The sequence below is a fragment of the Lepus europaeus genome, chromosome 7 (assembly GCF_033115175.1).
Source record: "Lepus europaeus isolate LE1 chromosome 7, mLepTim1.pri, whole genome shotgun sequence".
Taxonomy (NCBI): domain Eukaryota; kingdom Metazoa; phylum Chordata; class Mammalia; order Lagomorpha; family Leporidae; genus Lepus; species Lepus europaeus.
In genome coordinates, this window is record NC_084833.1 from 19,978,646 (window position 1) to 20,260,117 (window position 281,472).

Genomic DNA, 281,472 nt, shown 5'->3' on the forward strand with positions numbered 1-281,472 from the left:
TCATTCTCTATCTCAGTGCTTGCTCTGTGACCTTGAGAGCGTCCTTCTCTTTGTGGACTCTGCCATGTCCGCTGGACCGGGAGCTGGGGTTCCCAGGGAGGACCTGCCTCTGTGTTATTGTGGCACACTGGGAGCCCGGCATGGCCCCTGGGCCACCGCAGGTGCTCAGTGAATGAGTGACGAAGTGAGGGAGCCAGTGTTGAGCGCTTTCCTGCACTGGGCTTGTCTGTGGGTGCAGCTTGGAGCTCCTGACCCTGGGGAGGCTGGCCTCTCCACTCCATGGCCCGGGTCTCTCCAGCGGCCTCCTCCCTGACACCAAGAGCCGCGGGGGTTCAGGTCCCAGGTGCTCAGACAAAGCCTGGAGTGGCTTCCCAGGGACAGAAGAGGCTGTGGACAACGTGGTGTCCCCTGCCTCCTAGGAGGGCTGAGACCCTGGAGAGTCTGAGAGGGGACACACAGCAAAGTCAGAGCGAGAGAGCCATCAGGAAGGCAGGTGACAGAGGAGTCAGGGCTCTGGTGGGCTGAGGCTTTGGGGACAGGTGTGGCTGCTGGGGACAGGGGATGTGAGCCTCTGTGAGGGTCAGGGGCGGGGACCTCCTCACAGCCCGGCCAGGGAGCTGCCCCTGCTCACCTGGCTGGCAAATGCCCGCGCACAGGTGCACACCTGGGCCTCCCCCACATGAGGGCGCGCCCTTCCCTCTCGGTGCGAGCTGGCATAGAAGAGCGGCGTGCAAGCATGGGCGGGCTGCTTCTAGGAGGCCTTCTGTCTAGGGCGCTGACCTTGATGATCTGAAATCAACAGCCTAAGAGCCTCACGGTTGTCGTCTGGAAGGCTTCCCGGAGGAGGTGGGGACCTGCCTGGGTTGAGAAGGATTTGCAGGAGGAAGAGCATGAGTGGATACAGGGTGGGGGTGCCAGGACAGGCTGCCCGGGCCTGGAGACCCTCGGCACAGGTGTGTCCCTAGGAGTCTCCAACAAGCCACCAGTGCCCACTCTGCCTCTGGCGACGGAGACGGAAGGCTCTGCCCCTGCCAGGGTTCCAGTTTCCCCATCAGCAGGTCCGGTGGAAAAGTCCAGAGTGAGTGAACAGGAGGCTGCTGTGGCCCAGGGTTGGCCCTTGTGGGCCCTGCGCTGCCCCCCTCCCCGCCCACGGCCTCTCCAGCTCGCACCTCTCCCCGCCGCCTCTCCCTGGCAGCTGGCTGCTGCTGTGGCGGGGACCCGCTAATCCCCCTTAACCCCCTTGGCCCTGGCTGCTGTCGCCAAGGGCGGCCTTGGGAGCCTCCCCTCCCAGGAAGCAAGGACTCTGTGACTTACTGGGAGGAAGGGGCCGGCCTGACCTCTGTCCTGCCGCCCCCAGCCCATCTGTTCTGTAGGCTGGCTCCCAACAGAGAGACCATTCAGGTCCCAGCAGATGGCCCACCTGCCACCCTCCGTGGAGTTTCTGGAGACTTGAGGCCCCTGCTGGAAGCCGGGGAGACATGGGGAGGGGACAGGGGCGGGGCAGGGGCGGCTGTAGAGAAGGGGTCCGTGCCGGTGCCAGACTCCAGGTCCTGGGCACGAGCCGCTGTCCCTCTGTCCCTGGTTGCCAGACCTGGAGCCCCCTACCCCTCCTGCTGCCCAGCCAGCCTTGCCCCAGCCCCCTCAGAGCCCAGGGCCAGGCCCTCAGGCCGATCCCCTGGGAGCCCATGGCTCCTGAGAGGACAAGGCAGGACGCCCTGACCCTGGAGGTCTGGCTGGTGAATTTACATTCTTTTATTATTATTATTATTATTTGAAAGTTAGAGTTACACAGAGAGAGGAGTGGCAGAGAGAGAGAGAGAGAGAGAGAGTCCCTCCATCTGCTGGTTCACCCCCCAATTGGCCGCATCAGCTGGAGCTGCGCCGATCCAAAGCCATGAGCCAGGAGCTTCTTCTGAATCTCCCATGCGGGTGCAAGGGCCCAAGGACTTGGGCCATCTTCCACTGCTTTCCCAGGATGGGAAGTGGAGCAGCCGGGTCTCGAACCAGAGTCCACATGGGATGCTGGCGCTTCAAGCCAGGGCATTAACCCACTGCCCCACAGTTCTTAAGGAGCCTCCCAGGATGTCTCACAGGTGGTGGCCCTGGCTCTGCTTCTAGCCCAGTGATAACAAAAGTCTGTGGCCTGGTAGCTCCAGGAGGAATTATCTCACTTAACAGGTAAGAGAAGGAAGGCTCCCAAAGGCACGGGGTGGGGGGGCCGGACCCCCTCCTCCCCTCCCCCTCCCCTGCACTCCCCCCACACCCCCAGGTCCTGAGAAGATTCCAGTGGCTCCCGCAGCGCCCTTGAATCCTAAATAGAAACAGCTCTAAACTCAAAATAACTGTAAGGAAATCCCATGATGACAACAGTATTTTGTGTTTTTTTTTAATATTACATTTTTGACATATTGAATTGTTTAAAACATCGCCCCTGCCCTGCTTCTGGGGCGCCCGGAGCCAGCCCCTGTCCCCAGTGCCCCATCCAGTGTGGGGGCTGGGCGAGGGCAGGCGCCCACCCCGTCCCAGGCCTGGTCCTTCCCCAGCGGGGGGAGGGGCTTCTCAGGCTTTTCCTGGAGGGAGTTTAAGCTGAAGCCTTTTGCTTTCTCAGCTTCTGGGGGGCAAAGCCCAGGACCCCCCACCTGGAGAGGGACCCCTGTACTCCCTGTTTAGAGAAGAAGGCAGTGACCCGGGATGGGGGGGACCGAGGGGTGCTGCTCTCCTCCTGGGACCGCAGGTGTCAGGTGACGCTGCGGAACAGAGAGGTGGAGGACCCAGGAGCTAGGAAAGCCGGGCTGTGTGTCCTTCCCTGTGCACTAAGCCTACAGCAAGACTGCAAGCACTGGTCCCTGTAACGCAGTCAGCTCATGGCTGGCTTCCGGGCACTCCCCGGCACTCCCCACCCCCGTGAGCCAGCTCGGCACCCTAAGGACGAGCACTGGAGTAGGAGTCAAGACACCTGCGTCTCACATGGGCTCTGTCACGGATGGACAGGGTGACCTTGAGCCATCCCCAAGCCCCTCAGGGCCTCAGTTTCCCCATCTGAACGATGGGCCAGTGGGACCAAGTGACAGCCCCAGTCGCTTTCAGAGCTGAGCTGCCATCACCCTGTCCCGTTCGTCCCTCGTGGGCTCAGTTACACGTCTGGATCTCCAGGAACCCTGCCTCAAGATCCCTAAGCTCTGAGCCTGGCTGGGGACCCTCTGGAGCTGCCCTCCCCTCTTGGGGTCCCCCGCCCATTCCCAGGCAGGTTGTGGGACCCCCTTCATCAATGCCCAGCCCCGGAGACTTGGGAGGCCGAGGCCACGCTTGGCCGGTGCCTTGGGGCTGACAGTTTTCCTTCTGCTGTGCTCACGGGGGCAGGGCCGTCCTGGGTGTGAAACAAGCCCCTCTGGGCGGCTCAGGGAGCCTGGGAGCCCCGCGCCTCCGCAGGGTTTTTGGCAGTGACTCAGGCCTCCGCGATCGCCGCGGCCACGATGACTCCTAAAATTGGTTATTTTTCACTGTTGCCTCCACTGTGTGGGCCTTTTTTTTTTTTTTCAATGTGCATTCACCAGGCTGGGGTGGGGTGGGGGGAAGGGGTGTGAAGCGAGGCAGAAGGAAGAGAAAGAGAAAGAGAGGGGGCGGGCAAGCCGGACAGAAGAGAGAGGCCAGCGTGGCTGTGGGATTCTCACCATCTGCCAGGCTGCCCTGGCCCTGGGTGGGGGCGGGGCAGCAGGTGTGGGGGTGGGCGGGCAGTTCTCACCAGGCTTCTCAGAGGCCAGGGATCAGCGCCTGGGGGAGGAGGGGGGGACAGCTGAGCCCATCCTCTCCCTTCCCCCCCTCCCCCCTTCCCCACACTTTTTATCTTGAGTGCTAGGCACACAGACAATAAGGGGAACAGGTGCAGGCCTGCCCCCAGCTCCTCACAGGCAGCCGGCCCTGGGCCCTGGGAACCCTGCTGTCACCTCCCACCTCTGCCCCAGGCCCTCAAGAGCTATAGGCGGGTCAGCTTGGGGAGGGATGTCTGTGGGGGCCTGGGGGTGGTACAGGATGGGGGTGGGGTTCCGAAAGGTTTCCGGAGTAATTAATAGTCAAGCTGCGGTGAGAGAAAGACAGGCAGGAGCAGACAGAGACCGGGGCCGGACGGGGTGCAGGTCCCAGCACAGGCGAGTTCGAGGTCCTGGACAGTGCGAGACCCAGGAGAGGCACTGGGAGCGGATGCTCTCCCCGCCCAGCTGCCAGACTATGAGCTTCTCTAATGCCAAACTGGGTGCGGTCACCACCCGGCTCTGTGTGTACGGAGTGTGTGTGCACGCATTCACTCCTCCACTTGTCTTAGCTGGAGCAATTTAAACTTCATTACCAAGCTCGCAGAATGAGGTGGCAGATCTGTGCTGGCCTGTACCCTTGGGCGGCAACGTACTGCTGCGCAGGCTGTGCACTGCATCACTCCATCTGCCGTAGGAGAAACACCCCACGGCCCTGCTCTGGAGTGTCAATTATTAGCAGGAATGCTTCTCCCCCACCCCTCTCTCTCCTTACATAATCTGTTTGGAATAAGCTGCTGGGAATACAGTGGGGAGTGCGACAGAGAAGATAAAGTTCAGGTGTGCTGTGAGTTGGGGGTCTGGGAAGACCTCTGCCCAGGTGATCTTTCAGCTAAGACCCGTGGTGAGAGGGAGGCGGCCACGAAAGAGGCCTGTGGGAAAAGCGTTTACAGTGAGGGGAACAGCATATGAAAGGGCCAGGGCTGGAAAACAGTTCAGCAAATACAGGAAGCAGGAAGGCAGCTCCGGTCTGGCTTCCCGGAGAGAGTGAGAGGAGAGGGCCAGGGCGCGGGGATCAGAGTGGCTGCAGGCACAAGTGGGCTTTCCTCCGAGAGGGAAGCCAAGCTTCAGAGTCTCTGGTTTGCTGCTGAGAGGGCGCTCCTGGGCTGCTGGCTGGGGCGTGGCCTGGGGGAGGCAGCCCCAAGGGCTGGGGGAGCAGCTAGCAGGAATGACAGGCGACCTGACCTGCCCAGAGCTGACAGTGGCTGGGGGGAGGCGAGACCGATGGCAGCAGCCAAGCTGGAGGGGGACACAGAGCACAGAGGACAAAACGTGGGGCTGGGGACTCCTGTGACTCTCAGCAGTAATAGGAACAATCACATTATCGTTATTACTCATGAGTACTTCGCACATTTTTAAAAATTTGTTTATTTATTTAAAAGGCCCAGGGAGAGAGAGAGAGAGAGAGATCTTCCCTCCCTCCGCTGTTTCACTCCCTAAATGGTCACATCCACCCGGGCTGGGCCAAGCCAAAGCCAGGAGCCTGGCGCTCCATCTGGGTCCCCCCTGTGGGTGCAGGGTCCCAAGCACTTGGGCCATCTTCTGCTGCTTTCCCAGGTGCACTAGCAGAGCTGGATCAGAAGGGGAGCAGCCAGGACTTGAACCAGTGCCTGCATGGGATGCTGGGGACACGTGGGGACTTAACCTGATACAAAATACTTGGCATTTTACAGCCACTTTCAGCACTTGTAGAAGCAGACAAGGTGCTAGGCACAGTCCCATTTCCAGCTGTGTAAACTGTGGAGCCCTACTAGAGCACCCACTGCCTGGAGGACACTTGTGGGAACTCCCCCTCCACCCGCAGGGACTCCCCCTCCACCCGCAGGGACTCCCCCTCCACCCGCAGGGACACCCCCTCCACCCGCAGGGACACCCCCTCCACCTGCAGGGACTCCATCTCCACCTGCAGGAACCCCCCTCTACCCACAGGAAACCCCCCTCCACCCGCAGGAACCCCCCCTCCACCCGCAGGGACACCCCCTCCACCCGCAGGGACACCCCCTCCACCTGCAGGGACTCCACCTCCACCCGCAGGAACCCCCCCCTCCACCTGCAGGGACTCCACCTCCACCTGCAGGAACCCCCCTACACACGCAGGAACCCCCCCTCCACCCACAGGAACCCCCCCTCCACCTGCAGGGACTCCATCTCCACCCGCAGGGCTCTCCCTCCACCTGCAGGAACCCCCCTTCCACCCGCAGGGACTCCCCCTCCACCCGCAGGAACCCCCAGCTCCACCCGCAGGGACCCCCCTCCACCCGCAGGGACACCCCCTCCACCTGCAGGGACTCCATCTCCACCTGCAGGAACCCCCCTCCACCCGCAGGGACTCCACCTCTACCCGCAGGAACCCCCCCTCCACCTGCAGGGACTCCACCTCCACCTGCAGGAACCCCCCTCCACACGCAGGAACCCCCCCTCCACCCACCCACAGGAACCCCCCCTCCACCTGCAGGGACTCCCCCTCTACCTGCAAGGACTCCCCCTCCGCCTGCAGGGCTCCCCCTCCACCTGCAGGGACTCCCCCTCCACCTGCAGGACCTCCCCCTCCACCCACAGGAACCCCCCCTCCACCCGCAGGGACTCCCCCTCCACCCGCAGGACCTCCCCCACCCCATACCTCTCTCTCTGCACCTGGCTGCGTGTCCAGGAAGCCTGGGGTGCAAAGTCCTCCTCTGGGAAGGGCTGCGGGGCTGCCAGACTCACGGGTCTCTGTTTACTGCCCTGGCTTGAGAACGCATTCTAGCAACGGCCAAACACAGGGCAGCTGCAGCCCGGCAGGCTGCGCCTTTCGCCGAAGTAGGAGAGGCTATAAACCAGTCATTTATTTATGCTCAGAACACTTCCTTCTGCCAGGCCCTCCTGGGTCCCCCTCCTCAGCCCCACCCCTGAGGGAACTGAAGCCAAAGGAGGCCAGTGCTTGGCTGAGCACCTACTCTTGGCTGCTCCTTAACTGCTTCTCATTGAATGATCCAAACCTACTGCTGAGAGGGAGGTTAGAGACAAAGGCGCTGGAGACTCCCACCTGCCCAACCACAGTTGGAATCCAGGCTGTTCCTTAAGGCTGCTGACCTGGGGAGAGTGACTTATCCAGAAAATGGAGATCTTGGGTGCCCGTTTGAGTCTTGGCTGCTCCACTTCTGATCCAGCTCTCTGCTGTGGCCTGGGAAAGCAGTAGAAGATGGCCCAAGTCCTTGGGCCCCTGCACCTATGTAGGAAGAACTGGAGGAAGCTCCTGGCTTCAGATCGGCTCAGCTCAGGCCATAGCAGCCATTTGGGGAGTGAACCAGCAATTAGAAGATTCCCTCCCTCCCTCCCCCCCCCCCCCTCTGTAACTCTGATTATTAAACAAGTAAATAAATCTTTAAAAAGAGAATGGAGATCGTCCCAGGTGCTTCCTCCCCAGGGCGGGCACGTGGAATTCACGAAGTCAGCCACTGGCAGGTGCTTGGCCACGGTGCTGGCAGGTAGTAAGTGTTCACTAAACACCAACAAGCCTCCTGAGACGGGGGTTGCAATTATTCCTATTTCCCCAGCAGGGAAACAGAGCCCCAGGGAGGCTGCAGACTGTACAGCTCAGACCAGGCACCGCCAATCCGACACTCAGTCTGACAGGGGTCACCTCCCTGTGTGGGATGGGGCGGGGTGGGGCGGGGTGGCTGGGTGAAGATGAGTTCCACCCAGAGCCATGGACGCTGGCTTGGAGGCCTCAGGGGGACAGACAGATGACCACAGCTTCGGTGATGTGGTGTGGCAGGTGCTGGCCCGGGGCTCCCATCCCTGGGGAGGGTGAGGGGGGGTGAGGGGGTGGGGTGCAGGGAAGGACTGAGCCGAGAGGAGATCCTGCCATGGAGGAGAAGGGTGTTCTTAGCAGACGGGGAGGGGTTGGCGTGGGGGTGGGGCTGAAGCCCCTGAGCATTTGGGGCAAATACTGATCTTGGATTCAACAGACCCCCACCACCGTGAGCTGCAAGGTGGGAGATGGAGAAACCAGCTTTAGGGCTGACAGATCTGAGGACTGAAATCCCTGGTGCATGAAGCCAGCCGCATCTGAGCCTCAGTTTCCCACTGAAAAGAATGGGCTCGCTCGAAGCGGCTGCCAGGAGTTGGAGATGCACGGGAAGTCACCAAACAGGTTGCTTTTTCCTCATCTTCTTATCCAAAGTCAGGGTGAGGGTGGGGCCGCAGGGGCGACCGCGCATTGGGGAGGGCGGCTCTGGCTCAGTTTCTGGGGTCCCTGGGGGCGGGGAGCAGAGAATCTGTCTCCAGGATCCCCTTCGCCCAGTGTGGAGAGCTGCACGTAGCCACGCTGTGGTTAACCCTGCTTCGGGCCGCCAGCCTGGGCTTGGGAGGAGGAGAGCGCAGAGCGGCACGGATGAGAGTTGTGGCAGGTGCTCCCTCCACCCGCCGCGCAGTCCAGAGCCAGGAAGTCTCGGAGCCCCCAGCCCGGACCGCAGCGGCGCGCCGATCGGCGGCCTCCGGGAGCCCCCCAGCCCTCCATTAACGCGCGGCCAGCGGCTTGCCAGGGGCCCCGCGCCTCCTCAAAGCAATTACATAAGGATCCTCCTCGGGGCGCGGCGCGCGGGCAGCCTCTGTGGCTGCCGTCCGACTCGGCAGGGGCCTCGCGAGTCTCCATCAACCGCTCGCTCAGAACGCCGGGCTGGGCGCAGGCTCCATAGACTGGGGTCCGGGTGCCTCCTAGGCCCGCCCCCGCGCCTGCCCTCAGAGCCTCCGGCGACCACCTTGTCCTGGTCTCTGGAATGCAAACCACGTTCCAGATTCCCAGCCCATGCAGTCTAGGCCCACGGCTTCCACAAAGGAGGTTCTCCAGAGGGCCTCAGTCCTCCCTGTAAAATGGGCCAACAATACCCAAGCATCAGTTCAAATGAGGTCATCCAGGAATCTTTGCAACCCTGAAGCAGTGCTTGGCAAGCTTTGGCTTCTGCAGCACCCACCTGCCAGGCCTCCCCCAGGCTCCTGATTCTGTTGGTCAAAGCCGCCTGGGAAGCTGCATTTCTAACAAGCCGCTGCCGCCGCCGCCTCCTCCCCTCTCCTGCACAAGCCAACCATGCTCTGAGAGCCACCTGACTCTGAAGGGGTTTGACCAACAAGAATCTGCTTGGCACATGTTCCCGTGGGTCTGCCAAACTTGGGTGCTGACACTGCCCTGGCCAGCAACACAGCCAGCGGCATCTGGGGCTCCAATCCTGACCTCACCGATTTCCATGGGCCTCAGTAGGCCACGCCCCCTGGGACTCAGCATCCTCTTGGGCAGCAGGCAGGTGAGGTGCTGGCCAGTCCAAAGCCATGGCCCCATAGCTGTAACCTGTCACAGTGAACGGGTTCCAAATCTGCTACCTTCCTCCCCCCGCCCAACAGCAATTCTTTCCTTGGTTAGGGCCAGGCTCCTGGAGAGTCTGCACCCAGCTTGAAGGGTCCAGGCTCCCTCCCAGGTCAGCTTTGGGACTGCCCCTGTAGCATCAGCACACAGCACTGGGGGTGCAGGCTTAGGCTCCCAGCCAGCCCTGCAGACACCAGCCCCCTCCCCCAGCACTGGAGGCGGATTCCTGCAGCCAGCCGGCCACACCAGCCTCCCCGACCCCTCCCACTGACATTTCCACCCGACCATTCGACCATTCATTCACTGGGCCCACCAACACTCAGGGAGCACCTGCTGGGAGGCGGGCCCTGAGACTGACAGGCCGTCCCCCTTAATCCAACTAAGCTGTGCGTCAGCGTGATTTTCATCTTTCCGTTTGACAGATGAACAAACTGAGGGTCAGAGAGGCCGAGCAACTTGCCTAATGCCATGAACTGACTTAGCAGAGGATCGGGCTTTGAGCCTCAATCCAGGTCGGTCTAATTCTCCATCCTCCTCACTGGAAGCAGGAAAGGGCTGGCCTTGGCCTTGCAGTCAGACTCATCGCTTTGGAGACACCTGCTCCTGGCTGCGTCCGCCCCCGCTGGATCGGTTCTCTCTCCCGCAGGTAAGGAATTGCCTGACATTTTGCGGTCGCAGGGCACCCACAGCCAGCAGCGGCTTGGTGGGGATGAGTCACAAGAGAAAGGCAGCTGGGGGAGGCGGTGTGGGGAATAGGAGGCCTGGTCAGCCTCCCCTGGTTGGAGGCAGGAAGCATGGGTCAGGCCTTCCCCAGGGAGGGGGCTGCGGAGCCCAGGACCACCAGGGGCAGGGACGGAGGCCTCTCACCAGGCAGGCCTAGAGCTGGGGCTGTGCGGGGAGGGGGCAAGCCAGCCAAGGGGGCCTGGGGGCAGCCCAGCTCCCTTGCCTCGCTCCCTGTGTGCCTGGGGCAGCTTCAACTAACCCTGGCTTGACACCTGTCACCCCCGGGCTGCCCTTGGCAGCCAACCCAGCACCCCTACTCCGGAGGCCCTCTCTCTCCCCTCCCCCTGGGCTGCCCATAAGAACCCCAGCCACAGCACGGAAGGCGGAACGTGCACCTGCTCCCTTGAACTTCGAATCACGCCCAGGACGGTTGGCCTCATCATTCTCCCCAATTTACAGGTGAGGGAGCGGAGCCGAAGTTTCAGAGAAGTGGAATCCTGGGTCTGGGGTCCCACGACCAGGATTTAACTCCAGTTCTGGCAGCTCCAGGATCCCAGAGTTCCCTCACACCAGGTCTCTGACAGCATCCTCCCCTCCATCCAGAGGGCGTCCCTGCCCCCCCCCCGTTGCGGTCCCCCAGCCTCTCTCCTCCACCCCCACGCGCTGACACTGGCCCCACTCCGCAGGGATTCCCACCCCAGACCCAGCCACACACCGCCATCCCCACCTGCGCAGGCTCCGACACACAGGCACACCTGCACGCACGCACTCACTCACCCCTGGGCACAAAGGATACAGCTGCCCTTACTAAGGAAGATCAGGCCCGATGGGGCTTCAGCTGCTCCCAGACTCCCACGGGACCACCTTCTGGCTCCACCCCCCCCCCACACACACTCCCAGAGCTTCTTGGGAGGAATATTCCACCATGAAGCATCACAGTCCTAATGATAACCGCAAATCAGCATTTGCAGTCCAAGAACCTTTCACAGATCCCACACACTTGATTCTCACCAGCTCTGAGAGGCAGCACGGCAGAGGGTCACAGAGCGAAGCCTGCACAGAGCCAGGGTCCCCAGCTCCTCCTCTCGCCCTGCAGGTCCTGGTCTTTGTCCTGTACGGCAAATCACATGGACAGCTCCTTGGCACCACGCACAGAGACCTACTCTAGTCTTGCATTAGGATGGGGCGCTTTGCAAACCCCCTAGCAAGCTGAGCTGTTTCCTGCCCCGTGAAAAGATAAGCTGAAGAGGACAACAACAACAGAATGGCAGTCTCTGGAATGCTCCCGAACCAGATGCACAGGACATCAGAAAGGGCACAGAGAACCAAGCTGCCACCCGTGGCGCCGGCATCCCATACTGGGGCACCAGTTCCAGTCCTGGCTGCTCTGCTTCTGATACAGCTCCTTGCTAACGTGCCTGGGAAAGCAGGCTTGGGCCCCTGCCATCCATGTGGGAGACCCGGCCTGACCCAGTCCCGGCCGTTGCAGCCAGCTGGGGCAGTGAACCTATAGATGGAAGCTCTCTCTCTGTCTCTCTCTTCTAAATAAATAAATACATTCTTAAAATGTGTTCGGAGGAATAGACTAAGAGCCTCTCGATGGTGTTTTGGGGAGGGTGGGTGCGGCATGGTGATGGGAGATCTCTTCCTTCTCTTCCAGCACTGTTGCTCCCACAGGGAAGAGGCTGCCTTAGCGGTAGCAAGCGTCCCCTCCCCCTAGAGCAGCCTGCCCAGAAGCCTGGGAGGAGCTGACACCGGGGGCGGGGCTCACACCTTAGGTGGTGGTGTTTGCTGACCTTTGAGCTCTGGATGTCAGGATTCTGCCTTCTCTTATCGCATGCAAGCTGTTTCCGCTGCTGCACCTGACTCTTTGGAAGCATAGGCATCTCCCAGGGGTCTGGGGGCCCTCCAGGGACGGAACCCAGTCCTCGGCACCCAGTGTATGGCCTAGGCGAGAAGAAGGGCACAGCTGAGACTCTCTCCTCCGCAGAGGAAGATGGCACAGCCTTGGCGCTGTGTGTGCTCCCGGCCTGCCTGCTGGTGGGCTTAAGGTGACTGTGACATCCAGAGCTCAAAGGGCATCCCCACTGAACACGCACATACAGTGTAATCACTCCCCTGTTGCCCCTCTTCAGCCCTTCCTGGTGTCTGCTTGTATGCTGCTGGTGACGGGGTGCTCACTCCCCGCACAAGGCTGGGGTCCCTCCCTTGAGCAGCCCAGAGCCCAGCCCACAGGAGAGGCAGAAGGGGGAGCAACCAGCCCGCAGGAGAGGCAGAAGAGGGAGCGAGGACTGAAGGGTGCACCTGCACATGGGTGTCTGACCAGTCTCCCTCCCCCTTTTGTAATCACCAGGATTCCGGCATGGGAGCTGTATCCCGCACCTTTGTATTCCAAAGACCCCCACTTCACGTGAGAGTTTGATTAAGTTCCACCTTGGAACAGCAGCCGATCAGTTTGACCACGTGGCACCTTGGGGGGCTTTCAAACCCTACCCAAGCCATCGCAACACCCCAAAGCGATGCTGGCCCGGCGGCGTCATTCTTCCAGGGCTTGGTTGCTCAGTCATTCACTACCGGCTATCCCCAGCCAAGTGCTCGGCGGGGAGCAGAGCCGGATTTAGTCACCCTGGTAATCAGGACCGCTCACAGGTGCTCGGCGCTGCCCGCGAGCCAGACACCGTTCGCTTCACTTCCTTGCAAAGCACACAGTTTTCTCAGCCGACCCCAAGCTCTGGAGAGGGCAGCGGGAGTCTGTGTGCCTGGCACCCAGTCGGCGCTCAATAAGCGCCAGGTGCCGCTAGTTGACGCCAACCCTCCAGGACGGCCTTAGGGGCTTCTCGCTGCGGGTCACTCCCACTTTGTAGATGAGGAGGGCGCAGAACAGAGCGAGAGGAACTTAGCTGCTCAGGGCCACGAGTCTCTCCAAGGCACAGCGCCATCTGAAGCCACGCAGCTCAGTCCCAGAGCCTGCTGGGTTCACTCGGGAGGAACCGGTGCAGAAAGACCCAGTTAAGCTCAGTTCCCCCCAACACCCCCCCTCCGCCCTCGACGGCATCGGGTTTAGGGCGGAGGATGAACGCGGGAGGGGTGTCTTATTATTTGACCCAGTCACACCAATGGGGGGAGGCGGGCGGGCCCAGGCCGCGCCTGCGGAAATCAAACAGTAGCTGACAGCCACCATCTGCACAATGGGCCTCCAGCGTCGCGGGGAGAATTAAACGCGCTTTTTCCTGGAAACGCTTCCAGCACCCGGCGATCGCGGACTTGCACCTTGGGCATCGCCACCGGCCCGCGAAGCACCCCCTCCATGACAGACCCTGGGCTAGGCCCCGGGAAAAATCCCCCCAAGGAGAGCGAGGGCAGAGAGCCGTGCCCACGCGTGGGGGCGGGGCGGTCCCAGGAAAGGGGCGCGGTCCTCGCAACTTGCCGGCCGAGTCGCCCAGCGCGCCGCCGGCTTCCCGCACACGGGTTTCGGTGCCTGCGCCGGCTCCAGCCGGGGCGGGACAGCGCCTCCCGCAGGCCGCCGGCGGGAAAGCCTCGGCTGGAGCGCCCGGGCGCCCGCCCCGGCGGCCACCCTCGGGGGCGAGGCAGCCCGGCGCGTGGGAGGGGACGGCGCGCCATTGGCTCGCGCGCGGAACCGAGAGGAGGGACCAGCGCGGGCCGCCAGACTCGGGTAAAGGCCGGCGGCGCGGGGCGCGCAGTCCAGCCGGCCCGGCCCTGCCCTGCCCTGCCCGCGCGGGCGGCGCGATGTGAGGCCCGCAGCTCCGCGCAGCACGCGCTAAGCACGTAAGTTGGGGGCCCCGCCGCCGGCCTCGCACCTCCCCGCCGGCAGCCGCCGCCGCCTGCGCAGCCCGCCCGGCTCCCGCGGCCCGGGGACTGCTGGGGGGCTGCGGGGCCCCAGTGTGCGCCAGCCGGGCGCCCCTGCACCTGCTGGCATCCGCGGCTTCGGGCTCTCCGCGCGGCTCGGGCCGCAGCCCCTCCTGCTCCCTTCCTCGGCGTCCCCTGCGGCCCCGCCCTCTGACTCGGTTTCCCTTTCTCCCCCGGCCTTCTGCCTGCGCCGGCCCCTTCCTCTGGGGCTGTTTCCCTCCCGGCCTCCCCCTCTGCTTCGGAGCGAGAAAGCCACGGAGCGAAAAGCCGCCTCTCGGTCCGCGGGGTCTGGCTCTGCCCCTCGCGCTCGGCGCCGTCCCCTCCCCCTCCCGCCTTTGTTCCCGGCCGTAGGAGTGCGCCGCACAAACTTGCGAGTTCTCCCCTCCGCGCCCCCGCAGGGCCGCGGACCGAGGTGGCGGCGGCATTCCCCGCTGCCCACGGGTCTGGCCCGGGGGCTGGGGGGAGGCGGGGATTGGGCCGTAGGAGCCGGGGGGCGGCGTGGGGGAGAGGGACGGACCGGAGAGGGAGAGCAAGGCTGGGGCAGACCCCGGTGCCCGGGCTGGAGAGGAGCCGGGAGAAACCCTGGCGGCGGCTGAGCCCCAGCGGGGCGGGGGGTGGTGGCGCGGGGAAGCGCAGGTGCAGGGGGCGCCCCCGGTCTCTCCTGGTGGCGCGATCGGCCCGGAGCGGGCCGTGCGGGGCCGCTGGCCCTGCGCGCGGGGGCTGGGGTCCCCTTGCCCGGGGCTCTGTATGGGGAGGGCAGTCCCTCGCCTCCCCCCAGCCCCGGGCTCCCGCCGCCCCCTCGCGGCCCGGGGCAGCGCATTTCTGCGCGGGAGCCATGGGGGCGGGGCGAAGGCCGTGAACCCCGCGGCTCCCTCGTCGGAAACCCGGCACAGATGGCTGAGGCCGCCCCACCACCCGCACTTCCTGTTGGGTTTCTTTCCGACAAACTTTTCTCCACGGGACCAGCTGGCGGGGAGAAGTCCTCGGGGTTGCAGGGTTGCCTCCCGGAACCGGGCAGCCCCTGGGACGGGGCCGGGCCCCCCGCAGCCCGCGAGATCCCAGGGATGAGGGGGTCGCTTTGTTGAGGAGCCAGGAGGGGGCATGCCCAGCCCTTAGCCGCCGCTGCCCGCAGCCTGTCTTTTTGAATTGTTGGGGGAGTAAGACAGTGCGTGGTGCCCGCGGCCTGTGTTGTCCCATCTGTAAAATGGGCCATCTGGTTCCCTGAGGTCCCCCGTGGCCTTGGCATCCAGCTGCCCGCATGCTGTGGGCTTCGCCTGTGCTTCCCAGTCTGGAGTGGAGCCCCAGTCTGGCTGTCAGCATCCGCGGGGTTCCCAGCACGGAACTGATCTATGCAGAGCCCTGTCCTGACCCGCCCCGCCCCGCCCCGGCCCCACTTCCCCCTTCCCCTGCTCGCCCCCAGCTGCTCTCCACCAAGGTCAGACCTTGGCCCCACCCCGCGGGCGGAGGCCAGGAGCTCGGAGCAGGTGGGAGTCACTGTACCGTGGACCCACACCTACCTGGGCTGTCCTCAGTGTATTGTATCCAGTGTTTGCGCCGGCTGCCCCAGAAAGAATGAAAGAATGTATGGAGCCAAGTTCCTGGCACTTGTTTCTGGGGCTGGCAGCTAAGGGGAGGGGCAAGTCCCAAGCTGATAAGCAGATTGTGTGGTGTGCTGAGGGGAGGGGAGCAAACAGATGCTGGGGTTTTAACGCCAGACGTGGGGCAATCATGGAGGCCGCGCTGAGGAGGTGACTTTGAGCTGAAGCCTGGGAGGAGGAGTGGAGCCAGCCGCAGGAAGCAAAGTCTTGCAGGGAGCAGCCCGGGCCCAGGCCCCGAGGCTGGAACATGGAGCTGGGAAGCAGTGACGGCGTGGAGAAGAGGGAGAAGGCGCTTCAGACCCTGGTGGGAAAGTGAATTAAAAAGATTATCTTGGTGCAAAAAAAATAATAATAATTTGAAATCTGTGCAGAGGGAGGGCTGTTAAAGTCCCAGGGAAAATCAGTCATGTGAAAACACTGTGCATGGTTTCATGCATATACAAATAAACTTTTTGAAAGATTTATTTATTTGTTTGAAAGGCAGAGTTACAGAGAGAAGTAGAGAGAGAGCGAGCGAGAGAAAGAGAGAGAGAGTGGTCTTCCATCTGTTGGTTCACTCCCCAGATGGCCGAAACCGCAACAGCCGGAGCTGCGCTGATCTGAAGCCAGGAGTGAGGAGCTTCCTCGGGGTCTCCCACATGGGTGCAGGGGCCCAAGGACTTGGACCATCTTCCACTGCTTTCCCAGGCCATAGCAGAGAGCTGCATCGGAAGTGGAGCAGCTGGGTCTTGAACTGGCGCCCATATGGGACACGGGCACTGCAGGCAGCGGCTTTACCCGATACACCACAGCACCATAGGCCCCACAAATAAACTTTTAATAGGAGGCCAGGTTGGCTGAGAAGGGATGAGGCTCCCCCCCTCACACCCAGATGAGAGCAGAGACGCTCAGAGAGGCGATGTAACAGCCCAGGGGACACAGGAGTGGCAGCTGCAGGTGGGTGCCTGATGGGCTGACTCCCACACAACTCCCGGCTGCTTACCCTGCGCCCTGCTTCTCGCCACTGGCGACCTGGTGGGGATCCGCCCAGGCTGAGTACCCCCGGGGTAGGGGGACTCCATGCCGCTCCCGAACTCTGCCAGCCTGCTCCCCAGCTGCCTGGCCTCTTGCTGTCAGGTTTTCCTCATGGCCGAGGTGGCGCTGGCTCTCTCTCATCTCTCTTCCTGCCTTTGGCCAAGGGGAAGGGGCCTGGCTGGGGCTGGTTGGGTCAGGGGAGAAACAGAGGTAGAGAAGCTACATCTCCAAGTCTAAAAATACCCGTAGCAGCCATGTTCATTACTGAGTGTTGACCCCCAGACACATCGTGTTCAGTGTGTTTGATGTGTGTTTTCTCATTAGTGATAGGTAGTTAGACCCATTTCACAGCTGAGAAGACTGAGGCCCAGGGAGGAGTTGCTAGGCCAAGGCCATGGAGCCCACGGGCAGTGGTGAGGATGTTTGCAGAGGCCTTTTGAGTGGGGACCACAAAGCCTGGGCCCCAGTCATTGGGACTTGTTGACGCCCTGTACGTGTGGCTCATCCCTGGGCTGGGAGCTTGCGCCCGCCTCCCCCAGCCCCTGCACCTCACCACCTGCTTCTGAGAAACTAGGCTCCGCATGCTGGCGTTCCCAGGAACCTCACTGCGTTCCCCTCCCACCCTCCTTCCCGCTGAGTGGCCCCAGGGCTGGGGCAGGGCCAGGCCAGGCACCACTGTGTTCTCACAGGGAGCCCTGGTCCCTTGGGAGCTTGGAGCCAGGCTGCCATGGAGGGCCTTGCCGTGGTCACTGGGCCGGTGGGCAGAGGCTGGCCCCTGGCGTCACAAGGGACGGGCTTCCTCCCTGTGCTCTGCCCTCTGTGTGTCAATCGGGACAGCCAGGACCCTCTGGGTGACCCCTGAGTGAGGGCGGGTGGACCAGCATCCCTGGGGAGGTCCCCTCCTTGTCGCTGCCCTGCCCTCTCTCCCTCTCCAACACTGCATGGAATGTTGATTTTGTCCCCAAGCTGCGAGCTGTTTGTGTCACAACTCTGCCTTTCTGGGAACGGGGCACCCTCGGAAGAGAGGCTGCAGGGCTGTGCCACCCGGCTGCGGATGGGACCTGGGGAAGCGTCAGCCCACAGGGGCCCCAGGGCCCCAGCGCGGGGTTTTGTAGCCAAGGAAGCCGAGTCTGCCCGTGACCTCAGCTGCCCCGCCTGAGCCCAGTGACTCAGGGCCCACCCTCCGCTGCCAGCTGCCGGGATTCCTGTTCCTGGAGGTTCTTGGAAACCGGGCGCCTCGTCCTCTCTTGACTTCGTAGCTTTGTAGCACCCAGGGTTGCTGGGGCCACCGCCGATTCGCACCTTGCTCCCTCCCGTCCCCGCCAGCTCCGCTCTGTGTCATCCGATGCACACCTTTGGGGCGGCTTTGGCGATGAGGGATGAGCAGTGAGGCTGAGACGATGACAGACAGCTGATGTGGCGCCACCCGCCCTTAGGCTTCTCTGCCCGAGGCAAGCCGGTCCTGCTCTCCAGGGGCCAGGTGGCAGCTTGCCCCAGGGGCTGATGGGCCGGCGCCCTCCGCTGCCACCCCCCAGCCTGCAGGAACCTCCCCCTGCCTCTTCTCTCTCCCTGCCAGGGCCCCCTCCACCCTCCTCCAGACCCCATTTCCAGCTATTTTGCACCAGGGAGATAACAGAACAATGCCACTCTGGCTGCCCTGCCCAGCTCCTGCCCGAGTCACGGGGTCTTAATCCAGGGCGGCTGGACCCCAAGGAGGAGTTCAGAGGCCAGGGGTCCCCCAAGGACTTCTGAGGGGGAGATGCAGGTGGCAAGGGGCACAGAGCTTGGGTTCTTGGGGGGCGTCGGGTGCAACAAACCCTCCCCTCTTCCAGCACCACACATACACACGTGCACACACACACGCAAACACACGCTTGTACACAGGCGCATGCGCACATGCACACACCCAGCTTCTCTTGGGAGCTCTAGTTAAAGCACAGTTGGCTTGGTTAGGATTCCAGCTCTGCCACTCCCATCAAGAGCACTGCGGTGAACTCGCTGGGGCCCTACTTTCCTCACCTGGGAAATGGGCCTTTCTCACCCGGACACAGTGGGGGTCTGGAAGCACCTGCAGCCCCCCTGGGGCAGGTGTCCCTGCCGGATGGGGAGGGCAGATGCGGCTCCTCTGATTCAGGGTCCCTTGGCTGCGGTGCTCCTGTGGGGGGGGGGGGAGTGACTCACCGTGACTCACCAGGAGGCCCCTCCTCCCCTGGCCGGTCAGGTTTGCTACGCCAGCCCTCCTGGGCACATTCTCCTGTGGTTTCTATGGAAACCGGGCTTCCTGGGAAGGCGCCAGGGTGGTGGCAGGAGTCCTCTCGGACCCGCAGGGGAATCCTGCCCCCGCCCACCGCCTCTGCTGCCCCAGGGCCGTGTGTGGGCCACCGGCCTCTTCAGTGTCCATTGCTGTCCTTGGTTGGCACCCATAGCTGGAGCTGGCTCCCCGGCTGCGTTTTCTCCACAAACCTCCGAGCTGAGTAGGACATAATTGGGGTTCACAGACACGGGCCAGAGGCTGAGAGGCCAATAACTTTGCTGAGGTCATGGAGCCATCAGGGACTGAGCATAGGACCCCCGCCCCTACTCTGTCATCCCCCGCCACACTCCCCCACCCTGGAAGCCCCTCTTTCCCTGGCCTGGCTCAGCCCCTGGGGGTGTGGCTCGGCTCTCTCTCGGCTGCTAGTGGGAGCTCTTTGGGATGCTCTTTCGTGCTTGCAAATGCACAGAGCCCCAGCCCCTCCCCGCTCACCAACTCAATCAGAAATACTTGTTTTGCTCCTTATGCACCAGGAACTGTCCCAGGCACAGCAAAACCCCTAGAAAAGACCCTAGAAATGGGCACCTTGCAGACCCCTCGGTGTCCAGTGGCCTTGGCTCCCCCCCACCCCACTGTTCTCCAGCCCACGTGTCTGCATGGCTGGGTCCTGTGCCAGCACCCCGCTGTCGGGGTTTTCGGCACCCTGGAAGTTAGGCACCCTTGTCTGATGCCCGGTGCTATCGCAGGCCTGGAGGCCACTGGACCAGTAGGGAGTGGTCAGATTTAAACCCAGCTCTGCCTCATTGCAAAGTCCTTGTCTTACTCTGTGCCACCAGCTTTTGTGCAGCCTGGGACAGATCTGTCTGCCCTGGACCTCGGCTGCCTGCCTGGCCAGTGTGCGGATGGGGCGGAGTCTCCATCGGACCTGCCATGGCTAAGCTGGGGGATTCAGGGAGGCCTCTCCCCTGTACCCCACAGCTGCTCATTGCCCTGTGTTGACAGCGGGAAACACTTGGGTGGGCAGAATCCCCACCCACCCTTGGGCCATTCAGTCTGGGGGAACTGAACTGACACGAAGTGACCTAGACCAAGGGCGGAAGTGGCCAGTGGCCGCCCACACAGACCTGGAGAGTCCGGGGTGGGGGATGGGGGGGTAGAAGGCACTGCAGCCGAGGGGGGGTGCTAGGCTGCTCAGGTAGATATGCCTGCGTCGTTGAGAATCGCTTGCTGAGAGGCTGACGGGGGGCAGAGGGCAGAGGCCACGTGGGCCCTTGTCCTTGCCTGACAGGTGAGCACAGAGGTGGAGCATGCCCAGCCTGGGGCAGGCAGTCAGGCACCCCGGGGGCTGTCAGGAGGAGGAAGCTGAGCCAGACAGGAAACCCAAGGCCTGCCTGCGCTGGCTTTTTCCATGGTGCACGGCCGCATGGCTCAGTGCAGAAAGGGAAGTGGGAGTAGCACCTGGCCCCAGGTGCACACCTGCCCTGCGCTCCTCTCCTGCCACTGGCCCTGCTCACAATGAGCCAGGCAGTGTCTTCGTCGTCTTCTTTTTTTTTTTTTTTTTTTGGACAGGCAGAGTGGATAGTGAGAGAGAGAGAAAGGTCTTCCTTTTTGCCGTTGGTTCACTCTCCAATGGCCGCTGCGGCCGGCGCATCTCGCTGATCCAAAGCCAGGAGCCAGGTGCTTCTCCTGGTCTCCCATGCAGGTGCAGGGCCCAAGCACTTGGGCCATCCTCCACTGCCTTCCCGGGCCACAGCAGAGAGCTGGCCTGGAAGAGGGGCAACCGGGATAGAATCCGGCGCCCCAACCGGGACTAGAACCCGGTGTGCCGGCGCCGCAAGGCGGAGGATTAGCCTGTTAAGCCACGGCGCCGGCCCGTCGTCGTCTTTTTAAAAGATTTATATGGGGGCAGGTGCTGTGGCGTAGCAGGTAAAGCCACCGCCTGCCACGCCTGTATCCCATTTGGGCTTCGGTTTGAGTCCAGGCTACTCCACTTTTGATCCAGCTCTCTGCTATGGTCTGGGAAAGCAGTGGAAGATGGCCCAAGTGCTTGGGCCCCTGCACCCATGTGGGAGACCCAGCAGAAGCTCCTGGTTCCTGGCTTCAGATCCGCCCAGCTCCGGCCTTTGCAGCCACCTGGGGAGTGAACCATTGGATGGAAGACCTCTCTCTCTCTGCCTCTGCATAACACTGCCTTTGGAATAATTCTATGAATCTTTTTTTAAAAAAATTATTTATTTGAAAGGCAGAGATAGAGAGCTTCCATCCACTGGTTCACTCTCCAAATGACTGCAACAGCCAGGACTGGACCAGGCCAAAGTAAAAAGCCAGGAACTTGGGGCCAGCTGTGTTGTAGTGAGTTAAGCTGCCGTCTGCAGTGCCGCCATCCCACGTGGACATTGCTACGAGTCCCGGCTGCTCCTCTTCCCATTCAGCTCCTGCCTGGGAAGCAGTGGAGGATGACCCAAGGGCTTGGGCCCCTGCCACTCAGTGTGGGAGACCCGGAGGAAGCTCCTGGCTCCTAGCTGCATTGATTGACCCAGGTGTGGCTGTATGGGAAGTGAACCAGCACATTGAAGATATTTATCTCTCTCTCTGTCTCTCTCTCCCTCTCTCCCTGTAACTCTGTCTTTTGAATAAATTAATAAACCTTAAAAAAAAATAAAAGATCCAGAATCTCCATCTGGATCTCCCACGTGGGTAGCAGGGACCCAAGTACTGAGCCATCATCCACTGCCCCGCAGGCACATTAGCAAGAGCTGGGTCAGAGGCAGAGCAGTCAGGACTCCGACCAGCCCTGTGATATGGGATACCAGCCTTGCAGGCGGCAGCTTGCCCCGCTGTACCATGGCGCCTACCCCAGGTGGGCATTCTTGGTGCCTCCATTTGCCGGGGTGGGGTGCAAGGACGGAGTGGGGGCACTGGAGTGACTCGCCCTACACTGTGTAGCTCACAAGAGGGCAGAGCCAAGATTTGCACCCAGGTTCACCTGCCCCAAAGCCAGTGTGGAGGATGGGGCCTGAGAATATGGGTGTTGGGGGGCTCAGTCCTGGAGATGAGGCGGGGACAGAGCCCAGCGCTCTGAGCAGTGCACTGGGCTGGGAGGTGGGTGCTGGCGGGCCCCCTTCCCTGGAGATAAAGGTCAAGACCCCATCCGTGCTCGGGGGGGGGGGGGGCGTCCCTTGTGGATGGTTGTGGGTGGATAGAGTGGTCTCCCCAGCCCAGACGCCTGATGTCAATGCCTGTGGCTACAGCATGGCCTGCCCCCTAGTGGTGCCAGCCGGACACTGCAGGCCCCACTGTGTACCCACCCTGGAAGGTGGCACTTCCAGACCCGTGGTACAGAGGGTGGCGCTGCACGTGTGTTGTTGGGGAGGGGGTCTTCTGGCAGAGCGCAGCAGTGGCTGTAATGCGTGGAAGCTTCTAGGATGCTGGGCTTGGCCAGGACACAGCCCAGGCCTGATGGGCTGCGCCGACTGCCAGCCTTGTGCCCTGGTGCTGTCTGGGGACGCTGTGGGGAAGAGGACGGGGAAGGCCAGTCAGGCAGCTCTGCTGACCCTGCCCTGCCCACCCCAGAGCCTCTGTCACCTGGGGGGACGTGGGGTGGGTGGCGGAGTCTGTGTCTGGCCATTTCCCGTCTGCGTCAAGCACCTGGCGCCGGCCAGCCACCGGCTCACCATCTTCATGAACATTTTCTCTTGCATGCTTGCAACACCCCTGGGGGCTAGGAACCCATTCTGCCCAACTGCAGATGGGGAGACTGAGGCACGCAGCTGAGAAGTGGTCGATCCGGATTTGAACCCAGGCTGCGGCGTCGGCGCTTGGGCTTCAGCTCTTTCTGGCTGTCACTTTGTTTCTCCAGCTCTAGGGGAAAATGTATGGCTCTTCCCATTTCACGGATAGGAACGCTGGCGCTCGGCAAGAAGCGGCTGGCTTGGATCTGGGGCCAGCAGACCAGCGCCCCGCCCAGCCCCAGCCCTGCTTCTGAGCAGACCACAGCACTGTGTGGGCCATGTGCTTTGACCCAGCCTCTCCTTCGGCCGGCCCTAAGAGCCCTGCGGGGGTGGGGGAGGGAATTACAGCTCTACTTCACAGGTGGGAAAACTGAGACAGCTCAGGGCAGAGAGGTGACACCACCAGTGATGGACAGGGAGGGCTGGGCCAGGCAGAGCCTCAGGCCTGCTGGGAAGGGTCAGGAAGTGGGGAGGAGAGCTAGCGAGGGGTGAGGCAAAGGCTGACCACAGGTAGGAGCGCAGCGTGCATGTGTGCTGCTGGGACTGGGGACGACAGGTGCTGCCTAGTCCTGGGGGGCAGCTGTGTGCCTCATGCAGGGGAGTACCCTGCATGGAGAGGGAGTACTGCAGGGAGAGGGGGCAAAAGCGAAGCGCCGAGGCAGGCGTTGTGGGGCGGAGGGGTAAGCGGCCGCTCGGGAACCCTGCCTCCGCTGTGGGAGTGGGTGGGGTCCAGTCCCAACTCGGCTGTGGGAGTGTGTGGGGTCCAGTCCCGCCTCTGCTGTAGGAGTGGGTGGGGTCCAGTCCCGCCTCTGCTGTGGGAGTGGGTGGGGTCCAGTCCCGCCTCTGCTTCTTACCCAGCTCCCTGCCAACGCGCACCCTAAGGAGGCAGCGGTGATGGCCCAGGTGCTGGGGCCCCTGCCCCCGTGTGCGAGACCTGGAGGAAGCTCCTGGCTCCTGGCTTCAGTCTGACCCAACCCTGTGGGAACCCACAGATGAAAGATCTCGATCTCTCACACACATGTTCTGCCTGTAAAGTATAAATACATAACTTCCTAAAGGTTATGATTTTAGTGAAGGGAGTTTTGAAATCCATGCGGATGAAAGGCCTTCAAGAAGTTCATGGGAAATGTGTACTATGAAAACAAAAAGCAAGCCTCTGCGTGAATTTCAAGATTTTTTTTTTACCAAAATATACTTATTTTTTAAAGTCATTCTGCACAAGTGCTTTGAAGTCCCCTCCTACCCGTCGGCAGTCTCGCTCTGGGCCATTTACCTTAGAGGCTTGAAAACCAGTGGCCCTGCAGGACCACACTGCGTGTGTGTGTCTGTGTACACGCGGTAGCTCCACTCATCAGCAGAAGCCATGCAGTGTGCACCAGCGAGTGCTCGGGCACATGGGCTGGCAGGTGCTCCCCGGCACTTGGCTCTGCCCCACAAAGGAACCGACTCCCGAGCCGCGCCAGGTGTTGGATGAGGCTTCGCGGTGTTGCTGGTTGCTGGGGCGAGGGGTGGTTTGGAAGCTGATGGCCTGGTCTCGGGGCCTGATGCTCCGGGAATCTATACATGTGTTACATTGCACAGCCAAACAAGGTGCATTTTCCGGCATGTCTTATACAAGTGTGGGGGGGGGGGGGCTGCCGGAGGATGGACAGGGCCAGGGGACATCAGATGTGCCCTGGGCCGAAGGATGGGTGACTCTGCGCGTCGCTCCCCCCAGTGGCCTGCTGGCCTTGTGGGCAGCGGGAAGGAAGCCGGGCTAATTATAGCCTCTCTGGGTTCACCCGAGGGTGGCCGTGAGTGACAGAGGTGTTGTCGTGGCACCTGCTCTCCAGGAGCAGGAAACCGAGTCCCCATGACTGGGACCTGGGGGCCCTGTGTGCCAGGCTGGGAGTGGCTGTCATGGCCACCAGCTGTCTCCCCACAGCCACCCCATTTGACAGATGAGAAACTAGAGGCACGAGGTTAGGGCCATCTGTCCTGGGGATTGGGGGAGGGACGGGAGCGTCACACTGAAAACCCCGACTTGCCATTAAGGTGCATGATTTCCAAACATGAGCAGGTGCATTCCCCCCCCCCCCCCCCCGTTTCTCCTTCCTGTTACATTTTCCTGTGCTGGTGTTTGGATGCTTTGTTTATTATTTTTTTGTAAGACTTTGGCAGGGGGCTGGCACTGTAGCGGGTAAAGGTGCCACCTGCAGTGCTGGCATCCCATATGGACACCGGTTCTAGTCCCGGCTGCGATCCAGCTCTCTGCTGTGGTCTGGGAAATCAATGGAGGATGGCCCAGTCCTTGGGCCCCTGCACCTGCGTGGGAGATGGAAGATGTCTCTCTGCCTGTCTGTAACTCTGCCTTTCAAACAAATCTTTTTTTTTTTTTTTAAACAGGCAGAGTGGACAGTGAGAGCGAGTGAGAGAGAGAGAGACAGAGAGAAAGGTCTTCCTTTGCCGTTGGTTCACCCTCCAATGGCCGCTGCAGCGGGAGCGCTGTGGCCGGCGCACCGCGCTGATCCGAAGCCAGGAGCCAGGTGCTTCTCCTGGTCTCCCATGGGGTGCAGGGCCCAAGGACTTGGGCCATCCTCCACTGCACTCCCTGGCCACAGCAGAGAGCTGGCCTGGAAGAGGGGCAACCGGGACAGAATCCGGCGCTCCGACCGGGACTAGAACCTGGTGTGCCGGCGCTGCAGGCAGAGGATTAGCCTATTGAGCCGCAGAGCCGGCCTCAAATAAATCTTAAAAAAAGACACTGGCAGGTGCCCATGGCAGCCCTGATGGGCTGAGGGGGAGTGTGGCGGGAGCGTGGGGCCGGTGGGCATGCAGCCGGCGTGGGGTGTGGTCTCATCTGTAGAACGGGCGAAAATCCCCATCTCTCCCCGTTGGCGCTCCTGTCTCCTCGCACAGTCTGAGTGCCCATTGAAGAAGAGGACCCTCCTCCGCTCGCCTGGCGCCCAGCACAACCCCGGCTCCGCGCACACAGCAGGTGCTCAAGGCCACTCCCCGGCTTCACTGGGTGGGGGTGGCGGGGAGGTGCGGGGCGCAGGTAGGGAGATGGGAGGGAGGGAGACCCCCGAGGCCTTTGCACCCCATCCTCCCTCCCCCGGGGGTCTCTAGAGGTGGGCTCTGTGTGGCCAGTCCCCAGCGCCCCCTCCGGGGCCCACAGGGAGGCCCCACGCAGCCTGGTCCCCTGGCCAGTGCCACAGCTGCCCCAACCCATCTTCCACGCGAGGAAGCTGCGGCCCGCAGACGTGGGTGGGCCCTGGCGGGGTCTGCCCGCTGCGGAAGTGGGGGCGGGAGCAGCAGCCTCAGTCTCCCCTCAGCCCTCCGGCAGGGGGGGCTCGGGACAAGATGGCGGCCAAGCAGCCCCCACCGCTGATGAAGAAGCACAGCCAGACGGACCTGGTGAGCCGCCTGAAGACGCGCAAGGTCCTGGGCGTGGGCGGGGAGGACGACGACGGGGAGGTGCACCGCTCCAAGGTAGGCATGGCGCCTCTTTCTGGAACCTTCCAGGGGCAGTCTGGGGGGGAGGGGGGAAGAGCCGCCAGAGCTGATGGCGCCTGGGGCGGGGTGGGGGGAGCGGCTGCTCTCTAGGGGTTCCCTGGGGGATGGCACCATGCGTGCCCACCCATGCCACGGAGGAGAAACTGAGGCCCCAATCTGGCAGGTGCCCGTTCTTCCGGGCCTCACCTCCTTACCTGCGGCTTCTCCTACCTCCAGGCGCCGAGGGGAGGCAGGGGCAGGCGGGCTGGGGGCCCCGGGGGCGAGGGGCTGGGGGTGCCGGGGGGCGGGGCTGCCTTCACCACCCTGTACCCACAGATCAGCCAGGTCCTAGGCAATGAAATCAAGTTTGCTGTTCGCGAGCCTTTGGGGCTGAGGTGAGCTTTGCCCTGCGGTGCTGGGGGACGGGCAGGGTTGACTGGAGGGAGACCCCGAAGACCCCCTGGCTGGAGAGGTAGGGTCCCCGGTGACCTGGCTTCCCACGTGCCCCGCAGGGTCTGGCAGTTCCTCTCCGCCGTGCTCTTCTCCGGCATCGCCGTCATGGTGAGCGGCCCCCACCCTGTGCCCCCTTGGGACTTGGCCCTGGGCGCGCCCACCCGGCTTCCACCGTCTCTGGCCCCGACTCCTTGCCCTAGAAACCCCAGAGCGTCTGTCCCGGCGTGGAGGGCTGGCGGGCAGTCGAAGTTTCTGCCCAAGGACCCTGCTCCTGGGGGAAGGAGGGGGCGTCCAGTGGACAGCCAGGACTGGCGCCCGGAGCCAGAGCTCTGAGCCTGGTTCCCACTGCCCGCAGGCCCTCGCCTTCCCCGACCAGCTCTACGATGCGGTGTTTGATGGAGCCGAGGTGACCAGCAAGACCCCCATCCGCCTCTACGGGGGCGCCCTACTCAGTGAGTGCTGCTGGGTGGTTGCGGGGGACCTCTCTCGGCTGGGGGCTCCCTTGCGTTTCCCCTGGCTGGTGCGCCTCACCGTCTGTGCTGGGCGTGTGCTGCCATCTAGCGGCCGCTGATGGAATGCACCTAGTGTATGTGTTGGGGGGTGACTTGGCCACGGTTGAGCCACCCTCAGGTCCCCTGTTTGTCCCCTGCCCCAGGCATCTCCCTGATCATGTGGAATGCCCTCTACACGGCCGAGAAGGTCATCATTCGCTGGACTCTGCTCACCGAAGCCTGCTACTTTGGGGTCCAGTTCCTGGGTGAGTGTTTTGGGGGCAGCTGTCCCCCCCACCCCACCCCCCTGTGCCCAGCTGTCACCGCTGGGGTTTGTGGGAGGGGCTGGAAGCCTGTTTGAGAGAGGGAGTCCTGTGGCTGTGTGTACCTGTGCGCACACACCTGACGCGGACCTGTCTTTGTCAGTCCACAGTCTTGTCCCGTCTCATGCCTGCAGGTACCTGCAGCCCAGCACCTGCTGTGTACACAACACGGGCTCCGTGTGGGCCCCTGCCCTGCCCAGCACCTGCCCATGGAGTGGGCGGGGCCAGGTCCTGCATTCCCGGTGGGCGGGGCGGGCAGCCAGCCCGGGGCTCCCAGTGCTGCTTTGGGGGCAGTGAGGATACATTGTCTCCTCTGACGTCCATGCCCTCAGCCCGGCCCTTCTCTCCCACAGTGGTCACTGCCACCCTGGCCGAGACGGGCCTCACGTCCCTGGGGATCCTGCTGCTCCTGGCCAGCCGCCTCGTCTTTGTCGCCATCAGTGTGTACTACTACTACCAAGTCGGCCGAAAACCCAAGAAAGTCTAGCCAGCCTTGGAGCCGGGGCCTGCCCACGCCTTGGGCCGCCAGCTTCCCTGTGCTTTCTGGAAGGCGGGAGAGGCCCCTCCCTCTCCCCACGCTGCTGTGGGGAGCCACGGGCCTCTGCACCCGTCTCACCCCATGTGGGGACACCTCTGCGGTGGGACTCCCAGGGTCAGCAGGCGGAGTGGAGACCAGGAAGGCCTGGATGAGAGAGAGAGAGAGAGAAAGAGAGAGGCTGTGGACCACGCCCTGCTCTCTCTCCAACACCCCGGCCATCCTAGAGCCCAAGCAGCTGAACCGGGCTCGTTCGCTCTCTCTCTTTCTCTCTCTGCCTGGGAACCTGGAGACCTTGGCCTTGTGCCCTGACCCCTCCACCAGGATTCTCCCCACATGTGGGGGCCCCTCTGCACCTGAACACACGCATGTACGGGACACGCGCACGCACAAGCCACGTGCACAACGTGCCACTTCCCACTGGCTGACCGGGGCTGCCCGGCAAGGAGCACAGGTGGAGTGGGCACTGACTTTTCACATAGCTGGAAGCCCCGCCCCCCTGCCCGGGGCCTTGCTGCCCGGTGCCTGCCCCAGCCCAGGTCCCTGGGAACTCTACTTCCGGCCTGGGCTCAGCCCACCCGCAGCCGGGACAGATGGACACACAGCCCCAGATGGAGGCCTGTGGGAGTGACAGGGTTTGCAGTCCAAGGAGGAGAAAGGCAAAGCCATGGCCTTGGCTTACCCCCTGGCGCATCCTGTCCTGGCCTCCTGTCCTGGGCTTAGCCCCTCCCCCGGGTGCCACCCCAAGGCTAAGCCCAGGACTACTGCAGGAGAAATCCGTAGAAGGCCTTCCACCTGCTCTGCTCCCCTCCGGGGAAGGCGGGCGGGGGGCTCCCTTGCAGGCGTAGGCCCCCAGCCCTGCCCACCCCGCAGGCCCACCTGCACACGCTGTGAGCCCCCAGAAATCCTCGCTCCTCCCCTCCAGCACCCCAGGAGCAGCAGCCCCTGGGTCCTGGGGACAGGCATGGAGTGAGGCAGCCCTGGGCACCAGGTGAGGGGTCCAGGGGCAGGCAGCTCTGCCTGGGGACTGGCTGGCCCACCCTGTTCCCCAAGGGCAGAGCCCACACCTGGGCCTGCGCCTCTTGCCTCCTAGGTCTGTGCCTCTCGTGAGGGTCCTGCTGCCGAGCCCTGGCGGGCCAAGGGGCTCACTGCCGCTCCCCTAAGGCCACGTTGCTAGTGCCTGGGGCGCATTGTTCGTTCTCCCTTGGGGCATGGCGGGCAGGTGGCCAGGGAAGCAGAAGGCCACGAAACTGGGCACCAGGCTCGGTGGTGGGCGTCTGTGGGCCGAGACCACCGAGCTGCTGTCCTTCTCTGTGCGATGGACGGGCTGGCCAGGCCCGCACCCAGCAGTGCTCTTGGCCTTGGGGCTCAGGGAAGCATTGTATGAGGTTTAGCAGGGGACCCTGAAGGCAAGGGGCTATGGTGAGGGGGAGGGGCAAGGGGACCCTCCAGTGCAGGGGGGAGGCCTGGTGCGGCCCTGCCCTGCACGGACTGGGGATGACCTGTGCCCTCCCTCCCTCCCCTCTGCCTTCCGGCTTCTGCCCCCCTCCCAGCCAGCCCCGCCCCCTGGAAACAAGACCACCTTTCTTCACGGTCACTATTTATTCTTCGTTCCTTTTTCTTTTTGTAAGAAACAGTCACAAAAACCAGTGCAAAACCATCCGAGTGGGCGTCCTGTTTATATTACAAAAGCTCTGGGTGATCCTAGAAAAGGGGGCGTTCTCGCGGGAGGGGGCCGGCGGAAGGTCAGCTCTGCCGCTCCTGCGAGGCGCGACCGCAGGTTGGGGGATCCTCTGGGACCCCTTGGGCCTGGACGGGGAGGGACGGAGGTGCCCGGGGGGACGCCCGGGCCACAAGGCTGGGAGTGGGGCAGGGCTTGGTCTGCAGGGCGCGGGCTTCGTGGGAGAGCGCCGTTCCTGGCCTTGTTGGCGGCCGGGTCGCGGGAAGTCGTGGGCGTGGGCTGTTGGATCCTGGAGTGCAAAGCAGAGGGGAGGCCTGGCCCGCTGTCCCCACCAGCAGCAAGGCAGCCACCGTCAGAACTGACCGGCGGCATCCTGGTGCCCACTGGTCCTGGGCCCTAGGGGAAGCCCCAGTCTAGTGTAGGCGGGGCTTTCTTCACCACGCCCCCATCCTGTTCCAGGTTAGTTGGTCCCAGGCAGCCTCGCCTAGCACTAATAGCCTGGGCTCCCGGCCTATGTGGTGGGAACAGCAGCCCCGCCCAGCCTGGCTGTGGGTTTTTTCTTTTTTTTGGTCAGCCTCCAAGCAGACATTGCCTCTCCCAGGAGGCTGCAGCCACGTGCAGGAGGGGTCCAGAGACGGGCAAAGCCCCAGGTCCTTCCCACGCTGGGCTGGGGTGCCCGTTGCAGGTGCCTCTGCAGCCTCCAAGGGGCTCTGAGGTCAGCACAGCAGGTGCCCCCAGGGACACTGGGAAGACTGTGTTGGGAGCTACACTGGGAGATATGGATGCAAATAAGCCCCTTCTCCCCACAGCACGGTGCGGGGAGCAGGAGGCGAGACAGACCGTGGCAGCACAGACAGCCACAGGGCTGGTGAGCAGGGCCTGGACCAGTGGGCACAGCAGCAAGGGGTCGGGGGAATGGGGAGAGGGCCAAACTGAATCTTGCCAACAGGCCCGGAGCTGCTGCCTGCAGCTCTCCCCAGGTGGCCGGTAAGCTCTGGGGGAGGCCAGGAGCTGACACAGGAGCCAGTGGCAGGTGAGACACAAGGGGCTCTAACTAGGGCAGCACCATGCTGTTCCTTCCATCCCCGTGCCCATGACAGACATCACTAGTCAAATTCGAGGTGTCCGGCAGACATCACTAATCGAGATCCCATTTTACTCTCTCACTGAGCCCAGACCAAGTCTGGGGTCCTCGGCACAGCCTTCGGCGGTCACTCTTGACCAATGGGCGCGAGGCATCTGGCAGCCCAGCCGCCAACACTGGTGTAGAAGCTGAAGCCCTGGTGACTGCAGGTGGTGCGTGGGCGTGAACGTGTCAGTGGGAAAATCTCTCTCTGCCTGAGCCTGGACGGGCAAGGGACAGGGAACAGCGGCACAGCCGAGAGGGCCCAGAGGCCCCAAGGGTTCTTCAGTCCAGGAAGAGATGCAGCGAGTGGGTTGCCATGGCCGGGACCACGGAAGTACAGAAAGCTCTGCTGTGTAGTGAGCTGACGCTAGGTCAGAGCAGGCCAGAGGCAGAGGCTGCCTGGGGAGGTAGTAAGCTCTCCAGCCCTGGAGGTATGCAAGGAGAGGGTGGAAGCCTGCAGAAGCCGTCCGGCCTCAGTTCTGGGTCGGGGGTGGGACTCTTCTCTCCCAGGAGCCAGGGAGCAAACGTGGACAGGGACACGGGGATGTGATGAGCGTACGTGAGTGTGTTCGCGGGGGCGGTGGGAGGGAGCAGGGGGCACAAAGTCCAGAATGTTCTTAGCCATCGAGCTGGGCCAGCGGGGGGCGTCGGGAAGCTGAGGCCACGGCACCCATGAGCAGCAGCAGCTCCAGCCGAGTCCCGGACGCAGTGACCGCAGCCACGCGTGTGCTCTGCGACTGGACGGGCCGCCGCCCCTCTCTGGGCCTCCAAGGGTGCGCAGTCCAACAGACCCTGCCAGCTGGGTCTTGGATGCCCACGGTTCCTAGCTGAAGCGAGGACAGCGCCACCCTCTGGCAGTCACGGGATTGCGCTGTAGGTTGAGTCCTGGAATCTCCTTGATGACCCCCACTCCCCGCCCCCAACCCGGGGCCACTTCTGTGAGGTCGGCTGTTGCCTGCTCCCTGCCGAAATCCTCACTCGCTTGGCACTGGGTCCTGAAGCTGAGAGGAGAGAGGGTCCAGGCTGGGGGACGCCAGTGTCTGGCTAGGGCGCGGAGGGGGCCCAGGACCGGTGCCCCTTTGGTCTCCGGAGCAGACCTGGTCCTGCGTCAACGCTGGTGTCCCTGTGGAGGGCCCATGGCACCTGCCCTGGCGTCCAGGCCACAGTTTTGTCTTCATTTTGTTTTGTTAAAAAAATAGCTCTCTTCCCCCCAGCCCTTCTCCTGGCCATGCACCAGGCCGCTTCCTCCCCTGGGGCGCAGGACAGGGAGGGCGGGGCGGGGGGGAGAGCGCTGGGTGCTGGGCAGCGGTGGGCAGGGCCAGTCCTCAGGCCACGCCCCCTACTGGATGCCCCGGAAGAGGCACATGGCGAAGACCATGACGCACAGCTGTGGAGGAAGCAGAGGGCGGCCTGTTAGGTGGGCGCTGCAGCCAGGGGGAGGGGCCCACTACTCCAGGGCCACACTCGGGGAGGGGGCCTCGGGACACAGAGCCCAGGCAACAGTCAGCTCCCTGATCCAGCAGGCACCCGGGCCAAGCACCTCCCTTCTCTGGGCCCCAGGAGGCAGCAGCAGCAGCAGCTTTCCCAGAATCCTTTCCCTGGACCAGGAAGTGAGGCACAGAGAGGTCACATGGCCGCCTAAGGTCACACAGCACAGGGTGGGAGCTAGAGTTTCAGCCTGGGCACTCTGAGCCCAGTGCTGGTGCTCATACTCCCCATGTTGTCCCTCTGTAGCGCACAGGATGCTGGGAAGACTGCAGTGCGGGGCAGGTCTCTAATGATGCGATGACACCTGGCACACGCTTAATTAAAGGTGACTCATGGGCAACTCCCCAGGCTCAAGCTTCATCACTGAGCGCCCGTCCAGGGCCCTGGAGTGGGTAGGGGAGGGCGGCAGAGACCCTCCCTCAGGAACTCCCCTCTAGCGATCGATTGCTGTCCCCTCTGGCCGGGGGCCCCTTGGCCAGCTACACAGGGATCGAGCCCCCAGACCACAGGCTCATGGCACAATGGTGGGGAGGCCCCGTGGGGCAGGGGGTGACGAGGCTGGGCCAGGGTCCTGGCGTAGGATTCTGCCTCCCAGCAAGACTTGGTGCTAGGAGCCTGCTGATTGACGCCATGCTACGTATGAGCAAGCCGAGGCTCAGACAACCTGGATCTGGGGGGAGGCAGAGCTGGAGCGAGCGGGACACAGAGCGCGGGCTCTTCCCGGAGATCTCCTGGGCTCAGGTGTGGAGTCTCCTGTTTCTTGTTTGTGGTTGCTCTGCCCGAGGGGACCCGTCCAGCTACAGAGGTGCGGGCACACAGTAGGGGCTCCATAGGTGCTTGTCGAACAGATACAAGGATGAACCAATGCATGTGCCCCCATCTCTTCCACAGAACCGCACCGGGTGGCCCTGATGTTGCCAGGTGCTCAGTGGGACGTGGGTCTGAGGATCAGGCTGCCTTCCTTTCCCTGCGGGCTGGGGACCTGCTGGGCCCCCAGAGAGCTCCTTCCTGGGGCTGGGCGTGGCTGGGCGATGCTGGAGCCAGCTGCCTGAGAGCCCAGAGAGGGCTCCCCGTGGCTGAAGCGCCATCTAGTGGTGTCTACGAAGCCCGCAGCAGCTCAGCTTTGGAAGCGGCTCTGGGATGGCCCAGGAAAGGGGCTAAGCTGTCCCTTGGGAGGTGAGGAAGGCCGCCCCGCCCTCTCCCAGGCCCTGAGCATCCCGCAGAGCAGGGGACTACCTGGGACCACAAGCTGCCACCCCCGGCAGCTGCCTGAGCCCACTGCAAGGGCACACCTTGAACTTGGAGCTGGGGGAGGGGAGGGGATGGGGAGGAGGTGGAAGTGACTCTCAGGGCCTCCCATGTGTCCTGCTTGCGGTCCAAGGGTGGCTCTCAGGCTGCAGGCAGACAAAGCCTGGCTTACCACCCACAGTGCCCAGAGCCTGGGAGATGGGGAGGCTGGGGGTGCAGGGACCCGGGGGAGAGGGGGATTTGCCCCAGGCTCCATGTGCGGCTCCCTCCCCCAGGGGCGCAGCAAGTGGGGGCCTCCACCTACCTCGATGGCCAGCACCCCGATGGCTAGGGCTCCGGCTAGGTAGACGTAGGTCTCGAAGGCATTGAGGATGACCGTGTAACAGCCCTGGGAGGGAAGGGCCATGGGTGAAGCAGCAGCCAGGGGGCCAGGGAGGCCTTGGAGGCTGGCATTAGCACTAGGGGCCCGGGATCCATGGCAAGTGAGCCTACAGCTCAGGCGGCACCAGGTCTGCCTGCCAAGCCCCTCTTAGGCCAGCACAGGGGAGGTGGGAGGCCCACAGACCCCTGCCATTGGGCAGCTGAAGGCCAGAGACCCGCTTAGCCACCTGCTCCTAGGGCAGGGCCGAAATCCACCAGCTTCAGAGCAGTCCGCCACAGACCCGTGCGATGTCATTACGACAGGAATCCAGACATTGGAAAATTTCCCACAAACACCTGGATGTCCCGGTGCTCTGAAACACACACACACACACACACATACACACACACAATGCAGCAGCAGGTGAACCTGCCCCTTGCAAGGCCTGCATCCCACAGGGGACTGCCTGAGTTCGAGTCCCACCTGCACTTCCGATGCAGCAGGTGAGGGCTCAGCTACGTGGGTCCCTGCCTCACACCTTAGGGAGACCTGGATGGAGTTCCAGGCTTCCGGCTTTGGTCCAACCCAGCCCTGGCTGCCGTGAGCATTTGGGGAGTGAACCAGTGGATGGAAGACCTCTCTCTGCCTTTCAAATAAAAGGGCCCTCAGGCCCCTGCCAGCCTCCCCAGCAGCTGCTCCCTGTGGATGGGATGGATGGGACAAGCGCTCCCCAGAGGGCCCTACCGTCCCACACCCAGCGTCTCTCCCCCTCCTCACCACCTGCCAGGCTACGAAAGGATTTCCCGCTTTCAGCCTCTGCCCTGAGGCAGCACAGCCCATCTTCAAAACTTGGCTTCCATCCCACCTCCTTCGGGCAGCCCTCCAGGATCAGGCGGACCCACTGGGACCTTTGAATGGATTTCTTTCCCATGCTCTTTTGCTCTCCCAAGCATCCTGGGACTCAGAAACAGGAGACAGAGAGTGGGGGGGGGGGAGAGGAGCTGCCCCCGCCCCAACCACAGCCCCACAGGGCCCCAGTGCCTCATACCCTGGCATTATCCTGTCTACCCCCTGCGCAAGCCATGCTGAGCCGGCACTGCGGCACGGCAGCCGCTTAGAATGAAGTGTACGGTTAAAGGTGGGGGGTGGTTTCTTTCCAGTCCCCTATTTCATTGGACTGGGGATCAGAATTGTAGGCAGGTCCCCCAGGAAATTTTGAAGGCCTGCAGACAGCAACCAGGGAAGAACATCGTAGCTGCAGATTCGGGTCTGATCTCACCTGCGCCATCACTGGGGGCCCAACCAAGGGCTGTGACAGAGCAGAGCCCTAGGGGGGGCCAGGTGCCCTCGGAGCCCACTGCGGCTTGGAGGGGAGCCCCGTCTGCCTGTAGACCCTTGTTACCCCTGACCTCAAACCTCTGAGTCGATGGCTTTGTAAAGTAATATGAGGATCTGGACCGAGCAGGGAGTTAGAGGGCGTGGAGCTGGAATTTCTGCACTGGGACTCGATTTCCCCACCTGTCTGACCTTCCCAGGATGCACCTGTGTCTCATCTGGGGCCAGGAGGGAGGAGATGCCATGATGGCCACGTGGAGCTTGAACTCCACCTGGAGGCCATGGAAATCCCATGAAAATCCCGCACACTGACTGAGCTGTACCCAGGCCTCACCCCATCCTCAAGAAAGAGGCGAGAGCGTGGGGGATCCTGCTCGGGCCTCCCCGTCTCTGGCTCCCTCCTCAGAGGGGGCTCTGAGGCCCGCTCATGACACATCTCTCCGTGTGGGTGGCCCACGCTCACGCGTGAATGTGTGCTCACTCTCCTTCTTGAAATCAATCCTGCTCTCGTGCGGGTCCCTTACTTAGGGGGTCTGGTCTCTGTGAGGCCAAGGGTGCCAACGAGTAAGGACTAAGACACCCAGGCCCAGAACAGAACAGAGCTGCTCCATGGGGGAGGAAAGGGAGGCGGGCGGTCCTGGGCTCTGTCCTGGGAGGGGTCCTTCTATAGCCTCCTGCCCCTTCCCCCACAGCTCCTGTGTGCCCCCTGCTGGCAGGGACCTGCCCCTCTCCCTCTCCTCCAGCTCAGGCTCCAGGTTTGCAAGGAGCCGTCAGCTGCTCTATACTCCTTGGTGTGCAGATCCTGAGTGGGGGCGGGTGTCTGAGCACACAGGTGGGTGTCACTGCCCGGTACTTTCTCTCTCTCTCTCTCTCTCTCTCTCTCTCTCTCGGCCTGAGAAGCAGCAGGCTCCTTCCTAAGCACACAGTTGAGCTGGACACAGCTTACCTGGAGGACCGGCAGGTGCTGCCGGCACCCCTGAGCCTGCACCTGTTGCCTGGCACCTGGGACTTCACTGCTTCATTCCCTTGGCAGACTGCAGCACCAACAGACCCCCCCAGGCCCCTAGACAGATGCAAGCCCACCAGGAGGGCGAGCGGAGGCTTCCAGGGTACTGAGACACGGTGGCGGGGTGGGGGTGGGAGTGGGGAGGAATGGACAGCCCAGCTGATGCTGCTCTCAGTGAGCGTCCCTCTGGAGGGTGCCGGGCTGGGGCCTTGGGTGCTCTTGGCTCTCTCTTAACCTGCACTGCAGCCCCTGGTGGTGGAGGGGTCCACCTGCCTTTTAGCCATCGGAAGGGAGGGAGAGAGGGAGCTGCGGCCCCAGCACTGGCTGGAGCAAGGGGAGCCGGGGTTTGCACTGAGCTGCACCCCCAGCCATGCTGCTAGGTAGGGAAGGGAGGTGGGCTTCGGCAAGACCTGGTTCTGCCTCCGGGGTGGGGGTGGGGCCAGGCCCTGGGCTCAGAGCCCACTGTTGGATATCACCTCACCCCATAACCCTACGAGGTCCAGCCTTGCGCCATCCAGGGAGGTGTGTGGGGGAACCGTCCCTCCCTGGGCCTGCTGCTGTGGACTGAGCAGGGAGGGACCGCCCCTCCACCCTCCACCCCAGCCCATCCCTCTGACTGGGCGCCCATTGCAACTCAACACTAATCAACTCCCCCAGCTCCACCCCCACTGACCCATAGCGCACCTCTACTCGGGTGGTGCAAAGGCACCGCCCGCTCGCCCGCTCTCAACACACGCCTGAGGCCAGGCTCGGGCGGCCTCCCCGGAAAGAAACCCCAGAGCCCCCATCCCCCATGAGGATCCCGGCTCTCCCAGCATTCTCTCAGCAGGATGCCAGCTGGGCTGCAGGGAACAGAGACAGTCCCACGTGGGGGGCGGCTGCAGGGTCATCCTCCCCGAGGGTGAATGCAGAAACAGGAAGCTCGTGTGGCACGGACCCGGGCACCACCATGCAGGTGGCACCGGAAGTTTCCAGGTCGCAAGCACCCCTAACAGCCGGCAGCAATTCCTTTGTGGTTTGCATCAGATCCTGACCCCTGGCGGCCGCTCTGCTGTGCTCCCATGGAGCTGCCCGTGGCCCCGGCTCCCTTGCTCTGGATGCTCCCAGGGCTCTGTCACTACACCACAGCCAGGGTGGGGTTGGGGAGGGGAGGTGCTGGCACAGCAGGTCCTCCTCGGGGCGTCACTCAAGCTGTAGGAATCATCTCTCTCTCCCATTGGTAAGAACTTGGGGACAGACACGGCTGCAAGGGAGCCGGGGAGGGGCAGCCCGTGCCTGGTGGCTGTGGGGAGTGACCCACAGCCTCTTCCCAAGGTCAAGGGCATGAGTGGGGTTCAAAGGCCAGGCACTGTTTCTGCTGCAGCACGGGCACTCAGGTTCAGGGCGGGCGCCTGGGCCAAGGCGCACTGCAGGCAACAATGGAGGCCAACCATGGCCTCTCCTCCGGCCTGGGTGAGGCCCGGCCTGCCCCACGGGACCAGGGCCAGCCCTGCCCCTGCTGGCCTCCCCTTGGAGAGCCTCGTAGAGAGCCTGACCAGGTGAAGGGCCCGGGGCACAACTCAGTCCACCCCTCCCTGCCTCCCTCCCCTTCCGCTCAGCCTGGTCTCCCCTGTACCCCTCCCGTGGCTGCAGGCTCGGCTGGGGTGGGGGGCAGGGGTGGGAGGACTGGTCAGTGGGAGAGGTGGCAAGTACAAGGGCACTCTGCGTCTCGTGCAGGCGCACAGGGGACACTGTCGGGGCCTGTTTCCCAGAGGCCGCACACGCAGGAAGGGGAGGGGGTCTCTCCAAGGAGGAGAAGTCCTTGGGGTGTGAGAGAGGCAGGGAGTCTGGAAGCGTCCGTGACCTTGGAGGCTCAGGTCAAAGAGACCTTGTCCATTGGCATGAGCGGAACGCATATGTGAGCTCCTTCAAAACGCAGTGCATGGCTGAAGAGGGGCCCCCACTGGGTACCTCGGGGGCTCCCCTCAACCTGTGCTACCAGAATCCCACCGACCCATAACCCTGCGCAGTGCCCCCCGCAGCCCTGGGCCACCTGCCACCCCACCTTCTCCTCTGGAGTTGGGTCTCAGGGCGAGGACAGAGCCTCTGTCTGTTCCCGCCATGGCGCAGGAGCCCGATCCCCGCGACACCTCCACGGGAGTGCAGGGGTGCCCCTCCCTGCCCCGGCCCTGGCCACCCCTGGCACCTGCTTGTTGAGAAACGGACTCCTTCCCAGAAGGCACTCCTCCCTGCTCAGCAGGACCCCGGCCCGGGCCTGGGGCTCTCTCCGGCAGCAGGCCTCTGGCACCTCTTCACTGTCCAGGGCCAGGAGTCGAAAAACAGATGCAACTTTGAAGTCCTCAGGGCCGTTGACCCCACAGCAACCAAACTAGGAGGAGAGCAGAGAGGAGGCGCAGGTGTGGGGGTGGGGCACGACCAGCCCCTCCAAAGGAGTGGGGTCGGAAGACCCTGGGTGGGAGCTGGCTCCATCTGCCCTTCCTGTGTGACCCTGGGGAAGTCACTCAGCTTCTCTGAAGCACAGGTGGGGGGGGCACTTAGTACCTGCTCAGTGAATGGTTGCTAGGTTACCAGCACTTGAAGACTCCAGCGAGGGCAACCAAACAGGTTGCACCCCAAGTTCAAATTGCAATCCACCCGCAGGGCTGCCTGGGAGGCTGTGTGAGTGCTGATTTTCAAGGCCAGGCCTGGGCTGGGTGGAGGAGTGCTCTGATCGATTGTTGATGTCTGGCCCGGGCCGGGAAACAGGAGCAGGTGGCTGGAGTGTGCTGCCATAGGCAATGCAGCTCTGAGCGGTCACTCACCGTGATCATGACTGAGTTCCAGGTGGCGGAGAAGACGTCCGTGTCGTTGTTGCCCTGGTAGTGCTTGGTGAGCTCCTTGGTGAAGAACTCCCGGGTGAGCTGGTGGCAGAGGGCGGGTGGCTGAGACGCGGTGCAGCCCCGGCTGTGTGCCAGTCATCTGCCTGCTGGGGCTGGGGAGGGGGAGCGCCCCCTTGGGGAGACCCGAGGCCAGGGCACCCTGGTATCCTCTCTCTATCCTGCAGCTCTTCTCAGCGGGAGGGTGGGGGGGGTTCTTTAGGGTGGGGGGCTTGCCCCCACCTGGTCCCTTCCATCCTGACTTGTTCCTTGGACACAGCCAGGCAGGCGCTTCCACCCAGTCCTGGCCTGGCCTTTGTACAGCCACGGTTCCCAGAGACGTCTTGGCAAGACGCTGCCTCTCTCAAAGCATTCTCTCAAGGTCTGGCCACCCTTTGTCCCGCTGCCCGGCACCCTTCTCTGCCCGCAGCCGCCGCCGTGCCCCTCTGCCCCAGGCCCAGCTGTGCCTGCTGCTCCTCTGCCCCTCTGTCCCCTGTTCTGCTCCAGGCTTTGACTGTGGGGCTGGGCTCCTGTCCACTCCGGGGAGGGAGTTAACTCAGAGGGGTTGGGGCCCCTGGCATGGGGGTGGGGGGCTGCGGGACGGGGCACCTGCACACATCCTAGGGCTCGGGCACAGCTCCCTCTGGGCCAACGCTGGGCGAGGTGTGGGGCTGCACTCTCAGATGCAGGGCAGATCGCAAGGGCCTCCTGTCTCTGGAACCTTCTGGAACGGCCCTTGCAGAAAGGGGCTCTCTGGGGGTCTTGCTGGCTGCGCTGTGGGTCAGGATTTGGGCTGGAAACACTGGGTGAGGGAGGCTGCCAGCCCTGAGATGCCGCAGGAGGGGCAGGGTTTCTCAGAAAGGCCATCGGCCACGAGGTGGCAGCAGAGAGCAGGGCCTGGGGCCCGGGGCCTGGTACCTACATTTTCCCTGAAGATGAAGGCCAGGATGGCTGCTGAGAGCTCCGCCAGGAAGATGATTAAGATGAACAGAAAGAACTGCGAAGAGAGGGAGGCGGGTTCCTGAGGCTGGCGGCTGGGTATCGTTCCTCCCTCTGTCCCACTGTCAATGGCCCCAGCTTTGTAAGACTAAGACACACCGCGGCCACCACCCAGGTGTTTTTCATAACAGCCACACCAATGATCCATCCTTGGAGGTCACAAGGTTGCCATCAGGACATGAACATAGCTTCCACGCAAAGGAACTCCCTTAGAGAGACAACTTTGTGCAGTGCACGGTCTGAACCACTGGACCAGGCAACCCCAGAGGGAGATGGCTGGTGAGCCCGAGATGTGGGGACCCTGAGTTCTAGGGGATCCCCAGCCCACCAGCCCGGGTGGGAAGTGGGGAGTTCCTGTTTTGTCCTCAGCAGAGATGAAGGAGAGAGACTGGGGAGCAGACACGGTGCCGGTGTGGACCGGAGAGCCGGGAGCTTGGTGTCCTGCTGTCTTCCCCGCACTTCTGGTTGTCCAAGTTAACCACGGAGCCTCGCACACCCAGGCCCCCACTTCTGCCAGGAAGGCCCCTCCCCGCCTCACCCATCCACGCCTCGGTTTTCCAGGCCAGGTGAAGCCCAGGTGAAGGCCAGGTGCTGCGAGAAGCCTTCCCCGACTCCCCTAGGACCTCTGGGGTTCCTCACGTCACAGAGGCACCTCCGCCCGGCCAGACACAGGGGCCATCAGCACGCAGCACTCCCTATGACCCCGGCTGTCAGAGAATGAATGCACGGTGATTCAACGGCCCGCCGAAAGAACCTCGCAGGAGGAAGAGGAAGTGGCTGTGCTGTCCTGGTCACTTCCTGTCGTGAGCCCACGGCCAGCTCACTAGACCGGTCCTCCCGGGCACCCCTGCAGGCACCGGCCTCCGGATCGCCAGCTGCCCCGGCCCTGCTGCCAGGAGGGACTGGAAGGAGTTCCTGCAGGTGCACAGGGAGAGGTGCTGCTGGCTTAGGCGCAGCCACTCGGAGCCACTTCCTCACACCCACCCCTGAGCACCGCTGCCATCACCCGGAGGAGTCTGTCCCGGCCAGATGGGGCTCTGTCACCTCCCCCCACCCTGGGGAGCCCCGGCTATGCCCCCATGGGTTCCCCAGGTTCTTCAAATCCCTTGGGCTGCTTTTGGGGAGAGAGGCTCAGGACGGATCAGGACCACGTCCGTCTTGGAGATGGACATGGAGCATCTCCTGGGCCTGGCAGAGAAGGCCAAGGCCAAGGCCAAACCCTTGGTGGGCGCAGCCCCTTAGTCAGTGATGGATGCCCATCCAGCTCCGGCTCCGGAAGACCTCCTCTGTCTGCCCCGCACCCCCTCGCTGCGGCTGCTGCCGGCGCCTTGGCAGTGATCTCCCTCCGCAGGGGGTGCACCCGAGCTGGCCGTGGCTGCCGGCTGTGGCATGGATGTGGACAGTACTCCTCCACGGGTGGGGTGAGATCCAGGGTGACTGGGTGCAGAGCTCTGCCTAAAGCTGGTGGGCACGGGTGGCTCGCACGGCTGCGGCCAGCGGAGAGGAAGCTCCGTGTGTCCCAAGACAGGTGCCAGCGAGCGCGTCCTTGGTGGAACCAGCAGCCTCCGCCACCGCGGAGCCCCTCTGATCCAGACCTGGGGACCCACCCAGCAGCCCGGTGGAGCAGGGCTCTTGGCATCTTTCTCTGCTGGGGACTGGCACCCCAAGGAGCTGGCACCGCTGGTGGGCACACACCAGGGACTGAGACACGGGCTCCGTGAGTCAGGACAGCCTCTCGGTAGCATGTTCTCCTGGAAGTCCCAGAAACACAGGCTGGAGGCCAGCAGCGATTCCGAGGGGTTAGGGAGCAGGTCCCCCAGCCGTGACCCCCAAAGCCAGGCTCTTCCCTCCCCTCTGAGTGCCGCCTTCTCTCTGGCCCTCCATCCCGGGGCTATTCTTGGAGCACCTGCTCCAGGCCAGGTCCTGTAGGCGGTGCTGGTGTGTGTGCTTGTACACACACGCACACACACACACACACCAGCGGCCAGCTGCACGGGGCCAGAGCGTCGGGATGAGATGAGTGAATGAGCGCCCTACGTTACCGCCTCCCTGGAGGAGGCAGCCACGTTGGCAGGGGCTCCCGGGGCACAGTGACCAAGAGGGGACATCTGGTGAGCAAACGTGCGTACTGCCTACAGCGGTGACAACGCCACCTCCACCACCTTGTCCCCCACCCCGGCCACCCACTTCACAGCGCCTGGGCTGGGTGGAGCTCCCCAGCACTCAGGCCTAGCCGGTCCTCACTGGGGCCTGCCTTGGAGCTTGCTGGCCTGGAGCTGGTCTAACCTCATCCCATTAGCCTGAGATGGCCCTCGTTAGGTAATCCTGAGTACCCAACTAGGCCACTCGGCAGAAGGGCAGACGCTGCGGTTTGGCCCACTCGTGGGCGTTTCTAGGCTTTTCTGGCCCACGCGCCTCCAGCAGTGGCTGCTTCCAGGGCTCCCGAGCAGACACACTTCGCGCCCACCCCAGTTCCCTCGTGTCCTCTGGAGGCACGCGTCTCAGGGCAGGTGTCACGGCACAGCGGGTGCTGGTTCGGGGCCTCACTTCTTTGGCTTCTGGTCCAGCTCCCTGCTCATGCATCCTGGGAGGCGGCGGAAGACGGCCCGAGTGCCTGGGCCCTGCCACTCACACGGCAGACCTGGCGGAAGTTCCGGGCTCCCGGCTTTGGCCTGGCCCAGCTCTGGCTGTGGCAAGCATCTGGGGAGTGAGTTAGCAGTCGGAGGATGCTCTCTGTCATTCTGCCTTTCAGGTAGATGGAAATAAATCAATAAACATTTGCAAACTACATTCAGCTCTAAATTTCAGCCATCTTCCTTTCCAATTTAGCATGTCTTTGTTATATTTTAAAAATTCGGACATCTAAATAAATTGGAGGCAAAACACCCTTGAAATACTCAAAGAGAAGCCAACAGGAAAAAGGGGCCATGGAAACTCACACACAGGCTGACCCTGCCCCACTGCCCACGAGTGCTATGGAACCCAGCCACGGGATGGAGTTTGGAAACGTGTCTACATACGCTGATCAGCAGGGGGTTTGGTCATTAGGCTGACTGTCCCCGGCCCCGACTGTCCCCTGCCCTGACTGTCCCCAGCCCTGGCTGTCCCCAGCCCCGACTGTCCCCTGCCCTGACTGTCCCCAGCCCTGGCTGTCCCCAGCCCCGACTGTCCCCTGCCCTGACTGTCCCCAGCCCTGACTGTCCCCGGGCCCAGGGGTTTGCAGCCTTGGAGCAGATGGTGGCTAATGACACACTCTCTCCTTTTCTCTCCCTCTCTCAGGCCCGCTCAATGTACCTGCACGCCCTCCCGGCCGGTGGAACGGGCAGTCACTGGCTTCTAGAAGAACCCAGAGCCTACCAGGGGGCCCGCCCCACACCCTTCTCCTGCTGGGTTCAGGTTGTCTCACGTTCTAAGTCTCGCATCTTTTTGGAAACCTTCTAGAAGCTGTGTGCCTTCCCCAGAGATGTGTGCCCCCCCACCCCATGAGCATGGACACACACACAGCACATATGCAACCAACTCACATAGAACACACACACACCCCACATTCGCAGTCATATGCATACCCCCAGCACAGACATGTGTGCATCTACACACGGTGCACATGTGATGCAACACAGCACATGCGTACACACCAGCGTGCACGCGCACACCACAACGGAACATTCCCCATGCGATTTTAGGTGGATTTTGGTCAGTCTGGGTTTGCTCCAGGCTCGGAGCCCCTCCGTCTGGGAGACAGGAGACCAGGATCCAAGTGTCCCCTGCCTCTGACCTGCGCTGGGTCTCAGAGAGAGGGGAGGGGAAGGAGCGATGGGCAGAGGCAAGGAACGGGGCGGGAGTGGATCCCGCGAGATCCGGGTGGTGGGGGGAGACAGGCAGGCAGCAGAGATGCAACAGAAGGCGGCTACCCAGACACCCAGAAGAGGGACAAAGGGAGGAGTGGGGGGGAGACGGAAAGGCCCGGCCCGTAGCCAGGTCCCACCTCTCCCGCGAGGGCAGCGCCGGTGCTGGGCCTGGGTCTGGCGGCCTCCCGCGTGCGCGCTGGGAGGGACGCTGTCCTCAGCCAGCTGGCGGCCTCTTGCTGCAGCCCAGGCCCCCGCCTGCTCCCTGCCAACAGCGCCAGCCTGGCTTCCTGTCTCAGCTTCAGCGCTGAGCTCATTAACAATGAATGAGCCCCCAGGGGCCGAGGTGAGGAGGGGGAAAAGGCCGTTTGCTGTGTGTCCTGGGACCCATATCCCAGTTCCTTGCCGAAGTCCCGCTCCCCAGCCAAGATGCTTCTGCGCCTGAGCCGACCTTGGTAGAGAAGCTTCCACCAGGGGGCGCTCACGCCTTCTCTTTGTCTCCAGATGAAAAGCTTGCCCTGTTGTAGAGAGGCCGCTGGCTCCACTCAAGACACCCCGGCCACTCATCTCACAGCTGATCTCACTTCCTCTCCGGATGTGCAGCTGGGACAGGAGCGGGGCCCGTGCCGTGTGCTCTCATCTAGGCCACATCACATCTCTGCTTCCCTGCTTGTCCACACCACCTGGGAGAACGTCCCGCTCACCAGCCCGGGGCTCCCCCTACACTGCACACTCTGCACCGCTCCCCCCACAACTCCCGCCCTGAGGAGTGGGACCCAGCCACACACATCCTTCTCTGTAGCAAGGCTAGAGCAGAATCGGAACCTGGAGAGCCCCCCTGGGCCCCTCAGGGAGGAGCAGCGCCACCCCCCCAGGCCAGGAAAACAAGCAAAGGCCCAAAGCACCAGAGTGTGTATCCCTAAACTGCAGCGGAGCTGGCCGGGCCCCTCGCCGACAGGCTCAGAGAGGGCAAGAAACTAGCCTGGAGCCACAGAGCCAGGCGACGGGCAGGTGTCCACTTAGACACCAGCCAGCCACCACCACCAACTGCTCCCCGTGGGCTCAGCTGCCTGCCCGCCTCGCCCAGCCACCCGTGCACGCCTCTCTATTTTGAGACTGGATAGCTGAGAGCCGGCGCGTCATCCAGTAGCAGCCCGAGTTCCGTCACAAAGTAGGGAGGGATGATCCTCTCAGAGGGCAAGCATCAGGGCCAAGGTCAACGGCTCAGAAGCGGGGCTGTCACACCTGGAGGCCGAGGCCAGTCTGCAGGCTCCGGAAGCTGGGGCCCCCGAAGGCACGTGGCCGAGGTTGGAGCTTCCTGCTCCTGGAGGGCAGCGAGAGTGGCTCCCACCTCCCGGCGAATCTCTGGTGGGCAGACCCACGCTGCGCCCTGGCTTGTCTTGCGGGAGGAAGTCAGGTGCATTGGGACACGGGAGGGGCTGCCGCTGCCGCAGGACCTCAGCTCCCGTGCCCTGTGCCGAGGACTTCCCATGGGGGCTCTGGGCTGCCCATGCTGGCTTCAGGGGGCCCTACTGCTGCCCACAGCCCCAGGTTTGGGACAAGCTGGTCAATTTCTGCATGCGAGCCAGGAGAAGCCCGCGGGTCAGCAGCCCCAGCCTCCCACCCTCGGGCGTGTGTGTGTTGGGGGGGGGAATGGGTACTCACGAACAGAAGCAGACACTTGTTCTCACGCACGGCCCCGCAGCAGCCCAGGAAGCCGAGCAGGAAGAGCAGGCCCCCCATGGCCAGGAGGATGTAGGCGCCCGTGACGAGCAGCGGGGTGGCGGCCACGATCTCCCGGAAGCCCGTGGGGTCCACCATGACCCAGATGCCGACGCCCAGCAGGCAGGCCCCGCCCAGCTGCTCCCGGGCCAGCCGTGGGGTAAGGGAAGGAGAAAGAGCACACACGGGAGAGTCAGACACTCCCTTTGCAACGTCAGTCAATGTCCCAGCAGCGGTACCCGGGTCTTAGACGCCACCCATACCCTCCAAGTGCGATATGTGAGCCACGCCCCCCTCGGCTGCTCCACAAGAGCATCTCAGAGCTGCAGGATCACCAGGGCCTCCAATTACACACTGAGGCCCAGAGAGGGCTCCCGACTGGCTGGAGGTCACACAGCAAGGGACCAGGGAGCCCCAGGGGCAGGCGGCTTAGTCCACAGAAGAGGGTGTGCTGCTTCTCGGCTGTGGGATCTTGGCTAAGTGGCTTAACCTCTCTGAGCCTTAGCGGCCTCATGTTTTAAAGGAAGAGTCTGGCTGGCACTTTGCAAAGGAAGAAAGCACAGGAGGCACACGAATGTCTGTAGCGGATTTCAGTCCAGCCCCATTCTAGGTTTCACGGGCACAGACAAGGATGGGAAGTGGTTCTGTTGTGCAGGAGCCAAAGTTCTGCCCCTGGGGGTCTGAGCCTTGGGCGACTTGGGGCAGGGGTGGGGCGAGAAGGGCAAGGACAACAGCAGCCAATGACTGGCCAAGCCTGTGGTTACCCCTCCCCCCGGCCCTGCAAAGTCTTTCTCAGAGGGAGCTGGCCCAGGGCTGCTGGGGCTGGAGGTGGGGTGGGTTTGCCCGGGTCCCCCCACGTGGTAAGCGCAGGCCTTGGGCCTGGAGTTCAAGTCTGCAGGGCTCCTGGCTCTTGAGGGTGGTGAGGCTGGGGGAGAACCTGAGGGAGGGGCTGGGTTGTCTACTTCCGGGGCAGGTGCTAGGCACAGCTGTTAAGACTCCACTCAGAATGTCTGCGTCCCACAGGCGCGCCCGTGGGTCCCGCCCCAGCTTTGCTCTGATCCCAGCTTCCTGCGGATGTACACCCTAGGAGGCCGCAGGATGGCTAAGCACTTGGGTCCCTGCCAGCCACATGGGAGACCCAGATGGACGCCAGCCTGGTCCAGCCCCAGCTGTCTGTGGGCATTTGGGGGAGTGGGCCAATGGATGGGCGCAGAGAGAGTCTTGGCTGGAGGGGGGCCTCTCTCCCCTAGGCCTGGCCCTGGGGAGGGTCAGTGCACTGGATAGCACAGGTCTCAGCTGCACTAAGCCGGGAACACACTTCTGCCCCTAGGACAGGCCACCATGCCTGAGCGGAACCTTCCAGAATGTTCTGGGCCCCCTGACCACTCACAGCCGCTGACCCCTCCCACGCTGGAGAAGGGGCTCAGCTCTGCTGACCCCCACCTGCCAGGCACGTGGTGACCCTCCCTTGCTCCGTCTTCAGAGAGCCCGCTGAGGTCAGCCACTGGGAGAGGAGCCAGGGGTTCTGAGAAGCTAAGCGTGCGCCATGTCACGTCGCTGGTGCGACAGCCTCAGCCAAGCCCGCACAGCCTCCTGATCAAGTCAGTGGCCTCCCCGCCCAGCCCCTGCAGCTCTGATGGGGAGAAGGTTGGGGTCCCCTCTCGGTGCCCTCTGATGGCCCCCATCCCCTTCTCCCCTCCTCCCTACCAGGGGTCAGCTCCCAAGCACCAGGACCCAAGCTCACTCAGGACCGCTACCCCCACATCCCCACCCCCACTCCTGCCTAACCCGGACTCTCTGGTGATGAGGATGCTGGGGTGAGCGCTGCAGGGCTGTGGCTCCGCCCCTCTCCTGAAAACTCCGCCTCCCGCCCCCAACCCTCAGCCCAGCAGGGGCAGGGGGAGACCCAGGAAGACTTACAAATATGAAGAAGTTAAACACAAACATCAGGTATTTCATGCAGTTCAGACAGTCGCCCTCCATGGTGATCGGCCTGGGAAACACAAAGCCGCCTCAGTGCCCCCACACTGGGGACCCCGCCCAGGAATAAAACCCCACGCCCTCCCCAGAGGGGCCCCAGTGGCCAGCCCTGCCCTGGCAGCCGGAAGAGGAAGAGGGAGCCAGAGAATCTGGCTGGGGTTGGCAGCAGGGAGCAGACTGGAGCCAGCCTGCTGTGGTCCAAGCCCCAGCTCTACCACTCATGTGCTGTGTGACCCTGGGCAAATTATTCCACCTCTCTGGGTCTTAACCCTCACCCCCAACTTGAAAATGGAGATTTTTAAAGCCAGAGCCTCACATGATCAGTGGTTAGTTATCCCATCCGGGATAAGCAAAAACACAGGCTCAGAGCCTTAGGGGGCTTGCTGAGGTCCCCAAGCCGGGATCGGAACCCAGGCCCAGCACTCTGTGCAAGCACACACCCTCCAGCCACAGGACGGGAGGGCAGCCCTGAGTGCCAGCGAGGAGGGAGCAGCCAGGAAAGGGGACACAGGCCCCTCTCGGGGCTCCAAGCCCTGCGTCTCGGGCTCCAACTGGAGCCCTCCTTGTCCCCTCCTAGACGGATGCCCGTGGGGCGAGGCACGGAACACCGCGCCGTCCAGCCAGCAGTAACTGGGCAAGCCTCGGCGTGCCTGGCCCAGCTGTGTCGGCTCCCTTGCCTCGGCCCTCGTTTCGTTTGTAATCAACACTCAGTATTTCCACATCTTCTTTATCGCTGCTCTGGGGAGAGACTGGGGGCCAGGATTAGAGAGCCATGTGACAGAAGGACCATGACACGCCTGTGTCCCACGGGAGTCGGGGTGGGGGTGGCGCAGACCCCAAGTCTGTCCTGGGTTCCTCCTCTGGTGCTCCCGGCAGGTGGCATGAGCTTTTACAGCAGGACTTGGTGCAAAGCATTCTGGGAGTGTGTTGGGCGTGGGTAGACGTGGGGAGATGCTGCCTGGTTGCCTTGTGCAGCTCCTAGGTCCTTCCCCAGGATGTGGCTGGACTCAGTTCCAGCCGGCCACAGAGGCAGGTGGCGGAGTCTGTGAGGCTTATTACTAATGCCAGATCAAGCACTCTTAATATCCTAAGCAGTGTTATAGTATTAGGAACATTAAACGCCACTCTGCACCCCATACCTGTGCACAACTAGTCCTTAAAATAAAACCAATAGGGGCCGGTGCTGTAGCGCAGTGGGTTAAAGCCACTGCCTGCAGTGCCCGTGTCCCATATGGGCACCGGTTCGAGTTCCGGCTGTTCCACTTCCGATCCAGCTCTCTGCTATGGCTTGGAAAAGCAGTGGAAGATGGCCCAAGTCCTTGGGCCCCTGCACCTGTGTGGGAGACCTGGAAGAAGCTCCTGGCTCCTGGCTTTGGATTGGCGCAGCTCCGGCCGTTGTGGCCATCTGGGGAGTGAACCAGCAGATGGAAGACCTCTCTCTCTCTGGCTCTACCTCTCTCTGTAACTCTGTATTTCAAAAAAAAAAATTCATTAAAAAAAAAAATACGGCTAGATGTTGTGGCACCAACAGCTGCACTTGCAACACCAAAACCCCATCCTAGAACACTGGCTTGAGTCCCGGCTGCTCTGCTTCCGATCCAGCTCCCTGCTAAAATGCCTTAGAAAGCATCCTTGGGCCCCTGCCACTCACGAGGCAGACCAGGATGGAGTTCCTGGCTCCTGGCTTCCGCCTGGCCCAGCCCTGGCTATTGCAGGCATTTGGGGAGTGAACCTGAAGATGGGCGATCTCTCTTTCTCTCTCTCTCTCTGTCTCTCCCTTGCTCTTTGTTGCTCTGCCTTCCAAATACATAAATAAACAAATCTTTAAAAACACAATGATAGCAGCCACTGTTTGGGGAAGCAGGCAGGGTGCCAAGGGCTTTGCAAATATCTTCACATCTAATTCCTGCAGCAAGCAATGGGGTGATATTCCATTGGCCACAGATCCTGACCTCAGGCCAGTAAAGTGGACGAAATAGCAGAGGGGCTAAGGAAATTGCCCAAGACCACACCACATGTAGGCAGTAGCACCAAAGCTTGTGTGGGGCGCCTGGCGTGAGGCGGGCACTCAGCCTTCTCTGCCCGAGACCCTAATCCAGTGCCCTCTCCAGCAGGCAAAGCCAACACTCCCATATTCTCAGGAGAGGCGCCTGGCAGCAGGGCTGGGGCCTCCTTCTCTCCTTGTGCAGCTTCTGCCAATGAGCCAGGTGTTTGTCCATCAGCCTTGGCTGGCCAGTGCCCGTGACACCACTCAGGCACTGTGGCCCTGGGGAGGGTGTGACAGGCACACCTGCCATTTGCTCTGGGCGCCGGCCCCATGGCACCTGGCTCTGCACCTGCTTCCTGCGCTGTAGAAAAAACAGCTCAGCAGGTGGCACACGGGCAGGGCCACCCGGCATCGAAGCCAGGAGATGGGGGGCCACTTGGAGCCCACCTGGGACGACACTCTTGTTTCATCCAAAGGGGAAACTGAGGCAGCAAGTCTCCCAGTGATGAACCCACGGCCGTGCAAAGAGGAAAGCATGGTGAGAACTGGAAGCAAGGCCCCAAGGACTTCGTTTCAATTGGGTGGGGAGGGGAGGGGAGAGGAACGGCCCAGGTGGGGCCTCCTGCTCTGTGAATCTCTACTGTGGGACATCGGGCAAGCATGAGCCCTCTCTGATCTCAGCATCTGTAAACGGATGGAGCAGAAATGTAGTGGCCCGTGCATTTCTGACTTGGACTGGAGGTGCCGCGGGGAGGGCAGAACAGCCCCGGCTCTGAGAGGCCAGGATGTGTGGGCTGCCCGGCCCCGGCATCCCTCCCTGCTGCCCACCTAGGCCAAGCTTCTCTCCAGGGGGGCATCCTGCTTTTGCTGGCTCTGGCTGTTCAGCAATTAAGGAATAATAAAGACGGCAGCTCATAAAGGGGCTCCGGTGTTTACTGCGGCTCCGCAGCCGCTGTGGGTTGCATTTCACGGGCTGGGCTCTGCCATGAAAGGAGACACATCTCCTGGGAACAGCCTGCGGCCACCTCCAGGATGGGGAAGGTAGGAAAGCAGGTGTGGGCTGGAGGTGGGGGACCCGGGGTTCGGCTTGAGGGTGTGGTGGGTGAGGGGTAACGAAGTGGACTTCCAGCTCTGCCAGGCTTGTCTGGGAGGCCAGGCTCCTGGACTGCGTGGGGAGTGACCCGCTTCCTCATAAGGCGTGGAAGACACCGAGGGCAGAGCGTGGCACGAGGCGGCTAAGGACCGCACCAGCGAGCACTGGCGGCCAGCGAGTGCACCATTTCCCTGACCCCCCTCCAAGCTCCAGGAAGCAGGGAATGCCATCCGTTCTTCTGGGGTGGGAACTGAGGCTCCGAGAGGTGAGGTCACTGGCCCAAGGTCACACAGCACCGAAGTGCCCGACTCAGAATTTGGACCCATGCCTCTCCGACTCTACGGCTCCATCCCAATCACGGTTTTTCCCTGGATGCTAATTTTCTTGCACCATTTGTCCAGCAAAGTGCAGACCCGGCTTCACGCCGCCATTTGTCTACTCTATGTCCCACTGTCCAGGGGAGACAGCCTCCCGGGGCATCGCCCACCCGCCAGGTTGAAGTGAACAGAAAACCCGTCACCAGCTCCACCCCCTGACAGGGCGGGGGTTTCCGAATGTGGGGACACATCTCCACAGCCCATTGGCTAGACTAGAGTGACAGACACACAGAACATCCAATCTCTGCCTGGATCTGGCTTTAGCGCCCCTCCTCCCCTCAGAGCCTTCTAGAAGCTAAGTCATCCCTACCTAGTTCTCTAATTTACTTCTAAGGAGAAAGGGGACATGGAGAAACTCCGGCAGAGGAGGGGGCGCTGAGAAGAACCCCGAGCCATCCTGTGGGTTTCTTTCTTTTTTTTTTTTTTTTTTTTTGACAGGCAGAGTGGACAGTGAGAGAGAGACAGAGAGAAAGGTCTTCCTTTTGCCGTTGGTTCACTCTCCAATGGCCGCCGCGGTAGCGTGCTGCGGCCGGCGCACCGCGCTGATCCGATGGCAGGAGCCAGGTGCTTCTCCTGGTCTCCCATGGGGTGCAGGGCCCAAGGACTTGGGCCATCCTCCACTGCACTCCCTGGCCACAGCAGAGAGCTGGCCTGGAAGAGGGGCAACCAGGACAGGATCGGTGCCCCGACCGGGACTAGAACCTGGTGTGCCGGAGCCGCAAGGCGGAGGATTAGCCTAGTGAGCCGCGGCGCCGGCCATCCTGTGGGTTTCTGAGCAGGGCTCGTATTTGGAGGGTCTCAAGCTGGGTTCCCCAAGACTAGCAACACCCTACAGTTATTTTCCGTATTTCCAATCGCAGCTCAGAACTGCACCTGTCACCGTAGGCTGGCTCAACAGGGGCGTGCCTTTGGTCTGGGGGCAATTAAACCACCCCAGGGTGGGGACCCCATGTTTCAGCAGCTCTGGCCACAGCACGAAGACGAAGGAGAAAGCGTCAGGGGTCCCCGAGAAGCCAGCAGCACTCTGCTGAACCCTGGGGTCCCCGAGGGAGGAAAGGCAGCGTCTGTCTCGCAGGCAGACTGACCCAGGGTGACTTCCGCTGCGCATGCGTGAGCACTGAGACTGCGGTCCTGCCCGCCCTTCCACGCCACAGCGTCTGTCCCAGGGACCCCAGGAATGGGCGCCTTGGATCTGCCCTGTGGGTCTCCTGTGCCTGTCACAGAGACAGCGCGCCTGGCCGTGGAACTGTCTGGCACTTAGTGGGTGTTTATGCAGACGGCCTAACCCCCAGACAAGCCTGCCGGTCCTGGGGGGCTGGGGGCACAAAGTCAGGTGCGCAGGGCTTGGAGGGAATCTAAGGGGAGCCTCTCTGTGATGCCACTGCTAGTCCCGTGCAGACCTAGACCCAGCCCTTGTGTAACTGACGCCGCCAGTGTATCCGCCGAAGCCTGGGTTCAGTTCCCTGCTCTGCCTCAGCAGTGATGGCACAAGGCATGGATCGGGTGCCTGGTCACTCATGTGGGAGACCCGGATGGAGGTCCTGGCTCCAGGCTTCAGTCCTGGCGCAGCCTGGTCATTGCAGGCATTTGGGCACATGAACCAGCAGATAAGAGCCACCACCATCCCCAACCCCCTGCCTCTGCCTTTAACATAAAATAATAAAACAAGAACTGTAAATAAAATAAAGGAATAAATAAAGGAAGGTCGCAGGTGCGAAAGGTCAGGGAGCAATGACCCCGCCCAGCGCCCTCCTTTTGGTCACGAGGATTCTGCAAGGGGCTTTGGCCAATCCCAGAGCGGTCGGTGCTGGGTCTGAGGCCGGACGCCCCGCCCCGGCGCTCCTTGCTGACTTCCGGAACAGCCCGGAGGCTGTGGAAGCCTCACCACTACACACTCACTTCTTATGTCCGCTGTCACCGTCCTAGGGCTTGGAGCGGTGCCTGCCCAAGATGGCTCCTCAGTGAATAAACCTGAATGAATGAATGAAGAGTGGGGGGTGAATGAGTGCACGTGGGAGAAGAGGAACCAGGGATAGCACAGAGACCAGTCAGCGACCAAGACACAGATAAAGCAAGTCCGAAGGGGAGGGAGAGGCAGAGCAGGAGGCGGCACCGGAGAGACAGACAGACAGACTCAGGGTGGGAGCGGGCCACGGGGCGCAGCCAGAGGACAGGCGACTGTGGACTCGGCACCTGGGCAGCTCTTCACGTGTCAGCAGGACGGAGTCTCGTGCTCCGTAGGGCTCACGTTCACGTCTTTCGTCAGCCCAGCTTGTCCTGTAAGAGCAAATATTCAGCTACTACCGCAAATCAATACGGAGCCCTTGATGACACCCGCCCTCCCAGCGCACACGCCCGGGGCCTGGGTCTTGCTCAGCCGTGCCCATTAGCGCTAATGAAAAGCCCTCAGCACCTGGGGCCGCTCCAGCCGGGGAGGTCGGCTCTGGTGCCCGCCTCTGCCTGGACGGCGGTGCCTGGTGCCCTGGCTGGGGCCAGGAGGTGAGCCACATCTCCCAGAGTTGTGCAGGTCCTGGCCTGAGCCGTATCTCAGCTGATCTGGCTGCTTGTCACTGAGGGGCTGACAGGAGATGCTGGGCCCGGGGTCCACGTGCCTGGATGCTACCCGGGTGCCACCTGTGCCTGATTCACAGACCCCTTCCCTGGAAACCCCGACTCTGAGCAGCCAGGAATTTGATGCTGGAAAGGCTTCCTCGGCTTTGCATGAGGATTTGCCAGAAGGTTTTCTCACAGGGCCGCTGCCAGTACTGGGAATGAGAGTTTGATTTCAGAAGTCAAACGGGCACCATCTGGAGACCCCTGTTCTAGCACCTGTGGGGGATTCCCCAGCCAGATCTGCTCAGACAGCGCTACAGGACAATCCTGAACAAACACGTGGCCCAGGGAGCTTGGGCTGTGGTGGGTGTTCCTGTGGGGAGGAACAGGGACGTTTCCAGCTCTCAAGATACCTGCAAGTCTGCCTGCAGCCTGTGAGGGGGCGGTGGATGAAGGATTCCTCTACACTCACCCTCTCTCCTTCTTTCCCTTCATCTCCCATATCCATTCACCCTTCCATCCATCCATCCATCCATCCCCATCCATCCACCCTCCCCATCCCCTCTTTCCTTCCCTCCACCCATTCACCTGCCTACCCATCAAATATTTATTAGATGAATACTGAGCTCCTACTGTGTGTCGGGAGCTACACTGGGAGATATGGATGCAAATAAGCCCCTTCTCCCCACAGCACAGTGCGGGGAGCAGGAGGCGAGAGGAGCTAAGGCAGCACAGACAGCCACAAGGCTGGGGAGCCGGAGGAGGGGGGCTCACTCCACTGGTGTAATTGTCCTGCAGATGGAGGAGAGGATGGTGAAGGAGGTCTTGAGGGAGAGCTGAGATGGAGAGAGGCAGAGGGGCAGACAGCAAACGGGGCATCCCCACTGAGCGCTCGCTATGGCCCAGGGGCTGGAAGCCCTGCGTGGTCTACGCATGCGCACTGTGTGCACCAGCTTCGCGGGTGACACCCACAATGGCACTGACACGCCTGAGCTCGCTGTATGCTCGGAGCACCCTAGGAGGTTGCACTTGCAGTATGGGACAGGAGTCCTGGAGAGGGGCGTGGCATGTCCAGCATCACACAGCTGGTAAGCGATGGATCTGACCAAGGGGGTGGGAATCAAGGGTGTCTCCTTCTGTGCAATTTCATTGAATTCCACTGGCTCCATTGAATAGTCGCTTGGTGGCTGGATTATTGACCCATTCTACAGAAGGAAGCGGAGGCTTGGCGAGGCGGCTGGCAAAACTGGGCGCCCTCCAGGGATTTCAAGCTGCTTTAGAGCTCCAGGTAGCAAATCAGAAAAGAGGTTGGGGAGGGGGCGTGGTTGGAGGAAGGGGAACAACCCTCCAGGCCCTCCAGCTGGCTCAGGGCAGAAGCCAAGAGGCCTGGGAACTGCCCTGGAGCAAGACACTCCCAGCAGGTGGACACTGGAGGGGACCGAGGAGAAGTCCTCTGGGCCCACAGACCCTCTCCACAGCCTGGGGAATGGGACCCTGGGGCCCAGGGCCAAGGCTGTAACTCCTGACCCCCTACCCCCGCCCCAGGGCTCTGAGCAGCAGGGAGAGGTCATGGCTCCCTCCTCTTCCTCCGCTCTGTTCCAGCTGCCATCCCCAGTGTCACCCAACCTCTCCGTTCTCTCTGTCCTGCTTGGGCCCCCATCCCACGCTTGCCCTGGACCAGGACGCCTGAGTGGCGCCTGCAACATCCACGCCATGGCTGCTGCCTCTGCAGTGCTGTGCACAGCGCCAGCCCTGGTCACTGGCCGCACCCGGCTCTGGGATGGAACCAGCCTGATCAACGGGAGAGGTAAGAATTCCCGGTTCCGTGGGGCTGGTGCTGTGGTGCAGTGGGTTAAAGCCCTGGCCTGTTGTGCCAGCATCCCTGATGGGTGCCAATTCAAGTCCTGGCTGCTCTTCTTCTGATCCAGCTCTCTGCTATGGCCTGGGAAAGCAGTAGAAGATGGCCCCAGTCCTTGGGCCCCTGCACCCACGTGGGAGACCCAGAAGAAGCTCCTGGCTCCTGGTTTCAGACCAGCATAGCTCTGGCTGTTGCAGTCATCTGGGGGGTGAACCAGCAGATGGAAGACCTTTCTCTCTGTCTCTACATCTCTCTGTAACTTTATCTTTCAAATAAATAAAATAAATCTTAAAAAAAAAAAAAAGAATTCCTGGTTCCGTGGGGGATGGGCAGGCCTGGAATATGCCACATGTGGTCCCCACAGGGAGCTCCTCCGAGCAGCCTCATTGTGGATCAGGAATAAGTCGGTCCTGATCATGGAGGGGTCACATGGAGGGAATTGTGGGCTCAGGACGACACCAACATCTTCCCCTAAACGGCCCCAATTCGGATGAATCATTGCAGTCTTGGGACAGCTGAGCCTGACAACAGTGACCAGGACCGAGAGGCTGCCGGGGGGCCCGCGGCGGCCGCACACATCCGTGCGTCTCCTGCTTCACCCCCATCCAGGAGATGGGTACCGTTAGGACTTCATTTTACAGATGGCGAAACTGAGGCCCAGAGATGGAAATGAACTGACCCAGGACCATGCACCTGGCTTGTAAGATGTGGCTAAGGTTAAGCGCCAAGCCAGCTGGGCTCCAAATCACAGATCCTGATGGGGCTCCAGTCCACGGAGCAGGGCAGCAGAGAGGGCGCCGCAACCAGGGAGCATCGCGTCTCAGTTTTCACCCCAGATCTGACCTGAATCAGGCCACCGGGCCCAGAGTCTCAGCCAGCCAGCCAGCTCCTGCTCTGAGCCAGCTGGAGGGCCCCGGGGGCTGACCCAGTGCTGCCATCGCCTGACAGATGGGAGCCTTGAGGCCCACAGCGGGGCTGGGAGGGGGCGGAGGTCGCATGGCGCCTCGGGCTCCCACAGCAGGCTCCCGCCTGGGCCAGACAGCTTTATTAATCTCGCCCCTCCTGCTGCCCCAGATGGCGGCTCAGCCCCATCTGCGGGGCGCAGGCCCGGGAGGGGCTCTCTGATTAAGCAGCGCTGCTCTGTTCATAAATCACTCCCCTGCCTTTCTCTGTCCCCAGCCCCTGGGCATGCTTTCTGGAGGGATGGACAAGGAGGCAGGTGGCCCAAGCCGGTGGAGATGCTCCCACTGGGAGGAGGTATGTGCAGAACCCAGGGGGTGTGCTGTACCCGCTCTGGCCAGGCGAGGGCGCTAGGGGCCTGGGGCAGAGCTACACAGGGTCTGGTGTTTCTCTACAACCCACGTTCCCTCCATCAGGGCTCTGCCCCAGGGACCCTAGAGCCTGGCTCCTCGTCTGGGGTGGGGAGTCTCCGATCGGATTTCCGGGGTCACTTGGAGGATGAGAGAAGGTGATGCAGGGGAAAGCCCTGGACACGGTGTCGAGCACAGCCAGTTCCTGCCCTGTCCCGGCCCCTGCCAGGGCCAGCCTGGGCTTGGTCCAAGGCATGGAGACCAGCGGCTGCCCTCCCCAGAGCCCTGGGACGATCAGTAAGGAGAGTTAACGGCAGTGTCAGCCAGGGCTCCAGGCAGGCTCAGCAAGAGATGGGAAACACTGCTTGTCAGCTGGGGCTGGAGCGGAGCCTGGAAGAGGGCACAGCTGCGTGCAGAGGTCACTGCGGTGGGCAGGGGGCAGGGAGGAGCGAGCTCTATGGAGCCCCCATGGCACCACCCACGCTGGGCTGGAGGCAGGCACCTACGATGATCTCACTTCCTCCTCCAGAAACCTTGGGGGAGGGGAGGGTTCCCTTTTACAGATGGGGACCCCGGCACCCACAGTGGGCTCGGGCACAGCGGGGCGGGGGATACCATTTAACAGCCTCCCGAGGGGCGGGGCCTGGGAGGGGGGTGAGGGGGCCCCAGGGAAAGCTTGCTGGGAGCGCAGTTGGAGCCGAAGTGTCCGGGATCCCGTCGCCCAGACCCGCTGAGTGGGGACAGAGAAGGCGTCTGAAGCGGCCTCATCGCTCCTCTGTGAACTGAGCCAGGCTGGGCGCTCCGTGCCCGCTGCTGACCTGTCCTCTGCCCACCCCGAAGCCCGTCCTTCCCACCAGAGAGGCCACAGAGAAGGAAGCTCCTTAGTGAGGGCTGTGTCCACCGCCTCACGTCACATGGCGGATGCTCAGGCTCAGAGAGGGACAGAGCGCAGCCCCGAGTCACACAGCGTGGCCAGGACCAGGAGGGACTGTGCGTAAACCCACTGGCTGCCCTTCCCGCCAAAGCAGGCAGCTTCCTGGATGGCCAGGGCTGCCGCCCTCTGAGAGGCCCTGAGGTACAGGACCTCGCTGGGCCCGCCCACGCGGGAGGTGGGCGTTCCTGTTCCGCAGGTGAGCCTCCTGGCCCCCAGGCCCCGCAGCAGGTCTGAGGAGCTGGTGCAAGGAAACCGGACTCCGTGCTCTGCCCTGGCTGCCCTCCAGGGCGTGGCCCCCGGGGGCTCGATGCCCACCCAGCCTCAGTGACCACCACATAATCCACGCCTCCCATCCACCCTATGCCGGGCACCGAGGCTGGGCCTCATCCACTGAGGACGCTGGGCCCAGACATGGGTCAGGGGCTCCGTTCCCCTGCCTTAGGCACCTGACCCGGTGGGGATGTCACTGGCCTTTGTAGAGTCTCTGGGGACCCTCGTGTGGGGACCTCGGCTTGGCCACTGTGAGCAGCTGAAGGCAGGGGTGCAGAGAGGGGTCACGGTGTGTGTGGGCAGCAGGCTGGGCCTCAGAGCCCACGTCCAGTGGGGGGCCGCGGCGGGGGGCGCTGAAGCAGGTGAGAGTCCAGGAGGGCGGAGCTAGGGCACCCCTCCCCCAGGAAGTCCCTCCCCCTGGCAGGCAATGCGGGGGCAGGGCGGGTGTGAGGAGGAGGGAGGGGGCAGGCTCCCCCTGGTACTCATTGGCCCCAGGACCCAGAGAGGCCAGGCTGCGGCAGGAAGCCCCAGTCAGGGCGATGGGGGAGCCCCCGGGATGGGACAAAAGGCTGCCTGGGCCCGGGTTGACCCTGGGGAAGCAGCTGCCGGTAGAGAGGACAGCAGCCTGGCTGCCTGCCCAGGATCCAGACGGCGCCCACAGCACGGCCTCCCTGGCTGCCAAACACCAAGTCTCCTCCCGACCGCATCACTCGTGGGGCCAGGTACCCCCCGCCCCGAGCCCTCTCCTGCAAATGCCCAGGCAGGCAGACAGGAGGGGTGACCCCTGACCTTACTCCTGGGAGCTGGACCTGCGTCTGTGGGCTCGGCCAGCGGCTGCCTCTGAAGCTCCTCTGACAGCAGCCCTCCCCGGCTGCCCCAGGTGCCGCTGTGTCCCCAGGTCCCCAGAGACCCTCCCATTTGGGTTCATTGCCACTGGGGTCTCGCCAAGCCTCACAGTGCCCCCTGCTCTCCCTGCACAAGCTGGCACTGCCAATAACACCTGTGCCTCATCGGTACCCAGTCTTTACGTTTTTTTTTCAAATTTTATTGGAAAGCAGAGAGACCCAGAGAGAGAGGCAGACAGAGAGAGACTCTATCCACTGGTTTACTCCCCGGATGCCTGCAACAGCTGGGACTGGGCCAGGCTGAAGCCAGGAGCTGGGAACCAAGTACGTGAGCCACCCCCAGCTGCCTCCCAGGGTGTGCATCTGTAGGAAGCTGGAAGCCCACGTGGAGGCAGGACTCGAACCCAGGCCTTCTGATGTGGGGCGAGGGCATCCGAGCCTCATCTTTCCCACAGCACCACACACCTATTCCGCTTCTCCGCTTCTCCCGGCTGCCTCCCAGCAGATGCTGTGAGACCTCACGCTAGCCAGAGTCTGTGTTTAGCCTGCGCTTACTATGCACCTGGCCTTGAACTAAGAGCAAACAGATCCGCAGGAGACTCCTGCAAGGGGATTTCTCACCACTGAGCTGTGGCTGAGCTGGGCTCCGAGACGGCGAACTACCTGCCTTGGGTCCCTCAGCTGGGCTACCGGAGCCAGCTGAACTGACACAAAATCCCAGCGCGTCTCCCACCTCTCACCACCGTTCAAGCACGTAGGGGGCCTCTGGATCCCGTTTCAATGCTTCAAATACAATACACGGGATTAAAAGGGCGGGCAACTATATTTAAAGAGTTATCGAAATATTTTGCAGCAGAGGGTAGTTAATGCTTTTGTATTCGCACAGGAAACGGAAGGGCTGGCTGGCCAGGGAACGGAGGCGCGCATGCTCTCAGGAGCTCTGAGCCATGGGGTCACAAGTACTGCCCACAGCACTGAGGCTTCTTGCCTGATTCCTACTGCAAGGAAATGGCCAACTTCAGTTACCCGTAGGGGAGGTGAAGACACAGCCCACCCGCCCCCACCAAGCCCCCCGCTCCAAGCTCATGGAACCCCAGATGAGAATATGGTTCACCCTGAAAGTGGTGCCCCAGCTGCGTCTCAGCAGCCCAACCTGCCCTCACCCATCTCCAGCCCCCCCCCCCAAGACAACCACCGCTCCGCTCCCCTCCCCCACCCCTGGCAGGGGGCAGGGTCTGTGGCCGGTGCAAATGGGCGGGGAGCAGAATAGGATTGGGTCAGAACCTAAACTCCAGCTACAGAGCTTGTGAGCAGACAGAGCCCCTGGGAAGGGAGGCCCCACAGGTGGTGGTGGCTGTCCCCCTGCCCAGAGCGGGCAGCCAGTCTGAGTGGGGAGGCGGAGGCAGGGTCTGGAGACCCGCTGGCTGCAGCCCTGAGGTCTGGATCCTGCGGGCTCTGGGAGGGGCCCTGAGGCCAGCCTTTCTGCATGCCCCCGGGGGCCTGCTCAGGTCCCCCAGGGCTCCAGGCAAGCTGACAATCAGATCCCCCAAACTGGGGGGTACCCGCAAAACTAGCCGATGGCCATCTGCCAGTCAGGCTCCCGTAGGCCCCTTCCTGTCATCCCCAGCAGCTGAGCCAGGCTCGCAGGCACTGCCCAGCACTGGGTGGGGCTCCTGCTCCCAGTGCCACCTCTTCCGCATCACCTGTCCCCTGCCCGCCAAGGCAGCTGGAACCAGCGGAGGAGCTGATGCCAACAGCCTCCCGCTAGGAGCGGCGGCACCAGGCCCGAGTGTCTGGAGGGCAGACTCTCTCTAGGATTCCCCCTCCTCTGGGTGGGCGGCGGCAGACTTTTCTGCGGCCCCTGAGCTTTGTGATGGGGATGGGGAAGGGAACACAGAGTTGGGGGGCTCTGAGAAGAGCTGGGGTGTCGCTCCAGCCCCGACAGCCGCCCACCCACACCCCAGGGAGTGCCGCCTACATGAAGACCAGGAGGACCTCGCAGGCCTGGCTGCATCCCCTGAGCTCACCTCCTCCCTGGCACCCCCAGGAACAAGCGTGGGTCCTCATGCCCCACCCCCCCGCCAGGTGGCTTCCGTGCCGAGCACTGGGCTGTCCTGGAGTCGGATGCTGGCAGAGGGGGCCGCAGAGAAGGGCTCAGAATATGCCCCATCGTACAGCCCGGAGACGGAGCCTGGGGCCCGGGACTTGCTCGGAGGCACGAAACTTGGTGAGGGCTGGATGGCATCGTGGCCCGGGTGCCTGCGCCAGCGCTCCCATCACGTGCCAGGCGGCCTCACGACACAGCCCCCTGGAAAGATGAGCTTTGGGCTCAGCAGGTGCCAGGGACCCTCACACCAGGTCTGGGAGCACGAGGGAGCAGGCACCTGTCCTGTCCTGTTGAAAAACCCCCTGGTAGCGGGGGCTGGTTGTCCCTCCCACTTCTCGGAGTCCCCTTGGGGCGTACAGGGATGGGACACGGCGCCTCCCCAGTAATTTGGATGATACTGCTGCCAGTGTGCCGAGAGCTGTGCTAAGCACACTTTCCCGACACCACCTGCGCACGGGTGATCATGCCCCAGTTGCCTTGGGGTAAGCTGAGGCACAGAGGAGGTGAGGCGGCTTCCCACGGAGGCCCAGCTGCCAAGGGCAAGTGCAGGGGCTCTGACCCCGGCAGGTACACTTCTGCCACTGGCCAGGGCTCCTGCTGGCCCGCGCCAGGCGGAAGCTGGTGGTGCGGAGATGGGCGCGGCAGGCTTGCGTGCTGGCTGCCAGTCCAGGCTCCGGCACCCTGGCACCCTGGGCAAGGCCTGCCCTCTCTCTGACCTCCGACTGTCCCACTGCCTCTGGCTGCTTCTCAGCCTCCCCACAGTCCACCCTCCCCCGGGGTCCCTTGAAAGACTTCCTGCAGGGCTCTATCCCAAAATATGCAGGGCTGTTGCTGGGGCAACCTGGCCCACCATACAGCCCAGATTTAAATATTTAATGGCTTCACGGGTATTAAGGGGGCCTGGGAACTGGGTGGGAGAGGGCACAGGGCTGAGGCAGGGGTGAAGGGAGAGGGGTTGGGGGAGGGATGCCGAGGGTCTTGCTTCCCCCACTGTGTTTAGTGGCTGACAGAAGAGAGATGGTGTTTGGAAACCAGGCAATGGGCAAGACCCAGAATTCCAGGACCGAGGGCATGTGCGCGTGTGTGTGCGTATGCGCGCGTGTGTGTGTGCATGTGTGTACATGTGTGCGCGTGTGTGCGTGTGTGTGCATCTTCCCTTTGCAGGTGCACAAGGGAAGCCGGCTTTCCCGCAGAGGCCGACTGCACAGCAGCCGCTGTGCTGAGGTCCCCCCCGACCTCCTTTGAGCCTCGCTCCCACCCCACGAGACAGCATTTGTCATTCCCAGCTGACAGCCGAGATAACGGGGGTCAGAGAGATGAAGCGACCCCCTCACCCCCGGGGCCACACAGCTGCCGCGCGAAAGGCAGGGCGGCTCCAAAGCCTGTGCCCTCTCCCGTCTATCTGCAGGAGCCAGGGCCAGAAACACAGATGAGGGCCCCCGACACGGAGGAGGCGTCTGCTCAGGGCGGCGCGGGGGACAGTACGCATTCTACATCCCGCACATGGCCCTCACCGCATTTGGGAGGCCTACTACCCCCATTTTACAGACATGGAAACTGAGGCCTCAAGAGGAGAACTTCAGAACCAAGATCCCAGAGGCAAGGGCTGGACTCGAGCCTCAACAATGGCTCCAGAGCAGGTGCACCTGTTGTAGTCATCTTGGCTGGCATTTAGAAAGCCGGAGAACAAAATCCGAATGCCAATCAAATGTCCCATCCGTTCTTCACCCTGGCGCTTCATCCAAGGCCTCCCAAGCTGGTGGGGGCTCCAAGAGGAAATACCACCAGCAACTCAGGAACGGAGAGGAGTCAGCCCCAGGGCTGCCTTCAGCGTCCTGCTCCCCACACAACAGAGACACATGCTCACACGCCCACGCCAGCGACTGCACACAGATGCACACGACAGTGGTGCAGACACACAGACACAGCCAGGACACCTCCCCCGGCACAGGCCACCGGTCACTCCAACCGACAACCGTGTCACAAGAAAGGTCCTGCAGGTATTTGGCCAACAGCTCTGCCAGCGTGAGCCTCAGGACGCCAAACCCATCTTATTCTTCAAAGCCTCAGGGAGAGGACACACCCCCACCCCACCACCCCATTCCTGCGATGGGGATGTTCCGGGCAGGGGCCCAGAGAAGCCAAGGGGCTCGTCTGAGCTGTCACAGCTACCGCTCCGGCTGGCTTCTCTTGAGCCAGGTGCACAGCTTTGATTGCACGTGCCTGGGTCCTGTCGGGGTGCAGCCCCACCGCATGCAAGGGCCCAGCGGTCCTGCAGTCCCCCACCCGGCAGCGACAGGTGCCTCCCTTCCCGGAGGCGCTGGGTTCTCTGTCCCGAAGGCCTTCTCTTCCTTCTCACTGCAGCCCCTCCCCACCCCTGACTCCGCGGCTGCCTTCCCTGCACCCCCAGGGCCCGGGAACCATCATCGGAGCAGGAATGGGGCTCAGCCTGGGGCTGCCCCCTCCCACAGGGTATGCCGCCCCCTCCCACGGTGTGCTAAGCAATATGGAAGATAGGAGGCTTTCCCAGGGCACCCGCCTGTGACGCTGCTCGCCTGGCCTGAATTAGGGACCGCCACAGGCCCTGCCTCGCAGGACTGACTACAGATATGTGGGGAGACCACGGCCCGCTGCTGGGAGAGGCCGTCAGGAAGCGAACCCGAGAGGCAGGCAGGGGCCGCGGCCCGGTGGATGGACAGGAGAGGTCAGGCAGTCCTGTTTTCTTTCCTCCCTCAGAAAAACATCCCAGCTGCTCCATGAGTCATAAAGAAAGATGTGCGTCAGGGCTGGGGGTGGGGGAGGAGCCGGGCTCGGGGGGTGGGGCGGGGGGGGAGACAGAGGGGCTCTAACAAAGGCCAGCTCAGACTGCTCCTGTCCGACCCAACATCAGAGACCTCCAGGCACGGAAGGAGGTCGCTCTTCCCTCCCAGGCTGAGCAAGTATCCGGGTCTGCAGGGCGCCGGGACAGCATCTACTTCCTTCCACCAAAGTTGTAATACCGGCTGGGGACCCTCACCCAAAACGCTTGCGACCCAGAGGGGCGTCCGATTTTAGAGTTTTCAGATCACAGGACATTTGCACAGCATTGGCCACTTGAACATCCCCAGCCTGAAATCTCAAGCTTTGTTGAGCCTCAGGTCGGCACCCAGAACGTCTCCGGGTCAGGAGCCCCTTGGATGTGGGATTCCAGATGCCCCGCCTATACAATGGCCATCCTCACCACCAGCTCCTCCAGGTCTCGTGCTTGTTGTTAGGAGAGTGGGAACAGCGACCCTCATGTGGTCCAGTCCATGGGCGGGTGCTGGACACGGCAGATGGAGCTCGGGGAAGAGAGGACTTGCCCAACCTTTGTTTAAGTAGCACCAACTCCAGGGAGCCTGGCTCAAGCCCTGGGTCCAGGCTGTGCAGCTGCCCCCACGCCTCTGACCTCTCTGAGCTTCCCACAGCCTCCTCCTGAACATAGGCAAAGACAGCGACCCCTCCCCACCCCCCAGGCTGCCACAAGGGTCAACGCGGCCCTCGTGGGGTCAGGACAGTGTTGTAGCACGTGCAACAAAGGACAAGGGCTTGGTAAGGAAAGTGGCAGCAGGTGGAGTGTGGCTGTGCCTCCTGGAGCAGCTGAGGCTGGCACAGGACACAGCATCGGAGCAGCCTGGACCAGACCTTGCCAACCAAAGAGGGAACTGAGGAACCAGAGCTGGCCAAGGGTCAGCTGTCCTATGGAACCCAGCAAGAGCCCCACCTGTCCCCTAGCCTGGGATGGCTCGCATTGCCCTCAGCAGGTTGCTGGTGGTCCAGAAGGAGGAGGCAGAGGTGGGCACAGGAGCAGAGGTGCTGACCCCTGGCTGGGCCGCCGCAAGCCTTTGTCCCCTTGCCTAGCGCATCATGGGTGCCAAGTGGCCCCTCCACACTGTATCACAAGCAAAGGGCACGCCCTCTGTTTACCGGCTGTGCCTGGGAGGCCTCTTCCCTTCTCCGCTGAGGCGCCATCGCAACTGGAAGGAGCATGGAGGCTGGAACTGGTCATGTCCCCCACACCTGCAGGCCACACCAGCAGTGGTGGCGACAAGGGTCCACACCGGCCCAGCGCTCCCTAAGGGCCGGCCGCCAGTCTCAACACTTGGCAGCTACTCCCTCATCCAACCTTGCTGACAACGTCCTTCCACCCATTTTATGGACCGGGAAACTGAAAGCACAGAGACGTAAAGTAACTCGCCCAGGGTCACACAGCTAGGAAGTTGGCCTTGGAACCAGCGTCTGGGCTCAAAGCATACCCAGGATGACCCAGGACTCACGGAGGCAAAGCATGGAACCTTCTAGAATGAGAAAGCCCCCCCCCCCCGGGAGGAGCACTGCCACGGCAGCCACGAGACCCGGGCTCTGGCCCTTGCCCGGCACTCGGCAGCTGTGCACGGCTGAGCAAGTTCCCCTGGGGCGGCCTGCAGAGCAGCCTGCCTGGCCCCGGCCTCTCCGAGCCCCAGAGCACCCTGGAATCCCAGGATCGCTGTGAACCCCAAACAAGACCGCACGGCACAAGACATGGGAGAACCCTGCAGAGGCCCTGCCCGTTCTTGCCACACCTTTCGCTCACCCTCTCTGAGCCACTGGGCCATGGCTCCAGGGGCTCCCAATGCAATGCTGTAAAAACAGCTGGGTGCCCCGGGCTCCACTTCTGGGTGGGAAGGATTCGGCTCTTGTCCTTTAGACATGGGAAATGGCAGTCTGAGCCTTGGTGAGCAATCCTCATCACTTAAAGGTGTGAACACAGGGGTGGGCGATGTGTGCGGTGGGTTTGGGCCCCCTCTTGGGACACCTGCACCCCATATTGGAGTGCTAGTTAGTTAGAGCCCTGGCTGCTCCACTTCTGATCCAGCGCCCTGCTAATGCACCCTGGGAGGTAGCAGGTGATGGCCCAAGTACTTGGGCCCCTGCTTCTCACATGGGGGACCCTGGATGGAGTTCCTGGCTCCTGGCTTCAGCCTGGCCCAGCCCCAGGTCTTGTAGGCATTTGAAGAGTGGACCAGAGAAAGGAATCTCTCTCTCTCTGCGTCTCTCTCTCTGTCACTTTGACTTTCATATAAATAGTAAAATCTTTTTTAAATAAGAAAATGTAAGTGCAACCCCACGGGAGGCCTGCAGAGCTAAGAAATGTCAAAGAAATAAAGGGAGCGGATGAAGCCAGAGCTCCCAGGAGCAGACGCAAGGTGCGTGTCGCTCTTCCTGGACGCTAGCTCTCACGGTCACCTGGTGCAGGCAGCACGGGCCATCCCATGGGGTGGGTGGGGCTGAGCCGGGCAGGGATGAGCACAGGCACACTCACACACACACTCGCACTACTCTGCTGGCCACAGAGCTCAGCAGGACCATGGCCCAGACAGTGGTCCTTGCCAGGCTGGGTTAGGGTGCTGATCGGAGGAGCCTCTACGCCAGCCTCACACAAGGCAAACTGGTACCTTGGCTGTAGCTCCCAAGGAGGTGAAGAAGACCAAGGCGCTGTCCTCGGTCCAGGGATCTGGGTTCGAGGTCAGGCTCCGAGGCACAGCCAGGCCTTGCTCTCTGGCCCTTGGATCCCGCACACCGGGCACTGCCTCTGCCCGTCACCACTGCAGGGTCTCATCTCTGCCTCTGCCCGTCTCTGAATGCCTGCGCGCACACTGACCACTTCCTGCGAGGCGAGAAGGCTCCCGCCTAAGCCGGCTAGAACACATCCTTTGAAAACACTCCTCCCCTGGGGGCCTGGACATAAATCCCCTTAGCTGTGCCCTGGGCCCGTGACCCCCGGAGGACGACGGCTGCCTGTGATTTAGGGACTCTGCAGGTGTGAGCTGATGGACAAAGCCGCTGGCTCGCCCGAGGGAGCGGCGGGGCGGCGGAGCCCTGCAGGGAGCAGGCCCTCCTAGGAAACTCAGTGCTGGGGAAAGGAAGAGGGGGCTAGGTGTCTCATTTCCCCTGGCTGCCCATTAACCAGGCGGCGGGAACACACAGCCAGTCCCGGGGGCAGTCGGGGGCTGGGGCTGGGCGGGGAGCAGGCTGCCCCAGTGCCCTGGGCTCCTGGGCAGCTCAGTCCACATTGGCGCCACGCCGAGGCAACTCCAGTGCCACCACAGGCAGAGCTGGGCCCAGCCACGGAGGCCCCGAGGAAGCCGGGCACCCCGTAGGTAACATGACAGCTGGGAAGCCCAGTCTGAACTTTGCCTGCAGTTACTACTAACGGCCTCCAGCCTCCGGAAGGGCGCGATGCCAAACAGGAAATGGAGTTTGAGAAGGCAATCCCCCAGAAATGGCTCCTCTACAGGAGGTGTCGCACAGGGCTTTGCAAGGTCAGGGTTGCCATGGGAGACAAACTGGAAGTTGAACCCAGAGTCTGTTTCCTGACCACCAACAGCCAGAAACAACAGGACCAGGACCACCTATGGCTTCCTGCCTGCGTACCCCGGGTGGGCGATGCCTCCCCTGCCAGGTGGGGTGGGAGGACCAGGTGGAGGGAGCTCAGAGCTGTGTCTGGAGTCCCATGGTGCCTTGCATGGTCAGGCTCCCCATGGCAGGCCAAGGATGGTATGGCCACACGGAGGCCTTCTGAGGACCCTGCAAGGTATGAATTCCTCAGTTGGCAGATGAACCCCCCTCCCAGGGTGGGGTGGAGGAGGGCTGCCGTGCAGGTGTCAGGATGGAGCCGGCCTTGTCTTTCTCTCCGCACATGGCAGCTACCTCGTGCCACTCACAGTCAGCGTTTCCCTCTGAAATATGCACCAGGGATGCCCAAAGAAACCCTTCCCACCCACGAGGCGCTGCGTGCGCTCCGAGGTGACTGCGGCCTGGCGGCTCCCCCAGCGCCCTCCTGCGGGGCTCTGGGAAGCTGGGGCAGGGGGAAGCCCCTTCTTAGCTGCAGACTGAGCTCACTGGGGCAGTACCCAGCTGGGTCCCAGCTCGGGGAACACACCCAGTACCAAGAACAGTTTGCACACACATTCTCGCTGGCTCCCACAATCCAGTGTGGTGGGTTTGTCATCACCCCCACTCTTCCGCTGTGCAAACTGAGGCTTGGAAAGGAGACGGCACCTGCTCAGGGTCCCACAGCCAGATGGTGCTAGATTTGCATCCAGGCAGCCTGGCTCCTGAGTCTGGGCCTCTAACCACTGCCCAGCACTGCCCCCTCTCCCCATTGGGACAGCAGGAGCCCCAGGCTGGCTGCTCACCCCTTTGCCAGGAACGGCGACCCCCAGACCCGCCATGAGGCTTGCACCTCCACATCCCTCGGGTCTCTGATTCCTGTTCCTAAAACAGGCCTCTCCCCGGTCACACTGCCTATGGCCTTGCTGTAGATGAAGCTTCTGTGGCTCATCTCCTCTCCCGTTCTCTTGAAGGCAGGAGGACAGGGACTTTGTCCAGTTCATGGCCAAACCCTAGAGTGCAGTAGAGTGCCTGCCCCCATTGGATGTTTGGGAGAGTGGGGGGCCGGGTAGGCTGGAAGGAAGCAGAGAGGGAGAGAGAGGGAACCCATGTGTGCCTCTTTCACACTGGGGCATCGGAGAGGCGCGGGGGGCTTGTCCAACATCACGCAACATGGAAGCAGCGGCACCTTCTTCCCCAGGACTTATTGCCTCGCAAACTCTCCCTCCTGAGCTCCTCACTTCTGGAAAGCTGGGGACTGGGCCCAGGGGAGACAGCGGCCCATCAGCCTCCTGTTCTTATCTCGCCCACTCCTGCAGTGTTTCGTGTGCATTTTGCTTCCAAATCGATCCACAGCTGTAGTAATATCATCACAAGGTGTTATCCTGCCAACCTGCAGGGAGCGTCTCTCCCTGAGGCCTGTGCACCTGCTGGTTCAGTGTCAAGAGCATCCTGTGTCCTGTTTCCCAGGCCAGACTCGGCAGCTGATGCTGCACACAGATGCCAGCTTTGCTCCCTCATCTGTGCCTCCCTCCTGTTTGGCCCAAGGGAACCCTCTGCCAGGCCCCTTGCTCAGCCTGGGTGGGGACCAGGGTCTCATGCTCCCTCCAGAGCCCAGAGGGAGCCCCGGCTGGCGGGCCCCTCCTGGGGAAGGTGGGAAGAAGCCAGCCCTATCACCCCTGCATAGGTTCCCTGGGGCTCTAATCACTACATTGTTGCTGCAGTCTGATTTGGATGGGTTGGGCGGGGCTCTAGTGAGGGGCCAGGGCCTCTAAGGCTGTTGCCAAGGCACTGGGAGGCAGCCTGAAACACTGTTTCGGTTTTTGGTGCTTTGCTTGGCAGCGGATATCTTAATCCACCACTGAAAGACACAAAGTCTCACGTGTGCACAGGGGGTGTGAGTCTCCTGGGCAGGGAGAGGGAGGGAGGGGCCGAGCTGTGGAAGGCGGGGCTGTCACAGGGAGAAGGCAAACAAAGACATCCATTTTCCCCGGGCTGAGGCACCAGCCCCTATTAACACTAATTAGGAGGACTGGGAATTCCCCAGAAGTTCATTTCTGGGAGCAGACTTAGCAGTGGGAGGGGACGCCCCCAGCCTCCTGCCACGGCCAAGGTCTCGATGGCTCCATGAGTGGGGCAGTGGCTGTGACCTTTGCTCCTTTCCCCCCCCTCCCACTGGAATTCCCCAGGAACCCCAGATGCCCAGCAAGCTAGACCAGAACCCAGGAGCAGGGCCGGGGCCGCTCTCCCTGGCACAACCACGCCAAGGCTGCCTGCTGCCTGCTGCCCCAGGCTCGGGCTACCCTTCCCGGCTGCCCGCCTTGCCTGCCCTGCCCCTACCCTGAACCTGAGACCCCGCAAGGTGGCAGGAGCGACACAGCAATGTCGACTGGCCCTGTCCCCAGCTTGCCACACTCCGCGGCCACATAGCTTAAGGAACCACAGTGAAGAAATCATGGGGACACCTCGGCTGCCCGGAGGAGGGCAGGCTCAGGGGTTTCTGGCAAGGCCTGGCTCAGGCTGGCAAAGACCCCCCCCCTTGGAGGGGGTCTCCCTTCCTGCAGGGCAGAGGCACTGGCAGCTGTAGGCAGCACCACTGCCCCTCTGCCCTCCTCCCCCTCCCCCGGAGACCCCGAGCGCCTTCTGGGGCTGCAGACAGAGATAGCTCTTTGTTCTCCGCTCTCTGCCCAGACTCGAGGTTGGCCCTGTCCCGGGCAGCTCCAAAGCTGCTTTCCTAACCACATCAAGAGGGGGCTGAACTGGCGGGAGATAGGGGCTGACTGTTGGCGATTCTTACTTCATTCTTTTTTATGTTGTGTTCACTTTATGTTTTCACCAAGAAACCTGTGTTACTCGTGTAGTTAAACCAAATCATCGTAAAGGGGCCTTTTAACCTCCACACTGTGGAGCAGCTGGGTCTTCATGGGCGCTGTAGCCTGGGCCTGGAGTACCCTCTCCTGCTTTGTTTGCCTGAAGAGCTCTTCATCACCCTCCAAGGCCCTGCTCAATGCCTCCTCTGCCAGGAAGCCTTCTCTGATTTCTCCAGCCTAGGCAGTGTTCCCTTCAGCTTGATTCTGATGTTCTAATTTTTATTTATTTATTTATTTATTTGAAAGGGGGGGGAAGGAGGGAGCGAGAGTAAGAGAGAGAGAGAGAGAGATCATCCATTCACTGGTGCACTTCTCTGATGGCTGAAAAGGCCAGGAACGGGTCAGGCCAAAGCCAGGAGCTTCTTCCAGGTCTCCCACATGGGTGCAGGGTCCAAGGACTTGGGTCATCCTCCGCTGCTTTCCCAGGTGCATTAGCAGGGAGCTGAGCTGGAAGTGGAGCAGCCGGGACTTGAACCGGTGCCTCCATGGGATGCCGCGTGGTAGGCAGTGGCTTACCTGGCTATGCCACAGCGCCCACCCTCATCCTGGCCACTTTGAGGCAGCTATCAACACTCCCATTTTTCAGGTGACAAACTGAGGCTGGCTGGAAATGTGCTGACTTCCCTGAGCTGTGGATGCACGCATCTCTGTGGGTGGGGCACGCCCCGCTCCCAAGGTGGTCCTGTGGATCTGATGGTAACCAGGGCTCTGAGGTGCAAAAGCTGCAAGTTAGAGCCGCTCACTTCCTTCCCTAATCAACTGCCCAGCACCTGCCCAGCTGAGGGCGGGCGGGGGAGGGGCGGGGGCAGGGTGGGGGGGTAGGGTAGGGGCGGGGGAAGGCGGGGGAGGGGCGGGGCGCCCCCCCCCCCCGCCGCCCCTACCCCAGGAGCCCCAGCCTGCAGACTTGCTCCTGGCCAGGGCACGCTGTTCCACACTAACTATTGCTGCGCTCTCTAGCTTCATCCGGACCAGAGGAAAGTAAAGGCTCTGCTGCTGGTCTAATTGCTCTGCCTGGGGACAGGGGTTCTCGGGAAAAGCCCATTAAGGGGCCTGGTCGTTAGCAGCCTGCAGAGAGGCGGGCTCCAGGCTGGGCTGAGGCTGGGCTGAGGCTGGGCTGGCCGACTTTTCCAGGCCCACGCTGGGTCAGAAGGGGGCCAGGGGCCAGGATGCAGGCTGGGTACGAGGGGGTGGGGGGCTGCTCCCAGGGGTCCACCAGGGAAGGGGGGCCCACAGCAGGGGTGGGAGACGTGTGCCTCACCCCTGGGCTGGACAGGCTGAGTGGGTGGGCAGGCCGCTGACCTCCCCTGGCCCGGTTTCCCGGCTTTCCTCCTGCCTCTGCCACTGAGGTATGGGTGGGATTGGCTCTTGTTCGGATCCCAGGTCCTGAGTCTCCCTCCTGAGTTCCTTGGGCCAGGGCCACCCAAAGGGACACCAGGCTCAGCAGATGCCTCGCTGCTGATGGGTGGGGAATCCCCAAATCTGATCTAAAAAGCTGAACTGGGCCCCCCCCCGCCCCCCCCAACCTTCCCCAGACAGCTCCTGGCCAGGAACTGCTCCCCCTGCCGGGCACTTGCAAACCTGCAGGTCAACCCCGCCCCACCGTCCTTTGCTGGGCTCCCCCCCCACCCCGGGGTTTCCTGTGTCTCCCTCCAGTGTCTCTACAATATCTGGGGCGAAAGCTGGTCAGCGACCAGGCTTTGCAATCAAGATCAACTTGGGTGTGAGTCCTAGCTCTGGCAGTTGCGGGCTCTGTGCCTCAGTTTGCTTTTCTGTACAATGGGATTGCAGGGAGGACCCAATGGCATCAGCAGCGACAGGCGCTAAGCAGCTGGCACGCGGCAGCCATCTTTCTGGCTCTTCACGGGGATTTTCACTCAGAAGCAAAGGCACAAAGGCTGGGGACTCCCACAGGGCCAGAGGGGCCTCCTCGAGAGCCCCTCAACCCCACGCCCAGGTCACCTCGCTGCCACCTCTCCTTGGGGCTGGGAGAGTTGAGGGCGAAACTAATGCAACTCCTGTGCCTCCTCCATGGTGCAAGGCCCATGCCCTTTTTACAGATGCATAGACTGAGGCTTGGGACTGGAGGAGATTGCCCAGGCGTGCACAGCTCCCATGGTGGGGCAGGGGTGTGTTCTTGTGCTTCCCACAGTGCCCCAGTGCCCCACTTGGCACCCCCTGTGGAGCAGGTGGATGTAGCACCCTCACTGCAGGTGCAGGTCGAAGCGGGGACACGTGAGGTCACCCCGTGGGCCTGAATGGAGGGCTGGGAAGGCCGAGCGCATATGCACCCAAGAGGCCAACTGTGCTGTCTACAGGTCCGGGCATGCCAGTCCCTCACTGATGCTCCCCCCATTCTGCCCTATGCTCTGCCCAGGGGCGCTGAGGAATGGCTGCCTCTGTATCCAGGCAACAGGCACATCCTGTCCCCTTGACACACGTCTGCAAGTCAGGACAGTGCCCCCCCCCCCCCCAGACCTGCCTTGGGGGCTCATTTGCAGCTTTCCAGAAGGAAGCAAGACCCCTGGAGCCCACACTTCCGAGCCCCTCCAGGCGTTTTCCAAATGCTCCCCAGGCAGCCAGCCAGCCCCTTCCTCGATGCCGGCTTCCCCCCAGCCGAGGGTCTGTCTGCCGAGCCCGCGTGCCCCACGCGCTGCGGCTGTGAGTGCAGCCACACACCCTGAGCTGCCCTCTGGTCCCCGTCTTCCCAGATTCCTAGGGCCAAGTCTACAGCTCCCTGAAGCTGCCACAGGCCTCCAGGAGCACCCAGAATCCCTGGCCTGAGACGACACAGGTCCCTTGGGTGTCAGAAAAACTCCTGGGCCACCCTAAAATTCCATGGAGCAGTAGAGAGCCCCCAGGCTGCCATGGGGTGCTGGGTCTTAGGGCTGTGGAGAAGCCCTGGGCTGCCCTGGGAGCCCTGGAATATCTGAGAATGGTGACGACCCCCTAATGCATCCTCCAACAACCCTCAACTGCTCATCTCTCACCTCCCGCCCCTTACTCAGTCCTCTCCTCTCCTGACTTCAGCTTAAATGCTTCTTCCTCCAGGAAGCCTTCCCTGCTGCCTCCCTGGGCCTTGCTAGCAACAGTCTACGCTACCATGAGCACCAGGGCAGTGCCGTAGCTTTGCCCTCCTTCAGTCACTCAGTGCTTGTTCTGCCATTGTCTGCCTGTGGGTCTGTCTCCTCCAGCCTCGCACTGCTTGGGGGCAGGTGCCCGGCCTGGGCAGCTGGCACCGAGAACCATTTCTTGAATACATCACCACATCACTAAGTCCTCTGGCACCGACGGCTGTGCGACCTCGGGAAAGCCGCCTCCCTGTGCCTTGTTTCTGATCTGCACGATCAGAACTTGGAGTCTCCCCGGCATCAGGCTGTGCTGGGGATGTCACGAGTCAGGAAGGAGCGTTAACACAGCCTGGGGGCAGGTGGGGGGCCCTGCGCTTAGGCTGCCCGTTAGGACCACCCTGTCCCACACTGGAGGTCTCTCGGTACCCAGGTCTCTCGGCGCTTGAAGGCAGCTCCTGGCCTGGCCCAGACCCAGCGGCTACAGGCATCGGGAGGAGGGGAGGAGAGCGAACCAGCAGGTGGGGACTCTCTCTCCCTCCCTCACTCCCTCACTCCCCGCCCCCGTGTCTCAAATAAATAAATAAAATGTTGGAAAAAAGAAGCCAGAGTCTGGGCTCAAGTGAGCCCACTCTAACTACCAGCTATTGGTCAACGACGTTAGCAACATTAGGCGCCCCTAGGGTCGGGGCCTGTGGCCCCCGCATTGATTGCTAACCACCCCACATGGCAAAAATCGCTCGCTCCCCTTGCACCAGGCACTGCTCCCTACATTTCCCCAGCGAATGGAATCCTCCTGGCCACCCTCCCCAACGCTGGTGCGGGCTCCGGACTGAACCGTGTCCCTTCCCCCCACCCCCGCCGCCCCACAAAGGCGGGGGTCAAAGCCCTAAGGTGGCCGGCTTTGGAGGCGGGGCCCGCAGGGTGTATAGTTCACGGGGGCCACAGGGTGGGGCCTTCACCCAGAAGAGAAAGCCATCAGAGAGATCTCTCTGTCTTCCTGTTTGTGAGTCTCTCTCGGCACAGCAGAGAAAAGTTCACATGAGGACATAGCAAGTGGCCTTCACCTGCTCCCTGAACCCACCTCCAAGTGCAAGGGCACGGGCTGGGCTCTCCAGAGACTGGTGACCAGGCCCCAGCAGCCTGTGCAATGCATGGGAGCAGGCGCTGGGCATACTGTGGCCAAGGCTTCCAAACCGTGTCCGGGCTCCACCTGCCGGGCTCAGCACCCCTGTAGGCTGGGATTGGCTGCTTCCTTGCAAGACCCCAAGCTGTGAAAGCATCAGCCTGCTCCACAGGCAAGGGGGTAAGCTCCCCGTCCCCGGAGGTATTCAAGCAGTGCTGTGGGGTGGACCATCGCTCCCTGGTGAGATGTGGGGGAATGGACAGCACAAAGGGCTGAATGTTTTATCTCCCCAGATCCACGTGCTGAAATCCCAACTCCCAATGTGATGGGGTCAGGAGGCGGGGGGAGATTAGGTCGTGAAGGCGGAGCACTCACGGCTGGGATTAGTGCCCCCAAGAACGGGCAGGAGGGGCCGCTATTGTGGTGCAGTTGCCTGTGATGCCAGCATCCCATAGGGGCGCCGGTTCGAGTCCCGGCTGCTCCACTTCCAACCCAGTTCCCTTCTAATGCATCTTGGGAAAGCAGTGAAAGATGACCCAGGTCTAGGGACCCTGCCACCCACGTGGGAGACCAGGATGGAGTTCCAACCTCCTGATTTTGGCTGGGGTTGGGTTGCAGCCATTTGGGGAACCAGCAGATGGAAGATCTCTCTCACTTTCTCTATCTCCTCCCACTCTCTATAGCTCTGCCTTTCAAATAAATAAATCTTTAAAAAAGAGAGAGACCCAGGGATTCGGTTCAGCACTCGAGATGCCCACGTCCCATACCAGAGGGCATAGGTTCCAGCTTCCGGCCCAAAGCAGGAAGTGACGGTTCAAGTTCTTGGGTCCCTGGCTGGAGTTCCTGGTTCCAGACTTCAGCCTCACCCCGCCCTAGCTGTTATGGGCCTTTTTTTTGGGGGGGGGGGGTGAACCAATGGAGGGGAGATCTCTCTCTCTCTCTCTCTCTCTCTGTCAATGAGAGCTGGTTGCAACCTCTCTGCTCCGAGAGGACACAGGAAGTGGCCCCCTTGCCACAGGAAGTGGCCTCTACCAAGTACCCGGTCATGCTGGACTCCGACCTTGACTTCCACCCTTGGGAAGCGTGAGAAACCCGAGTTTGCTGTCTCAAGGTCCCAGGCCCTGGCCTTCCTGTTAGAGCAGCCTACGGGGACAGAGTGAGGCAGCACCAACATCCTCATTGGCCCCCTCTCGTCTCCAGCAGCTGGCAATGATGAACACGGCTGGAGGTTAGACTAGCTCACGGAAACCCTTCCCTATCATCTCTGCTTATCAATTCCTGCTCATCTTTCAGGCCCCACCTCAGACACCACCTCCTCCAGGAAGTCCTCCTTGCTTTTCCCGCTCCCCCCCCCCATCCAGGTTGACAGGCAGAGTTCAAGTGGAATGCGGTGCAGATGTCAAAGGGTGGTTCTGAAACCAGAGACCCAAGGTGTCAATCCTGCCTTCCCTCTGTGTGACTTGTGGGTCAGGGCCTCACCCTCTCCAAGTGGCAGCTTCATCGCCTGTCCATGTCCGAGGAAGGAAGCCCAGCTCACATGATGTCAGCAGCCCCGTCCCGGAGCGTGCAGTCAGACCTGAGTGTCTCCTTCAGTCCCTGACAGGTAGTGAGCTCCCTGACACTGGCTGTAACCAAACAGAGGTGAGAGAGGCCCCAGCGTGGGAGCGGGCACAGAGGGTTTCTTTCTCCCACTGCCATAGAGATTTTCTTTTTCTCTTTCTTTCTTTTTTTTTTTTTTTTTTTTTTTTGACAGGCAGAGTGGACAGTGAGAGAGGGAGAGACAGAGAGAAAGGTCTTCCTTTGCCGTTGGTTCACCCTCCAATGGCCGCTGCGGCTGGCACACCGCGCTGATCCGAAGCCAGGAGCCAGGTGCTTCTCCTGGTCTCCCATGGGGTGCAGGGCCCAAGCACGTGGGCCATCCTCCACTGCCTTCCCAGGCCACAGCAGAGAGCTGGCCTGGAAGAGGGGCAACCGGGACAGAATCCAGCACCCCGACCGGGACTAGAACCCGGTGTGCGGGCGCCGCAGGTGGAGGATTAGCCTAGTGAGCCGTGGCACCAGCCTGCAATAGAGATTTTCAATGGGGTCTCCTAACTGGAGAAAGCACACTTGCAGCTCGGCTTTGGTGCCCGCCGCTGAGCCAGCTCTGCCTGCCCGCAGGGCTATGAGGAACAGGACTCCCCCACCCCACCCCATGGCCTCGGGGTCCAGGTGCGGGAAGTGTCCGGAAAGGCAACTCTCTGGAGACCAAGACACAGAGAGGGGAGCCCGGCCTGGGGCGGGCGCGGGTTTTTTCCCAGGTGACGTGGAAAGTTCTGGCACCGGCTGTCACAGAGGTTGAATTCAGCACAGACTGAATTCTCGCCGAGCCCTCGCCTTCAACGTGCAGCTTCGGTGGTGCCTGTAGCACTGCCCCTGGAAGAAGGAACTGAGCAGGGGCCCTGGGGCCGAGTGTGCCCTGTGCGGAGGGTGGCAGCCACGGGCGGGCTGGGGTCCTGAGGTCAAAGGCACCAGCCCCGGGCTACACCTCCTTCTCCACCTGCAGTTCTACACCGGCCCCTGCCCCTGCGGGTTCCTTCCTGGGCCAGGGCAGTTGAGGAAATGAAGCAAACTCAGCAGGTGGCCCCAGGAAAACCCTGGGGTGAGGGGGAGGATGTAGAGGGAGGGAGGGAGGGAGCAGGGGAGGGTCTGGAGCCCCAGGAGACCTGGGGTGGGCGCAGAGAGCCTGGGGCAGGGGCTGTGTGGGGGCCTGGGGCATCCTGTTTTAGGGCCTCTGAGTTGAGGTGAGAGGATCCACTGGGGGAAGGGGGCACCGCACGCAGGAAGTGCCAGGGAAGAGCTGACCTTGACCCTGCCGATGCTACTGGAGGTGACACGGGGACCTGCTGAGATGCCCCGTCGGGGCTCAGCCCATGTCCTGCAGGGAGATCCAAACCCCACGCAAGTCTGGCTCAAACCTCTTCGCAAGCGAGCCCTAGGCCACAGGAAATCCGTGTTTTAGAAGGTAAAAGTAAGTGACGGGCCCGAGGCTACACAGAAAGTGGCAGGGGTGGGATTTGAACCCAGGGCCTGTGCAAAGCGAGGGAAGAACTTTCAAAGTAGTCACCAAGCACAGCTGTCCTGGTTGGAAGCGAGCGCCCCATCGCTGGTGGAATAGAAGCAGAGGCTCCATGGAATGGACCTTGGAGCTCCTCCCAGGCCAGGGAGCCTGATCGGTCCCCTCAAGGGTTCCAGCTGCACTGTGGCCGCCAGCAGCCCAGCTGTGAGCGTGCAGGGAGCAGAAGCCGCCACAGGTGCCCGGCCCCGCAGCTGAGGCCTGCACCTGCCCCACGCTCCCTCCGGTGGGGGGAGGCTGAGAGGAAGGTGGGGGCAGATCTCTGGGGAAGGGGCTGGGCTGGGCTGGGGCATCCTCTGCCACCCCCTCTCTCTTGGGGGCTCCCCACGCCATCTGGCCCACACCCATGCAGAGGCTCCTGGCCCCAACCCCTGCAGGCCCACCTGCTGCCCACCGGCGCCACATCCGGAGGGGTGTGTGGGCTCAGAACCTGCGTGTGCAGGAGGTGCTTTGCTCTGCTTTACCCGAGAAGGTGCAGGGGAGACTTGGGGGGAGCAGAAGGCGCGCGCAGAGGCAAAGCGCTGCCCTGACCAGTACTGAACCCTGGTGAGACCCTCAGACCTGGCTCCGGCCCTCCTCAGATGCCTGGCGGGAATGTTCTAGCAACAGGGCAGGGCGCCCGAGTGCCCGCCTCCTCAGCAGGTGGTTGTCACTGGCCGGAGTCCCAGCAGTAACTTCAGCCAAGCAGAGCCCAGGGGCCCCTCACCCTCGACCATGTCCCTACCTCCTGCCATCTTGCCAGGACACACAGGGCTGCGTTGTTGGCTTGACCGCTTCCACGGCTCCCCAGTGCTCCCGGGGTGGGGGGAGGGAAGCCCAGACTCTCAGCATGAGACACCCACTTATGACGCCCTCCTACAACCCTCCCTCTCCCCCCAGGGGCCCCACTGGCAGCTCCTGGAACTGCTTGTGCTCTGTGGGGCCCCCGGGACTTCGCACGTGCTGATCGCTCTGCCAGGAATCCACTGCTCTCTCCTGGTTCACACACAGGCTTCTTTGTCCACCTTTCAGTCATTCATAAACCAAGGCTCCGCCAGCGCCTCCTCCCCGCCCACCCGCCCAGCATGGGCTCCGCCACCCCTTCTATGGGCGACAGCACGGCTCTGGAGAAGACAGACCAGGGCCTGCTGGTGGCGACTTTCAACCGTGCCCCTGGAGAGCTTGTCAGGCCCCTGCTGCTGGGCCCCACTCCCTGGGTTTCTGATTCAGCCGGTCTGGCTTGGTCCGGTCCTGGCTGGAGCTAGCCAGCATGCCTATCCCACCAGGTCTCACCGCCACATTCGAGACTCACTGGTTAGACCCTTAAGTCAGGCCCCTTTGGCGTCCCACCTCTAGCCTCTGGAAGAATCTAGTATACAGTCGGCGCTTACTACCCGAATGAAAGGTATGGTTTCACTCGCTATAGCCTGCGTGGCTGTCAGGATGGCTCATCAAGACGGTTTCTCTGGACTTGTTCATGCCATTGGGGGTCTTTTGTCCCCTTTGCCAAGGTCCTGACCGTGACTTTGGCTCCTATGCCCTAGGGGGGCCAGACAGGAGCAGCTGGGCCTGGTGGATGGTCCTGCCTCTGTACCTGGCCACTTCCTCATGGACTCTAGGCTGGAGCCTGTGAGTGTGGAGCAGGGTGAGACCATGGGGAGGCAGGCCTGGGGTGGGGGAGTGCCTTGAAAGACCAGCAAGGTGATTTTGCAGGGTCTCAATGTCCTGGGCTCAGGTGCCCGGTTCCCAAAACAGCTCTCACCGCCCCCACCCCCGGCAAGAGGTGACAAGGCTTCCAAGGGGTGACCCTCAGACACCCGAGGGGAGACAGGGCTGTAAACACGGAAGCTCATGTGCCGACTCCCAGCAGGTGGACAGGATGGAGCGGTTGTCCTGCCAGGCCCAGGGAAGCTGGGGGCTGGGCTGAGCGCCGGGCACCGTGACAGGACAGGGGAGCCCCAGGCAGGTGGCTGTGCACCTGGCACTCCGAGCCTGGCCCAAGTGTGACACAGCGCTGACTGCCTCCTCCTTGGCACTCTGTGTCCTCAGAGACCCCTGGAGACCTTCAACTTCATAGCCAACAGGTGCTGGGGGAGCCAGACTCAGGGGTCCAGCAGGCAACCCCTGCCTCAGTGGGGCCACTTGGGCACCGGCCTTGAGACTTTTGTCCTGGGTCGCGATCGGCCCTGACAGTCATGGGCTGCTGTCCCCTCTCGAAGGTGCACCTGTCTCCTGCCCTATGAGAAATAAAAGGAGAAGGCAACAAAGTTTCCATCTCAGGATGCTCCCCCGCCCCACAGAGAAGGAGGGGCTGCTGGGGAAGCCGTGGGGGAGGGGCGCTCCATCCTCCTTGAAGTCTTTCCAGCTCATTAGCATTTTTAAGCAGCCTGCATTACTCTGTCACAATAACTTTTACAAGGAATTTCTTTCTGAAAAATGCCAAGCAGTTGGCAACAATCTGTTGGGCAGGGCGAAGTTGTGTAACAAATAGCTTGAGGAGACTCACTAACCACACCCTCCCCCTTCCCCTCCTCCTCCCCCTCCTCAGCTGAGCCTGATTTTCACGCCCATTATTTAATCTGCAGCTCCCTGCAGCCCCAGGAGGCAGCTGCTCTGGGTGAGAGCATAGAGTGGGAGAGACAACTGCACGGGCAAGGTCCCCCGGAGCCCTGGAGAGGGGCTGCCCACCAGCTCCGGCCCCCGCACCAGGGCACGCGCTGGACCGTCTCCCTGCTGCATCCAAGAGATTGTCAAGCTCCAAGCCACGTGTTTCGAGTCCACGCCACTATGGACAGCTCCCCGGGGACCGAAATCAAACTGTCACAAGAACCCAGACCAAGAGATTAGTGTCTCTGACCTCGCTGACTGAGGCTGGACAGCGAGGGGGACGGCGGCTCCACTATCCTCTGTCCGTCTGTCCGTCCTCTGGCAGCCGCTGACTGATGCCAGCACACGCCAGGCTCTGAGGGACCCTGGAGACCAGAGTGGATGACGCAGCCGCAGCCGCCAGGAAAGGGCACAGCAAAGGCGAGGTGAGGCAGGACCTCGGTGCCTCCCAGCATGCAGGCTTTGCATCATCTGGAAATGCCCCAGAGCCCACGCAATTCAGGACCGAAGCAAGCAAGAAAGGGAACACGGGATTCACACTCAGCAGCACGCCCATCTCCTCTCCATATTTTTTCAGCCGCACTGGGACTGGCAGCCCACCCCCTGCAGCTACAGGTATTGCACGGGTCCAGGTTGGCTTAGCGGGGTCCCTGGCATTGCACCCTGGCCTCAGCCCGGGATGGCAAGGGAGCTCTGGTAGGTGCGGGAAGTGGGGTGGGATATTTCCCCAGGATCCACCCTGCAGACCGGAGCTCCTGGGCACAGAGAGCCTGGGGGTACAGTTCATGGGACCACACATGCTGCTCAGGCACCCAGGCATACAGCAAGTGCTCTACCAAGTGTTTGATGAATGAATATACGTGATTCTGGGGAAGGCGGCTCCACCACCACCCCCTCAACACCGAGGTTCCTGGGACATGGACCAACAGGTACCTACACACCCAAGACTCTACCCAGGATTCCTCCCACAGAGGAATCCCAGAAGTCTGCCTCCTAGGCACATTAGCAGAGAGCTGGATCAGAAGCAGGGCAGCCGGGATGTGAACCGGCCACGGCACTGGTGCCTTGTGTCCTGCCCAGCAGTCTTCCCAGCCTCAGGGCTCAGCCTGCAGGCCCTGCTCTCACAGTGCCGCCCTTCTGCAATGCCCTCCCCTCACCTGCCCTGCAGCCAAGCCAGTTTCCCAGGCCCACCCCCACCCCCACGGCCTCCCTCTGGCCTTTGAACTCCAAACCTTCCTGTCTGCACCTGCTCAGAACCCTCCCACTCTTTACCTTGGGAGAAGGGTCCCGCTAGAGAGGCTCTCACGGAGGCACCTGTTGGTGCGTGCAATGAATAAAGAACAAGAGAGCCTGGGACGATTCCTGGTTGACCTGTGCAGCCGCTGGCCAGGCCTGCAACACACCTCCACCGGGGAGCCCTCCTGGCTCTCGGCGGCTGTCCTGCAAGGTGAGGAGCGCGCCGTGCCACTCTGCAGCATTGGGCACAGGTCGGAGCTCCGAGAGAGGGCCAGAAAGTGGCCAAACCGTGAACACCAGGTGGCCCGATGAGGGTGCGGCGCTGAGCCAGGCTCGGCGAGGGACTGGGGATCCGGCACCCACAGGCAGCTCTGCGGAGGGCAGGGCCTCGGGGCTTTGCTGATTCAGTTCCCAGCATCTAAAAGACGGCCAGGCACACAGCAGGTGCTCAGCTGCCATTGGCTGAGTCAGTGAATGCACCCAGTAGGTGCTCAGTGAATGCACACGCCCTGACCGAGAAGTACTGAGCACACCACGGAGGGCAGGGAGGTGCTGAATGCTGGGTTAGCCTGCACCACATCTTGCAGAAGAGAGTGAGCGAGAGCGAGAGCAAGAGCAAGGAGAGACTGGTGTAGGGCCAAGAGGTTTGTGGTTGACCAAACCCAAGCCAGGGGCAGATCTTCAACAGCACTTGGCCACGGTTGCCTGGGAGACAGCAACCTAGGCTGTAGTTTTTCAACTTTTCTCCGCACAGCCATCTTTTGTCAAATGAAATCTCACAGGGCACCTGAACGCATAACAGCTGCTGTGTCCACAGTGGACGCTGGCAGGGGCTGCACGGCCGGGCCGAGACACAGAGCCGCGTCATCAGACGCTGTCGCCTGCTTCTCCCCCTCCCTCCGCAGGGCTTCAGAGAAGCGAGGCTGCGGCTGGTCCCCTAAGAAGGGGCCCGGGGGAGCCCGCCCGAGGTCCCAGGTCTCCTGAGAGGCCATTAGGGACAAAGAAACCCTAGGGAGGCCCCAGCAGCTCTCTCTCTCTCTCTCTTTTAAAGATTTATTTATTTATTTGAAAGGCAGAGAGAGAGAGAGTGAGAGAGAGAGGTCTTCCATCTGCTGGTTCACTCTCCAAATAGCCACAATGACTGGAGCTTCTTCCAGGTCTCCCATGCGGGTGCAGGGGCCCAAGGACTTGGGCCATCTTCTACTGCTTTCCCAGGCCATAGCAGAGGGCTGGATTGGAAGTGGAGCAGCCAGGACCTGAACCGGCGCCCACACGGGATGCCAGCGCTGCAGGCAGTGGTTTTACCCACTACATCACAGTGCTGGCCCCCAAACTTATCTTCTGATTTCATTTTTCCATGAACTTTTGGAAGTAGCTTCATACATCGTGTGTATGGTGTGTGTGCATGTGCATGTGTGTGCGAGGTGGGGGAGGGAGAGAGTTCAGATACCACATTCACGAAAAACCAGGACCTGCCAGAGAGGCCCACCCCGGTATCATACACCACGTAGGGCCAAATCAGACCACGGGCCCCAGCCCTGGCACCATGAGGGAGCACCCGCTGCTCTGTCCGCTCTGCCCGGCATTGCTCTCCTCCTTCTAACAAGGGCATCTGAGCTCAGCCTGTGGGGACCCTCCCCTTCCAGACACGCAGGTCAAGCCCCCCGCCCCCACCCGCGACACACCGTCTGCCAGCACCACCCAGCACTGACCTCCTCTGCCCATTCAAAATAGTCTTTCCTCCGGGTTCCGGCGATTGGCCCGAGGCGGTCAGGTGACCTACAACCAGCCAATGAGCCTCCACTCTGACACTGGGGTTGGAACTCCTGGGGAAGAAGCTGCACTCCTGCCAATGAAATGGGCAGCTGCTGGTCCCTGCCCTGCTGCCCTGTGGGGGAGCCCCCACGGCAGGAGGGAGGCAGAGGCACAGGTGTGACGAGGTAGAGTCCCAGGGGCCTCCCTCGCGTACGCCTGGGACTCCAATAAACGCTGCCCAAATTCCACTTTATTGGAAACCAATAAAAAGTGAACAAATTGCCTGCCTCGCTCAATCTGGTTTGAGTGCTGCAGCCTCTCACTTCAGCTCAGCCCCTGCCCCGCCTCTCATGGTCCCTGGTGGCCAACCTTGACCTCTAACCCCAGGCTGGCTTGGGTTTCCCTGAACAGCGGCCCCTCCCTTCCCCAGCTGGGCCTGGGACGGAGCCCGGGGCAGGAGCCTGGGTCTGTCCGCACCCCAGGATCCCAGCCATTCGGCTCCTCTCAGGGCTGCGTCGCAGTTGGCCTGGTGAGGCTCTGAAACCCAGACTTCCATTCATTCTTTCTGCCCTCTCTCCTTGATGCCCCGCCCCCACTCCTTGATGCCCCGCCCCCACAAATGCCTGGTGCTAAACAAAGAATTCCAGGTCTGCCCCAGAGCTTAGGGTTCCCAGTGTCTGGGAGATGGGAGGGGAAAGGACAGTCCCAGGGTGTGGGGGGGTGGTGGTGTCGCTCAGGCCACAAAACATTCCTGGATCACACACCCACTGTGACAGCTTCCAAACCGGGACCCAACCCCCACGCACCTACTACTGCAATCCACAGAACCATTGGCTCTCCTGGACGGGGAGCAGACGGAGCAGTAGGAACTCCCACGCGCGGCAGGTGGGGATGCCAAACCCGACAGGCGCTTGGGAAGTGAGCCTGGTAGGTTCTCCCGGAGCTCCGTCAAGTCCCACCACCCAACCCAGTGGCGCATGCCCCTTGGCGTATCCCCAAATCAGCTGAAAACACATCTCCACCCCAGAAACCTGCACGCCAACATTTACAGCAGCTTGTTTGTCACTGTCCCAAATTGGAAGCAACCCAGACGCCCATCGAGAAGGGAACAGAAAAACAAGGCAGGGCACACCCGAGGGAACATTACACAGCAGTGAAAAGCAGGGAGCTCTCAAACCACAGAAAGACACAGAGGAAGCTCCAGGCACGTCACTAAGTGACAGGAGCCGGTCTGGAAGGCCACATACACACACTGTGACTCTAACTATGGAACATTCTAGAAAAGGCAACGGCCACCCAGACTCAGGATGACAGTTCCCAGCCTCCCTTGCAGCTAGGGCTGCCAGGTGACACATTCTGCCCAATGGGACCTGAACTCTTTAAAAAAAAGGCGCACCTTTCCCCTTCGGGTGTCCGCTCTCTTGCTGGCCAGCATGGAGACACCAGGGGGGGCCAGGGAGGAGCGGCAAGAGCAGCGAGAGTGGCGCCACAGCGCGGAAGGACTCCGGGCCTGGGGTGCTTTTTCTGAAGGCCTGGCCTTAGCTCAGAATCGCAACTGAGAAGCATCATCCGCTCTCTTGTTGGAGGGCCTGCCACTTGGGGTTTTTGTCACCTAGAGCCACGCCCTCCCCTCACTAGCACAGGTGCTCCGAGGATTGTGCTAAGGACCTGTGCGCCGTAGGGAAAACACCTTCACTCTCATTCCCTCATTCATTCATTCATCCACTCACCAAATAACGGGCCACTTCCCAGGCTGGAATCTGGGGATTCCAGGTGACAGCCCTGCCTTCCTCAAGTCCATGTTCTAGTTCAGGGGTCGGCCAGGCAGGCGAGAGGGAGCCAACTTCTGGGCGGTCACGAATATGGAATCCACCCACCATTTACAGGGTCCTCAGCTCTAGGCAAAGCATCACTCCTACGCGCTCTCACTTCCTTTCCCCCACCACCTCAAGAGAGGGGTACTGTGACACAGAGAGGTTGAGGAGCCTGGCCTGGGTCACACAGCAGATAAACTGGTGGTCCTGGGGCTTGAACCAGGGTCTGCTGGACTTGTGAGCCTTAACCACTGGGCTCTCCTGCTAACAAAGAGAAGAAACAAGACAGCAGCCTGGGCCGGAGAGTGAGTGGGTGCCCTGCAGAGGGGTGCTCTCAGCACCAACAACTGCGACAACAGCCAAAAAGCAGTAGAGACGCCCGAGCCGAACAAACCCAGCCTCCCTTACCTGCGTCTGTGGCGCCGGCAAGTTCTAGATGTCAGATTCCAGGACCCCAAGCGAGCTGACCACGGAAGCAGGAGGCCACGCCAGAGCCGTGCACCTGTGGGAGACAGAGCAGACCCAGGCGTGACTGCCTGGTGGGGGAGCTCTCCCACCGCCCTCTGCCTGCCACCTCTTCTCCCCGTGCAGAACGCCCACCCCCCAACCCGCCCACAACATGCAGGGCTGGGGTACGCAGTGGGACCGGGGCCACCTCAGCTGGGAAACAAGCACGAGATGCAAAGACCCGCACAAGCCTGGATGTGTGTGTGTCTGGAGTACAAGTGCGTAAGCATCACGCCCACCGCGTCCCTGGTCTCGTCTCGTCTCACACAGCGCCCTTTGCAGAGTGGGGAGGCTGCAAACATTTCCATTGGCTCTGACGTACAATGTAATCTTATCTGTCTGAGTGAGTGGGAGGGAGCTCCAAGAGTCTGAGCCCATTGAAGAAGACTCCTGGCTTGTGTGAAAATTCTCGCGCCACACAGCGCCACACAGCCAGAGCGACGGCCCCAGAGTGATGCCCAGAGAGGGGCAGTGACTGGCCCGAAGCCACACAGCAGGTCTCGGGCACTCTCCTGACTGATGGCTGCAGTCTGCTCCCAGACTGTACCCTCCTTAGTGCTTGGCAAACTTGGCAGCCACTAGAGCAGCCTTGGACACATGGTGGGAGCAGCCGCAGGCCCGCATGTGGTTGTGTACCACTTCCGCTCAGTTGTGGTTCCAGCAGAGCATTGCGGCCCACCATGACCAGGAGTGTGGGCTTTGGAAGTGGGACCCTGGGCGACCCGGGGGACCTCATCTGTGACACAGGGGCACCTCTCCAGTGGACAGTACTCAAAAATGTTAGGGAGTGGCTCAGAGGAGAGCGTGTGCGTGAGTGATGAGTGTGTGTGTGTGTGTGTGCAGGCACAAGCGCCAGGGCAAGGGAGCCCTGGGCTGGGAGCGGCCGTGTGTCCCCAGCAGCGTCTCAGAATCCTGCGAGCTGTTGCCTCCCTCTGCCACCACCTTCAGGGACCAGCGGGGGGCCCCCACGCCATGAGGCCCTCACCCGCCTGCCCTGGGGCCACCAAGTGCAGCCCGCATTTTGCCAGCCAGCAGAATGCAAATGCCATCAGCTCTCTGCAGGCTGTCGCGCCACAAGGCAGCCAGAGCACGAGAACCCGAGGGTTGTGAGGGCGCGTGCGGGGCCCCAGGGGCGGTGGCATTCTTCCAAAGGGGGCTGATAAAGGAAACAAACCCCTGGCTGCAGGGAAGAGGTGACAAGCCAGAGACTGCAGCAGCAGGACGCGCAGCTGCGCCACCCTCACGGGGTCACCACGGACCTCCCCCGTCCCTGCTCCGGGGACCCCAGCCCCACCCAGCCTGTGTGTGGCCCGCAGCTTCTCTGGGGCCCATCAGCATCTCCCTGGTGTGCCTCCCTCTCTTGTCTGCCGTCTCCCCTGCCCAGTGCACACACACACACTGGGACCCCCAGCCCCCATACAACCACCTGCTCAGGGAAGGCAGAGGCGTCACCTAAGAGGCGGGTCCTGGGTCCCGGTCCCAGCACCCCACTGGCTTGCTATGAGCACTGGGGCCCCACCCTCCCTGAGGGCAGACTGCCCCACTGCCCAGGAGCACGGCACGGCCCCACACTGAGTCCTGCGCGGTTCCCCAGGCTGCCAGCCCCAGCCAGACCTGTGCTCCGAGCCCGCCCACCATAGCCGCTGGCTGTGTGATCCAGGCAGGCAACCAACCTCTCTGAGCCTCAGCGAAACCTCACAGAGCCCGTGAGATGACTCATCACGGGGAGAGTGCATACAAGCCGCAAAGCGCTGTGCCCGCTGGCAGGGTGTGGCTCTGATCCCAGGGGCCAAAATGACCCAGAAAACAGCACGGGCACTGAGAATCCAGCCCATGCCTTTCCAGAGGTCCCCCCCCTTCTGCCTCAGTTTCCCCACCTGCAAAACCCAGGAGCCTGGAGCTCAGAGGCAGAGTGGTGCCCAGCACGTGTGTGTCTTGCTCTCTTCGCTGTTTCGCCCTGCGAATGTCTCAGCTGCAGGCCGTTGCGAGAAGCAGCGGGCCATTCCCGCAGCAGTGAGCCAAGTCACTGAGGCCCCGGATGGGCACGGCGGGGTGGGAGGAGAGAGGAAGATGTTTTCTTTTGAAGAAATGTGACGCTCGAAGGCTCGAAGGAAGACACGGGAAGCAAGCAGGGAGGGGAGGCAGAGGGGGGAAAGTAGATGGGACTTGAGCCACGAAATCTCCTGGATTTGTAGTGGGCTGGCCTTGAACTCAACACAAGAGCTCCATCTTGGAGACCACAAAGAACACGAGGAGTCGCTCTTTGGAAAGCATTAATCTAGCGCCTGCTGTATACCTAGGACTCCACGGGCAGCTGGGTGGAGAGCACAAAGGAGACTTTCAAAGGACTCATGTTACGTGGGAGAAGTCAAGTTCAAGGTGGCCAAGGAGGGGCTCACCGCCCACGAGCCATGAGTTCAGAGGAGAAAGGGGCCGTGGAGGGAGGGACGACTTTGGCTGTGTGGAGATGGGAGGAAGGCACTTTGGGCAGAAGGGCTAGGGTGAGCACAGGCACACAGACGCCCAGGTGTGGGAGGCCTGTACAAGACCATGAGCCCAGGCCGCCTGCTGGGGCACAGTGGGAATCAGGGTGAGATGGCAAGGCAAGAGCCGATGGTTAAGGTCACTGAATGCCGAGTCCAGGATGATGAACTTTACCCCCCGGCACTGGGGAGCCACAGAAGGTCACAGAGCAGAGGGGTGCTGCAGGTTGCTGAAAAGCAGCAAGGGGCCCTGGCAAAGGGACCTGGAAGAGAGGGCGGGGCTGAAGAGATGACAGAGGGGAGGAGGAGGGGGAGGGGGGAGGGGCAGAGGTGTTGAGTCTGCATACCAGCTCAGCCACTGCTCCCCGCTGTGGCCCCGCTCATCTAATCCCTCAGGTTCCTTCCCTATAAAATGGGGAAAATAAGGTCACGGGGGACCCCAAAGCAGATTATAAACGAGGCACACTCGGGCCCTGGGCGTGACTGTGGTGTGCCGGCTTTCTGTCATTCTTGTCTACTGTCACGAACTCGTGACACCTTCCCCTTACAAAGGAGAACTCTGAAGCTCAAGGCCAAGTGGAAGTGGCCGGGCTGGCCCTGCCCTCGCGGGAGAAGTAAAGCAAGTTAGGAGCCAACACCCGTGGGACAACTCAGGGTCTCGATTTTCAAACATCGCCACGGCAAAAGACTTTCACAGCTTGTACGCGGCGTGCTTGTTAAACCCACGCTATGGATGTGAGCTAATGAGTAAAATGAGTTAAGTTAATGAAAAAAATCAGCCTTCAGGACGGCTCCCTGTTACCTAACGGCAGTCGATAAACACACACATACAATTTTAAAATGCAAGAATGGATTGCAGTGCCCAGCAGCTCAAGGAAGCCGCAGTCTCTTGGTCTGAAAAAATAAGAACTATTGATTTTCGCTGGGTTCTCACTGCGCCCGAGTACGTCTTCGGGAAGTCATAAAGAAGGAATTATTTCCGACTGTGTATTCGCTGAGGATCATATGTAGTGAATGTAACTCGTCTCCGATTCCTAATTAGAACAAACCAAATTACAACCTAGCACTGCAGACCTGGAACGGCCCCCGGGGGCCTCCCGGCTCAGCCCTCTGTTTTATAGGCCTGGGAGCAGATAGAGGACAGCGGCTCGCCCGACACCACACAGCAAGGCTGGGATCCAGGCCCGAGCCAGGGCCCCTGAGTCCAGCACAACACGCGGCTCTGTCCCCATGGCCCCTGTGATGACGTCACTCCAGCCAGGCCTAACAGGTGCACCAGGGTGGGTTCTTACACTGAGAATTTCTCTCCCAGCCGCTGGGACACAGAGCTTGCCCGAGGAAGGACCTGCAAAGCCAGACACAGCAGCAAGGGTCCAGGAGGGGACAGAGGATGAGGCGTGTAGGCGGAGCCCTGGGGACCTTGTGTCCACCAGGCATGGCAGCCAGCTCAGCCAGGAAGGAGACACAGCCTGGGGTGCTGGTGCCCTCAACCCAGGCCAGGCCCTCCCTACATCCCCGGTGAAGCCAGGCCCTCCTAACAGCCAGGCTGTGTGCAACACACACGCACGCACGCACACATGAATGACCACAGAGGCATGGACATGCATGCGTGTATGTATGTGTGTTTGCATACGTGTGTGTGTGAAGCTTCAAGCCCCACAAGATGACGAAGCAGATGTTTAATTACTACCTGAGTGTAATTAATCAACACGATTAATACACAACCTGCATCACATAATTACTTTGCAATTACACCAAAAGGAAATATGTTATTGCTAAGGGTTTGCCAGTGACCTGGCCTGCCAGAGGACAGGTAGCACGGACAGCAGTTTTTCTTCCTTCCTTCCCTTCCTCTCCTCCCGTATCATCCTCTCATTAATCTTCTGGGCCTGGGACTGGCACTGTGGTGTAGCAGGTAAAGCTGCCGCCTTCAGTGCCTGCATCCCATATGAACGCTGGTTCGAATCCCAGCAGCTCCACTTCCGATCCAGCTCTCTGCTGTGGCCTGGGAAAGCAGTAGAAGATGGCCCAAGTCCTTGGGCCCCTGCACCCATGTGGGAGACCTGAAGAAGCTCCTGGCTCCTGGCTTCGGATTGGTGCAGCTCGGGTCATCGCAGCCATTTGGGAGTGAACCAGCGGATGGAAGACTTCTCTCTCTCTCTGCCTCTCCTTCTCTCTCTGTGTAACTCTGACTTTCAAATAAATAAATAAATCTTTAAAAAACATCTTCTGGGCTGAAGGCCCTGTCGTATGGGATGGGGAGCCCACGCAGGCTGCTGCCCACACGTGGTGACCCTGCTTCTGCGCTCATGTCAAATGCAAGCCGCTAGTCTCCTGCTCCTGCCCCCCGCTCAGCCTGGAATTGCACGTGTCTTCCTAATACCAAGACAGCCTTGCGCAGGCAGCCCAGAGCAGAATCCTGGCTCCACTGGGTGTTCTATGTCAATAGAGCGGTGCCTCAGTTTCCCCAAGGGAGCAATCATCACTTCGGGGATTCTTGGGGCTGCTTCAAGCTATGCAGTACACATGACAATCAGCTCTGGGCCTGGCACGTAGTGGCACCTTGGTGGCACCTAAATAACCAAAACTAGTCTGATCCTGCCGGAACTGGCCCCACCGGGAACCCTCCCACCATGCAGTCCCCCCAGCTTCTGGCTCCTTATGTGGCACTGCCTGCCCCCAACAGTGTAGCCCCATCTCCCCACCCCCTCCATGGGCCCCGCCTTCTGGATTCCAGCCTTCATCCCCTCTCACCTGGCCCACGGCTGTACCTGGTCCTGCCTGTAGTCCCTCCATTCCGTCCTCTACCCACAAGCTCCTAAGGAGTGGAGCTGGGACCAGGCTGCTCTCCTGCTCGACAACCTTCCATACCTCACCATCGTCTAGGCATGCGCGTCCACCACCCTTCCTGGCGTTTCGGGCCCCAGAGGAGCTTCTGGGGAGCCCAGGGGGCACGGACAGGAGGAATGAGCGTTGGGGAGACTTTAGAGGCGCCAGAGTTTCACCAACATGCATATCTGTGCAGAAGCCCCCTGGAGGGGGACTTGATCTTCCACCGTTCACCCCCAGAGTCTCTGGGTACCTGCACCCTCCCCTGGACAAACGCCCTCCCTAAACCCAGCTGCATCTCCTTTAGGGCGCAAACTATAAGTCCAAACATGAGACCCCATAAGGACCATCGGATGCAGGGGCCAGGACACAGGCTGCTGCAGGGTGGGCTGTCACGACACAGGGAGAGATCCTGGCACACAGCCCGCCTCGCAGAGCCAGCGCCGGGCGTGCACAGAGACCCGAGGCAGCCACTGCTGAGTGGGAACCTCCTTCAGTTAGCAAAGTAGCAAAGAGCCAGAGTCTCTCCTTCAGTCTCACAGCAGCACGAGACGCTGGGCGCTGGAGTCAGGGTGCCGGGGCTCCGGTCCTGTCCCTCAGCTGGGTGACGGCGGGCAAACGCCCTCCCTTCTCTGAGCCTCAGTTCGAAGTTGTAAGAAGGGGACACTCAGCCTGCCTGCTATAGCGTGTGAAGACTGCCACCTGTCACACACTTTGGCCGGCACCTGGCACGTGGGGAGGGCCGGCGTGAGCTACGGCGTTGGTGAGGTTCTGATCATTCAAAAGAATGATTAGCCCTGGGAACGCGGGCCCTGGCGCTGAGAGCCGAACAGGGCACACAGCCCCGGGCCCCTGGGGGCGCCAGTCCCTGCAGGAACCTCCTGTAGAGGGCAGTCAAGGGACAGCGTGGGCTCGACATTCACTCAGCAAACACTTAGAGTGCTAACTGTGGGAGTCCCTGCGGAAGGCTCAGGCGGGGCAGAGGGACTTGGCAGGGAAGCAGAGCCGGGGAACGGGCTCATTGCCACGGCTGGGGCGAGTCCGCTGTGCCCCAAGATGCAGGCAGGGCGGCAGCACGCGGGCGGCTGGGCTCTGTTCCAGCATGGGGGGCTGGAGAAGAGGAGGAAGGGCAAGGAGAGCCTAGGGCACAGGCACGGCCAGCCAGGGGTGGGGCGCAGCACGCAGGCCCAGGCTTTGGCTGAAGCATGGGAGGAGAGAGGGTGCAAGGGAGAGGAGCCCCGGATGTGAGGGTTAACAGGGAGCAAAGGAGACTTGGGGAGGGGCGCAGGGGTCTCTCCAGCCCAAGGCTCCGGAACACTGGTGGAAATGTGTCCAGGGAACACGGCGCTGGGGCTCCTGCGTGGGATTTGCAGGAAGCTCGCTGCTCAGCCACTGACCGGGCCCCAGGGAGCTTGCCCGGGCTGGGGGCCTCAAGCACCGGGAAACGGGAAGTGCAGGCCTCCAGTGCGAGTCCGGAGGGGAAGCACCCCCGGGACACAGCCGCTCTCACCCTGCTCAGGCTGTGCACAACGACGCCACGGGGGGAGAGAGCCGCTTCCTTCCTGCTCCGTGCACACACTCACATCTCCGCATGCACACATGCACGCTGCTCGCAGGCACGGCCAAGGCTGGGCTGCAAGTACAGCCAAAGCGTCCACAGGCCAAGGATGCAGGGGCGGGCGATGGGCGTGGTGGTTAAGGCGCCCACACACAGCATCCGAGTGCCTGGGTTCAAATCCAGGCTCTGCTCCCCATTTTAGCCTTCTGCTCCCACACACCCTGGATGGCAGCAGCGACAGCTCCATTAGTGGGGCCTTGCCACCCACGTGAGCAACCTGCTGGAGATTCTGGGCCCCAGTTTCAGCACCCTCGGCCACTGCGGGCGTCTGGGGAGCAAACCAGCAGATGGAGCGCTCTCTCTCCCCTCCCTGCCCTCCCTCTCTCAAATAAACAAGAAATAGGTTAAGGATGCTGACTAAATGATAGGAAACCCTTACTGTTTTAAAGACATTGATTTATTTGACAGCTGCAGAGAGAGAGAGAGAGAGAGAGAGAGAGAGAGAGCAATTCCATCTGTTGGTTCACTCCACAGATGGCTGCAACAGCCAGGGCTGAGCCAGGAGCTTCCTAAAGGTCTCTCACCTGGGTGCAGGGCCCCAAGCACTTGGGCCATCTTCCATTGCTTTCCCAGGCCATAGCAGAGAGCTGGCTCAGAACTGGAGCAGCCGGGACATGAATCAGCGCCAACATGGGATGCTGGCGGTACAGGCAATGGTTTTACCCACTATGCTATGATGTCAGCCCCTGAAACTCTTTTATTTTAGGAGAGCTTTGCTGTGTGCCCTAGGGCAGGTCAAGTTCCTCTCTGGGCATTCAATAATATTCTACCCTCGGGTGAGAGGAAGGGGCTAAGGTCCCATCGTTGGGTATGGGTGAGGGGAGGATGAAGCAGAAGCAACTGAGCAAGGTAGCAATGAACCTGAACCTGGGACAGAGCCTGTACCTGGGACGGAGCCTGTACCTGGGTCAGAGCCTGTACCTGGGTCAGAGCCTGTACCTGAGACAGAGCCTGTACCTGGGTCAGAGCCTGTACCTGAGACAGAGCCTGTACCTGGGTCAGAGCCTGTACCTGAGACAGAGCCTGTACCTGGGTCAGAGCCTGTACCTGAGACAGAGCCTGTACCTGAGACAGAGCCTGTACCTGGGTCAGAGCCTGTACCTGGGTCAGAGCCTGTACCTGGGTCAGAGTCTGTACCTGAGACAGAGCCTGTACCTGGGTCAGAGTCTGTACCTGAGACAGAGCCTGTACCTGGGTCAGAGTGTGTACCTGGGTCAGAGCCTGTACCTGGGTCAGAGCCTGTACCTGGGTCAGAGTCTGTACCTGAGACAGAGCCTGTACCTGGGTCAGAGTGTGTACCTGGGTCAGAGCCTGTACCTGGGTCAGAGCCTGTACCTGAGACAGAGCCTGTACCTGGGTCAGAGCCTGTACCTGAGACAGAGCCTGTACCAGGGTCAGAGCCTGTACCTGAGACAGAGCCTGTACCTGGGTCAGAGTCTGTACCTGAGACAGAGCCTGTACCTGGGTCAGAGTGTGTACCTGGGTCAGAGCCTGTACCTGAGACAGAGCCTGTACCTGGGTCAGAGTCTGTACCTGAGACAGAGCCTGTACCTGGGTCAGAGCCTGTACCTGAGACAGAGCCTGTAGCTAGGTCAGAGCCTGTACCTGAGACAGAGCCTGTACCTGGGTCAGAGTGTGTACCTGGGTCAGAGCCTGTACCTAGGTCAGAGCCTGTACCTGGGTCAGAGCCTGTACCTGAGACAGAGCCTGTACCTGGGTCAGAGCCTGTACCTGAGACAGAGCCTGTACCTGGGTCAGAGCCTGTAACTGAGACAGAGCCTGTACCTGGGTCAGAGCCTGTACCTGGGACACAGCCTGTACCTGGGTCAGAGCCTGTACCTGAGACAGAGCCTGTACCTGGGTCAGAGCCTGTACCTGGGTCAGAGTGTGTACCTGGGTCAGAGCCTGTACCTGAGACAGAGCCTGTACCTAGGTCAGAGCCTGTACCTGAGACAGAGCCTGTACCTGGGTCAGAGTGTGTACCTGGGTCAGAGCCTGTACCTGAGACAGAGCCTGTACCTGGGTCAGAGCCTGTACCTGAGACAGAGCCTGTACCTGGGTCAGAGCCTGTACCTAGGACAGAGCCTGTACCTAAGATAGAGCCTGCACCTGGGACACAGCCTGTACCTAGGACAGAGCCTGTACCTGGGTCAGAGTGTGTACCTGGGTCAGAGCCTGTACCTGGGTCAGAGCCTGTACCTGGGTCAGAGCCTGTACCTGAGACAGAGCCTGTACCTGGGTCAGAGCCTGTACCTGAGACAGAGCCTGTACCTGGGTCAGAGCCTGTACCTGGGTCAGAGCCTGTACCTGGGTCAGAGCCTGTACCTGAGACAGAGCCTGTACCTGGGTCAGAGCCTGTACCTGAGACAGAGCCTGTACCTGGGTCAGAGCCTGTACCTGAGACAGAGCCTGTACCTGGGTCAGAGTGTGTACCTGGGTCAGAGCCTGTACCTGAGACAGAGCCTGTACCTGGGTCAGAGCCTGTAACTGAGACAGAGCCTGTACCTGGGTCAGAGTGTGTACCTGGGTCAGAGTGTGTACCTGGGTCAGAGTGTATACCTGGGTCAGAGCCTGTACCTGGGTCAGAGTGTGTACCTGGGTCAGAGCCTGTACCTGGGTCAGAGCCTGTACCTGAGACAGAGCCTGTACCTGGGTCAGAGCCTGTACCTGAGACAGAGCCTGTACCTGGGTCAGAGCCTGTACCAGGGTCAGAGCCTGTACCAGGGTCAGAGCCTGTACCTGGGTCAGAGCCTGTACCTGGGACAGAGCCTGCACCTGGGACAGAGCCTGCGGGACACACAGGGGCTACACTGAGGGTCCCTTGCCCCTTGTCTTGTAAGAGGCTTGAGCTGAGCCCCCAGCTCCACACCTCACTGCTGGAACTCCGCCACTGTTTGTGAACCTTAGCCCCAGTTTCTCCATCCATTACATGGGGACAACAAGACTTCTCACATACAGAGTTCAAGCTGAAGACACGAGAGGTTGCCCAGCACAGGTCCGGGGCCCAGGAGCCTCAGTGAGTGGCAGCGAGCACTGACGTCACAGCTATGGGTGCAGTTGGGGCACTGCTCTGTGCCATGCACACGCCAGCAGGTTCCTGGGGATGTGGGAAGGTGTGAGTGCAACGCAGAGTCCCAGCAGCCCCGCCCTGAAGGGGAACTTCCCTGCCCACACCCCAGCCACACAGGGACGTGGAGTTGACATCGGCCAGGGGCCACTGGAGTGCGGGGACAGAGCCTGGCATTAGGGTGCCTGGCTGCACCTGCCCCGGCTACTTCTACAAACAGACGTATCCACGTACAACCTCTAAATAACAATGGCCTATCAGAGCATGGATGCCTCTGGAAATTCGCCAGGCCTCAGGGGCCCCAGGGACCACCCACCCATGGCTCCCGCTGTGCTGCCCAGCCCAGGAGGAAGGAGCCAGGAACAATGGCCTTCCCCTCGGCTGGCCAAGGACGGGGTTACTAGGAGTCACTGGTCTGCCGCCCACTGTCCGGAGGGAGAGAGCTCAGCGGAGCCAGGCCAGGCAGGGCAGACCCCAGTTGGGTCGGGGAGAGCAGCTGGGGGGAGCCCCCGACCCAATGCTGCTGCTGAGGCTTGCTTAGACCCTGGGAAGCCACCCCCACCCCGTAAAGCGGCAGTAGGGGCTTCACATTGAGGTCCATCTCCTGCTATAGCGGGTGTTTCTCCAGAATTTTGGGGTATGTGGGGGCTGCACCCTGACCCCCAGCCCTGCACGGAGCACCTCCCACCCTGGCCACAGCAGCGTTGCTGTGGGACTGCCCTGGCTGCAGGGACCCCTCTCCAGGAGATGGGGTGAGCACTGCCCTGACCCCTGCCAGACATAGCCCAGGAGTCCCCCAGCCCCTTGTCCCTCCTGGCCTCCCCCCTGGAGGCCGCTCACACCCAGCAGCCCCTGCGTGACCTGGCTGGTGCCCAAGTGCTCTTGAACCTCACCCTCGCCTGGCTGCTTCTTCCGCCCTCTCCTGCATTCTGCCTGCAGAGGGCCTGGTCCAGCAGAGGCAGCTCATCCGGGAGACAGACAGACAGACACAGCGCCCGCCATCGCAGGACCCAGTGCCCAGTGGGGGCCAGGCCTCAGGCAGGGACCCACAGAGACGCCAGCTCTTCCGTGACAACTGTTCCCCGCACTCCCGCCTGGAAGGGAAGAGCTCACTGCCAGGCACGGCCCCTCCAGATTCCGATGGGACCAGCAAACCCCCCAAGACAGTGAGTGCCCACTGCAAAGATGGACAAGCTGAGACCCGGGCAGACAGGTCACTGGGTCACTGGAACTCAGCTCCGCCTGACCGCTGGGTCCCTGCCCCTACCTCCCACCAGCAAAGGGGGCCTGGACACAGGAGCAGCGATGTGGCAAGGGCGAGCCTGATGCTGAGCTGCACCCCCCCTTCACCTTATGTCACTCGTGGGGCCACAGACTGGGGGAGGCAACCCCCCAAGGAAGGGAGGGCCTCGGGCTACCCCAGCGGCTGCTTCCCTGGGCGCCACGGTGGCCTCCAGCCCATCACGGGCCTAGGGTGCACTCCCTCTTGGGGAAGCTGATGCTGCCTCCTCCCCACCCCTGCTCCTCCTCCCTGCTCCCACTTCCTGTTCTGCGGGGGGCCCAAGCTGAGAACAGCTTGTTAAGCCCATTCCTTTGGCATCTGAGCCCCTGCTGCATCTCGAGCCTGAACAGCTCGAGAGAGGGGAGCAAAATGGTGAAGGGGGGACCCCACCATTGGCAGCCAGGGGGCTCCCTTAGGCGAGATCCAACAGCCAGCTCACTATACCCCAAGGCAGGAAGGGGGCCTGCTCCGGGGCGCCAGCCACCTGCTCACTCTGCCCCATCCTCACTGGCCAAAAGGCAGCAATAGAGCTCAGCAGGTGGGGGAGACCCTTCTCCTCTTCTGCCCATGCCCACAGTCTCTATAACATGAACTCTGTCCAGGGTGATTGAGTCTGCACCGCCATGGGCCCTGGACGTGTGTAACCCTCAAACCCCTTCCCATCCACCCCACCTGAAACAGCTCCCCTACTACAGACGTAGAGGCTGAGCTCCAAACAGGTGCCTGGTGTATTCTCAAAACGTCCCCACGCAGGACTCAGCAAGGCCCCTCCTCGTTTATACCCCAAAGCACCAGAGACGGGCACACAAATGTTCATAGCAGCATTGGCCCTCACGTGCAACAGGTGGAGAGAACCCAAATGCTCATGGGCATTAGAGTGGGTGAACCGATGGCTGTGGTATGTCCAGGCAACGGAGTACTATGCAGTCATGAAAAGGAATGGAGTGGGACTCATGCTAAAAGGCCGAGGAGCCTGCAGAAGGTGCTGGCGAGGGCCAGCAGACACAGCGGGTCACGCAGTGGTGAGTCCATTCCCAGAGATAGCTGGAACAGGTGCAAGCACAGGAAGCAAGGTAGTGGCTGCCAGAGATGGGGAGGGGGAAGGGCAGCCGGGTAGCTTGGGGTGCAGATGTCCTGTCGTGGGGGGTGACGATCCTTTGTAATGTGACAGAGTGTGGTTGCACAACACTGCAGACGAATTACACGCTACTGAAGTGTACACTTTAGACGGCTTATTCTGTGATGTGAATTCCACGTCCATCAAAGGAACAAAGGAGTGACATAAGTCACTGATGGTCAGAGCCCTCATGACTTCACGGCCTTGGCCACACCCTCTGTTGTCTGCCCCGTCCTTGTCCAACCTCTGTGCCTCTGCTGCTGCTGCAGCCTCTACCAGAAAAACTCTCTCCCCTGGTTTCTACTGTCAAAATCCCACCCGTCCTTCCAGGGTCTTGGGTAAAAGTCACCGCCTCCCAGAAGCCTTCCCTGATTTCCCCTCCCTGCCTCGGAGTCTCTGGAGCCCCACAGCCCTGTTTGCTGCCCCTCTCGCAGCCTGGCATGGGTCCTTGAGAGAGAGAGAGAGTTCAGTGATACGAATGCCTAGAGAAGTCTCGGCTCTGTGCTTGGGATGTAGTCAGCCGGTGCTCAACAGGTGGGGCTGTGAGTGGGCGCTGAGGGCGGGCACCTATGTGATCTGTGAGGTCTCATCCAATGCGGGCAGAATGGAAGGGGAGAGAGGGGCCCCTTCCTCCCTTCCCTCTGGCCAGCAAGCCTGTCTTAGTTCTCAGGTTTTTAAAATAAACGCAACTGCATTTCCTCTCGGCTGATTGGCTCCCAGTGCACGTGCACACACACACACACACCTTTGCCTTGGCCCTTGGAGGAGCCCAGCCCATGGCCGCCTCTGTCTATGAAATGACCGGGACTCCTCACACCAGCCCAGCCCTAAGACCCCTCCCCAACCAGGTTGTGCAGGGCAGGGGCTGGCGGGAGCTCCGCCTTCCAGGGAGACAGGCTCCTGCCACGCTCTCTCCCCCACCAAATCCCAGGCCTGCTCAGCACCCCCGCTGGATGGGACAGCCCTGCCCATCAACCAGATGCTCACTAGACTCCCGAGACAGATGCCGAGGGGTGGGAATGGGAGTGTGAGCAGGAAGAAGCCAGAACACGGAGCTGGTGAGATTCGGATTCTGCCGCCTTCTGTGACACGCGGGGTGAGTCATTTTAGCTCTGAGCCTTGGGGTGCTCGTTCCTAAGATGGGGGTCATGGGAGACCCATGCCTGCCAGGGCTGCTGTGTAGAACCAAGGAGACCGTGTGGGCAAGCACCCGGCACAAAGTCAGGGCTATATCAGTGCAGCCAGTACTTCATGGTGGTCTCATTCTCTCCACTGCACAGATGCCGTAACTGAGGTCCAGCAAGACAAGCAGTCTGTCATTTTTAAAAAGGACTCATTTACTCTTACTTATTTGAAAGGCAGAGAGAGAGAGAGAGAGAGAGAGAGAGAGAGAGAGAGAGATATTGTTCATCTGTTGGCTCACTCCCCAAATGGCTATAGTAGCCAGGTCTGGTCAGGCTGAAGCCAGGAGCCCACAACCCCATCAAGGTCTCCTGCATGGATGCAGGGACCCAAGCATTTGGGCCATCCTCTGCTGCCGTCCCAGGCACAGTAGCAGGGAGCTGGACCAGAAGCAGGGCAGCTGGGACTTGAACCCATGCTCAGACATGGATGTGGGCTTCCCAAGCAGTGGCTTGACACACTGCACTGCAACACTATCCCCACGGAAGGCCAGTTGTCAGGTAAGACACACCCAGAGCTGTCACTGCTGCCTTGGGAACCTGGCCCTGGGTGTGGCACTGGGGCTGGCTCAGCTGCTGGGCGGAGACAGCAGAGAGAACTGGGGCTGAGCTGCAGGGGGTGTGTCGCATGTGTTCGCTATTGGGTCCTCAGCAGGGAGCACAGTGCCTGGCATTTACACAGCAGGAAGCCGGAATGCCCTGAACCGTGAAGGACTCTCCCGGACTCCGCTTGGATGTCGGCTTGTGTGCTCCCGGGACTCACTCAACTGTGCCCCCTGACCTGGGCCAGTCCTCAGGGAGTGTCCACAGGATAGGTATCTTTAACAATCACAGCCACTCCTACCTCGCTGGATTAAACAAAGGAACACTGAACAAGATGATAGCAGGGAGGCTCCTTATCAAGAATCTGCAGGAATTACATGCATTCAGAGTGCCCCCCTGCACTGAGGAAGCACCCCATCGACATTCCTGTCTTCCCTCTCAAATGAAACTCAGACTCCATCAAACAGCAAAGCACACAGTAGAAGCTCGTGTGATACACGGGTATCCCACAGACAAGTATTCAGAATATATAATGAACTCCTGCAAATCTGTAAGCAAAGAATAAGGAAAGAGCCATGTTTAAAGTTGAGCAAACCTGAATAGGTACTTTCCAAAAGAAGATATGCACCCAGCAGACAAGCAGATGGAAACAGACCCCAGCGGGCAATCACTACAGATCCAACAGTTGGCTGCAAGCAAACAGACCAAATGCACCAAGTGTGGCCAGGGGGTGGAGCAACCCAAACTCTTCCACACACCGGCAGGACAGGCGGACAGCGACGGTGCCTACTGCAGCTCCATCCTGGACTCAGCTTTCTGCCCCCAGCTCCCTGGCAGGGAAATGCCCGCATACTGCCACAAAGACGCTGTGCACCATGCTTGTCATTAGCATTGAAAATGAGACACTACCCGATGTCCAGGCACAGAAGGATGGATAAGTACAATCGCCATGTGTCAGTGTGATGGACTATTACACAGCAAGGAGAAAGAACAGACTGCAGCTGGGGACGACACATGGGTAGATCATAAACTCACAACACTGAGTTAAAGACACCGGAGGGAGAGAAGTACAAACCGTGTGACTGCACTGATTCAAGAGCAGGCACAGCTGCTTCCTGATGGAAGAAGCCAGAACAGTGAGTGCCTGGGGTGGGGGGCAGGGGGAGGTTACATGGGGTGGGGAAAGGAGAGCGTTCATGGGAATGGGGCGTGGGAGAGCCTTCTGGAGGGACAGGAAAGGTCTTCAGTTTTATCTGGACAGTGGCCCCTTGGAGGATAAACATGATGGCACACTTTGCTGGGTTCAGGTTAGACCCAAGCAGGCATTATTTTATTGACAGGGGAGGCTGCAGTGGGTGGCACCACCTCCCAGGCTTGCCCACTCTGTCATTTGCCAAGTCTCAGCCACCCAGGCTGCAACTCGGGGATTCTGTGCTCATCCTACTCCTTCTCGCCCCTTCCACCGTCACTGGGGCTGCCCGGGGAGGCCTTCCTCTCTCCCGGATTGTGTACCAGCCAACAAGTCCCTTGGACCTCTTCACCCCATCCACACAAAGGGTGGCCACACTGGTGGACTGCGTTCCAGAGGGGAGAGACGTGGGCATGCATGGAAAACACTCCCGAATGCATGGTGTGGTCCCTGAGCTGCTAACAGGTGCATCACTGCCTGGGGTCCAGAGCGCTCAGGCAGAAAGCACGCAAGGGCAGTGTTCGGACCGCAGGCGGGGCCCACGGGTGTGGGAGCAGGAGGCATCATGAGCAAGGGGCGGCGTGGGAAGGACTGGGTGCTGACCTGGCCCCTCGTCCTTGATGGAGACTGAGGTGGTGCCCAGCCAGGACTCTGCACGGAGCCCTTTCCTTAAGCGTGGTGCAGTCAGTTCTGCACATTCAGCCCCATTGCACAGTTGGGTAAACTGAGCCTCCCATAACCCCGCTCCAGGTTCCCTGACAGTCGTGGCCGGTCTCGGGAGTTTTCTCCCCACGGAGGAATTGGCCAGGGTAGCACATCCGTTTCTCACAGACAAAGCCCAGGATGGCCTTGGATGGGGCTTGCTCCCACTGGGCCTGTGCACTCAGGGTGGCTCTGAGCTGTGGGCTCCACTCCCAGCTCTGCCAGGAACCAAGGACAGCTGCGTGCCCTGAGTGGCATCCAGGAGCGTGGGGAGTGTGCTTGGGACAGCAGAACCCGGTTCCAGGCCATGGAGGGAGCCAGGACTCCAGACACCACGTCCCCTTGGCCACCCTGGACAGCTGTGGTTGGTGGGCGGCTACCCGCCTGCCCCGCCCCCTGCCTGCTCCCTGCTGGCCAAAGCCCCCCACCCCTGTCCCCTTACGGATCCCTGAGCTTTGCCCCCATTACCACGCCCCCTGCCCGTGGACTCGGTACCCTGAAGGTGCTGTCTTGGCTCCCGGAAGCAGTGAGGCAAATGAGCGAGGCAGAGAGAGGCGGGGGTGGAGCAAAGCGCGCGGGCAGGATGGCAGCCCGGGGAGCAGGGTCCCAGCCACGGGCCCACAGCACCGCGGCTTCCCGCCAGCATGAAATCACAAATGAACGTGCATGTCCGCCAAGGCATCCTAACCTCCCGGGAACCTTCTCTCCACGACCTGTCCAGCAGAGCCACGCGCTGCATGCTCACCCTGGGCCGAGCGAGGAGCTTCCCCCTGCAGCTGCCCTGATGTCCCCCCCCCCCCCATAGCTCTCCGGCTGGGCTCAGTGTGCGCCTTCAGGGCGGGGACTGTGCCGGCAGCTGTCCCTGGGGACTATCTTGGAGCTCCTGGAGCTCCCCTCTCCCCTGCACAGGGAGCCAGAAGCACCTGGGAACTTCCGTGCCTCCCTTACGCTCGGTGGCCCCGAGCCCATGGCTGGGCTGTGGGAGGGCAGAAGCCCTCCCGTCTCAAGTTGAGACAGACCCAGGGTCCCGGTGTGGGATGAGCCAGAGCAGCCCTCTGGGGGACGGCGCCGGGAGTCACCCCCTTGCTTGCCTTCTCCTTCTCCTTCCTTGCGCTGCTCCTTTAACGTCCTTACTGCGAATCACCCCCATAAACCCTGCCTCCACGCGGGCCTGCCTCAGGACCTACTTCTGGGCTGTCTGGATCCACCTTGGAGGCGAGCGCTATGACTGTTCCCACTTTCCAGATGAGGAAACTGAGGCCTGGAGTTGACAATACGCCCACACAACAGAGCGAGGAAGTCTCTAGGCAGCGTTGTGCCAGGATCTGTCCCCGCTGGCCATGTGCAGAGAAGCAGCTCATAGTTGCAGACTCCTGGGGGGCTGGCGAGGGTGGAGTTGGAGGGTCGTGGGCAGAGGGCTGGAGATAGAATCGGGCTGGGGTGGACAGGCAGAGCGGAGGGATGAGGGCAGGAGAGGGAGCAGAGGTTAGGAACGCAGCCCTCCCCACTCAGAGGGACACTCGCGAGAGTTGTTCATTCACTCCAGACATGGACACACGGGTGCTGGAAATACAGACACAGGCCCCACGGGGATGGGAAGGGGGCCGCGGGGGGCAGACGGCCTGGGTTCAACCCCACTGGACGCAGACTTGGGCTGCACCGTGTGCCGTCCATGGCCTCATCAGAAGGGGGCGTGTCACGGATGGAGAAGCGCGAGTCAAGGGCATGGCCGCACGGCCAGCACCTCCCAGGCACTGCAATGGGGCAAGGATGGCCTCTGCCCGCAGCCCCCACGTCCTCATCCTCCTGGACCCAGCGTCTCTCCTCTGCCCCTTGAACCCCGAGCTGTTCCACGTCAGGGCCGTGGCACTGGCTTGCTCTGCCTGGAATCTCTCTCATCTGGGGCCTCAGCTTGGCTCCCTCCACTCAGGCACTCAGGTGTCTTCCCAGATGTCCCCTCTTCAGAGAGGCCTCTCCAGATTAGGGCCGGTGCTCCACCCCACCGGCCACTGCAGCTGGACCCCGCGAGATGGCAGGTCGCGGTTCACCTGCTGCCACGTGCCCTCCAGCAGGCCAGCTCTCATGGGAGAGACCTTGTCCCTGGCTCCCCAGAACACAGGGCAGAGTGAGCACTCAGCGGCCAGATGTGAGCGATGGCCGGAGCCGGGGGTGGATAGCGGACTACAAACAAGCACAGTGGGAGCCAGGGTTCCCAAGCCAAGGTTGGTCCAGGATCCCCTGAGGCTTGCGGGGGCCTGGCCAAGGGACCTTGATCACAAGGTCAAGCAAGCAGGAAGCGCAACATCACAGTCCGTTCTGGCGCACTGCTAGGTCCTGGCGCAGGTCCTCCAGCCCTGGCTCTGTCGGCCTGAGCCCGCAGCTCAGAGTACGCATTAGCTTTTCATCAGTTCCTGAGCAGGAGCCGGCCTTTCAGCAAGTCTGATGGGGTGGGACGGACGGGCACCCCCAGGGGACCTCTGTGCTTCGCTGTTTCCTCCACTTGCAGCCAGAACCGGAACCCAGCGCCTGGGAGACCGCAGCTCTGTGTCGGCACAGCGGCAGTTTTTGAAATGGTGAATTGGACTGACAATATTTCAATGCTGGGAAAGAGCTCTTGGGAAAAAAAAAATCTGAATTTCCAGGGCCAGTGCTGTGGCATAGCGAGTTAAGCCGCCTCCTACGATGTCAGTATCCCATAGGGGGGCCCGTTTGAGACCTGGCTGCTCCACTTCTGATCCAGCTCCCTGCTAATTCGCTTGGGAAAGTACTGGAAGATGGCCCAAGTACCTAGGCCCCTGCACCCACGAGGGAGACCCGGAAGAAGCTCCTGGCTCCAGAATGGCTCAGTTTTGGCCATTGTGGCCCTCTGGGGAGTGAACCAGTGGATAGGAAACCTCTCTCTCTCTCTGCCTTTCCAGCACCTAAGATGAAACTTTTTAAAAGAAACTTGCACACAAATGTCTGTAGCAGCTTTCGGCACAGACTGCCAGAAAACCCCTAGCTTCCAAGATGTCCCTCAACAGGTGAATGGATGAGCAAACCCTGGGCCATTCAGACAACAGAATTCGTATTCAGCGATAAAAAGAAATGAGCTATCATATGCAAAAAGACACAGAGGGAAACGGAAATGCATATTACAGAGTAAAAGAAGCCTGTCGGGGGAGGATGCCAGGGTCTGATTCCAATCATGGCAAAACCAGAGGCAGGAAAAAGAGCAGTGATTCTGAAGGGCCTGGAGGAGGGGAGCAGGGAGGGGTGAACAGAGCAGGTGCAGGAGACTTGTGGGGTGAAACCACTGAGACAGCAACAGCAGACACAGGTCACCCGCTCCTTACACCGTGCAGGAGCTACACTACAATGTATCAGTATTGGCTCAGTTGTAACAGGAGCTACACTACAATGTATCAGTATCAGCTCAGTTGTAACAGGAACTATACTACAATGTATCAGTATCGGCTCAGTTGTAACTGGAGCTACACTACAATGTATCAGTATCGGCTCAGTTGTAACAAAAGCATCCCAGTCATCCAAGATGTAAATAGAAGGGGAAACCATGTGTCTGTTGGGAGGTGGGTGTATTTGAGAGCTGTACTTTTTGATTCTTTTTTTGTAAACTTGAAACTGACCTAAAAAAATAAGGCCAATAAAATTTTAAACAAACCTGTGATATGTCTTAAAAAATTATTACAGTAGAGGCACTTGATTGGTGGGAGAAGCAAGAGAAGAGATGTATTAAATTAATTCACTTTTCTTTTTTCATTTGCAAAGCAAAGAGAGATCTCCCATTTGCTGGTTCACTCCCCAAATACCTGTAATAGCCAGGGCTGAGCCAGACCAAAGCCAGGGGCCAGGAACTCAATTCAGGTCTCCCAAGTGGGCGGGCGTCAGGGACCTGAGCCATCACCTGCTGCCTCCCGAGATGCGCATCAGCAGGAAGCTGGATTGGGAGCAGAGCTGGGGTTTGAACCCAGGCACTCTGACATGGGATGTGAGCACCCCAGGGTCTGTCCAAGAGGGGGCTTCGATGAGGGAGGGGTGGCAAGAAGGGGGTGGGGTCCTTCTCTCCTGTGTTTGGGAGAGAGAGTGGGGAAGACCTGAGGATGGGGGAGGGGGAAGAGAGAGTCAGGAGGATTCCCTGGAAGTGAGCATGGGAAGCTGCTCTGTCCCTAAAGTGCCTGTGGGACATCAGGGCACCGGTGGTGCAGGTCTGGAGTGCAGGAAAGAGGTCTGGCAAAATTCAGGAATCGTTCTCACATTGACGACAGCTCAAGCCATGGGCACGAGCTCACCATCCCTACCCTGCCACGGAACCTGCCACACTGCCGAAGCCCTTCGAAGGCCTCAAGGACCTCCCCTCCGCCATACAGGGGACCTGCAGACACCAGGAGCTGGGCAGAGGGAAGGCAAGCGCTCTGCTGACTCCACCCCACCCCTGCCATTGAGGGTCGCCCACAGCAAGGACTGCAACAGAGCGAGCACCAGCAGGAACACTCCCAGCAGGATCCCTGCTGCGTAGACAGGGATTCGGAGGATCCACCAAGCGGATCCATGAAGCGCAAGGGCTGAACTGGCTTCGCGCCTGAAGCTGTTAGGGACATGGCCAGACTCTGAGACTCACAGAGGAGGGGGTCCCATGTGGACCCATCAAGCCAGACAAACCAGCCCTGTTCCGGGAGCAGCCTGCCTCTGCTGATGCCCGGGGACCTGACAGTCAGGCCCTCCCCCAGCCCTGTGTGCGGTATCCGTGACAACCAGGTGCTGGAGTCACCCCCCATCCTCAGCTGCCCCCTTCCTAGTGGGTCACTCACTGAACTTGGCTGGGCTCCTGTGCCCTCAACTGCGAAATGGGGATAAAAGTCAGCCCCACCTGATAGGGCATCCTAGGGTAAATGGTGACAGTCTCCACGGACAGTACTACCTAAGGGTTAGACTCTACCTGACGCCTTCCAGGGCCTTTTGGTCTGGGGGATGCAGCAGCAATGGAGGGCTGGGGGGAACCCCTCTCTTAAGCACTGCTCCCTGACTCATGCCCGCCCCCTAGGAGTGGAGCCAGTCCCTGAGTCTACAGCAGGGTTTTCAAGCCCTGAATGGTGACCCTGTGTTTGTTTAGTGTCCCTGTCCAGGACCAGGAAAGGGGAGAGGGAGGATGGGAGTGCAACTGGTGATGAGACTCCCAGCACCATGCAGCCCAGTGCTCCTGATAAATGCCAGGGGATGAGTGTCGGAATGCATGGCTGGTGGCAGAATTCCCTGAAAGGGGAGTTATCTCAACACTAACAGCCACCATTTCCAGCCATTTCCAGCTCTCTTGCTGGGTATCAGGAACCACCACCAGAACCCCAGGCACAGCCCTGTGGGCCCTGGGCGTTATCTCCCAGCTTTCTCCTTCCTCCCATTGTCTGGTCCCAGCTTCCCACAGCCCCGGGCCAAGCGCCACCTTTGTTTGGAGGTCAGGGGGCAGCCAGGATGGCCCGGAGGTGTCAGGTTGGAGCAGCGGGCCCACTTCCCCTGTATCCTGCCACTACCGCTGCTGCCACTGCCACCTTCCCCCTGCGGCTCCGTTTCCCCAGAGACAAGGAGGCTGCCACAACCCCTGTGCCTGCTCCCACCCTGCCCAAGGGCCAGTGCTCAGGGCCCCAACCAGGCCAGGGGATCCTCAAAGGTGGAGGGTGGGTGGGCAACTAGTGACCGAGGCAAAGACACAACCACGACTCCAACAGTGGGAGGTTAAATGGTGACAGCTAGGAGCGGGTGCAGCCTGAGGAGCGCCCCCCTCCCCCAAGAATGCAAAGGCACTGGGAAGGGAAGCCCGAGGATGGGAGGATGGAGCTAAGCCTTGAAGGCAGGAGGTGGATGCCTGGCTTCAGAGGCTGGCGGGAGTGAAGCCCCCACTACCACGTGGAACGCCACCCCCTTTCTCTCCAGTGAACACTTCTGCCAGCTGCTGCTGCTGCTGACGCCTGTACTGCGCTAACCACTGGGCTCAGAAGTCCGCCTCTTACAGCACCGACAGCACCTTGGGCTCTCAGCCATCAGCAAGGATGCCTGAGAGCCTGAGGGCTGGGCCAGAAGGGCTCAAATCAGGACAGGGATTGATGGAGCACCTGCCACCCTGGGGGCTGGCCCTGTGCCATCCATGCATGCCACACACACACACACACACACTCATGCACACACACATGTGCACACACACACACTGGCCTCTCCATCACTCACTCCACCCCACCCCCACTCCTGCGATCCTCTTTCTCTTGCTGTTCACAGCCAGACTTCTCACAGGAGCTGTCTACACCTCCTTTCTACACCTCCCACTCACTTCTCAACCCCCACTGGTCTGGCGTCCACTCCCAAGTCATCTCCAAAGCAGAGGGCAGCCCGTCCCCCGGGGTCGTCCCAGCACAGAGTGCCCCGTCTCTTCGGCTCATCCTTGTTTCCTGTGCCTTCCCTTATCCGTGGGGAGGAGCTTCCAAGACCCTCCGTGGACTCCTGAGACTGGAATAGCACTAAGCCCTACTGAGGCTACGCATTTTCCTCTCCATATATACCCACAATAAAGTTTAATTTGTAAATTAGGCTCAGTAAGGGAACAACAATTAATTGTAAAATGCGACAATTATAGCAACATACTGCATAAAGGCTATGTGAACTCTCTCTCTCTCCCTCCCTCTCTCTCTCTCTCTCTCTCTCATTGCACTGTACTCATCCTTCATTGTGGTCGTGTGAGAGGACACTTGCAGCACTGGGCCAGCGCCGGGGGAGCCGCTGCCTGAGATCCAAGCATCCCACACGCACACATTTTGAGTCCCGGCTGCTCCACTTCCCATCCAGCTCCCTGCTAATGTACCCGGAAAAGCAGTGGAAGATGGCCCAAGTGCTTGCACCCCCCCACACTCATAAGAGAGACCTGAGCCAGTGCCACAGCTCACTAGGCTCATCCTCCGCCTGCGGCGCTGGCACACTGGGTTCTAGTCCCGGTTGGGGCGCCGGATTCTGTCCCAGTTGCTCCTCTTCCAGGCCAGCTCTCTGCTGTGGCCCGGGAAGGCAGTGGAGGATGGCCCAAGTGCTTGGGCCCTGACCCGCATGGGAGACCAGGAGGAAGCACCTGGCTCCTGGCTTTGAATCGGCGCAGTGCACCAGCTGTAGCGGCCATTGGGTGGTGAAACCAACAGAAAAAGGAAGACCTTTCTCTCTGTCTCTGTCTCTCTCTCTCTAACTTTGCCTGTAAAAAAAAAAAAAGCGAGAGAGACCCGGATGGAGTTTTAAGATCCTGGCTTCAGCCTGGCCCAACCCTGGCTATTTCGGTTACTTGGGGGGCATGAACCAGTAGATAGATAGAAGATCTCTCTCTCTCTCTCTCAATCTCTCTCTGTCTGTCTCTATTTCTCTATCTGTTACTTTGCCTTTCAAATAAATCAATAAATCTTAAAAAACATGCAGGGCGAACTCTGGTCGTTGGCGGTCCCTCTGAATTGCCAGCGTCCCTACTCCTGTGTTTTGCGGTTTATTAAATAGAATAAGGGCTCCATGAACACCAGCATTGTGCTACCATGACCGTCTGTCTGGTGGCCACGACGGCTACTGAGTGACAGGCGAGCAGGCGCGGCACCCGGCCTGGTCACACTGTGGCCACGAGTGAGACTTCTCCATGCTCCTCAGAATGGCATGCGATCTGGATCATATGGATTGTTTATTTCCGGAATTTGCCACTGCATGTTTTCAGACCACATTGACGGTGGGGAACTGAAACCACAGAAAACAAACCATGGCTAAGGAGGGGTTCTCCTGGTTATCTTAGTTCACTTCCTGCTGCGCAAACAGGCCAGCACAGGCTGTGCAGTTTATGTAGAAAAGCAACTTAACGTCCCACAGCTCTGGAGAAATCCCCGTAGCGAGGTGCCTGCCTCACCCTGTGGCAGAAGGAGAGAGGGCAAGAGAGCACACAGGACAGAGGGCGGGGCGGGAAGCATCCTCTTGGAAGCATCCAGAAGCCCACTCACTCCCAAGATGGCGAAGGAAGACCCCCAGCAACCCAATCACCTATTGATTCAATCACACTAGCCATTAAATGCCACCAAGAGTTTGGGAGGGGACAGTGGTGGCCGTGGGGCATGTCGAGGGGCCCCGCCTCTCAGCATGCAGCTGCCCACCCTCTGGATTCCTCACTCTGACTACTACCTTCCGGAGTCATCCGGCTCGTTTCTAGAACTTTCTGCAGAAGCGCACTGCATGCTAGACCACGTGCCAGCCCGGGATGAGGAAGAGGAAGAGGAGGCGGAGCAGCGGCCGTCCCTGTCCCTCCGAGTCTCTCAGTCGGGAGAGCATATCCAGTTTTCAGACCAGGACGCCGAGTGTCCAAGAGGCAGCAGTGGTCTGGGCAGAGGACCAGCGAAGATGCTGTGCCGGGACAAGCCAAGAGCTTAACTGGCGCCGGGCTCGTCCCTCCCAGCCAAGGACAAAGCCAAGGAGCAGAGCAATCCCAGGAGCACCTCTGCTTCTACCCGGCGTTGTCCTCTGTCGTGTTCTAACGGAAGTTAGGCACTCTCAGGAATCTCCAGTGAGACATCCCGGCCCTCACTTTAGCTCTGTGAGAGTCCAGTGCCATGGGAGTCCAAACCGTGTGACCTTCAAGACGGGTTACCAGCCCTCTGCACGGGCCAGTGGCTCCGCGTGCCCAGCGAGAGGGCTGGACCCTGTGATCACCCGGCTCCCTGCAGACCTCACTGCTCCCACTCGCTCCTCAGGCCCGGGGGGGGGGGGCTGAGCCACCTGTCGCCCCCACGAAGGTCGACTCTGGATCCAGTGCTTATCTGGCGGTCACAACCTTGAACCCATTTGTCTTTCCCCACAACCTAGGAAGCCGTGCTGTCACAGTGCAGAGAAGAACCACGGCCCAAAAGCCTTAAGTAACTTGCCCAGGTATGTGGCTGAGCCAGGATTTGAACCCATGCCGTCTAGCTCTGGAGTGCTATGGTGGCACCTGCCACAGTCCCTCTGCCCACTTGCCAAGGCTGACGGCAGCGAGAAAGGCTGACCCCTGACCTCAGCAGCCTAAGGGATGTTCTGGGGTGGGAAGCCTGGGGGGCTGAGGCCTGGGGGAACAGAGGCCCGGTGTGGGGGAGGTCTGGGGGACAGAGGCCCCTTGGGCGGAGGCACTCGCCTGTGGACAGGGTGAAGCAGAACTGGAACCGCAGTCAGCAGGTGCTTCAACACCAGTTAGGAGACCAAGAGCCAATGAGCCACCCTGGGTGAGGCTGCCGAGAGAGAGAGAGAGAGAGAGAGAGAGAGAGAGGAAGGGGGGAGAGAGAGGAAGGGGGAGAGAGAGAGAGAGAGAGAGAGAGAGAGAGAGAGAGAGAGAGAGAATGCTGCAGTTGCCTCGTGCCACGAGGTACCCATTCCCCTCCTGGATTTTCCCAGGGCCTGGCTGTATCCTGCCCACCGCTAACCTTGGGGGGCAGAGGTGCAGGTGGCCCCGTGCATCCTACAGACCCAAGGAGCTCACGAAAGGCAAAACCTCGGAGCAAACGGACTCCTCTTTTTGCCAGACAAGCGACGCTGGGTGTGACTGTACCTGAATAAACCCCAAGAGCCCTTGCGGCAAGCAAGCCACCAGCATAGGCTCCGGACTTTCCAGTAACACAGAGATTTTTGCTGTCACAATATTTATGATATTAGGGTTGGACAAACCAAAGACTGGTGTGCGAGACAGTCTGCGTATAGAGAAAAAGAGAGAGAGAAAGGGGGTGGGTGGGAAAGAAAGCTTCCCAGCTGAAGAAAATGGAAAAAGCAGAGTGCATAACGGAGGGGAGAAAAGTCAATTAAATCATGATAATTACTTCCGCCGCCGTGCCCGCGAGCAGCATGAACCTCTATTAATTAGGAGATGCGTGTTGACTGAGGCCGTTTGACTTCCACGGGGCTGCCAGTGTGCTCAGTAATAACCTTCTCCCGGAGAGCCAATGTGTGAAAATATTTTCACCCCGACAATTAACAGTTTTAAAGAACCCAACACACACACATGAGCGTGCACACACACACAGAGCCAGGTTCTCTGCGTTCCTGTGATTGGCAGGAGACACAGCCATTGCTGCTGTCCCCAAAGCCCCCTCCCCAGCAGCCAGGGCGCCCCCAAGCCCAGGCCCCATCACTACCGGCTCCTGGAGTCATTTTGCTGAGAACACATCCCTTCCTGGAGTGGCCGAGGGTTGTTTTGTCCAGCCCCCTGCCTCAGACAGGCCCCGCCCAAACCACCCAGGAGAGGAGCCCTGAATGCCGAAGAGTTCCGGACTGTGGCACACCCACGTGTGGACACCAGGCCCCTCCAGGGCGGAGACTCTGTGGAATGTTCCAGGGTGGGGACTCTTCTCTGCCACTTCATGTTGATAACATTCCCAGGCCACGCACAATCAACAACTTAAAATTTAGCCTAGGGGAAGCCGCCACCCGTGATGCATCCCATATTACAAGTGCCGGTTCCTTTCCCGGCTGCCCCACTTCCCATCCAGCTCCCTGCTAATGACCCTGGAAAGCAGCAAAAAATGGCCCAAGTGCTCGGGGCCCCTGCAGCCACGTGGGAGACCCAGATGAAACTCCAGGCTCCTGGCTTCAGGTCGGCCCAGCCCCAGCCATTGCGGCTATTTGGGGAGTGAACCAGTGGATGGAAAAAAATCTCTCCGTCTCTTCTCTCTCTAACTCTGGCTGATGCAGGCACGCTCTCTCCTGTCCTGTCATTCCCCTGCAATTCTGGCTACAGAGTGCTGGCTGCATGGGAGAAGCCCAGTAACTGATGGTCCACGCCCCTCCTGCCCGCTGCGAGGATGGAGGCAGACAGAGGCTTCCGGGTCTCCCAGCCCTGGGGCAGCAGGAGAGGAGCTGCAGGGAGGGCCATGGGGTCCGGTGGTCTGGTTTTTCTCAGCATAAAGTGGGCACTGGCCTCCCCTCTTGCTTCTCAAAAGGAGAGAAGTGGGGAACCGGTCGCAGGCCCAGGCCTGGACCCTGCTGATGCTCTCGGCACTGTTGGGGCTGGTCAGGAAATCCTGCAGGCCTCGGGGCCCCAGACTCTCTCTGGCTTCAGAGCCAGGGGCAGAGGAAGGCGAGGGTCACAGTCCCAGGAGGGCTTTGTCCTGGAGGATGTATAGAAATAGCGTCCCCTGCCCAGGCGGGCTGCCACGGGAAAACGGCTTTCCTGCCATTCACCAGCCGAGCGGCACCGGCCAAGTTCAACAACAGGATTTGCCCGGGAAGCACACCTGGCCCGCTGCAGAGGCTGCACATCCTGGCTCGGGGGTGAACGCTCCCTGTCCTCCTAACCTAAAAGGAACAGACACCAGCTATGGGTCTGAGAGCTACGGGCAGCCTCCCCGGCCCTGGCTGGGTGACCTCAGCTACGGGCCTCTCCCCTCTGGCCTTGACTTCCTACTGACAAAGCCGGAGTAAGCCGCAATTAGCCCGAGGACCGCTGCCAGTTCATGGAAACCACACTGGGAGTGCTGCCCGGTCCTGGTGGCTCAGGGCTGAGAGCCAGAGCCGGTGGCCTGGCCCAGACCTCAGCTCCAGGGGCCTCCCTCCCCCAACTGCGCACTGCGCGAGGCCCCAAGGGAAGGCCCAGGAGGATGAGCTGCGGTCACGGTCAATGTCCCGCACCGTGGCTGAGAACCTGAGTGGCAGCTCCCGATGAAAGAATCCCTTAGCGCGCCCCGTGGGCAGAGGGGCTGCCCACCCCATTGATGTGGCCACGTGACTTGCTTTGACCAATGGGACGCCAGAGTAGAGGCCTGGCTGTGCCTGGTGTGGGGGCTGGGGGGCCCTTTTGCCCTGTGGTCTGTTGCTGTCAGAAGAATGTGTTTCCGTAGCCACTGCCCCTCTGGTCTGGGCCTCACGAGACAGACACACAGACAGACACACAGATAGACACACACAGCAGATCCCAGACCCCAGGCCACTGCAGCTCCAAGAAGGAAGAAAGCCATGTGGATCAGACCCAATCCCAAGCCGCAGCTGGAGCCCGGAGCCCAACACCTGGGTCTGGGCCCGCCCGGCCCTGGAGCAGGAGAATCAGTGGTGCCTGAGGCCACTGAGCTTTGGAGTCTTGGGTGCATGGCAGGATTGTGGCGCTGACCCACACAACTCCCGTTTCACCCTGAGAAAGAGCTGGGGCGGCTTGTGCAAGCTCATGACGCTGGGAGACAAGGAAGCCAGGGCTGGGCCCCAGGACGGTGCCCTCAGCACGCTCCGGGCTGCCTCTCCAGCACACTGCAAGGGCTGGGCCCCAGGTGCTCCCTGCGGGGAAGCCAAGCAGGCCCAGTGTCTGCCTTGCAGCCCCACACATCCCAGGAGGAGCCTGCAATCAGCGGCCCTGCTGGACTCACCCGGCATCAGAGCCCAGTGCTCCAAGTGCCACCCTCGCCATGAGGGGATGAATGCCCTGGTCCCTTTCACACACCCCCTCCTCCTTCGAGGACCAGAGAGGAGCCCTCAGCTCCCACCCCCTAACTCAGAGTCCAGGGTCTGGCAGGCCTGCAGAGGCGCAGGTGAGCGTGGCATGGCGCAGTGCGGCTGCTGGCCTCTGTGCTCTTGGTTACTTTCCCAGAACTGGCACGAGGTCACGTGGGCCCATCTCCAGTCCTGGATGCAGCGACAGAGGCTTAAGGTGAAGGCAGAGCTGCACTCGGCCTGCCCATCCCCACCCCAAGCCTGGATCCATGGGTCAAGGTGGAAGGCAGGGCTCAGAAGACCCCCAGCAGTAGCTGCCCCCATGATGTGGGCAGGAGCCCACGTGGGCTTCATTCCACACTGGCCAAGCCCCTGGCAGGTGCTCCAGGGCGAGGCTTCTAGGAGCATCAGCCACCTGCCGCTGAGCACTTCCCAGTCCCTAGGGCCTGAGACCTCCTTTTGGCTCCCACCCGCTTACTAAGCACCAGTACCACCTGCCACTCCGGACCCCGTGTCAGCTGCCCCACGCCGTGCCCACTTCCACCTCAAGGCCTTGGTGCTTGCTGCTCCCTAGGCCAGGAATGTTCTGCCATCCCGCTGCGTGCACCGGTTCTTCCTGTGATTCAGGGCTCTTCACCTCATCAGGGACTTGCCCAACCACCCTCACTTTCTGAAATCACCTCATTGATTTGCTTTCTTTAGTTTTACCTGCCTGCCCTAGCAGATTGTAAACACAACAAGTCCCTGTTCATCACCTGTGTTCCTAGGTGGTTGACCTGTTGTAGTGGTTCAGTAAGGTGTGGGTGAGTGAATGATGCATGGATGGATAGATTCATGGCTGGCTGGCTGGCTGATTGAAGGGTTCTAGGGCCAGCTCCCCAGGGGGTGCAGTCCTCCCTGATGGCATTTTCCTTTGAAGCCCAGAACTAACGGAGACATGGTGCCTGGCACAGAGCAGACTCAAGGTGTTGCTGAGTGAGCACACTGTCTCCATTTCAGGGTCTCGGCTTGCACGTTGCAGAATGGGCGGGACTATTCGACGCTCTTCAAAGCTGGAATGCTCCGGCCGGGTCCCCACTGCTGCTCTGCTACTGCCATCTTCCCATGAGCAAACTGAAGGGAGACCGCGGGTGTGCAGCGCCCTCCGCGTAAGGCGCGCTCCGGACTCTCCAGGGAGACCGCGGGTGTGTGGCGCTCTCCGTGTAAGGCGCGCTCCGTCCTCTCCGCAGGGCCAGGGAGCGGATATTCTTGTCCCTGGGCACGCCGGTCACAGGCGGATTTTTTTTTAAACATCCTTCTTCAGCCGCAGGAAGGGATCGGCAACCAGCTGCAGATGCCAATGCTGACTTTTTTGAACAAAACCCGTTCTTGGTTAAGGAAGTGACGTCTCGGCGTCTCCGCCCCGGTGGAGATGCCACACAAACAACGAGGCGTTTTCCACCCAAAGGTGAAGAAGTAAACCACCCAAGGCCTCTTTTTTTTGCTTTTGTCTGTTTTCTATTTTGGTTTCCTTTGGAAAAAACGCGGTTTTGCCGCTTTATAAAGTCTGACCGCGTCGAAGCTCTGTCTCCACGGGTCCCATGCCCAGGGCCTCGGAGTCCTGGACTTTTAGTTTCAAAGCGCGGCCCCTGCACAGCTCAGACTTTTCTCCCGGTCTGGGAATGCTTGGCTCCCCAGAACGTGCAGGACCCAGGCAGGCTCTGCCGGGCTCAGCTCAGCCCTCCGTGGAGGCCCACCAGCGACCACTGCCCCCGGCACAGGCGCTCTTTCCCAGGCCTGAGCATGCTGGGGGCTGCCATCTTGCAGAGTGACGGCCTCTGGATGGCTTTTTCCTGCCAGGTGTGCGGCTGGGACCTGGCACTGGTAGTGGGGGCGTGACCCCTGTGCTTAGCCGATTCAGAGAGCCCGGGTCTTACTCAAGGTCATACACCACAGCCAGTTCTTCAGGGTCTTTCTCCCAGAGCTTCTGAAGAGTGGAAATGTCAAGAGCCCCTTGGCAGCTGCTCCCAGACGGGAGGAAAAGCAAGCCTGCGTCCAGTTTACTCACTGCGCTCACGCCTGCCAAGCGATCAGCATGGTGGCTGCCTTGTCCCAACCCCGAACACTCAACTGCGGATCGGGATCTCTGCTTCCCACTGTGGGAACTGAGGCCTAGAGACGGGCCCCGACTTGCCCGTGGTGACACAGCCAGCAATCAGCAGGGAAGGGGCACGCACAACCGTTCCCTTTGTCTGAGTCCCCACGGGTGCTCTGCATGGGGTCACCTGCCTAGGGAAAGCATGGCTGGTAGCTGTCTTGCGGGAGGAGAGAGCTCGGGGCTGCTCAGGTCAGGAGTGGACTGGCGAGGCTGGCGACAATCCCAGCCCCTAAGTGCCAGGAGGGGGAGGGACCCGGCACCGAGGAGGGCCCATCCGGCTGTGTGGCACCGCAGGAAGGCGCCTCTGTGGCGGGAGCTACTGAGGGACAGGGCTGTGGCCCGTGGGCCAAGCATTGGCTTGTACACATGGAATATTAATTTCTGTCCAGAGCAAAACATGTCTGTGCGCATGTGTGTGTGCACAACTGTGTGTGCATGTGTGTACAAGTGTGTGTACATATGTTTATACAAGTCTGCATGTGTGTGTATAGGTGTGTGTGCACAAGTGTGTGCATGTGTGTGTACAAGAGTGTGTGCACGCGTGTCTGTGTGCATGCGTGTGTACAAGAGTGTGTGCACACGTGTCTGTGTGCATGTGTGTACAAGAGTGTGTGCACATGTGCCTTACACATGCGTGTGTACAAGAGTGTGTGCACACATGTCTGTGCATGTGTGTACAGGTGTGTGCACACACGTCTATGTGCATGCGTGTGTACAAGAGTGTGCGCACACGTGTGTGTGTGCATGTGTGTGTGCACGGATGCACTCAGACACCCCTGGGAACCTTGCTGTGCAACAGCAGCAGGGGCTGGGGGCTGCCCATGGCACCTCGTCCCTCCCTCAGGTGTCCCTTTGGTTGGGAATCCTCCTGCTCTCCTTGGGCCCAGTGAGCAGACTCACAAAACTGGCCTTGCCTTGGGGAGGCCTCGTGCCCTTTGGGGCTGCAGGTTGGCCACTGGGTGCGGGGACGTCACTCCCGTGCTGAGCTATCCAAGTCCCACGGGCGTTCCTGCCTGCCTCGTTGCCATGGGATTGGCCAGTTCCACGGGGTACAGGAGCCCACGGAACTCCTCTCCACACCAAACACAGACCCTAACCTCAAGCCCAATCCTAACTCCTTATGCAACAAGGCAGTCTGAGGTTTGACCCTGAACACGTGCCTGCTTCTGCCAGCCTGCACCCGCACACCCGGCAGGGCACCTCGGGCCACGCTGTTCTCCTTGTCTGAGACGCCATTGCCTCTGCCCGCCCTGAGTCCTGCACGGGGAAGGCCAGCGGCCCCCCTCTGCCAGGTAAACTTTTCAGCCTCCAGGAACGTGGGGTCCACACTCCCCATCCAAGGTGGCCGTCCCAGCCCTGTGTCCCCTCTGAGACACTTTTTACCTGATATCTTACTAGCAGGGGAGCCCACCAGTTTAGCCATGGCATCCAAAGTGGCCGCAGCATGAAGGACGGAGGAAGGGACCCAGGGACGGTGACCACAGGATGGAGCCCTGGGCCGGGCACTCTGCTGAGCACATCACAAGTGTAGGCATCGAGTCATGGTCATGGTCACTCTATTGGGGAAAGTTACATCATCTGTCCAAGGTCACAAGCCAGGAAGTGGCCAGGTTGGGATTCAAACCCAGGCCTGCATCAGATCTGCAAAGTACACATCCTAACACCATGCTGACAGCAATGGCCGGAGCTCGGAGGCTCACCTGGTGGAGACTTGCCAGGCCTGTTAGGGTTACTCAGAGTGGAATGGGAAGAGGGAGCCATGGTGTGGAATGAAAAGGAGGCCGAGGGACAGCTGTTACCCTAGGAGGCAGGCTGACCCTTGTGCTGTCCTCCTGGGGTCCCCCTGCCGCCACCAGCAGTCTCCACACAGCACATCGAAACACGCTGACTGCCTCACTGACCGTGCAGGTGCAGGGCCCGACCGAACACTCAGAGCTGAAGGAAATCCTTTTCCCAAAGCATCAAATGGGGTGGGCGTTTGGCATGGTGGTTAAATCGCTGCTCGAGACACCCCCATCCCTTATCAATTTGAGCCCCAGCGCCTCCATTTCTGATCCGGCTCCCTGCTAATGTGCACCACAGGAGATGCAGGTGATGGCTCAGGTCCTTAGGCTCCTGCCACCTGCGTGGGAGGCCCAGATGGAGCTCCTGGCTCCTGGCTTAGCCTGGCCAGGCCCTGGCTATTGTGGGCATTTAGGGAGTGAATCAGCAGTAGATATCTCTGTATCTGTCTCTTTTCCTTTCAAATACAATGAAAATAAATAAAACTTTAAAAAAGAAACTAGAACTGTAAAACATGGTACCTGGCATCAAGAATTGAGCACTAGAAGATGCACTGCGCTTCAGCCACACGGTGCACCGTGGAAGTGACTTCACCTGTGACTGCGCCGGGAAAGAAAGCCCGAACCTCAGATGAGGTTCACACATGCCCTCCAGGTGCCGCCTCCCAGCCGCACAGCAAGCAGCGGAAAGGCTGGGACGAGTGTCCCAAGGCACAGGCGTGTGGATGTGTGCATGCACACAGGTACACATGGCTGTTTAAAAAACTGCCATTACAGGGGCCAGGGCTGTGGCGTAGCGGGTAAAGCCACCGCCTGCAGTGCTGGCATCCCATATGGGTGCCAGTCCAAGTCTCAGCTGCTCCACTTCCAATCCAGCTCTCTGCTAACGTGCCTGGGAAAGCAGTGGAAGATGGCCCAAATGCTTGGGCCCCTGCACCCACATGGGAGACCCAGAAGAAGCTCCTGACTCCTGGCTTCAGATTGGCACAGCTCAGGCTGTTGTAGCCAATTGGGGAGTGAACCAGCAGATGGAAGACCTCTCTCTCTCTTTCTCTCTCTCTCTCTCTCTCTCTCTCTCTCTCTCTCTCTCTGCCTCTCTGTAACTTCCAAATAAATAAATCTTAAAAAAAAAAGGAACTGAAATCTGGTGATCAAACACAGCAGGACAGCTCACAATTGCCAAGTGATGCACATAACTCAAGTGCCATCAGCAGATGAGTGAATGAACCAGTCACAGGGTATCCACACTGGGATATTATTCCGTCCGAAAAAGGAAGAAAGTTTGAAACTGAAATTGTACAACATTACGCAAGAAACCAGCTGCCCAAGGCTACGAAATGTAAGAGTACCAGTGTGGGGAAGATCCTGGACAGAGAATGCCACAGAACTGGAAGGCAAACTTGTGACTGTCCCGGGCTGGGGGCACTGGGGAGTGGGGACAGGGTGCCAGGAACGCCTCGGAACTGGACAGAGGTGGGAGCTGCCCAACCCCGAGAGCGCACTCAATGCCGCTGAATTGTTCACTTTCTTTTTTTTTTAAGGTTTATTTATTTTATTATTTGAAAAGCAGAGTTACAGAGAGGCAGAGGCAGAGAGAAAGAGAGAGATTTTCCATCCACTGGTTCATTCCCCAGATGGCTGCAAAGGCCGGAGCTGTGCCCATCCGAAGCCAGGAGTTTCTTCCGGGTCTCCCACATGGGTGCAGGGGTCCAAGGACTTGGGCCATCTTCTACTGCTTTCCCAAGCCATAGCAGAGAGCTGGATCCGAAGTGGAGCAGCCAGAACTTGAACCAGAGACCATAGGGGATGCCGGCACTGCAGGAGGCAGCTTTACCCTCTATGCCACCACGCTGGCCCCAAATTGTTCACTTTCAAATGCTTAACTGATGTTATGGGAACTTCACCTTATTAAATTATGCTTAGAAAATCAGAAAAAAAATAGAGCCAGCCAACAACGTGGCTCAGTGGGCTAAGCCACTGCTTGTGATGCCGGCATCCCATATGAGCACCAGGCTTGAGTCCCCGCTGCTCCGCTTCTGATCCAGCTCCCTGCTAATGTGCCTGGGACAGCAGTGCAATGGGCCAAGTGCTTGGGCCCCTGCACCCACATGGGAGAGCCAGACGGAATTCCAGGCTCCTGGATTCGGCCTGGCCCAGCCCCAACCACTCTGGCTAGTGGATGGAAGATCTCTTTCTCTCTCTGCCTCTTCCTCTCTGTCACGTTACTTTCAAAATCAATCAATCAATCTTTGAAAAGAATTAAGGAAAACCTGCGTCCCCCCAGGGACACGAAGGTGACGGGGTGTCGCTTTAGAAGCCTGAGCCTGCTCTTGCTCCGCCCCCCTCTAAGCCCGTGACCGAAGCCCAGCTCATTTGTGAACTCGGCCTCACCAGGGTGCGCGAGGATCCAGCTGGGACAGTGGCCTTGCAAATGTAAGATGTGCTCGGCTATCACTTCTTGAGGACTGTGACCAAGCACAATGCTTTTCACTGTGCAACTCACTTCATCCCCGTAACAAACCCATTGTACAGAAGACACACTGAGGTCGAAAGAAAAGCAGTGGTAGAGCCAGGATTCCAGCACAGGCTGCTGGGGACCATGCTGCCACACAGCCTCCTGGTAATGTGGTCACTGGGAAGAAGAGGAAGTGCCCATCTGGACCTAACCAAGCCCTCCAGCTTCGGGGGCCGGCCTCTGCTTCCCACTCATGTTCAGCATCAAGCAAGTCACTGGTGTCCTGCCCGAGTCACCAGCCAGCCACAGCTGCAGACTCACGCCTCTCAGCTTCTCCCATGGCTTCTTCCTGATTTCCTGGCACCCACTGATGTGCACTTTCCCGAAAGGGAAGTTCAAGATCAAGTCCCTTTGTTACCAGGGCATTCTTGAGCAGTTGCCACGTGCCAAGTGCCACGCTGGGTCCCCAGGGTGCAGAACTGAGCGAGCTCCTGGCCTCTGCCTCAGAGAACATGCAGTGGACATGAAGGGGACAACAAACAAGTACGCTCTTCTCCGTCCCCATCCTCCAGCATCATTGGGTCTGTGATGGACACCTGCACAGTGCGTGCTGGGCACGTGGAACAGGGCCTCCTGGGAAACGGGAAACACGGGCTGAGGAAATGTTCTAATCCCGCAGCCTGGTTCTGACCCTGCTTTTGCAGTAGAGGAGCTGTGTGGCCATGGGCAGTCCCCGCCCTCTCTGTGCCTTCTCACGGGGTGATGCCGAGGGTTAAATAGTCCCGGCCAAGGGAGGGACTCAGAACAAAGCCTCACAGCTGATGCTACCCGATGGGCCCTGCTCTTGTCTCGGAGCAGGTGTAGGCCTAGGAAGAAGGTAACACATGAAGTTCAAGAAGAACCCCCGTTTCTGCTGTGACGAACTGAGATGTACCGGGTTAAGCCACCGCCTGGGAAGCCGGCGTCGTGTGTCTGGTTTGAGTCTGGCTCCTCCGCTTCCGATTCCGCTTCTTGCGAATGCGCACTCCGGGAGAGGCAGACGATGGCTTGAGTAGGTGGGTCCCTGCCGTCCCCACGCGAGACCAGGACTGAGCTCATAACTCCGGGAGTGAACCAATGGGTGGAAGGGCTCTCTCTCTCTTCATCTCTCTGTCTCTCCCTTTCTCTGCTGCTCTGCCTTTCAACTAAATACAAATAAATTCAAAAAATACAGAAAAAAAAAAAGAACCCTTGCCGAACCACATAGATCCCAGTGCCGTACTAATGCAGGCCTCTTTCAAGTTCAAGTCTTGTGACTTGAGCATCACTGGAATGAGGGCAGGCAGCAGCCATCACAGACCAGCCCAGGGAGACCCAGGCCTGCCCAGCCCGAGTGCTGGGGAAGAGAGAATAGCAATTCTCAAGCAACACTAAGTTCTTCCCTCCTCCCTGTGTAGCTGCCAGACCCCAGGGAGTCATTTCATGGTCAAATTGCTTTTTAATCCCCTGAGATCACAACTCCCTCCCCAGCACCTCCCCACTCTACTCTCCAGGCCCTCTCCAGGGGATGTGTTCAGACAACTCACCCGCACACTACAGAGAAACACACTAGCTGCAAGCACGGCAGGTGAGGGACAGAAATGCAGGTGCAATGCGCACAATCGCCTAGGGGTTGCCCAGCCCCTGGGGGAGCTGCTCTGAGACCCAGGATTCTCTGCTCAGTTCCCGCCACCTTTCCCAGGTCAACCCATTGCAGCCATTGCTCTCTGAATCCAGGGTCTGAAACACCCACTCCCGGCAGGTGTTGGGTGCAGTGGTTAAAGCTGGCGCTTAGCCTGCATGCCCTAGCATGGTGCCTGGTTTGAGTCCCGGCTACCGCACTTTCAGTCCAGCTTCCTGCAGTGCTGGCATCCCATACGGGCACCGGTTCGAGTCCTGGCTGCTCCACTTCTGATCCAGCTCCCTGTTAATTTTCCTGTGAGCAGCAGAAGATGGCCCACATGCTTCAGCCCCTGCACCTACATGGAGGCCTGGAAGAAGCTCCTGGCTTTGGCCTGGCCCATCCCTAGCTATTGCCAACCACTATTTGGGTAGTGAACTAGTGGATGGAAGAGTTCTCTGTCTGTCTCTCCCTGTCTCTCTGTAACTATGCCTTTCAAATAAAATAAATAACTCTTAAAAAAAAAAGCACAAATCAGGGCAAAGCTCCTGGCCTGGGCGAGTGGCTTCTGTCAGTCCCCCGGGGACTGGTGGAGCCTATGATCTCACAGCCACATCCCACCTAGATCAGCGCTCTCTCCTGCATAGCACCCCACAGAGAAGAGCTCACCCAGGGGCTCACCCCACTTCACAGATGGAAACACTGAGGTGACTAGTCAGTGGAACAGAGATTCCAACCCAGAGAAGAAGGCCCGGCTACCCAATCCACTCACCCAGGGTTCCCCAGATTGGAGTCATGCTGTTCCTACCTGGTGTGTACAGCAGGCAGCCCACGGCATTCTCCAGTCACTCACTCGACTCTAACCTTGTCCCACCTGTGTATTCTTTACTCCTTGTCTTCCAAATGACTTAAAACCAACTCATTTCTTAAACGCAACCTGATCTTCCATCCAGGGAAGCACGGATTTGGTGAGCGGCATATCATATTACCAAGTGCTCATTCAGATAACCGCACACTGGGCCAAATAAACATGCCCCGGTTCACGCAAGTCCCACTTAAGCCTGGCTGGCAGACCGCACACCGCTCATGGCTGACGCGCTCCCCCCTCCCCCACGCTAGAGAGGTATGGAAGGCACCCGCCACACCAAGGTCCCTGTGGCTTAGATCTGCCCAGGTCTCCTCAGATCATCCGGCCAACGTTCCAACAACCGAATGAGACAATCCCCGGAGTCACAAAGCGCTCTTTCATTTCCCAACACACGCTGGACCGAATTTTCCAGCGGAACAAGTGACAAGGAAAGTGTAGCTTCCACCACGGTCTTTAGCAGTCCATGCAAGTTGAAGGTTGTCTGCGGCGGACATCCCAGGGGTTGTCCCAGAGGGGCTGCCTTTCCTAGAAAGAGCCCCTGCTCTTGGAAACACCCTTCCAGGCTAACAGCCGTTTGGCCAAGTTCAGTGGATGTCTGCTTGCTCTGGGTGAGACTAGCAGGTGCACAGAGGGTCTTCTGGGTCTCCTGGGCCCCTCCCCAGCATGCGGCACCCCATGGACGTTAGTCACTGTTGATAACGACGTGTGTTTGACCTCACAGAGTACAGAGACAATTCAAGGGGGCAAGGTATCCTGGCTTGAAGAGTCTCCTCCCAGGATTCACATCCACCCAAACCCTCTGCACATGACCTTATTTGGACAAAGAGTTATTTGCAGATGTAGTGGGGATGAGGTCATCTTGGATTACGATGACCTAAACCCAGCAACAGTGTCCTTATAAGAGCAGAGGACACACAGAGGGACAGACACCCGGAGGGCAGATGCCGTGTGAGGGGAGTGATAGATCACCCAGCACAGCCAGCCACCGGCAGCCGCTGGGAGAGGTAAGGACGGATTTGCCCCTGGAGCCTCCCGCACTGCTTGGATCATGTGCCTCTTGCTCTAAGCTGCTCATTGGCCCTGGGAGATGTGCAGAAGGCCAGGGCCAAGGGGCCCAGTGAGGCTGAGGGAGCCCATAGCCAGCAAATGTCAGCCCTGGGACCGGAACTCGCCGTCTAGCCTCGGGGCCCCCAAGTCCCCTGCAGAAGCCCAGAAGCTTCTTAGAAACCCTCAGACAGAACACAATGGAAGCTCCTACCCTGCTCCCCTCTCTGCACCCCTGCCGCATCTTCCTGAATTTAACACAGAACCTGCCCCCGCCCCCTCCTGATGGAACAAGCCTCAGCCAGAAAGCAGCTCTGGGTGTGACGTGTGCATCACAAAAAGCCGTGTAAAGTGGCCAGAAATGCCACCCGGCCCGCCGCGGGGTCTCGGTGGCTCTCTGGCCAGGCTCACGCACCGCAGCCGCCTCTTGCTCCTGCCAGGCCGTCTCACCCGGCCACTGACCGCAGCATTGAGGAGAACCAGGAGCCCACTCGCTCTGCTCTCCTGGGCAGTGGCCCACACCGGCTCCTCCAGCCCACGGCGAGGACACACTCCACCCACAAGGTGGTGGTCCTGTGGTGCCAGGCACTCCCGCTCCCCGCCCCAGGGCTTCCCTGCTAAATGCAGCGACCAGAAGAAAGTCTTCATTTCTCCGGAAACCAATTTCTTCCCTCGCTTCTTCCCAGGGCGCCTGCACTTAAACGCCCTGTGGTGTTTTTATGGCTCTGAGCCCCTGCAAAGGGCTGGAAGGAGTGGAGTGGTTCTTGCGCTCTCCACTCCCTCCACCTCCCTTCCACCTCCCCACCCACTGCCTCCTCAAAAATGCAGCCCAAGTTGTTGTTTTAGGCTGGGATTTGTAAAAGTCTTTGGACTTGAAAGAAAAACTGGACCCAGACCCGAGGGCTAAACAGCAGGGCAGGCTTGGCAGCCACAGAGCCCAGCTCTGTGCCCACAGCGTGCCCAGGATGGTGCATCCGTACAGAGCAGCTGAGGGGCCTCTGGGGCCCTGCGCATGCTCAGGGGAAAGAGGCTCCCCCAGCCCGCTCCTCCCCTTCCTTCCCTTCGCGTCTCCTAGCTGAGCCCTCCATTGCCGGCCATGGACCGTGCTGGATTCCGGGTCCTCAAGAGGCAGAAAGGACTGGTGGGGCCCCTGCATCACGGCCTCCCAGGGAGTCGCCATCTAGAAGCAGAAATGATAAAGAAGCCGAGCAAAGATGAAGGTCAGGGCTGGGGTGCGGTGCAGAGGGTTAGGCAGCCGCCTGTGACATCGGCATCTTGTAGGAGCGCTGGTTCGAGTCCCGATTGCTCCTCTTCTGATCCAGCTCCCTGCTAATGTGCATGGGAAAGCAGCAGAAGATGGCCAAGTGCTTGGGCCTTCCTGGCTCCTGGCTTCAACTTGGCCGAACTCTGGCCATTGTGGTCATCTGGGGAGTGAACCAGCAGATAGAAGATCTCTCTTTCTCTCTCTCTCTCTCTCTCTCTCTCTCTCTCTCTCTCTGCAGCTCTGGCTTTCAGATCAATCAACCTTCTAAAAAGAGATGAAGAACAGGCAGGCTCTGGCTGGCTGCACGTCCACCCCCGGGCTGAGCGAGCACTGCTGGTGCGGCTTCTGATGTACAAGGCAGTGGAGGAAGAACCCCAACTCCTCTGCCCGATGCTGAGTTCATCCCCACTCAGGCCCCTCCCACCAGCCCTGTCCCTTCTCCGAGTGCCCATTGCTTTCCTTCGGAGCACCAACAATCCCCAAGGCAACTCAGCTAAAAGGCTCAGAGCGGTTCTGCCCTGGCCTGAACCAATCCCTGCCAAGGTCCCCGGGTCATCCTGTTGCCTCCTACCCCCACCCCCTTCCTCCACCCCCGGCTCTCTGCTATGCTTCAGGCCCACGTCTTCTACGGCTCGGACACTGCAGTAGACAACCATCCCAATCTCTCACCTCCTCCACTCCATCCTCTCCACGCCTACCAGAGTCAGATCCCCAGACCACCAGCCTGATCCCAAACCTTCAAAGCCACGCCACGGTCAGACAACTGCCCTAATTCAGTACGAAGAACTTCTAGACACCAGCGCAGCCAACTTTCCCTGTTGATTATTTCCCTACCCCTCCACGTGTCCCCAGGATTGGCCCCCAAAGGGACCAGGCTTTCCTTGTTGAAGACGTCCACTCACGCTGTCCTATGCCCATGCGTTGGAAACCGCTGGCCATTGCTGGAATGCCCCCCCCCCAAGCCCTTCCTGTAAGGTCCCCTCCATAAAGATTTTCGCTACTCCTTTCTCAACACTGGTCCCCTAAAAACCTTCCCCTTCCCAAGCGGATTTTGCTGTCCCCCCTGGGTCACAGTCTGTGTCTACTCCTTTTGCTCTCCTTAGCAGGCTGAACTCCTGGGTGGTAGAAACGGGGTCTCACAGACCAGCGAGTAGCTCTGGGCTCCTGCTCACAGCCCAGACACATGAGTATGCATGAAAGGAGGCACTCACGCCACCTGCCCACGCCCCTGCCCTGACCTCAGCACTGCCCCCACCACCAAGGCTCTGGAGCATCCCAGGGCCACAGCAGGTGTCTGAGCAGACAGGGCAGGGCGGGGCAGGGCTCCCCAGGATGGTCCCATGTATCATCTTCTTCAATCATTCATTTCCTGCCCAGCTTTTGGGGGACAACTGTGGACACGCTGAGGTTGCTTTCCCCCTGGCCAGATGCTCTGGGGTCCCCACCCATAGCCTCTTCCTGCTGCAGCCCCACCATCCCTCCCCTGGACAGAAACAGGCCATGCATGTGTGTGTGTGTGTGTGTGAGAGAGAGAGAGAGAGAGAGAGAGAGAGAGAGAGAGAGAGAGATACACACACACACACCCTGGTGGAGCTGGTAGGGCAGCCCTGACTGCCATCCCCCCACGCGTCTGCTCTCTCCTCTCCTCTTTTTCCTCCTATAATCCATTCTCCATGCAGCAGCCAGAGGGATTTATTTAAAATGCAAATTAGAACCTGGAGGGCCTCCACATAAAACCCTCCCATCCTCCTCCGATGGCTGCTGGCTGCACTGAGAAGAAAATCCGAACTCTTCCAGACCCTGCAGCCCCAACCCCTGCCCCTCGTGCCATCAGTCCCCCCACCCCCACCCCAGCCAGCCACACTGCGCTCTGCTTTTCCGGGTCCCGGGACCTGTTTCAGAGCCCATGTGTTTGCCTTGCACTCTCCTGCAGGGCCCCTGGTCCATGGCAGGTCCAGAGAGCCCGCCTCGCCCCTAGGCAGCCCCAGCCCCGTATGAGTTGATGGCACAGGTGTTTCCTGGGTGCCGGCTCTGTGGCCAGCTCCGTGCAAGGCGGCACAGGAAAGCCACGGCGAGCGAGAGAGACAGGCGTAAAGGGCGAGGGGATGGGAAGGGAGGGGACACAAAGACTACAAACGAACCCCCAGGTACCAATTCTGCCACCCTTATGTTGTCACTCTTTAAAAATAAACAGGCTGGCGCTGTAGTGCAGCGGGTTGAGCCTCCGCCTGCAGTGCCAGCATCCCATAGGGGCGCTGGCTCGAGTCCTGGCTGCTCCACTTCCGATCCAGCTCCCTGCTAAGCCTTCTGGGAAAGCAGTAGAAGATGGCTCAAGTCCTTGGGCCCCTGCACCTTCGTAAGAGACCCGGAAGAAGCTCCTGGCTCCTGGCTTCAGATCGGCCCAGCTCCAGCCATTGAGGCCATCTGGGGAGTGAACCAGTGGTTGGAAGACCACTCTCTCTAGATCTCTCATCTCTTTCTGTAACTCTGACTTTCAAATAAATAAATGAATCTTTAAAATATTAATAAATAAATAAACAAACAAATAAATACGTGTATACAGCTTAGAAAGCACCAGACTGGGAGCCTGATATGAGCCTTGGTCTGGGTCCTGCCCCGGTCAGCCTATGCAACCTCAGGCTGCAGAGTTAGGGTCAGGGTCAGGGGCCCCATGTAAGCAAGAGACCTTGTGCCCTCTTGGCTTTCTCCTAGGAGTCGGCAGCCCAGGGGGGCACTGAGCACCTGTGCGCATGCGCCCTGCCATTAGCTCCATGTGCAGCCCCACGCACTTCCTGGGCAGCTGCCCTCTCAGGGAGGGGCCGCCAGGGGCCTGGGGGAATCTTGTCTGGGTGCTGCAGACAGGTGCCTGCCTGGGCAGCCAGGAAGAGGCCCCTGTGAGGATCAGTGGCAAATGCGCTTCATGCAGAGTTTCCCGGGTCTGTGCAAATGCAAGTCCATGGGAGGAGACTTGGCAGCGCCCCCCACAGCCAGAGCAGCCCACCCAGCCCGGGCCCTGGTCACGGCACCTAATGGGGCTCTCACGGACTGCACACGCCCCGAGCATCCGCACGGGGCAGAGGGCTCAGCTGCAATGCAAGCGACCGGGAGAGGTTCCAAGCCCAGGCTTGCCAGATCCACAGGCTCTGGGGCCTCCGGTGATCTCGTTCACCCCTCTTGGAATCTCAGTTTCTCCATCATGAAAATGGGTGCTTCGCTAGCTGTGTATCGTGAATCCAAAGCCACACCATCCTAGTGCCGAGCGAATACCTCCTTGCCACACACCTAACCTGTGCAGTGGGCATGGAAGGGCAGCCCGGAGGGTAGCCTGGCTCTGCCACTCCCCAGCACCATGCCTCCTACCTCAGTTTCCCCTTCTGCAGGGAGGGGAGGGTAGTAGGGCCCACATCAAGGGGTCGTCATGAGCTGGCACGTAACAGACACTCACTAAACGCGGCTCTGTACACCCCGCCTGGGAGCGGCCTTGCTGGCTCTCCCCGCCAGGAGCTGTGGCTGTTCCTGGTTATTTTTCCTCCCTTGGAGGGGCTGGGAGATGTTTGTGGAATCGAAATGCCATTGAACAGGGGTTTGGGGAGACGCGAAGGAAGAAGGGACTGGCTAATCTAATAAGACCGTTAAATCCGGGGCTGGCACTGCGTGGTGGCCGGGGCTGGGGGACGCCACAGAGCTGAGGGCGGACCAAGCCCCTCTCCGCACCGCGCCGGCTGAGTCTGGTTTTCCAAGGGTTCAGGAAGGTCCTGGGCAGGGCTGAGGAATGCTGGCCTGGGCCCCTGGGAAGCGGCCGGGCCTGCGGGCTGCACAACAGCGCCATTGTCATCCCTCCCCACGATGGCCCCCACTGCGGCCACTCTCTGGGGGGCTCCCAGAGGAACAAAACCCGCAGAGGCCAAGGGTGGGGTGGGGGAGGCGGCTGCAAGGCGTGACCTGGCACAGCACAAAAGCTGGGGCGGGGGGGGGGGGCGGGCTGGGGACCCCCTGTCCCACTCAGTTCAGCAAGCAGGGACGTGGGAGGGGTGGGGATGGCCCAGCCTGTCTGGGTCCGAATGAGCCGTCCGTATTTGTCCCGATGCACCCCTGCAAAGCACGGACTTGAAACCCTAAGCCCCGCCCCCTTCCCTGTTGCTTTTGGATGCTGCCGTGTCTGGCAGGCTCCCCCTGCTCTTGTCTGAGCCCCTGACCAAAATTATACCCGTTTCCTGTCGAAAGCTCTCGGGTTCCATGGGCTTCTCCTAGTCTCGGCCTCAGCTCCAGGATGGCTGGGGGGCAGGGGGAGGGTAGGGGGGAGCTTCTGGGGAAGGCAGAGTCCAGGCCCAAGCTGGCCATGTACTCTGCAAACCTGCCCCCGCCCCGGCCCCGTGGCATGGCTGGGGGTGGGCAGTGGCCAGGCTCGGGGGTGGGGGCGGGGGTCCTGCCTGCCTTCCTGGGACTACATCCTGCTCTGGACCTGGCAGCTGAGCGACAGCCAAGGGCCCTCACCCTGCCACAAGCTTTGCTCTCCCCATGTGAGGGAGGACGCTGATAAGAGCATTACATGGATGCCCCAGGCTGTAGGTGAGAGTTCCCAGGAGCCAAGTGTGTGGGGGAGGACGCTATGCCCACACCCCACCCCACCCCGCCCCCTCCAGGGACAGCCCGCAACGGAGCAGACCTGAGAGGAGCCACCACGCCGGGGCTGGGGAGCACAGGGACAGCGCAGCTGAAAGAGACTCCTTCGTGCAGGACTTAGCAGAGCCTTGATGCAACGCAGCGCGCATGCCCACTCTCCAGCAAGGGAGGCTGGGCTCACACTGGCCCCAAACCTCTCTAGCGTACGGCTGCAGGGCCGGGGGCCACTGCTCTGCCTCGCCCACCTAGCGGAAGACCAGCTGCGGATTTCCATTTGGCTGGGAAAATGAACTCTTTCTGTCTCACTCCAGCATACCAGACCTCCTCACCACCTGCACATTTCCGGGGGAAGCCATGACGAACCTGGCACAGCAAAGGTCCTGGAGAATCTTTTTGGGGGGCGGGCGTTTGGTGCAGCGGACAAGATGTCGCTGGGGACACACACACACCCCACATCAGAGGGCCTAGGTTTGAGTCGCAGCTCTGCTTCGGAGTTGAGCTTCTTGCTAATGTGTACCCCAGGGGTCAGCAGGTCACCATTCAAGTACTTGGGTCCCTGCCACCCACGTGGGAGAGGCCTGGATTGGGGTCCCTTCCTGGCTCTTGTGGGCATTTGAGGAGTGCACTAGTCGAGGGACGATCTCTGTCTCTCTGCCTTTCAAATAATTAACTTTTTAAAAATTTTTTGACAGGCAGAGTGGACAGTGAGAGAGAGAGAGACAGAGAGAAAGGTCTTCCTTTACTGTTGGTTCACCCTCCAATGGCTGCCGCGGCCAGCGTGATCCGAAGGCAGGAGCCAGGTGCTTATCCTGGTCTCCCATGCGGGTGCAGGGCCCAAGCACGTGGGCCATCCTCCACTGCACTCCCGGGCCACAGCAGAGAGCTGGCCTGGAAGAGGGGCAACTGGGACAGAATCCGGCGTCCTGACCGGGACTAGAACCCAGTGTGCTGGCGCCGCTAGGCGGAGGATTAGCCTGCTGAGCCACGGCGCCGGCCACAAATAATTAACTTTTAAAAAGAATCTTTCATTCTCATCAGGGAGACATTCACAGGGAGTGTGCTGCCCCTCCCCCACTCTCACTAACGGCGGGCTTCTTCCTCTGGATGTTCAGGCACAAAAATCCACCACTCTCTACCCCCCCTACCCCCCGTCTGCCATCCCTCACATGCACCCGCAGTCCCACCAAATCTACCCCCCCATATGTCCCAAATCCAACCGCTGCTCACCATCCCTAACTGCTACTGCACAGGCCCCAGTTCCCACCACCTGGCGCCTGGATGCTGTGGTTCCCTCCTCATTGATCTCTGGTTTCCACCCTTGCCTGGTCAGAATCTATTCTCCACAGAGCTAACTAGAATCTGATCACGTCACTCTCGAGCTCGAAGCTACCTCGTAGCTCCCTTACCTTCTAAACCCAAACCAAGCTCCCTGCATCTTCTACAGATTGAACTCGATGGGCTCCCTCACTTGTGCAGACGGGTAAGCCCCAAAGCCACTGCTAGCAGCTCATGGATTAGTGCTGCTGGCTGATGGACGAGGTGCTGGCCTGGCCCACTTATGGCAGCTGGGAGGTGGGCCCAGGGGAAGGCGTTCGGGTCATGGGCCCGGCCCTCGGCAGGCAGCTCTCCAGAGAGGGCGCTTACGTGAGCTAAGCCGGGCCTCGCTTCTCTCTGTGCCCTGGCTCATCTGTGACTGCTCCTGCTGCACCTGCTCCGTCATTGCCTGCCTCCCCCAGACCTCAGGCCAATGCGGCTGCCTGATCTTGGCTATGAACCTTCAGACAGCGAGCCTGGCCCTTCCCTGGGAGCTGCTTGGGATTGGATTTTATTTTAATTTTGTAGTTTCATTTACTTATTTTGAAAGTCAGAGTTACAGAGAGAGAGGAAGAGAGAGAGAGAGAGAGAACCTTCCAGCACTGTTGCATTCCCTCAAATGGTTGCAACAGCCAGGGCTGAGCTGATCAGAAGCCAGGAGCCAGGAGCTTCTTCCAGGTCTCCCACGGGGGGTGCAGGAGCCCAAGCACTGAGGTCATCCTCCACTGCTTTCCCAGGCACATTAACAGGGAGCTGGATCGGAAGGATGGGATGCCAGCACTGTGGGCGGTGGGCTTACCTCCGGTGCCACAGCGCTGGCTCCTGCTTGGGCATTTTCCATAAAGTCACAAAAGGCTGACTAACAAACCCGCCTTGGTCCTCCCTCTGCAGGCCGCCCCTGGTCCCGCTGTCCCGGTCTTGCTGTCTCTCCGAAGGAGGCAGCGTGCTCCAGAATCCCTCGCTAAGAGACAAGGGGAGGAGAATGCTGAAAAGCAAGCGGTGGAGGCATCGCACTGGGGCATCGGAGAGGACGGCCCCTGGGACTGGTGCAGCTGGGAGAGCCCCCTCTGCACCTTAGTGCCCCCAGGCCTGGGGACAAGGACCGGGCTCCCAGGGCCTGGGCGAACAGCCAGGAGTCGGCCCACTGGGGAGTTGTGGCTGTGCCACGCGCTGTGCTAGGTACTTCTGCACCCAGGAGAGGACTTGGAAATGCTTCCCTTCAACCCTGACGGGTAGGTTCCTGCCTCCTCGTAGTAGCTGCGATCCCACGGCAGCCAGTCCAGGGAGCAGCAGACCACTGGCAGGTACTCGCTTCCAAAACCAGCCTGCCACTGGGGCTGTGGCAAACCAACACAATGAATGAATGGATGGATGGCTCAGAGCCTTTTTCCCTCCTAACCCCCTCCTCTTTGAGAGAGAGAGAGAGAGAGAGAGAGAGAGAGAGAGAGAATCTTCCTTCTGCTGCTTCACTCCCCAAATGGCTGCAACAGCCGAAGCCAGGAGCGAGAACTCTATCCGGGTCTCCCATCCACATGGCGGCAGGGGCCCAAGCATTTGGGTCACCTGCTGCTTTCCCGGGTGCATTAGCAGGGAGCTGGAATGGAAGCAGAGCAGCGGGGACTGGGACAGCGCCCTGATATGGGATGCTGGTGCTGCAGGTGGCGGCTTACTCCACGGTGCCACAGGGCAGCCCCCAGCCCCTCCTCTTTGACCCACTAACACCGTACCCCCTCAGGCTACATGGAACTCCAATATCCAGAGTCTGTTTTGTGAACTCACTGGCTGCGTGCCCTCGGAGGAATCAACTGAGGCCTTGATGTTCTCATCAGCAAAATGGGCAGAGTGAGCCTTGCTGTGTCTGCCTCCCTGGCTTGTTAGGAGGAATTGGATGAACCAACAGTGCAATGGGGGGACTGCTGTTGCAGACTCCCTCGTGGATGGGCCACTCATGCCCAGAGTGAAGAGGGCAAGGCTTGCCCCCGGACAAAGCCCCTCCAGAGGGAGAATGTGGGTCCCCTGATTTCTGAGATGAGAGGGTGCTGCCTGGGGTGGGGGGGACTGGCACCTCCAGCACCTATGAAGCCAATCACATCAGAAACCCACCAGGCGCGGCACTGAAGATGCCCCACTCATAAACACCCCCCTACGCCAGCGTCTCCAGGTGAGTGGCCGTGAACTTGAGCAAGCCCTTGGCCCCGCCTGGGGCCCAGGAATGTGCATGTAACTCACTCCCCTGGACTCCCTATAATGAGCCCGCCAGGGCAGGGGCCGAGAGGGCAGGCAGGAGAGAGGTGAGCGGGCTCATGCTAAGTTGGTGGCCGCTGTGTGACTGAGGACACCTTGGTCCCTCTTTGGTCATCGCTGCCCTCATGCATAACACAAGTGGGGAGAGCAGTGGGCACCCACACTTCCCTCTACTGGGACAGCCCGCTCCGTTCCGGGCACTCTGTGGGGACATAGCCCAGAGAGGACCAGCATGAAAAGCCAAGGTTAAGAAACCCACAGGAAACAACGCAATGTCTCAGCCATCCCATGAGGCCCTGAGTGCCGAGATCATTCGAAAACAGAGACCTGCAGGGGCGGGGGCAGCAGTGCGGGAGGTGATGCCAGCAGCCGTATCCTGCGCCAATCAGCAAAGACATCGCCAAAGCTGAAACCCAATCTCTCCCGGCCAAGTCTGCTCCCCGCGTGGAATGCACACCTTGGGTCACGTGGCCGTGGACTCAGAAGCATGATCATAAATAATCAAAATGAAATGACAGCTGTCAGGATAAATTAGCAGAGCACCAGGAGCCTCCACCCTGGCCCCAGTGCCGCCCTGGGAGCTCTCAGTTCGCTGCTCTGGGAACAGGAGCAAGGCCTGGGTAGTGCCTTAGGATGGGCAGTGCCAGCCACAAGCTACAACCCCACCGACGGTGGGCCTGGAGCCAGTCCTCGGTCACTCTCCAACCCAGGAAGGCACTGGAGCAAGCCTGCAGTGGGCTCAGGACACGGTGCACCCCATTCCTGCACCCCCAGAGGCCCCCAGGAGAGAGGTCTTGGGCCCAGAGACCTGCACACCAGCAGCGACAGGAGTCCGGGGGTGGCAGCTGCGGGCCCGACTGTCACACCTGTGTGGGAATTCCAGGCTGGCCGCCACCAGCAAAGGCCTCCTGCCTGGTCTGCTGCCCTACAGTTTGGACGAGTGGAGGTGGGACTCAGTAGGCCCATATCACAGATGGGGAAACTGAGGCTGAGACGACCCATCCAGCTCATGGTCCCAGGGAAGGGAATGGCACACTGGCTCTGCACCCAGGCAGGCTGGTGCTGGGCGGGCATCTTAAACTCACGTGGAGACGACATCAAGACCAGGCAAGCAGGTGGCGGCAGCTCTTGGTCGCTGGAGCTGGCCAGTGAGGGGTGGATGGTGATGGGAGAGCAGCCCCTGGTATGAGGATAGGGGCTGGCCCGGCTTGTGGGAGGCGCCCAGAGAGGCCAGTGGCAGGAGCAGAGTGAGTGAGCGGGGAAGGTGGGAAGATGAGGCTGCGGGAGCCAGCGCCACGAGGACCTCAGAGCTGACGTGAAGCGAGCTGGGAAGATCTGAGGGTTCTGGGGACAGCAGGTGCAGCTGTGGCTTGGGCAGTGCCCCTGAGCATCACTCCAAGTGGCCCCTTCGCCCACAGAGGCGCCTTATCACAGGGAACGCTGGGGTGGGCACTGGTGTGGCAGCGATGCCACGGCCCCATCAGAGGACCTGGGTTCCAGTCCCGACTCGGCTCCTGATTCCAGCTTCTTGTTACTGTGCACCCTGGGAGGCGGCAGGTGAGGGCTCAAGTAGTTGAGTCCCTGCCACCCACACGGGAGACCTGGACTGGGTCCCCAGCTCCTGGTTTCAGGGCGCTCAGGGAGTGAACCAGCAGATGTTGTGTCTCTGTGTCTCCACTTTCAAATAAATATCATCCATTTTTTAAAAAATGCTTGACCTTTAAAATACACATAGCATGTATTAAGTACCTACAGTATGCTAGACACCATGTTCAGCACTGTTACATAATTCGTTCTCATTCAATCCTTACACCTACCTCAAGAGATGTTTGTTACTAGACCCATTTTACAGATGAAGAAACAACAGAGGCTTCAACAGGTTGGGTAGCTTGTCCAACACCTCAGTCACTGGCAGAGCCAGAAGTTGGAGCTACCTGTGTGTGAGTGCACAGCCTGAGCCCTTACTCCCAATGCCCCCCCCCCCTCTCTCTCTCTCTCTCTCCCCCCACCCCGACTCCCCAGCTGGCGGCACATACAGTGCTGTAATTTATCAAACACAACTTGACCATGGCCCTTTCTCTTCCTTTCTCTCGCCAGGCATCCAGCGGCAGCCCCTGCGCTAGAGATGGGGTGCCAGGGGGAGGGGTCCTGCCGCCCCCTCCTCTAATGGCTCACCTTGGCTCCCGGAGGAAGCAATCGGAGCCTGAGCCTGAGGATTAACTTGCTTTCAAGTCCCACCCGCTGACAGATCGCCTCACTCCCCCCACCCAGTTCCTCAACCTTTCAGAAAAAAAATGAGGCAGCTTGCTTATCTTAGTGTGCGGTTGCCGTGGAGACGGCATCCCTTGTGAGATGCACTGTGTAACGTTAAAGACACAGCCTGCTCCTCTCCCAGACTCAGGCCAGGGGCAGCGGGGGTCAAACGGATGGCAGGGTCCAGGAGGGGGGGTGCGGGCAGCAGCAGAGAACTGCGGGGACCCCTATCTGCTGTCATCCAGGGGCCTGGGGCCCCCTGGTGTGCGGCAGGTGGAGGGCCCACAGAGCCAACACTCCAGGCCATGCCCTGTCCTCACCTGCCACCCCATGGCGTTGGTTCTGCATGGGTATTTCAGAAAGTTCACGGAAAATGGAATTAAAAGATAAGTTTACTTTTGGTGCAAAAACAACAACAAAAAGGAATCCAGGCCTAGTTTTTCCAAAATATGTGTTTCCCAAGAACTTCACTGACTGCTCCTCATATTAAGATGTCATTTTTTAAAAAGATTTATTTTATTTATTTGAAAGGCAGAGTTACAGAGATAGAAAACAAGAGAGAGAGAGAGAGAGAGAGAGAGAGAGAGAGAGGGCTATCATCCATCTGCTACAAATGGCTCCAATGGCCAGAGCTGAGCCAACCTGAAGCCAGGAGCCAGAAGCTTCTCCCACGTGGGTGCAAGGGCCCAAGCACTTGGGCCATCTTCTACTGCTTTCCCAGGCCATGGCAGAGAGCTGGATTGGAAGTGGAGCAGCCAGGACTCGAACCAGCACCCATATGGGATGCCGGCATCACAGGTGGTGGCTTTACCCGCTATGCTACAGCGCCAGTGCCTGTGGTGTCATTATCCAGAAGAGAAAATTGAGACTCAAGGGGGTTACAACATTGTAGCAAGTCCTGTTGGTGCTCCAGGTAACCGAACATCCTGGATTTATTTTTTAAATAAATTATTAAACAAATAATTGTTATTTTCTTTGAAGAGGGGGTGTACTCCCTGTGTGGCTACAGCAGCCAGGAGCCCTGGAACCCAATCCGAGTTTCCCATGGGTCCCAGGGACCCAAGCACCTGAGCCATCATCCACTACCTCCCAGAGTGTACATGAGCAGGTGGCTAACTCAGAAGCGGAACAGCTGAGAGTTGGCCCAGGCACCTCCACGGAGGCGGCAGGAGAGCCCTGGTCCTGGCAGGGGACGGCAGTCATCGTGGCTCCTGGCAACTCCCCTCTGACACCTTGCCTCAGTGCACCTGCTTCCCCCTGTGCACCTGCGCCTCTCCTTCAGCGGGGGTGGGGGTGCCCTCAGCCCTGGAGCTGCTGGGCTCTCACAAGCCGACTCAGAGGTTCCCTGAGCCACCTCACCTCCCTGCCCAGTAGTCTTTTAGCCAATGACTGACAGGCACTGACAGGCACTGTCCTTTCCCCATGAGTCACTCCTGACCTCAGGGCCTTGGCACATGCTACCCGTCTGCTCATTCCTCCAGGGCTGAGGGAGCAAGCTGAGGGGAGCCTTGTGGCTAAATCTTCCACATCCCCATCAGGGTGCCATCCACAGATCCAGCTTCCTGCTAATGCAGACCTGGGAGGCGGCAGGGGTGGCCTAGTAGGTAGGTCCCTGCCACTGACCTGGGAGACCTCAGTTGAGTTCTTGGCTTCCAGGTTTGGCCCAGCCTAGTTCTGGCCATTGCAGGCATTCGGAGGGTGAACAAGCAGATGGATGCTCTGTCTCCGTCTCTCTCTGACTCTCTAATAAGAAAATGCTAATGAAACATAGGTGAACCAGAGGGCACTGATGCGGCCCGTGCACCAGCAAGGCAGATGCTGCAGCCCGGGGCCCGCAAGGCCATTGGCCACGCCCCTCACCTCTGCCCACTCGGCCCCGCCCCTGGCCCTGAGGCTCCCTCTGCCCTTGGTGGATGCTCAATGCTCAGGGCTGCTCCCTCACCTCCTCAGACTCTGTTCAAATGTCAGCCTGCTTAGAGGTCTCCGTGATGCTGGGGACAACAGTTGCCCCATCATCGCTCACCCACGACAACAGCGCCTTGCCCTGTCCTGGCTGGCATCTTACTGGCACCGTTGGTGCTCCTGGCTGTGTACCGGCCTGTTCTCAAACTCTGAGAATTAGTCCCACTTTACAGACGGGGAAGCTGAGGCTCAGAGGAGGCCACGGGATACATAAACCTCACAGTGTCTCTTGCTCTGCTTAAGCAGGTCCAGACATCAGCCAGCCCAGGTCCTTTTCAATTCTTCTATAGCTCAGAGCACGCACACACACACACATGTACAGGTGTGTGTGCACACACATGTACACACATGCAATACACACACCATGCGTGTGCACACATGCACACGTACGTATAAGCACCCACGCACACACATACACATACACACACACACGGCATCCATAACCCTTCCCTGGCCTTTCATAGCCCAGTAGTGAGGCTGCTATCCCAATGACCAGCCAAGGGCAGTGGGTGATGAGAGCTGGGGTCCTGGACGCAGAGACAGGATGAGACACCTGCACAGGCAGCCCAGAAAACCCCGAGAGTCCCAGGATCATCTCCCAGGTCCCCAGCGGTTGGAAAGGGCTCGGGGGGGGGGGGCGGGGGGCAAGGGCCCCTCTCCACCCTGCACAGTCCCACACGGATAAGAATTGGAAGGAGGAGGGCAGGCCGCTCTCCCCAGAGCCCCCGGAGATCCGTTCTGTTATTGTTTTTTCCTTCGCCAGTGCTTGCGGTGTCCTGCCGACAGGCTATGAAAATAAAGACTCATTTCCTACCGATCTGGGGTATGTTTGCTTCTCATGCCACAGAGGCCGCGGCTCCGGGTGGAGGGCTCACAAGGCCTCCCTGGTGTGCTCGAGATCAGCCTCGCTAATCTCCAGGCCCCCGGAGAGCACAGCTCCCAGCCCAGCCCCACGTTCTGTCTCACAGAATTCCCGCTAGCCCCTGTGAGCTCGCGATGCCTGCCTTTGTCAGACCAGGGGGCTGAAGCTCAGAGAAGCTAGCCAGCGTGCACCACACTACACGGCACATTCATGGAGGGACAGACTGATCCTTTTCCTTAGCAGACATAAGAGCCAACAGAGCAGTTTCTCTTCCAGAAGCCCTACGTTAAGTCATTTACCCTCCCATCAACTACAGCTGCGGAAACCCCTCCATGATGTGACGCTGGTGGGGGGTTTCTTATCCCGCCTGGGACTGACTTCTGCTGGGGCCCGGGCGCCTCGCTTCACCGATGTCACCTGCTTGGCCTCTTACAAACACCGCAGGCTGGGGAAAGAGCTCCCAGATGACTTCTCTGGACTCTCGCTCCCCCGGTGGGTAAGAGCCAGTGCCCGACGTGAGGTGTCACTGCCAGCTTAGCAGACTGCCTGGGCTCGGGCCCTGGCTCTGTTTCGGATCCCAGCATCCTGCCACTGCACACTTTGGGAGGCAGCAGAGGATGGCTCAAGTCCACGGGCCCCTGCCACTCACATGGGAGACCTGGATGGAGGTCCTGGCTTTGGCCTTGTCCAGTCCCGGCTGTTAGAAGCATATGGGGAATGAACCAGCAGATGCAAGATCTATCCCCCAGGGCTGGTGCTGTGGCATGGTAGGCTGGACTCTGCCTGCGGCGTTGGCATCCCATGTAGGTGCTGGGTCGAGTCCCAGCTACTCCTATTCCGATTCTGCTCTCTGCTATGGCCTGGGAAAGCAGTGGAAGATGGCCCAAGTGCTTGGGCTCCTGCACCCGCATGGGAGACCTGGAAGAAGCTCCTGGCTTCGGATTGGCCCAGCTCTGGCCATTGTGGCCATTTGGGGAGTGAACCAGTGGATAGAAGACCTCTCTCTCTCTCTGCCTCTCTGTGTCTGTAGCTCTAACTCTCAAATAAAGAAGTAAAATCTTAAAAAAAAATCTACTCCTCTCTGCCTTCCAAATAATAAATGAATAAATAAAACTTGTAAAGTGAAAGGCTGCTACAAAGGGAATTCCTGCAGGTGTTTCTCCCTTTGCCGTCCCTGTTCCTCTCCAGATGCCACGTGTGGCGGCAAGGCCCCTGTGGTTCTGTCCCCACACACATGCAGGCACTTGCACAGCACCGGCCACACACGTGGATGCTTCGGCAGCATCCTCTCTCTCCTGCAGCAGCGGGGAGGGAATCAGTGTAAAACCAGCTCTGACACGTGACCCCCATCCTGTCCAGTGTCTGCTGCCCAGGAGGACCTGCCACCAGCAAGGTGCCAGTGTGGCCTGTGGCAGGAAACCCCCCCTCCCACCTGCACTCACAACATTGCAGCCACCAGCCACATGTGGCTCTGCACTTGTTAGTAGAGATCACGGAAAATGCCAGTCCCTCCTTTCCACAGTCGCCTTTAGAAGATTCAATGTGGCAGTGGCTCTCATCTCGGCCAACGGACACAGGGACAGACCATGTCTGTCCTCATAGAAAGTTCTAGAGGACATCAGGGCTGCCCCAAGAGCAGCTGAGACGGCAGACGTGCAGGCAATGATCACACCCACCCTGGGAGCTGGGCCCGGGATGAGCACTGCTCCCTGGCTCCCCCAAACCTCTCCCTGCCCACGGCTCCCAGCAGCTCCTGGGCCCTATGGGACTCAGTTTCCGAATCTGTAAAATGGGATTCCATTGATTAAGTTAATGCAAGTGCTCGAGGAATGTGGGAAGTACTCAAAATGCAGCTCATGTTGTTATTTTCCTTCCAAAGTCGAAATTTGGTTCCAGTGTGCTCAGATCTGGAATCCATCGTATCTGTCACAGCTACAACAAATCCTGCGGCTTTGTCTCCACCCCGCAGGCAGCATAAAATCCCCTTCCTGCTCTGGCTAACGTGCGCAGAATGTGCCTTCCTACGACGGCCCCAACAATGAGGGAGGGAAGGGGGCGATCCCGAACAGGAGTGCCTGGTTCCTTCCCGGCTGATCCACTTCCAATCCAGCTCCCTGCTAACACGCCTGGGAGGGCAGTGATGATGGTGCAAGTGCTTAGGGCCCTGCCACTGTCGTGGGAGACCCGGATGGCACTCTGGGCTCCTTCCTGGCTTTGCGCTGGCCCAGCCCTGGCTGTTGCAGGCATTTGGGGAGTGAACCAGTGGATGGAAGATCTCTCTGTCTCTCCAAATATACATATAATAGTTATATTAATATGTATTAACATACGTTAATACATTATATATTTTATATAATACATACTATAATAATATAATGTATTATATATCAATATGTAACACTATATATATCTATGTAGAAATATAATCACATATAATTATGAACATTACTACCTTCAAATAAACAAATACATAAACTGGGGCTGGCACTGTGGCGTAGCAGGTAAAGCTGCTGCCTGGAGTGCCGGCATCCCATATGGGCACCAGTTTGTCCTGGCTGCTCCACTTCCTTTTTATTTTTTTTATTTTTGACAGGCAGAGTGGACAGTGAGAGAGAGACAGAGAGAAAGGTCTTCCTTTTGCCGTTGGTTCACCCTCCAATGGCCGCCGCGGCCGGCACACTACGCTGATCCAAAGGCAGGAGCCAGGTGCTTATCCTGGTCTCCCATGGGGTGCAGGGCCCAAGGACTTGGGCCATCCTCCACTGCACTCCCAGGCCATAGCAGAGGGCTGGCCTGGAAGAGGGGCAACTGGGACAGAATCCGGTGCCCCGACCGGGACTAGAACCCGGTGTGCCGGCGCCGCAAGGTGGAGGATTAGCCTGTTGAGCCACGGGCGCTGGCCTCTGGCTGCTCCACTTCTGATCCAGCTCCCTGCTAATGTACCTGGGAAAGCAGTAGAAGATGGCCCAAGTCCTTGGGTCTCTGCACTCACATAGGAGACCCAGAAGAACTTCCTGGCTCCTGGCTTCGGATCAGCTCAGCTCCAGCCATTACGACCATTTGGGGAGTGAACCAGCAGATGGAACATCTTTCTCTCTCTCTCTCTCTCTCTCTCTCTCTCTCTCTCTCTCTCTCTCCCTCTCTCTCTTCAACTCTGCCTTTCAAATAAAATAAATAAATCTTTAAATAAATAAATAAATCTTAAAAAAAAGACCTCAGCCTGCCTTGGGCACCTCCCGTCCTGCCCATCTGACCACCGACACCCCCACAGCAGCACCGCAGCTGCCCGCACCACCTGGTCTCCAGACAGCAAGAGTGAGAGGTGCCAGGAACGAGCGGCCGCTGAGTCTGAAGTCCTGCCAAGTCCAGCCCACGGCCTGGTACAGAGGGGTGGGAGGATGGTGCGGCAGTTCAGCCAGCCCTCGGGACGCCCGCGTGCCCTGTCCGAGGGCCTGGGTGCGAGTCCTGGCTCCACTCCTGATTCCAGCTTCCTGCTGCGCAGCCCAAGAGGCTGTGTCCCTGGAGTCCATGTGGGAGAGCCCAGAATGGGGAGTGAAGCAGCCAGCGGGAGCCCCTCCCCCTCAAATAAAACAAATAAATGCCCGCTAGAGGGAAGGAAAGGTGGGCAAAGGCCTTCAGACAGAGGGAACTTTATAAATCGTGCCCAAGTCTCTTGCCAAAGCCATGAACTTTGTGGAAAAGACACTCACAGGGGATGCAGTATGGGCCAAAGCAGAAAAAAGCATGGGGGGAGGGGAGCAGGCTTCAGGGGTGGGGGTGGGGCGGGGCAGAGGTACAGGGCTGCAGGGGTGGGGCTGGGAGCCCTGGGGCCCCTGTCCATGGCGCCAGGGCTCCACACACATTTGCTGAACGCATATATAACTGAACAGAAAGTATCAAAGCAATCGATGTGGAAAAGTCATTAGGAAAAATAGGAAGAGGAGGCTGCATGGAAAATCCGGGATGGGAAAAGGGAAGCTGGCAGTGCATGCGGGATCCTTTGGTAATTGTGGGTCTGGGGGCGGGCACTCGGGTTCAGTACGCGGCTCTAGCGCATCCCCCACTGAATGCCGTAAGTAGCCTCTTGCATCTCATCAGCATTTACCCAAGGCGTGCACGGTGCGAAACACGTCAGGCCCCTACGAAAGCCACGCATTGTAGCCCCGGCCCTGCCCAGCCTGAGAAAGATGCTTTGTCTGTCTCATTACTGTGGTTAGGGTTGATTAAAATCTCCTTAGACGTTTTTAACGACATGGTACTTACACGGCACTTCGCATCTTTATAGCGCTCACCACTCATGCTACTGGCGAATCATTTGGACTAAGGAGTGCAGCCTCCCTGGGGTATAAATACTGGAAAATCGGGCCTGCGGTGCCCTTGTGCCCCTGCCTCTCACCTGCTTCAGGGCCCTGAGCAAGCCTGCAAACTCCCCACAGCCTGTTTCCCAATCAGGAAAGTGAGGAGAAGGGGCTGGTGCTGTCTTGCCTGATAGTGACAGGTTAGTTACCTCTGAGTGGCCACGCGCTTACTGAGCACAGCCCTGAGTGCTGGCCAGGACACAGATGGCCAGGGCCACAGGGCCAGAGGCAGGCCCACAAAGCCTGGAGGCCAAGCAAGGGTCCAGGGATGGATCCCAAGGACTGGAGCTGACCCATGGCGCCACAGCTGCTCCGCGATCACTCTGGCAGCAAGAAGTGGGGGCCACAGGACTGGGCCAGGCCCGGCAGGTGCCTGGAGACATCAGGTCCTGGGCGCTGGTCAGCTCCTTCCCGACCGTGCCCTTCCCAGCTGTGCCGCCCTGATGACTTCTCTCGCTTCTCCGGCTCTCCTCTGTGGGCCTTCTTTTTAATGTCTGGCCTCAGAAATCTTTGCCTACCACAAAGTCATGAAGGTGCTCTATGGTTTTTTTTTTCTTTGAAAATAAAGAATTCCATTAACTGCATATTTAAAAAGAGACATGGAGGATACTAAGGTATGGCTAGATAAGAGAGAATTTCTAGCGGTCTACTGCGCGGTGGGGTGACAGAGAGCGATAATGCGTTGCGTGTTTCAAAAACGCTACAAGAAAGGGCTCTGAATGGTTTTGGCACCAAGAAATGATAAACATATGAGGAGACGGAGACGCTTACCCCGACTAGACCCTCACACAAGGATTCTACATGCCAAACGTCATCACCCCACAGTACCCCAGAAGTGCCACTTCTATGCCGATTTAAATGAAAACTAAGAACAACACAAACCATCCAATAAAAGAGGACAAAAGACTTGAACAAGTGTCTCAGAAAAAAGTAAGCAAATGACAATATGAAAAGATGCCCAGGGCGGTCAGCTAACTAGGGAGGTGGAAGTGCAAAGTGCAAAGAGAAGTGACTGTCAGACGACCTGAGATTAAAATGCTAAGCAGGCCACGCGCTGGCCAGGGCGTGCAGGAACTGGCACACGCTCTGTAAGGGGATACAACCATGTTGGAAAACAATCTGGCAGTTTCTTATCAATTCAACATCCGCCTTCGCCGGAAGCTCACACTAAGATTTGCCCTCAAATGTTCATGGCAGCTTGATACAAAGTAGCCAAAAAAACAAAAGCAAACTAAACCGGAGACAACAAAGTATCCACCAAGGGGCGACTGAATATGCGAAGGAGTTCACTCCTCAATGAAAAGCAAGGAGCTACTGCTACAGGCAACGTGGCTGAATCTTGGAAACATTAAGCAGAGCGCAGGATGCCCAGCACAGAGCACCTCCTGGACAATTCCCTTCCAAGAAGGTTCTAGAACAGGGGAGTCAGTCAGCCAATGGTCAGAGGTTGCTCCTGGGAGGGAACAGGGATTGACTGGGAAGGGCGTGAGGAAGGCTTCCGGACTGACGGGAGAACTGCCTTACCTGGATGAGCTGCGCACATACAGGGGCGCAATGGATAGAGCCCACACTCTAGGTCAGCATGCAAGGTACCCCTCCGCGAGGCAACAAAGCTGCCGCGTGGATGTGTGCGAAGGGACCTGGACAATTTTAACAGGCTCTACGTGGGTGGGCGCTTGGCAAGGCAGACTAAGACACCAAACACCATAGCACAGTGCCTGGGGTTTGAGTCAGCTCCAGCTTTCTGTTGACTCACACCCTAGGAGGCAGCAGGTGCTTGGGTCCCTGCCATCCAGGTGGGAGACCCAAATGGAGTTCCAGGCTCCTTGCTTTGGCTTCTTCCAGCCCCAGCCATTGCGGCAATGTGGGGAGTAAACCAGCAGATGGGAAAGTTCTCTCTCTCTCTTTCTCTCAAATAATACAGGTAAATAACTGGACAATTTACATAAATAAAAGACTCTGTAGTTACCACACCCAGGAGGTGAGGGAAGACAGACCCGTGGCCCGGGGCTGCTGGAAGGTTTCACTTTTTCAGCATCTGACAAGGACCCGCAGGCTCCTCTGAGTGCAGTCACGGCCCCTGGAGGAGCTCAGGCACACAGGATGGAGTCCCCTGCACCAGGAAGCCAGCGGCTGCCCCACACAGGCGTGTGGGTGCACGCATGCCCAGGTGTCTCACTCCTCCAGAACAAAGACCAAAACATTGGTCGTATTGTCCAGGACCAATTCAAAGTATTGCAATGTTTAAGAAACAAACAAGGCAGCCCCTCAGCAGCCGCACCCTCTCGTGGAGCACCCAGGGGAGGGCAGCGGGGCCTCCTGGAAGAATCTGAGTGACACTAAGTTGCCTTCCGGCGACACTCAGCACACAGCTCCTGGCGAGGTGTCCCAAGCCTTCGCCAGCAGGTTCCAGTCTCCCTACTCTGTAGCCAGGCACGACAGCGGTGGCAGCCCCGAGAGGACCAAGCCCCCCAGCACCTGGCTGCTCTTCCCACCCCTCGCAGAAGCCTCTAGAGCATCCTGTCTCCTAGGGACAGAGAGAAGAAACTGATAGAGGCAGGCTGAACACAGGCAGCCCACAGCCAGGCCCAGACTGGCGGGCCATGCAAACCTTGGCACCCCGACCAGCGGCTAAGGGGGTTTGGTTTGATGGACACAGAAATCCGCAAGTCAGTGCTCACAGCTGCTGTCCAACCAGGCCAAGGCCCTCCTCCCTGGCAGTCAGGTGCCACAACTCCTGTTCTACAGAAGGGGAAACAGGACAGGTATATGTAGGCATTCGACTGGCTGTGTGGGAGAGCAGGTGCAGGCATGGGTGGAGGTGTGCACAGGTGAGCATGGCTATTTGCAGGGATGTGGGGACTACGTGCAGGTGTGAATGTAGGTGTGAACAAGTAGTTGACGTGTATAGGTGTGCTAGGTAGGTATGCACAGGTGAGCGGCTGGGTGTGGCAGTTGTGTGTGTAGGTTTACACCGGTGTGTGGGTGCGTGTGCACAGGTTAGTGGGGTGTGTACATAGATGTGTGTATAGGTGAGTAGGTAAGTGTGTGGGTATGCACAAGGGTATGGGTAGACAGATACAGGTAGGTAAGCATATGTGGTAGGCACAGATATGTGGCCATGCACAGGTGAGCACACAGGTGTGTACACGGGTGTGTGCAGGTGTAGACATGGGAGGTGAGAGTGAAGGCATGGGTGCACAGCACAGGCTCTCACTGTCTGAGTCCTGGCAAGGCCCCAGGGCTAACAGATTTCTTCTTCTTTCTAAAGATTTATTTATTTATTTGAAAGAAAGAGTTACAGAGAGGTTAGAGGCAGAGGCAGAGAGAGGGAGTCTTCCATCTACTGGTTCACTCCCCAAATGGCCGCAATGGCTGGAGTGTGCCATTCTGAAGCTGGGAGCCAGGAACTTCCTCCGGGTCTCCCATGTGGGAGCAGGGGACTTGGGCCATCTTCTACTGCTTTCCCAGGCCATAGCAGAGAGCTGGATCAGAAGTGGAGTGGCTGGGTCTCGAACCAGCGCCCATATGGGATGCTGGCACTGCAGGCAGTGGCTTTACCCAGTACGCCACAGAGCCAGCCCCAGGGCTGACAGACTTCTGTCATAGCTCTGAGCCCCAGGGTTCCAGAACTAGAAGTCCCTACCCTTCCCGCTAACCCTCCCCAGGTTCGGCCCCACCGAGCTGACCTGAAGTCAGGAGCCAGGAGCTTCCTCCAGGTCTCCCATGTGAGTACAGAGGTCCAAGGACTTGGGTCACCCTCTGCTGTTTTCCCAGGTGCATTAGCAGGGAGCTGGATCAGAAGTGGAGCAGCCGGGACTCAAACCAGCACCCATGTAGGATGTGGCACTGCAGGCTAGGGCTTTAACCCACTGTGCCACAGAGCCGGCCCATAAATGGTGCTCTGATCAGCATCTGGGAGCGCGTGGGCCTCGAAACTGGTGCTCCCTGGCCCTATTTCGGAACCTGAGAGGAAGGGCTGGTTCTACATCACATGCCCTGGGTAGCACCACCAGGAACCCTCTCCAAAATCTGCAGGTACACCCGAGCACCACAGGAGGAGGTGTGGCGAGAGGAGGGGGTAAGTGTGAATATAGAAGGAACTAGAACAGAGTATAATGGAAGCTTCTCCCATGCGGAGGAGGGCCAGTGGTCAATCCTGGGCTGACTCCTGGGCCGAGGGCCTCACAAGGACAAGCTCAGCTCCTTCCTCGGCTCAGCAAGGCCCGGAGCCTGGGCTGCAGCTCTTACTACACAGCCAGGACCTGAGAGCATCCAGCCGTCCCCCAGGAGGCCTGGTGTGTGCACCCAGAGACCTAGATCAGTGTCCCCAGGGATTCCCCACATCCTCCAGCCACTTCACAGGTGGCCACACTGGCTGCCCCTTGTCTGCAAGAGTCAGGGCCAGCCCTTCCCAGAGCTGGAAGTTCTGAGAGCCAGACCACCAGGACTGTCAGCTCCCGGCTGGTGGACGACTGGGTACTCTCTGCACCCTCAACCCCTACCCAGCGCCAGCCATAGCAGGTGCACAACGGCCCTTCATGCATAGATGGAGGAAATGAGTGGCTTACAAATGCTGGAGTCTTCCCTCTCCCCATTTTACAGATGAGGATATCAAGGCCTGGAGAGAGGCAGCCTGAGGCTGCTCTAAGTTCCCCTACACGCCTTTAGCAGCATTGCCTGGGGTAGACTGGCAGTGCCTGCCACACTCGCTCACTGGAGGATCCCGGGGCCAGTGGAGGTGCTGGCCATTCGCCCCTCCAAGGGTTTGCTGGGCTTTTCCCTCTGCCTGTGTGCCCTTGCTCCTGTGCACAACCCCTTCACGGCACCCCTTTTGTGGGGCGAGTCTCCCCGGGGGGCCTGCAGACAGAATCCATCCATGCACACAGGTGCTCATGCCAGTGCCCTCAGCCTGGGAACTAGAGCTTGGCATACAGTAGGCACTCATAAATGCACAGGGAATTAAAGCGGCCCCTCTGGAGCCGGCGTGGAGACTGCGAGGAATGTCCTGAGAGGAAGCAGCGGGGAGGCTCGGGGAGGCAGGCGTCAGGAAGCACAGTGGGATCTCATAACAGGGGCACGGGAGGGAGAACGAGTTCATTTCTCCCCATGGCCATTGGCCTGCAAATATTCACAAAGCACGCCATGTCTCTGGGCCTTCCCCGTCAACAGAGACACATACGTAAACCAGCTCTACTCCCAATGCAGCAGTGACTGGGTTCTGAGCTGCACCCCAGCCCCCAGGAGTCCCAAGGCCACACCAGGTGCCCCTCCCCAACCTGCTGAGGTCCAGCGGCCACACACATGGAAGCCACTGTGCCCCTTGCATCCCTAAAGGAGAAATACAAACACCTTTGGAAGTGCCAGCAAGGCCCACTTCTGCGGAGGAAGCACAGAAGCACCCCGAGGGGCTCTTGCAAGGCCAGCGGGGTTGGGGGTGGATTTCCCCTCCCCAGTCTGCCCACATATACCCTGGGCCACCGACAGGGAGCCCAGGCCTGGAGCTCAGCTCTGCTGAAATGCTCACAAGAGTGGCACAGCGACGAAGACGCCCGTTTGGGACGCTCATGTCCCATATCAGAGAGCCTGGGTTTCAGTCTGATCTCCAGTTCTGATCCAGCTCCCTGCTAATGCACCTGGGAAGGCAGCAGGTGGTGGCTCAAGGGCTTGGGTCCCTGCCACCCTTGTGGGAGACGAGGATGCAGTGTGGGGGTCCTGGCTTCAGCCTGGCCCAGCCCCAGCTGTGATGAGCATTTGGGGAGAAAACCAGCAGATGAAGAATCTCTCTCTCTCTCTTTCAAATAAATAAAAATAAGTAAAGTTTTAAAAAACAAAGAAAGCTGAATAAAGTGCTTAGAATTGAACCCAATCCACGGAAGCTTGGGGAGTCTGGACTTGTTTGGCCAAGTCCCAGAACCTCAAGGTCAAACCCTGACAGGGCACCAGCCCCAGCCCAGGCTCCCCTTCCTTGAATCCTCACAGCAGCCCATTTTAGGGATGGGAAACTGAGGACCAGAGCTCTACTCACACAGGGAGCGGGGGATGGAGTCGGGATTGCAGGCCAGGCAGGCTGGTTGCGGCAGCCACCAGGACGCAAAGCCACCACACCTGGAGACAGAGCAGTAGAGCAGACAGAAGCTGGGGGGCGGGGCTCCGGGGTGAGGGGATATCCCATGATGGTGCTTGTTCCCCTTAAATACATGATGGCCCCCTGTGCGCCCCACCCAGCGGCACCGCTCCACTCAGCGAAGAGGGGTCATCACACCCAATGCACAGATAAAGCCACTAAGGCTCCTAAAACTTAATGACCCTCTCCCAGCCAGCAAGCGAGAGCCAGGAGTTCAATCTGGGCCAATACCACGGTCGCCTCTGCCGACTTCAGGTCAGCTCCCTCACCAGCCCCATGCGACTTGGGCAAGCCCTTTTCCCAGGTGGACCTCAGTTTCCACATCCACACAATGGGCTTGCAAAACTCGCTTCCTGAGCCCCAGGGTAGGTCGCTGGGGAGACAGAACGAGACAGCTGCGGATGTGCAGGGGCTGCTGCTGTGGGCTCTGAAAGCTCAGAAAGATTGACATCTACAACAGCGTGCCCCATGGCCCGCAGGAGCCTCTGCCAGCAAAGATTCAATTATGGTCATTACGGTGCACTTAGGAAAACCAGGGCGCCGGCTAATACATCGGAGAGGGACTGCCAACAACAGAGGTTGCGTCAAAACCCGTTTTCTACTTAACCCTCGCTTAAACAGAAAATCTATTTAACCACGAGGCAACACTCTGTCTTCCCAGCCTCCCACCGCTTGGCTTTTATCACTGTCTACCACTTGGCTCGATATTTTTACCATCCTGAAGCTGCCTAAGAAGGGAAAAAAATGAATCCATGGACGGACAGGAAGGTGTCACCCACCTCCATGGCTGTATAGCCCTGGACCAATGCCTTCCAACCCTCACTGCCTCCAATGTGGAGGGAGGATGACAGTTCTTATTTCCATGGCCTGCCACAGATGTTGGCAGGTCCTGGAGGAAGCAGCTCAGGGGGTGGGGGGTGGAGGGAACACTGACTCGCACCCCCCCTTCTTCCCCCACTCCCCCGCCCCAGGCAGGGAGCACACATTTGGAGTGATCAGGGGCTCCCAGGCTGGGGATCAGCTGTACCTTGTGGGGATCACAGGCACCTGGCAGTCTCCCAGGGTGCCGAGCCGTGGGGCAGCCCGGATGGCAGCCGCCAGTGCTCCCCACGCAATGGGAAAGCAAAACCCACCAGCCAGATCACTGCCTCTGCTGTCACATACAGCAGCGTGGACTACACCGTGGAAAAAGACACGCCAGGCACGGGGCTGCCGGAGGAAGCTGAACTTGAACTTCTAGGTACACAACAAATACTGCGGTGTACCTCTCTCATAGCACACGGAGCAAATACCGCATGGGCTAAAATCATGCTATACATTTAACTCATTGGTTATATAAAGTCCAAAAAATTGTTTAACTTTTATTTTTCCTTATCCAGTTGAGAGGTGGACACATACACACACACACACACACACCCCACCATCTGTTGGGTCATGACCCGAAGGGCCACTATGGCTGGGAGATGGAAGGACGGCGAGGAACGCAATCCAGGTCCCCACGTGTGCGGGTGGCAGGGACCCAATCCCTGGAGCCGCCACTGCTGCTTCCCAGGGGCTACACCAACAGGAGGCTGGAGCCAGAGCCACAGACCAAACCCAGGCCTCAAAGTGCTGCTCCGCCAAATGCCCTCCCTCAGAGTTCAAGTCCAAGCAGGTGTCCTGTGATTGTGTCCCCTAGACCCAGGAGGCTCGCAGGTGACAGGGACGCTGGGAGCAGGCGGTGTGACCCACAGCGGGGGAGGGGGCAGTTCCAGGAAGGAACCCCACGCGCAGCAAGGGGTGGGGCACAAAGAAAAGCAGGAAGCCGGACTGAGCGGATTTGCTGATGACAGCCGTGTCCGCGCCCGGCCTGGGTGTGCACAAAAGCAGGAAGCGGAGGGGCCTCTGTCCGGGCCGGGCAGCGGAATGATCTCTTTCCCGTCTGCTTTCCAAGCGTCCCGATGATTGTTTCATGATAACGGCCGCGTACCCACAACCCAGGGGCCGGCCTCCTCTGTGTGTGTGCGTGGCGGGAGCCCTGGGGTTCTGTGAGGTGGGCGGGCTCGGCGGGCAGGTGGCCCCTGGGTGCTCAGTAAGAGATGACGGGCAGAAAGAGAGGAGAAGGAGAGGAGTGCGCAGGAGGAGCGTGGTTTGCAGGCACAAAGGCAAGGCCGGGGCGACCGCGGGTCTCTGACTGCCGGGGGGCACAGGGAGCTGCCTCGGATCTGGTTCCTCCTTCTCCCAGGGGACGGGGCCCTTGTGGTCCAGGGCCAGTGGTCTGCGTCCCCCTCACCCCACGTGGCCGGCATGTGCTACAGAACTCAGGGTCCAGGCTGCGGAGCTGGCCCCCGAGACGAAAGCAGATTCCACATCCTCACCCTCTGCCTCCTCCCTCTCCCGGGGGACGCGCCTACCTCGTGGTTCAAGTTCAGTTTAAACAGATGTCGTATTCCTCAGAAGCCCGGTCTTTGAAGTCTGGGAGGAAAACTTTAGCTCCAAAGGGAACTTTCCTACCAAAAAGGCTCTCCGGGGAGTCTGGGCAGAAATAAGAAAACAAAACCCCTGGATCCTTATCTCCCGGTATTTATGAGATTTTTTAATTAGTACGGCTGCCTATGCAGACTGCACTGCTGCATGGGAAGTGGCTGGAGGAGGAAGGAAGGACGGAGCGAGGGCTCCCGCTGAGTGGGGCGGGATCTCCTCCCCGGGCCGGGTGCCTTCTGTGTTTGGGGCCTCCAGGGCCCAAGGCTCCAAGACCAGCTCAGGTGCACTGCTGGCGCCCTGTAGGAACTGCAGCCGCAGGCTTCCCTGTGCTGGCTCTGTCCTGCCTCCTCTTTTGCCTGGAAACCACCTGACCACATAGCAGGATGAAGCCACAGCCCGTCTCCCCCTTCCGTCTACCTGCCATCCCCACCTTCTAGCAACATCCCACACGGGAGTCCCCAGGTTCAAGTGTGACCTCCGCTCTCAATTCCCGCTTGCTGCTGATGTAGACCCTGGGAGGCAGCAGTGACAGTGCCCAGCGCCGGTAACTGGGTCCCTGCCACCCACGTGGAAGGCCTGGATTGAGTTTCCAGTTTCCAGCCTGTGACACTGTAGGCAGCTGGGCAGTGAACCAGCAGGTGCAAGCACTCTCGTGCCCTTCCTCTCTCTGCCTCTGAATTAGATAAAGGAAAATGTTTCTTTTGTAATCTTGCGACAGGTGCACCAAGACTGGAGCAGCGGCTGCCCTTCCAGGCGGCTTGGCAGTCGGGGGCATGGATTGCCTGTGGGGGATTCAGAACCAGACCCCAGACCAACTCCAAACCGGCAGCTCTGCACAGCGGCCATGATAACGCAGTCTCCTTTGAATGAGCTGGCGCGGTGATCTCAGTTCTAACATCGCTGCCGTGGCTGGTGAGTTTTAATCATACGTGGGGAAGCTTGAATTGAGCACGTTTGTGTTACACAGCCTGGGCAAACCGTTGTGCTTGCGTGGACGTTCACCGAGGGAACCCCCACGTCCTCCGTCAGATCCCAGCCCTTGCAGGCTCTCGCGACACGCGTGAACTTGCCACGCAGAGCGGGGCAAGTTCTTGTTGGGTGCAGCTGGAGTCTCCGACAACCCTGGCAGGGCTGCACGGCCCTGTGCTTACACGGTAGAAGGAAAACAAACGACAGCACGGCGACGCCGAGGACAGGGTCACAGATGCCGGGACACTGCCAGCACCGCGTGGCGTTCCCTTTCAAAAGGTGTCTCACCTCTCTTTCCTCTCTCTTTCTCTCTTTTTTAAAGATTCCCAGTAATGTAATTAAAACGTGTTAACTCGCGACTTTCCTTTTCTGTGTTGCAACGGCCACTTCCTGCGGTGGTTATGAGGTTCACCGAAAATCTCCCCGCCTATCTTTCCCGGCCACGGTGATAAGTAATTGGATCGCATCACTATGACTGAATAGGACCTCGTTGTGCAGAAAAGGCGGGTCTGGCCAAACCACCTGTCCCAAGCGTCACTCTACAATAAGAGCCACTCTTCTGTGTCAACATGCCCAGGCGACAGCCTGCCCGGCATGCAGTCAGATGTCACTCTGACATTTCCCAGGGTAGCCTGAGAAAAGCAGGCCACCCTCCCTGGTGGGAGTGGACTTTGTTGGATGAGCTAAAGGCCGAGGGCTATGGCTGGCACCTGGCCCCTTCTAGAATTCAGGTGTTGCAACGCCAAGGCCAATGCAAGGCCACGGAAAGGGGATGGCCGGCCCAAGACTGCTGCTCCCTTGGGACTGCAATGGACACCCCTAGAAAACAGGCCCCGGGCAGGGTTCAGTCTCCAGCCCGTCCGCCTTCCTCCAAGTGCGGACACAGCAAACCTCCTCGCCCGAGGATGGAGCCCTCGCCAGACCATGGAACCTGCTGGCACCTTGGTCTTGACCTTGACGACCTCTGGGAATGTGGGAGAATGCATCCCCGTGCCTTCCAGATCCCCCATGCTGGGGCGTCTGGTTGCAGCAGCAGGAAGCAGACACTAAGAGCTGGCGGAGCTCCCCCTGGAGCTGCGGGACCTCGGTGCGCTCCTGACCTTGGACCAGAACTCGCATCATGGGCTCTCCTGAGTCTCTAACTTGCCAGGTGCAGACCTGGGGACATCTCAGCATCTTTAATAAACCAGTCCCTAGGAATAAATCTCTATGCACACATGCGCAAACAAGCACACACACACACACATGGGCACAGGGGTCCACCCTGATGGTTCTGTTTTTCCAGGGAATCCTCAGCGCAACACCCCACTGTGCTCCTGCCACAGCTCTCACATCTGATGTTGAGCAGTGGTGGCCTTCCGGGAAGACACTGATGGCCATTTACCTCTGGGACCCAGCTGAAGAGCTCCGTGCCTGTGGCACAGTCAGCACTTGGTAAATGTCTTCAATGGAATGAATGAAGACATTAGAAAGTGCAACTGGAACGCAGGCCAAGCACAGACCTTCATTCCTCCCTCGGTCCTCAAGCCCCTGCCTCTGTCCCTGCCCTAAGACGCACACCTCCATTCCAGTCCCCCGCCTGGCCCGGGACTTACTCCAGCTACGTGCGACTGCCTGGGAGAGTGGCTCAGACCTCTCACCTTCCCCCCACGCCTGCTCTCCTGCAGTCCCTCCCGGGCAGCCTCCTTAAAGCTGCAGGTGTGAGATACGCTCTCAGCTGACAGCTCCCACATCTGTGTCTCCAGCCCCAGCCCCAATCTCACCCCTGAACTCCATCCTCCACCTCCATCGCCATCTCTCCACCTCCACTTGGGTGGCTAATAGGCATCTCGCCTTAAGATGCCCCCAACAGAACTTGGCACACCCTCCCCCAACCCTCCACCCCGGCCAAGCCCAGCTCGGACCCCTTCATCTCTAACCAGACCCCGCGGTTTATCCCCAGTTCCTTCCTGTTTCTCGCACCTGCCCCCAACCCCAGCCAATCTATCCATGAGTCCCATCAGCCTTGAACTTCATGGCTCCTGACACTGCCCCATGGCCATCTGGCTTCTGTCTCCCCCAGCTACAAGGCAAGGTCCAGGAAGATGAGGCGGCACCATTTCATTTACTACAGCACTCCCGGCATGGACGGCAGGGTCCGTGCCAGCAGCCAATATGTGCTGAATGAATGAATGAATGAATGAACAGGGACTCACATCTGACATTTGCCTGCCAATCACCTCTGGGCCTGGGCATTGTCATCACCACACCCATTCTGCAGATTTGGAAGCTGAGGCTCAGAGAACAAAAGAGATTAACCCCTGAGACCTCGAAGATAGCCGGGGACAGAGCCAGGATCACAACACAGGTTTGGGAAAACAGGAAATCAATAGAAAAAAAAATTAATAAAACCAGCAGCTGCTCCTTTGAAATGATTTGTAAAATCCATAAGCCTTGTGTTGGGTTCACAGAGGAAAAGAAAGAGCCAGTGCTCAAGTTGCTCGTGGCAGAAGTGGACCGGGAGTCATCACAACGGTTCCCACAGATGCTGGAGGGACCACGAGGGAAGGGACCCACTCCGCATCTACAGATTGGACGATGGACAGAAGCAGACCAGCTCCTCGGAAGACACAAAGTGGCAGCACTCACACGAGAAGCCGCTGAAACCCTGAACAGGCCTGGCTCTATACATAGCATCAAGCCCAGATGGGTTCATCGGTGAGGCCCACCAAACATTTAAAGGAGAAATTGAACATTTCTCAGCAATCTCTTCCAACACACAGAAACAAAGAGGATGTTTCCTAACTCATTCTATGAGGCCAGCATTATGCTCTCACCAAACTCAAGGACACTGTAAGATGAGAAAGCAACAAATCAGTATCTCACCAACACTGATGTAAAATTCCTCGACAAGCATCAGCCGATAGAATGGAACAATTTAGATAAAGAATTGCATGCCGTGGTCAAATGGGATTTCTCCCAGGTGGGCAACGCTGGTTTAGAGTGCAAATATCAGTTAATGTAACCCATCACATCAACCAGCTAAAACAATATGACACACGATCTTATCAACAGATGCAGAAAAGGAGTTTAAGAAAACCCAACACCCATTTCTTTCTTTTTTTTTTTTTACAAGATTTATTTATTGGGGCTGGTGCTGTGGTGTAGCAGGCGAGGCCACCACCTGCAGTGGCACTGTTCGGGTCCCAGCTGCTCCACTTCTGATCCAGCTCTCTGCTATATCCTGGGAGAGTAGTAGAAGATGGCTCAAGTCCTTGGGCCCCTGCACCCACGTGGAAGACCCGGAAGAAGCTCCTGGCTCCTGGCTTCAGATCAGTGCAGCTCTGGCCATTGTGGCCATCTGGGGAGTGAACCAGCAGATGGAAGACCTCTCTCTCACCCCCCATCCCTCTACCTCTCTGTCACTCTGCTTTTCAAATAAATAAATCTTTTAAAAATATTTATTCATTCTAAAAGCAGAGAGAGAGAGAGAGAGAGAGAGAGATTCATCTTCCATTCACCAGTTCACTCCCCAGTTGGCCACAACTATTGGGTGTGGGCCAGGCTGAAGCCAGGAGCCAGGAACTCCACTTGGGTCTCCCACGTGGGTGGCAGGGACTCAAATACTTGAGCCATGACCTGCTGCTTCCCAGGGGCCTTAGCAGGGAGCTAAATTGGAATCAGAGCTGCCGGGACTTGAACCAGCCCTCTGGTATGGATGCCAGTGTCTCGAGTGGCAACTTAACTCACTGCACCACAACAGGTGCCCTCGCAACACCCATTTCTGATTCAGAAACAAAACCTCTCTGCAAACTAGGAAGAGGAGAAATCTTATTTACTTAATAAAGAGCATCTATAAAAATATCACAGTTAATGGTGAGAGACACGAGGCTTTCCCGTTAAAATCAGGAAGGCAAGGATGCCCCCTGTGGCTGCCCCTTTCCAACATTGTATGGCTCAGCTGAAACACTGAGACAAGAAAAGGAGATAAGAGACACCCAGAGAATGAAGGAGTAAAACTCTCTTTGTTTGCAGATGACAAGATTATGTAAAAAGAAAATTCTAAAAGAAATGAAAAAAACTCCCAAAACAAGCAATTATAGCAAGGTTGCCGGATACAAGGTAAATAAACAAAAGCCCATGGGTTTCCTCCACACCAGCAGTGACCAAGTGGTCTCTGAGGGGAAGAACACAGAGCCAGGGCAGGCATCGCTGGAGCATCAGGTTAGGCGGGAGCTTGGAATGCTCACCTCCCGGATCGGGATGCCAGTTGGAATCCCAGCCGCTCCGTGCTTCTGACTCAGCGCCCCGCTAAGGCACCTGGGAGGCAGCAGAGGCCGGACAGCCCTCGTACGTGGGTCACTGCCACCCATGTGGGAGACCTGGCTGGAGTTCTGGGCTCCTGGCTCCAGCAGGGTTGTTGCAGGCATTTGGGGAGTGAACTGGCAGATGGAAGATCTGCCTTGCATATAAAATAAATGAATCTTTAAGACACACACACACACACACACAGCTGCTTCTACCAGCGCCCGTAGGTACAAACCCACCAAAATAGGAGGCAGATCTAGACAACAACTACCAGACGGTGGAGAAAGACGTCACAGCAAAGTAAAGAAATGGAGAGGAGAGGGCTCGGTCCGTTCGCCGTGGCAGGTGGCAGCCCTTCCCAGCCTCATCTCCAGAGGCGACACGATCCAAGCAAAACCCCACAGCCTTCTTGTGGACACCAATAAACGCTTCTAAAGTTTATATGGCGAGGCCAAAACAGCAGAGGAACCGATACAATACTGAAGGAGAAGACCAGCTAAGAACCGACACTTCCAGACCTGCAGACCTACTCCAAGGCTACGGTAACCAAGACCGTGGGGTCCTGGCACAGGTGTAGGCCAAACAGATCGACGGAACAGGAGAGAGAGGCCCAGGAACAGACCAGGGCAACTGCCGCCCGGTGAGGCAGCAGGGGCAGCGCGGTGGGAAAGAGTTTTCACAAACAGCTGGACATTCGCACGCGAAACAATAGCAATGACAACAATAATAATAACCCAGACACGGACCTTGTACCCGGCCCAAAAGGTAACTGAAAATGGAACACAGACCTATATGTAAACCTTAGAACTACACAACTCCAGGCGGTACAGGAGAAAGTCTAGATGACTTGGGGTATTGCAATGGAATATCTTTTAAAAAAATCAAAGGAATGACCCATTAAAGAGATAATTGGTAAATGGGAGTTCAGAAAGAAATACAGTCTTGGATTCTGTGAAAGACAATGGTAAGAGAGAAGGTCCAGGCAAGCCGCAGCCTGGGACACATCTGTCCCAAATAAACAGAGAACTCACAAATAAACAGAGAAGTCACAGTGAGGAAACAGACAACCCAGTGAAAACACGGCAAACGTCCTGAGCAGATAACCTCATCGGAGAAGATGAGCAGCTGGTAAATAGCATAAGAAAAGATGCTCAACACCATACGTCCTAGGAAAATCGAGAATTCAACTGAGATATCACTCCCATTAGAACGGCCAAAATCCAAACACTGATGACACCAAACGCGGGGCCCCTCAGTCACTGCTGGTGGTGGTGCAAAAATGGTGCAACCGTTGTGGAAGGCAGGAGATAGGGTAAACACGCTATGGAAATCCAGACAAGGAAGTGCCACTCATCAAACTCAGCGGCGCCACTCACAGCAGTGGAAGCCATGGCGGCAGCCACCCACGTGTCCATCACAGGCTGATGCATGGATGGATGGGCTCAGAGGTGGTACAGACAACGGACTATCATGCAACCTTAAGAAGGAAGGAGGAGCTGGCATTGTGGCATAGTGGGTAAAGCCGCCGCCTACAGTGCTGGCATCCTATATGGGCGCAAGTTCGAGTCCTGGCTGCTCCACTTCCAATCCAGCTCTCTGCTGTGACCTGGAAAAGCAGTAGAAGAAGGTCCAAGTGCTTGGGCCCCTGCACCCACGTAGGAGACTCGAAGGAAGCTCCTGGCTCCTGGCTTCAGATTGGTACAGCTTCTGCCGTTGCGGCCAATTGAGGAGTGAACCAGCGGATGGAAGACCTCTCTGTCTGCGTTTGTCTCTCTCTCTTTTTTTTTTTTTTGACAGGCAGAGTGGACAGTGAGAGAGAGAGACAGAGAGAAAGGTCTTCCTTTGCCGTTGGTTCAACCTCCAATGGCCGCCGCGGTAGGCGCGCTGCGGCCGGCGCATCTCGCTGATCCGATGGCAGGAGCCAGGTGCTTCTCCTGGTCTCCCATGGGGTGCAGGGCCCAAGCACTTGGGCCATCCTCCACTGCACTCCCTGGCCACAGCAGAGAGCTGGCCTGGAAGAGGGGCAACCGGGACAGAATCCGGCGCCCTGACCGGGACTAGAACCCGGTGTGCCAGCACCTCAAGGCAGAGGATTAGCCTAGTGAGCTGCGGCGCCAGCCGCGTTTGTCTCTCTCTGTCTTTCAAATAAATAAATAAATCTTTAAAAAAAAAAGCCCGCCACAAAGAGTAGATACTGCCTCGCACCGCTTATAAGGGATACACCGGACAGTCTGAATCGTGGAGAGGGAAGGCGGCATGGTGCCTTCCGGGGGCTGGAGGAGAGCGGGCTGGGGGAGTTACTGTGCAATGGGTGAAGTGTCTGCTGGAATGGGGACGCCCACACGGCCCCAGCTGTTGGAATTCAGGAAAAGACGCAACCATGGGGACGGACAAGAAATCAGCTGTCACCAGGAGCGAGCTCGAGGGAGGAGCAGTGACGACCTGGCGGACCCCAGGGGGGGATGCCCAGGGCAGTGAACGCCTCTGTGCGATACTGCGGCGGGGTTGGAGGGGGGGATCCGCTCTCTAGGATTCAGCACGTGTTACAGCAGTGTATCTGTCATTGTATTTGTCAAAACCTGCGGACCTCGACACCGAGAGCGCAGCCTGGCGTGTTGCGGGGGCCGCGGCGTCCACACGGGCTCCCCGGACGCGGTGCCCACAGCGCTCTGGGGCCAGGTGGCAGCAGCGGAGCGCGCGTGTGCAGCGGCCCGGCAGGACGCGCAGGGTCACTCTCGGGAGCCCGCGGTCCATCCGCTGTGACCCTGGAGGCGCTCCGGCAGGGACAGCCCCGTTCTTTCACAGCTGAGCTGCAGAGTCCAGAGCCCCCTGGCCTCCCTCCCTCCAGCCCCCAGCGAGGGGCGGCGCCTCCACAAACCACAGAGCGCAATCACGGGCCGGCCTCTTCCCTCCCCTTGGCGACTCGGGGCAGGTAAGGAACTCCGCCAGCCCACAAAGCAGCTGCCGGCTGAGTGAGGCTTTGGCCTTCGGTTGTCGGCTGTTAACGAAAACGTTCTATTTCGTCTTTTAGCCGCGGGGGCCAGCACACCAGAGCAGGAGCCTGGCAGAGGAGGCCCGTCGGTCCTGTTGGGTGGTGCTGTGTGACTCCCAGCCAGCCACTTGCCCTCTCTGATGCTGCTGTGCCCTCTCTCTGCCACATCCGGCTGCCCCAGGGTTCTTCTCCAGCTGCGATGACAGCCCGGATAGACACTATTAAAAACCGATAACAACGCCTCTTTCAGACAGCGATGTGCACCTTTTTACAACTTTTTTTTTCCATTTATTTCTTTGAAAGAGAGATTGGGAGGGAGATTTTCTATGCACTGGTTTGCTCCCCAAATGGCCACAGCAGCCAGGGCTGGGCCAGGGAGAAGCCAGGAGCCTGGAGCTCAGTGGGGGGGGGGGGGGGGGGGCTGGCAGGAACCTGCTTGTAAAAATTAAAAACTGAACTTGAAACAGGAGGACATAAGAGGGGCGGAGAGGGCGGGGGCTGTGCTGAGTTACAGGTGGACACCAGGCTGGCCTAGACCAGAAAGCGCCAGCAGACGCTGGGCCTGGATGAGCGGGAAGCTGGGCACCTGTTTTCCTGGCCACCGGTGCACATGTCCGGGCACAGAGTAAGAGGGGGTAAGAGCTGCAAGTGCTGGGACTAAGGACGGCCTTGGGATGACAATGATGGTGACGTCACCGTGGCCTTTCAGCCAGCCAATGAGAAGGTGTGGAGCGGGGACCTGGGAGAATGCCCGTGAAAACAACACCACTTGTCTGCGGCCCCACCGGCAGATCTGGGCAAGGAGGTGGAGGCTAGAAGACGGATTTCGGCTCAAGGAAAGGAGGCTGCAGCCCGAGGCAGCAGGTGCTACGAGGGAGCCTGCAGGGGGCGCAGATGAGCACAGGCTGACAACCCCGGGGAGGGAACACTGCGGGGGAATTTCGCCCTGCACCCATTCGCCTTCGAGCCTCTGCCACCTTTGCAGAGCTGGCCTGGGTGAACCTCCCTTGGCCTTTGCACGAACAGGCGGAAAATATTGACCCAGTGAGGCTGAGTGATGTGAGACCTGGGTACTCCCCCAAATCATAGTGGTGCAGCCAGGAGGCTCAGCAAGCTCAGCTGTTCTACCGGCCTCTGATATGACCTTTGGCATCTCCCAGGCCTCCTGGAACTAGGAAGGATCAGAAATCCCCTTCTAACCTCCCAACTCCATCCAGTCTCTCCACCCCACAACGGCCGCTTTGCTTCCAGGCCACATCCTCCGTGCCCTGAACCGTCCAGGATCAATCTGCCAGTCTCACAAATGTCGCCCTCCCTAAATGTGCCTCATCTCCCTCTACAAGTCAGGGGTGCTCAGCTTTGTCCATGGGAATCCCCCCAAAACGTTAAACATAAGGCCACAGTAGTCAAGAGGGTGTGGTGTAAGGAAAGACAGAGAGACCAAGGGGACAGAAATAAACCCCCAATCTCTATGGCCAACTGAACAAGGGTCCCAAGACCGCCCAACAGGGAGAGGACAGTCTCCTTAACAGCTGGCATCCATATGCAGTAGAATGAAGTTGGACCCCTACCTCACACCATACGAAATTCACTCCAAAAGGATAAAAGAAGCACAGGGATAAACGTTCATGACCTTGAATTTGGCCATGAAGTTTTAGGTCAGATACCAAAAGTACAAGCAACAAAAGAAACACTAAACTGGAGCCCCAGCGTAGGCTCTGCTTTGACAGCCAGGCCTCTGCCCCCTTCCTCCTGCTGCCGGATCCCAGAACACATCATCGGAACTGGCTCAGCTTGCCGCCCAGGGCTGGCTGGGGAGATGGACCCCGGGAGACTCGCCTTGCTGCCTGAGCGTGGCACTGCGTGAAAGGCTGGGTGGGGAATCCAGGCCGCTGTGCGTGCACGTGGGGGCCGAGCGGTGCCAGGCCGGGGGTGCTGCTGCACACACACACAGTCCTTGGGCCAGGATCCCTGTGTTTGCGTCTTGCCTGGCTGCTCTTTAGACATGCAGCCTGGAAGCCTTTCACTGTCTTTGTACCCCAGGTGGCTGCACCTGCAAACAGCTGATGGGTGCCTGCCTCTGAGGTGTGGGCACGATGAAGATGGCTGGCAGTGGCGTGCCAGGTGCAGGATAAAGGCTCAGGAGAAAACGTGCCCATGGGAGGTGGCCCCGAGCCCCAGGGTGGCAGGCAGGGCCCCTCTGGTGGCCCATTTTCAGCTCGCACGCTGTAAGAGGCATGTGTCTCCGGGGAAACCCTGCCCCTTGTTCACAAACACCGGGCTCTGTAATCCGAGAGCATCAACCTCCTCAAAGGGATCACCATGGGAGGCCCCGTTACTCCAAAGGGGTTGCCACTGGCACTGCCCTCATGCTCACAACCACCTGGCTAAGGGGTGTGCTGTTTGCCTATTTTATTGATGGGAAGACTGAGGCTGCCAGGTGGTCCTATCATTCACCCAGGTCAAACAGCTACCAAAGGGCCGAGCTGAACTCAGCCTCCACCCTCCTGGCTGGGACGCCCCGCAAGGCTTTCCCAGGGCAGTCCACACCTCTCTGCCCGTGGCCTGGGGCTCTCTTTCTGCTTTCCCTGTGACTGTAGCTTGTTTCTAAGCTAAGCCGGTAGGCACTTACAGAGCTGTCTCCTCTCCTGCCCCAAGGCTTCTCGATGGGAAAACAGTCGGCTCGGCGGCGCTGCAGGCCTGAAGCTCGCCCTGCCCCCCAGATGGGACCAGGCTTTGTGAGGAGGCAGCCGTGGGCGGGAGTTTACAACCAGGATCATCGCCAGAGCAGAGGGAGCTGCAGGGCTGTGGCCAGGGCGCGGCGAGCAGAGCAGGCCCCGTGCCTCGCCACTCCTCGCCCCTGCCCACGCGGGCCTTGGCCTGGCCCTGCTTTTGGGCTGCAGTCTAAGGGAACCCCGGCGGCCAGCAGTAAGTGTCAGGCCAGTGGCTAACACGTGGCTTCCTCACCCTGGACCAGGGCTGGCGGAGAGAGAAGGCTCAGGCATTGCTTTTCAGTACGCACGCCCCCGTGCATCCCCCGGGGTGGGGGGGAGGTGGAGGGGAAAGGGAGATAGCAGTGGGGGGTGCAGGGAGCACTATATGCAGGATGGGTGTGGGCAGCCTGTGTGGGCTGCCTCAGTTTACCTTTCCCCGGAACAAGCAGGGGAGCCTAAGTAGGTATTATGCTCCCATTTCAGAGATCAGAAAGCCAAGACCCACAAGGATTTTGTGAAATGCCCAAGGTTAAAGAGAGAGAGAAAGAGAGGGAGAGAGAATTCTAGGACAGGAAACAGACACGTTTTATGCTTTCTGGGAAATGCAAGTGCAGATAGGTGATTTGGGGTCATTTTTAACCTAAAGCTTCAAGGCCCAGGGCTGGGAAGTGACAGACGGAAGAGCCGCAGGCTCGGGTGGCGGCTCCTGACTATGGCATCCAATGCCGTGAGACCATAGGCAAGTTGCCCAGCTTTCTCCCAGTGAAAGTGGAGGGGGTCACGGCACCAGGGAGCACCCCGCAACCACAGGAGGCACGCTCTGTGCGCGGCCGGTGCACCACACCCACAGTCCCCTTAGCCCATTTGATTCTTGTGCTCAATAGGAACTGTGCCCCGGGCCCCTGGGCACCACAGACCCCAGAGCACATCTGCCTGGAGCCTCCAGAGCCCGCACCACTCCCCCCTGCCTCCTTGCCCCCAAGCCCGCCCCCACCCCATCACTTGCTCCAGGTTGCCCCGATCTTGAACCTGACAAATGGAAGCCCTAAGGGTTGGGATTCCAGTCCCAGCTGTCTCTTTGCACTGGACAGACGAGGAAACCAGGCCCAAGGAGGAAAACAATGTGCGAGGCACACTGGTGGCCAGGGCCAGCCAGGGGACAGAAGCCCTGGCCCAGGACACTGCCACAAGCCCACTCAGCTCCACCCACATCCCAGGTCATGGGCAGCGCAAGGCCCTCCCACCCTCACTTCCCCACCAAGCGTGGCTCCTATTCCAGGCCTTGGGGATTTGACTTCCATCCAACAGGGTTCTGGGGGTGGAGGTTCTGGATGCTTCCCGCATGCCAAGACCATGGTGCAGGTGGCTGAGGGCAGGGAGGGAGGGGCGGGGCGTGGGGCTCCTGGCCCCAGCTCCAGGCGCCCTCCTGTGATTCCCCGGAACTTGGCTTTTCCCTTGCAGGTTTCACCCTCTTCCACCGGTTGGCTCCCACTTCCTGATCAAGTCTCTGCCCCTTCACCCCTGGTAAGCGTGGCGGGGGGGTGGGACAGGACAAGCCCAGAAGGGTGGGTCTGCAGGGCAGGGAGAGGAAGGAGACGTGGGGACGCGGGTGTTGGGATGCAAGAGAGGCCGCCCCGTGATGCTCGGTCTTACCTCTGCCAACCGGCGCCTTCTGTTGTTGCCCACGGGGCCCAAAAGTCTCCCCAGCTCTCCTCCTGATGCTGGCCTCAGGATAAGCCCTGGAAGGAGACAGAGAGACTTTTTTTAACAGGCAAGGGTCTGTGGGGCACCTGGCTTCCGGGGGCCAAGTCCGTGCACACGTGGCTGCCTGCCTTCCTCCCTCCTGGCAGGTGCAGAAGCCACGCAGGGTCCCTTTGCTGAGAGAAGCAGAGCTGAGCCCTCAGCCATGCCAGGGCTCCTGGCAGGGGTGGGGTGGGAGGGGTAGGGGGCGGGGGTCCCAGAGCACTGTCCATCTTCCCAGGTCAGCCTCAGCCTGCACACCGGCTGCGAGAGGCCATCGGACACGCGAATGAAAACACCACAAGGCGCTCCTCCGCCACCAGCTGGAGCGTCCACAACTGGTGCCCAGTTTCCTCGGGCAGAGAGAGATCTTAGCGAGTCGTTTGGAAAAGGGACAGAGAATGAATGCTTGCCCGAGAAGGGCGGGCTGTCCAGGCAGACCAACGCTTTGAAGACCGGCATCCAAGAAGAGAGGAATAATAAGAGGAGATGGCTTTGGTGGTGAGAAAATTACTCAGCCCCAGTGTGCGGGAGCCGGCAGTCCACCCTTCCTACTCCGCCCCCATCGGGTTGACGAAGACTCTCCAGGTCACAGGAAAAGGATCCAATTTACCCGGTCCACACCACCTACTGTCCAACTGGGAGCCAGCTCGTTCACAGGTACCGCTGAGAAACAATGGAGCAACCCTCCCTCCAGGGCGGTGCCAGACCCTCCTCCCCCGACGATGAGCACAGCAGGGCCGCCAGAGGAAGCCATGGCCAAGTTCACGAGCTCCTGAGTAACAGCAGCAGCTCTGATGCAGTCCCGATACAGCCCCGCTTTGCGGAGAAGGACCCTGGGCTCAGAGCTCATCAGTAACTTATTGCCCAAGGTCCTGGTACTGAGATGCACCAGCCAGGGCTGGTGTTCAGGCCACGGGAAGTGGAGCCTGTGCCAGGGCCATGCCCACAGCAGGGGGAGGTTCAAGCAGGAGAGCCATGAGGTCATCATGTACTCCACAGTCCCCCGCGTCAGCACCCCCATCCCTCAGTGCTCCTGGGAACTGATGAAGAGGCCTTGGCTGGAGGGCGTGGCTCCCTGCAGTGGTTTGGACCTGGAGTGTCCCCCACGGGCTCATCTGTTGGAAGCTGGGTCCCTGGAGTGGTAACGCAAAGAGGTGGTGGCACCTTTAAGAGGTGGGGCCTGGTGGGAAGTGGCTAGGTCACTGGGGGTGTCGCCCTTGGAAGGGATTAATGCAGCTCTCTGGGAACCCTGTTGGTTCTGGGGGACACTTCCCCTGCTCTCCACTTCCTGTCTTGCCATGTGAGCACTTCTCTTACGTTTCCTTCCACCATGGCAGCATCTACCCCATGATGCAGCCAAGGGGATCATCCCCAGAGCCGAGCAGCCAAGGGGGTCCTCCCCAGAGCCGAGCTGGTGTCAGCCCCACGCTCTTGAACCTCCAAACCTGTCAGCTAAATAAACCCCTTTTCTTGATCAAGTTCCAGCCTCGGTTCTTTCTTTTTTTCTTTTTAAAGCTTTTATTTATTTATTTGAGAAGCACAGTGAAAGACAGGCAGAGACACAGAGAGAGAGGGAGAGGTCTTCCACCTGCTGGTTCATTCCAAAATGGGAACAATGGCCAGAGCTGAGCAGATCCGAAGCCAGGAGCCAGGAGCTTCTTCTGGGTCTCCCATGCGGGTGCAGAGATGCAAGCACTTGGGCCATCTTCTACTGCTTTCCCAGGCCATAGCAGAGAGCCGGGTGAGAAGTGGAGCAGCCGGTATTCAAACTAGTGCCCATATGGGATTCTGGTGCCACAAGTGGAGGCTTTACCCACTATGCCACAGCTCCCACCCAGCCTCGGATCTTTTGTTCTAGTAACAGAAGATGGAGCGAGACACTGGTTCTTCCTCAAAGGTCCACCCAGACCGTGTCAGGCTGGAGCGGTCCCAGGCACAGGACTGTGTTCCATATGAACACATGCACGCACATTTCCATACACAGATTCAAACACAAGCATTCATGTATCCATACATTCACATATGTGCACATGTCTGTACACGTACTCACATGTGCACGTGCACATATCCATACAGGCACTCACACACACACGTGCACATATCTATACACACATTCACAGTGCACATATCCATATGCACACTCACACACATGTGCACATATCCATACACACACTCACATATCCCTATATGCACTCACATACATGCACATGTCCATACATACACTCACATGCACACACACATGTCTGTACACACACACATATTCATACACACAGTCACATGCACACACATATATCCCTATATGCACTCACACACACACATATCCATATACACACTCACACACACATATCCCTATATGCACTCACACACATGCACATGTCCATGCATACACTCACATGCACACACACATGTCTGTACACACACTCTCACACCCACGCACATATCCACACACACACTCACATGCATACACACACATGTCTGTACACACACGCACATATCCATATACACACACATGCACATGTCCATACATACACTCATATGCACACACACATGTCTGTACACACACTCTCACACCCACGCACATATCTATACACACACTCACATGCATACACACGCATATCCATACACACACTCACACACATATCCCTATATGCACACTCACACATGCGTGCACATATCTGCACATACACATGTTCACATGTCTGTACATGCACTCACACACATGTGCGTGTACCCATACATGCACTGACATGTGTGTATGCACTGACACGTGCACACACACTTCTCCACACCTGCACTCACACACATACCCGTACGCGCACTCACACATGCACACGAGCACCCACAACAGTGGAGGCATCTCGGGTAACTGAATCGCTGCAGACACTGCCTGGGGACCCTTGAGACTCCGGTCCACCTGATCACGTGGTGTGCACATGTGTGAGCAGCTGCTTCTGCGGGCACGCATGCAGACGGCGTGAAAGTCACACAAGTGCACCTTCCCTCGCCCATTCCGCACCGCCACACGTCAGCAACGTCATGTTCAGCCGGGACCCAAGATGGCCCCAGTCTCAGTCACGGTGCAGAGCGTGGGGACCCAGTGTAGTCGCTACTTACTGAGCACCATCTGGGGCCACTGCAGCCTCGTATCGTGACCCCTGGGTGCCCAGAGTGTGCTCACCCCATGCTGGACAGACGCCTTCCCAAAATGCTGTAGTCGCTTCAAAGAGCGGCACTACCTTAGCAAATTCAAACTCGGGCTCTGCCTACAGTTTCCGGTCACCTCTCTATGGCCCCGGGGTGGGGTGCCCTGTGTCCCAGACAAAGGGAGGAGTTGGCCACTTGGCTCCCTCTGAAGTGGGCTGCTCCCGCTGCCTGGGGCCACCCTGAGCGGGGAGCTGCATTTACTGGCTGGGAACTGATAATGAGCTTTTATGGGCTCTGGGGACTGCGCGGAGCGTGGATTAATGTCAGGCGCGCTGGTGAGCGCGCAGCCTGGGTGAATGTCACACGGCAAAGAAATGAAAGGCCGCGGCCAGGCGGGGAGGGAGCCGCGGGCGGCGTGTCGCCTCGCTAACAAACTGACTTCCCAGGTTTGGAGCTGTGGAGCCTTAAGCTGTCTCCGGTCCTGGGTGGCAGGAAAGCAGATCGCTTTATCACCCGCCTGCCCGCAGAGGCAAAATCCAGCACTAATCCTAATGCCCGTTTACGCAAATCCTCATTGTGCGAGAGAAGCCAGCTGGGCTTGGAATTTCTTCCCCCTGAGATCTGCCTCCAGCCCCTCCACTCCACAGGGGCGGAGGTGGCCACAGATGTGAGGGCCGGAGCCCTCCCGCGACACAGAATGCCAGGGGTTAGGGAGAGGAGAGGAAGCTGGGAGAGATGGAGGGGGTGCGCCCTTGACCTGAAGACAGAACTGGGTGCAGGAAGACAGGCCAAGGGCAGGGAGCAGCCCGGGCTCCACCACCTCTCCCCTGCCATCACCACCCCGCACGCCCCAGATTGGCCCCGGCTTCCTGACAGGTCCCCCAAGGTCGGCACATGTTGAAATCCTAAGCCGTGCAGCTCTGGCAGCGCTGCAGCTTCCCCGCGCCAGGCCTGGGCTCCTCGGGCAGGCAGCAGCCGGGCTCACAGCTCCCCGAGTCCTGAGTGCGAATCTCTGTGGATCCTAACCAGACCGTCTTTCTACCTCCTTCCAAGAAGGAGAAGACCCGGCTGGTGCATTTCATGATGGCCTCGCTTATTTCACACGGCACCTCCTGACTTCAAAGACATCCAAATGGAAAGACAAGAGCGTGCCTTAGAAGCTACAAACTGGGACCGGTGCTGTGGCGCAATGGGTTAATGCCTTGGCCTGAAGTGCCGGCATCCCATATGGGTGTCTGTTCGAGACCCGGCTGCTCTACTTCTGATCCAGCTCTCTGCTATGGCCTGGGAAAGCGTTGGAAGATAGCCCAAGTCCTTGGGCCCCTGCACCCATGTGGGAAGACCCAAAGGAAGCTCCTGGCTCCTGGCTTCGGATCAGCGCAGCTCCAGCTGTTGTGGCCATCTGGGGAATGAACCATTGAATGGAAGACCTCTCTCTCTCTCTTTCTCTCTCTCTCTCTCTCTTTCTCTGCCTCTCCTCTCTCTGTGTAACTCTGACTTTCAAATAAATAAATAAAAAAAAGAAGCTACTTACTATAGTAAAGGCTTCCTAAATGGCAGAGGTGGGTAGGATCTCTCTTTCTCTCTCTCTTTACCTTTCAAATAAATAGAATAAAAATTTTAAATAATAGGAATAAAGGGTAATGGATGTGGTGACTACTAGTCAAGACCACACATTTTACAAGACCTACTCAAAAGTTAAAACTTCTTTCTCCTTCCTGTGAAACCAATGACTGAGCTCTGAATTCCTAACAGATACCCCAAGAGCTGTCACTGGCCTGGACGAGGCCCGGATGAGAACCGCCAAGGTCTACCCCGTGACCCCTATGCTGGAACACACACACAGCACGGTGCACGTATCACGAGAGCGCAACCCACCGGATTCTCACGAGTGGAACTCCCTGCACGCTGACACCCAGGTGCAGGCTGACACCCAGGTGTCGCCACCCTGCTTCCCCCGGCCACTGTGCTGGTCCACGGGCCCTGCTCTCCGCAGCCTGCCCTCTCATTAGCCGTCTGGGGGAACGCACAGACAGAGCGCACTGGGCCTCTGGCTTTGGTGGGCTCCTGGCCTCCCCCAGCCCGCAATGCACCCTGTCAGCATCGGCTCCTGAGCACCTTCCAGGTTCATCTTCACGTCCTGGTCCAGCCACAGGCTCAGCCCAGCCTCGCTGATGCCCCCCCTGCCTGGAACCCCCTCCGTCCCTTCCTAACCTTGAGCTTCACCCCTCCCCTATATGGCAAACTCCTGCTCAGCCTTCAGAACCTTCCTCAACTATCTCCTCTGAGAAACCTGCCCAGCCCCCTCCCTGGGGCCCCACAACTCTGTGTGGCCAGAGGTACCAATACAGCTTTTGTCCTTGACTTTCTCAATGACAGGGCCGGCACCTCACGCCCTCTGCGGGCCTCGGTCCCGCTCAGCGAATGACACCCTTGGGCTAGGGTGAGGACAGACAGATGGATGGATGGGTAGAGAAGGAATCCACTGGAAGACTTGGGTGGTGGAAAAGAGGAACCAGGCTGTAACTGGCTGACAGAGCGATGGGCGTGGGGATGGATGGATGGACGGATGGACAGATGGACAGATGGACACATGGAAGTAGAGCAGATCTGTGAAGTGGGGAGTTGAATGACTGTAGGCAGGCAGAACTGGGCTAACGGAGACAAGCTAGGGCATGGGGAATTCTCTTATCTACTTGGACAACTCCGTGTAGGCTCTGAGAACCCGGCCTGGAAGAGGAGGCAAAGCAATGAGAGAACGAAGGAGATGACCAGCCTTTTTCTTTCTTTTTTTTTCAAGATTTATTTATTTGAAAGACAGAGGCAGAGGTAGAGAGAGAGAAAAAGTCTTCCATCTACCGGTTCACTCCCCAGATGGCCGCAATGGCAAGAGCTGAGCAGATCTGAAGCCAGGAGTCAGGAGCTTCTTCCAGGTCTCCCACGCGGGTGCAGGGGCCCAAGGACTTGGGCCATCTTTTACTGCTTTCCCAGGCCATAGCAGGGAGCCAGGTAGGAAGTGGAGCAGCCAGGACTCGAACCGGTGCCCATATGGGATGCCCGCAATGTAGGTGGCGGCTTTACCCGCTACACCACAGTGCCAGCCCCCAGCCTTTATTCTGACTAGCTCCTTCCAGCTCTCTCTCCCCTACGTACCTCTCTCTCCCTTTTCTCTCGCTCTCTTTCTCCATCTCTCTCTCTCTCTCTCTCTCTCTCTCTCTCTCTCTCTCTCTCTCTCTCTTTCTCCCTCATTCCTATTCATATCCTCTCTTTCTCTCTCCATTTCCCCTCTTTGTCCCTCCATGGCCTCCAGGCTACTGCCTGGGAAGAGCCACCTTTCCCAGTCCCGAGACCACCACAAGTCTCGGTCCCGCGCCCCCAGGAAGGAGCAGCAGCTCAGAGAGAACCTGGCGGCGCCAGTCTGGGCCTCTCCCCGGCCGCCCCTGGACCCGGCTGGGCAGCTGCCAGTCCCACGGCTGCTGTTGACAGATAAAAGCTCTACAGCGTGGGGGCTTTGTTTGGCTTTGCTTTACCCTGGCGCTGCAGGGGCCTGGATGGGGGTGGGAAAGGACCCTAGCCCAAGGCAGCTCCGGACGGACATCCTGCAGCATCCTGCCTCTCACTGCCCTCCCAGGCAGCCCTGCTGGGCATCGCTCCTCCTGTCCTTGTCCCCAGGGCACTCCCTGTCGCTCAGCCCCACCACCCTGTCTTCCAGCCTTGAGTTGGTGAGCTCTGAGAGACCCCCAGGGCCTCAGCGAGGCGGAGGTGGGAGCTGTGCACCATCAGAGGAGTGCAGGGCTGCTCCCTGCACGTAACCGAGGCCAGCGCAGGGGACTCTGGGTGCTGTACTCCCCACCTGAGCCCATTGGTTCCTGACTGTCCTCGCTCACAGGAGGAGCTGTGGATTCCCAACGCCACTGCCGTTCATCCCATCCCCTGCAGCTGGGGCCGGGTCTCTCCATGTATTCCTGCATTAGGTGGCCGTGGCCCCGTAGCCCAGCAGGCAGGAAGGAGACTGTGGGCCCTGGCCACCTGCGGGCATCACCTGCACCTGCTGTCACACTGTCCTGCCTGGAAGCCTCCCTTTATACCTGAACTTTGCTCACTCCTCCCACACTGCCCCGGGTCGGGGGAGCGCAGGGTTGGGGGGGGGTCCTCTCCCCATTTCACAGACAGGGAAGTGGGCTGCAGCACTCTGTTGCAGCAACCTGTGTCCCTAGAGAAAAGGCAAGGGACACTGAACGAGTCCCTCACCAGGGGCCAGCGCAGTGACGCGGAAGGTTAATAAGCTGCTTGCAATGCCGGCATTCCAGGTTCGAATCCTGGCTGCTCTGCTTCCAATGCCACTGCCTGCTAATCTACCTGGGAAGGTAACAGATGATGGCTCAGGTGCTTGGGCCCCTGCCACGCACGTAGGAGACCAGGATGGGGTTCCTGGCTCCCGATTTCAGCCTAGCTCACAGGTGGCTGTTGGAGCCATTGGGGAAGCTGACCGGCAGATGGGATCGATCTCTGTCTCTCTCTCTCTCCCACGCACACACACTCTGGCTTTCAAGTAAATAAATCTTAAGAAAAAAAAAAGATTCCACTAGCAATGTCTGCCATGGATCCCTCATTCTCACGGGGCGGGGGATGGGGTGGCAGCCCAGCAGCCAGCTCCTGGGGGCTGTTGGTACCAGAGGGACCTGGAAACCCTGGAGGTGGAGCTTTGACTGTGCCCTCTCCCAAAATCGCACGCCATTTCTACTGCGAAATCAGCCTCCACAAACTCCCGAGAGATGCGGGCCCCAGAACCCTTCTCCCTGGAAAACCGGCTCGTGTTCACCACTAGCAAAGGTGCAAGCTGAGGTTCAGAGAGGCCACAAGCCTTGTCTGCACCTGCAGAGCTAAACAGGCAGAGGGGACACGGAGTCCAGTCTCCACGCAGGGCACGTGCGGCCAACAGCAGCGGTCAACCCCCACCCCAAGATCTCTCTCACCTCCTCTCTCTCACCCCAAGATCCCAAGGTCAGAGAGGGTCCCGGAGCACCGTGCTGCTTAAACAAACACGCAAAACCACAACAGCAGTTGGTGCCCTGGCATGCAGCTCAAGAACAGACACTATCTCTGTGCTGGACCCAGAACTTGACCTCCACGGGGAAGCAATACGAAGGCTTAAACTCGGGGCTGCGTGTCCAGGGATGCCCCATCTCTGAGAGAAGCCACACACTGGCCATCCAGATGCTTCCGCACGGGCCACCAGCAGCTGGCAAGGAGGCCGGATGCTAAGTACGGGAACCTGGGAACCCGGCGCGGAGTGCAGGGCTCAGCTTTCCCCCAGCAGGGGCCATGTACGCAGACTCTGCACCCCAACTCGGGCAAGCCCTCCCTGCTTCAGTCCTTGTACCTGTATTCCAACACGAAGGGGGGCAGCTGCGGGAGGGAAGCCGCGGAGCCATTAGCATTTTGATGGTTTTTCCCAACACCGGCAGCCCCAGAGACTTCACAATTCATCCTGCACAGGAACCCCTCAAGGCACACTCTACCCCACCTAGAACTTCCTTCTCCTGGAGACCTTGACTGGCACAGTGAGGGAATCAGAGAGTCCTGGAGAGACCAGACAGGACCGGGCTTCCAGACCCTGCACAGATGGCCAAATGGTGGGGTGGGGAGACGGCTACCACGCCGCGTCGGGAAGCGGAGAGGAGCCCCTGCCTGTCCCCAACAGCGGGGCTCCCTCTGAGTGTCACTGACAAGGCCAGGTCCCTCCATGTCCCCGTCCCTTAGCAAGCACGGTTAAGTGACACCACGCACCCCACGTGACACGCTTGGCTAGAAGGATCTGGAAGACGGTTCCACCCAATAAATCGCTGAGCTTGAGAAACTCCGTCTGCATGTCAACAATGACAATAAAAACTGGTGGGGGACCACAGCAACTTCCGCTGCCTGGGACCCTCCCACACACACCCCCACCCCCACCCCCACCCCCACCCCCTGGCGGTGGGCGGGGCCCCCAGGCTGTGCTTCTGAACAGCTCACAGAAGTCAGTCCCCACCCTCAGGGAGATTCCCAGCCCTGCCTCGACCCTTCCTCCTGCCCACGAGTGTGCAGAAATCCTGGGGGTCCAAGGGGAGGCGCAGTTTTCCAGTGTGTATGCTCAGGAAGAAGACCCAGGTCCTGCTCAGAGCAAGGACCTCGGACACGGAGGTGAGAGAGGACCACCGCTCGGCAAGGCCCTCCCAGGACCACCTCCCCATCCAGGTAGCTTTGCTTTGTGAAGTTCAAGTGGACTTGCAGCCTGCTGAGCTGGTACAGAAGAGAGCCCCGAGGTTGTAGCTTCATTGCCCTCGGGGGCACGGATCCATTCTGCATCCAATCCAGGCATCTCATCCCAGCACCCCCACCCCCCATGCCTGGTGGACCACCAACCTGCTGCTCCCTTGCTCATGTCTGAGGTCAGTCTCGGATCTGTGCACATGAGTCATGGTTCTCATTTTTTTTTTAATTATACACGCATGCCCAATTCTACATACATTCACACAGGTTAACACACACACGTGAACTGTCAAAGAACAAAAGGGCAACGACCTGCATTTTTTAAAAATATTGATTGATTCGAAAGTCAGCCTTTCAGAGAGACAGAGAGAGGGGCCTTCCGTCTGCTGGTTCACTCCTCAAGTGGCTGCAACAGCCAGGGCTGGACCAGGCCGAAGCCAGGAGCCAGGAACTTCTTCTGGGTCTCCCATGTGGGTATAGGGTCCCAAGCACCTGGGCCATCTTTTGTTGCTTTCCCAGGTGCATTATCAGGGAGCTGGATCAGAAGTGGAGCAGCAGGGACACGAACCTGCGCACACAGGGCGTGTCGGCATGACATCACAGGTGGAGGCTGCTACCCACCCAACAATCTGCATTTGCATGATTGATTTACAGGGCAGCACCCACCTAGGAAGTAGCAAGTTGCTCCAGTGGGCTGAGCTGGGACGGCACAGAAGACTCAAGAAAGCAGAAGGAAGGTGGCTCGTTTGAAAGTCCATTTCCTTGGCCAGCGCCGCGGCTCACTTGGCTAATCCTCCGCCTGCAACGCTGGCACCCCAGGTTCTAGTCCCGGTTGGGGCGCCAGATTCTATCCTGATTGCTCTTCTTCCAGTCCAGCACTCTGCTGTAGCATGGGAGTGCAGTGGAGGATGGCCCAAGTGCTTGGGCCCTGCACCCATATGGGAGACCAGGAGGAAGCCCCTGGCTCCTGGCTTCAGATCAGCACAGCGCAACGGCCATGGTGGCCATTTGGGGGGTGAACCAACGAAAAAGGAAGACCTTCCTTTCTGTCTCTCTCTCTCTCTCTCTCACTGTCTAACACTGCCTGTCAAAAAGAAAGAGAGAGAGAGAGAGAGAGAGAGAGAGAGAGAGAGAGAGAGAGAAAGGAAGGAAGGAAGGAAGGAAGGAAGGAAGGAAGGAAGGAAGGAAGGAAGGGAGGAAGGAAGAAAGAAAGGGAGGAAGGAAGAAAGTGCATTTCCTTGTATGGGTTTAGAGGGGAGGGGACGCCCTTATCATTCGGGCTGACACTGGTCTGCCTAGGGATTTGGCTGTCATCCTCCAGGACTCCCCTGAAGGGTGGATTTGATAAATCCACAGCTTTGGCTTCAGTTTGGCGATGTGGAACTTAGCACGAGTGACTCCATTTCGATCAGGTCTGTTGCAGCCAAGTGCAAGAGTGCAGACCAAAAGAACTGTCCATGAACTCCGTCACACACACACACACACACACGCAAAGGGAAGGACACTGGAAAGAAAGATGGGCAAAATCGTATGTTTATGTAGGCGGCCTGCATGTATGTAAATCAGAAAAAGAAAGTGGTGAACATTACTTTTAAAAAAATTATTTCTCTTGGAGCCAGCGCTGTGGCGTAGCAGGTAAAGCTGCCACCTGCGGTGCTGGCATCCCATATGGGCTCTGGTTCAAGTCCCGGCTGCTCCACTTCCAATCCAGCTCCCCGCTGATGTACCTGGGAAAGCAGTGGAGGATGGCTCAAGTCCTTGATCCCCTGTCACCCATGTGGGAGACCTGGAAGAAGCTCCTGGCTTCAGTTCCGTGCAGCTCCTGCCACTGTGGCCATTTGGGGAGTGAACCAGTGGACGGAAGATCTCTCTCTCTCTTCCTCTCTCTCTCTATCTGTAACACTGCCTCTCAAATAAATAAATAAATCTATAAAATAAAAATTAAAAAAAATTTTTAAATGATTTATTTGAGAGGCAGAGAGACAAACCCCTCATCTGCTGGTTTATGTCCCAAATGCCAGTAACGGCCCTGGGCCACCAGGTCAAGGCCAAGAGCCAGGAACTCAATCCAGCTCCCCCACATCGGGGTCGGAAGCCAAGGACTTGAACCACTACCACCACTGCTCCCCACGACTGCAACAGCAGGAAGCTAGGCCCAGGCGCCAGAGCCAGGAATTGAACTCGGGTACTCTGAAGAGGGACACGGGCGTCTTGACCGCCAGGCTACACCCCCCCCATTCTTTTCCCTTTTTTTTTTAACACACAGACACACCTCCCTTCTAAGATTCCACAAAGTACTAACAAATGCAAACCGTTGCTTGCTTCCCAATGGGCAGCTTATGTAGATGTGGGGCCTCTCAAAGCCCTATGGGAAAAGTGCCACTGTCCACACCGCAGAGGAAGAGGAGGAGGCATAGGCCCCGGACCGCGGTCCCCCGCACACAGGGCCGCACCGAGGCCCAGGCTGCCGCCCCTGGGCCTGCCTGACGCCACTGTGCCAGGTGCCCACTGGCCTCCCACAGGGAACAAAAAAACATAAACACATCTGGCAGGCTGCCGGGCTCAGGCCAGGGGAAGAGCGAGTTCCCTGCCCATGCTCGGAACAGGGAGCGTGCAGGAAGCCAGGCACAAGCCCTGCCAGCCCGGGACTCAGCCCGCACATGTCTCCCCAGCATCGCAGGCAGAGCCCGGGCTCCCAGCATGCAGCTCCGGCCCCTCTCTGCCCGCTCTGCTCATTTACCCACTCCTGACGGCCGGCCTTGGGGGAACAGCTCGCTCTCTCCCTTTGCCCATGCTAAGTGAAGCAATGGCTGCATGTTCCGGGAAGGGGCCCGGCCCTTGATGCCTGGAGTCCACGTGGGCGCTGACTCCCGGTCACCCGGTGACCTTGGCCAAGCCACCAAGCCTCGCCACGTGGGAATGCCTGCATCCCCATTCCGAGTGCCTGGTTCGAGTCCCGGTTACCCCACTTCTGATGTGGCTCCCAGCTAAAGCATCCAGTAGATGACAATAAATATACTTTTTTAAAGATTTATTTATTTGAGAGGTAGAGTTAGAGAGAGAGAGACAGAGAGAGGGAGAGGTCCTCCATCTGCTGGCCACAATGGCTGGAGCTGCACCGATCCAAAGCCAGGAGCCAGAAGCTTCTTCAGGGCCTCCCATGGGGATGCAGGGGCCCAAGGACTTGTGCCATCTTCTACTGTTTTCCCAGGCCATGGCAGAGAGTTGGATTGGAAGTAGAGAAGCCAGGACTTGAACCAGCACCCATGTGGGATGCCGGCACTGCAGGTGGAGGCTTAGCCTACTATGCCACAGTGCCAGCCCAAATAAATAAATATTTAAAAAAAAAATAGAATAGGGCTTCCGCAAGCCCTTAGTAATGGCTCCCATGTACATTCCCTCCAGTCACAATGTGTATTTATTTATTTTGCCAAGTGTGTTTTCCCGGGTCTCTGAATGCCTGCAGATTCGGGCAGGATTATCTGGGTAAATACTATGTTTCAAAAGCTTGCACGTGGAAAGCTCCATTTTTCCTCACTTTAACAGTCAATCTCCGTGCAGCCTTTACCTGTGACTGCAAGGAGGGTGAGAGAGAGAACAACGCAGAAACGTCAGCCCCTACGCCAGCGGCAACACTGAAAGACGCGTCTCCAGGGGCTGGGTTAAGATCCCCGGCCACGAGGCTGCGATGCAAACGGCTCCGGCACACGGGATGGCTGTGGGGCCCGGGGTAGCCGTTGCCCCTGGAGTCGGTACCAGGGTCTGCGGTAGCGGGAAGCCAGAGTCAGGAGCTGGAGCCAGGAATACGGCTCCAAAAGAGAGGCACTCGCCGCCCCTGTCTGGGTCTCGGTTTCATTCTCTGTCACCTGAGCACCTGTGATTTTTTTAAGATGTATTTACTTGAAAGGCAGAGTTACAGAGAGACAAAAGCAGAAAGAGAGAGAGGGAGGGAAGGAGGGAGGGAGAGGTTGAGAGAGAGAGAGAGGTCTTCCATCCACTGGTTCACTCCCCAGCTGGCAGCAATGGTCGGAACTGTGCCAATCTGAAGCCAGGACCCAGGAGCTTCTTCCAGGTCTCCCACATGGGTGCAGGGGCCCAAGGAATTGGGCCATTTCTTACTGCTTTCCCAGGCCATAGCAGAGAGCTGGATCAAAAGTGGAGCAGCTGGGACTCAAACCAGCACCCATATGGGATGACGGTATTGCAGGCGGAGATTTAACCTACTATGCCACAGCGCAGGCTGCAAATGGAGAACTTGAGCATCAGAGAAGTTGGGCCACTGCGTAAGGCCACACAGCTCCTCCATAGGGATTTAACCCCGACACACTGACTTATAGTCACTGCCTGAAACATGCTGACCACAGAGACCCAAGAGGGTGCAGCAGGAGACAGGGGGCTGGACGCGTCTCTCTCCTGCACCTGACGGTGGGTAGCTACAGCCCAAAGAGGGGTTGACTAAGCCCAAGGTTCATGAGCTTGTAGAGAACAGGATGAAAGCTCAGACTCCAGTCCTCCAATCCTGTCTCTCCAATCCACCTCGGCCCCCCTAGGCCACTCAGGGCTGCAGTTTGCTGGTCACAGCGTGGGTCAAGATGCAGATCAGCAGGTGCAGGCCCAGCTGTGCCACTGAGAAGCTGCGAGACACTCAGGCAGGTCCCCAGCCACACTGTGCTCCAGTCTCACCACCATGAAGGTCTCCCCCAGCCCGGAGGGCTCAGCTGGACCGTGCATGCCACATGGATGTTCTAGAAGATGCCAGCTCCCTTTGTCCCTGGAACTTGGCACGGGGGGAGAGGGTGGTGGCATGTCTGGGGGATTTCATGCAGGAAACACAACGTCTTTATCTTGATTCCCACCACATGCTGCCCTGGGCCAGTGGCCACCTGATGACTGCCTCAGTTTCCCCAGTCAGCTCAGTGGGGCTCAGGATTGAAAGTGAGAGAGAGAGTGAGTCACTATCCTGAGTGTTCTGCTTTATTCTGTGTAACTCAAAATAAAAAGATATGTCTTCAGTACCAAGTAAAGGCGAAAACATCTTTCCAGGCTGGCCAATAAAATGGAAGCCACTGGCTGCCAGAGCCGTGGAGCTGAAGATGTGGAGAGAGCCTTCGCCCTGATCTCTCTGAATACACACTGGTGGGTTGGCCCGGGTAGACAGCGAGGAGGCTGGCCCAGAGAGGTCAGGTGACCCGGCCCATGTGACACAGCCATAGAGCAGGTCAGGGGGACAACCGTGTCCCCTGATCTGGCTGCGGTGAGGGTGTGGGAGAGAGAGAGAGAGGGGGGATGGTGGGAGTGAGGGAGGGCAGCGAGCAGGGCAGGGTGTGCACAGGCGTGTGTGTGTGTGTGTGTGTGTGGTTACGGCAGAGGCAGGCGTCCCAGGAGCGTGGGAGCCACCTGCACTTTCTTTGGGTGTGAGAAGCAGAGAGGGAGCCGACGAATGAGCAGGCGTGCGCGGGAGGATGTGAGTGAGAGGAACTCCAGGCGCTGGGAGAGACGGGAGGGGACGTTTGGGCCATTTTCAAGTTCCCACGGTTGCATAAATCAAAACAGATTGTCCCGAGACAAAGCCTGTGTCCAACCGCATCCTCCACGCCAAACCCACCCCAAGCAGCACCTCGTGACCAAGCATCATAGCAACAGAAACACATTTATATGGGGGAGCCCCAACGGTGAGCCAGCCCCGGTACCAATGTCCTCAGGGTGCTGTGTGCCCATTTTCCAGATAAGACTACTGAGGCTCAGAGAGGCAAAGTCCCTCGGACCCCACGCCTCCCTGCCCGTATGATTTCGGGGATGAGAAGGCAGCAGGCTTCGCGCTAAAGCCCTGTGTCTCTGAGGCTCGGCTGCTTCTGGCTGCTGCAGGGAGTGAGGAGAAGGCAGGCGCCAGGGAGCTGGCATGCACCCGGCGCCAGCTGTCCCAGAAGGCAAAGCAGATGCGTGCCTGCGGAGGAGGGCCTGGCGTTGCGACTGCTAGGCTCGGCCGCAGGAGGCTTTGGTCACCGCCTCCCCGGACGCCATCAGTCCCGGGGAGGCCCCGCCCTCTGCTGAGAGCCAGGCAGGGTGTACAGGCCTGGGCCAGGAAGGAGGGCACTGCCCGCAAAGGAGGGGCTGGGGCTGGGCAGCTACCCCCAGGATCCAGTCTTCCCTCCCGCGGGCGCCAGGAGGTAGCGCCAGGCCGGCTGGGGGAAGTGGACCTGTGAATCTGCACCGGGTATTCATGCCCACCAGGTGGCGCGCTGCGCTTTTCCTAATCGCGATCTCAACCTAAACCCAAAGCGGTCTCTCCTGGGGGGTAAACGGGGGCTCTGAGACGAAACCACTCACCTAGGGGTGCCACGTGGCACAGTGGTGAAGTCGCTACTGGGAACACCTGCAGCCCGGATCGGAGCTGGTTCACGTCCTGGTTCCTCTTAGGATCCAGCTTCCTGCTACAGCGCACCCAGGAGACAGCAGGTGATAGCTCAGGTACCTGACTCCCTGCCACTCACTGGGGAGCCAGCCCCAGCCGTCACAGGCACTTGGGGAGTGAATGAAGTCTCCAGAAGTTGGAAGATCTTCCTGCCTCTCTCTCTCTCTCTCTCTTTCTCTCTCTCTCTCAATCTACAGTCACGTGGCACATGCCCTTTCACACGTGATGGCTTTTTAAAGATTTATTTATGTATTTATTTGAAAGGCACAGTTACAGAGAGAGAGAGAGAGAGAGAGAGAGAGAGAGAGAGTTCTTCCATTGGCTGGTTCACTCCCCAGCACTCTATACAACAGCCAGAGCTGGGCCAAGCCAAAGCCAGGAGCCAGGAACTTCATCCAAGACTCCCATGTGCGTGCAGGAGCCCAAGCACTTGGGCCATCTTCCACTGCTTTCCCAGGAGCATTAGTAGGGAGCTGGAGTGGCAGTGGAGCAGCAGATGGAAGACCTCTCTCTCTCTCTTTCTGTCCTCTCTCTAACTTTGCCTTTCCTATAAAATAATCTTTTTAAAAGTTCCTTGAGAGGCAGAGGGACAGACAAAAAGCTCTCGTCTGCTGGTTCACTCCCCGAATGTCTGCAATGGCCTGGGCTGGGGCAGAAGCTGGGGGCCAGGAGCTCAAATCCATGTCCCCCGTGCGGGTGGCAGGAACGCACCGCCCCACTGCTGCCTCCCAGGGTCTGCTTCCGTAGAAAGGTAGAATTGGGAGCCCGAGCAGGACGGGAAACCAGGCACCCTGACACGGAACCTGGTGTCTTAACCGGGCGCCTTCCCTGCGGGGCCAATGCCCACGTGGTGTGCACTGCACCAAACGCGGGATCAGCGTGGGGCTGGCCCTGGGCCACCGTGCCACATCCTCCTCCCGTGCCTTTCATTCACGGGACACTTCCTCGTGACTCACGGCGTCTCACACATTCACGCAGCCCCGCCAGGCGAGGGCTGGCTCCCTGCGAGATGCTGACGAAGGGATGAGGGCTGAGCGGGCGGCCAGGGACTGCCCCGCGTGCTTCTCTCCAGGATGAGGTCACGTGAACACCAGCTGAGCAGCCTCTTCCAAACCCCCGCGCTCAGCAACACACAAGGGCACCCCCATGGGCCCAGCCAGGTGTCCTGAGCAAGGGAGGCTGAAATCCAGTCCAGCTGAGAGCCATCGCCTGAGGTCACAGAGGGAGCAAAGCCAGAGCACCCAGGGGCCTGACTCTACCCAGTACCCTCCCCCTGCCCCCTCCTCTAACCATGACAGACATCAATAATTCATCCCGGCACTTCTGCTGAGCCCGGATAAACCAACCTCAGGCACCCTTCAGCTGGGCGTGACACAGACTCTACCAATCGATCAGAGAGGGAAAGTATTTGCAACCCGGGTATCACCACATCATACTGCTTTCTTAATCAGCTCGGCTCTCCTGTCCTTTTGTTCTAACAAAAGTGGAGAGAGATCCAGACTCAAGCCTGGCTCCCTTCTTCTGCTTCTTTGCTCCTACTCCCCCAGAAAGCTGGCTAAGAAGGCAATTCCTCCCTGCCCTCTTACGTCATTGTTTATGTGTTTGTTTTTCATTCCTTTCCCAGGTTCTCCTACTGGCACTTGGGCCCAGAGAGGGCTAGCACCTCACCTGAGGTCACCCAGCTCTGCTGGAACCTGACCCTCCACCTCCCACCCTCTCTAACTCTGGGTTCTTTCTCCCCCCTCCTCCAAGGGGTCTCCTGCAGCCCATTAGGAAGCCCCGGAGAAGCTGGTGGCCGTGACCTCATCTGTCTCAAGCAGGCACATGGGTTGCGCTTCTTCCATGCTCAGCAGTAACCAGTGCAGACAGAGCCCGGCAGGCACAGGGACAAGACCGCAGCCCAGGGTGGCCAGGGCCGGGGCCAGCCGGCTCCGTGGCGTGCTGTCCCCTCCCTCATGCTAAGAGAAACTGCAAACAATCTCAAATCCACCTCTGGAGGCCACTTTCAGCCACAGGGCCTCAGCGTGGTCCCCCGCCCCCACCCACCCACCCAGCCAACAGCACTGGGGCAGGGCCTGGAGGCAGAGGCAGGACTGGAAATGCAGCTGCGGGGCTTAGCAACCTTCTGCTGCTCCCACAGGTGCGAGGGGCAAAGGCCCCAGGGGCAACCAGACTGTGGCAAATTCCCTGTCCCCAGGGCAGCCCCGGTGGCCCTGTACGCAGCCCCAGCCTCCCCCCTACCCAGCCACCTGCACCGCAGGAGCGCCAAACAGGAGAAGGAAACAGCAGGACTGAACAGACGGAGAGTGAGCGGCTGGCCCGGAACACACCCACCACGGCCTCGGCGCTACCCACTGTACCACACGGCTCTTTCCAGGACCCACTGAACTGGCGGGCAAGGCCTGGCCGAATCCTGCTGCTCCTCACCCCAGAGAACCTGCTGTCCTCTGCCTTCAGGTCACACGGATTCCCAACAGGACCTCTGGGGACACGCTAAGGCGCAGGCTCGGGGCAGAACCCCTCCCTGTGGGATTCCTTCTGGGTGGTAAAGTGTCACTTCTGTTAGCCCCTGTTCACTGATTGGCGGAGCAACTGAGGCCAATCCACCCACTCCCCTGAGAGATGATTTGGACACCCCTGAGGCTCAGGGGTCAGGCAGGTGTCGGGTCCCCTGTGAAGCACCAGGCAAGGAGACCCAAGATGCCAGCCAGGATGCAACCAAGACCGCCAAGAGAAGATCCCCCACCACCTGCTGTGAGAGCTAGCAAATTCCTCAGTACCTCAGTCTTCCATTCTGTAAAATGGATGCAAAAGTCTCATCCCCACAGCCTTGCTGAGTATCCAATGAGATACAACGTACGCAGGTCCAGTGTGCACAGGGAAAACTGTGTGCCCCTGGAGAAGGGACGGGAGCAGAGGGGCGGGCAGGGGTGAGGAGGGACTGCTGTGCCTGCACCAGGTGGGCACTTTGGTCCTGGGTTTGCTGTGTCCTTTTTCCAGGTGAACAAACTGAGGCTCCAGTGGGTTGGACACCTTGGTAACGACACACAGCGTTGGGAGGGGCAGATGCAGGACTTGAACCCAGACCTGTGGGACTCTGGAGCTGGCTTGCAAGCCCCATTCAATCGTCAGGAGGACCTCAGGCTGCTTCCCTGCTGGCTGCTGCCCTGTTTCTGTTCTAGCCATTTCTCACCAGTGGCCGTGCAAGATCTGCTGTGGGCGAGGCCATCAAACTTTACTGCTACCATTGCTATTTTCCCAAAAAGATTCCATCGATGAGGCCTTCTTTCTTGACACACCACACATGCACACACACATACACATGTGCACATGCACACACACACATGCCACTCCTTAAACAGGCTTGAATAAACCTTTGTGAGTGGTTGGGCTACTTTGAAACAAAAACTGCCCATTATTTAAATTTGATTACATAGCAACCACCTTTTACAAAGAATACTTTTACTGGAGCTCATTGGAGAGCAATTCATCAGAGGTTTTCTCCCTCTTAAGCTACTTTGAGAAGAAGAAATTAGCAAATGAAAGGGTGGCACCCGGGGTTGTCCTCTGGATTTATTTAAACACCACCCCATGGCCAGCCAGCAACACAGCAGCACTTCCTGCGAGATTTCCTCCAGGGGTGGGAGGCTCAGGGCCATGCACAGCTCACACAGCTCGGAGACTCTGAGAGTTAGGGCAGACCCCCGGGGCTCCAGAGCTGGCAGCCAGCCTGGGTTAGACCCTGGGGCTCCGGAGCTGGCAGCCGGCCTGGAAAACCCACTGCCCGCTCCCTGCTGCAGATAAGATACCAGATGCCCCAGGAGACGTGGGGGATTGTTAGACCAGCCTGGACTCACAGTGCCTGGACTCCCAGTCCAGTGCTCCTCCCCACATCACTGGGGAACGGTTTTCAAATTTTCCTTTTTATATATGTGAATGGCAGAGAGGCAGAGAGAGGGACAGAGATCCCCTGGTTCCTGGGCCAGGCTGAAGCCACAAGCCCAGAACTCCATCCAGGTCTCCCACGCAGGTAGCAGAGATCCAATTATTTGAAGCATCACCCGCTGGTGCCCAGGGTGAGTGTCAGGAAGTGGCTGGAGCTGGAAGGGGAGCCTGGACTCGAATGCAGGCGCTCTGATACAGGACATGGGTGTCCCACGTGGCAGCATAGCCACTGCGCTCAACACTGCCCCCCACTCAGTAAGGTCCTGGCTGTGGCCCAACTCCCCAGTTGCATCATGATCACACCGACAGGCCTGCTGGACCTGCTGGGGACCCCCAGCCTCTGCGCTCACTCTCTCAACACCCCTATATCCCCAAGGGTCTCCAGGTGCAGAGAGGGAGAGACAGCTGCACCTGTAGCCCTAGCATGAGCCCCTGAGCAGGGCCAAGGCCGTGACACCTCCCCAGCCCCCGGCCGGGTCCTGCCCACTGTTTGCCTTGGCTGTAAGGACTGCTTTGCCAGCAAAAAGCTTCTAGAAAGGAAAATCAAACACCACAAAGCCCTTTGATCCACCAACTCCCCTATTCCGCCCCCGGCACCCATGAGGAAGGCAGAAATCACCCTCCACCCAGACCCCACCTAGCCCCAGACCCCGGGCCCTGTGATGGCAAATGGACAAGATGATGCTTGTGTGGGCCCTGTGGGGATGGACAGGGGGCGGGAGGAGCCCAGAGAGGCCCAACAACCGTGGGCAAGGACACAGCCACCAGCCAAGCTGCTCACTGCCACACTGCTCTCGGCATACTGTGGGCTTTTGGGGTGTCGGGAAGGCCCGTGGGCTGGAGTGCCCGTATCACGGCTATCCACGCAGGAGAACGTGGCCAGGCATGCATCATGCTGCGTGGGCTGGGCCTCTCCACACCCCACGGTCCACCAGAAGAACCCTTGTCAGGGCTAGCCTTGTGGCAGAGCAGGTTACGCCGCCAGCTGCAATACCAGTGTCCCATATTGGAGCACCTGTTCCAGGTCTGGCCTCTCTGTTTCCCAATCAGCTCCCTGCTAATGTGCCTGGGAAGGCAGTAGGTGGTGGCCTAAGTCCTTGGACTCTTGCTTCCAACATGGGAGACCCAGATGTAGTTCCTGGCTTTGGGCTGACTCAGGGCAGGCATTATGGGCATTTGGGGAGTGAACCAGTGGACGGCAGATCTTTCTCTGCCTCTCCCTCTCTGATACTCTAAAATAAATGAGTCTTCACCCTGGGAGCCCCACCTCCAGGACCCCCTCCAGGCTCTCAGGGAAGCTCATAGCCCTGGGGGCAGCCCCCAGCCAACTTAGACAGGAGCTGGTGAACAGACTGCTGTGTGCCCACAATGCTTGCTGGAATGACCGGGAGGTGTGGGGCACAGTCACAGGTCCCCTGGGAGGTGCAGGGACCAGGGGTCTCCTCCTCTCCCAGCCCACTCGCTCCTCCCCATGTAGAAACCATCTCCACCCAGATCCTGGCTCAGGGCTGTGGTGGGAGTCACCCAACTCAAAGATGGAGAAGGGGACAGGTGCCTACACGGAACAAGGTAAGAGAGGCAGGCTGTGGCGTTCAGTGGAGTCGGGCTTGCTGTGACTGGGTCCCTAGGGAACATGGCCGCACTGAATACAGTGTCACAGTGACTCGCAGGGCAGGTTCGGGTTCCCCGTGCTGCGTAAGGAATCTGGAGAGCAAGGTGCGGGTGATGTGCAAACACCACCGTGTTTTACCGAAGAGATTCCAGCAGCCGTGGATGTTGCTATCCGCAGGGGTCCCCCAGCCACAGAGCAGCGGGGACGACTATGGCACGGCCGGGAACACACCAGGTACTTAAAACAAAGTTTGTGTGCCCAGGGATGTGCGCATTCACAAGAGAGAACCCTGCAGCAGAGACCTGGCGCTGGCAGCATGGGGGCTCGGGGCTCAGGGGCTGGTGGCAGACTGGCAGTGACCTCCCACTGTCCAAGCCTTTGTTCTGTTTTTATATTCTCTTATGGATTTAATTTAAAAAAATTTTTTTTAATTTGAAAGTCAGTTACAGAGAGAGGAGAGAGCTTCCATCCACTGGTTCACTCCCCAGATGGTTGCAAAGGCCAGTGCTAGGCCAGCTGAAGCCAGGAGCCAGGAGCTTCTTCCGGGTCTCCCATAAGGGTGCAGGGACCCAAGGGCTTGGGCCATCTTCTACTGCTTTCCCAGGCCATAGCAGAGAGCTGGATCGGAAGTGGAGCAGCTGGGACTCGAACCAGCACCCATATAGGATGCTGGCATTGCAGGAGATGGCTTTACCCACTATGCCACAGTGCCGGCCCCTTTTTTCCTAAGCCGTTCATCAGTAAAACCTGACTGTTTGCAAGGAGCTGATAAATCCTGAAGTTCTTTTTGAAAAGTGAACTTGGAAGAGGGAGACCCTCCTGCATTGAGAAACCCCTTACTTCTGGGGACCTGTGGCTTCCTACCCACCGCACTGTGGCTTCAGCCCCTCCAGTTCCCCCACAGGTCTGACAGCTGGGAGGGGACCAAGGGCCAGGGGAGAGGCGGCTGAGATCCCTGGATCCCAATTTCCTCCCCTCCCTGGCTGAGCTACAAACCAGGGCTCCCCCAGGGGACACCCAGGGCTCCCCCGGCCAGGGGAGCATTGCTAGGAGACAACATCTAGAGGCAGGGTGGGGGCTGCAGGTCCAGACCACCTGGTTTGCATCTGCACACCCCTGCTGACAGCTGTGTGACCTTGCACAAGCGACTTAACCCTTCTGTGCTCTGGTTTCCCAGCCTGTGGATTATCACAGTACTGGATCACAAAGCACAGCTGGCTGGGTTCTGTTCCCCCAAGTTCATGTTGAAGTCCCAACGCCCAGTACTGTGACTGGGTTTGGAGAAGTGATTACGATAACATGAGGTCTCCAGGGTGAGCCCTGATCTCTCTGAGCTCCTAATCCCAGACACCCAGGAGACCCCCCGAGGAAGCAGCGTGTGAGGGCGTGGCAAGGAGGCGGCAGCTCCAAGCCAAGGAGAGAGGGCTCAGGAGAAAGCAGGCCGGCCAGCACCGCGAAGCTCGACGCCCCGCCTCCACAACTGGGGGGCAACGAGCTGGACAGGAACTCACGCGTGTAACCCTGACAACCACTCATCCAGAAGGCATGATTTTGAGTCCCATTTTACAGTTGGGAAAAATGAGGTGCAGAGAGGTTGAGCAACTTGCCCAAGGTTGCAGCGCAGGGAAAGGGGGTAAAGCTGGGCCTTGAAGCAGGTGGGCTCTGCAGGCCTGGGTGTCAACCCCTCCTCCAGATGACGAGCTCAGACTTGGGAGAACCCGGCACTCGTCAAGGGCTGGCTACAGGTTAGCTCTGATCGGTACTCAAAGCAACCTGAAGAAAAATAATAAAATAAAATAAAATAAAATAAAATAAAATAAAGAGCGACTGCAGAGGCGGCAATGCGGGGAAAGCAAGAGAATTTCTCAGGTACCATCTGAGCAGCCGCCAGGTGCCGGGGCCTGTGCCAGGTGCCTGGGACACAGGGACGCGCAGCCAGACTCAGTCCCTGCCTAGAGTGTGTGAGATGGATGCTAAACAACCACACAAAGTCAGCAATCACCAAACGGTGACAAAACGCCATGCAAGAGAGGCTGATGGAGCAATTAAGAGCCAACAGAGGAGGAATCTGGCTCATTCAGGAATCAAGGAGGGCTTCTTGGAAGAAGCAACACAGGGGCTGAAATCCAAAAGATGGAGGAGGAGTCAGGTAACTAATGAGGGGGGAAAAGGCAGTCTGGGGAGGAAGGGCATGAAATGCCCTGTGGGGTGGGGACAAGAGACAGAGGGAGCCTGGGCGGGGCGGGGCAGAGGCTGCGTCAAGGCCTTTGAGACACGAGTAAGGATAGATGAAGGGCTTCCAGCCCAGGGGCCCCCACGATCCCCTTACACAGCAGACGCCTTCCCGAGCCAAGTGTGTATGGTGGACTTCTGCTAATCCAATCGTGTCTCGAAGGCAGCAGGGCGCAGTGGGAATCCGAGAGTTCATCTGTCTCTAAATTGCATAAGGACTCTGAGACAGCTGGCACTCCCCCAGACCCGGCCTGCCTCAAGTGAGCTCGCACCTGCCGGGCAGAGACCTGAGACAAGCGCCGGCCTCTCCGGGGCGTGTGGGGGCCGCCACGCCGCTCCCCAGGGGCAGCCCCACGTTCTCAAGGTGGCTCCCCACCGGCCCATTGCACCTCGCTGCTTGCAGGGACCACAATCTTCAGGGCCCCTTCCTCAGCTTCTGCCCATCCTCCCCATGGGCAGGTGCTCTCCGCCCCCAGCCCTGAGCATCCTCATGGCGTCCACGGCTCCCTTCGGGCTTGGTTGCCATGGTAACCCCAGTGGGCCCCACATCAGAGGGGCTTACAGGTAGAGGCCTCTGTGCACAGTGAGGAAGCAGGTGGTCCCAGGAATCATTCATTCACTCCAGCGCATGGACCCTGGACATCTGTTCACCCCAGGCATTGCGCTCCACCCTACAAGTTCTAGTTCTGTGGGGAACAAAGCAGACACAACTCCACGTTCTTTCTACGGAGGGAAACAGAAGACCGGGAAGATATGTGAAATAGTTCTAACATCCAGCGGGCACTGGTGGCGGCCACCCTCCACCCTGGCAGACACGATCGTGCCTTTTCATCTTCTTTTATCTTCGAAAACCCTCATGAATGATCAGACAGGTGCGAGGAGGCGATGGGACAAGGTCCCCACAGGAGGCTGTGCTCAGAAGCCGCCTCCCCAGCCCTCGATGTCAGCTGCTGCACCCTGCCACACACACAGATGCCCCATCATGTCCCTGGGGTCAGGAGCCCCACCTGCAAAAGTCACAGGGACTTTTGGGGCCACAGGTAAACCGGGATACATGAGCAGTTCCTCCCAGGTGATTCCCCCGGCCTGACAGTGGATGGAGCCGCAGACGACAATGCCAGAGAGGCCCCCTTCGTTCCATCGGCTCCAACGGAGACTCCAGAAAACGCCCGTCTCTGATAGGCTGTAATCCAGAGATTCTGATGTTGCCAGAGCCCAGACAGAGCACTCAGCACCTTCCAGGCCATGGGGGTGGGGGGTGCGGATACACAACCACGGCTGGCAAGGGCTGGGTTGTGGACAAAGAGGGCTGTGGCACGGACACTCACCTCCTCGTGGACTCTCGCCTCCTCTGAGCTCATCAATAGGTTACAAGGTAGGCACAAATGCCCACACTCTTGGCAGTAAGACTGAAACCCACAGAGAATAATTCACCTGTCACTTGCTGGCTGAACCGTTGGACAAGTGTGGGCACACCCCGTACCCCCTCACCCCTGGTTACAGGACAGAGCAATGATACGATCTGTCCATTATGGGGTGAATCCTGCCCCCCAACAAGACCACTGAAGTCCAACCTAGGTGGGTGCCTGGGTGTGTGGCCTCACTTGGAAGCGGGGTCTTTGCAGAAAGGGTCAAGTTCAGATGAAGTCCTTAGGGTGGGCCCAGATCCAGCGCCATTGGTGTGCTTATCAGCAGACAGATAGGTAGGCGCACGGGGTAAATGCTTTGTGACAGGGAGGCGGAGAGGGACAGGCAGAACGCCGTCTGTCTACAAGCCACAGAATGCCAAGGACTGCCAGTAGGTAAGGCGGGGGAAGGAGACTCCTCCCCGGAGACCACGGTCCGACCCACACGGCGACCGCCGGCTCTCGCATCCAGAGCCACCAGCAGAGGTGGCCGCTTTTAAGCGCTGCCTGTGGCCTGTGCCACACCAACCAGTGGCCCCGCTGTGTTTCACATGGGAGGGCTGCAGAGCCGAGGTGTGTCTGAGGGACCCCACGGTGCCCGAGCCCCAGGCAAAGCTGGCTCGGGTCCCCTGTGATGCTAGTCACAGAAGCCAGCGGCCAGCACACCTCCTTGTGTCTCCAAGGCACCTGCAGGGCAGTGCCACTTTCTTCAGTGCCCAGGGACAAGTGTCCACCATGCCCGGGTGGGAACACATCACCTCGGAACCCGGTCTCAGGGAGCCGCCCTCTTCCCAGCGTCCAGTCCACCCAGCCCGCCCGTGGGCTCCGCTGCGGGAAGCATTTCCATTAGGGCTGGCGAAGCGCCTGATTCCTGATTCCAGTGAGCCAATGAGCAGTGAGCGCGCTGGGCTGGCCCTGCTGGAGGAAGCCCTAAATGTCAGGCAACAGGTGGTGGGGGGCTGCTCCCCCAGGAGGCTCTGCGCACTTGGCCAGTGACAGCGCTCAGCAATCTGTCCCAGCAGGAGACGCGGCAACATGGGGGCGGGGTGGGTGGCAGGGAGCCGCTCCCAGCAGCACCCCCAAGGCGCATGCACACAGTGGTGGTTAGGCACGAGAAGAGGGCCCACATCCAAGGGCAAAGTTCCATGATTTTCTCTTTCTGGATAGCAACCATATTGGCTCAATGGGAGAGCCCAGCCTGAGGTGCCCAGGGATGGGAGCCGGGCGTCAGAGCAGGTGCACAGGGCTGCCGCTCCCCAGGGGCCATTCTCTAGCTAAGGGCGGCTCTTTCTGCTCACTCAGGCGGGATGGATGTGCAAGCATGCTGACACCTGCCATGTGCCGGGGGCTTCAGCCAGCTCCATAGCTTCCCTGTGTGCTTCCCAGTTTGAGGAGAAAACTGAGGCCGGGTCGGGACTTGAAAGGAAGACAATAAGCGGAGTCAGGAGTTGAGCCTGGGCCTGGCCGTCCTACTTCCCCCAGAGAAACAGGGCTGGAAATCCTGGTGAAAGCCCCTCCCACTGCCTGCCCCAATCCTGCAGGAGGCGAACGGCCAGCAGGGACCGGAGAAGCAGGGAGCGTGCCCAGAGCTTGAACGCACACAGCGACGCCCAAAGCAGTGGATGCCCAGAGTCACAGCGTCTCTCCCCTCCTGCCCTGCCTTCTCCCTCAGCCTCCCCCGCCCCTCACCTTGCACACACATAGGCCCAACATCCAGGCCCCACACCATGAGGGGATGGCAGGAGAAGCCAGGAGCAGCAGTAGGTTCTGGAAGATGCAGGAAGGAGTCCTGGAAAAAGTTCTCGAAGCAGTAAATTTGGGTCAACCTAAGGTCATAGGAGCGCTGGACTTGAAGGGCAAGGGCTCGGCTTGGTGCACACGCTGTGGGTCCACTAGCCAACCCCGTGGCCTCTGTGGGCCTCTCCTTCCCCCCAGCATATTCTAGGCACAGTGGGATCTGCTCGGAAGTCATGGCCATACACACAGTCGGCGATCCACAAAGAGCCCCGGCGCTGGTGCTGTGGTGCAGCGGCTTCAGCCACTGCTTGCCACACCAGCATCCTGTGTCTCAGCGCCAGTTCAGGTCCTGGCTCCTCTGCTTCCCAGACAGCTAGTGCTCCTGGGGACCTGCCACCCATGTGGGAGACCCACATGGAGTTCCTGGCTCATGGGTTCAGCCTGGCTCAGCCCGGGCTGCTGTGGCCATTTGGGGAGTGAACCAGAGGATGGAAGGCTCGCGCTCTCTCTCTCTCTCTCTGCCTTTCAAATAAATAAATCTAGTTTTAAAAATAAAACAAGAGCAGCACACACCAGGGAAAGAAGCTTCGTGTTTAAGGACCAGGGCTATGCTCTAAGCTTTGAAGGCGTCACCTCCGTTACTCTCCATGAGCCCTGACAGGTAACGGTAAATGCCAAGGGTGAGTGCCCGCCCCTGGCATTCCCAGCCACCCCTGGGCAGCTTCGGATCGATGCCCTGGGGCTGTCAGGATGTGCGCCCCCTCCCGCTGCAGCAGTGACTATGAGCATGAACGTGGCTTTCCCATGCCCTCTTCCCTTCTATAGCTCCCTCAGATGTCGCACACTCCCAAAGGTGCAACGACACGGATGCCTGGGCCCCTGTGACACTGTGTGGAGCAGAGCCACACGCTAGACAAGAACTACACCTGCCGCATTACGCCGCTGAGACTGGGGGTCTCGGCCGTGGCAGCTGGTGCCACTTAGTGCCACGGTATTAAGGATGCTACTCTGATTTTCACAGATACATAAGGCGGGGCTGAGTCTCACTGTGGGCTTCCCCAGGCCTTCGAGGCTCCTGGGGGCTTTGGATGCAGGAAGAACCATTATTTGCTGGCTCAGAGCACAGGCTGGGGAGGCAGGGCCACCCAGGTTCAACGCTCAGCCCCACCACTCACTCTCTCAGTCCTTCTATCAAACGGGGCCAGTATCTGTGCCATGCTATGGGCAGAGACATTGTCCTGTGGCCGGCCAAGGGCATGCACTCCCATGACACTGCCTCCCACCCAGCTCCGGGTGGCACAGAGCAGTCGCCTGCCTGGAAGGACAGGATCTGGCACCCGGGCTGCCTGGCATTCCCCCTCCTAAGCCACCAGAGGCAGTCATCCCAACCGAGTCCCCCTGCAGCAGGCCTGGGGCACAGCGCGGGGGGACCGGGGCCAGCAGACAGAATGCAGAGCCACGAAGCAGTCAGCGCGCTTGGAGTCCCCAGCGACTCTTAGAGAGACGGCCTCTGATTGGGGCGAGTCTGGGAGGGGCCGATCAGCTTAAACTCATTATCTGCACATATGGTCTTCGAACCGTGGTGAAGAGTGGGACGCAAAGGGTGGAGGAGGAAGGGCAAACCCTAGCTGATGAAAAATTAGCCCCCCCAGAGCCAGAACCCAGGGTCTTTCCAGGGCCGTCCCACTGGGCTTCCTGCCGCGGGGACAGGGCTCCCCTGTGGGCAATCCTGAGACCCCAGGAGTCCCTCGAGGAGGCAGGGAGAGGAAGAAAAGATGGAAGAAGCGGCTCGCCCACCCTTGCCTTCCCACACCCACAGACACGAGCCCCAGATTATCGGGAAAGACCGAAGCTTATGCCTCTCAGGTGACACTGACTGGAACACTGATAATAATCGCGACAACAGTGACTGCTCATGGAGCACTCCAGATGTGCCACGCCCTGTGCTGATCTTGTTGGCAACTCACAACAATCTGTTACGGTGATACTAGACCCATTCTATGGACCAGGACACTGAGGCCCTGGAGCTTAAATGGCCTGAGGTCCCACAACAGAGAAGTAGGTTGAAGCCTGCATTGGAACCCGGGCAGTCTAACCACCGTGTCAGGCTGTCTCTACAGAGAAACAGGAAAACAGGCTCCGAGCAGGGTGACACGGTTACACACGGGCCAGGGCTAGAACACAAGCCTCCGACTCCTGTTTCAGCTGCCCTCCCACTCCATCCTGGTCCACACACACACACACACACACAAATTAACACACCCACCCACACACACACACACACTCACATGTGCATACGCACATGAGTGTGACCAGGGAACGTGTTTCTGCCCTTCTCCTAGTTGCCTAATGCACCAATTCAGCCAGTAGACTCGATGCAGAGTGGGCAAGGCTGATGTGCGGTAGCCAGCTGCAGGCACCGGGGCTCAGTATTGCACTCCCCCTCTCATTTCCAAAAGCCTCACAGCCTGCCTCCTCTCCCTCGATGGCACGCCGCTGTGCTCCAAGGGGCCAGCCCGGGTGGCAGGAGGAGCCCAAGCTGGCACGTTTGCCCATCGGGTGTCATCTGCTCCGTGGGACAACGTGCTGGCTTCCAAGTCCCCTCCCTCCGCTGCGGCCCAGCTGAGCAGGAACAAATGTTCCTGATTTCCCTTCTCCGTAGCTGGTGAAATGGGCCAGGAGCGCAGCCCTCTGCAAAGGGGGGGGTCCCCGAAACACGCGGCCCCGCTGCAGACACTGGCGCTCCCAGGGGAAGAGCGGGGACTGGCCAGGAATCCAGCGCGAGGCAACTCACATGGGGCTCCGAGCGGGACCCTCTCTGTCCCAAACCGCCCAGCTTTCTGTGAGTCTGATGGCGGTGGGCAGAGAGGGGCAAGACAGACCAGAGAGGCTGAGCACGGTGCGGGCCAACTCCACAGGCTGGGAAGGCAAGCTCAAGGGTAGAGTGACTTGCCTGAGGCCACACTGATGGCCCAGAGCAGCGGGAGTTCCAATCTGCTATTCCCCACCAGCAGTGAGACCCCCGGAACCCCCTGCAAACCTGGCCCGTCCGGCTCCTGTCCTGCAGCACTATTTCCAAGCTGCCGTGAAAGTTTATTAAGTGCAGGGAGAAGTCCCCCAAAAGTGTCCTGAGCCCAGCTCCACGTTAACTTCTGCTGCTAGCAAGTGCAGCCTGGAGCCTCCACCGATTCAAGCTGCCAGCACGGGCGCCATCAGTCACTTACATGGATCTGGACAGGAGCGAGCCGGAAGCAGAGTGCCCGAGACGTGACATTCACAGAACAGGAGCCCTTGGTGTTTGCCTGGGAGGTGGGGTGTCCGAACCCACGCACGACAGGGAGGTCCAACCATGGCCATTAGCAGCCCGAAGGGGCCACAATGGTGTCTTCAATGTGTGAGACGGGTGGGGTGTGGGCTGGGGGCACAGAGCGGGACAGAACCGGAAGGTGCCAGCCTTTGGGGCATGGCTCCCACGAAGGTTCCCAGGGCAGGGCCCTTCAGGGCAGGCTTCCCAAGGCACAAAAACAAGAATCACTGAAAGCAAAACAAAACCCAGCCCTCCTTTTGTTTTCTGGCCCCCTGGAATGTCTTAAAGACAAATCCAGAGACAACAGCCCCTCCACCCTTTCCTCTCTCTGCTCTCTCCTCTTCCACTCAAACACCACGCCGAGCCTTCTCCCTGGAGACTGGGCCCCAGAGCTCCCCATTAAAATATATTTGGTGGGTCACCCTGGAGGTGGAAACCATACCTCCCGTCTGGGGAGCACCCCACTCCCATCACCTCTGGGGGAGTGAATCCGAGGACACAGAGGGGTGCTACCCAGTGAGCACCTGTTAGCCAAGAGCAGGTAAGAACTCCCCAGGCCACCTGCTTTGATCTGCTTGTCTGTGGAGCATCTGGGTGCAGGTGCACAGTGGAGGAGGGAGGGAGGGAGAAAGATGGGGCCCCATGGCTGCCAGTGTCCCTTCAGTGTCCCACAACCCCACACATGACAAAGACGACGACACTGTTCAGAGATGCCAGCGGCCGCTGTGCTTTCCAAGGCACCCAGGGGCTCTGAGCACCCAGGCCCAGCACCCAGGGGCTTGCAGCAGGTTCCCACCAATCAGTAGAAGGGGAGCAGGGGAGCTGGGTGCAGGGAGCCCTTGGCCATCCAGGGATTCCACCCTTCTGCCTGGACCCAACTAGTACTCCGGAAACCGCACACTGTCCTCTGCCGACCTGCACCCAGGGAGAGGCGGGAGAGGTGTGGGTGGCCCCCAGGACTCCCTCCTGCCCACGTCCGGAGAGAGACCAGAGCCGGAGAACAAGGGTGCAACTTGTATAGAACCTGTGCGCGCAGCTGCCTGGGGTTTCAGCAACTCCAAGTCATCCCCAAAGTGAGTTCCCCAGCCGCTCTCTCCACGCCGGGTCGCTGTTAGTGTCAAGGGTCTCTCTGGTTCCCCTGGGGGGTGAATTCTTTACTCACCCACTTACCCCCAGTCTCCCGGGAAAAGTCAGCCGGAGTCCGGAAGGCTGCCCAGCACGCGGCGCGCGGCCACCCGGGACACGGCAACGCGGCCCGCGACGGGGAGGGGGGCGCGAGCGCCGAGGTCCGTGGTCCCCGTGACCTCCCGGTTTCCGTGCGGTCGGCTTCTCTGGGAGCCGGGAGCCGGGAGCCGGGAGCCGGGAGCCGGGAGCCGGGAGCCAGGAGCTGGGACTCGCCTTCCCGTGCGCGCTAGGGCCGGAGAAGGACGCCCCCTGGCGGGATCCCACTGCTCTCCAGCCAGCCGAGACCCCGAGCTGGCGCGAACCCACCCCAGCCAGGCAGCTCTCCCGGCGGACGCCCCCCAAATCCGCCCCGGCCCTAGCTCCGGAGCCACCCAGCACCACCACCGGGGCTCCACGTCCCCAAACCGCACACACCTCGCAGCGCATAAGCGGAGCGCGGGAAGAAAGCGTGGCTCCCCCAGCCCGGCTCGCCCCGCCCCACCCCGCTGCCAGGGACCCCGGAGGCAGCAGCGCGCGCTCCCCGGACCCTATCCCTGCTCCGGGTCCCCAGGCTCCACCCGTGCTCCTGCAGGGTGCCGGGGCGCGCAGCCCCTCCCTCGGGCACAGCGCCCGTCCTGGAGACCACACCTGCTACCCCCCACAGTTCTCTGGGCGCCTCCACTGGCCCCGCACGGCGCTCAGCGCCCACCCGCGTTGCACCTGTCTGGGCGAAGCCCCCCACCAGCGGGCGACTCGGGGCAGGGGTGGGGCGAGAGCGTCTCCCCTGCCTCACTCCCCCACGCTAGTTTGAGTGGAACTTGGATCCCTAGGACCGTCCTGGGACCCCCCCCTCACCATACCCCCACGTCTCCACCGGCTCCAGCGCTCTCCCCGGGGAGCGGGCGCGGGGTCTTCAGGTCCCCGGGGGCGCCGCGGCGGAGCGCACGGCGGGCCCGGAGGTGCGCAGCCCCCTACCTTCCAGCGGCGGCGGCGGCGGCGGCGGCGGCGGGACCCCGCGCCAACTCCTGCGGGCGGCCGCGGGGGAAACTTTCCCGGGGCGGGCGGAGCGGCGCGTCCGCAACTTGCTCGGCGCGGGCTGCCTTCCCGGCGGCGGCGACGCGGCCGGGGACCCGCGGCACCGGCGGCCCAGCTCGCTCGGGGCTCGGGGCTCGGGGCTCGGGGCTCGGGGCTCGGGGCTCGGGCCGGGGCTGGGGCCAGGGCTCGCGCGGCCTCGTGCGGCTCCCCGATGGATCGCTCGGCGCTGCGTCCGCCCCGCAGCCTGGAGCCGCCGCGACGCCGGCGGCAGCTGGAGCCGCCCGCCCGCCCGCCGGCCCCACCTCCCCGCCGCTCCGTCCCTCCCTCCCCTCGCTCCCTCCCCTCCCCAAACCTCCGCCCCTCCGGGCTCCAGCAGCCGCCGCAGCCGCCGCTGCCGTGGCGTCTCCTCCGCGGGCTGCCCCTCGCCTCCTGCCTGCCGCCGGCTCCGCCTTCGCCCCGCGCCCAGGCCTCGATCGGAGGGGAGGGGGGTCCCCCGAGACCACCCTCTGCCCCTCCACACCCGACCACCTCCCCACTCTTCTCCTGGCCCTTGCTTCGCCTGGAGTCGGAAGATCCGCTGGGCGAGGGCGGAGAGCGGCTTGCTGGCCCCCGAGTGGGATCTGGAAGAGCCGGCACGGCAGGGCGGGGGCGGGCGCCTGCGACCCCTGGCTGGGCTGCCCGCGGCGCTGGGAGTACCTCCGCGGACAGCCGGAGCCCCTGCAGGCAGGGACCGACCCCAGACCAGCGACGTTGCCTTCATTCCGAGGGCCCGGGCTGTGTCTCCCACCGCTGGTTCTTGGGGGGTGGGGGGGCTGTCTTGTCTTCTTTGTGTTACTGCCGCGGCCACACCCCCTCCCCAGCCCCAGACGCTGGGCTGCCCGGGGACATTTCACTTCTGGGAAGTAGCGACCCAGCCCTAACCCAGACAAAACAGCGAGTCGGAGCAGACCGCCCCCAGGGATTGCGCCTGGCGACCCCCGCGGATGAGAGGGGGCTCAGGGTGCCCACTCCTCTTCCCTCGGCAACTCTGAGTCTCAGCGCTCAAGCCTCCGCACCCATTCCCTGTGGGCCTGAGCGCTCATAGCATACAGGGGCTCTGCGGGCAGCCCCTTGGGCCCGCTGATTCTCACTAGGGGGTGAGTGACTGATGCGGCTGAACGGCTCCTGTCTTGGAAGTGCTGGTTGGTGATGTCAGGCCACGGAGCCAAGTTTCCAGCGGCCGGAAGTTGCTGCTTTTCCGTGCCTACATTCCAGGAAACAGATTCCTTCCTGCGAGGACTTGGGGGGATGCCTGGGTTGTCTTAGGAACCCTCACTGAGACACAGAGGACGTGGAGAGAGGCTGGGAGAGAAAGGCCTGGGTCCCCAGTTTTCAGGGGGCCCACCGTGAGCAGCAGATGTGTCTAATAGCGGAATTCCTGTAAAAGAAGGACAGGGACCAGGGGTCCACTCTCTGCGGCTGGCTGCTCCAGGGCTGATCCCGCCCACCACCGACCCCCTGCCGGAGCTCCCGGAAGGGCCCTCTGCCTAGGCCTCCGTGGATGCCAGGGCCCAGCAAGCTTAAGGAGGAAAGAGCGTGATCCTGGTGAGGGTGCTGGGTGGCGGGAGGCTGAGGTCAGACAAAGCCAGAGAAAGGGAGGGAGGGAGGCGCTGGGGGTGTGGGGTGGTTCTGGAGGTTGGTAGCCCTGGAGGCGCCAATGGAGGCACTGGGAACTCACAGGCGGGGCTGGGAGGCTCACTCCTGCTCAGCCCTCCGCCACCTGCCTGCCTCCACGGAGGGGGCACCAGGCAGGGCCCCCCTCTCTAAATCAACTCTTATTTTATTTAAATGAGCTTGCTCTTTTTTTTTTTAAGAGATATGTTATATCATGACCATAAATGGAAACTCAGTATCACATTACTATAAATAGCAAGTAACCATAAAAATAAATGCAATGAAAATAAAACGGTGTTATTAAATTCTAGCGATGTATCTTTAACCACAATAAAAAACATTCCAGCAAGATCTGCTACCCTAGGAAGGCGAAGAAGGCGCTGAGACCTGGGCCCCACTCTCTGGAAAGGACACATCAGCCAGGGCCAAAAAGGGGTGCTGAAGACTCAGCCATGGGCTTGTGGACAAGGGTGGAAAAAGAACTGCCAAGGACCCCCATACCCACCAAGGGACCCCCCACACCCACCGAAGGACCCCCACACCCAAGGGAAACCCACACCCACCGAAGGACCCCCACACCCACAAAGGGACCCCCCCATGCCCACCAAGAGACCCACACACACACCAAAAGACCCCATACCCACCAAGGGACCCACACACACCAAGGCACCCCCACATGCATCAAGAGACCCCCACATCCACCAAGGGACCCCCACGCCCACTGAGGGATCCCACATACACCAAGGGTCCCTCCACACCCACCAAGAACCCACATACACACCAAGGCACCCCTACATGCATCAAGAAACTCCCCACACCCACCAAGAGACCCCCACACCCACCGAGGGACCCCCAAACCCACCAAGGGACTTCCTCACACCCAAGGGAAACCCACACCCACCAAGAGACCTAACATACCCACAAAGGGACCCCAATGCCCCCACACCTCCACCAAGGGATCCCCACACCCACCAAGAGACCCCCACACCCACCGAGGGACCTCCCATGCCCAACGAGGGACCCACACACACCCAAGGGAAACCCACACCCACAAAGAGACCCTACACACCCACAAAAGGACACCTATACCTCCACCAAGGGGACCCCGCACCCACCAAGAGATACTCCCACACCCACCTAGGGACCCCCACACCCGCCAAGGGACCCCCCATGCCCACCAAGGGACCCCCACACACCAAGGCACCCCCACATGCATCAAGAGACCCCCCCACACCCACCGAGAGATCCCCACACCCACCCAGGGACCCCCACACCCACTGAGGGGTCTCCACACCTGCTGCCTGCCGAGTCAGTCGGGGGAGACGTCTGGTGTCCACGGTGGGGAACTGTGATTCCATGCGCACTGTGCAGCAGTACTCCCAGAGCTGAGTCCGGCACAGAAGGTGGCAGCTCCTGGTAGAGGAGGAAGTGCCGCCCTTTCACTAGGCGATGGGAAGCTGATCTCTCCTCTGACCTCAGTGTTTCTACCTGTACAATGGGTCATGGGCAGATGGGCCGTAGACTGCCTTTGGCTATTCTGTAATGAAAGCAAGAAAGGAAGCATAAGGCTGGGGAAGGGACCGAGGGCTGGGGCTGGGGACGCGGAGCTGGGAAGGCCAGGCCTGAGCACTGGAATCTGGGTTGGCAAAAACCCAGAAGTGGCCTGGGGCCTGGCCCAGAATGTTCTAGACTCTCCCTTCCAGAAGGCAGCTGGTGGGTAATTCTCTGCCGCTTACGGATGTTGACACTGAGGGACACTAAGGCGAAAACACAGACGAGAACGCCACCAGCGGTGGAGAGCTGGCGTCGGACTCGTGTCTCCTGGCCCCTGCTCTTGGAGACGTACAAGCCATGGCGGCTCTCAGGTTCTGGAAAAAAGTCAGAGTTGGCCCGCAAGCCCCGGATGTGCCAGAGGTGGCCGGGGCTCAGCCCCTGCCCCCCCCCCCCCCAAGGTCACAGCATCCATACACGGGCATCCTGGGAGCAAACCCAGCCCAGGAGCCGGCAGGCGTGGATTCCAGCCCTGGCCATCATCTCCCTTCCCTCCCTGGCTCCCTGGGCCTCGGCGCCCCCATCTGCAAATGAGGCATTCAGACAAGATCAGCGGATGGAGCCCGGAAGCCCTGCTCCCAGGACGTTAAGGAGCAGGGCGAGGGAGAGATGTGCGATGGTGTCTCACAGAAGATTTTGGGGAGCCCTACCCTGCCCTTAAAGGGTTGAAACCACCACGGGCAGGCGTGGCCTCTGGCCCGGGACGTTGGTAACTCCACGCATGATTAGATCGTGAGCACCCCCCAGGGCTGGGGCCCAAGCTCCTTTGGCTCTGAGACTCTGGGGCTGGTTCTGAGGGTTTCGCTCACTTCTCGCTGTGCCCGTCGCTCAGACCCCTGGACGCTTCCCCAGGTGGGCAGCGTGGGGGCTGGCGTGTGGCCTGACCCATGTGTAGGGCTCCCTTTGAGGCGCTCTCTGCCCACGTTGGGTTCAAGTCCCAGCTCTGCTCCTGGCTCCTGCTTCCTGCTGAAGTGCGCCCAGGAGGCGGCTGGGATGACTCAAGTAACTGGGTTCCTGCACCCAGGTGGGAGACCCGGCTTGTGTTCCTGGCAGCGGGAGCACTTGGGGATGAGCCAATAGATGGGCGCACTCCTTGCCCTTGCTCTCTGCATCCCTTGCTCCCTGAAATGCATAAAAAAGAAATTAAAATAGGCATTGTCACCGTCCCCCCCCCTTCCCCATGTTGGGTGGCAGTGTCAAGAAAGCGCCTGGCACCTGGCAAACGCTCCAGGAAGCTGAGCGTGGCGCGGCCGCCTGGGTGACCCTGGAGGGGCCGCCCGCCGCCCCCCAAGGCGTGTTGACCTCCCAACCCAGCATTCCCAGGGCAGTGTGCATTTGCAACATGTAATCATTGCTTCCCTGATTTTTTTCTGAATTGTCTCCTTTTATATGTAATTTGCAATCATTTCCCAAAAAATGACAGTTCATTAAATGTACAACTGAGAGTGATTAAATTTGTTTATCTTTGCAGTGACTTTCATAGAAATAGATTCACAAGCCCTAGGAGCAGCCTTTGGGGGTTTGAAGGACATGGTCTTGACCCTTCCGGGCCAGAATGATGGCAGACCCTCACAGTTTCTCCCTTTGTCCCATGCAGCTGCCCCGGGGCCACAGCACAGCTGCCCGCCCCCACCTCCCAGCCACCCACTGCGATGCAGCTGCCCAGAGCTGCAGGGAAGAGGTGGTGTCCACACACACCACACACTGCACACTCCATACACACCACATACACAGCACACACTGCACACACGGCGCACACTACACATACCACATAGCCACCACACACACCACACACCACATACACATACCACATACATACACATACACTCACACACATTGCACACACCACACACACATAGCACCCATCACACACTCCACACACCACATACACACCACAGACACACTGTGAACACACACACACATTACACACACTGTGCGCACACCGTGCACACATCCCCACCACACACACTGCACACGCTGCTCACCCTGGAGGAGAGGGGACAGAGTCTGGATACTTTTGCTGGAAGGGCCCTGGGTTCCAGAGCCCCCCAGGGTGCCTTGCAGCTCCCTGGGGACAGCAAAGCTGTGCTGCCCTGGAAGGAGCTGCGGGACCTCCCCCTCCCACCTGCAGGTCTTAAATGAGCGTGACACAGGCTCCCATGGGGGCACCAGTACCTGCTCAGTCATACCACAAGTGTTTGTGAAGGTGCACCTGTCAACCGGGACCTGGCTCCTGGCCTGAGCACCCATGCCTGTGTTGAACAAAGGTCGGACCGGACAACACAGGCAACGCAGTTAGTGAATTGTTTTATTTCAGACTCACTTGCACACTGGCGCTCCCATTCTGCGGGTTGAGTGGGAGGTGGGCAGGGTGACTTCTCCCAGCTGGCCAAGTTGCCTTTCATGTGCTGGGGCGTTTGGGTCTTGCTTCCCCGGTTGCTGCTCTGTAGCAACTGCCTGCCTCCTTTGCTGTGCTCGCTCAGGGTACCGCTTGGAGGAGGTGGATTCACTCATCCTTCTGAGCATCCCCACACCCCTGGGCCTTGCACATCCACGCCCTGAGCAGGCCGAGGGGCAAAGGCAATTGAACAGTCAGCCAGGGGCCCCAGCAGCATGAAGGCATTCCTTGCAGAATGTTCTAGAGGTGGGCTCCTGGCCGGGGGGTTATCCTGCACCTGCTTGGGGGCTACCTGCTCGGGTGTCACTTTCCGTGCAGGGTCAGGGTGGTGTCACTCTGCAGTGGCTGGAGCAGACTGGACAGAGGCTGAAGTCTCAGCGCCACTGGGACCTGTGCGAGGCCACGGAAGCTCAGTTTCTTTCTGGGAGAAATGAGGGTGATAATGCTATCCTAGAGGTTGGGAGGTGACCTGGAATAACACCTGTCTCGTTCTGACCACTGGGGACACGGTGAGAATCAGAGGCTGTGGATCGACTCCCTGCGCCCAGCAAGGCTCATGCTTGCACAAGAAGCACCTTGAGGGCCTACTGTGTGCTCCCGGGGAGAGAAGGCTGTGAACCCCACGAGCCAGGACCTGCACGGAGACTTCCCGGTATCGTTTTGGAGGGAACTCCCGGGCGGTCGTTGAGCTTCTCTAACCCTGCACCTCCGTTGATCCCTCCTTTCGGTCCTTATGGAGAAGGCTCTCGTAACATCTCACATGTTGTGCACGGCACGACATAGCCTCCAGGTTAAGTGGCATGCCTCGGGATACCCGGCTGGGGAGTGGCAGGGCTGGGATTTGAACCCAGGGAGCCCAGGGCCCCGGTTCCCAGTCCTGACTCACGCTGCTTCGTGCCCTTATCTCCTCTGGTCTTCCCACTGGCTATCTGCACTGTTCCCACTCTACAGATGAGCAGAGCGAGGTTCCAGGAGGTGGACGCATCGCTGAGCAATGCAAGGGCAGAGCAGAAAGAACCCCAGGTGCTTTGACTGCTATGGTCATGGCTGCGGAGAAAGCGCCCATGACTGGCCAACTGGTCCCCCTTTGTTGGTCCAGGCTATGTGCCCTGAAGCTAAGTGACCGCAACTGAGTCATATGAGGGGCGTGGGCCACAGGGGCCTGTACTGGGAGTGGTGACTTCAATGCCTGCTCCATGTTGTGCACTGGCTGCCAGTCAGCAGGACCCAGCACCTGCATCCCTCCTGGGCCATCTCCAGGATCCAGCACAGATCTGCTCTTGGCTGTCATGGCGACAGGGCCATGAATCAGCCCAGGCCTATCAGCCCACGTGCGCACACAGACACACATGACATGTACATGCACACACACAAACATGCACACACAGACATGTGTGCACGTGTGCACACAGAGACATACACACAGATATATGTGTGCACACAGAGACACACAGCTATGTTTGTGCACACAGAGACACACAGACACACAAAAACATGCACACACAGTGACATACGCACACACAGAGACATACACACACAGACACACATAAGCATGCACACACAAACATGCATACAGACACGTGCACATACAGACATGTGCACACACACAGAGACATACACACAGACACGTGTGTGTGCACACATAGAGACACATGAAGGCACAGGGACACACAGACATGGGCATGCACACACAAACATGTACACAGAGACATGTGCACACACAGACACACACAGACGTGCACACACAGAGACATGCACACAGACACATGTGTGTGTACACACATAGAGACACACACAGATACGTGCACACGCAGACATGCACATGCAGGTACACACACACACACCCAGTGGCTCAGCCTGGCTCTGGGCCTGAGCCTCGGGTCCTAGCTTGGAGAGGGTCTCTGCGCCATGAGACCCTGACCGACACATTGGCGCTGTTATCCAAGGGGAGTGGGAGCCCGGGCCCACATGCCAAGGAGACAGGGCAGATGCGCAGGGAGAAGGCCACGTGCGGAGGACACAGAGCAGGGATGGGGGCTGCTGTGAGCCAAGTGCGCAGGCGCTGCCCCCTGGGAAGCAGCTAATGGCAAGGGCCGAGTCCACAGGACCCTGGGAGGGAGTGACACCCAGCGACGCCCTTGCTCCCATGTCCCAGACCGCAGCCCCGAGCCGGGAACCTTCTGTCCCTCGGTGCTTGGCTGTGGCTTACCTGGCAACAGTACCCACCCGGCCTCCTCATTCCACACTTACGCCCCGAGGTGACCCCCATCCCAAGGCCTCGCGGTCCCTGGAGCCGGTGCCCAAGCTGGGCCCCGCAGCTTCTCTGCCTTGGGAAATGGCTCCCTTGATGGAGCTCTCACCTTGCAGGGCCCTGGCCTCTTCCAAGTCCCGGATCCTGACGCCTCTCGTGGTACCCATTTTACAGATGGGGAAATGAAGCCACGGAGCAGCAAAGTAATCCAGGCTCAGGCCATCTGGCTCCGGGCGTCCGACCTCTTCACGGCTTCCGCTTGACTCTCTAATAGCACTATCTTGTGGCATCAGCTTCCCTGTCTGGTAAATGGGAACAATATTCAGGCACGGGCAGAAATCCAAGCACGTGCGTGGGCACTGGACCCCCACTTCCCTTCTTGAAGCTCATGGAGCCTGGCAGGGGTGAGGGGAGGAGACATGATCCCTGTGTATTGGGCGCGTGTGTATGTGTGTGTGTGTGTGAGAGAGAGAGATGGAGAGAGATGCTTGGCGCGGGGCGGCACACACCCATGCTTGTGTGTGTATCGTGTGTGTTGGTATGTGATGGTTCCACTCACTCAAATTAACGTTCACTTCGTGCCTGCCTCATTTAACGGGAACAGCTAGTTTACGGGCCAGTGTGTGCACTGACACCGGGACCTGAGACCCGCTCACCAGAACCCAGTGCTCCGCCTTCTGCCTTTCCTCCACGTCTCCTGTTCTCACTGCACTGCCTTCAGCCTGGTCTGCATTCCAACAGCAAAAGATAATGCAAGCTGGCCAACAAAGCCCCACCCCGGACAAGAGGAACAGGGGAGCAGTTTACCATGTATCAGAAGCCATTTTTTTTTCTTTTTAAATATTTATTTATTAGGAGGCAGAGTTACAGAGAGAGACACACACAGAAGAGAGAGAGGTCGTCCATCCACTGGTTCACTCCCCAAATGGCTGCAAAGGCCAGGGCTGGGCCAGGCCAAAGCCAGGAGCCAGGAGCTTCATCCAGGTCTCTCATATGCGTGCAGGGGCCCAAGCACTTGGGCCATTCTCTGCTGCTTTCCCAGGTGCATTAGCAGGGAGCGGGATGGGAAGTGGAGCAGCTGTGACGTGAACCGGCGCCCATGTGCTATTAACCGGCTGGGCCATAGCACCGGCCCCCAGAGGCACTTTACCCAAGCAACTTTCTTTGCAGGAGAAGGCTCTAGCAGGCTGACGTGGGTGAGGGCATGACCAAGGTCATCTGCTGATTTGCAGCAAACCCAAAGCCAGGGCCCGGGAGTCCAGGCGTCCGCTTCTCTCCTAGTGTTTCTTCTTCCCGGAACTTTCTCGGTCTCGGCTCCTGCCTGCCTGCCTGATTCAGTGTGGAGCTGTATAATAAACCTGGAGGCAGGCTGATGCCCGATGCCTCCCAGCGACAGAGGAGCCACCACTGGTTAGAAGTTGGATTGAAGTTTTGAGATGTGCCCCCAGCATAAGCGGCTGAACTCCATAAAGCTCCCGAGAGCGTTTGCTCAGTGGCTCTGTGTGTTAAGAGGTTGCCGTTTTCTGCAAGGCTTGGGGTCCACACAGATGGCTGCAGCGTAGCCACTGACACCTGCCTGCGTGGGCATGAGCTGGCCACGATGGAACAGCCTTGTCTAGGGCTCACTCGCACTGCCTGGCCACTTGTTGGGATGCCCAACAAGCATCCAAGGAACCAAAGAGTGAGTGGAATAATCAATAAGTATTAGCTGAATAATCAATAAATATTAGCTCCAGCAAACCAGAACCAGGAGGTTAAACCCTCCAAGGGGGGAAAAATCCTCTCTTACCCAGAAGATCTTGCCTGCTGGCTTGTCTGAGCCACTGAGTACCCCATTGCGGGAGATGCTGGTGGTCTTCTGGGAGTTGAGCCCCTGTAACTGAGGTTTCATTGGTTCCTGTCACAGTTAATGGACTGCTCCCATGGCGGCAGCTCTGCCACGTAACCATGGCACAGGTCACGGGGAGTCTGACAGAGGGGGTCCCTGTTCTGGGGAGATCACACATATCAAGGGGCTGCAGAAGCAACTTCACGTTCCAGGGCCGACAAAGAACCCTTGAGTTGGGGCCAGCACCGCGGCTCAATAGGCTAATCCTCCTCCTGCAGCGCCAGCACACCGGGTTCTAGTCCCGGTCGGGGCGCCGGATTCTGTCCCGGTTGCTCCTATTCCTGTCCAGCTCTCTGCTATGGCCCGGGAGTGCAGTGGAGGATGGCCCAAGTCCTTGGGCTCTGCACCCGCATGGGAGACCAGGAGAAGCACCTGGCTCCTGGCTTTGGATCAGCGTGGTGCACCGGCTCCAGAATGCAGACCACAGCGGCCATTGGGGGGTGAACCAACGGAAAAGGAAGACCTTTCTCTCTGTCTCTCTCTCTCACTGTCCACTCTGCCTGTCAAAAAGCAAGCAAACAAACAAACAAAAAAAACAACAAAAAAAAAAACAAAACAACCCTGAGTTGGCTATGGGGACAGTGGGTGGCTCCTCCCTCCCCCCACCCCAGGAGACCAGGCCAAGGTGAACAGGAACAATTTGGGACCAAAGCATCAAAGACCACCCCAGGGGTGGGCACTGACCCATCAGTTAAGCTCCTGGCTCCAGCTGCCTGCTCATGTACACCCTGGGAGACAGCCAGGGACGGCTCCAGGAGCTGGGTCCCAGCTGAGATCTGGATGGAGTTCCATGCTCCTGGCTTTGGCCTGGTCCAACTCAGCTGTGGTGGGAATTTGGGGAGCAGATCAGCCGATAAATCAATCTCTCTCTCTCTCTGCCTTTCAAATTAAATAAATAAATAAGTAAAATGGGAAAAAATTTCCCCTTGTACCTCCTATGCCTAACTCTTTATATAGAGCCTGGAGCCACTGCCCCCAACACACACAACAGAGGAACCAATGAGACATCAAGGGCTCTGTGGAGCTTTGAGTCCCCCCAGCACCAGGAGGCAGTGGGGTAGGGGGCACATGCTGGACCTCAGCCGATCAGCACTCCCGCTTTGCTGGGGATGCGCTGGTGGCCTGGACAAGGCCCGGCCCTCTCTGGCTTGTGCTGATTGGCTGAGATGAGCCACGCATCCTGGTCTCTGTAAATCCTTCTCCTCTCCCTGTTTTTGAGCCTGTGCTCTGGGTAGCATCCTGCTGGCTTCCAGATTGTTCTGTGGGGTTGATAATAGTGCCTTCTCATTCACAGACGCGACCTGGTTCGTTGGTGAATTACATGGCCACCTCCTATTCCCCCTGCACCTTCTCATCTTCGTTTTCCTCCATCTTCCAAGAGGCTCCTGGACCCCTGCTCAGCCTCAGTGCGGTCTCCAAGGACGGAGGACCCCCCGTGTCCTCCCCGGGTCAGGTCTCAGGAGTTGCCACCTTCTCACCACCACGTGTCTAAGAAGCCGGGGCCCAAGTGCCTCCCCCGTATGTGTTGGGGGATCCAGAAAGTGTTCTAGGGAGCCACCCTCAGGTCTGGGGGGAGCTCCTGCTGTCGCTGTTGTGCCGAGAAGTCAAAGGGTGAAGGCACCAGTGCGGGTGGTGCAGGTGCCCAGGGAGCCCCCTGGGCTGAGGTCAGATTGCTGATGCACACCCAGCTCAGACTCAGCCTTGCCCTCCTAAGGTTGCTGCAGGCTTGGACCCATGGCCTTTGTCTCTGTCATGTGTAGGAAGTGCAGCCCCCACACGTGTCTCTGAGAAGCAGGGTGGACGCTGATCTGGGAGCCAGGCCTGCCTTTGTCCTTTCTACTTGCTTGGGGGAGAGCTGAAGCCCTGACCGTGGTGCTCTGTCAGTCCCTCCCCTGCCTGAGACCACCTGCTCTCCCGCACCCCTTGCTCTTATTGCTCCAGCCATTCCTCTCAGCCCAACATGCTGGGCAGGACCCGCTCCTGAGCCTCGGTGCGCGCTGCTGCCCCGTCTGGAATGTTCGTCCCCTGGGGAGCTCCGGGATGCTCTGCCTCATATCTCCCGAGGTTTCCCAGAAATGTGGTCTTGGCAGCGGTTCCATTTAAAATTGCAATCCTGATACCACTTATCTTGTCCTATTTTTCATCACCCTTAGGATCCTGTGAGATTCTGCATTATAGATTTATTTTAAGGGAGAAGGAAAACTCCTTGTAGGAGGGATCATTGTTTTACTCACTGCTATGTTCCTGCAAAAATAGAGCAAAATCCAGTACAAACTCCTGGACATTGAGTAGATGGATGGACTCCTGGATGGGTGGATTAATGGATGGATGGATGGATGGACAGATGAATGGTTGGATAGAAGGGAGGATGGATGGATGGGTGTATGGATGGATGGGCTTTTAAGCAGAGTAGTGGATTCATTTGTTCACTCAAAGGAGAGACGTCCTTCAAATGTCCACCATGGGCCAGGCACAGTCCTACTCCTGGGACCTGTGTCCCAAGATCACTCCTAGCAGATAGGAAGGGCGCTTGGCTCCCATCCTGAATCCCAGCAGAGGGTCCATGTTTCCTGCTAGAGAATGAGTGAATGAATGCACAATTGAATGAATGACACGAGTTTTCTAGGGCACCCTCGGCCAAGTAGAGCCCAAAATGTTTGGCCCGGAAACCTGGGAATGGGACTTGGAAGCACTGCTCCAGGCACCAGCTTTTCTGGTGAGGAGCGAGACCCAGGAGGACCGTGGTGGCTGTTAGGGATCACCCACCAGCGAAGCAGAGCCTGCAGGAAACACGGGGTGACATGAGGGAGCCCCTGCCTGGCGTAGGGGGCGGGGCGGGCACCAGCACCACAGGCAGTGCCTGTGCTCCACCCCTGCTCGGGGGGTGGAAGAGGCAGGCTGGGCCCTGCCTCCTGGAGCCCCTTTTGGCTGCCCGGGCTCACAGCCCTGGGACAGGAGCGGGAAGGGCAGAAAAGAGAGGCCAGGCAAGCCCGGCGGCCTGGGATCACCAAAGGATCCGTTCCCGAGAGGGGTTTAGACATAAACGTCATTATTTCCTTTATGTCTTCTCAAACATGTCCAATCTTCTCTAATCCCCTCTGTGTGTACAGAGCCTGTTTGGGGCATGTGGGGAACACAGGGAAGCTCTGAGGAAGGAGCCAGGCAGGCAGACACATGTATGGAGTGCCTGCTGTATACAACATGCCACACTGGAAGTCACCCAGAGGGCAACTTGGTAGACACAGTGCTGATGGGCACGGCTGCCGGCACCTGCTTTCAGCAGGTGGTCTTCTCTGATCTGTGATGTCAACTCGCCCCAGGCTTGCCACAGCCCTAGGCAGACTGGGCCTCTTACGATCCCCCTGCGTCACAGGAGAGGAAACCCTGGCACCACTGGGAGGGCTGTTGTCCCAGGGATGGTGCTCCTGACAGCAACCCTGCATCGGGACGGGATGCTCGTGCCTGCCCATCGGCGGGAGGGATGCAGGTGTGGCAAGGGAGCTGCGCATGCACCTGTTTGTAGCTCAAACAGACTTTGTATCGACGATGCACAGGAGGGTTTGAGATGTCTTCAGGGTTTTTGATATTTTCTTCTTCACAAGGTGGAGCCTAGTTCTCCACCCCTTGGGTATGGGCCAGACCGAGGGATCTCCTTGCAAGGAACGAATGGTGGCAAAAGGGACAGGGTAGGACTTCTGGAACGCGATCAAGAGGGGCTGCCACGGTGAGGCTCCTGTGGGGAGGAACCGAGGCCTCCCACCAACAGCCAGGAAGGAAGCGCGGTGGGAAGGGGTCCTCCTGTCCCTGCTCAGCCTTTAGATGACACCACAGCCCTGCCTGCCATCCTGACCACAGCTGCACAAGAGCCCTGGCCCAAACCCCATGGATTCCCGGCCCACGGAACTGTGGGAGATGGCAGGTGCCACCAAATGTGGGGTGATTTGCACTTCAGCCATGGATGGTGCCTGGTGCGGACCGGCCTTGGGAGGGCGGCTCCTGGGGACTTGGGGTTGGGGGAGATCAGAGAAGAGGCTGCCTAGAGCTAGCCAGGGAGCAAGCCCGTGGGTTGGCCAGAAAGGATTAGCGGCGGGGAGCCCTGGGCGGTCCCGCTGGTGGGAGCTCCATGTTCCCGTTGGGTCTTGTGTGATGGCAGTTATGTATCATGCCCCATATACAGATGGGTAAACTGAGCCTCCCTGAGGTCATGCTGAGCTGAGTCGGGATTTGGCCAGAGACAGACTGAGCCCAAAGTGGGTGCCCTCCCCCGTCACTGCCTGCAGGCAGAACCCAGGAGCGCCGGGCTCTGGGCAGAGTTTCTGGCTGGGGAACATGAGCGAGGCTCCAGCCGGCTGGTGGCCCACTGCTGCCAGGCTGACGAAGAGCGGGAAGCACCCGAGAGCGAGCGGGAGGGCTTCGAAGCCTGGCCTTGGCCGAGCACAGGGCTCCTGTCCTGGGGCCACATGCACTTCTGCCCAGTTGGGAGCGGGCCCCAGCACCCGGGTTCCACTCAGTGGGAAGCAGGGATGAGAGCCTGGAGAAGGTGCAGGCACGGTCTGCAGCCCCAGGCCTGGGGGCAGCACGCGTGACTTCCTATCGCAGTCTGCCGGCTGGCCAGGGGCCTGGTCAGTGACCACGCCCAGGTGCAGAGGATGCTGGGAAATGGCATCACTAGACATCCACGCACACCTGTACAGCTTTGTTACTCCTGAGGAAGAAGCAAGGGGCTTGGTGGATCGCAGGAGAGACTGCAGGTCACCTGAGCCAAGGCGTGGGGTGCCGCGGGCATAACCCTGACCACGCCCCGCCTAAGTAACGGACACATAAGAAGGTCCAATCTCAGAAGCTTATCTATAGGCACCACTCTGTGTTTCGACACAGGGGCTTTAGAAAGTCCTTCAAGTTAAGAATCCCTGATTTAGAAAGTGCTTGAAAATGCATTAGTTGCTGTAAAACAGATCTGAGCTTCCGGGCAGCCAAGGCAAAAAGAGGATCCTGGGTTTCCCAGGCCTCATTTGTCTGTAGGGAAGAAACACAACAGTCATTTCTTTGAAAGAGGAATTCTCTTTCCTGGCATCTCGGCGGGGGGGGAACAAGTCTCTTGGCAGCAAAGCAGGAGCTGTTGTCTTCCCACGGAGCCGGAGCTGCCGGTTGCCTGGGAGCCCAGCCTGCAGAGATGGCGACTACCTGGGGTGGAAAACGCGCCCAGCTTCCTTTCCCCTCCAGTAGGCCGTCACCTGCCCCACTGCAAACACAGCTGCAGGGCGGAGGCGGCTCACTCAACACAGGCAAGGGCCACAGGGCGCAGTGTGCGGGAGCTGCCGCTGGGCAACGCGGCCAGCAGCCAGCCTGCTGCTGCCATTCCCGCCCCTGTGGGTCCCTGCTGGACAGTGGGGCCCACTGCCTCGGGGCCCGGGGCGTTCTCATGGGACACCTCCTGGGGGGACAGGGCTGCACCCCAGTGGCCCTCCCTGGGGTCTCTTATGTACAGGCTGGCGTGGGATTGGGCTGGGGGCCGCCGCCTGGGCCCTGGGCCCGGGGATCCGCATGCAGCCTCCCTCCATCTCCACTCTCTCCCGCTCATCTCCCTGCTTTGGACTCATGGCCTCACTGCGGGCTTACGCTCTCTGGGCTGCCCTCTGCTCCATTCTGGTCTCTGCCCTGTTTTCCTCCCGCGTGCCCCTGCCCCCTGCACCTGCTTCTCCCTCCAGCTCAGCCTCTGTCCCCTCCCCATCACTCTCCAGCGCTTCCCTGGCCTAGGCCTCCCTGTGTCTGTCCCTACGGCTACTTTTCTGTTTTCTGCCAATTCCCTGCCCCCCGACCCAGGTTCGCTCTCTGCCCCAGCCTCTCTCATCGACGTCGGTCTCTCTCTCTCTCTCTCTCTCTCTCTCTCAGCCCCTCACTCGTCTTCCTCCCCTGATTCCCAGAGCAGGAGGCTGGGCCCCAAGAATCCTGTGCTGTTTGAGCACCCAGGACCGTTCCTCAACTTCAGATGCCTGAACCTGTGCCTTACAGGTGACCCCCCTTTCCCGCAGCCCTTCCCCACCCAGCCCCTGGGCCACCCCGACCCCCACCCCCACCCAGACACACACACAGTGGCCCCTGAGCTGCTGGTCTGCGGGTCTCTCTGTGGGCCTGGCCTCGTTCCACTCCCCAGCATCCCACCTGGTTACCATGGTTACCACCCTCTCAGAAGCCACAGGGGTTGGCTGGCGCCAGTGGCTGGGGCTCACTTGGCCCACAAACAGCGCCCGGGCCCCCATGCCCCCCCACAGGCCTCCTGCCTCCTCTGCCAGCGACTACAGCACGGAGAAGCCACCATAACTCTCCAAGAGGGGGCAGACCTTCCAGAGGGGCATCGCTGGGAATTCATCAAGAAGAGAAGTTGGGCCCACGGCTGGCTCATTTCACAACTGGCCAAGTGTGGGTCAGACTAAAACCAGAGCTATTGAGTCCCTACTAACACCCATTCGTTCATTCATTCATTCATTCAGACACTTGGGGACCGAGACCTGGGTGAGCTTCTGCCTTTGAGAAGCTGAGAAGGGCAGAGGTTCTGGAAGCACCAACCTCTTTGCCTCTGATGCATCAAAGGAGAGGCCCCCAGCTGGGCCCAGCTGGTGATCGTGGCAAGAGAAAGTGGTGACTGCTATTTGAGGCAAATGACCTGGCTGTGCAAAGGCACTGGGGCAGGGGGAGTGGTGACAGTGAGAAGCGAGGGCCGTGGCACCAGAGTGGACGCTAACATGTGAGCAGGGAGCCGGCGAGTGAGGGAGGGAGCTGCAAGAGGCTTGGTGGAGGCTGGGGCACAGGGGCCTGGAGGGGACAGAGGGAGGTGTTCGGGGAGTGTCTCAGTCCATCCTGTGCTGCTGTTGCCGAATCCGGGGTGATTTATAACAGGCAGAAGAGCAGTGGGCTCGTGGTTCTGGAACCCCGGAAGCCTGAGCCATCAGCCATGGTGCTTTCTCAGTGCAACACCCCATGGCTGAAGGAGGAAGGGCGAGAGCTCCAACTCCAAGCCTCAAATGCTTCTGGAATGATGGACGCTGAGCCCTCCCCCGGGGGTGGAGCCCTGACCACCTCAACACCCCCTGCCACCCGTATGGGGACCATATTGAGTTCCTGGCTCCTGGCTTCAGCCTGGCACAACCCTTGCTGTTCCAAGCATCTGGGGAGTAAACCAGTGAATGGAAAATGTCTCTCTTGCTCTCTCCACGTACGTGGGTGCCTTTCAAATAAATACAGGTTTTTAATTGGACAGAACTTGGTGGTTCTTGGAGGAGAAGAGGCGATGCAGTGAAGGGAGAAACTTTGAAGGTATTTTTCTAAAGGGAGAACTTTTTTCCTAATCCATCTCTCTGGCCGACTCCCCCAGCCCACCCCCAAGCCTCACCTTCTTCCAATTGACCACAATGGCCAGGGCTACGCCCAGTCGAAGCCGGGAGCCAAGAACTCCACCCTGGTCTCCCATGTGAGTGGCAGGGGTCCAAGTACTTGGGCCATCTTCCACTGCCTTACCAGGGGAGCCTTAGCAGAGAGCTGGATGGGAAGTGGAGCAGCCGGGACTTGAACCGGTGCCCATATGGGATGCTGGTATGACAGGCAATGGCTTAACCCACTACGCCATAACAGAGGTCCCCATAGCAAGAACTGGCTCTCGGTCACCTGCTGCTGGGGACACTGGGGAGCTGAGCAGTCACTCTCCCAATCTCCCTCGCAGGCCTATGAGAGACTCATGGGAACCCTAAGACAGAGGACCCCGCTGAATTAGGCTCGGCTCCTGACCCAGCAAAGCTGTAGGCAACCCACGTGTGGTACCTTCTGCCACCAAGCCTGGGGCTGGTTTGCCACACAGCAGGAGCTGGTGGATGTCCCGCTGTCAGGCTGAGTCCGCGCTGGTTGGCACCCCATCTTCTCCTTCCCCTCCCCCCATCTCTGGGACACCTCCCAGAGCTCCAGCCCGGCCTCCGCTGTCCTGGAGAAGCAGGTCAGGCCAGGGAGGGCCCCACCTGGGGAGGCCGGGGGACGAGGAGCCCCAGCAGGTGCAGAGGATGGGGTGTCGGCTCTCTGGCGTGCACGGCAGGGTTCTGGGTGAAATCTGTGTTTTGTACGGAAGTGTGCAGATGAGGGGTGCAGAAGCCCGAAGCCTGCCTCACGTCCGGCCAAGCAGAGAGCCTCTGTCAGTGGGTGGACCCAGGCATGCGTGCGCAGGTGCAGGAATGCCCAGCGTGCAGGCTCAGCTAGGGCCAGAGCAGGTGGCCAGGGGTGGGGGCCCGGGCGGGCCCTATGACCTGAATCTCAGGCAGGCCCTCCTGGCCACAGCCCCTCCCCCGCCACATAGACCCACTGGCCTCTGTCCCCTCTCCTGGAGATAGTGCTATTTATAGAAGATAACCTCTCAGCCCCACCAGCCTCCAGCCCTGGGACTCGGACCCTCGGACCCTCGGACCCTCGTGGCTCTCGGCCACTTCCTTCCTTCTTCCTGCCCTGTGCGCCCGGGAGGCCACAGCCCTGGCTCAGAGAGGCCTGTCCCCTCCTTTCTTTCCTCCTTATCTGCCTCCCAGCCGTGTTTCCTGCCAGGGGAGACAGGGATGGAAAACAGGCCCCCTGAGAGGCTCAGATGGACACAGGGCTGGCCACGCCTCGCCCCGCCCTGCCCCGCCCCATGGTCCCCCTGCCAGGGCAGAACATGAAGGTGTGGGCACCAGGCACGTGGGGGACCAACAGGGAGGAGCCAGGTATGGGGGTTCCCTGCTGGGTGTGTGGCTTTGCTCAGAGAGTGAGCTTTGCCTCCGCCTGTCTCCGTGTCCCTCAGCCTCTGTTTCTCTAGGACACTGGCCATCAGCCAAGGCTGTGGAGGTGTGGATGAGGCCATGGAAGGGCACGGGCTGCCTGGATGACCCTGCAGGAGCCCCGTGGGGGAGGGAGGGGGCGCAGGTGCACTCCCTGTCTGCTGAGCTCAGCTCTGGCGCTCGCTCCCCCAGGCTGGGGGTTTGCTTCTGAGCAAGGGCTTCCTGCATCCTGCCTGTGACTTCCGGGTTGGACCGGGCTCCAGGCTGCCTCCTCCTTTTCTGCACTCGCACACACATGCACGCACAGCAAGGGTGGAGGCACCTCCTGCCCGTGGTCCTCTTGCAGCGAGCACGGGACAGGTCCACTGAGACCCTGGGGTTCCGCACGGAGTCTGAGCAGCTCTTCCCAGCCGGCGACTCGGACCCAGGTCCCCTTTCAGGAGAACCAGCGGCGCTGACTCTCACGGAGGACACTCAGCAGATGGCTCCTGGGCGGCCCGGGCATTCTGAGTGCTCACTGGGCATCTCTCCCACGACGGCATCCCGGATCTCATGTATTCACCCAGCCAAGGTTTCCAAGCACCTCCTCTGGACCATGCATGGTGCTAGGCCCTGGGGGGATGCAGCCAGGGCCCCCAAGGGGGAGGGTCCAGGCTCTGGCACTGGGCGGAGCCAGCGAGGAGTACAGGAACTGTGCAGGCGACCAGCTGAGGTGAGAGTGACGTTGAGGACTACTGAGGGCTCAGGCAGGAAATAGCAGAGCGGCCGGCTCTGTGTGGCAGGGGCCAGGGGAGGCACCCAGCCCTGGCCATGCTGAGACCCGAGCGGGAGGGGGGGGGGGGGGAGGGGCTGTTCCAGGTGGGGGAACAGCACGTGGCGTGGTAGGGAGAGCTCAGAAGGAGACGGCTCAGTGCTGACCGCTGTTCCGCGGGTGTTTGTGCCTCCTCCGCCATCACCTGCTTTCCCAGGTGATCTGGGGGCTGCTCCTCACCTGGGACCTGCAGCTCACCTGTTAGAAGGCTGCTAATTCCACCTCTGCCACAGCCCTGCCATCTTCCCCCCACCCCCACGCCCAGCCCAGACCACTGAGACACCTGCTCGCAGCCCCACAGCCTTGACTCACCCTCCCAGTTCAAGCAGCCAACTTGCTCAAACGCCTGCCATGAATTGAACAGGAGCCTGAGCAGTGTATCAGCCCCAGGCAAAGGTTCCGGCTCAGGTGCTTTACCTGGGTGCTCTCAGTTTTCTCATCTGTAGAGTGGGGCCACGTTTGGATCTCTCCCGGCGGACTGGTGAGATGATGACATGACACATTTAACCAGGGGGCTCTGTTGCAAGGGAATGATTTAGAAATGGGGAGGGGTATTCGTATGGCCCCAGGTTGGGGGTACGGGGGAGCCCCGTTGCATTTAGGCATGAAGGTGACGAGCAGAGAGCCGGACAGTTCTGCTGAGTGGGAAATCGTTCCTCCCGCGAACACGACTTGCACTCAGCGTGCTGGGAGAAGGAAATGTGTTAGTCATTACCCACGTCTAGACTTACCTCTGTGCTATGTATAAACATCAGGGGTTCTGCACAGCTTGGATGCAACACGCAAACAGAAGATGTCTGTCTTTAAGTTGATTCAGAACACACCAAGCATGGCTTGTAGGTTTGGAGGCACGCACACAGCAGGCTCCCAGCTGGGGTGCGGTCCCCTGCACCTCTGCATAGCCCCCTGCCTTGGGGGCGCTTTATATGTCCTCCGGGGCGGTGGGGCCTGAGCCCGACACCACCATGCATGGATTTTTCATGACAGGATGTGGCTCGTATTGCCCTTTATATTCTAGTTGGAATGCTACATACGGGGGTTTGAAACTCGGCATCCACGGGGCCCTCCCTGGAATAGTAAAGGGGACGGTTCACATCTTTCATGCAGGGAGGTGCTGGGCATGAAAGAGTCATGTTCTGGGGCTGGTGTTTGGCCGAGTGGTTTGGGAGGCCCACATCCGAGTGCCCTGGGTTCAACTCCTGGCTCTGCTTACAATTCCAGCTCCCTGCTAATGTGCATCTGAAAGGTAGCAGGTGATGGCTCAAGTACTTGGGTCTGTGCCAACCACATGGGAGACCCGGATAGAGTTCCCAGTTCCTGGCTTTGGCCTGGCCCAGCCCTAACATGGGCAGGCATTTGAGGAGTGGGCCAGCAGATGGGAACTCTCTGTCTCTCTCTAATAAATTAAATAAGTAAATAAAAATTAAGAAAAAAAATGCCAGAATTTTGTTGTGGACTCTGGTGACGCGGTAAGAATTCAGATGTCAACGTTGGCGCTCAGCACGCACTTGGTGGGTGAATGAAGGAAGGACTAGACGCCTGCCGGTGAAGGTGCCCCTTGTGTTACCACTCTTGCCTGGGTGTGTCTGCTCCCAGTTCCAGAACCTTCCATAGGGTGAGCTAAGCCTAAGGTTTCCTTGACCTCAGCAGCCAGTTGGCTCCCTGCAGGTTGGCAATGAGCTCAGAGCAGCCTCAGCCCCATCTCTGGGGCCACTGGGCAGAAGCCATGTGCACGTGGAAGCCGGGCCAAGGTCAGCTCAAAGGCGGGGAGCACAGCTCTAGGTGTCACACGCCTTCCAGCTGGCCATTCAAATCCCCACCTTTGCTGCAAATTTCAACTATGTCTATATTCTCTCTGTATAAGTACGCACTCTTATATAGAGCTCCAAGGGGCCAATGCTGTGGCACAGTGGGTAAAAGCCCTGGCCTGAAGTGCCAGCATCCCATATGGGCACTGGTTTGAGATCTGGCTGCTCCACTTCCTTTCTCTTTTTCTTTTTTTTTTTGACAGGCAGAGTGGACAGTGAGAGAGAGAGACAGAGAGAAAGGTCTTCCTTTTGCCATTGGTTGACCCTCCAATGGCCGCTGCGGCCGGCGCGCTGCAGCCGGTGCACCACGCTCATCTGAAGGCAGGAGCCAGGTACTTCTCCTGGTCTCCCTTGGGGTTTAGAGCCCAAGGACTTGGGCTATCCTCCACTGCACTCCCGGGCCACAGCAGAGAGCTGGTCTGGAAGAGGGGCAACCGGAACAGAATCCGGTGCCCTGACCGGGACTAGAACCCGGTGTGCCGGCGCCGCAAGGCGGAGGATTAGCCTGTTGAGCTGTGGCGCTGGCCCCGGCTGCTCCACTTCCGATCCAGCTCTCTGCTATGGCCTGGGAAAGCAGTGGAAGATGCCCCAAGTCCTTGGGCCCCTGCACCCACATGGGAGACCTGGAATGAAGCTCCTGCCTCCTGGCTTCGGATCGGCACAGCTCCATCTGTTGCAGCCAACTGGGAAGTTAACCAACGGGTGGAAGACCCCCCCTTTGTGTGTGTGTGTATGTGTGTGCATGTAACTCTTTCAAATAAATAAATAAATCTTAAAAAAAAAAAAAAAGAGCTCCAAGAGTACGGGGGTGCAGGTTCGATTTTCCATCCCCTCTTTCTCAGTGACCTTGTACAGCTCAGTCCATGCCCTTGGCGCCTCTGCGAGCCCCCAGCCTGCTCATTTCAGCTCTCCATTTTCCCTCTGCAAGACACAGGTCAGACTGGATCTGTTACTCTGCGACCTGTGTTTGCACTAAGTGATGGGCCAGGGATGCTTCCCCTGGCCATACACACACACACACACACACACAGAGCAACTGCTTCCTTTCTTCTAAGCTTTTATTTATTTATTTGAGAGTTAGAGTTACAGACAGTAAGAAGGAGGGACAGAGAGAGAGAGAGAGAGAGAGAGAGGTCTTCCATCTACTGGTTCATTCCCTAAATGGCCGCAATGGCCGGAGCTGTGCCAATCTGAAACCAGAATCCAGGAGCTTCCTCTGGGTCTCCCACGTGGGTGCAGGGGCCCAAGGACTTGGGCCATCTTCTACTGCTTTCCCAGGACATGGCAGAGAGCTGGATGGGAAGAGGAGCAGCCGGGTCTCGAACCAGCGCCCATATGGGATGCTGGTGCTGCAGGCCAGGGCATTAACTCGCTGCACCGCAGCGCTGGTCCCAGCTACTGCTTTCTTTCCACCGCGACTTCTCTGTGGATGCACCTCTGGTGGTTTATCTTTAGATTCTTTTCATTATACTTGTTGTTTCCCCCATAGAATGAGCATGTGCTGAGGGTTAGACTTTTTATGTCTCTACGCTCCCAAACAGGGTAAGTTTATTTTTCATCAAAAAAAAAAAAAAAAACCTTATTTGAAAGGCAGAGAGAAAGAGAGAGAGAGAGAGATTGATTTTTTCATCCACTGGTTCACTCTCCATGTGGCCAAAACAGGCAGGGCTGGACCAGGCTGAAGCCAGGAGCCAGGAGCTCCATCAGGGTCTCCCATGTGGATGGAAAGGACCCAACTGCTTGAGCCATGGCTGCTGCCACCCAGTGTGTGCATTAGCAGGGAGCTGGGTGGGAACTGGCAGAGCAGGGATTGAACTTTCACTTGGATACGCAACGCCGCTGTTAGGGGTGGTGGCCCAACCTGCTGCAGCCTCCCCCTTTGTATAAACTAAACTGCAAAATGATAATAATGATAATAATTTGTGTGTCCTTTTTGCCCACTTTGGGCACTGACTACTGATGAACCACACATAAAAGCTGAGGGAATTTGTGATCAGCCCCTAATGCTTGCTGCCTGTGTAATTTCATTTTATACTGAGAAGGTTAATAGCATTTGCATTCTATTTTACTGCTATAGCTAGAATTGACTACAACACTGAAAGCTAACAGCCAATATTTTCAGTCATTGCTAACACTTATAAAGCCCTTAACTGTATCCTGGTATTGTTCGACGTACTCTTCGGGGCCGTTAACTTGTTTAACCCTCACGGTCACACTTGGCAATGGCAATCACCTCTGTCATTAGCCCCATTTTACAGACCAGGAACCTGAGGCACAGGAAAGTGGAGGAGCCTGCTGACGATGGCTTAGCTAACCCACAGTGGACAGCGGTGGGGGCTGGGGCCCTGGCTGCTCCTGGGAGGTGTTCTTGGCTATGGGACTGTGGTGGAATGAGAAGGCCATGCCAAGATGACCGCTGGCTTGCAGTTACTCAGGAATGGCTTTGGAAACTACATGGCAACGGAGCCTGCCTGGCAACAGGCTGTGATTGGATGGCTTCAGATACTTCCTGGCAACAGGCTGTGATTGGTTAAGGCATAGACTGCCCCTTGACTGGATTGGCTGCCTCGGCTATATAAGCTGCTGTACCAACTGAAATAAATGAGTCTGCAAGCTGCTGGCCTCTGGCTGCTTTCACCCCACTCCTGGGGTCTGTGTGGTGACTCCGGCCTCTTGCCCCCACTGTGCTCCTCCTCTCAGAACGAATCCACAGCAACATGGGACTGCCTGTCTGTGACTGTCTATGTCACATTTCTCTGAAGCATGGACACGCCCCTTCATGTGAGCCTCTCTCCTTGCCAAGTTACAGGTGCAGAAAAGCAGGTGGGGAGCGGCTGAGGATACCCCCGCCCCCACCAGTGCTGGCCCCTGGCTTAGCTGGGAGAGTCACTCCTGCAGGTGGAACTCCCATTTAGCTTCACCATGTTCCCTTAGGCAGGTCCTGCTGCCACCCCCAGGCGAGTCGGAGGAGGGAGGGAAGCAGAGGTTATGCCACAGCAGGGGGAGGACCCGTTCTGGATCCATGTTTGCCCGGTGCTGTGTCCAGGGTAGGCTGGCAGTGGCTGGGTGGTGCCAGCCCCATCAGAGGCAGCTGCTCGTGGAGTCGCCCAGCAAACGGTCAACATGTGGGTTCAGCTGGTCCTGAGCAGCCCGCGGCTCTGCCTGATCCTGCTTTGCTGGGTGGCCGTGGGCCAGCCTGGCTGTGCAGGAGTGAAAGAGAGAGACCCCTGCCTCTGTGTGAAGTCTGGGCGAGGATTAATGGGTGGCACGAGTAACCTCTGAGCCCATGGCAAAGTCTGGGAGGAGAGGCCAGCATTGGGACCCTGGACGCTGCCCCCTCCCCGGCCTGCGGCCCTCCCCCACACCCACCTCCAGGTCAGCCTCCTTTCCCCACCCTCTCAGCCGAGGTGGGGCCCGGGACTGCGGATTCCAGGCCGTGAAGTGGGAGGAACTCTCATCGCTTCCAGAACCCCAGGTCCCGGTTTCGGGGCAAGCAGCACAGGTCTGGGACCCAGGATGCTGCAGAAATTGCCCATCCCCCACCCCTCCATCCATGCGCACTGGGAGGGCTGCCTCCGCCCTGAATCCCTGACTCCAGGGGCGGTCACGTGATCCCGACCTGTCCAATCAGCTCCTCTGTCTCCCAGGCCACGGTGATTAGTTTAGACTTCCGGACCCGGGTTTCCCCACCCTGGGCAGGGGGAGGATGAGAGCGTTGACGGACAGGCAAGCTTTGGCAAATGATCCCATTCTTGTGCAGTGTGCTTATTTCTAGAAATACACGCAGGTGCCCCCCTCACAAACCTACAGCAAGGTGAATGAAGGATTATGGGTGATACAATCTGGGACTCGAATTCCAACACCGAGAAAACCACGACTCCCTCGGCACTTGGTGGGACTCAGGGCAGGGAGCTGCGCTTTCTGAGCCAGCCTGGACATCAGGGGCGAGCCCAGGGCCTCCGTGGCCCCTGAGTAAGCTGGCCGGCACCAAGATGCAAGAGCTGGGTCCTGCTGTGCCTGAAGCTGGACGTGGCCACCGTCCCGCGACATGACCAGAGTTCCTCTATTGGTTCAACCAAGCAAACGCCCCATCACCGCCAGCCAACCAAGTGTGGAGGCAGGAGAAGGAGGCACGGGTCAGGTGCATGGGAGCAGAGAGTTCCAAAAACGGAGGGAGAGGTAGAGGCGAGAGGCAGTGGGGTGGGACAGCTAGGGGATTCTGGAGATTCTTGGAGGTGGACGAGGGAAGTGCACAGGCATGAGAATCCAGAGGACAAAGACTGCGTGGTGGGAAGAGGACTGGGCGGGGAGGTCAGGCCGCCTGGAGAGCCCGCTCTGGTGGTGATGTCAGCACAGGCGGCAGTGTAAGGCCAAGGCTGGGTCAAGGTCAGGCCAAGGATGGGTCAAGGTCAGACCCAGGACAAGCAGACCTCACGGCAGCCGGGGCAGCCTCCGGATGGCGGGGGAGTCCTGCAGAGCACCCGGTCGGGCTCCATCTTTGCTCACTTGGGTCTGCTGGGCCTCTGTGCGGGCCACAGTAGAGGAGGGGCTGGGTGGACCCTGGAGGGCTGGTCTGGTCCGGGGGTCACGGCTGACGCCGATGTGTGTGCGCTCCTTGGCAGGCATGCACTCAATGAGTTCTCGCAACAACTGGGTGAGGGAGGTTCCCTCTCAGCTCTGTTTTATGGATGGGGAGACCAGCGCGCAGCAAGGCACAGGGACATGGCCAAGGTCACACAGCTGAGATCTGAGCCCAGGCGCACTGGCTCTGCCCAGGCCACGGCTCCTCCCTCCGGGAAGTCCAAGGGCTTCATCCTAGCAGCCTTGCAGGAGTGGTCATTGGTGGCTTCGTCTGGGTCTCTGGCGCCTCCTCTGCTGTCACTGAAGAGAGCCTGTGAGCTTCCAAGGGCTGGGGCCCGGATGGAAACTGAGCGCACTGTCTCCCTATTTCACGGATGCTCTGAACACGAGGAAGAGGCAGAGGTCCAAACAGGTGGAAGGCCCAGCCCCCAGGAGCCATTCACAACTGCTGAAATCATAATGGCTACAAAGAAGGAAAAAACAACTGGAAATGACCACGTCTTAGAGCCACGGGGAGGTGACGTGGCCTCAGAGGCACTGCAGGCTGCCTGGGAGGAGCCAGGTGGCGCTGTTCATCACAGGGCTGCAAGCTCCCGGTGGGGGCAGAGTGGAAGACACCTGCTCCTAGGAGCGCTGAAGGGTGGGCTGAGAACACAGCTTTGCCACCAGCCAGTCCTGGCTTCTGGGCTCTGGGTTCCAGTTCTGCCTCCACTGCTCACGCTGGAACCCGTAGGCAAGCTCTCCCCTTCTCTGCTCCTGCTTCCCTCTTGGGGAAGGACTTGGGTCAAGGTCAGAGGCAGTGTTTGAGGGTGAGACGTCCCTGCTGCTTAAGCCTGCGTTTGGTGAACAAATGAGAGGTAAGAGCCCAGGGCCTCGCATGAGACAGGTGTTTCAATGGCTTTTGCTGCTACTATCTTTTTTATTATCCATTTTTTCTTTTCAATTTTTCAAAAAGGTTTATTTTATGTATTTGAAAGGGAGAGTTACAGACAGAGGGAGATGATAGATAGAGAGATAGATATAGAAAAAGAGAGATACAGAGAGATCTTCCAGCTGCTGGCTCGGCTCACTTTCCCAATGGCTGCAATGCCTGGGGCTTCATTCTGGTCTTCCTCATGGGTGCAGGGTCCCAACCCTTTGGGCTGTCTTCAGCTGCTTCCCCAGGTGCATTAGCAGGGAGCTGGATCAGAAGTGGAGCAGCCAGGACTTGAACCAGTGCCCGCATATGATGCCCGCACTGTAGGTGATGGCTTCACCTGCTGTACCACAACACTGACTCCAATCTTTTAAATTTTTTTAAAAAACCTTTTTAATTTCAGAATCATTTTGAGTTTACAAAGCAAAAATTGTGGAATAGTACAGGAGTTCCCACACGCCCGACACCCAGCTTCCCCTGCGACCACATCCTACAGTAGTGATGTGTCTGTGCAGTCTCCACACCATGCCCAACTTCTGCTACCAACATCTCATGTCAGTGTGTTTGCCACAATGACCAAGCCACGCTCAGCTTCCCCCACCTTTTTAAATCCCAATGTCCTCTACCCCTGCCATGCCCACCCCCAGCCTCCAGCAGTCAGCAGTCTGGGCGGAGATGGAGGTACGAGAAGGCCCCATGGTATTTGTCTTCGCGTGTCTGACCCATTTCACTTCACACGTTACCCTCCAGCTCCATCCATTTTGCTGCAAATAACAGGATTTCCTTATTTTTTATGGCTGAAGGGTATTCCATTGTGAGGATGCACTATATATATATATTTTTAAGATTTATTTATTTATTTGAAAGGCAGAGTTACAGAGATGCAGAGGCAGAGACAGAGAGAGAGAGAGGGATCTTCCATCTGCTGGTTCACTCTCCAAATGGCTACAACAGTTGGAGCTGGGCTAATCTGAAGCCAGGAGCCAGGAGCTTCTTCCAAGTCTCCCACATGGGTGCAGGGGCCCAAAGACTTGGGCCATCTTCTACTGCTTTTCCAGGCCATAGCAGAGAGCTGGATCAGAAGTGGAGCAGCCAGGATTTGAACCGGCGGCCATATGGGATGCTGACACTGCGAGTGGTGGCTTTACCCAGTACGCCATAGCGCTGGCTCCACCCTGCATTCATCTAGGGATGGACGCCTTGGTTGGTTCCATATTTGAGCCATTGTGCACAGCGCCGCTATAAACATGGTGGTGCGGGATCGCTCTGATATGAGGAGTTCGTGTCTTTTGGGTATATGCCCCAAAGCGGGATTGCTGGGTTATAAAGCAGTTCTAGTTCTAGCTTGTGAAGAAATTCCCACACTGTTTTCCCCGTAGCTGCCCTGATTCGCATTCCCACCAGCGATGTTGAGTTCCCCTTTCTCCACAGCCCTGCCAGCCTTTGTCACGCTCCGCCCTTCGCTTAAAGCCACTCTGAGGAGTCGGCAGGTGCCTCACTGTGGTTGGGACTTGCTGTTTCCTGCGGGCCAGTGATGTTGAGCATTTTCCATACCTTTGTTGCCACTTTTATTTCTTCTTTCGAGAACTGTCTACGGAGGTCCTTTGCCCACGTCCTAACTGACTGGGTTGCTTTGTTGTTGTGGGCTTTTTTTGAGTTCCTGAATTTCACAGCTACCCGTCTTTTGTTGAATAAGTAGCTTGCAAGTATCTTCTCCCTTTCTGTAGTCTGGCTCTTCACTCTGTTGCTTCCTTTGCTGTGCAGAGCGTCTGAGTTTGCTTTTGTGGCCTTATCTGAGAAATCACTGCCTACACCAAGGTCTTGAAGGGGTTCTATGCTTTCTTCTGGCGAGTTTACGTATTTAGGTCTTTGATCGCCTTGAGGGGATTTTTGTATGAGGTAGACAGTAGGGATCTAATTTCATTCTTCTGCATGTCTGTTCTTGGCACCTTGGTCAAAAGTCATTTAATTGATGGGGCTGGTGCTGTGGTATAGCAGGTTAAGCTGCTGCCTGCAGCACTAGCATCCTACACGGGCACCAGTTCGAATCCCAGCTGCTCCACTTCAGATTCAGGTCCCTGCTAATGCACCTGAGAAAGCAGCAGAAGGTGGCCCAAGTGTTTGGGCACCTGCACCCACATGGGAGACCCGGAAGAAGCTCCTGGCTTCAGCCTGGCCATTTGGGGAGTGACCCTGCAAATGGAAGACCTCTATCTCTATCTCTATCTCTATCTCTATCTCTTTCTTCCTGTAACTCAGCCTTTCAAATAAGTAAAATAAATCTTTAAAAAAAGCCGTTTTGCTGTATGTGTGTGGATTAATTTCTGGGCTCTCCATTTTGTTCCAGTGGTCTATGTGTCAGTTTTTGTGGCAGAACAATGCTGTTTTTTTTTTTTTTGCTTTGTTTTTGTTTTGAGATGCATTTTATTTATTTGAAAGTCAGAGTTACACACAGAGAGAAGGATAGGGGGAGAGAGAGAGAGAGAGAGAGAGAGAGAGAAGAAGAAGAAGAAGGAGGAGGAGGAGGAGGAGGAGAGGCAGAGAGAAAGAGAGGTCTTTCAACCTCTGGTTCACTCCCCAGATGGTTGCAATAGCTGGAGCTGTGCCAATCCGAAGCCAGGAGCCAGGAGCTTCTTCCAGGTCTCCCATGCGGGTGCAGGGGCCCAAGGACTTGGGCCATCCTCCACTGCTTTCCCAGGCCATAGCTGAGAGCTAGATTTGAAGTGGAACAGCTGGGTCTTGAACCGGCACCCATATGGGATGCAGGTGCTTCAGGCCAGAGCATTAACGCACTATGCCACAGCCCCATCCCAAGAACAATGCTGTTTTAATGACGACAGCTTTGTAATATGCTTTGAAATCAGGTGTCATGATGCCCCCAGCTTGAGTTTTGCTCAGAGTCAATTTGGCTATTCTGGTCTTTTAAGGTTTCGTATGAATTTGGGGTTGATTTTTCTACTTCCGTGAGGAATGTCAGTGCTAATTTGATAGGGATTGTGTGGACTCTGTGGATTGCTTTAGGCAGTGTGGACATTTGGATGATATTGAAATGTCTTCCTGTTTTCTGTGTCCCGGACGAGCTCTCTCACCAGCGGTTTGTGATTTGTCCACGGCCGTAGCCCCGCGAACGCGCCCAGCCTCAGCCATTCGCACGCTTTTCCTGAGTGGAACAGCGTGAATGAAACGCTGCGGTGAGTAGGAAACATGGCGTGGAGGGTTCAGGCAGGAGGACACGCGCAGGCTGCCCGCCTGGCTCCCGACGCATCTGCGAGCTTGGACGGCGAGAGACGCTGGTGTGGACAAGCCCAGACCCCGGGCAGCGGGGCTCCAGGGGGAGAGGGCGACACCACAGGTGACAGGGTCCCCACTGAGTTCTTTCTTCCGCGTCCTGGCCATCTGCTTAGAGAAGCAGTCTCAGCACAGGCACATATGCGGTGCACAAAGTGATAAAGCGGATTTCAAAGGCGAGGAAGCAAACACACGCGCGCGTGGGCGCAGTTAAGGAGTGGCGCGGGCCGGAAGGAGAGAAACAGCAGCGGCTCCTTTTAATGTTTTTATTTTATTGTTTTTTAAAGATTTTATTTATTTATTTATTTAAGAGGTAGAGCTACAAATGAAGAGAGGGAGACTGAGAGAAAGGTCTTCCATCCTCTGGCTCACTCCCCAAATGGCTGCAATGGCCAGAGCTACACTGATCCAAAATCAGGAGCCAGGAGCTTCTTCCAGGTCTCCCACACGGGTGCAGGGGCCCAAGGACTTGGGCCATCTTCTACTGCTTTTCCAGGCCACAGCAGAGAGCTGGATCGGAAATGGAGCAGCTGGGACTCGAACCGGTGCCCGTATGAGATGCTGGCACCGCAGGTGGAGGCTTAACTCACTACACCACAGCGCCAGTCCCAGTACTTCTTTATATGAGGCCCTGTGGTCACCTGGGAGATTTATAACACCTCCATGAGATGCCACGTGGAGCTTAATGTATATATTCACACGGCGCCTTCTCCCCAGGTCCAGGACGAAAGCAAGGCATCCCCGGGAAAGGCGGCGCTCTGATTGGCAAGGAGGCCAGAACTACCTGGCAGGGCAGGGAGTGGGTCGTGACCTCGAGCTCAGCTGGCTCCCTGGTCCCGTGTCACCGCTGTGTGTCCCCACATCCAGCATCGCAGGGACATGTGTGTGCACAGGAGTCGGCCTGGCCGGATCCTTTGGCCCTCCCACTGCACAGGGAGGAAATCGAGGGCCAGGACTCACACCCGGATCTGCCCCCTCCCAGCCCGCCGTCCTCCCTTGTAGAGACCCAGGAAGCTGACCCAACACGTATGCAATGCATGCACAATCCCGCGGCTGAGGCACCGGCTTGCTGCAGCCTGGGCTCCCAGGGGGAGAGCAGGAGGGAGCAGGCTGCGGGAGGTGAAGCCCTTTCCCCTCTCTCCACCTGCCCCACCTCCTGGAGCCCCCAGCCGCCCCTCACCCCCGGAGCCCCTGCCTTCTTCATGCCTCGTGCTAGCCCCCAGCCCCAAGAGGGCCAGCCCTGATGGGAAAAGCAGATGGCGCTCTGGGGAGGGGGGTGTTGAGTGCCTAGGAGAGATGCCACCGGTGGCAGAGCTAATGGCATTAGCAGGCTTGAAGCGTGGACACATTCAGCCCTTGTCCTGGGCCCTGGGGGGGCATCAAAATGTGAGAGCAGACACTGGCACACATGCCAGGCCCCCCACCAGCCTCACCGAAGCCTCCCATGTGCCAGAGAGGGGCAGGGCTCGGCTGCGGGGTTAACATGAGGGGGAAAAGAGCGACAGTTCTCTCCATCTGCTGATACTCGCCAGGCACAGCCTGGGCTATGGCGCCCTTCTGACCTAAGTGTGGTGTTGTCCCCATTTGGTCTCCAGTGGAACCAGAGAGGTACAGTCATTTTTTGCCCGGGTCACACAGCATCCAACCCAGGTCAGAAGGGATCTGTATCCCACCCTTTGACCACGATGGCTAGGTGACCCTCCCAAATGCAGTGACCACGGACTCATTGGAGGTGCCGGCAAAATGCAGATTCCTGGTCCCCACCCTGACCTACCATGCTCAGATGCCAGGGTAGTGAGGCTGTAGGAGCATATATTTTTTAAAGATTTATTTATTTTATTTATTTGAAAGGTAGAATTCTAGAGAGAGGTAGAATCAGAGAGAGAGAGAGAGGTCTTCCTTCTGCTGGTTCATTCCCCCAAATAGCTGTAATGACCAGAGCTGGGCCAGGCTAAAGCCAGGAGCTTCTAAGTACTTGGGCCATCATCCACTGCTTTCCCAGATTCATTAGCAGAGAGTGGATCGGAAATGGAGCAGCCGGGACTCGAACCGGCGCCCATATGGGATGCCAGCACTGCAGGCTGGAGCTTTAACCCGCTGTGCCACAGCGCCAGCCTCAAGCCATATTTTTTTCTAAAAGCATGATTTATGTGAAAGGCAGAGTGACAGAGAAAGAAGGAAGTAGAGAGGGAATGGGGAGAGAAAGATTTTCTATCAACTGGTCTGCTCCCCAAATGCCCACAGCAGCCAGGGCTGGGCCAGGCAGAAGCAGGAACCAGGAACTCCATCCTCGTCTCCCACATGGCGGGCAGGGGCCCAAGCATTTGAGCCAACATTCCCCTGGCACATTAGCAGGCGCTGGATTGGAAGCACGGAGCAGCCCGGACTGGAACCAGGCGCTCTGATATGGGACACGGGTGTCGCAGGCAGTGGCTTAGCCCTGCGCCCACAACGCCCTCCCTGCGGAAGCCGTGTTTCTGGTTAGGGCCCTCGGCGATTGCGGTGCTCGGGCAAAATCCTGCACTGAGGCCACCGGAGGGTCCCCCCCTCCCCAACCCCACAAAGTGTCGGGGAGGACCCAGACTGTAACCCTGTACTTCTAAGGTGTGTGGGAGGCAGGGTCTCTCTGGGCATCCAGAGAGGTGGACAACAGGGGCTGGACATCCAGGGGATGGACAAGAGGCCCCCCAGGGGGCCGGTGGGGGTGGGGACCATGCGTTCCCTCCCTCCCTCCCTCCCTTCCCGGCACCCTGTTGTCTGGCAGCCTGGACAGAGCACAAGGTCAAAGGCCGTGTCTAAAAGACTGGCAGGTGCGAGGCTGGGAGCCCCCGGGGGAGAGGCCTGGCGGGCGGGCGGCAGATGGACACGTCTCTCCCTGGCGCCAGGCAGGAGCCATTCCCGGCTCCTCTTCCCAGGCCCCCGCTTGCCCCCTTGCCAAGCCCAGCCCTCCCATGTCGCCCCACTGGTCGCCTCAGCACAGCCGCCTCCTCACAGGAGCACAGCGGTGCTGGCACAGTGGTGGCCACATTGCCCATCACAGCTGCCTGGGGAGAGGAGCGGGGCGCTCTGCGGCCCCCACCTCACTGGAGAGGCCAGGAGTGGGGGAAGGGTATGCAGTGTGTTGGGGCACCCCGCTGCAGGGCAGGCAGGGGCTTTAGCCCAAGGAGTTGCTGCCCAGTTGTGCCCTGGAGCCAGGCTGTGTCCCCAAGGTGGGGCGGGAATGGCAGATTCTCCCCTTGCACACACGGTGGGGGGCGGGGGCGGGGGTCCAGTCTGCAGGAGGAGGTCAGGAGTGGCCCTGGGGTCACACCAGATGGTCCCAATCAGGTCCAGAGTTCTTGTTCAAATAATGTGCTTTTTTTTTTTTTAATAAAAATATTTATTTGAAAGTCAGAGTTAGAGACAGAGAGAAGGAGAAGGAGGGGGAGAGTGGTATCTCCCATCTATCTACTGGTTCATCCTCCAGGTGGTTGGATCGGCTGGGGCCGGGCCAGGCCCAAGCCAGGAGCCTGGAACTCCATCCGGGTCTCCCAGGTAGGTGGCAGGAGCGGGAGTACCTGGGCCATCTTCCATCGCTTTCCCAGGCGCATTAGCAGGGAGCTGGATCGGAAGCGGAGCAGCCGGGACTTGAAGGAGTGCTCCCATAGGGGATGCCAGTGCCACAGGAGGTGACTTAACCCCCACAATGCCAGCCCCTAAACAACCATTTTCCTGTGCTGCTTCTGCACCCGGCCCGTCAGGTGGATTACCTTGTTGAATCCTAAAAACCATACCCCGCATCGCCGCTGTTATTGTTGCTGTCTATAGAAGCAGAGACCAACGCAGAGAGAGCGCCCATGAAATGGGTGCAGCTGCTCAGACGTGGGCGGGCAAGGGGGCTGGGCGGCCGAGGCCACACCTCCACCCCCAGGGCTTCTCCACCCCCAGGGCTGTCTCAGAGCACTTTGAAAACCCCTGCACAGAGGGGCCTGGACACAGCGTCTGTGCCTGGAGCAGGAGACACACGGGGCAGCGGGCCACTTTCAGTTTAAGCTGGGACGGCTCCTCCTGCCACCTGAGCGGCTTTCTAGGGTCTCGTCGCCCCCATGTTCCAGGAAACAGTGGGGACACTTCCTGGTGGTTTTATCTGCCCCAGCTCCACCTGGCCCTTCTTCCTGAGGGTTCTGCCCTCTCCCAAGTCCATCTCCTGCTTAAAGACGGGTTGCCTGTCCTCACAGGTGGCTGCCCCTGGTCCATGTGTCTAGGGGTGGTAATGTGATCCCAGCTGGGCCAAGGAGAGTCCTTCTCAGGTTTCAAGCCGGAGCAGAGCAGAGGAAGCCTCAGGTTGCAAGGTGGGGCTCCAGGGGTGCCCTGGCCTCTGGAGGACTCAGTGTGCAAGGAGGAGGAATGGGACGGCAGGCAGGGCGACAGAGGCCCGCGGCGTCCGACTTCCTGCGGCCAGCGCTGCCCAGCCCGTCCTCGGCCCTTGGTCTGTTTCCACTCCTTTTCTGTGCTGGCCACGCTTAAGCAAAGTCCATGTCTGTTGCTTCACACACACATGACAGCACACACACATGCACGCGCACACACACATGCACGCACGGGTAGAAGGACACAGCTGCCCCCCAGCCGTGGCTGTTACTGGGGGCACGGTCTCAGTCGCCCACTCCACAGCCATCCCTGCCCTTCTGTGGTGCTGGCGGCCCTGGGACCCGGCCAGCCAGGCTTCCTGACAGGGAGGGAACAGCATGGGGGGTGGGGGAGGGGGGCTGAGCTCCTGGGACGTCTGGGGAGTCTGACGATGGCGGTAGTGGCGAGTGGAACACCTGGGAAGCTCTCCTGGTTGCTCAAGGGGACAACGGTGCGTGGTTTTGCCCTCTGTAGATTTTAGCCAGGCACGCGGCCACCCAGCCAAAGAGCGCGTTACCCAGCCTCCATGGCAGCCAGGCGGCCGTGCAACGAAATTGTAACCAAGTGATGGGTGCCACGTCTGAGGCTGTACCCACAGGTGGGGGGCTGTCCTCCCCTCCTTCTCCTCCTCCTCCCTGGTGACTGCAGTACCAACATAAGGTGAACCGTCCTACCCTTGTCCATTACGGCACTGGGCTGCCATGCCAACCTGAAACGGGCAATGAATGCTCAAGGAGTGGAAAATAGACTTTTATCTTTTCTAATCCACTGTTCTTTGGGTTCTTGTTAGAGCAGCTGGATCAGTGACTAATAAAGCAACTCTTGCCTTCCTGCTTTAGATATTGCTGTGATGTCTGGAACGGTGACAGCCATATTGTGCCATGAGGGGAAAGCCAAGAGGGGAGTTGGGAAGCCAACTGAATCTACACCCAGTGAGTTAGAGGATTTGCCAACTCTGGCTGATCTGTCTGCTTGCTTTGGGCATCTCATTAGGCAAGGGAATCAAGTCCCATTATCCAAGCTGTTCTCCTTGGTGCTTCTGTCCTGTACAGACAAAGCATGCCAATCAAGGGACTCAGGGAGATCTGTCGATGAAGCTGCCCCACATCACAACCAGGCCAGGGGCAGTGGAAGACCACAGCCCCGGTGGGGAGTTGTGGGACCCAACCCCTCCCTCTATCGGGAAGTTGTGCTCCTTCCTCCGCCGTGGGCTGAAGTTCAAGTCCAGCCTTGGCCTCTGTTACACAGAGTGGCTGCCGGCAGTGTTGCTAAAACAGAGCAGCCTTGCTTATCCTTCAAGGCAGTGGGTAAGAGGAAAAGTCACCGTCCCCACGTGTGCGGGGGCGACACGGTGACCGCAGCCTCCAAGCCCACATGAACGTGAGTCGGTCCAGGGCCCTGGTGGCTTCCACCTGGGCACTTTCAGCTCCGCATTTCACAGGCCCAGCTGTTCCTACGAGGGTGTGGGAAGGGAGCGCCAGTCGGGTCGGCTCTGACTGTGAGCAGGATGTAGGGCCGGACAGAGGCCGAGGGGACCCAGGGGCCAGCAGCAGCAGGACGGCGCGGGGGTGGGGGTGGCAGTGGGGAGCAGAGTGAGTGCAGCCGGGCAGGCAGAGGGGTCCCTCCCGGGTGCCACAGCCAAGCCCTGGCTGGGAACCCTGCCACCTCCTTCTCCTCCCGCCCCCTGGCTTCCCGCTCAGGGAGCCTGAGAGGTGCAAACCTTCCAGGTCACCCTACGGGGCGGGGAGGGGCAGCGAGCAAGCTGGGGTGCGCTGGAGAGGGGCCGGGCCCGTCCTGCTCGCTCTGCAGCCGGGCAGCTGGCGCGGGGCTGCCTTCCGGGAAGGGAGAAGCAGCCGGGGCTGCGGGAGAGCAGAGCCAGCTCCCCTGGCAGGCGGGCACCCGAGGGGCTCGCAGGAAGAGCCCTTGCAAATCAATGGCAAACGATGAAAAATGCAGACAGATAAATAACTTAAAAGAGCCAGGCTTGCTGGAAACGGCTTGTGATGTCAGCCCCGCTGCTGGGCAGCCAGGCTGCCGGCCTCTATTTTTAATCAGAGACAGCTGGGTGCGGACAACCAGGTCCTCGGGGTGGCTTTGAGAGGAGGGCTCTGCCTCTGCATCCCCGCTGGGCTGCCTGCGCCCCGCCGCAGCGTGAGAAAGGTCACGGGGAGCCGCTGGCTCTGTGGGCAGGAAGGGGGAGACCACGGGTGCTCCTGTCCCTGTCCCGGCTTGGGTTCTCAGTCACTCATTCTCTCCAACCCCCAGCCATGGTGGCTGTGGCGTGGGGTCACGATGGCGCCTCCCCCCCCCCCCTTCACTGGGATTGTTTGGATGCACAGCTCCTGGCGCCCTGGGCTCCTGCTCATGAACGTGAACCCGGTGCCCAACCTGCAGGACGCACTAGCGGGACGGGAGCCGCGCGGCGGTTATTGTCATTCCCTGAAAAGCCTGGGAGGAAGGAGCACCCAGTGCACTGTAGAGGGGTCTGTACAGGGGGAGGCGGCGTGGAGGGCTGGGCCCCCACCTACCCCGAGCCCTGATCTCTCCTCACAGGACTGGGAACTGACTGGGGACAGAGCAGCCCCGAGGGGCAGGAGCGGGTGTGGCCAGCACCCCAGAGAGGAGCTGGAGCCTTGTGTCGCCTGTCTCCATCCTGAGCCTCGGCTCCTCCCCGTGCAGGACTGCTCCCAGCTCAGCGGTGAGGGCTGTAGGCAAAGGACCAGGGCCTGGCTTACAAGACAAGGTGAGCATTTCAACAAACTCTTCCTTGGGCAGAATCAGGGTCTCCAACACGCTGGAGGGAACAGAAGCAAACGGTTCCCCTTGAAGAAGGGAGGGAGACATGACGTGCGAGGTGGTGCACCTGCCCTGTGGGGTGGGGGGTGCTCAGAAATGCCACCGTCCCTGGGCAGGGGCGTGACCAGAGAGGAGCCCATGAGCCAGCAGCCTTCTGCCCATTCCCTCTCCTCCCAGAGCCTGCATTCTCTAGCTGATCCAAGACACGGCACCCATCCCCCCCCTCCCCCCACCGAGTTGCATGGCACCTGCCGCAGCCAGGAGTCCTGGGCTGGCCCAAGCTCGGTGCTCAGGGAGTCACACTGTTGGTTCCCTGGGTCCCTGCTCGCAGGCCCTCCCATGTCTGCTGTCATCTCCAGGCCCTTGGGAGTGGCCACCACCACCGTGTGAGCAGCTGACGGACCTCGAGGTCCCAGCTCCCTCTCCAGTGACAGGTGATTGGCTATTCCTCTCCAGTGACAGGTGAAGGCGGTTTGGGAGTCTGGGGATTATTATTTTTTGATCTGTGTTATGTCTCAGCCCAGGCAGGGTGAGCTTTACTTGCTCACGTCACTTAATTCTCCTAGTGGCTTTGGAAGGTAAGTGCTGCAATTGTCCCCATTTCACAGGTATAGAAACTGAGGCTTAGTGTAGCGCTCCCTGCCTCCGGGAGCCATGACTTGGGACCAGGTCCCTTCTGCCTTCAACCCCCACCCTCCACTGCCCAGCATTCTCATCCCCACCTCCTAAGCCAGTCTGGGGGCCAAGTGAGCCCTCTTCCCACAAGGCACGGACATCGCCTGTGGAGGCCCTGTCACCCCATCCCTCACTCCCGGGGTGAGGCAGAGGAAGGGACAGGAGTGGACACAGAGAAGCGACACGTCATCAGGGGCCCCAGGACTGTCAGCCGTCAAACCCAGGATCGGGACGGAGGCTCGCTGGGCCCCAGAGCCTGAGCTCCCGAGCGTCGCACAGCATCACCCTCGATCCCTTTTGCCGTTGTGTTTACAGAGAGTCCTGCTTTAGAAGGAAATACTTAGAGTTCATGGATTTCCCTCTCTGTGGCTTTTACATGTCACATTGTAAAGAAGAGGTCAACCATTAAGCTTAAGGGTCCAGTGCGACCCACATGCCCCATGCTTGGGGCGCGTGGTCCCTGCAGAGGGGAGGGGTCTCCCTGTGCCTCCTGCGCCCCCTGGAGCAAGCACTGGGTCTCCATCTCCTTTGCAGCGGGGGCGCCTAGCACAGCCTTGGCGCTTGGAGGCACGGCAGTAACTGGAATGGATGAAAAGGAGAGCTGGGCCTCCAGCCGCATGTGCTGAGTCCAGAGCCCCTGAGAAAAACTCCAGTGACTTCACTTTGCTTGAACGGCAGAGGTACAGAGAGGTCTTCCACCTGCTGGTTCACTCCTCCTAACTGTCCACAACAGACGAGGCTGGGCCAGGCCAAAGCCAGGAGCCCAGAACTCAATCCAGGTCTCCCTCACGGATGCCAGAGACCCAAGTCCTCCCAGGATGCTCAATAGCAGGAAGCTGGGTCCAAAGCGGAGGAGCCAGGTCTTGAACCCAGGCCTGATTAGGGAATGCAGGCGGTGCTCCTAAGCTCGCCCCAGCCTGGGTCCAAATTCTGATTGCATCACGTGTGAGTTACGGCACCCTGGGGACAGTTACCTAGCATCTCCCGTCATCAGAGGAGCCACGGCCAAGGCTGCGGAGGTAGGCGGTCACTGCCCACCTCTCCCTCCTCCTCTCCCCCCTCTTCCCCTCCCCGCAGAGGCCCCCATATGCGGCACTCTGCTAACTGGAAAGTCATAGCCTTAATGCCACTCCTCCCTCAGATGTCCCCTGCAGCCAGCTCCATCCTCCTGCCTGGCCAAATACCTAAAGCCTTGTTAATAACCCCCAGTCCCTGTCCACCTCCCTGAACGCTGGATCTCCGGGCCGATACAGAGCCCAGCTGATGAGGCCCCGTGGGAGGCGTTCCTACTGCGCGCCTCTTGTTGCCTGTAATGCGATCATAATGTTAATGTGATTTCAATTAGGACTGCCTTACAGAACACAGGTGTTGGAGGGAGCTGCGGGCGGGGCAGGCTCCCCGGGGGACTCATTTTCCTGGGAAAGGTACCTGTGTTTCCAAAGACGCCTCCAGCCTCGGGCCAAAGCCAGTTACCCAGGCTAAGGGGAAGCTGTGGGAGCAGAGTTATGCGAGGGGCCAGAGCCCACCTGCGTAGCGCGCCTGGGGAGCCCCAGACAAGCGCCGCGCGTCTCCTTTACCGGGAAGAAGCGTCCTGCGGCCGCCCACGGGCTCCCCTTGAGAAACACTGGCCCAGAGCTGGCCGAAACCTTGCGCTAGGAAAGTGAGAGTGACCACCTGCGACGATGGAACCCTGTCCCGAAAACTGGCGACGGCCGGAAAGAGCCCTCGCGCATGCGTCGGGGGAGGGGAGGGGAGGGCTTGGAGCGCTTTATGTGGGTGCCATCGTGGTTTGCTTATTTTTTTTCCCACCCAAATGAAAGCCTGCAAACGTTTGTCGGACAATTTGCGTAAACAGCCAGGACCCTGCCAGCAACAGCACTCTCCTAGGTCCCTGTCTTGAGACACCCCAGCCCGGAGCGGCCAGGCCAGATGGGACTTGGGGGAGCCCTGGGCCAGTCCCTGCTCTCCACATGAGCAAAGTGACGGCCAGAGAGAGGCGGGGGCTGGCGCAGGGTCTCCCAGCCAATCAAGGGCCAATAGACGGTCAGGGGACCCCGGCGACCCACCTCCCAGCCTGCTTTTGTCACCATGCACACCCTAAAGAGGAGAAAGCACAAGGCATCCCTACCCCCACTGCCTAGAACTTTCCATCGTGAACATCCCGGAATGTTCTTCCGGTCTTTTCCCTCCACGTATATACACGCTTCTGGCAGAAGAGAGTGAAGCGCCTACTGGGCCGCTTGGTATTTCTCCCCGCCGACACAGCAGTAGGTGGGCGGCGCTGGGACACCTGTCTGAGACTCGCATCATCGCAAAGACCCCGCAGGCTCAGCGGGGCCCTTCCTGGAAGCCTCGCCTTGCCCCGATTTCCCCACGATGCCTCTGTTCCAAACCCTGAACGCTGTGCGATGTCTCCGATCGGGTCGTTTCAACGGCCACAGGCTCTCTGGCTTCTCTCAGTAAAGCCTTCCTCTACTTGGCAGAATGGCTCCCAGGGCAAACACCCCCTCCGCAGGGAAGCCTTTGCCGGCTGCCCTCCTCTCCGCGCGCCCCTCCCCCTCTGGGAGGACTCCCTATAGGGTCCTGTTGGAGCACTGTCACCTTGTATTTTTGCTGTTCAGGGTGTTATATACAGTGTGGAAACTCAAGCAAATTTACATAATGTTGTACACAAAGTGTGGTCAAAGACATTTTCAAATGTTATATATAGATATACCATTATTATTTTATTATTAATTATTATTATTATTATTTTCTGTGCCTCTAGACTTATGGCTACCCAGCACTTTCACAGATCAGTCTCCCTCACTCCAAGATGAGCCCCAGAAGTCAGAGACATGGCATCGCCTTCATATTTGTATCTCCAGGGACGTATTTAAGTGATTATGGATGTCCATTTCCTCATCTGTGATATGGGACCCTTTGAATAGAGGTAGATTCAATGAGAAAATGAATGAGGGATTAGCACACATAATGGGCTTGTAATAGTGGCCGTGATTGTTTGCAATATTATCACTTTTATTATGCTATTAATCCTATGGCTTTTGGAACAAGGGGTGCACAGAGTGAGAGAGGTGTGACCAGAGGAATAGCAACAGATGGATGGATGGATGGAAGAGGATGGGTGATGCTTAGAGGATGGATGGGTAGCCTTAGAATGGTTAGATGAATGGATGGTGGATGGATGGATGGATGGGTAGGTAGGTGGCTAAGTGGTGTGTAGGTGAATGGATGGGTTGATGGATGGACAGTGGATGGATGGATGGTGGGTAGAAGGGTGGATGGGTGATGAATGGGCAGGTAGGTAGATGGATGGATGGGTGAGTGGGTGGATGGATGGATGGATGGGTGATGGGTGGGTGAGTGATAGGTGATGGATGGATGGATGGTTGGTAGATGCATGGGTGTATGGATGAGTGAGTGGCTGGCTGGCTGGCTGGATGTTGGATGTATGGTGAATGGATAGGTGGGTGGATGGGTAGATTCATGGGCAGATGAATGAATGGTGCGTGGATGGATGGAGGAAGATCCCATCTTCTCCTTTACAAATAAGAATAGAAGGAAAGATGCAACAGGACGGCAGGAAGACCAAAAGGTCACGGGAGCTGCTGTCACTCAAGCCTTCGGCCACAGAGCAGACCTCCAGTAGGTTCCTCATTTGGCCTCCCCGTGACTGTTGCTAAGTCAGCTTGAGCCGGGTCCGCGGGCTCAGTGGAGACTTCCTGTGGCACTCCTGAGCTCACGTGCTGAGCCAGGCCACTGCCACTGCCCAGAGAGGCTCCCTGAGCGGTTTGTCAGTGTGCAGCTCACGGATGACCAAGTCTTTCCTCGGGGCAGAGAAGCCCTGAGTCCCTCCTCCTCTGTAGCCATCACGGTGGCCTGAGGGGTCTTGGAAGCAGAGCCCCCAGAGCTGCCCAGCTGGCCCGAGCCTCAGACATACCCCGGAGAGGGCTCAGGGAAAAGTCTCCAACCCGCTGTCCATGGGGACTAAAGACCAGGGAAGGAGACAAACCCTGGAGCAGCAGGGCCCAGGCTCCTCCAGGCCCCGCCCACTGGGCCGATGGGAGTGGGCAGCAGCTTCCCTAGGGGCCCTAGAGACTTGAAGGCAGGTTCCAGGCCCTGGGTTCTCTCCTGATCCTGCCTGCCACTGGGCCCTGTAAGTTCTCCCTGGGCTGCCAGGAGGCACTATGCATGCTCCAGGGAGCCCCAAGGCCTGGCTGTGGCTGGGGGCAGTTTCCTGGGGGTGGGGGGACAGTTGGTATTGAGAAACTGGCATGCCTTTCACCGTACCCCGTCATATCCCCCAGGTGAGTCTCTCTCCACGGCTCCTGGACACTGACCACCCCCAGGCCCTGCAGCCCATGGAAGGCTGGTCTGGACCGCATGTGTGAGCCCCTGGTCCTCATTCCTGGGACTCTGACCTGAGGAAGGAGCCAGGAGGGCACGGAGGTCCCTCGGGAGCTGCAGACAAGGCAGGGCACAGAGGAACCTCAATCAGACCCACAAAGTCCCCGGCCCTCCACGGTGGAGTCAGAGCATCCAGGAGTAAGGGTCCCGGCTCCTCCCAGTACCAGCTGCATGGCCTCCAGTGAGGTGCCACCCTTCTGCCTCTAATTCATGGCTGGATACAGGGGGCTGGGCCCAGGGCTGACCAATAAAGGTGGCCTGAGAGGAGAAAGGACCATGAGGCCTGCACTGCAGGGCCCAGAAGCCGCGAGGAGAGAGTTTGCGGGGGCCGCGGGACTCGAAGTGGCAGACTTGGGCCTGTGTGCCCACCGCACCCAAGGATCACAGAGAGCAGCAGTGGATGTGGGGAGGGAAAGACCTCCATCTTTTATTAAACTGGAACATCTGGGGGTTCCTCAAAAAGTTCACGGGAAAATGGAATCCAAAGATAAGGTTACTTTGCTTTTTTAAAAAATTAAATGCCATGCATATGTTGGGTCTTTTAAAAGTGCATGGGAGTGGCAGGTGCTGGGGTACTGGGGGTTAAGTGGCCACTTGGGACACCTGTATCCCATACGCAAGCGCCTGCGAGAGTCCTGGCTACTGTGCTTCCAATCCAGCCCACTGCTTATGTGCCCGGAAAGCCCGACCCAGCCCTGGCTGGGAGATTGGCATTTGGAGAGTGAACCTGTGTCACTCTGCCTTTCAAATAAATAAATACATCTTTTTCAAAAGTGCATGAAAAATGTGTATTATGAAACAACTTCCCATGGATTTCTGTGTTTTGCATCAAAAAATAACCTTACCTTTTTATGTATTTATTTTCCCTTTATTTGAAAGGCAGGAGAGACAGGTAGACAGAGGGAGGGGTTTCTACTCACTACTTCACGCTCCCAAAATGCCCACAGCAGCTGAAACAGGGCCAGGCTGCAGCCAGGAGCCCAGAACTTAATTCTGATCTCCCTTGTGAGTGGAAAGAGCCCCCACACTCGAGCCCTCACCTGCTGCCTCCCTGGGTGTGCATAAGCAGGAGACTGGATTGAAAGCCGAGGAGGCAAGACTGGAAGCAGGTGCTCTGATACAGAATATGGGAGTGACAAGTGGCGACTTAACCACTACACCTCATGCCCGCCCTGATAAAGCATCTGTTAACTCCATTTCCTGCGGGCTGTTTAAGGACCTTCTAAGGTCTGATCTCATCCAGGAGAGAGGACAGCCCGGAGGAGGAAGCGGGTCTCCCAAAGACAGCGTGGTTGAGAGGCCTCCTCTGGGAACGGCAGGGTCTGGGCTGAGTTCCGGCCACAGATGTATCACGGATGACCCTGTGTGGGCTCAGATCCACACCAGGCACCTCGAGGGCCTGGGAGGGATAGCACTGACTCACACCCGTCCCTACTGCCTCCCACACCTGCCCACCCAAGGAGGCTGCCGGGAGGAGGAAGAGGAGGTAGGCAGGAGGCAGGAGGCAGATGGCAGGTGCAGCCGGTAACCACTGCCCAGCGGCCCAGAGGCCTTTGCTGCAAGTCCCACCCAGCTCCAGTGCTGAAACTGGGGGTGATGTGCTCTTAGGGGGGAGGGGGAGGCAAGCAGAATAAGGGACTTGGGAAGAACGGATTTGAGAGCAGAGATCCTACTCACTGCCTGGATTGCCCACCCGGCCCCTTTCAGCCTCGTCCTTCCACACATGGCTGGCTGTGTTCCAGGATGAGTCATCATGACACAGGAGCCGGTCGGGGACTATTAAAACACACGCGACACAAAGAGGAAGTGTGTGGAAAGCTCTGCTACAGTCTGACCAGGATTTGCCTTCCCAACTCACGTAGACATACAAAGCCCAAAGTTGCGGGTGGGTGGGACTAGGAGGTGGGCGCTTACTCCCATTATCTGGCTAGGAGGTGAGCTTATTGGGGGGTCCTTAGGTCATTGGGGAGAGCCCGTGGAGGGCATTGTCATGGGAGCGTTGGGTATGAAAGCCGAGTCAGACCTCACTGCTCTGTTTCCCAGGTCACCACGTGATTATTCCTCTACCATCCCATTGGCTTCAACAGTTTCAATACCCAGGGACTGCCCCATCTTGGACTACTGGACCTCCCAAACCATAGGATGAAAGAAAACCCCTCCCTTCCTAAGTAGCCCAGCTCAGGTACCTGTTACAGTAACCAACAATTAATGAAGGCACACAAGCAGAAGGCAAAAGAGCTGAATCACAAGGAGATTCTGAAAAACCACAGAGGGGGAGTCGCCCGCAGATTGGTCCATGGACGCAAAGAGGTTCCAGGTGATCTGCCCTCCAGGAACCAGGACATGGGTTCCACAGGCGCCGAGACAGTGAGAAGGCGAGCACTCGGGAAAGGAGTGGAAGCAACAGACGAAGACATTTGGATTTACAAAGGCGTCCTGAAAATAAGACAAACGACGCAGAGGATAACAGAGACACAGAGGAGCACCTGAAGAAAAACACACCCCAAGCATGGAGAAGAGCCGTGCGTCTGTTTCGTGGGGCTGTTGTCACACAGCGCCACCGAGGCCCGGCTTCAGACACGAGACAGTCACTGGCTCGCAGTTCTGAGGCTGGGACTCTGACACCTGGCTGCTGGCAGGGACAGCTGCCTCTGAGTGCCTCACGGGACAGTCTGGCCCGCGACCCCTCCCAGCTTCCGGGGACGCTGCTGTCCCTGGGGTCCCTCAGCTTCCAACTGCCACACTCTGGTCTCCGCCTTCACCACCCCGCGTCGTTTTCTCTCTGTGGATCTGCATCTCTTCTCCTCCTCTTATAAGAACCAGGCCTGTGCTGTAGTAGGTTAGGCATCTACCTGTGACGCCGGCATTCCATAGGGGCATCGGTTCAAGTCCCAGCTGCTCCTCTTCCGATCCAGCTCTCTGCTGTGGCCTGAGAAAGCAGTGGAAGATGGCCTGAGTGCTTGGGCCCCTGCACCTGTGTGAGAGACCCAGAAGAGGCTCCTGGCTCCTGGCTCCTGGCTTTGGATCGGCACAGCTCCGGCCGTTATGGCCATTTGGGGAGTGAACCAGCTGATGGAAGACCCCTCCCTCTACTCTCCCTCTCTCTGTCCATAACTCTGCCTCTCAAGTAATAAATAAATCTTTAAAAAAAATAAGAGCCTGTCCTACTGGAATCCAGTTTACCCTACTCTCACAGACCTCATAGCCTGAGACCCAGATCTCCCGTGGTTCTCCCATGAGGTCACATTCCGAGGGCTGGGTTAGGGCTTCGACGTGCCCCATAGCAGTCACAGGGAAGCAGGAAAGGCCGGGAGGGCAGCCCAGAGAGCCAGGACACTCGCACTGTGAGTGCGCCTGGAAAGAAAACCAGAAACCACGGAAGGAGCAACCATGGAAAACTTGGAAAAACAATGAGAACTTTTCTGAAATAAAAGGTTGAATGTGGAGAAAGGAAGCTGGCTCAGGACCATGAGCATCCAGTTATATTCTGCTTTTGTTTACTTTTTATTTATTTGAAAGGGACAGACGGAAGTAGAGAGACAGAGACAGAGCTCCCATCTGCTGGCTCACTCCCCAGTTGTCCCCAGATGGCCCCAGCTGCCAGTAGCCCAATCCAGGTCTCCCAAGTGGATGGCAGGGATCCAGACACTTGAGTCTTCACCACTGCCTCCCAGGTGTGCAGGAGCCAGAAACTGTAGTCGGGGGCTGGAGCCAGGACTTGAACCCAGGTACTCCGAGATGGGATGTGGGCGTCTCAACTGCTGGCCCACTGTATTCTGATGAGGGTACGGAGTTGCAAGGCTAAAGGGCTCCTATAGCAGCCAGGCAAAGTCTCCAGTCACACGAGTGGGGGCAATCGGGTTGTTTGCAGATTTCTCTAGAAACAGTGTGCTGGAGACAGCGGAGCAGCATCAACAAGGTCCCCTACAAGGATAGAAAGTGTGACCCAAGAAACTGATACCCAACTAAGTGTCCTTCAAACACAAAGTCACAGAAAGACATTTCTGAGCATCTGAGAACTTAGGGGAAGACTGTGTCATAGTCCCTCGTACAATAATTGGGCAATGAAATCGAGTCAACGGGAGTGGCCATATGGCACAGCAGCTAAGATGCTGTTTGGACACCTGCGCCCCTCTCTAGTGCCCGGGTTTGGGTCCTGCCTCCACTCCAAGTTTCAGCTCCCTGCTAATGTGTAGTGGAATGAAAAGGCCATGCCAAGATGGCCGCTGGCAAGCAAGCGTCAGTTACTCAGGAATGGCTTTGGAACCCACCTGGCAATGGAGCCTGCCTGGAAACAGGCTGTGATTGGATGGCTTTGGAAACCACATGGCAACAGAGCCTGCCTGGCAACAGGCTGTAATTGGATGGCTTCAGATACTGCCTGGCAACAGGCTGTGATTGGTTAGGGTATAAACCGCCCCTTGACTGGATTGGCTGCCTTGGCTATATAAGCTGCTGTACCAACTGAAATAAATGAGTCTGCAGGCTGCTTGCCTCTGGCCTGCTTTCACCTGACTCCCAGGGTCTGTGTGGTGACTCCATGCCTCTTGCCCCCACCATGCTCCTCCTCTCAGAACGAATCCACAACATCACTAATAAACACCCTGGGAGATAGCGGTGAGGTCCTAAGTGGGTAGCTTAATGCCACCCCCATGGGAGACCCAGATTCGGTTCCTCATTCCTGGCTGCCCAGTCCCAGCTGTCACAGGCATTTGGGAAGTGAACCAGAGGATGAGAGCTCTTGTCAGCTTCTCTCTCTGTCTCTCTACCTTTTGAATAAATAAAATAATTCAATAAGTAAAATGTTTAAAAAAGAAAACAAATCTAGCCAACAAAGGACTTTGTCAACATAAAAATCTCAGAAGGTAAAACCAGGGTAAACATTGGTGATCAGAGCAGAATCCACTCCAATAAGCAAATCAGAAACTTAGTGAATTTAGACTGTAGAACACAGTGCTAATGTTATAGACACCAACAACACAAATGATATTAATGAGACTAATGAGCATTGAGAGATGGGGCAGGAGGGCTTGAAGAAGTATGAATGTACTATTTTTCTCATTTTCCACAGCAAGAATCAATTGCTATGGGATGAAGATGAAAGATGTCACTTAAAAAATAACATGATGTGGGGTCGGCGCTGTGGCGCAGTGGGTTAATGCCCTGGCCTGAAGTGCCAGCATCTCATATGGGAACTGCTTCACATCCTGGCTGCTCCACTTCTGATCCAGCTCTCTGCTATGGCCTGGGAAAGCAGTAGAAGATGGCCCAAATCTTTGGGCCCCTGCATCCGCGTGGGAGACCTGGAAGAAGCTCCTGGCTCCTGGCTTCAGATCGGCACAGCTCCGGCTGTTGCGGCCAATTGGAGAGTGAACCATCAGATGGAAGACCTCTCTCTCTCTCTTTCTCTCTCTGTGAAACTCTGCCTTTCAAATAAATAAATAAATCTTTTAAAAAATAACATGATGATTATAATCTTATAATTAATACTTTACACGATTATGTTTCTGAAAGATCCTGGTAGGAACTCATGTCATGTAAAAAGTCATTCATCTAAAATTTAGCAATTTCTTCTGTTGCGATATACCAATTTATATTTTGAAATGATTTTGATTTGCAGAAAGTATGCAGGGTTTCGCTCACATGCATTGCCCAGTAATGTCTTATGTAGCCAAGGTCCACTTGGCCACACTCAGCCGCTAACATTGGTGTAATATTAGCAGCTGCATTTTAGACACTATTTGGGTTTCACCAGTTTTTCACAAGTTTTTCATGAGCCTCCTTTTCTGTCCCAGGAGCCAACCCACGGTACCACATCACCTCTAGTAGCCCTGCTTCTGTGTTTGCCCCCACCATGGGGTCTCCTGTTGACACCCCCCCAAACTCGGGAGCCCCTGCTGTTTCCCCAGCTGTGTCTCAGTTCCTTCCCCAGAGCCCCCCACCCCACTCTGTTAAGACTTTTTAAAAAATTTGAAATCCACAAAGACATAAAGTTCCCATCCACTGGCTCCTTCCCCAAGTGCCCCCAATACTGGGGCTGGGCCAGGCCACAGTCAGTAGCCAGTGAACTCGATGGGGTCTCCCATGCAGGTGTCAGGGACCTGGGTACTCGAGCCAACACCTGCTGCCTCCAGGGTGTGCATCAGCAGGAGGCTGGACAAGAAACAGAGCTGGGACTCCAACTCAGGCAAGTCCAACATAAGACAAGGACACCCCAAACAGCGGCTTGACCTCTGTACCAATCACCCTTCCTGGTCTCTAATGCTAGGTTCCAGCCTTAAGTGTCGGGTTAGCAAATCATTATTTCTTAGGTGGTTGTTACAGGCTTCACCACCAAGCTGACCTCAGTCGGTTCTGAACTGGACCGGGGCTGACCACCTTGCAAACAGGAGGGTTCCGCTCTATGGATGGCCCCGGAACCAAAGTCGCGCTCCCCACCCTCGGAACTGAAAATGGCGGAATGAGCGGAAGTAGAAGAGCCTGACATCTTTAAGAAGCTCACTGCATCCACCTACTCAAAGGAGGAGACCTCAGCCCCCTGCCACTCGTCTGCCCCCCCCCCCCCAGGGGAGAGGGGCATCAAGGAATGTATGGACAAATACTAAAATCCTCTCCGTGATGACTAAGTGTTTTCAGAGAGCTGCCCTGGGGACATCATCCGTGCCTCTTGGCCTCAGGAGACTGCCCCTGTGTTCTATGGGCTCCTCTGCGGCCCTCACTCCTCCCAAGCTGCTGTGTGGAACTCTCTGTGATGATCAGTCCCTTGTCCCTCACATACTGATTGAGTCAATCATGTGTTTGTACCAGTATGACCTCATGAATATTTATTCTTTGGAGTGCAATTCAATACCACCATTATCTATTTCATTGCTTAAATTATTCCAGCCTTGGCCATTGGGAGTTTTTATTAAGGTTGGCTCTTGTGTCTTTTTTTTTTTTTTTAAATCCTTTCTTCTTTCTTTCTTTCTTTATTTTGGTCATTACTTCATTGACTTTATATTTTAGAGCAGTTTCAGGTTCACAGCAAAGCTGAGCAGACAGTTCAGAGTTCCCGTCCAGTCCTTCGGACCCCACTCACCCACAGTATCCCGATCATTAGCACCTTGCATTAGTGATGCGCGTATGCGACCGTCGATGAGCCAACAGCGGTCCATGACTGCGTGGATCTTGGAACGGCACATTCTCTGGGCTTCCACACATGTATACCAGCGTGTGGCCACCCTCACAGGATCAGACACAGGAGTTCCACTGGCTTAAACATCCTGTGCTCCACCTCGGCATCACCCCCCTCTTTCCTGCACCCCTGGCAAGCACCGATGTTTTGACTCTCTCCGTTGTTTTCCTTTTCCAGAACACTGTGAGTTGGAGCTACATGGTACTTTCTTCCACTTAGGATGTGCACTTAGGGCGCCACCGTGTCTTTGTCCAGCTCATTCTTCTCTCTGAATTATATTCTGTGGCCTGGATGTGGTGTATCCATGCCCCTGTTGAAGGGCACCTTGGTTGCTTCCAAGTCTTGGCAGTTATGAGTGGAGCTGTTGTGAATGTTTGCGTGTATCAATTTTTTTATGCAGACCTAAGTTTTCAATTCATTTTGTTTGTTACCAGAGGTGGCTGGAACAGAGGTTCTTCTCTTTCCTTAAGAATTTCAGACGCGAGACGGAGATCGGCAGTGAGCAAGCAAGCAGGGTCTAATGAACAGAATACACCTGACAGGCCAGGTGCACGTCTCAGCGAGGAACCTAGAGCCCCGCGTCCACTCAGATTGGAGTGGCTGGGAGTGCAGGGCCCACCATTTCTCTGCCCCCCCCCCCCCCCCCCCGAGATCTGTTGGGCAGGCGCCTTTCCAGGTGTGGAATTTGTTAAATTCCTCCTGTGGCTTTATTGAGTCAAGTAGCCCCTCAGGTGTTCCCAGAGGAGGGCTGGTATCCCCCTCCCCCTCCCCCTCCCCCTCCCCCTCCCCCTCCCCCACACATGCATACACAGGGGTTTTAGACACAGGCCTCCCAGGGCAAGGGGCTATGCAGTTTTGTAAGAAGCTGCCAAGCCACTCCCCAAGTGGCTGCACCATTTTGCCTTCCCACTGGCCACGAGCGAGCTCTGTGGCTTCACCTCCTTACTCCCCAGCCTTTGGTGTAATCGTGGGTGTGTGTGAGGATTGTTGTGGGAGGCGGTGAATGAGGCTGGCATTGCACGTGCTGGCAGAATTCACCACAGCCCTCAGGGTGTGCGCAGAGTCGGATTTCTGGAACACAGTGCAAGGGAGCAGCAGGCAAGACAGCCAGCAGCTATGTGCTGCAGCGTGGACTACACCTCAAAGAAGCATACTTGTTACCGCGGTTCCTTTCTTAGTTAGAGTGAGTTTTTCCCATGATTCAGCAGTTTTTCCCAGGTAGGTCATTTGCATTTCTGGGCAGAACTGGGGGCCTGTATGCTCTTTAGTTGTGGGATTTCCCAGGGCCCTGGGGCAGCTCTCAAGTATCTCAGGCTCTAATTTGTAATTCCCCGGTGTTGAGTAGCCACTGTCCTGGCTTGCCTCCATCCTCTTTCTTTTTTGGTAAATATTTTCTTGCTTTTTGGCATCAAAGGTGTTCAAGGATCATCTTTTTTTTTTTTTTTTTAAAGATTTATTGATTTGGAAAGTAGAATGACAAGGGAGAGAGGGAGAGACAGATGAAGATCTCCCATCCACTGGTTCACTCCTCAAATTTCTGTAACAGCCAGGGCCAGGTCAAAGCCAGGAGCCAGGAATCCCATTCTGGTCTCCCTTGTAGACAGCAGGGGCCCCAGATTTTAGGCCGGCTTCCTCTGCGGCCTTCCCAGGTGCATTAGCAGCAAGCTGGGGGAGGGATCAGAGCAGCTGGGACTCAAACTGGCCCTCAGACATGGGTGGCACGCGGCGGCTTAGCTCACGGCCCCACGATGCCAGCCCCGCCACCAGCACCTTATATTTTCTCGGGTGCAGTTCTAGAATCGCCATTTCTCCACAGCCCAGGTTGCTGTGTTGGAAAATGTTTAGAGATCAAGATGTGGGTGCGAGCGGGGGCCTGTTGTTCCTGCCGCATCCCAGCCCCTAGCCCCTGTCTAAGGACAGAGCTGGGACAGACACGCATACCCGGAGCGCCATTTATTTCTGTGCCTCTCTGCGTGTGTATTAAACATGAGTTCATACTGACATCTCTGGCTGGCATCCAGCATTACGGCATTCGTTCTAACTGCCCCCGTGCCCTCCTCCTAACCTCTTTTTCTCAAAGTGAAAATCTTGCCTCTGGTTGTCTACCCTGTGCACCTGAGGGGTGTTCAAATACTCCATGGAAAATTCCAAGTCGGAAAAGATCATGCGTGGATTTCAAAGTTTCTGTGTCACCATAAACCATTTCCTACGAACTCCTTGTTTGTTCAACCTCGTATGTTAGCAAGGTCGGCCTGGAATTGCTAACCTGGACCCTATAACCTACCCACCCATCCTCTATCTATAGGAGTGCCTAAGAGACACCCCCAGAATTGTATGCATCACATTCAGTAGCAGTTACTTCTGGGTGAAGGGGGTTTGGGTGACTTTTTCCGTTTGTCACCAATGCATATCAGTCGGCATACTCGTTGTTATATGTCTAGATGATTTTGACAATAAAGGAACTGCTCTCCTTTATGGGTTGACACGCAGAACACTGCCGGGGGGAGGGGAGGCAAGGCTCCCTACTGGGTTTAGTGCTACAGAGACCATCCCTGAGCCGGAGGGTCAGGGTGCTGATCGAGGCGATGGGACAGGAACCAGACTGGCTGGGCCGAGGACTGGATGGAAGGTGAGGATGAGGAAGTGGCCAAGGCGAGTTCTGTTACTTTTATTGCCCATCTTGTACCCTACCTTCGCCTATCTTCGGTGCCTGGGAACCACACCCACAAGCCTGCTCCCACCTGTCCTGGGCCTCCCCCTGCTCCCATAGGTTCTACTCCATAGGTCTCAGGTCACGGCTGGTCGCTTGCTTTCCTCAGCGGCTCCCAGGTCACCCTGGTGCTGTGGTCCCGAACGATGTTGATGAGTCTTAGGTCTCCAGAGACGATCCGGGGGCTGTGGGAGGCAGGAGGGGACAGTGGCTGGATTGACCTAAGCCATGAAGGGAAATCTCTTTGTTTCAATTGTTTTTGTTGTTGTCATTTTTAAAGGCTTTATTGATTTATTTGAAAGGCAGAGAGACAGAGAGAGCAGGGAGAAAGAGAGCTTCCATCCACTGGTTCACTCCCCAAATGGCTGCCATGGCCAGAGCTGGGCCAGGCAGAAGCCAGGAGCCAGGAGCTCCATCTGGGTCTCCCACATGGGTGCAGGGACCCAAGTACCGGGGTCATCTTCCGCTGCATTCCCAGGCATATTCGCAGGGAGCTGGATCATAAGCAGAGCAATGGGGACCTAAACCAGTATTCCCCGTGTGGGATGCTGGCATTCCAATCGGCAGCTTGGCCAGCTATGCCACAACACCGGTCCCCTGTTGTCTGTTTTTTATAGGCACTTAATAGCACATGTGCCAAAAAATGAGATTATTATAAAGAATAAAGAAATCAAAAGAGAGGTGATTTTTTTTTTTGACAGGTAGAGTTAGACAGTGAGAGAGAGAGACAGAGAGAAAGGTCTTCCTTCCGTTGGTTCACCCCCCAAATGGCCGCTATGGCGGGCCCGCTGCACTGATCCGAAGCCAAGAGCCAGGTGCCTCCTCCTGGTCTCCCATGCAGATGCAGGGCCCAAGCACCTGGGCCATCCTCCACTGCCTCCCCGGGCCACAGCAGAGCTGGACTGGAAGAGGAGCAACCAGGACAGAATCCGGCGCCCCAACTGGGACTAGAACCCGGGGTGCTGGCACCGCAGGCGGGGGATTAGCCTAGTGAGCCGTGGCACCAGCCAAGAGAGGCGATTTTAACACATCCTTCTCAATAACTTCTAGAGAAAGCTGACAAAAAATCCAGTAAGAAACAGATGTTATGAATAACATAACTAACAAAAAATTCCTGATATATCTTGAGACACACATAAGAACAGAATTATTTTCAAGGATACATAGAATTTGCTACAATTCTCCTGGGCCATAAAATAAGTCTCAGCACATTTCAAAAGGTCAAAATTTGACCACTGTGAAACCCATAGTGATAGAACAACAAAATTTCCGAATGTCTAGAACTGTTCCCATTCGTTCTGTTCGCTTTTCACGGAGAAACAATTTTTCACATTTCAGAAAGAAATTGCAAAAATAAAAGCAGAACAAAGACCCCCCCAAAGATCGCTTACCCAGAGTCACTTACGCATCCCTATCACTGCACAACTGCTTTCTCCTGCTTCCCTCTCTCCTTCCTCCAGGCCTCTCACTCCGCACGCGCGCGCACACACACACACACACATCAACCTTCTAGAGTGGACCCCAGCCTCCTCTTGGGCTGCCCCAGCCACTGCTACATGCAGCAGAGAGACAGGCCTTCCCCCAAACCACTGATTTCTGAGCTAACTAAAAGGGGTCCAGAAGCTGGTGTTGCGACACAGTGGGTTAAGCGTCTGCTGGCGACAAAGGTGCCTCAGTCTGCATCCCCTATGAGTTGGCGTCCTGATTGCTTTGCTTCCAATCCAGCTCCCTGCTAGTGTTCCTAGGAGGGCATCAGAGGATGGCCCGAGTACTTGGGCCCCTGACTCACACTTGGGAGACCTGGATGGAGCACCTGTCTTCAGCCTGGCCCAGCCCCAGCCATTGTGACCATCTGGGGAGTGAACAAGCAGATGGAAGTGCGCTCTCTCTCTCTCTCTCTCTCTCTCTCTATATATATATATATATAATCATCTCTACCTCTACCTCTGTGTCTCTCTCAATCTCTGTGTCATTCTAACGCCAGCGCGTGCTGGGGTGCTTTGGTGCCGAGCCATCGGAGCTGGAAGTGACATGGTGCAGCATGGAGAGCTGAGTGGCTCTGGGGTCCCCTAGTGCATGCTGAGTATGACGAGGTCCCCTGAGGTCCCTGCATCTCCAGGGGAACCATCTGCCCAGGGGTGGGGTGGGGCGATGGTTTTCTCCCTGTCCTGGTGCAGCTAAGGGGGAAGCTGAGGCTGGGATTTCCTGGGCGAGTGCAAAAGAAAGATGGAGGAGGAATCCAGGAACTGGCAAGAGAGCTGCGGAAAGGGTGAGCCCTGCTTGCAAACGGAAAGCGGGAGGGCAGAAGCCAGCCACCAGAAAGCAGGCAGTGGAGGGGCCGGGTGCTGCAGACCTGGGCAGGAGGGAGGGAAGTAGATAAGGGAATGGCTCCCGGGCAGGACGGGGAGCAGGGCTAGCGGCCCCATGGGCATCTGTGGCCTGCCTGGGGCCTTCCTCCTCTGGCTACTCTGGCTCATCTCAATCTTCAGCCTTCCCCGGCCGCCCAACACCCCTCCATCAGGAGCCCTGATCGCCCTGGATTCGCCTGGGGTCTCCCCGGTTGTCCCCCTGAAGCCTGGCCCTGGGCGTTGGTCGTCCCCGTGTCCCCAGCACTGGTCAGGCACATCAGGGATTGGGGGAGGGGCCTTGACCATGGGGGCGTTCGACACCCATCTTATGGCAGGTAAAATGGGAGGCCAGAGAGGTTAGCAAACCTGCCTGGGATGGCACAGCAGACCTGCCCCATGACTGAAGCTGCTGCAGCTGATAAGACCAGAGAGGAGGGGACAGCCGGGACGAAGCCTGGAACCTGTGCTCTGTGCCTGTGAGGGCGCTGGATGCAGTGGGGGCCTCCCCTCCACTGCCGAGAAGCTGCTGCTGAGGCAGGAAGCTACAGGGGCACGCTGCGTGGGGGCCCTGGCAGCGCCCCCTCCCCCACTGTGGCCAGAGGCCCCGCCCCCGCCCCCACGGCCAGCGTCTCATCCACTCATTACCCACTCACTCACCCATCGTACCTCTGCGGGCTCCCTATCCCTCCATCGCCCTGGCCCTTTGCCTCCTGCAGGTCTCAGGTTCCCGATGCCCCGCCCCTGCTGGGTGATGGTTACCCAGACAGCACCCGTGGCTGAGAGGTCTGAGGTCATGGGCGTGGGGACAGACGCTGGGGCTATGTGGACTTCCGAGGTGGCAGGAGGCGTCTCCTGCCCAGGCTGAGAGGTGCCCCGGGCAGACTCCCTCCCCTGGACCTTCCCGCCCCCAGCATCCCTGGCCTTTCCCAGCTCCGGTCCAGGTGGCTCCCTGCCATCCATGGAGCAGAGGCCCCGCCCAGGGACCAGACTTCCAGGCCAGGTTCGTTTCCTCCCTTCCTCTCCCCCCCACCCCCATTCGGTGCACAGCTCTCCCCGCAGAGCCCATGTAGGACGTCAGCACCCAAAGCTGAAGTACCGTGTTCACCTGCTCGCTCAGTCACTCACTCACTCAACAAACACGGGGCCCCTCCTCTGGGCCAGGCCCTGCGTAGAGAACAAAAGCAGCGGGGAGAGAGGGCAGGGCAGGGAGTGCAGGAGGCAGAATGCCGGGGAGCGAGCAGCGCTGTGCGGCACAGCACGCATGGCCAGGGCGGGGATGCTCCTCTATTCCGACCCAGAGAGGGGCAGCTGGCCAAGCAGCCTCCGGGCCTGGCCTCCCTCTCCCCTCCCCCCCAGTCTGCAAAGGTTGCCTCTGTGGTGATCTCAGCGTGGAAAAGACAATGAGGAGGCCACCCAGAGAGCTGCCACGCTCAAAGCAAGGACAGCCAGCTGGCATGGAGGCAGGCGCAGGCCCCGCCCCTCCATGAGTCTGATCCTGGGGTGGGGGTGAGGGTGGGGGGCCGACAAGGAAACAGGGGCTCCCTGTCTGGGGGCCCCAGCCTCGGGCTCCTGCGTTGGCTCAGACCCCAGGAACCCTCCACTCTAAAGAGGTCTTGCTGAGTGTGTAGCTCCTGCCTTGGGAAGGCCCCGGCGCTGGTTGTGCCCCCAAGCCCTTTTAGGGGTCCCTCTTGCCTCTGGTCCAGAGTCAGAGGGAAGAGCCCCAAAGGGCAGCCAGAAGTTTGGGTTCCAGCCTGGCCCTCCTCGCCTGCCTTGTCCGTTAACTGGTTGGGTCCGGTCACCTCTCTGTGTGTCACAGTCCCATGAATGCAATTTTGGGGAGTCCCTGCCTCGGGAGGAGGAAACTTGCAGAGGGAGATGGACTTTCCACTGATCTAGGTTTTTTAAAAATATCTATTTATTTATTCATTTGAAAGGCAGAGTTACAGAGCAGAAGAGGGAGAGAGAGACAGAGAGAGAGAGAGAGAAAGTGAGAGTGAGAGAGAGAGAAAGAGAGAGAGGTCTTCCATCCGCTGGTTCACTCCCTAGATGGCTGCAACGGCTGGAGCTGAACCGATCCAAAGCCAGGAACCAAGAGCTTCCTCTGGGTCTCCCATGTGGGTGCAGGGGCCCAAGGACTTGGGCCATCTCCCACTGCTTTCCCAGGCCGTAGCAGAGAGCTGGATCGGAAGTGGAGCAGCCGGGACTTGAACCAGCACTGATATGGGATACCTGCACTCCAGGCGGTGGCTTTACCCGCTGCCCCACAGCGCCAGCCCCTGATCCACATTTCTGACGCTGTGTCTTACCAGCATATAAAGACGAAACTGCAAGCGTTCGCTGAGCTATGTCGAGGCTCCTGAGTTTATCCCAGGGCCCGTCTTGCGAGTGACATTATCTGGGGACCTGGAGCCCCCTCCACCATCACCTCCTGGGAACCGTGGGTGCACCTGCCTCCCCCACGCACACCCACTACAGTCAGGCCTCTTGGAGCACCAGGGCCTCCCTGATTTCCCCCACAGCCAAGCACGCACAGCTGGGCAGACACACGTGCACCGGCAGAGACACACAGACACAGCCGCAGGCGCACACTCCAGCCCCAGACATCACACGCTCCCCCCGCCCGCCCCTGGGGGCTTTACACATCCCTCAGTCAGTGATTAAGACGTATTTGCTAAATAATAAATGAGCAGAACCTCTCAAATCCAGGAAGCCAGGGAGCCTGTCTGTAGCGCCCCTGCCTCCCAGCCTGCCCGAGCAGGAAGCTAGCCCCAAGCTCGGGTGGGGGACAGAGAGACTCTGCTGAACTGCAGGGACCCCATCCCCAGGGGCTGGTGGCTGGGACGGGGAGAACTGTCCCTGGGGGAGGGGCATCCAGCGGGGAGCAGAAAGCCAAGGGCGGTGCCCTGGCCTGGCCTGGCAGTGGCCCTGGCCCCTAACTCCCACCGCCTCCAGTGAGCTCCCACACCCTGTCTGGCGGGCCTGCAGGGAAGGACACAGGGTCCAGTCCAGCCCGCCCCCATGCGCTGAGGCTTGCAAATGTTCAGTCAAGTCCCCGGTGGCCTGACCCACCCCGCCCAGCTAGGCTGCTGCTCTTCTGCTGAACTTGAACTTGACTCTCTCCAGATGCAGTGCCGTTCGCAGGCAGGGAGTAATCGCCAAACCCACATTGCTGCTGTCGGGAGCTGGCCAGGGGCCTGGTCACAGGATGTCTGGGGGAGTGGACAGTGCCTAGTTGAGCCTTGGGCCGTAGGGGTCAGGGTAGGGGTGAGGGGAGGGAGCAGGAGCAAGGCCCAGCTCTGGCTCCAGACAGGACTCTGCCTGCACCTGGCCCTCCATGGCCACTGCTGCCTCCAGGGGCACTGGTGAGGGCTCCAGAAGGGGGCTGTGGGCATCAAGGGGCCTCTTTCTCCTCCTTGGTGCTGGAAACCCCATCCCTGAGCAGTTGTAGGGAGGACAGTGTTTAGAACAACAGGGAAACCAAACCCAGGCAGACACCCAGGAGTTGTTGCACGGCGAGTCGGGGGCCAGGGTAACGGGAGGTTGGATAAGTGGAAGCCCCGTCCAGGGCTCCTTCCCCAGTGCTGACTCCTCGGGTTAGAGGGCGGGAGCAAAGCAAAGTTAGAGACGGTGGCCCCAGGACTCTGCTTCCCAGTGGCAGCCTGGAGGAGAGGCTGTGCCCCACCCCCACCCCGGCTTCCTGCTGATCCCCTCAAGTGCAAAGCCTTAGAGACAGGGGAGCTCCGAGCCACCTCTTCTCATCTTCCCCAGCCCTGCAGGGCCCAGGCCAGAGCCAGGCTGCAGGCTGTAGCTTCAAACGCTGCCTCCTGCCCGACGCCAGTTCCCTCCGGGAACGCTCCATGCCCTCGGCTGCCAGCATTCCTGGCACGATGTTTCTCCCGGGCCGGGAGGGAGGGGCCACATGTTCCCCATATGCCACCAGGGTGGGACGTTCACAGCGAGCAGCCGAGCAGCTGCTCCTCCTGCCCCCAGCAGAGACTTTCCTGCCTGGCTTCTCTTTGTCCTCTCCAGGGTCCTCCTCCCAGCCAGGGAGGAGACACAAGAGGAGGTTTTAGCATTCTCAGAACCCCGCGGGCACTGGTTTCAGATCAACAAATACTCATGCCCTGAAATCAAATGGGCACATGACCTGTGCTGGGGCCTGCAGGGGCAGGTAGGTGTAAGCCCTGCTCCCCTCATCCACTCAGCCTCCCTCCATCCAGCCACCCATCCACCCGTCCCTGTCATCCATCCATCTGTCCCCATCCATCCATGTATCCATCCCCCCTCCATCCACCCCCCATTCATCCATCCATCCATTCATGCATCCAAGCATCCATCCGTCTCTATCCATCCTCCCACCCATCCATCCACCCATCCCCCATCCATCCATCCATCCACCCACCCACCCACCCATCCACCCATCCCCCATCCATCCATCCATCCACCCATCCCCCATCCATCCACCCACCCACCCACCCACCCATCCCCCATCCATCCATCCTCCATCCATCCATCCACCCACCCACCCATCCATCCACCCATCCACCCATCCCCCATCCATCCATCCATCCACCCACCCACCCACCCATCCATCCACCCATCCACCCATCCCCCATCCATCCATCCTCCATCCATCCACCCACCCACCCATCCATCCACCCATCCACCCATCCATCCATCCATCCATCCCTCCTCCACCCACCCACCCACCCACCCATCCATCCATTCAAGCATCCATCTGTCTCTATCCATCCTCCCATCTACCCATCCACCCATCCCTGTCATCCATCCATCTGTCCCCATCCATCCATCCAAGCATCCATCCACCCACCCACCCATCCATGCATCCATCCATCCACCTCGCCACGCCTTCCTAATCTCTCTGTCCTCTCAGTCTACTTCCTTTCCCCGGTTTCACCCACTTCCCCCTCCTGTTCCTCACCCACCTCTCCACTGTCTTGCCTATTCCTGTCTCCCTCCCTTGTTCCCCTTCCTCCACCCCTTCATCCTTCCTCTGGCCAACCAGCACTGTCTCCTCCAGCCCTCATCTCTCTCCCCCTGCCCATCCACTTCTTCACTTCTCACTGAGAGTCTGCCGTGACCCAGACACTTCCCCTGTGTCTGCTCAGGGCACGGCATGACGTACACGTTGGCATCTCAGTCAGCGTTTGTTGTCTGAGCCTGGTGGTGCCCCTGCTTCCGGGAGCTTGGGAGACAGCGAGAGTGAAGTCCACGACTGACTCCCACACTGCTGAGTGTGCAGTTGGAACTGCGTCTGCGGTTAGGGAGCGGACGGAGAGGAACAATGGAAGGCCCCGGCTCTCAGGACTACTGGCCATGAGCGGGGAGGAGCCTCCCTCATGTGCCCACTATGCTCAGAAGCACAGGTGTCCTGGCTGGACAAGCTGGCCAAGTAAGCAGCCGTCCCGCCCCGCCCTCCTAGACCACCCACCCACAATGCCCTTGACCGTGAACACAGTCCAGCCCAGACCCCCCGGGGCCTGGATACTCAGGACGATCACCGCAGGGGCCACTTCCTGGGTGCTGCTCTGTACCACGCACGCTGCCCAGGGCACCTCTTCTTTCACGAGCTGAATAGTCTCATAGCCATGTGGCAGATGGGAGCTCTGAGAAGCTAACCAACTTGTCCCAAGTGGCCCAGCTGAGAGCGGCCCAGCTGGACTCAAGGCCAGCAGTGTGGTTCCTCCGCCCCCACCCCTCCACCCCTCACTGTCCCCCCGACATTGGTGCATGGATGACTGTGCCTGCCCCGGACAGGGAGGTGGTCAAAGGCCGAAAGAGCCGTGCTGGCTCAGCAGGGAGCAGGCAGATGTGGAGGGCTTCCAGGAGGAGGTGGAGGAGAACCCCCCAGGAGCAGCCCTGGCTGCAGCAGCTACCCCTGCACTGGAAGCCCCTTAACCAAAGCTCCACACAGGAGTCATTGTCTCTCCCAGGCTTCGCAGCCCAGGCTCCTTGACGGGAGCAGCCTGCTTTCGCGGTCAGCCTCCTCAGAGGGCAGGGGTGGGTCAGGCATGCCTGCTTGACCACTGCCACGTCCGAGTGGACACAGGAGAGCTTGTGTCCCCAGTGCCTGTCCGCCTGCGTGAGTGACCGAGAGGGGAGAAGTGTCCAGAAAGACAGGGTGGGAGGAGGGGCAGCATCCATGAATTGAGGCATTCAGAGGGCCCAGCCCTCCAGCGTCTCCCTGGGCACCCGGTCCCGGCCCCTCCTGGTCACAGGGCCCAGGCAGGTAGTTCTACCCCTTAGATGTTGCAGGTGACAAGCAGGGAGAGACAGCAGGCTCCCTGGGAGTGGAGGTGTTTCCTTCCTATAGGGCCTCCCCCTGTTTGTGCTGGGCAGGAGCAAAAAAGCAGAGTCAGCAAAATCCTCCCCCCCACCCCGCCACCGCCACCGCCCTGGGATTGGGGAGCGGTGCTACATGGTTACAGCTGGAAAACTGGAAACACAGCGGCAGGATTGCCATCCGCTGGGCGGCAGGAAAACCCCGATCTCAGGTCAGGGCCCAGCACGGGGATTTCCAAGCCGCTCCTCCCCCGGTGCTCAGCTCTGGGGCTGTGGGGCTGGCCCGGGCCTCGTCCACCTGTTCCAAGTCCACTGTCAGCCCTGGCTGGGGGTGGGGGGCATGCCCCCTGTGTACAGATGGAAAGACTGAGGCGCAACACTGCTGAGGTAAGGGGCTGGGCCCTGAGCTTCAAGGGGCAGCGTTTTGGAGCCCGTCCATCACGGTGTGGGGGAGGGGATGCCATTGAGTTTGGAAATGACAGTGCGGTTCCGGCTGGGCCCCTGGGAACACAGCTCTCTGCTAGGAGGGGCTGCGTGAATTTCCTGGCCCTTCTTTGGACCTCCCTGCACAGTCCCCGAGCCTCACTGCCAGCCACTCTGCTCACTCTGGGGGTGGGGGTGGGGGTGGGGGGTCCAAGCTATTGTTTTATTGAATTTTTCATTTTTAAAATCTATTTTTTCCAATGTACTTGAAAGGCAGACACACAGAAAGACAGACAGACAGAGATCTTTTCTCTGCAGGTTCACTGTCGAAAATGTCCTCGCCAGCCGGAGCTGGGATGTCACTCGGGGTCCCCTCCGTGGGGGTGGGGGGGCCCGGCTCCTCAAGCCCTCACCTGCTGCCTCCCAGGGTGTGCACTGGTAGGAAGCTGGAGTCAGAAGCGGCCCCGACTGGAACCAGGCGCTCGGACGTGGCACACGGGCAGCTCACAGCGCTAACCACTGCACCCAACGTCCAGCTCCCAAAAGATGGTTTTGCATCGACTACACTTGCCCTGCACAGAACTGCAGTTCAGCCTTTCCCAGGCCGTGTGATATGGGGCACAACTCGGGGCTCATGGTGGCTGGCAGGTGGCCCGTCCTGGTTAGGAGAGGGTAAGAGGACCCCTTGCTGTGTTAAGAAATGCGGGAGGCTGTTAGCCTCAGGAGCCACGGCCTGGCTCACTCCCCAGAGGGCCGCAAGGGCCAGTGCTGGGCGAGGCCGAAGCCAGGGGACAGCCACTTCTTCCGGTCTCCTACATGGCCCAAGTGCTTGTGCCATCTTCCTAGGGATAGTCAGCGAGGCAGTGGGCAGATGGGAGGCTCAGCTCCCCAGGCATCCTCCGGCCTGCCAGCTCTGGGGTCTTCTGTCTCCCAAAGTAGCTGCAACTGCCCCCGCCCCAGACGTGGGAATCGGAGTGGCCTGAGTCTCTACCACCCCTCCTCTGGGACCCCCCATGGTCCCCAGGCTCCTGAGCTCCCCCACCCACAAACCCAGCAGGGAGAAAATACAGACCCCTTGCCTCCCCCAGGCTGCCTGTTTGCGTCTCCAGCCCTGGAGCTCCGCGAAGGGATCCTCTTCCTGCCCGATCCCCAGGTAGGACTGGGCGCCACTGCCTGGAAGCAGGGGAGGGGAGAGGGGAACATGCTTGGCAGCCCTGAGCCACCGCAGCTGTTCAAATACCCAGGGCCCCTTGCCTCTTCCTTCCCGAACCCCCGGTCAGTGCAGCCTGGCTCGCCGCCACCCAGGCTCGCTGGGCCCTGCCGTGAGCGCTCCCCACGGGCTGGGCTTCTCCCACAACCTCGGAGGCCGGGAGGGCTGCGCATGCGCGCAGTGCAGGGACCGGAGCCCAAGACCCCCGCTGAGCCCCGCTGCTCCCAGGTCTCTGCTGTGCTCCCTGGTGTGTGCGCCATCCTCGCGATGCCCCAAGTCCCAGCATTAGCAACACACCCACGCGTCGCTGAGTCAGCGGCATGCCCCTCCTGCCTCTAACACTCATGGCCCGTGTTCCCGCCTCCAGCCACGGGGTCCCCTCCATCTGAGTCCCCTTCCGTGCGTTCTGCCCCAAGAAGGCTCTTCCAGGTGGAGAGCAGCCCTCCCCACCCTCTGGCCCTTGTGCCATTGACCCTGTTCTGCTTTCTTTTTTTATTATTTTATTTTATTTATTTTTTGACAGGCAGAGTGGACAGTGAGAGAGAGCGACAGAGGGAAAGGTCTTCCTTTGCCGTTGGTTCGCCCTCCAATGGCCGCTGCGGCCGCCACACCTCGCTGATCCGATGGCAGGAGCCAGGTGCTTATCCTGGTCTCCCATGGAGTGCAGGGCCCAAGCACTTGGGCCATCCTCCACTGCACTCCCGGGCCACAGCACCGCAAGGCGGAGGAATAGCCTATTGAGCCACGGTGCCGGCCACTGTTCTGCTTTCTACGGGAGACACTCGGCTGGAGGGCCTGCCTGTCTTCTGGGGCCTGGGTGGGCAGGATCCTGTGCGGTGGCCGCCACAGAAGTGGGACCCGGCGCCCTGGAGAAAGGAGCAGGCGATCCTGACATTGGTAACCCCGCACCTGCTACCCCTACACTTGCTTGCTAGCAGGCACAGCTGCCCAGCTTGTCCAGGGGAGGAGCTACTCGATCGCTTTTATTATTTGCATTTTCCAACTGCTTCTACCAGGAGGGAGAACTATCAGGGGGTTTTCTATGTTGACTTTGTTATCTGGCAAACCTTGCTAAATTCTCTTCTCAACCCTCGGAGAACATCCAGGAATTCTTTTGGGTTTTCTGTGTACATAACCACCTCATTTGCAAGTGGGTTTTTTCATCCTTTAATGTCTTGAGGCTTTTCCTTAATTATGTTTTCTGTCTTCCTGCACTGGTAGAGCCTCCAATATGACAGACACTCGCTAGAAGCCGCACTGGAGGGCATCTTTATCTTCCGCCTGATTTTATCTATTTTTGATAGTTATATGAAAGGCAGAAAGAGACAGAGACAGACAAAGACCTCCCATTCGCTGGTTCACTCCCCACATGCCCACAACAGCCAGGAAGAGTCAGGTCAAAGCCAGGAGCCGGGACTCCATCCAGGTCTCCGTTTAGAGGTTAGGGAACCAGGCACACGAGCCTGCAGCCGCCCAGAATCAGCAGAGCTGGGACTGGAACCCAGAATCCAGGTGTATCAAGTGATGGCCCAACTGCTGCACCAAACGCCCACCCCTGGTGGCAATTTTTGTTTTATTTTTCCAAGAAGGTGAAGTTCATAATGTTCTCTAAGTATTTTAGTAGCTTCATGAAGCATAATTGACACTAACTTTATGGCACTGGTGTTGCAGCATAGGAAGTTAAGCTGCCACCTGCAATGCCAGCATCCCATATGGGTGCAGGTTCGAGTCCCAGCTGCTCCACTTCTCATCCAGCTCCCTGCTAATGTGCCTGGGAAGGCATTGGAGGATTACCTAAATATTTGGGCCCTTGTATCCACGTGGGAGATGTGGATGAAGTTCCTGGCTCCTGGCTTCAGCCTGGCCCAGCCCTGGCTGTTGTGGCCATTTGGGAAGTGAACCAGTGGATGAAAGATCTCTCTCTCTCTCTCTCCCTCCCTCCCTCCCTGCCTCCCTTCCTCCCCCTTCTCTCTTTGTAACTCTGCCTTTCAAATAATTAAATCTTTAAAAAAAAAAAAAACTGTCTTTACGTATACAAAGCTCACAATTTGATGAGTTTGGATGTGTGTATACGACGAGGTTCAGGAAACATTACCCAAACCTAGCACCCTAGCATTTGAGAAAACGGCAGCAGCGCCTGTGGCTTTCCCATCCTTCTCCCCTGAGGGAGGCCAGAAGGGATCCTCTGAGCACCCTCTGGCGCAGATCCTAAGGCTCCTTGCAGGGAAGCCCAGGCCATACCCTACCGAAGGCCGTGTCCTTCTCCTCTGTATTAGCTTTTCACTCCTGCAAAATGCCCAAAGCAAGCTAACTTTATAAAGAGAAGAAAAGCTAATTTAGCTTACAGTTCTGCAGATTTGAGGCCAAGATCGGGCAGCCCCCTTGGGTTGGCGTCTTGTGAGGATGACAGATGGCAGTGGATGAGCACGGGGCAGAGGGTGGGGGACCGGTGTGGCAAGCCACGACACAGCGAGAGCTGCTGGGCCTGACTCAGGCTTTTATACCCAGCCCTACCTACAAAGGGCATGGCCTCCCTCCTGAACACCATAATTAGATTGCTTCTACCCTTCCTTAGCAACATCGATTTATCCCCTTGGCGTTTAAATGTCCGCGTGAGTCCCGGAGCCAAATCTTGTTCAAAGCACCCTCGAAGTCACAGACCGAGAAGCCCCTGAGCACAGGCCCTCCCCAAGTCTCCCCAATTTCTTACCACTGGGTGCCGCCTCCTTTCGTCAGTCCTACTTCTTACACAGTTCCATAAAAATACAATCTTCCCTGTTTGTTTGGGTCTTCGTTTCCAAAGGTGTCATGTCATGTAAAACTCACCTTAAATCTAATCGAGGTATTGTTGATGTAATATATCATTAGGTCCGTCTCCTGTTATCATAAGAGCCTCAATGATGAGTCTTGTGATGAGTGGGAAATCTTCCCTCCCTACATTTGGAGTGAAACCAGCACCACCTTCAAGGAGTAAACAGATCTCTTACCCCTGGGAGCTTCCTCTGGACCCCTCTCACACCCTCCAGGCAACTGCTCATCGGCTTTAGGTCCCCCTGCATTTGGTAGCATTTTCTAGAATTTCATAAAATCAAATCATAAAATATATACTCTCTTTTGTCTGCTTCATTCACTCAGCATAATTATTTTGAGACTTGTCTGTGGTAGCATGTGTATGGATAGTTCATTCCTCTTGACTACTGAGTAATATTCCATTATGTGGCTATGCCATAATTTTCTTTATCTTTTCGATTTTTAGTGGACGTTTGGGTGGGTTCCAGGCTTAGTTTCAGTAAATGAAGCTGCATGAGCATGGATGCACATGTCTTTGAATGAACAGGTGCTTTTATTTCTTCTGGGTAAATAAAGGTGGGATGGCTGGGTCATATGGTTGGTATATATTTAACTTTTCTAGAAACTTCCAGAATGTTTTCCAAAGTGGTTCAACCATCTTAACCTCCAGCCAGCAGGATTTGATTCGAAAGCTCTGAATGTTGCAGATCCTTGCCACGATGGATTGTGGTCAGTATTTGTAATTTTAGACAGTCTAACAAGAACACAATGCCATCTCATAATCTGTGTTTCTCTATTTAGCTAATAGTATTTGGATAATAATTTGGTAAATAGTATTTGGCTAATTTGGCTAATAATCTGTATTTCTCTATTTGGCTAACAGCCAAACATCTTTTCATGAGCTTTTTCGATGTTTGCATTTCCTATCTTTCTTGGTGAACTTTGTTCCAATATTTTTTCCTCTTAAGATTTTTATGGGGCTGGCACTGTGACATAGTGGTTAGAGCCGCCACTGCCTGTGGTGCGGGCATCCCATGTAGGTGCCGGTTCGAGTCTCAGCTGCTCTACTTTTGATCCAGCTCTCTGCTATGGCCTGGGAAAGCAGTAGAAGATGGCATAAGTCCTTGGGCTCCTGCATCTGTGTGGGAGACCTGGAAGAAGCTCCTGGCTCCTGGCTTCAGATGGGCACAGCTCTAGCCATTGCAGCCATCTGGGGAGTGAACCAGCAGATGGAAGCTCGCTCACTCTCGCGCTCTCACTCTCTCTCTCTCTCTCTCTCTCTCTGCCTCTCCTTCTCTTTCTGTGTTACTCTGACTTTCAAATAAATAAATAAATCTTTTTTTTAAAAAAAGATTTTCATTTGTTTGAGTCTTAAGGCTTGTTTCTGTGTCCTGGCTACAATTCTTTTATCAGGTATGTGATTCATAAACATTTTCTTCCTGTTTGTCACCTGCCTGTTCAATCCCTTAACAGGGTCTTTTGAAGAATGGAAGTTATTGATTTTGATGAAATATCATTTTTAAAATTTTTCTTCAATGACTCAAGTTCACAAATATCTTTGTGTTTTATTCAACAAGCTTTATAATTTTAGGTTTTCTCTTTTAAGTCTATTACCATTGTGAGGTGTTTTTGTTTTTGTTTTTGTGTGCGTGTGATGAAGATCCTAAGATGTTCAGTCTTCCAGCCCGTTCACCTGCTCTAGCTCCCCGCTGACTGAGGTCTTTAACTCCCCTCCGTAACGCTGGCTACCTTTCAGCGTATCAGTTCTTCATATTTGTTGGTCAGGTTTACACGTAACCATTTCATATTTTTATATGATTGGAAAGCAATAATTTTGGTTCCATGTGCTATGCTGACTGGCATACAGAAATGCGATGCATATTGATCTTACCTCCCGCTAGCTTGCTTGGCTCACCTGTGAGTTAACACCATGACTTTGTAGATTTCACAGGAATTTACATACACCGTCATGCGACCTGCAAGATAAAGAAAAAGTTGCTTCTGCCTTCATAATCAGGACGCCTCCCATGTCTTTTTCTGACCTGAATGCAGCGGCCAGAATCCCAGCACAGTGTGCAGGAGAGTGGTGACAGCGGACATCCCTGCTTTGTCCCTTCTCTGAGGGGACATGCGTCCAGTCTGTCACCATCATGTTGGCTGCGGCTGCAGGACTCCCATTACCCTCTATTGGGTGAGGCAATTTCCTCCTATTCCTATTCTGTTCTATTCTATTCTATTCTATTCTATTCTGGTTAACTGCTGAGAGGTTTTCAAAAATTAGGAATCACTATGTTCCTAAAGTTGTATTTATAAAATGTGTGAAGTTCGTATACTTTAAATAGTAGATTTCTGTAGGAGAATAAGGAATGGGTGTTGGATTTGATAAACTTTTACTACATTAATTCAGATGATCAAATGTCTGTCCATTTTTAATCTTTTAATATGGCAAATAAGTTGACTTTTGAATGGTAATTCAACTTTACATTTTTAAATTTTTTTTTTATTTATGACAGGCAGAGTGGACAGTGAGAGAGAGAGACAGAGAGAAAGGCCTTCCTTTTGCTGTTTGTTCACCCTCCAATGGCCGCCGCGGCTGGTGCGCTGCGGCCGGTGCACCGCGCTGATCCGATGGCAGGAGCCAGGTGCTTCTCCTGGTCTCCCATGGGGTGCAGGGCCCAAGGACTTGGGCCATCCTCCACTGCACTCCCTGGCCACAGCAGAGAGCTGGCCTGGAAGAGGGGCAACCAGGACAGAATCCGGCGCCCTGACTGGGACTAGAACCTGGTGTGCTGGCGCTGCAAGGCAGAGGATTAGCCTAGTGAGCTGCGGCGCCGGCCTCAACTTTACATTTTTATAATTAAACTCCACTTGGTCACAATTCATTATCAGTTTAATATATGGTTATGTTTACCTTGATAAAACTTTGGTTAAGAATTTTGCTGTGGCCAGCTCTGTAGCGTAGTGGGTGAAACCCCTGCCTGCAGTGCCCACATTTCATACTGGCGCCGGTTTGAGTCCCGGCTATTCCACTTCTAATCCAGCTCTTTGCTATGGCCTGGGAAAGCAGTGGAAAATGGCTCAAGTCCTTGGGCCACTGCACCCACATGGGAGACCTGGGAGAAGCTCCTGTCTCCTGGCTTTGGATTGGCTCAGCTCCAGCTGTTGTGGCCAATTGGGGAGTGAACCTGCGGATGGAAGACCTCTCTCTCTCTCTCTCTCTCTCTCTCTGGCTTTCTCCTTACCTCTGCCTCTCTGTAACTCTGACTTTCAAATAAATAAATCTTTTTTTTGGGGGGGGGGGGTGTGGCGATGTGGCGCAGTGGGTTACAGCCCTGGCCTGTGGTGCCTGCATCCCATATGGGCGCCAGCTCTAGTCCCGGTTGCTCCACTTCCAATCCAGCTCTCTACTACGGCCTGGGAAAGCAGTAGAAGATGGCCCAAGTCCTTGGGCCCCTGCACCTGTGTGGGAGACCCGGAAGAAGCTCCTGGCTCCTGGCTTTGGATCGGCGCACCTGCTGGGGTCCCAACCACTTGAGTCATCATTGCTGCCTCGCAGTGCTATCAGACGGTGTAGTAATAATTTTCAATATTAATAAGCCTGCGGGCTCTTGCCGCTTATTCGGGTACATATTCTGAATGCTGGCTCAAGTAGACCAGACAGCATGGTAAGTTTTTAAGGATGTTATGCAGTGAGAGAAATGCACAGGGAAGTGAGGGCTTTATTTAGGGGAGAAAAAGAAGTCTAGACGCTAAGTTGGGGGCATACCAGGCAGAGAGCAGGCCAGGAGCGAGAGAGCGGTCGGCCCAAAGGCCACGCACCACAGGACACCAAGGGGAAACAAGGGGAGGGCCCACCGTGGGCCAGGCTTTTATTTACTCCCAGAGAGAGAGTGGTTACATAGTCTGATTGGCAGGTGGGCATACAGGTGGGATCTGGTAGGGGCAAGAGATCACACAGGGGACAGGGTCTTCCAGCTCACAAATCTGATTGATTTTATGCTACCTGCCCTGCTACGTCACCAGGGTGTGCGTTAGCAGGAAGCCTGAGTAGGGAATAGGGTTGAGACTTGAACCCAGACACCACAGTCCAGGATGTGAATGTCCCAGCCACTACCCAAAGGTAATCCCTGCAGCCTCAGATGTTTAATATCCAATTTCCACTTTCATTTGATTAAAAATAATTTCTACTTTCTTTTTTTTAAAGATTTATTTTATTTCTTTGAAAGAGTTACAGAGGGAGGTCGAGACAGAGAGGTCTTCCACCTGCTGGTTCACTCCCCAAGATGACTGCAACAGCCAGAGCTGGGCTGATCCGAAGCCAGGAGCCAGGAGCTTCTTCTGGGTCTCCCATGCTGGTGCAGGGACCCAAGGACTACTGCTTTCCCAGGGTCTACTGCTTTCCCAGGCCATAGCAGAGAGCTGAATTGGAAGAGGAGCAGCCAGGATGTGAACCAGCTCCCATATGAGATGCTGGCACTTCAGGCCAGGGCATTAACCCTTTGTGCCACAGTGCCAGCCCCAAATAATTTCTACTTTCTTTTGTGATTTCTTTCACCAATTGATTATGTGGAACTTTCAAGCTCTAAGTTTCCACATTCTTAGAAAATTTACAGATAACTTCTCCTTAAAAACTCATTTTGTTCCACTGTGACCAGAAAACATATTTTGCATTCCCTGCACGCTTTAAAATGTCTCAAACTTGCTTTATGGTCCAGAATATGGCCTATCTGGTACGTATTCCAAGTATACTTTAAAAAGAACGCGTATTCTAGTGTCGCGGGGTGGAGCGTTTTACAAGAATCAGGTGAGTTCATCTTGCTCAAGTCATCTACACAAGTCTGCTTGTCTACTTGCTTTATCAGCTCCTGAGAGGGGATTATTGAAATCTCCAAGTTTAATTGTGAATTTCTCTATTTCTTTGTTTGGACTTTATGTATTTTGAAACTCTGTTATTGGGTGCATAAACGTTTGGGATTTTTTTTTCCTGATGGGTTCATCCCTTTATCATTATAAAGTGGCCGCCACTCTACTTGAGGGCATGGTCTTTGCTCTGAAATTTACATCTTAAGATGTTAACCTATTTACTCTAAGAGTTGGCCGGTGTATCTTTTACTTTTGACTTGTTTGTGTCTATATTTACAGGCAATCGACAGTTGTGTCTCGTCTATTCACTCTGGTCACCTCTTCCTCTCCACTGTGCTGTTTGGGCCACCTGCATTTAATGTGATTATTTGCATCTATTTTAAATATTTAAGTCCAGCATCTAGCTGCTTATTTTTTGTCTCACATTTTCTTTGTTTCCATTTTCTTATTTTTCTGCTTTTTTGATTGATTTTTTTATCCCATTTGTTGCCTCACTAGGTACAATCCTTTGTTGTATTGTTCTGGCATTTACTTTAGGGTTTACAGTTATACATGTTGACTTACTGGCCCAACTACAAGTGACATAGCACCATTCTGTGTGTCTACATTATATAGAGAGAGACAGAGAGTGACATCGTCAGTCTGCTGGTTCACTCCCCAAATACCCACAACAGCTGGAGCTGGGCCCGGCCAAAGCCTGGAGCCCAGAGCTCCATCTGGGTTTCCCACAAGGAGGCCCAAGTACCTAGACCATCATCCACTACCTTCCCAGGTACCTTAGCAGGAAGTCAGACTAGAAGTGGAGTAGTCAGGACTGTGCTGTGCTTCACCCACGGCTCCACAGTGCCTGCCCCCCAGCCTTTTTGTTTGTCTCAGATATTGTGGTTTTTATCTACTTCCCTGGTAATGTATGTTTACTAATTTAATGCGAAAGACAGAGGGAGAGAAACAGTCACAGAGGGAGACCTCTTGTCTGCTGGTTCACGTCCCAAATATCTGCAACAGCTGGAGGCAGGCCAGGCCAAAGCCAGGAACTGGGAACTCAATTCAGGACTCCCTGTGGGTGGCAGGGGCCCAACTACTTGAGCCATCACCTGCTGCCCCCAGGGTCTACATTAGCAGGAAGCTGCAATAAGGAACAGGGCCAGGACTCAAACCCCACACTCTGATACGGGATGCACTTGGGATGTGCATCCCAAGCAGCATTATTTTTTTAAAAAGATTTACTTATTTCTTTGAAAGACAGAATTTGGCCAGCGCCGTGGCTTAACAGGCTAATCCTCCGCCTTGCTGCGCCAGCACACTGGGTTCTAGTCCCGGTTGGGGCTCCGGATTCTATCCCGGGTGCCCCTCTTCCAGGCCAGCTCTCTGCTATGGCCCGGGAGTGCAGTGGAGGATGGCCCAAGTGCTTGGACCCTGCACCCGCATGGGAGACCAGGAGAAGCACCTGGCTCCTGGCTTCGGATCAGCACGATGCACTGGCCACAGCGGCCATTGGAGGGTGAACCAGCGGCAAAAAGGAAGACCTTTCTCTCTGTCTCTCTCTCTCACTGTCCACTCTGCCTGTCAAAATTTAAAAGAAAGAAAGAAAGAAAGAAAGAAAGAAAGAAAGAAAGAAAGAAAGAAAGAAAGAAAGAAAGAAAGAAAGAAAGAAAGGAAGAAAGGAAGAATTTATAGAGAGAGACAGAGACAGACACAACAAGATCGCCTGTCTGCTGGTTCACTCCCTGATGACTGCAACGGCCAGAGCTGAGCTGATCCAAAGCCAGGACACAGGAGCTTCATCCAGGTCTACACGTGAGTGCAGGGGCCCAAGCACTTGGGCCGTCTTCCGCTGCTTTCCCAGGCGCATTAGCAGAGAGTTGGACTGGAAGTGGAGCAGCCGGGACTGGAACCAGAGCCCATACGGGAACCAGAGCTGCAGGTGGCAGCTTCATCCGCTCTGCCACAACGCCAGCTCCCTCTACCTCCAAGCAGTATCGTAACTGCTGCACCAAAGGCCTGCCCCCTGGGAATTTCTAGTGCAATCCGAGGCCTTGTGAATTTCACCCTGTTGGACGCTGAGTGTTTGAGTCCTAGCGTAGCTATTCTTGGGCACTGTTTTGGAATGCAGACATATTTTGTCTTTGGAAAGATACGGAGAGGAGAGGCGGGTTGATTCTTTAACCATCTTGCCTTTCAGCTTTATTAGGTGAGACCAAAGCAACATGAAGTCGCGGGCTAATTTTCCCCAGCCCTGAGACCACTGCTTTGAGTAGAAGACCCATGACCCACGAACTACGACATCTTCTTTCCTGGCAGGTGCTAACAGGACGTGTTCCAGGCCCGTGTGAGCGCTTGTCAAGACTTGGAGGTGCTGCTCACGTGCGAGCAGTAATCAGTGCTTGGTAGAATCCCCGGAGGGGTGGGGTGGGAACTGCTCCCTCCAGAATCCTCTCTGTGCGCAACTCTGTCCTCCTGCAGCTCCCAGTTCCATGCCCTCGACTCAGGAATCTGTGGACTCTGTCGGGGCTCTTCCTGCCTGTGCCAAGTCCCGGGGACTCAGAGCAGCAGGTGGGGCCCTGGTAGGGACACCCCGTTTGCTCCTCGTGTTTCAGGGCTCACTGCTCTTCATCGCCCCATGTCCAGAGCGTCATCATATTTTGTCTTGGGGGAGGAGTCAGTCCAGGTCCTGTGACTCCATCTCAACCTGAAACACGCAGATGCGTGGCTGCTGGGGGCCCGTGTGGTGCTGCAGGGGCTAAGCTGTTGCTGGCCCCGCCAGCCTCCCATAGCCCAGTGCAAGTTCAAGTCCCAGGTGCTGGGCTTCCAGTCCAGCTTCCTGCTAATGCACCTAGGAAGGCAGTGCAAGATGGCTCAATACTCCGGTTCCTGCCACCCGTGAGGGGGATGAGGATGGAGTTCCCAGCTCCCAGCTTCAGCCCGGCCCAGCTCTGGCGTTACACCATTTGGGGAGTGAACCAAGTGGTTGGAAGATTCTCTCTCTCTCATTCTTGAAAATAATTAAAAAAAAAAAAGTGTGGCTGCTGCAACAGATCAAGACGAAAGCCATTGAAATAAGACAGACATTTACTTCTCTTTCACAGACCATTCTAGAAGGCAGCCCAGGACAGGGGTGGCCACTCCACGTGCAGCAGGAACCCTGCCTCTCACCCCCTTGCTCTTCTGCTGTCGTGAATGTTTGGCTTCCACCTGCACCTGCCCGCAGAGAGAAGGGGACAGGTGCTCCCTGCTGAGGGTGTGGTGGGGAAGTTGCACTCAGGGCAGCTGCGCTCACGTCCTCCTGGCTCAGCTCAGTCACGTGTTCACAAGTCCAGCTGTACCTGCACGGGAAGATGGAGCATGCACTCCTGAACACAACGCCACACATGCAGACACACGTTCCAGAAGAGAGAATGGTTTTCGCGGTCGGCTGGCAACGGGTCCCACGTGGGCTCCGTTTTGTTATTCCCTGAGGCTGGGTAGCCGTTTGCTATTTCGTTCAGCTCAATTTGGTTTGGGTTTTTCTGAATATGTTTTTCCCCCTCCTTAAGCTAGGTATAAGCTCATTTGTTTTCCGGGCATTTTTTTCCTTTTCAAATTGAATAGTTGATCAAGGCTGTACAATTCTTTCTAGGCACAACTTTAGCTACACTCCACAAGTTTTAATATGCAACCTTTTACATTCTTTTATTTTTTCATTTTCTAAAGATCTAATTATTTATTTAAAAGTGAGAGAGAGAAAAAATCAACCTTTGAGCCACTGGTTCACTCCCTAAATGGCTGCAATAGCAAGGGTTGGGCCAGGCCAAAGCCAGGAGCCAGAAACCCCATCCAGGTCTCCCACGTGGGAGCAGGAGCCCCAGCGCCAGGCCATCTCCCACTGCTTTCCCAGGTGCTTCAGCAGGGAACTGGAGCGGAAGTGGAGCGGCCGGGACTCGAACCCGTATTCAGATCTGTGATGCATGCATTGCAAGAGACAACTTAGCCAACTATGCCACAATGCCCACCTCTAAATGCTTTTTTTAATTCTTTTTTTAAAAGATTTATTTATCTATTTGGTGTGGCAGAGTTACAGAGAGGCAGAAGCAGAGAGAGAGAGAGAGAGAGAGAGAGAGAGAGAGAGAGAGAGAGAGAGAAAGATCTTCCATCTGCTGGTTCACTCCCCAACTGGCCGCAATGGCCAGAGCTGAGCTTATCGGAAGCCAGGAGCCAGGAACCAGGAGCTTATTCCAGGTCTCCCACACAAGTGCAGGGGCCCAAGGACTTGTGTCATCTTCTACTGCTCTCCCAGACCACAGCAGAGAGCTGGATTGGAAGTGGAGCAGCCGGGGCTTGAACCGGCGCCCATATGGGATGCCGACACTGCAGGCATGGCTTTACCTACTATGCCATAGCACCGGCCCCTTTTTTAATTCTGAAGCTTCTCTAATTCCCCTCCTGCCTATGAGATACTGAGGTATTGTTTTCAAATTTCCATATGAATGGGGCTTCCTAATCATCTCCTCCTTGCTGGTTTCTATATAATTTCAATTCTCTGAAAACTGATGAGGCTTGTTTGCTGGCTAGCACGAAGTAAACTTAAAATATTCCATTCTAGTCTCCAGGTGCAACGTTCCCTGTATACCCATTAGATAAAAACAAATAGCTGCAGTAGCATTTTTGATACTTTTGCATTATTTCAATTGCGTGCATTATGGGGTACAGTGTGATAATTCAATGCATGTATTCAGTAGGTTAGCAACTCCATCTCCGGAGAATTTTAAAACATTTTGATTAACACTTAACGACTCTACATCCATTTCCCCAAGCATATTCCGTGGACCCATCAGGATCATGCGCGTGCCCCTCCCCCGCTCTCCGCAGCCCCTGGCAGTAATCAGGATTCTACACGCAGCTCCACCTCCTTCAGCTTCCCCGTGGGAACGGAGACATTTGTCTCTGACGCTGACCTTGTTTAACGTGATGTCCTCCTCCTCCATCATCTTGCTGCAAATGGCGATGCTGTTCTTTTTTGTAGCTGCATAATATTCCGTTGTGCGTAGACAGCACATCTTCTTCACCCACCGATCTGCCGATGGGTGTGCAGCTTAATTCTGTGCCTTAGCTATGGTAAGTATGCATGAGTACCCACAGGAATGCAGCTACTTCTTTGATACGCCGATTTCCTTTCCTTCGGATAGAGGCTCAGAAGTCAGGCTGATGGATCCCACGATAGCGCTACTCCCAGTTTTTTGACTAGCCCCCACACTGGTCTCCATCATGGCTTTTACCAATTTTCATTCCCACCAAGAGGGCGATAGGGCTCTCTTCTCTCCCCCTCCCCATCAGCGTGTGTTATCTTTTTTAAGATGGATTTATTTATTCATTTGAAAGGTAGAGCATTGGGATGGAGGGGCAGGAGAGACAGGGGTTTGCCATCTGCTGGGTCACTCCCCAAATGGCCGCAACAGCCAGGGCTGCGCTAAACTGAAGCCAGGAGCCAGGACCTCCACCAGGGCCTGCCATGTGGCTGGCAGAGGCCCGGATGCTCTGAACCACTCTCTGCTGCCTGCCCAGGTGCAACAGCGGGAAGCTGGATCAAAAGCAGAGCAGCCAGGACTCAACAGGGGATGCCGGTATCGCAAATGGTGGCTTAATCTGATGTGCCGCAACACTGGCCCCTGTTTTCCATTTTTAATCTTTTTGATAATGGCCATTCGGATTGAATAAGATAACATTTTATTGCGCTTTTTAGGAAAAAAAAATTGTAGTTATTTTAGAAGCAGAGAGGCAGAGACAGAAAGAGAGAGAGATCTCCGAAGTGCTGGTTCAGTCTCCAAATGTCTGCAATGGCGAGGGCTGTGCCAGGCCAAAGCCGGGCGCCTAGACCTCCATCCGGGCTCCCACGTGGCTGGCAGGGACCCAGTGACTTGCAGCGTTTCCCTGATGGCTGGTGAAAGTGAACATTTTATCAGAAATTTGCTGGTCATTTCAATTTCTTCTTTTGAAGAAAGTTTTGAGAAGTCACTTTAGAAAAAGGAATGGTGGCCAATGCCGCGGCTCACTAGGCTAATCCTCCACCTGCGGCTCCAGCTCCCCAGGTTCTAGTCCCGGTTGGGGTGCCGGATTCTGTCCTGGTTGCTCCTCTTCCAGTCCAGCTCTCTGCTGTGGCCCAGGTGTGCAGTGGAGGATGGCCCAGGTCCTTGGGCCCTGCACCCACATGGGAGACCAGGAGGAAGCACCCGGCTCCTGGCTTTGGATTGGCACAGCACCGGCCATAGTGGCCATTAGGGCAGTGAACCAACAGAAGAAAGACCTTTCCCTCTGTCTCTCTCTCTCACTGTCTATAACTCTACCTGTCAAATAAAAAAAAAAATTTAAAAAAAAATGTCCATGGCTGACACTGCTATGCCCATTGAGCACCTAGCATTAGAACAGTTGCAAGATTTCCCAAGCCCTGCCCCTATGAATATTCAATTAATCCTCACCCCAGACCCCACCCCCTATGCCTCCAGTTCACGTAAAGGCCTTGCGCCTTGTTAAGTGCAGCTCTCCTGAGCCTGCCTCCACTCCCTCTGAGCCTGTGCTCTTGCTTTGCACGCAAACGAATCTTATTTCCCTGCTGACCTTGACCTGTGTCGCATCCTCACATTCATTCTTTTGCGGGAGACAAGAACCTGGACCCAGCCACCCCATGACTCACAGCTTGCAAGAATTCTCTCCAGTCCTGTCGTTTGCCTTTGCACTCTGCTGGTGCTAGCTCTGCGCTTTGCCCACGGCTCCTTAGTTTGACACGCTCCCATTTGTCTGTGTTTGCTTTTGCTGCCTGTGCGTGGGGAATCTTATCCATGCAATCATTGCCTACCCCGATGTCTTGAAAGGTATGTTTTATGGATCCTTTCTGACCGTTTGTTCAGCCAATTACTGAGAACATCTCCGTAATACTTTAAGATCTCCCCCCTATAATGGTATATTTGGTCATTTCGCCCTGTAGCGTTACAATTTCTCCTTTATATTTTCAGCCGATGCCATTAAGCATATGCATGTTTAGCATTGTTAAATCTTCCTGGTTAATTGAACCACTTACTCTTTAATGTCCTCTTTATCTCGAGTAATGGTTGGCGCATAAAGCCTGTGTTGTCTGTGAGGAGCTTTATTTTGCTGCCTTGTGTCTGGTTCGTCTTTTGTTTTCCCCGAGTTGCTGTATCCTTACACCTTCCCCTCTACGAACAACTCAAAGAATATACATTTGTCTGAAAAGGAAACACAAATAGCCATTAAGCACAGCAAAAGATGCAGGAAATACAGGTGAGAGACGCAGTGGGGTATGGGCTCAGGAGTCAGGTCGTCAGGTGGCGAGCGGGTGGGACACAGTGGCCCCTTGTTCCTGGGGGTGGGAAAAGCTGGCAAAGTCCTGAAACCACTAAATGTGGAGGTGCCACGTGAGCCAGTGATTCTGCACCCCAGAGCCACGAGGCGCGCTTCTCCAGAGAATTTACACGTGAGCGTTCTTAGCAGTAGTAGTCACGGCAGCCGGCGTGGAAGCGGCTCCGTGTCTCTCTGCTGATAATGGATCTAGGGTTGTCCATCTGTACACGGGGTCCTGCTAGGATAGAAAGGAATGCCGCAATGTGGAGCAGCCTTGGGAAAAGGCCGCTAAGGGGCGCAGCGAGTCGCAAGGGGCCGCGCATTTATCGTGTGATTCCAGTTGTGCGAAATGTCCAGAGTGGGGCCATCCAGAGTCGGAAAGTGGACTTGTGCAACTGATGGTGCACAAATCTGCACAGGTACTGAAATCCACCTACTTGTACACTTCGAACTGGGGGACTGTGTGGTGCGTGCGTTGTACCTCGATAAAGCAGCTACATAGGAAAAGCAAATATACAAGTGTGTGGGTGCCAAGATTTAGCAAAAAAAAAAATAACTAGCTTAGGGCTGGAATTTAATTTTTAATTTAGTCTCAGAAATTTGTCTACTAAACTGAAACATGGAATCCATTTATGTTGATTGTGATTAGTGATCTGTTTGAGTTGATTTATACTCTCTGTGCTGCCCGTACAGATCCTCCTGTGTTTTTTCCCATTCTTGCCTCACTTTGGATTAGACGGGCTTGCTCCTCACTGGAAAATACATTATTGGGGAAAACAAACAGAAGAAAAAGTAATGTCATCCACCAATGTTCCCATATCCAGAATTTGCAAATGTCTGTTTTTTAAGACTTATTTTATTTATTTCAAAGGCAGAATGACAGAGAGAGGGAGACAGAAAGATCTTCCATCCACAGGTTCACTCCCCAAATAGTCAGGAACTCCACCTGCGTCTCCCACATGGGTGGCAGGGGCCCAAGTGCTCCAGCCATCATCTGCTGCTTTCCCAGGCGCATCAGCAGGGAGCTGGGTCAGAAGCGGAGCAGCTGGGACTTGAACCAGCGCTCATTTAGGATGCAGGTGTCATAGGAGGTGGCAAAACCCACAGTGCCACAGTGCCGACCCCTGAAATGCCCATTTTTGAAGTCAACTTTCCTTCTTCTCTGGACTCTGCGGGTAAGGCCAGCTCCTCAGTGATGGGTGTTAGGGCCCACTGTGTAACTGTACTGAGTCCCATTCCTTTCTTTAATAGCTGAGCAGTTTTGTCTTTTCTATATTATCCTTTTAGCCAGCATCCTTAACATTTGAACATTCCTATTTAACATAACAAAGAGAAGGTCACGATGGTTTGCATCTTCTCCCAAACAGAGCAAGGATCTCCGAACACTATAATTCCACTCCATTCCCCCTCCGATGCACCTGCTGTTAGTGAACAGTATTTCAGATCTACCCTGTGCTGTTAGCACCGCCACACCGTTAACGTTCTTGCTCTTGCATACATAGGCACTACCTTGTGCGCATAACCACGCATCCCCCGCTCGCTCTGCCCACCAGTCTCCTGCACCTCAGGTCTTCCAACTTGGAGATATTTTCCTCTTTGCCTCGAGTACATTAGAAACTACCAAGCAGCTTTGTTGAGATAGGATTTGCATACCATACAATCCACCCATCCACGTTGTATAATTTGATGGGTTTTAGCATATTCACAGAATTTTGCAACCATCACAAGTAGCTTCAGAACTTTCTCATCACCCCCAAAACAAACTCTGTTAGCAGGCTCTCTGCATTTCTTCTCAAATCCCCCAGCCCTTGGCAACCACCAATTTGCTATCTGGGACGTGTCATAAATAGATGCATACAATATGATCTTTCGGTACTGGTTGTCTCCACTTGGTATTACACGTTCAAGGTTCATCTTGTTGGAGCCTGTATTTGTGCCTCACTCCTTGTCATTGCCAAATAGTATTCTGTTGTATGAATACTCTACATTGTATTATTTGTTGGTCAGCCAGAGAACATCTGGGCTGTTTCTGCTTTTTGGCAGTTGTGACTATGCTGCCGTGAGCATCTGTGTGCAAGTGTTACGGGGCTGTGTGTTTCTTTTCTCATAGAGTGGCATTGCTGGGTCACGGCGTAACTCCCTGTTTAATATTTGGGGGAATTGTCAACTGTTTTCCAGAATGGCTTCTCCGTCTTATATTCCCGCCAGCAATGGGTGAGGATTCCAGTTTCTCCACATCCTTGTCAATACTTGATAGTTTCTTTCTTTCTTCTTCTTCTTCTTTTTTTTTTTTTTTTTGTAAGAAATCCTAGCCAGCCTATTGGGTGTGAAGTGGACCCCTCACGGCAATTCTGATCTAATGATATTGAACTTGTTTTCTCGTGCTCATTGGCCATTTGTGTGTCGTCTTTGAAGAAATCACTACTCACTTCCATTTTTCAGCTCGATTGTCTGGTCATATTGAGTTTATATATGTATAGATTCTGGGAATCAGCATTTTAACAGACATATGATTTGCAAACACACGCTCCCATTCTACAGTTGTCTTGCTGCTTTCTTAGCGGGATCTTTTCAAGAACAAGCGTTGTGTAAGTCCAGTTCATCTGTTTTTTTGTCGTTTGCTGCTTGTGCGTTTCGTGTCATGTCCATGCAGGGAGGTTGCGCCTCATCCAAGGTCACGAAGACGGACACCTGTGTCCCTGTGTTTTCTCGGAAGAGCGTGAGGGGTTTCAGCTCTTTCATTGAGGTTCCTGATCCATTGTAAGCTAATTTTAGTGCATGGTGTAAGGAAAGTATCCAATTTCATTCTCTTGCATGTGGATATTCAGCTGTTCTAGTGCCATTTGTTGAAAAGAATATTCGCTCCCACTCAGTGGTCTTGGCTCCCTTTCCCATACATGTACGCGTTTATTTCCGGGTTCTAAATTCTGTTTCATTGACCTGTATGCAGGTCAATACACCCTGTCTTGATTGCCTCAGCCTTGTGGTAGATTCAAAAATTAGGTATGAAGTCCTCCAACTCTGCTCTTGTTCAAGTTTTGCTTTCGCTACTCTCGGTCCCTTAAATTTTCATATAAATTTTGCGATCTGCTCGTCAATTTCGGCAAAACAGGCAGCTGGGATTTTGATAGGAATTGTCTTGAATTCATAAAATCAATGCGGAGTGTATTTCCATCTGAAAACGAACTCTTCCAATCTGTGAACAAAAGATATGGCTTTTTGGTGCTAGATTTGCCTTTCTGTTTTAGGATGCCTTTCTAAGTATTTTACTTGTGTTGATGCTGTGGTAAATGGGATCCTTTCCCTCCAGCCACTTGGCGGATTATTTATTGCCAGTATACAGGCATATCATTGTGGTTGTACGCTAATGGTAGCTTGCAACCTTACTGTACTTATTTATCGGTTGCAACAGGTGTTTGGTTGACTCCTTAGGATTCTCTGTGTACATGAACTTGCCATCTGCAGATGGTTCTAAGCAGTCTCAAGTCTTCCTTTGTGATCTGGATGCATTGCAGTTCCTTCCTTCCCTAATTGTCCTGGCCAGACCCTCCGGTGCCTCCTCGCACAGCTGGTGGCAATAGCCATCCTCATCTCGCTCTTGACCTTACGCCGATAAAGAACATTCTTTAGAGAGTCCTTTAGTGAGGTCTGCTGTGACAAAAGCACTCTAAGTTTTATTACATCTTTGTTCTTGAAGTGTGGCTTTACTAGAGAGACAGAATTCGAAGTTAATAACTTTTATGTCAGGAACATAAAATTTTGGATAAACTCAAAGCATCATCCCGCTATATTCTGGACTGGATCGTTGCTGTTCAGAAGCCCACGAGCTGCCTATAGGTTGCTTGCGCATGATTTTTTTTAGTTGATGCCCTTCCTCTCTGTTTGGTCTCTCTGGTTGCTTTCGCGATCTCTCTCTCTCTCTCTCTCTCTCTCTCTCTCTGTCTTAGTTCTGTTGCTCACTGTGATTGATAAGCAGAGGGTGGATCTCTTGCTACTCTCAGTGCTTAGGAATGATCAGTTTTTCTGAGCCTAAGTTTTGATGTCTTTCAACAATTCTTTTTTTTTTTTTTTTTGACAGGCAGAGTGGATAGTGAGAGAGAGAGAGAGAGAGAGAGAGAGAGAGAAAGGTCTTCCTTTTTGCCGCTGGTTCACCCTCCAATGGCCGCTGCGGCCGGCACATCGCGCTGATCCGAAGCCAGGAGCCAGGTGCTTCTTCTGGTCTCCCATGCGGGTGCAGGGCCCAAGCACTTGGGCCATCCTCCACTGCCTTCCCGGGCCATAGCAGAGAGCTGGCCTGGAAGAGGGGCACCCGGGATAGAATCTGGCGCCCCAACCAGGACTAGAACCCGGTGTGCCGGCGCCTCAAGGCGGAGGATTAGCCTGTTGAGCCACAGCGCCGGCCATCAACAATTCTTAAAACCTCTTAGTTACTGGGGCCAGCACCATGGCGTAGCGGGCAAAGCTGCCGCCTCTGCTGCCCGCATCCCATATGGGCGCTAGTACGAGTCCCTGCTGCTCCTTCCAATCCATTTCCCTGCTATGGCCTGGGAAAGCAGTGGAGGATGGCTCAAGTCCTAGGGTCCCTGCACCTGCATGGGAGACCTGGAAGAAGCTCCAGGCTCCTGGCTTCAGATGGGCCATTTGGGGAGTGAACCAGTGGGTGGAAGGTAAGGCGCTGTCTCTCTCTCTCTCTCTCTCTCTCTCAGTGACTCTCTCTCCCCTAAGCATGCGCCATTCCCAGCAGCCCCGCCTGCCCCGTGTACTGATGGGAGATGTGAGCTCTCCACCTTCCACATCTCTGTTCTCGGCATTCTCCACCTCTCTTTTCTCTTGGAACCGGATCTGGGAGGATCTCTGTAGCTCCGTCTCCTATCCGTTCCGTTTCAGCTTGCTGTTTCTAGGATGCTTACCTTAGTCACTTCTTTTTACCGGCCCCTGCCTGCGTATTCATGCATCCCAGTCTCTCCTATTCTCCCGTGGATTCTCCCGTGGCCTTTGTTCCGGGTTCCGTGTCTTCCTGGTCTGAGTCGGCTGCCTCGTGTTCCGCCTGCTCTCGTCTGTGCAGTCTGCTGTAGATCGCTCCCTCTCCCACGTGCTGCGACGCTCAAGGTGGACACAGCTCCTCACTTGCCCTCTGTGCCATGGAGCTGCCGTGTGCCCGCAGGAAGGGTGGGGTCCCGTGACACCCCAGCTTCCCGAAGGGGCCTCAGTCCGTGCTCCCGTGGCAGGAGGGGACTTCAAAAACTTCATGGAAAATGGAATTAAGTTGATTTGGGGGCCAAAAAAAAAAAAGATTGAAATCCATGCCTGGGTTTTCCCTAGCATGCATTTTTGATGACGTCTTCGAAGAGCCCTCACGTGCGGAGGTGTGTCCACGTGGACAGCCTCGGAGGACCATGTTCCCTGGGGACACAGGTGAGTGCGGAGGTGTGTCCCCGGGGACAGCCCCGGAGGATCATGTTCCCCGGGGACACAGGTGAGTGCGGAGGTGTGTCCCCGTGGACAGCCCCGGAGGACCATGTTCCCCGGGGACACAGGTGAGTGCGGAGGTGTGTCCCCGTGGACAGCCCCGGAGGACCATGTTCCCTGGGGACACAGGTGAGTGCGGAGGTGTGTCCCCGTGGACAGCCCCGGAGGACCATGTTCCCTGGGGACACAGGTGAGTGCGGAGGTGTGTCCCCGTGGACAGCCTCGGAGGACCAGTGTTCCCCGGGGACACAGGTGAGTGCAGAGGTGTGTCCCCGTGGACAGCCTCGGAGGACCATGTTCCCCGGGGACACAGGTGAGACACCTGTGCAGGTGCTGGGCCGGGCCGGTCTTCCTCCTGGAAGCAGCTGGTAGGCCCCGCCCCCCACAAGGCCATGTCCAGTTCCAGACCCACAGCCAGGGGGCGGGGATTAAAGGGGCCGGTCCTGTTTCAAGGTTGTTCCTGAGTAAAAGCTTCAGCGGGGTATTTGGGAGGCACAAGGCCTCTGAGAGGGGGGAAGAGGAGGGCTGGCCTTGACCAAGGAGAGTCCATTACCAGAGCAAGGAGAGTGCCGGGAATCCCACCCGCGGCAGGCCGGGGGCGTGGCCCCAGAAGGCAGCTGTGGAGCCCGTGGCGAGTGTGGGGAGCCTCACTGAGCTTCTGCCACAGTTGCTGAAGCCTCGCGGTTGGGGGTGGGGGGTGGACAAATGGGGACCAGGCCAGGTTGGGGGTGGGGCGAGATCAGGCCAGGTGGGCCGTCCACGGGCGCAGGGCAACACAGCCGCAGTGTGCAGGAGCTTTGCCTCTGTCCCAGGGGACAGGCGCCCCCCCCCACACACACACCCAGGACCTGTCATCTTCAGGGGGGCAGCCAAGGGTGAAGGGCAAGCAGGCCCCGGTGGGGCGGGACCGAGGGTGACGTCACCGGGCTCTTAGTAATGCTTTTGGCAGAGCCCGAAGCCCCCACCTTGGGAGCTGGGGGGGGGGGCGGGGCGGCGGCAGAGCCAGCCACGGGGCAGCTGCCAAGTCTGCCATCAGGGACGGGCACCCTGCCAGGAGCACCCAGACCAGGCCTCCCAGGCAGGGCACCTCCGGGAGAGCAGAGACCGTCTTGGAGGGCAGGGCAGGAACTCTGGAAAGTGTCATCAGCTGAGTGGGGGGCGACGGTCGGGCTGTCTGTGTGTCCGTCTGACCGGCAGCCGGGCAGCCAGCCGTCCCCATCAATGTACCCCTGGAGCGCCAGGCCGCTGGGTCTCGGCACCGCCCAGGGGGCGGGCTGATTCCTGTGACTGACACAGGAGGGCCGAGCTGGGCCCCGCCCACCTCTGAACCCGATGGCACGCCCCTGCACCGGCTGGGTCCCCTGGGAGGAAGGCAGCAAATCAGCAGCTGCTGAGGCTCATTGCATACCACCAGCCCTGCACCAGGTGCGGGAGGGGCGGAGCCGGCCTGGGCCTGGCCTGCAGGAACTCCCAGCTAGCACCAGGAGCGGGGTGCAGAGCCACACGCAGGACACCGGCCCGACACTGGCTGAGCTGGACTCGTGGGTGGACATGGACATGGACATGGACAGCAGCTTTGGGAGATAGCAGTCTGCCAGTCACTTTGTTGTAATTGGTTTTGAGTCTTTACTTATTTGAGAGGTGAGGAGAGAGCGAGCGAGCTATATGTTCCATCCACTGGTTCACTCCCCAAATGCCCACAAGAGCCAGTGCTGAAGCCAGGGACTCAATCACGGGTCTTGGACATGGGAGGCAGGGCCCCAGGTACTGGAGCCATCGCCTGCTCCATCAGCAGGGAGCTGGGGCTGAACCCAGGCCCTCCAGTGTGGAACATGAGCGTCCAGAGGGGTGTCTTAGCACGGCCTCAGACACCTGCTGCTTCCCCGCTCGCTGGCGGGAGGACGTGCTTCCCCCATTCTGCATGGAAGCCCCTGGCAGCCCCACAAGCTTCCTGAGCCCTGTCGGACATCCAAAATCCTCCGTTTACTCTCAGTGGCAAACAAAGAGCCAGGTGAGCATTGGAAGCAGCTGGTCCTGGGGCCAGCAGAGGGCGCTGAGTGCTTAGGGGAGGTGAGAGGGGCGCTCCCTGAGGGTGAGCCGGAAGCAGGAGCAGGGGTGCGGTGGGAGGGAAAACGGGGGAGACGCCCCAGGAAGCGAAAGAGCCCTGCACAGCTGGGGTTGCAGCAGAAGAGCTCCAGTGCCGGGGAAGTTTGGGGACCAGCAGCCTAGTCCAGCTCTGTGGGCAAGCCAGTGTAGACACACCGCCTGCCCAGCCAGTGTGGACACACCACCTGCCCAGCCAGTGTAGACACACCACCTGCCCAGCCAATGTGGATACACCACCTGCCCAGCCAGTGTAGACACACCACCTGCCCAGCCAGTGTGGATACACCACCTGCCCAGCCAGTGTAGACACACCACCTGCCCAGCCAGTAGACACACCACCTGTCCAGCCAGTGTGGACACACCACCTGCCCAGTCAGTGTAGACACACCACCTGCCCAGCCAGTGTGGACACACCACCTGCACAGCCAGTGTAGACACACCACCTGCCCAGCCAGTGTGGACACACCACCTGCACAGCCAGTGTAGACACACCACCTGCCCAGCCAGTAGACACACCACCTGCCCAGCCAGTGTGGACACACCACCTGCCCAGCCAGTGTAGACACACCACCTGCCCAGCCAATGTGGACACACCACCTGCCCAGCCAGTGTAGACACACCACCTGCCCAGCCAATGTGGACACACCACCTGCCCAGCCAGTGTAGACACACCACCTGCCCAGCCAGTGTAGACACACCACCTGTTC

At 58.4% G+C, this 281,472-nt stretch overlaps 2 protein-coding genes across 3 annotated transcripts; one reads left to right on the forward strand and one right to left on the reverse strand.

The window, feature by feature from the left end:
- Nucleotides 1-13,578: 13,578 nt before the first annotated feature.
- Nucleotides 13,579-29,270, forward strand: TP53I11 (tumor protein p53 inducible protein 11). Its single transcript, XM_062196269.1, has 8 exons — nucleotides 13,579-13,656; nucleotides 25,233-25,311; nucleotides 25,649-25,805; nucleotides 26,145-26,203; nucleotides 26,321-26,369; nucleotides 26,617-26,713; nucleotides 26,917-27,018; nucleotides 27,429-29,270. The coding sequence occupies exons 3-8, from the start codon at nucleotides 25,677-25,679 to the stop codon at nucleotides 27,560-27,562; spliced, it is 570 nt and encodes a 189-aa protein (XP_062052253.1). The 5' UTR covers nucleotides 13,579-13,656; nucleotides 25,233-25,311; nucleotides 25,649-25,676; the 3' UTR covers nucleotides 27,563-29,270.
- On the reverse strand, nucleotides 29,206-195,798 carry TSPAN18 (tetraspanin 18). 2 transcript variants are annotated; one of them, XM_062196268.1, is made up of 12 exons: nucleotides 195,780-195,798; nucleotides 163,504-163,589; nucleotides 84,956-85,049; nucleotides 52,907-52,990; nucleotides 52,613-52,684; nucleotides 47,197-47,269; nucleotides 45,220-45,414; nucleotides 39,633-39,707; nucleotides 38,657-38,755; nucleotides 38,041-38,223; nucleotides 33,458-33,541; nucleotides 29,206-31,804 (listed from the first exon to the last, which is right to left on the reverse strand). In XM_062196268.1, exons 6-12 carry the CDS (start codon nucleotides 47,257-47,259, stop codon nucleotides 31,757-31,759), a joined length of 747 nt encoding a protein of 248 aa, XP_062052252.1. In that variant the 5' UTR covers nucleotides 47,260-47,269; nucleotides 52,613-52,684; nucleotides 52,907-52,990; nucleotides 84,956-85,049; nucleotides 163,504-163,589; nucleotides 195,780-195,798; the 3' UTR covers nucleotides 29,206-31,756. The 2 variants fall into 2 exon arrangements, with proteins under 2 accessions (XP_062052252.1, XP_062052251.1); XM_062196267.1 differs by lacking the exons at nucleotides 52,613-52,684; nucleotides 52,907-52,990; nucleotides 84,956-85,049; nucleotides 163,504-163,589; nucleotides 195,780-195,798 and adding an exon at nucleotides 49,691-49,748.
- Between the last annotated feature and the right edge of the window lie 85,674 nt (nucleotides 195,799-281,472).

What these genes read in the sequence shown, in the direction of transcription:
- TSPAN18 (XM_062196267.1), bottom strand. Translation starts at nt 49,713, where the DNA reads ATGAAACAAGAGTGTCGTCCCAG. An exon ending in GGAACTCAGTCATGATCACG is followed by an intron (nt 38,224 to 38,656) that starts GTGAGTGACCGC and finishes CTCTCCTCCTAG; the next exon opens with TTTGGTTGCTGTGGGGTCAA. An exon ending in TCGGGGTGCTGGCCATCGAG is followed by an intron (nt 31,805 to 33,457) that starts GTAGGTGGAGGC and finishes CTTCCTCCACAG; the next exon opens with CTGTGCGTCATGGTCTTCGC.
- TP53I11 (XM_062196269.1), top strand. Translation starts at nt 25,677, where the DNA reads ATGGCGGCCAAGCAGCCCCCACCGCTGATGAAGAAGCACAGCCAGACG. An exon ending in CTACGGGGGCGCCCTACTCA is followed by an intron (nt 26,714 to 26,916) that starts GTGAGTGCTGCT and finishes CCCCTGCCCCAG; the next exon opens with GCATCTCCCTGATCATGTGG. An exon ending in CTTTGGGGTCCAGTTCCTGG is followed by an intron (nt 27,019 to 27,428) that starts GTGAGTGTTTTG and finishes TCTCTCCCACAG; the next exon opens with TGGTCACTGCCACCCTGGCC.